General features: G+C 39.1%; 5 protein-coding genes across 14 annotated transcripts; 4 read left to right on the top strand and 1 right to left on the bottom strand.

The window, feature by feature from the left end:
• The first annotated feature begins 85,159 nt into the window (after positions 1 to 85,159).
• RANBP3L (RAN binding protein 3 like) lies at positions 85,160 to 116,803 on the top strand. Of its 2 annotated transcripts, XM_041466120.1 has the most exons (16): positions 85,160 to 85,487; positions 93,977 to 94,035; positions 94,300 to 94,336; positions 94,913 to 94,990; positions 95,994 to 96,068; positions 98,785 to 98,859; positions 99,509 to 99,633; positions 100,182 to 100,285; positions 104,428 to 104,548; positions 105,941 to 106,040; positions 107,128 to 107,258; positions 108,285 to 108,405; positions 108,962 to 109,104; positions 110,481 to 110,673; positions 114,668 to 114,732; positions 115,088 to 116,803. In XM_041466120.1, the coding sequence occupies exons 1-15, from the start codon at positions 85,241 to 85,243 to the stop codon at positions 114,712 to 114,714; spliced, it is 1,656 nt and encodes a 551-aa protein (XP_041322054.1). In that variant the 5' UTR covers positions 85,160 to 85,240; the 3' UTR covers positions 114,715 to 114,732; positions 115,088 to 116,803. The 2 variants fall into 2 exon arrangements, with proteins under 2 accessions (XP_041322054.1, XP_041322056.1); XM_041466122.1 differs by lacking the exon at positions 114,668 to 114,732.
• Positions 116,804 to 122,201: 5,398 nt separating this feature from the next.
• On the top strand, positions 122,202 to 152,288 carry NADK2 (NAD kinase 2, mitochondrial). Its single transcript, XM_041466123.1, has 12 exons — positions 122,202 to 122,453; positions 134,984 to 135,072; positions 135,489 to 135,577; positions 137,135 to 137,216; positions 138,518 to 138,601; positions 141,564 to 141,700; positions 142,490 to 142,568; positions 144,760 to 144,903; positions 146,998 to 147,053; positions 147,136 to 147,189; positions 147,662 to 147,785; positions 149,558 to 152,288. The coding sequence occupies exons 1-12, from the start codon at positions 122,202 to 122,204 to the stop codon at positions 149,694 to 149,696; spliced, it is 1,329 nt and encodes a 442-aa protein (XP_041322057.1). The 3' UTR covers positions 149,697 to 152,288.
• A 596-nt stretch (positions 152,289 to 152,884) lies between these two features.
• On the bottom strand, positions 152,885 to 164,907 carry SKP2 (S-phase kinase associated protein 2). Of its 2 annotated transcripts, XM_041466114.1 has the most exons (10): positions 164,776 to 164,907; positions 163,763 to 164,019; positions 162,171 to 162,282; positions 161,742 to 161,885; positions 161,130 to 161,264; positions 159,831 to 159,929; positions 158,239 to 158,366; positions 156,592 to 156,643; positions 155,799 to 155,906; positions 152,885 to 154,869 (listed from the first exon to the last, which is right to left on the bottom strand). In XM_041466114.1, exons 1-10 carry the CDS (start codon positions 164,781 to 164,783, stop codon positions 154,656 to 154,658), a joined length of 1,257 nt encoding a protein of 418 aa, XP_041322048.1. In that variant the 5' UTR covers positions 164,784 to 164,907; the 3' UTR covers positions 152,885 to 154,655. The 2 variants fall into 2 exon arrangements, with proteins under 2 accessions (XP_041322048.1, XP_041322047.1); XM_041466113.1 differs by lacking the exon at positions 164,776 to 164,907 and having other exon boundaries at positions 163,763 to 164,114.
• A 16-nt stretch (positions 164,908 to 164,923) lies between these two features.
• On the top strand, positions 164,924 to 214,524 carry LMBRD2 (LMBR1 domain containing 2). 4 transcript variants are annotated; one of them, XM_041466109.1, is made up of 22 exons: positions 164,924 to 165,096; positions 171,603 to 171,829; positions 172,283 to 172,362; positions 174,448 to 174,543; positions 175,422 to 175,589; positions 176,445 to 176,655; positions 178,164 to 178,238; positions 178,554 to 178,667; positions 179,234 to 179,417; positions 179,744 to 179,925; positions 180,692 to 180,825; positions 181,035 to 181,140; positions 181,839 to 181,936; positions 183,733 to 183,836; positions 186,030 to 186,076; positions 187,836 to 187,938; positions 189,106 to 189,235; positions 191,709 to 192,881; positions 198,359 to 198,504; positions 198,639 to 200,576; positions 203,775 to 203,958; positions 214,362 to 214,524. In XM_041466109.1, the coding sequence occupies exons 2-18, from the start codon at positions 171,656 to 171,658 to the stop codon at positions 191,767 to 191,769; spliced, it is 2,067 nt and encodes a 688-aa protein (XP_041322043.1). In that variant the 5' UTR covers positions 164,924 to 165,096; positions 171,603 to 171,655; the 3' UTR covers positions 191,770 to 192,881; positions 198,359 to 198,504; positions 198,639 to 200,576; positions 203,775 to 203,958; positions 214,362 to 214,524. The 4 variants fall into 4 exon arrangements, with proteins under 4 accessions (XP_041322043.1, XP_041322044.1, XP_041322045.1 ...); XM_041466110.1 differs by lacking the exon at positions 198,639 to 200,576; XM_041466111.1 differs by lacking the exons at positions 198,639 to 200,576; positions 203,775 to 203,958.
• CAPSL (calcyphosine like) lies at positions 191,892 to 224,214 on the top strand. 5 transcript variants are annotated; one of them, XM_041466115.1, is made up of 6 exons: positions 191,892 to 191,909; positions 203,775 to 203,958; positions 219,372 to 219,505; positions 220,339 to 220,516; positions 221,161 to 221,370; positions 224,034 to 224,214. In XM_041466115.1, exons 1-6 carry the CDS (start codon positions 191,902 to 191,904, stop codon positions 224,133 to 224,135), a joined length of 816 nt encoding a protein of 271 aa, XP_041322049.1. In that variant the 5' UTR covers positions 191,892 to 191,901; the 3' UTR covers positions 224,136 to 224,214. The 5 variants fall into 5 exon arrangements, with proteins under 5 accessions (XP_041322049.1, XP_041322053.1, XP_041322051.1 ...); XM_041466117.1 differs by lacking the exon at positions 191,892 to 191,909 and adding an exon at positions 218,265 to 218,583 and having other exon boundaries at positions 203,889 to 203,958; XM_041466116.1 differs by lacking the exons at positions 191,892 to 191,909; positions 203,775 to 203,958 and adding exons at positions 215,811 to 217,481; positions 218,265 to 218,583.
• Positions 224,215 to 224,920: the final 706 nt, after the last annotated feature.

Here is a 224,920-nt window from a genome sequence, read left to right as displayed (position 1 = left end):
GAGGCAGCTTGAAAGTGTCATTTGTCCTGATGTGGATCCATGGAGGAGTTTGTACCTCCATGGTGGTGGATAAGCACTTGCATAGCTGCATGCAGAAAACTGGCTAGTTAGAAATCTCTCCCTCCTCCAACTAAACAAGGATAGAGGGTATGGACAGTGGAACAGATTTCCCTTCTAAACTGCAAGGATGTCAACTCTTTCCTTCCAAACAGAGGTGCCTCTTCCGCCTACAGACTGCATGCAGAAAGGAAATTATTTTAATTAATTTGTTAAACCAAAGGGAATGTCACAGCGAAGAGCCAGATGCCTTCCAAAACAAAAACATTTAGGCCAAAATAAGGGGAAATAAGAGACAATGCGTTTGAAAACGCTGCTTTATACACGCCTTTCACATGGCTCCAAAAATGTCTGTATTTCCTCCAGTTATGTCTACCACCTAGTGTTAACTTCAGAATGGTGATGTATTGGGTGCTTTGCTCAGCCGTGAATGGTTCCCATTCAGCACAAGTCTCAGCTCACTCCATATGCAGGCAAAACTCCCAGTGAAGACAATGCGAGCCCAGGTCCCCTGACTCACATTTTGCTCAGGCAAAACCCCCATTGTCCAGTGATTGCTTTGCTCAATGAGCAGTGATTCAGAAGTGCTGAATAGGAACCCAGTCAGCTGTGCTTTGATATTATTTTCCTGATGATTCATTAATTCTGTAAAATCATTATAAATGTGCCTGTAGAGTTACCCAATAATTTTTGTTTAGACTAAATGTTAAAAACACATCACCTATGAGAAGAGGGGATTTTGGGTGAAGTATCATTATAACAGTATTTTTTATGAGATCTGAATACTTATAAAGTATTTGTTACTCCTGACTTCCTCTAGGCCAACGAATATGAGAGCATTTAATTCTTTGATCAGGTTCCTGATAAATTATTAAAGAGTGAGTTCCAGTGATTCAATAACACAAAACAGGAGAATAAAATGAGAGATGAGTGAAATGAGATGATCACATTCAGTTGCTTTTGTCATGCGGTATTCAGACAGTTTAAAACAAGTTTTGAGGACTTTTTAAAATCATAAGCTACTAAAGTCTACAGTTGTTCAGTAACAAATGAGACTCAGAACTCCTGTTTGCACAAAAAACCATAAACAGCTGAAATCCTGTTTGACTGTAGGAATAACATTTTGCTTTGATGGATCTATGTGAATACCATGAAAATCAAATGTGCTTTGTCTCAAGTTAAAATTTTTAATTTTCTATTTCCCCTGTTTTATCAGGGATGTGAGAGTAGCTTCATTCCTTTCTTTCCCAATACCTAAGGGCTTTCTTAATGTGGGGCAAAGTAAGTGTAAAATGCTTCTAATTTCCCTTCCAACTAATTTCACTGTGTGAATTGTACAATGTACTACAGAATTATGCTTTATATAGATACGTGGCATAACCCTTAATATATTTAATCCTTATTACCAGAAACTCCAGGAACCCTATCTAACACAGACCCTATCTAACCCTATCTAACTCCATCTTCCACAGACAAGTTCCTGCTCTGTAAGGTGTGAGACCAGTGATCCAGAAAAGTTCTGCCTATCACAGAACTTTTCTTTGTTCACATTAAAAACATTTAGCAGATATTTAGTAAAAGTCCCTCAAAGCCTCAAAACTTACAACATAGTGCAGGAGTCATGAAACACTTTGTTTGTGTGTTTCAGATGGATGTATTGAGAATGTATTAAACAAAAATATCTAGATAATCCTGGAAATCCATATTGTCCAGTAATCGAGGATGGATATCATCTAAGTACCTCATTTCCACCACCAATAATTTTGCTTTCATTTGGATTCTTGTGTAAGAACACTTTGGACATAGTAGATTGTAGAATATTTCAACACTCTTCATCCTGCTTCATTAGCTCTCTACTGATGACTCTTTTAACAGCATTTTGAGATGCTTTTTTTACACCAGATGTAATCTTTCCCTACTGGATTCTTGTAGTTGATGCAGGTTAATGATCACAGGCCTTCTTCCCATCCCAAATATTGATTTCCTCAAATTTCTTCAAGAAAACACAAACAAAGATCACAAATTTCCATAAAAGTTTGAAAAGTAAAAATAAACTCAGTTTTTTTCTGCTGTGTCAGAGTGTTTTCTGAACTTTTTCCTCTGAAGCCACATTGGTACATATAAAAGGACTTATCCCACCTCTTTTCATAAATTATCTGTGTGTTATAGCCCTTAAATTACTCTCTTTTGCTACTGCAATTATGTAGATTACGGTAAAAAACTGTCTGAAGAGGAGCACAAGAAATCTTCTAGGTCCCTCTTGAATTTTAAATTTTTAAAAAATTTGCTATTAAACTGCCTTTCATAGGGAGGTTTCAGCTCTGGATTCCTAAGCATTGTTAGAGGAATTTACAGCCCTATTCATTTTCTGAGAGCTACATGTAAGGCTCCTGAAGAAGGAACATATTCAGTTCCTGCTGAAGGGCATCAGGTCATGATAATACCCCCTCCCAGGCTCCCCACTTCAGAACTATTCTGTTCATTCTGGTACTTTTAACACAGTACGATATAATGGGGTATTCATACATCACTTCTAGATGAGGTCTTAGCCGCCAGAATAAATAGCAATCTTCACGCAACAAGATAATTTCTGCCTCTCTTTTTTCTTTTGCTTTTCTCTCTCTCTCTCTCTCTTTAAATATCAAAATAAACATAATCTTTCAGTTATTTTCAAGTATTTAATTATGAATTCCACCAGCTGCCAAATTAATTCTGAGTTAGAAGGTTCTGAGCTAATATTTAATTGTCATAAAAAGATAAGAGATGTTGTCCATTCTTCTAAGTAGAGATTAATCAACGTATTTCTACACTCTAAAGTTAAGATCACTAGTAGATAAAAGTTTATGATTTTACTTGGTATTAGTATAAATCAGCATCTGTGATCTGTTGAAAACTAGATGTTTTGAGAAGCTATCACTGTGGAGGTTCCTGTGAAAATTCTGCCAAGCAGATTATTTCAGTCTTGTTCACAAGACATTCTTTAATCTGACAAAAAGTATTAATGTATCCACCGATTACTTTGGGCATTTCTTAAGAAAAGATCTTTCAAACATACTTTTACCCTCACGAATATTGTGTAGGTGGCCATTTGCTTGCATTACTTGCAGAAAAAGTCCACAGAAGAGAGAGCTTTCCTGACATCTGTATCTGCCTTTTACGAGCCTGCAAAATTTGCAATTTTATTTCAAGAGCTATATGTGGCTTTTGAATGAATTTTTGACCAACTAGTGAGAGTGAGACTACTGGGATATAACCTGGGCTGCAAGGTCATCTACAAATTGTTAGGAACATTCTTATTTCAAAACTCTTTGTTGCTTTGTAACTTGGACCAAATCACAAAAGGATCCAACAAGCATCAGAGACAGGTGACAATAAAAGACAGGAAGGTGCAGCTGCTGGTAGAAATGTGGTCAGGGCTGAGAGAAGATGACCCCTTAGAAGATCTGTGGTCTCTGCCTGTCTCAACCAGCACCTCAACTTAACTGTCACAGGATACAGAAATACTTCCAGAGAAGCAAAGGATGGCTCTGCCTGTTTATTTGCCCCTTCCTCCTGCTATCAACAGATCAAAAAGATCCTGAATGAAACATCAGTGAGATCTGGATGCTGCCACAGAGTGAGCACAATGCTGTGATTCTAAACTTTGTCTTCAATATTCAAAGAACCTTATATGTGCTAATCTTAAAACTATTCTTCTCATGCTAACATCTTTGAAGCCTTTCACTCTCTGGACAGGAATGTTAGTTCTACCACAGGGCAGAGAAAGCAGACACAGTTTTACTTGGAATTAATGAGAGCTGTCAGACCTGTGGAGGTTATGTCCTGCCAGCATTGCAATACTAATAATATCCTTCTATTCCTGAATTGGTTCCAGGACAAACAATCAAAAAAGAGCCTTGCCCCTACTAACACTACTTTTTCCTTTTCTAACAATATATGTAAGATCATTCTCTGACTTTTTTTCTGTACTCAAGTGTGTGGAAGTCAGTACTTGCTCTCATTTCTGAATCACAGGAGTGCTGTGTAAACCACAAAACGGGTCAGTGATTATACAAACAAAAAAAGTTCGGAACTGATGGATTTGCCACAGAAAAATCTTAAAAGGGATTATGAAAGAATAAATGCACTAGTACCACATTTTGTTCTATTTCTCTGGTTTTACTGACACTGGTTTATTTACTTAAATTGACTCGATCATGACATTTGAAAAATGTTTTTTACAGTATTTTGAGGCTCTCAGTATAGCATTCTGTAGAATATTTGAACAAGAGTCTTGCAGACAGGAAAACATTAACTTCTCCCTGTAGGCACTCCTGCATTTTAACACTGTAAATTCTAAGAATAGCAAAACAAAATTGTTACTAGGAAAGTTTAATATTGCAATACTTTTGCCATAGATACTCCAATAACATTTTTGGAGAGACTGTTCAGAATAGCTACAACACCACTTTTAAACTAGACATTCTCCAGAGTTCAGAAAATCTTCCAAACCTCTCACTTTCAGCATGTTAATCCATCACTGATTATATTACACACATGTGAAACTTGAGGGAGAAATCTCTCAGCTGCATTTTTGCAACTTCATTAATGTCATTCTGCCTTTCCTTTTTATGCTTGCCTCCCCCTTCTGTTCACAAATGCGGTAATGAGTGAAATCTTCTTGGTATGACTCTACAATGACTTTGCATAGTTAAAGTGGTTTTGTTTTCCTATTCTTCATTGTTTTCTTGATAAATCTGCACTTTGATCTTGAAGCTGCCTTACCCCTGGCACAGCTCTCATTCCGGTGGTGCCTGTGGATTCTTTGTGAATGAAGAGTAAAAAGTTGAGTTTCTAAGCCCATGAAAATGTGAGAGTTGCAATTCAGATGAAGCAAAGAAATTTGTTGTTTTGTTTTTGGAAAAATGTGTATCCTCTGAGCAAACTCAGAGAAAAAAAAACATTACATTTCATACAATTTGCAGTAAGAGCTCTTTATTTCTTCCCATGTCTATTGTGAAGAGATTTAGCATAAAACTTAGGTACAAGCTAGCTGAAAGAGTGAAACTGGATTGAAACAGCTATCCTGGTATCTCTCATCACTATGATATCTTCTATCAAAATTTAAAAAGAGTACATTCAAAATTTCTCTAGAAAATATCTATTTTCTTCAGATCAGTTTCAAATTGAAGTTCTAATTACATTACAACAGTGAAAACAGACAATTCAAATTATTAGAATTTCATTTGCCTCAGGTTTTATATGAAATACTATTCCTACAGAATGCAGCCTGCTCAGTGGCAGGGAGCTGGTGACTGAGGGGTCAGGGAGAGCTGTTGTCCTTGAACATTGCATTATGAGGGTACGCTTTAGATACACTTTAGATACACTTTAGATAACTGGCATACACCATAATGTATGAAAATAAAAATTGAAAAGGCAGTAAGAAAAAAAATTAGACATTTTTAAACTAGATTTCTCCTTCTGGAATCTTTTATCAAGTTGAGAAAAAAATATTCACATCAGCTGTTGTGGGTTTAGAAATGCTTTATTTTTGAGGAAAAAGGCAATTAAGGCAATGGAACCCCACAAAGATCTTTTTATTCAGAGCATTTGCCCTAGAATAATAAATACAGCACTTACCTATGGCATGATACGGTTGTACTGCTTCTTATTTTTCATTCCATATTCGTGTTTACAAAGGTTGATATGTTGGCACAGCAGGAATCTTATGTTTGCCTTCTAGCCATATACACTCCTGGGTCATACAGGCAACCACACTGGGAGCTCCCTGGTAGCCTGCCAAAAACCTCAATCCTGCGATCAAAAGCAATATTTTCTTCATGGACAAGAGGTAATTCAGTCTCTGTGTGTGCTTGGTTTGGTCCTAGTGTGATGAGCAGTTTAGAAAACACTCTGTATTTGCATGGTGATTTCATAACTCCATATGGGAAGTGGAACCAGAACGCTCACAGGGATTTGTGCTCCAGGTACTTATCACCATGACCATGGCATCTGCAGATTCTGCACATTCAAAAATCCACATTTGACTGTGTATATCGGGAGGTTTGGTTTCTGACTATGAGGCCAGCTTTTACCGGGCTGTAAACAACCAGGGCATCCTGTGTGTGCTAAATTGGGCCCAGATTTGGCAATGGCTTCCTTGTGCTGAGAAGTGATATACTGGGAGACTGAGGACAAGGAGGTCTTTTAGAAGAGTAGAAGGAATATACTTCATTTTTATATGAATTTAACATCTGATGACAAATGTTGAAAAGCCTCAGCAGACTAAGCCCAGCCTGATGATATCTTCTTGGGATGGCCTGATAATGAAGGGAGATAAAGCACCTCAGAGAATCCAGATAGCACCCAGGTCCCCAGGGCGGGTTGGGCCTTTTGTGTCATTTAACTACAGAAAAGAGACAGACTATGCCCTGAAGGGCTTTGTGTCTGAAGACATGGAATAGAGTAGGTTGTACCAAACAAATCAATTTGCTGGGGAATTGTCTCTGCTGTAACATTTGTATGGCATGCACTCTCTCTTCTCCTGAGTCTGGACTGGGGAGGAAGTACCTTTAAAAGGAATACAGGGATGGGAAACAGCAACAAAATCTTTATAGCTGGAAATTTGCCACGAGGCTGAGGCATTACAGGGGGATTTGGTGGAAGATAAAAATATGTCTGGTTATTTATTGCAATTTTAAGAGGCAGGTTTTTTAAACCACAACTATCATGGTAGAGGAAGTTTTAATTGTGTTTAGGAATTTGGTGATAAAAGGAAAAAAGAAGAGATTCAAGGTTCTTAAAGCAACAGGTATTATTTGTGGTGTCATTACTTTATCAACTTCACTTACTGTAAATTAGTCGAGACCTCTGCTTTGAATTGTTAGGATTTATTATTTGAACCAGACGTATGTGCAAGTTTCTCACTGAATCCTGTGAATTTGACTCAATTTGCCCGAAATGTTTTAAAAGATGCTTGCAGAAAGCTCTGCTGGCAAGAGAGAAAGTGTGGCAAACACTGCGAGGGGTGCACCAGGGAGTAGCCAAGGATGAATAGGAGTTGTAGCAGTGTGAGCTGGCACAGCTGCAGCCAGAAAGGACACACAGCCCCTGTGTGCCCTAAAATACATGCAAGTACAAGCAGGTATCTCTAGTGGAGCATGCCAGCTCAGCAGGGAACATGTGGAAAAAGCAACAGCAGAGGAGCAGAACAATCTCACTGCCTGCCCAGTGGCACAGATGACACAGTTTGGCTCCAATGTAAACTGTGTGTTTTCCAGACAGGCCTCAATGTCTTCATATAGTCACACTGAGTAAAAAGCTGGGGAGACCTGGCTGGCATTTGTACTGTGTAGGAATTTAATATCATATGGCTGTACTGCTGGGGTTCAGAATTTATCTGTTTTCTGTATTTTGCTGTGTTAAACAAATAGAGCAGAGAACACTTCCCTACTGTTTGGAGAGACATATTTCAAGTGCAGCTTACTAATATTTCTATAAGAGACTGAGGATGGGAGATGGAGTGTTAATTTTTTAAAATTTTAATGTTTTTGTTGTAGCATGGAAAAAAAAGTACTTTTCAGTACTTTTTCAGTACTCGTGATATTGTCTTTCTTTTTTAGTAGTAAAGATAATTTAATTTCCTTTTGGTTGGTTTCTGCTATGCAAACACAGTAACTTTTACATAACTCTTCATGATGGTGACTCTAGCAACTGAATGCAATGTGTTCTTATCTTTGTTAAGCTGTAATAGTTGACTGTCATCATTAATTTTTTTTCCAACTCCTGTGACTTTGGGACAGCTGCTGAGCATGTTTTGGTTCCATTGATAGGTTTGAACACCATCTCCACCTGCTTTAGCCTCCAGGGCTCACTGTAAAATGCTTATAAAAGGCAATTAAGCAGACTGGGCATGTGAAAGCTTCAATAATAAACTCTGCTGACCTTTCTGGATGGTGCATCTTTGATCATTTTATCTTGATTTTCTCAACAGCTCTTTTTCTCAGAGTTGTTTTTTCTTGGCTCTTCTCTTGGCGGAACAGCTGCTTCTCTCCGGCCACTGGGTATGGCCTTATTTTATTTATTCTTGCCTTTAACTTTTGTAGGGCAGCCAGATACATGGGGATGGGTGTTATATAACAAATACAATAAATAAATAAAGCCCAATTTGCAACGTTTTTGCTGTCCATGGTGAAAGCTGTGGTCATGGAGAAAGGAGTTCATTACACAAAAATGCCCTGTTTGATCCTGTTGGGGCAAATGGCTAAAAAATGGGAGGATAGTTTGAATATAAAGCTTGAAAGCTGAAAAGCAAAATTAGCAGAAACTCAACTGGTTTAGGAACAGCTACTAGACTTGTTGAGTGATTTTGTTAAAAAATTAATTTTAAGCATAGAATATTTCTTTAGACTAAACAAGTCACTGAATTTAGATTTAAATTCTTAATCCTTCCAAATTTAAAATGGTTGAAACTCAGGTTGCTGCTGGCACTGGCCACTGAGAAGCAATGCCAGAGTCTCAGTGTACTGTGGAAAGTTGATTATGCAGAGCCAAAAGACTGATCAAGGATTCACGCACTGCAAGCAGTCACTGAGTTTATTTGAAACACTAGGATAGATTTTATAGTGTTTAGAACTTTAAAAGGGCTTGAAAGAGGGGGTCAGCAGGGTCTGTTTTTGCAGTAGGCTCTGGGGCTTGAGAAGAGGCCTTTGCTAGTGTTGCCAGACTTTCCAGATGCTTTTAAAGACTAAAGACTATTTTTTCCCAGCTTTCACCTCTACAATAATTCTCTTGCCCTTTCCCCTACCATTTCCCATTTTGCCCTTTCATTAGTCCCTCTTTCTTTCTTCCCATGTCATTACTTCTCCCTGCTCCTTCTCATTACATCTCTTCTCTTGAACCAGTCATTCCTATTACACTGTTTAGTCTTTGGGATCAAATACTGTTTTGGATTATTTTTCCCTTAGGGAGTAAGAGCCATCTTCAGTGGAGAATGTCTCCTAAGGTGGATGGTAAAATATAAGAGATTCATAATTGTTTTGTTTAAAATCAGAGTAAGAGAAGCCTGATGATAAAATTTGAGTGTACTGTCCAAACAGAAGCTTTGCTGTTGCTGGCCTTGTAACTCAGTGTCATAGATAGCTTTGTCTCTGTTTAGGAGCAGCATATTATCACAAGATATGTTAGTGTGCCCTTGCAGGAGGCCAACCACATTAACAAGATGACTTTTAGAGTGTAACCAGTAGGTCAAAGAAACCCACTATTCTCCTTTATTTGGCACTAGCTATACCTCAACTGGACTACAATGTCAAGCCTTGCGCTCCCAAGAGCAAGAAAGACATCAACATGCTGGAGAAGTCCAGCAGAGAGCTGTGAAGCTGATCATGGGGATGGAACACATGTGACATATGAGGAGAGAACTGGGGTGATTCTGCCTTCAAAAGAGGCAAAAAAGAGGCAGATCTTACTGCTATCTTGAAATACTTCACCTCTGGGGGAATGAGAAGACAGATGCATTCTCTTCCCATGTGTGCCCAATGGAAGGACGGAAGGCAATGGACACAAGCTGGAACAAAGGACTTTAAGAGATTTTTTAAATGAGATGGTGATAGACTTTGAAAGAGGGACCAGAGAAGTTGTGGAGTCCCTGTCAGTGGAGATATTCAAAATTTCACTGGACAAAGTCTTGTGCAGCAAGGCTTTAAATCATGCTGATTTGTCATTGTGTTGACATGTGCTTGACTTGTATTGAGAGCATTACCTCAAAAGTCGTAACAGGATGTAATTCGGGCAGCAGCATGCTACAGATAAAAACCACAAGCTATCTAACAGTAAGGGAGATCAAAACTAGCTTCAGCTACCAAACTTACTTATAGTTTGATGAAGTGAATGTAATGTTCTTTAAAGATGGCCTGAGATGTGCATCATCGCAGAGTAGACTTAAGTCTACTTCCAATCCCTGTCTTGAAATCCACCAGGGCAGACTTGGGCATTAGGCTGTAGACCACAGGGTATGTATTTGTGCTGGAAGTGAATTTCTCACACAGGCACACAGTAGCTTTTCTTTTGAAAAGTGTAAAATGTGACATATAAAGAATACCGAGGCAAAGATGTTGCTGATATAGGGAGAAAAAATACTCAGATCTTCCAGGGCAGTGGTGCACTACTTCTTGCACACCAGATATCAATATTACCACAATTCAATCACTATTAAAAGCATTTCTTCACCCTGTTAGTAAACTTGAAGCAACACAAGTATTTGATGAAGGAAAACAATGAGTCCATTTGGATCTGAAGTCACAAAAGAACAAGCTTGGAGCAGTACATGCAATTCATAAACATCAGAATTGGGCTTGCATAATGAAAAATTTTTAAAGAGACAGATCTTTAGTATATACAAAATTGATGCTCTGAACACAACCAGTTTCAACAGGATTTAATTCAAAGACCTTTGCCACTTTATTTCCTTATGGTTCCTGTAGAGAATTTAGCTTTAGGAGACAGAATTAGAGAGTGTTCTGTTCTGTTTTTGTAACTGTGTAAACTTATATTTTATAAAGGAACAACTTAAGAAAAGTCTGATCTCTTGAATAAAAATGGCTAGGAAACTAGTCATGCCAGCTACAGGAATAATTTGGTATTAAGATATCCTAATTCAGTGGTCTAGAAGGAATTCAAATTACTGGGAAAATTTGGAGAAGATAAGAATCATTTACACCCACTTCTGTGCTGCATAAACCCTCAGGACAAATTCTTTTCTTCACTCAGAATTTCCATCTCTGAATAAATATTAGCTTCACTTTCTCTATTGCAGAGCACACCATTTTTTTCCCCCCTTTCCCTTTTCTCCCCTTATTTCTTTCTTTCTTTTCTTCTAAGGACTTAGGCACAGGGACGTCTTGCTGTGGGTTCCAAGTGGCCTCAGGTGAGAGCTGCATAGCTGAAAGTGCATCTGGAATGCAGAGCATGTCAAGTTTGGACAGGTAAATCATTTTGGTTTAAAACATTTGAAACTGCAGATGTTGTTTAAAACAAATGCAAACATTCAAGTTCTGCAAAAATTACACTTTGAGCTCCTAAATTCTTATTTTGATTTTCCCAAAGATGGGGACTAAAAACAAAAGAGATACTAATACGTTTTTTCTAGGCTTCCCAAACATTGGAAAGGGTATGATTCTTGTTCTGCAACCACACTTAGAGACTTGAGAGATGCAAAAAAGAAAACAGGACTTATTTAATTAATTTCAATTAATAAATTGAAATTTATTTCTATTGTGCTTTATCTTCTTCTGAAGGGATAAAATAAGAAATTGTAGAATCTGTGATTTTAATATCTGCATAACATGATTAAAGCATTAGCAATGACTATACACTGTCATTTTATTTACACACAAATTGTTTCAGCTGAAGGTTGCGTGTGAAAATGCAGGAAATGCCATTACTAGAACTCAATTACTAGAAATCACATCCTCAGTGACATTTAGAGAATCTTGGACAAATATTTCTTTTCAGGCTTTTCCTTTGGTCTGAAGTTTTCCTTTGGCAACATGAAAAACAGGTTCTTTTATTTTGCATTTGTTAGCACTTGGATGCCTATAAAGACTCCTAACAATAAGTAGGCAATGGACTGAATGCCTTAAAACCTGGAGAAACTTTTTAGGGCTAACTAATGTTGCATATTAAGTTCCAAAACTGAGGAAAAGTAAAGAAAGAGATGCTATTTAGTACTCACTACTCAGAGATTTGTGTATCCAGAATAAAGTAAAAGTCCAAAGAAGGAGAAGATAAGGTCATAGCTATACTCCAAAGAGTGGACAGAGTAAAAAAAAAATCTATTTGAATGTATCTGCTCTTGTGTTGGGATAGATTGTATTTCTAGACAAAACAAGCATTAAGACATTACAGACAGCAATACGTACAGAGTGAAATAATTTTATAGAAAGAGGGTTTATATTTACAGAATTAACTGCATATATGTTTTTTTAAAAATCTCATTTCTGTTTCCCACATGATTTTGTAATTATCTCATTTACCCTATGATGAAAACCAGGATGCTTTCTATAGACATCTTTAATGACTTTACAAAAACCAAAGTACTCCAAACAGATTTCACAATTGTCTTTCTTGCATGATGCAACACCAAAATAGCCCCCTCCCCAAAAATAGAGCACAACCAGCATTTTCCAATGACAAGGAAAGTGTTTAAATCACTAGATTATTGTGCTAAAGATAAAACTACCAGTCTTTACTTGCATCATTTTACACTTTTAGGAGAAAACAATGATCTGTGTGTCAGTGTAGAAATTCTCAACTGTGGTTTTTGTTGATAACAGCTGGTGTGATTTAAGCTATACATCACAGTTCTGACATTCCAGCAGCAAGGCCAACCTCTCTCCTCTTTTCTCCCTGTATTGTCCTGCCCTTGTCTCACTTCTCTGACTCCCCTGCCCTCCTCAGTGGTTTGCACATTATGTGAGTGGATGCAGAGACAGTGGGAAGATCTGATGATCTTTTGCAGTTTTTCTCCCCCTATAATGTTGGTTTAAGTCAGTTCAGCTTCCTGATAGGGGTGTCTGCAGTGCCAAGGAAGAACCATTGCTAATGCAAGTGAAGGAGCAAACATGCACAGGCCAAGAGGAGAGCTGTTCTGCCTGTTAGCAGCACTCAGCTTTAGCTGCCCTTAGCTGTACCATTATATATCCTTAATCTGCAGTGCCTTGATTCCTGTAAGCCTTTGCTCAGCTTGCTGTCCAAAGTCTTTTTTTGCCAGAATGAATTCTAGCCAAGCTAAACAGTTGGCCAGTTTGAGGGACTGATCTGGCTGGGAATTAACTTGTGGCATCAATAACAAAACTGCAAATTTTCAGCTCAGTCACCTCCATGACTAGGAAGTGTCTCCCCAGGTAAATGTGTCAGCACCACAGGTGTCCTAGGGCTCTGAGTTCCGAAGTTTCATAACTGCAACTTTCAGGTAGGCAAGGCACAGAATTCTGGGATTTCTTTTTCCTTAGCATTTCCTGCCCCTTGGATGTATTACCTTATTCTTGGACTGGCTGCTACTTAAAATTGTCTAATTCCCTCTCAGTATTCCCTCTCTAATTCTCTGTATAGAGAATTTTGTCAGCACCTTGGATTCTTACTTTTAGGCACTGAAGCATTAAGCATTGCAATACCAACCTAATTTTTTGGATCTCACCTGATGAATGAGATTAGCAAACAGCTCAGGAAAGATTGTAGAAAGTATTTCAATGCTTTAATAGCTGATTTTATTACAGTGAAGGGGTGGAGAAAAGGAATGAAATATTTATACATGATTGCTTTTGTCTGTAAAGTAGTCCAGACAACTTGTCAGTTGTCAACCTGACATCACTTAAAGATGTTTTTCAGAGAATAGTTTTTGAAATAAAATTATGTTTTTGAACAATGCTAGCTCATACCAGAATGTGGCATCTTCTCATATCTTCATATATGATGTATAAAAAAGAAAATTGTCTGATTTCCTTACTGAATATATTGCTTTCTCAACTAGGTTTTCATTGGTTTGTTTGGTTGTTAAGAGTGTATTACAAATCTATATGGAATGAATGGCTTCCTTGTGTGTTAGCCGTGAATTCTGAGTTTAGGCTCCTGTTTACAAAGTTACTAACATAAAAATTACCCGTGATACTTCTGGGCTGCTTATTCTGCAGGTCACGTACGGACTTCTTGAAAATGAAAAAAAAAAGTTATGAGAAGAAAAAAAGTTGCTATTTTTTGGTTTTTGTTTTGGCAGATCTTGGTTGTTAGTTTGGCAGATTAAAAACCCCACTCTATTTGTATCCAAGAGAGACCATACATTGCTATCTCTCTAGGGGAGGGTTTCAGACTTTATATTCTTTCCCTTCTGTCACACTGATGTCCAAGTGCCTCTACTCTACTCACCTAAAGATCTGCCTTTCATGTCTTACAGCCTATCTTTTAAGCATCACAAAAGACTTGCCCATGCTGGCAGCTGAAGTATCCCATTACTTCATGCACAGCCTTAAGATGTTCACAAAGATACCGTGTGCTCTCAGAAGGGTCACGCCTTCCAGTTTTCCTGTGGTGCTCTGCCCTCAAACTCAGGCTCAATCTGTACCCTTCCTTCTGATTTAGGATTTCTGTTAACATAACCTAATATGGACACTTTTGGGGATGGTTCATCATTTCTACATAATTTATAAAAACCATAAAGACAGAAATGCCTAGGCTGAGAAGTCTTCAGTCCAAGAAATAGACACAACCTACTAAGAGCTATCATTTTTTAAATGAGTAGATAGAACATGGTTTTCCATCCTGTGACCTGGAATTTAATTTGAAACTTAAAGCCTAAATTGAAACTTAGAATATTTATAAATATGACCATGCTGGTAACTGTTTATTATATGAACAAAACCAAGATATTCAGGTTATTTTGAGCCTTCTGAGACTGAACACAGTAGTGATGAAATATTTCTGTAATGGATTTGGGTTGCATGTCTTTTAATTTAGGATTTAAGATAACTTGATGTCTCTCATAGAACATTTCTGAACTATAAGGCAATGACTGTTTTTTTGATATTTGCTATGGCTAGGAACAAGCATAAGGTGGTGTCATGCCTATGCTGTCAACTGCAATTCATGACACTATATGTACTAAGTGTATGTTTCTCTAAGTGAGGCTTCTGTTTTTCAGTCTTCCCCCTGCAAAATGTTTGCTCAGCTCATTTGACTGTCTGTACAGAAGCTTTTTGAAACTAAATACACTAAGAATTATCTGGTACTTTTAACTTGAATAATCTGTGTAACTTGTAAAAACAGCGATGGTAACAGATTTTAAATTAAGGTCTATTTAAATGAAGGGTTTTTTTTTGTCAGCAGTATAGTGAGAAGTAAAAAGAGCTCTGCAGAAGTGAGAAACTTAACCTCATGGGGTAAATTAGGATAGTCTGATTAATTTTGTTAGCTTTTTTCTCCTTAACCAGGCCTGAGCCTTAACTCACTGAGTGAGAAAGGGGAATGGAATCTGGTCCTGCAACAAGTGAGCTGGAGTAAAAATGGTTTATCTTCCTGCAATTTAATGTAAGATGTGTTTCCTTTTATTCTTTTTCTCTTTTATTTTCTTTTAACGTTTATTTTCTAGTGTCAGTTTACTAAGTGTTGCCATAACAGTCAGCGTTGCCATAGTAATTGTAAACAAGTGAATTATATGACCAAAAGTTGGAAGAGGTAGAGCACATAAACAGCAGCCCTGTAGGCAGTTCCTGTCACTACCAGAGTGAAGGGAGCATTTAAAAAAACCAAAAACCATGAGTACTCACCATCCATAAGTGGCACATAAAAATAAATAGAGGTTTCCATTGACCAGGATTCAGTTATAGGTGGAGGGTCTCACTTTACTGCAGTCAAAACTGCAGTCAAAACTACAATCATTTCACAAACCAGCCCCCTCCCACCACTTTCTGCTGTTGCCTTTCTCTGGAATTACATTCAAGCCTGTTTGTAATCCACCAGTACTCAGAGGAAAATAGTTATAAGAACCTGCTTCATGATTTTGTTCTTAATTTCTGCTGTGCGACAGGGTAACATAAATTTTTATGCTTCCATGAATGATTTTTCCTTTTTTTTCCCCTTTCCCTGAGAATTCTGAAGATCACATTCAGGAGCTGCAATTTTTATCTGCATAAAAAGCAGCTAATATGGTCTAGCATTTTCTTGGTAATTTAGCTGGACTTCATACCCAGGGTTTTATAACATCAAAGATGTAACAAGGTATAATAACACTCAGTATGAAACAAAAAGTGTTCAGCTGAAATAAAAAAAAAAAAAAAAAAAAAAAAAAAAAAAAAAAAGAAAGAAAGAAAAAAAAAAGAAACAGAAAAGAAAATCAGACACAATGCATCCTCCCTCAGCTTTCTGTCTTGCTGGGGCTGGAAGGGGGCTGTGGAACTGCTTGGATGGCCTCTGTGGAATGGAAGAGATGTGTGAACCAGGCACCTTAACTCCTCTTTGTGGATTCTTGTGCTTGCTTTACCAGCAAAAATGCAAAGTATGTCTGCATGGAAGTGTGTTTTAAAAGAAACCACAAATCATTGTAGTATGCCAGGAACAAGAGCTATGACTCTCAGAAGTAAATACCATTGATAAAAGGAAAAGTGATCCTATCTTTTCCACTGATCTGAATATTATTTCAGACATATATGCTATATATGGAAATACTCCAGTGTCAGTTTTTACTCCTGCTATTGAAATTAAAATGCTAAATATGAAATTATTAAAGAAATCACACATAAAATTGATGCTGCATGGAAATTTGAAGAATACTGCAATGAAGTTACAGTCAAAAAAGTCAGGTAATAAATGGGAGGCATGCTCTGACTTGCCAGTACTAATACTTTTATGAAGAGAAAATTGGAGAATTTGAACACAGGCAGAACTTTCTACAGCTAGTTCTATTGGAGAGACTTTTGCAACCTTAATGAATTTAATTTTGAAATTAAGATCTCACAAAAAGCCCAAATATTTAAAAGGGAAACTACAAGGAGAAAATAATAAAATTTAGTAGGCTGAAACAGATATAGTTCTATAAAAATTATTTCAAAATGAGTTAATGAAAGGATAACACTTTCCTGATTTTTCCACCTTTATTAGTTAGTCTGAAAAAGACCAGTTTCCCCTTTCTATAGACTTCACTTGCCCATTACTTCATCCATTTATATCCAAGGTATCAAGGCCTTCGACAGTAATATAAAATTCTGTAAAACTTCTCCATCAGGGAAGTGCTGACACGTGTGACTTAACACCTTTAATATAATCATTGACTACTTAGATGACCAACAGGCAGTAGGTGTAAATTATTGATTTTGTGCTGCTGGAGGACACAAATTCTGCTAACACTTGTCACTGTGTTCATTTACTAAAATGTCAGTGCAGCAAACTTTACTGGAAGACATTCCCACCCTTCTGTTGGTATTTGTTGTACTTCAGAGCATAAAAGGAAGATGCATACCTTTCTCATTTTCCTCTTTAATTCTGCCTGCCTTTTATGGTTTTCAGTTGTGTTTAGAAGCTGCAGGCAATCCAGCTCCACTGGCTGAATTCCTGCAGTAATTTTATATAATAGGTGTTGGTCTGCCATAGGGCAGCTTTGGACAGCATGTTGCTGTTCTCTGTTTAGGTTTGTTCCCAAGATTTACTAGCACAATACTCTAGTAAAATAGATGGCAGGGAAATGCTGTATTTCTAACCAGGCTTGCATGAAACAAATAGAACCAAATATGCAGCAGATAATACATGAAAGTTAGTTTTAATATTTGTCATGAACTACTGTTTGCTTGGACAGAAACATGAAATATATTTTTCCTTTGTTCATCAGAAAAAATTGAAAAAACCCCAGTAATAAGGAGATTCATCTCGGTCTAATTTTTCACCAGTATATATGTTCCAGAACATTCACAAAGCTTCCTAAAATCATTTTTGTAGAAGAGATATCCACCCAGAAATGAGAATCAGTATTTTATCTACCAACCAGTCATAGAAATTATTCTATTGAAGAAATACTAGAAAGATGTAGGACAACAGTGAAATCTGTAACTTTATAAACAATCTAGCAGTCAATATCAGAAACTATAAAGAAGTCTGTAACTGTCTTCTCAATCACAGGTAATTCTTTCAGGAAATGCTTAAGCTTCATTGTGTTTTTTGCTGTTGGTTCTTCACCTGTGTAGTCAGAAATACTGCCTTCTCAAATGGAAAAAATCTTGATTTTTCAGAAAGAACAGAGCATGAATCATGTTAATCAAAAGTATTTCATGAAATATATCTAAATTAATGTAATCTGAATCTGTAATTGAATCTGAATCTCAGATAAAGTTTAATATTATATATAGTTTCCCACTTGATTTAGAGAAAATAGTTCATTCAGACAAAAGTATGTTCAGTAAATTCATAGAATGGCGAAAAAAAGGGCAAGGGTAGTTGTTTTGACATCTTTAAAGAGATGGAATGGATGAAACCTTATGAATGAATTTAAATGTTTTGATTTATATTTTGGTTTCAAATGTGACCCTGAGGGAGCATACGTGCACAGTAGCCAACTACTTCAAACCTGCAAAAAACCCACAGCTGAGTCTTCATGGCATTTATAGCTCCCAGTCCCAGTAAAGGGTATGGGTTTTTCTGGTTTATTCACTGATTTTGTAGACCACACTTTCTCGCAGCACTATCCATGGATTAGTGTCAGCCTCGAGGAAAGAATTAGGCAAAAGAATGGACCATGAATTACCTACAACCCAAGTTATGCTTCATTTCTTTTCTCCAAATAGGTAAAATCAAGATACCAAAGAAAAATACCAACTCCCCCTAAGAAAATCTGCTATTCACGATGTTCACAACCTGAAGAACAATGATATATTAGAATTTAATAAATATTCATAAATTAGCATTAATAAAAAGAGATACTACAGCACTGTTTTACAGTCTGCTGTAGAGGTTAATATTACTCACTTTATTACCATAACAAAGCATTATTTTATTCTGTAGGTCAGACATGAAAACAGAGATTACTTCTAATAAAAGATTACTTTTATTAGATTACTTCGAATAAAAGGTAGGCTAAACTAAATAAAGAGTTTTGATATTTGAACAAAGGAAAAGGCAATGTTTTAAGTTCATGCTGGCCAGATGCCAGCCCCCCATCCAAACTGTTCACTGACTCCTCTCCACAGCTGCACAGAGGAGACAAAAGGTAAGGAAATGTCCATGGGTTGAGATAAGGACCAGGACAGATCACTCACCAAATACCATCACAGGCAAAACAGGCTCAACTTAGAGATACAAAGTGAATTTACTACTTACAAAATCAGAGAAGGCAAAGAAACCCTTAGAAACACCTTTGCCACCCTATTCCCTCCCTCCCAGCTCTACCTCCTACCCCAGCAGCGCAAGGAGACGGAATGGGGGCTGTGGTCGCATCATCACCCAGGGCTTCTCTCGCTGCTGAGGGAGAGGAGTCATTCCCCCGTGCACCGTGGGATCCCTCCCACAGGAGACAGTTCTCCATGAACTTCTCCAGCATGGCTCCATCTCATGGACAGCAGCTCCCTGCCAGTTACTAAAGTGTGAGTCCATCCCATGGGCAGCAGCACCCCTCAAACACTGCAGCAGTGGGTCACTCTTCTGTGGGGTGCAGTCCTTCAGGGACAGGCTGCTCCAGCCTGGGAGCAGGGCCCTCTTCCCACAGGTCTCCTCCAGCTACAGGCTCCTCTCGGGCACATCCACCTGCTCGGTGTGGGCTCCTCCAGGGCTGCAGGAGATCTCTGCTCCCCCCTGGGCCTCCAGGGGCTGCAGGGGCACAGCTGCCTCACCAAGGGCTGCACCCCAGGCTGCCGGGGAATCTCTGCTCTGGCTCCTGGAGCAGCTCCTGCCCCTCCTCCTTCACTGACCCTGTGTCTTCAGAGCTATTCTTCTTACATGCTCTTAATCCACGCTTCTCTGCTCAGTATTACAACTGTACCACAATTTTGGTTTAATTTCTTCTTAAATATGTTGCCAGAGAGACATTACCACCATTTCAAATTGGCCCAGCCTTGGCCAGCAGCACCTCCGTCTTTGGAGCCACCAGGGACTGGCTCTGCTGGACATGGAAGAAGCTTCTGGCAGCTTCTCACAGAAGCCACCCCTACAGGTCCCTCCCGCTACCAAAACCAGGCCACGCAAAACCAATACACATAAAAAGAATTTTCCTGGAATGCTTTAGGTACAGTTAAACCCATGTCTATTGGAAGGCAACATTATCTATGGAAATCTGGAAACTTGTATTAGGCCCTCATTTTCAGTTCTAAAGGCCAAGAGTGATGTCAGAGGACATGTGTAGAGTGAAAAAGTATATACTGGTTGCATGCATTATCCAGATTATCATGAACATTTTCCTAAGGTTTCAAATTTTCAGGCACGCCTTTTCAGACTGTCTAAGACTGATCATCACACATTCTAGATGTATCCTATTAGAGTCTGAGAGGAAAGTGCTGTAACATGGGTTTCTCAAATGCTGTACAGTTGCACAGCTTCTTGGACAGACTATGAAGAGAAATACAAATTTTACATTTATCTGCATCTCTATAAGGGTGTCTAAATTAGCAGAAGTTCTGTTTATAAGCTGGTTTCCCAAAACATAGATTTAACTCAATATTGCTAACTTAAGTTATAACAAAAAATACCTGGTTCCCATGCAGAGATCTCCTTCTGCAGATCTGAAAATATTTCACAGCATAGCTCATTATCTTTTCTTTATTTTACAGATAGAGAAACCATAGTGAGAAGAAAAACCAGGACTTTGGATTGATTGTTTCTTAATATTTCTGTATGTTCTTTACCATAGATGGCTTCAGTTATTTTATGTCACAAGTATTGCTTTTGCTGTGTAGAGCAAGTTTCAAGTTATCTAATAACATATAAAAATAGTATTTATACAGAGGGAAGAATTAAGGAAAAAAGGTATTTGTCTTCTAATACTGACTTCAGTTAACAGAGAATCAGAGGGTGTGTATGCTTATAGTGATGGGTTTTCTTAAGGTGATTTTTTTTTGAAAAATGAACCATTCACAGCTATTTGGGAATGTTTCAACAACACAGTCTTTCTGTGCCTTGCTATTTAACAAAACAGAAGTGAAACTTCTTCTTCACCTTTGCTCACAATTCTTTGAACAGCTCTTAGTTCTCCTTCAAGTGACAGATAAATGTGTATAATTTTAGAATAAAAGGACAGAAATCTCTTTCACATGACTTAGATGCTTGAACTATTAGTAAGTGCAAACACACCATCTGAGTTACCTCAAAGGTTTTCAGACTGAAACTAAGGAGCACTGAACAGGAAATTTGACAACACCATCAAAATATAAATACTTATACATAAATCTGCCAGAGTAATAATCCAACCTTTTTTTTTTTTTTTCTCAAATCTGTCAAACAGGCTGACAGTGGGCAAAATTCCTGACATTTGATGTTCAGGCATGATACATAAAAATGACCTTTAAAATTAAGCACTCACAATCTTTCAGTCTTTGGGATCACTGTATTTCAATCAGGTTGAATAATCTATCCATGTTCCAGGCTTTTTCCCTCATTTTTACTTACACACAAAATACATTAACCATAATGGAAAGAATCATAGGTCATTATTTATGACTCAATTCAACTCCAGGTATGTGCTCAAAGTAGAACTCTTCCAAGCCTCTGTCACATGCCAGTATCACATTTCTAACAACAAATTATCAAGAATATTGAAAATTTAAAAGTCCAGTAAAGTTTTATTACTCTTTTTACATTGGTCAGAATTTATAAATAATGATGGTTTAATTGTTTATGCTTTGAAAGCAGAGTAGCAGAAAGTAGGATTAATAACTTTTTTCAAGCCTAACACTGGTTTTCCAGTAACACAGTTTAAAGGGTCATCTTGCAGCTGCTCATACCTTTCCAATCAGAGAAAATGCTGTAGCTGTTCATAGACTAACCACATCCTATGGTGGTCTGCAATCTAAACAGGTCCCTCCAATTATTCTGGTAGGTTCAGCAGTTGTATGTCATAGCCTGGAAAAAGTGTTTGCTGCTGCCACATTAGCATTTCAGCTCATAGAAGTTTCTCTGAGCTAATCTTGCACACGATCTCAGTGATGCTACTTGAATGCAATATGACGTCAAGCCCTTGCCCTCATCTGAATAGTGATAATATTTACAGCACTATTCTTAAACTAGGGCTATTACCTCTGTGTCTTTGCCTAAGTTAAAAGAGAAAAAAGAATGAAAAGACCATCCAGCGTAGTTTCCATTTTTGCACCTTCCACCATGTTGCTGCATGTCATGACATGACTGTGCCCTCTTCAAAGGCCATGGGGCTGAGGGTCAAATCTGCACTTCTGCAGTGGCAGCAATCGTTCAAGAAAACAACAAAGATTTCACTGATCTTCCACTGAAATTTTAAATCTACTGCTTATCTTATATTAAAACCCATTAAATGTTTGCAGATTTCAAGCCAGGCTTAATGTTTTCAAGAATTTCATTAAAATGTCCATCTAAAATATTTTGTAATTAATTTTTTTAGTTAAAAAGTGGTGCTTGCAACCAGGATTTATTTTTATGATCTGAATTTGATAAAAAAAATTTGGTTTCAGTTTGGGGGTTTTGTGCGTTTTTTTTGGGGTTTTTTTTTTTGTTTTTTTGGGTTTTTTTTTTTTTTTTTTGTGTTTTTTTTTTTTTTTTTTTTTTTTTTTTTTTTTTTTTTTTTTTTTTAATTTTTTTTCTGAGCATTATAATTTATCTTTGTTTTGATTTCTTTCATTCATTCATTCCAAGCACTTTAAACTACTTCACTGCTGTTGGAAGCATCACAGGGTATTCCACAGCCAACAACATGAGGACTGTACTCCATGGGATGGAAACACAATTGTTTAATGTTCTGAGAGCAGAAGAGCTTAAGCTTACTTGGCAATTTTGAATACAGAGCAGATCAAATAACTTCTCACACATAACCTCAAGTTTACTCTATAGCTGCCATAGTTATCACTATATTTTTCTGACCTCGCAGTCCCATAACTTTAGAAATTTTACTTTTATCATGTGCAACTGCACATCTGGTAAACATTGAAACAGAGGTATTTAATCAACTCTGCCTAGACAGTATTTTGAAGTGGAAAAATAAAGCCAGGTTCTGGAAGAGTAGGCATGCAGTCCTGTGGTCTGTAGAGTGGATCTTGTTTCTGAGTTATGTGACAATTCCTGTGTAGATCAAGATGACTCTCAATTTTTACTGAAAAAAATATTTTGCTATTGGGCCATGGAATGGAAGTGACAGCTACAGTGTCTGCTACCAGCTTTGCAAGGGAGGCTTAGTGTGACCTAAATCCTTTCAACCTAAGGGTCTCTTCATCTAAAAATCTGGTCTAAGCAGAGAGATCTTTTCTAGATCTGTAAAATGCTCTGAGATCCAGGAACAGAAGAATTGTTATTTCACAGTGCATTTCAGCAAGATAAATCCCAAAATAATTAGCAGGCCATGTAGTTTAAATTAGTTTTCTCTAGTTTAATTACTTAGGAAATTACTTTGAAGATAAGGGCTAAGCTGTACCAGAGGAACATCCATATCTGCAGTCAGGCAAGGTGAACTCCATATTCCCTGCCAGCCCTTACCTCTGTTCCACAGACATCGTAACAAGATGTACTTCAAAATACAAACTGAAGCCATGTGGTGACTTTTGGTAAATGAGACAGATCTTCCAAAATTAAATTCGTCAGAATATCAAGTCATTTTTTTGCAAGAAATGCTAAAAGGGGAGATTCTCAAATGCTGAGGGCAATGACTGAGATACACCTGTGATTAGATTCTGGCAACTTTTGAGGATGCTTTCTTAGACCATCATCCCATTTATAATACATAATATAAAGGTTTCAAAAAAAGAAAAAACAAAACAGCTTAAGCCATTAACATAACTAAAATACCAAAAGGCAGTTTTTTGTGAGAAAGTCTTAATTCTCTGAGCATAAATCTAATTCTTTGATAAAATAAATGGTTTTAAAAAATAACCGTACTTCATGAAAGTGCGTGTTTAGAGTCCCAAGTACTGTTTGATTTTGTACAAGCAATTTAAAGTACAATTAGCAGTAAAATAGCCAGTTGTTAAGGCCACCAATAAATTAAAGCCAGAATACAATGGTGACTTGTGCTTAGTATGCAGATCATACAAACCCCAACTGCAGAGGCCAGCATTAGGATTCTGGACACCTGGTCTGCTCTGGCAGTGAATAAAGAGCAGGGCTGAATGTTGGGCTTCAGTCGTACACTTCTAGTGGTTAATCCTCTTTGTAACGGTCGATTTACATGTTAGAAGATCTAAAAGAGAGGAAGTACAGTGTCTGGCTTTGAGTCTTGGTTCAAGAGATTTCTGTTCATCTTCTTATGGCAGGAATTGCAATTTATTACCCACTACTTCGTAGCTTGCTTTGAAAAATTTCTGTATGTTATACAGTGATTTACAAATCCACAACCATGAATACAGTTTAGATTGTTTGTATGCTGTGATTTTTACAGCTGAAAATAAGGCTGTTCATAATATATATTAGAAACTGAATATTGTCTACTATGTAGTGTAACAGCACTATTGACTATGACTGAAATATGGAAAAAAAATGTTCAGGAGAGTCTCAAGCAACTACATTAATAATGCATAATATATTCATGCCCGAATGAAGTAATTCTGTTTTTCAATTTTTAAAAAATATTACTAAGCCAGTTATAAACCTGCTTGAAGTTCAGCAGTCAGTCACCTCATGTCACACAATAGGCAAAAATTTATTAAGGTAACCCAAAAACATGAAGGTGCCATCCATAGGGCATCTTAGAGGGTCCACACTCTAAATTAAGCCTGTGGGCAGAAGTACAAATCTCAGTGCCCCCATGATCACCAAACTGCCCCCCTGGGACCTCTGTGCTCACCTGACTGGCCTTTACAGCAGAGGGTTGGAAATAGAAAATCCTTAAAGTCCCTTTCAACAGAAACCATTCTATGATCTCTGAGTCTGTGACTTTTCTTCGGAATCAAACAGTGCCCTGATGAAGAACAGGGAAGTCACATGAGAAACCATCATGCTGGCCAGCCCAGCTTCTCCCCTGGGCTTTGCCATGGCTCCTGCATAAGGCACACTCGTTAAAATTCAAAAACATGTGCATGGCTGAACGTGCTGTGGTTTCTGAGCTCATTTAGTCTCCATAAAGTCACTTCAGTCTCGAATGCCACTTTGGTCTCAGACTGACTCAGATTTGTGTTTCTTTTTTGATGGTCACTCATTTTCTCCTCAGGTGTTTTGTGTTCCTCTGGGTCTGTCTTTCTTATAACAAGTTCCTTTGGCCAGCACTTTAATTACTGACATCAGCTTGAGTCTATACTTCTGTCAGGTATTTCCTGTGCCTCTTACCTTTTCCAGTACAGCCAAGTACACAGATGAGATTTTGTTTGTAGCTCATTAGTGGCAAAATACGGCATGTTATGCTAGATGCTGATTAACTGCTAGTGAATTGCATTTTTGATCTAAGAAGTCTTCAGACTGCACTCAAGCTGATAGGTATGTTAGCTGCTGCCCACTCAGTCAAAATCTGGAAACAAGTGCACTTATTGTTCTTTGACTGATGGCTGAAACAGTGACACATCATCCAAAGACAAAACCTGGAGAATGATTTGGATTCATCTGTAAACAAGGCCACTCTCGTTTCCCCCAATTAGGAAAGAAATGTTTGCCAGAAATTTTTGAAGCAGAAATGCTGCTAACATATGATACTGACTCCAGCTTCCCTCGCTCTTTCTTAGTGATCTCAAGCTTTGCAATGTGAGCAGATGAAGGATGATGACAGACTACATTTTCAGTATCTGAAGACTAATCTGTTCATAGATCACTGTCTGAGATTTTGGGTTCTTGTTGTGCCTTGTAGAATATCTGTAAAAGGGAAGATGGGAAGATAGGTGTGTGTATGTATTAAAAATATCTAAAGAGCAGAGGGATGGTAGAAACATTCACATACTGTGACACAAGGAGAGAGGGTGACTTACTTTCTGTGTGCTGTCTGGAAAGATAACTTAGGGCTTGTGAGCAAGGAATTCCTTGAAGTAGTCTGATCTTAATGCAGTCAATGAAAAGGGAGTGCTTATCAATTGTGTTTAAAAAACCACTTAAAAAGCAAACAAACAAGCAATGTTCCATCTTTTTTTTTTTTTTTTAATTGGAATTCAAGAAAATATGGGCTGTGTTTATATTCTAGTGACCACAATGGATAATAGTAATTTTTCTCTGTTAATGAAGTGTAGTACCCATGAACAGTTCTGTAATTTTCAGAGGAAAAGGGTTGGACTAGATATAAACACTTGTTTTCTGATCAAATTCTTGACCAATGGTTTTACAACAATATGGCTTTTGGTTTTATCACAAAACATTTTAGTTCAGCCATATAGTGCTGGCTACTTTTCAGAATGAATGCCTATCACTATTGATCTTTGCTAGCTTTCTTCATTCATAATTTTTTTTGAGAGAGATATGCAGAACTCTGGCGATCAATATAATAAAAGTTTTATGGTAATTTGGTATCTTTGGGAAATTTCTTGTTTTCTTTTGCTGTTTTGGACTGCATCTGCTACTTTTATCACAGGTGAACAGAATTCATAAAACTGCAAAGGAAGTTACTATTTTGCATTTCCCCAAATATAGTTAATTTACATAATATCAAAAATCACAATCAATCATTTAATCAAACTGAAAAAGATGTGAACAAATCGATAGAGGTGAGAAAAATTAGAAAATGAAGGGTCAAGTGAAAAATTAATCTCAGTGGAAATTTGTCCAAGTCAATAAATAATTTCAGAGGTTTTGAGAACAAAATAGAGATTTTTGTAAGTGCATTTCATATTTTGTTATTATTTTGAAATCACCTTTCTACATTTAATGGAAAGAAAGCAAAACACATGAAAGCAAGGGGTAACATCTTGGTTTATGCAAAATATTATCTAGCTCTTTATTAGGTGAACTGAAGGATGAGTTGTTCATTCAGTCCCATAGATTGAGTACTTGCCATGCTGATGTGCAGCTCTGCCACAGTGGCAAGAAAAAACCCATCAGAAATCAAAACAATTTGGCAAATATTTTCAAAGTTTGTTAATATTGGCCTTACCTTATTTTGCTTTCAATTATGTCATGCAAATCTTTAGAGAGCTATCAGTGGGATTCTCTTTTCATTTATGCCTATCCAAAAATATTGTCATTGGTGTTGAGTTTCCATTAACTCAATCTTTAAGGATAAAGAAACTTATATTAATAAGATATTCAAAAGTGAGGCAACACTTCTATTAAAAAATAATTGAAAATTAAAAATTGGAAGAAGACCTGATTTTAAGGAAGTCTGAACATATGCTATATATTTAGCTCTAATGTATGTTACAATGTAAACTATAAACTGCTTTAAGCTAGATTAATTTAGCAGAAAATGAGACTTGAGTAAATACACTATAGCACCTTACAGTTTCCAAAGCAATTAATCAAATATTTCTACCATCTGACTGCATTGCTTACCTTGTGAAATAACATCATAAACTAACTTCTGTCCTGATCTACAGTTCTTATCCTGGCATTTTAAGGCTTTGATAATTTCATAGTCTCAAAAACTTCCTGTTTGTCCACACACTTACATCATATTGTCCCATTAAAAGTGCTGATAATTTGACTTCTACTGTGAATTTGACAATTTTAAAAAACATCATGGCTATTGTTGGGGTTTTTTTAGTAGTTTTTGTTTGTTCTTTCATTGTTTTTGTTGTTGCTTTTTTTTCTAATTTGTCTGAATATACTGCCTAAACTAATATAGAAATTATTTTCTCCTATCAGATAATTCCACAAGGCCCACTTCCTTGAACTTGCAAGAAATAAGCTGTAACTTGTATAAACTAGGAGGAGAACACACAGATCTGTAGCTGTAATGTATACAACAGTAATTATAGGTTGGGCTGGTAGCGATCTTTTAATGAAAGCTAACTGACATTTTTATTAAGAATCTATCATTGGTTGATTATAACTTTTTCAGGCTTTTACTCACATTTCAAACTGAGTTTGTGGCTTAACTGAGCATTTGGAGGCATGTTTTTGTATGTAATTGTTCCATTCAGGTAGAAGAAAACTTTTTCAAATTACAAAGATATCCATCAACCTTTTCTTTGAATAGCCCTGCCATCTCTTTACTATGGTATTTGCAGCTTGGCAGAGTGCTTATAGCTATTCCCATGGAGTTCCACCCACACACAGCCAAGTTACACTTTGAATTACTTCACTTGGAATATGCTGCAATACTTCAGAAGAGTTCAGCACCTTAATCTCGAGTCTGATGGAGATGGCCTCTCATGCTGGCCAGCCTGTACACGTCACTCTGAAAACACAGCTGCACGCTGTGCAGTGGCCAAGGCACAAAACCTCTCTCAGCACAGTCAGTCCCAGCTGCTCGTGGGCCAGCTCTGCTCCAGGCAGGCAGCTGCTGGGAGCAGCAGGTCTGTCCTGCACCCAGCTGTGCAGGAGGAACCTGGCAGGAATGCAGGGGAGACAAGCACTGATCCAGGGAAAGTACTGGGGACTGGGGTGTTGACTTGTGGAGGCGGATGGGCAGGTGGAATGGAGCACTGAATTGGTAGTGGGGCTTGGGATATATACACACATAGCACAACATAGCACAGGCAGGGAACTGACAGGAAATGGAGCTGGAAAATTCTTAGCAAGACAGATAAAGGGAAGATTTAGGCTGCAGTTCCTTATGAAAGTTAGGAAACCAAGATGTGCTGTGTCCTTTAATCCCCATACCCTTCCTGCTTGCCCCCCTTCCCCTTCTTGCATTCAGTACATTGTCCTATTTCTTGCTGTGACACTGATAAGTGACACTTAGCTGCCTCAATGCACCATACCCAGCAGAAATTATCCACCCTTTTCCACTCAGTTTGTCTTAAGCAACATTAGAAGACTAAAGTGACCATTCAAGGGCTCCAACAGGTGCCAATTCTAACACAAGGTGCATTGGAGGTGGATGCAGCCCACAGAACAGAAGGGAGAAAGATAAAGTGCCATCATTGAGAAAGTCTCCCTTTTTGAGGCACTGTGTTTAGCTTGATTTGTGGAACCAAGTTCTGAGAGGGAATCGATGGATGTATAAAATGGCAGGTAATAGTGGGGCCATGGGCTGAAAGTCAAGGAAGAGAAATCTGACAAGATTCACTATGGAAGCAAGATGGATTTTAATGGAACAAAAGAGTAGTGATAAGGTCTGAAAATGGGTTTCACTTATACCAAGGAATGTTGCTGGTAATGGTGAAATGAATGGTAAGCCAGGAGGGTGAATCTATTTCCTTTAGTTTTTATCTCTGTATGCTTAGAAACTACAAGTCTAAACATGGAAAAAATGGAAAGGGAAGAACAAAAGATAACCCCATTTATTCTGTAGTAGACTGGGTAGGTAAGGGGAATGGGACTGAAATTAAGTTAACATAGGTCTTTAGAACTGTAGCCCCCATGAAAGGTGAATGCAATATGGATTGATGTTTGGAAGACCTGTGAGTGTCAATACATGGCACATGCTGCACAGCACTGTTAGCACCCTTTAGCATAACAAAGTATGGAGAAAGGAGGAGAAGATATGAAAAACAGCACATGAAGAACACAAAAAAGAACACTTCTATCCCAGTTCTCTGCATTCCAGTGCTCCTCTGTGAGCTAGTGTCTCTGTATCTGGCCAAATAGCAATTTATCCTGGTGCCTCTCAGGACCTTAATAAGGACAGTGACTGTCACTGGTGGCTTACTCCTTTAACACAGTTGCTATGCTGTTAGTTTTAAATTCTTCTTCTCTTGGTTTAAAAAAAAACATAAAAAACCAAATTTTAAAAGACATAATTTAAAAAAAGGAAGAATGGAGAAAATAAAAAGGGCAAACCTCAAGATGAAACCTGGGGCCTTTGTTTTGGTTAGTTGGTTGCTGTTTCTCATTTACTTTTCAGGGAAAGCCTAGAAAATAATGCAAACTTCAGAGAAATTGCCAAGAATATGTAAGCTTGTACTCAACAACTCTATTGTACCTGTAAGGTGGTATGTCCCCTTCATTCCATATGAGTGTCATAAAACTTAAGTTAACAATAATGAACAACTCAGATATTGTACTAATAAATGTTAGAGAAAAGCAAGGAAAGCAAAAATTGTTGTTGTCAGACAGGAGTTTAATAGTATGTAGTAAATTTCCATAACTAATTCTAAGGGAGCAACACTGCCCTTATAATTTAAATGAGCATAAAAATAGTTTTTATATGTAAACAATGCAATATCATACTGTCCGTGGCACATGTTTATTGCAAATAAGATTGTTACCATTGATACTGTAAAGAGGTATGAAAAATGCTAAGGTTGTCATATGATGGTGTTGAGGACTCATTGGCTTAGCATTATTCCTACACACAAAGCATTGTTTTGTAGTTTAGGCATTAACTGAGATCCTGGTGGATCATGTCTTGGCTAAGTTACAGACATTGTATGGGACTATAGTTAACTGACATAGACTCACTGGCCTTAGATCTTATCTGATTTCTCATCTCATTATTTTTCTTTTTTACATAATAATTTTAGACCATAAACTCAAGGCAAGAACTCGTATGATGCCTGTATGCACTGCCATAGGATGGGGAGGCACCTTTATGTGGTCATAAAGATTTGAATGGTCTTGAGACTAGAGTAACAGAATAATAGTATGAAGTGTAAGGTAATGTATGTCTAGATAATTGAAAACATTCCTAGGAGCTTAGCACTTTGAAAAGCTGTTTCCAGCAGATTAAAAATAATTTAATGTGCTACTCTAATAGATGTGGTGAGTCCAGAATTACATGCATCGTTGCAGTAGAATTGTACAAAATGCAGACAGGCTTTTTTGCTTTATGTCAACTTATTTGTTGTATATGCAATGCAAAATATATTGGGTTTTAGCCATAGCTCTTTGCACACTTATAAGTTATATGTTGCTGGCTGTGATGCCAAAATGTTATTGGCACATTTGTTGATGTTTCCATTCATTTCTCTTTAAGTTTATACTGCATTTGCATGCACAGGACTATGTTTGTGTGTGTTTCTGTAGAAGGTATATAGCAATATATATGTGTGAGATGCTGATTCACTTCCATAGTGGATTAGATTTTACTTTACACAAGCAGATCCTGTTCTGCTATTTCAGGTTTATACTTATGTTTTCTCAGTGTTCCTTTTCTTTTTGCTTGGCAACTTTCACATTTTAGTTTCTTGTAAAATACAGTATCCCAGTTGGTTCACTTCCTCTGTAGGAAGTACTAAAGTTTGGTGAGGGGCATTTTGCTACCCTCTTTACAGATGGATGGGGAATTTGAATATCAAAATATCAATTTTATAAGCACAAGGACTGCTTTCTACTCTAGCTTTAGACTCAAATAACACATTGCCGTTGTTCATGAGAAACACTAATAAAGATATGCTTTAGAAAGTAAAGGAATAATTACATTGCAGAGGAAAATGCAGAAATAATGAGATACTAGTCAGTCATTGCCCATTTTTAACAAATGTACACATTTGCGCAATTGATGCACAAATCAAATTGGCAGAACTGTCTAGGTAAAGGGGTTATTTTGATTATATTAGTTCAGCTTCATATTAATCTTACACAGAAAGAAGGTAAAGTCACTGGTATGTCTGTTACACATTTAGCCAAACCTCCCTCAGTAATTAACTTCAAACTCTGCTATTTAATCTTCATGTTTTATATCCCTGTTTTTCACTTTGCAATGCTGTTAAAGACAAGTACTTTCATTACCATAGCAGCCACAGAAAGGTGATACTGTAGACATGACACATCTTTCAAAGTACACAGAGCCATGGGAACTGAGCTATGGAGTCTGTGGGGGCAGCAAATGTTTGCAGTAGAAGCAATTCAAATACATCATTCAAACAAATGGTGGAAGTCTCACACTAAGTTATGCAAGACAAAGACTGAGGGTCTCTGCTGCTGTAGGATCCTTCAGATATTTCCTCTTATTGCTTGTGACCTGGAAATTTTAGGGATGCTAGTCAGGAGATGGAACACTATGACCCCCTTGCAATGGAAAATATTTTTCTGAACCTACTGAGCCTTGTGACTATATTCTTTTTTTACAACACTTACCTTTCTAAAACTTCCCATAATCTTCTGTTTCCAACCACTATGCTCTTTATTAAACACCTCTGATTTGGACATTGTGTAGTACATTATCATCTTAACTTTATTCCAATGACTATGCAGATGAAGAGAGCAAGTATTTCAAAAGTTCCTGCAGAAAAATGTCACAATGTAACCCATGTGTTTGGGCTTACATTTGTGTTTGTGTTCAGGCCTTTTTCCTTAGGATTATCTTAAAATTCCTCCTCTTTAATTATAGCTGTTTTACTGTTTTATGCTCAGTTTGTAAACACCCAGAAGTTAAGGGGGGGTAGTGAGTAGGTGTCCAGGCATCGAACGCCAATAGTCACATGGCTGTGAGGCCAGCTAAGGTTTGTTGGTAATTCCAAGCAAGGATTGTTGGTAAGAACATGCTGTGAGAAAGAACAGGATGTGGCTGCAGAAGGGAACACACACAGCAAGGACAACACTTTTGGGAACAATTGTCCTTGTTCTGGCTCCTGGGAATAAGCACAACACAGCACAGCTCAGCAGGAATGAGGCCAAGAAATGGGCATGGATTGTAGGGGGATCAAGACCACCCAAGACCCCCAAAGCCTCCAATTCATTTCCAGAAAGGTCTGAAAGAATGAACAGCACCTGAGGACTGATTTGCATAGGAGGAGAGAAATTTATCTCCAAAGGTGGGAAAACTTACCTGTAAAAAGATACCCACACCAATCCGGGTGCACATGGACACAGGACACCCCATTAGGTGGGTTGATACTGGAACCAGGGCTGTGAACTCTTTTTCTTCCTTTTTCTTTGTCTTACTGACTAACTAATCCCTCTCTTTCTCTCTTTTCTTTTGCCAGTCTACACCACACCAAAAGTCTCTGTCAAACTCTTTCCTGTAGCAGTGGCCATAAATGAAAGCCAGGGAAATGGAAAGAGCAGGCAAAGGTTACCTGTGCTGTCACTCAGTTCTTTTCATCTCTGACTTAATGTGTTCTATTGATAAATGAAGTGGGTTTTTTCCTCAGAAATGTGTTTAGTGTGTAAAGTAAGACCTGTGGTCTAAAGGGATGTTATGTGTGGAAAACATGGAAAAAATTCTGAATAATACAAGATGAACTTCAATGTACTTATTCAATCAGTAAATGCACACTAGAGCTACCTTTACAAGCAACTAAAGTTACCTTACCAGAGTGAATAGCTGGTCTCACTGAACCAATTGATTTCACAGGAACTGTGATTCATCCTTAAAAAAAGCTATTTCCTTCCTTTATAGATGAATTGCATAAACTGTCCCCTTTCATTGCCAGCCTTATCATCTGCTGTTTTGCAAGATCTTTTGAACCATGTAGCATAGAAATGTAACACTGCAGCATCCCAGTTACCTGTAAAAAAATCTTACATCTATTATTTAATCCTTCTAACCTCCTGAAGGTGGATTAGGGAGTGTCCATCCTCCAGGGACTGCCACTGAGAAGGGGAACAGGAGCCCTGCAGGGTCACTGTGAGGACAGAAACATGACCAGCACACTGGAACTAGTGCTGCTACTGTGATCCTCCTGAATTAAACTTCAAATGAGCCCTGCTATTCTCTTTAATTACTGTTGACTAGAAATAGCTACTGCTTGTTCTCATGTCTGAAGGAGAACATGATCTTTTTTATCAGGACCTGCTTGATAGCAGACATATGATTTTACCCCTTCTTAGCAATCACTAAATGTATACTTAAAAAAAATCAGTTGAGCATACAGTAACTGCTTTCACATTTAAACCAAATGCAAATTAGAGACCACCCAAATTAGAGACAACGAAAATAAAGGGAAAAGCATAAGCCCTCAGTTATTTGCAAGATGCAGCATTGCTACAGTACTTCCGAGTGACTCACCATGAAAGAGAGAGCACTACCCTGAGAAAGGAAGCACTTTGAAATGAAGAAGAAAAGACAGTACAATCCCTCACAAAAAAAATGTGAACACTGCATTGTGCAGATTAGTGCATGATAAAAGTCTCACTGGTCTAAATTAAAAAAAAAAGCATTATACCCTATCCAAGAGACTTTCATTGTCACCACTAAAATCAAGTTTTCTGGATGTTACCTACAGTTTATGTTATGAATGCTTCACAATTTCTTTTTTAAATTGCAAATTATACCTTTGTATATTTTCATAGTATTGTAACTGCTAGAGTGGCACAAAGTTCCTATATTTTTTTGCCAGTCTTGACCAGTTGTGTATATACATCTGTGCCTGCAGTTGTGTGTATGTTACATATTTGTTATTAATAATTTACCTCCAATTTCTATTAAAACTGTATGAAATCTTATTTTTCAATGGTTAGACTTTTTCACCACTCTAATTGTCTTGGGCTGGAATTTTTTTGTAGGAGTATCAGCTTGGTTGCTGCTAAAATGACATTAGAAGCAGCTATCTTTTCCTCATATTGCATTACAAAAACTCAAAAACTTTTTGGGTCAGGAACATGCCTGTTGGAGCAGGATACTCAGTGTGAAAAATACTGTGAACTTGTGAAAGCCAAGGTTGCAGAGGGGATTTCCTAATTTTTCAGTGCTTGAATTTTGCAACATCAGTGAAATTTTTATAGCTGTTTCCTAAATACAAAACTACTTAAACAATTGGTTTGTTGTTTAGTTGTTGTCTCAAAGTACTTAAAGCCTCTTGTCCTCAGTAATACAGAATACGTTCTCAAGCAATAAACAGGGCTCTATCCTGGTCTTGTACCTGTGGAATTGCACTCATGTACCTGCCCTTATATGTGCTTTTGCACTTTCATTATGTGTGAGGGTAAATTTTTACTATCTGTTGGTGACAGCAGAAAGAGTAGCAGTTCATAAAGCATTTGAAATCTCACATTCTTCCATAGCACCAGGTTGGATGTCTGTTAATCAACTTTCAAAATGTGGTAGCAGTGGAGATCAGAGAACCTTGGTTTCTTATCAGGACAAGAAATGAGTAACAGTTTAAAAAATAATGAAAATTTCATCAGATAGTTTGCAAATCCATCTCAGTTTTTAGGACTGGCATTTTAAGGAGGAAAGAATTTAGTCTGAGTGGGCAGTTTAAATTCTGTACTAATTTCCTTGCTGACTTTATGAAATATGAACCAGTTCTGACAACAGTATTTCAAAGCAGTAATTAATCTGCTTTTTTCACTAATTCTTTCCACAGTGATTTCCACTCTGAGATACAACAGGCCTTTCAACCTTAACACGTGTTCTGCTTTGCACAGGTGATCTACTTGACTAGCTGTTTTGTTGAGGTTATTTTAATACTGTGAATTTTCCCCACTTTTCACTTCTGTTTTAGTTGCTCAGACTTAATTGCGAAATAAGGTCTTGGACAGTCATCAGGAAAGCTGCACTCTTATTTTTTCAGGGATATTTCAGGAGAGCTTTCTATGTGAGAGAGGTTATTTAAGCTAGCTAGCTGAAATTTTTGGTCATTATTGCATAGGCGAGAGGAATATAAAGGAAAGGAAGCTAGAAAGAAGAACTTTTTTTTTTTTTTTAGGTGATGTGCTTCCTTAAAAGGAAACTGAAGAAGCATTAATTAAAGATAATTTGGGAACACTGTTTGTATATGTATACTTCATTTTCTTGTGCTGAAGAATGTGACAGTTCTGAGCTGGAGTTGATTACGAAGGTATGAGTGGTATATAGTATGATATATTCATTACAGTAATGAAAGTTTGAACACAATTTGCCTTCTACAATGCTTTTCTAAAATAACTGATTGGAACCACAGGAATGTGCCTAAGATTTGGGAATTTTAGTGAATAGGCACATAGAAAAATCATTCTATCAGCAGATGGCAGTCACATGCAGGTACAGAAAAAAAACAATCTCCTTCTTTTTATGTTCTTGACTATTATGTTTATTTTCAGGATTGGTTTTTTTTGCTAATAGTGTATCTATATGTTTTCAAGATGTCTGAAAATCCTGTGGTTCCATTAGACTTTCCATTAGAGTGGATCTAAGTCTTCCTTGAAGGGCAGTGCCTCACGCTGGCTGCCTTATCCTGCACACCCTGTGGTTTTATCAGTGCTGATCCGACTAGACAGATTACGTCACTTGTTCTGCGGTATACATTCTGTTTATATAACCTAGTCTGAGTCTTTGCTTCTTTTGTAAGAGCAAGCCTGTCTTGGCTCACATTCAGCATGTGATTTACCCCTAGTTCCTCCTTAGCCAGCTCTTTTGTCTATGTGGTAGATTACCCCTGCTTTCTATAGTACTTTTATGCATGCCTGCTGGGCTTCATCCAGATCATGGCATCACCCAGTACTGCCCTCCTTTTTGACAGCTAAATATAAATAAGGCCACTATGGGTATGGATTTCCAACAAATTATACACCCTTTCTATGTTAAGAGAGTCAAAAAAAGCTTCTGTAAGCTGTTGATGAGGATGCTTTTTGGGACAGTTGTCAAAAGCCTCTATAGTGTCTGAAAACATTGAATTACCTGCTGCATCCTCAGCTGCAAGTCCTGTTACTTTACAGAAAAAACTTGACATGATTTCACTGAATCATTGAATGTCTTGAGTTGGAGGGGAACCATAAGGGTCATTGTTAGTGGGATTTTCTCAGTCATTGAACATTTCCTCCTTCTATCTCTTCAAATAAAGTTACACATTGTATTTTCCCTCTGTAGAGGATTCTTATCCCTGTTGTTTTTTCACAAGTACTCAGAGGACTGCTTATGCCCTGAGGTTGTATCAGGCATTATGCTAAGAAAATTTTGATGGTGGGTCAAACCAGTTTGAGTTGTTTTCACATATATTTTAAAATTGCCTAACTTGTTCTTCCTTTATAAATTCAAACTATATACAAGCACTTAATGAAGTGTGTTAGCTTCATGTTCTCAGATGATCTCTTTAGTGGTTTCCGAAGCCCTGTAGCTTTGCCTCTCTCCTATTATTCTTGTTGTATTATTCTTGGTGTATTATTCTCACTTTGCTTATTGTTACTAATGTAATTATTACTCATATATTTTTTCTTGTTCCTCTTTTTCGTCCTTGCTAATTACAGCTCTTTGTGCCTTGGCCTGAGTTTTGTGTCTTCTGAAAAATACTTGTCCCCAGCAGTCTAACCTAATTTCCACTTTCTCTGTGCTCTCTTCCTGTGTTTGGGGCTAATAACAAGCTCATGACTTCGCCAGGCCGGTCTCTTTCTACGCTTTCCATCCTTCCTCTGCATTGGGCCAGTTTGTACTTGTGCCTCAATACCATTTCTTTGAGGAATTGCCAGGTCTCTTTAAATCCTTTCCCCCATGAACTTGTCTGCCATAAATTCTTAACTAATGTCTGAATTTACTGGAATCTACCTTCCTGAAGTTTATTGTTTTTATTTTGCTTTCCTCTCCTTGGTTTCACCACTCTTCACTGCTGTTCTCATAACAGATTTCTCTGTGGTGAGTAGTCCTGATACTCCAGGGAAGCAGTGGAAGGTTTCTGGAGCTTTAGAAGTACCCAAAAATTACATTCAGAATCCAAGGTTTATCCAAGAACCCTCCCCATGCTCTTACAGCTCTGCGCAGTCCCTTCAGTTTTATCTGCTGAGACTGAGTGGGAAAGTTTTAAATACATCTTTGTAGTGTCTTTTATTTCTGTTTACAAGGTTACAGCCAGCACAGTGTGACAAGCCAGCTCTCCGTGGATGACTGCAAACAATAGTTTGAAAACTACTCATTTAGAGTGTAGGAGTTGCTCTATTGGAGCAGGTCCTTGGTCCATGCAAAACAACATAGGAAAAAAAACCCTTAATGATTTAGAATGCAAAGCATGCATGTGAAGATTACTCAGGGTAAAGTTCAAGAAAGAATTACAGAGAGACCATAATTGCAGAGAGTATTCAAAGATTGACTCAGTCCTTAAAATTCAAGCACTTCATTTTCCAGTCTAATCCAAGTTTTATAACCAAAAGAAAATTGACATTCCCACTGAGCACTTAATGTTATTAGAATAGGCAGGGTTTTTTTTCTCAGCTTTCAAACTTTTCTTTGAGTTAGCTTTGTTTCATTTTCTCCTCAAGCATGTGAATTCTCTGAAAATCCTTTCCTCCTCAAAGAAGTCTCCTGCATCAAGCCATCTGTTTTTTAAAAGTTAATCAAATTTTTCTGAGCTCAAATTATAATTTCAGAAAAATTTTTGATTGTGTCTATCCTGGTTTACCAGTCCTTCCTCTCTTTTAACTCCATATTCACCTTTCTTTCCTCTGAAGAAAACACCACATACATTAGGTGACATAATTAAGCTATTTCTTCAATATGCAGTGCTTTTAAATACTAAGTATTTTGTACAAGAGGATGCACATACAACAGTGATTTTTTAAAAGAAACCTTTGAATATACATGACATATGTCACCAGGGTCGCATAAGTCTTAGTCTTTTTCATAGAGATTCATTTCCTAAATCCTCTAATATCTTTGCAATGACAAACTCTTCTCAAAAACTCTCTTATTAGTTTGCATGCAGAAAAAAAGCCTGATCAAGTTTCTTTTCAGTGTACTGTAAATTTCCACTGCAGCAGAATCAAGCATTTGACATGCATGTTGGGGAAGTTGGTGTGATTTCTTTAAGGCATGAATTTAGCACCTTAGCAGCAACTCTACAACTTGTTCTATAACAATAATAAGTAGTGAATGATTAATCAAGAGAGCTATGCTAATGTATGCAGAATGCCTAAAGATGAAAAGGAAATTTAATAGTACTGGGCAAAAATAATATTACTAGCTATTAGAAGTCAGCCAAAAATATATAAAACACCATGCAAACATACAAAGTGGATGTTTGACAAACTGGGATTGTCCAATGTAGGATAGTCTGTAAATGTCACGCTACCACTGCATGGATATATAGCACTATCAAACATCCCATAACTAATGGTGAAATAATTCTGAAAAAAAAAACCTTTACAGGTTAAAAAAAAGAAAGTGTTTTAACCTAATTTTTCTAATGAGGGTACATTAGGATGGAAAAGTCCTTACTTTGTAAAATGCTGCATTCTGTTTAAGGGGAAGGTTGTGATTTTTGGTTTGGTGAGCAGCCTGTGCATACTCTTGTGAAAATCAAGATCTGTGGTTCAGACCTTTCTTTAGAAAAGACCCCGGTTTGCCTCATATGAGGCAGCAAGCCACAGCTCTGTGTGGGCTGAGTAACTCCACATCCAGTGTAGACATGCCTGTACTCTTCTTGTGTGAAACAGTTCTGCAGAAACTTTCCTGCAGTGTCTTACACCAACATTCAAGACAGAGGTTTTGGCTCTGCTGGCTGAGGTGTGCTCAGCAGAGGTTCCTCTTGGAAACTTGGATTAAAAACTGTATTTCTGCCAGCTCAAGTTTTTAAAGAGGAGCAAATGCTTCAATCCAATTGTTGATAAATCAAGCAGCTGTGAGGGCAGCGACCACGCAGGCCACACTTCAGGGGAAACTAGGAAAGAAATACCTACGGTCAAGTTATTAAAGGATTTTCAGGTACTAGGGGGAAGGATAGGAGGAGAGGCAGAGTTACATCCCTGTCAGAGATACTGGACTGGACTGGCTCCTTAGAATAGGAAGTGGTTAATTGAGTGCTGGGCTAAGTGAAGCCTGATTTCCTGTATGCACTGGTTGGGTAAAACTGATTAACCAAAATATGCTGAGGTGATGATTTCAGCTCAGCCCTTATCAGAGCTCTGAAAAATGAGAGAAAAATACCAGGAATGTCTGTTCTGTGGGTCAAGGCTCAACTGAAATTCATAATGTGTGAGGTTCTAGAGAGCCAAAGCAGAAGAGAACCCTTGGGTTACAAAGACTTGTAAAAAGAAATCTCAGAGCCTTGTTTCTTCATGAAATTGAGCAAAAAGGTTTGGAGCAGCTGTTGACTGGGTCCTTCTATAGGGAGCTTAATCTCATTCTTCTGAGGAGGGCAAAACACCATGCAGTTTCAACTGTACAAGATATCATGTTTCTGAGCTCCACAGGGAAGAGGTGAAAGAGAGGGGAAAAGAACCTTCTAAAAAGGAAGGAGTAAGGTCCATATAGATGCAATTCAGGCTTTAAGTCATTTAAGCTCACCAAAAGAGATAGTTACAGGAAACAAGCAAAAGTGAGGACAGCTCTGGTAGCAGCAATTTTCTTTCCTCAGCAGCATATTCCTTGTGTCCTTCAACCTCGGATTAAGCCAGGTTTGAAAATAAGTCCTTTAATTGCTCATACGTGTATAACAAGCAGGGATCAATGCCTACTCATCTGGTGACCAAGCAGTGGGAGTAAAAAGCAGAACAGTGCTGGTTGTTATTTTCTGCTTTCCTGCCACAGATTATGAGAGGACATTTGAGTTGTTTGAGGACATTTTCCTTTTCTTGGTTTTTTTTTTTTTTTTTTTTTTTTTTTTTTTTTTTGGTAAAGGACCAAACAGATGTGACATCTGCTTTTCCTTGGTCTAGGGTTTAGTGTTTCTCTCTGTCTGTCACCTTCAGCAGCATGTCAAAGTAGCCTCCAGTGCTAACACTTCCAAAAAGTCATAGAATGTACTTAAATGGGAGGCAACATAATTGGACATGTGAATCTGAGAAGAGAGCTAGAGGTTTCTGAAGACAATACTTGGCAGGGTAATGGATTGGGCAGTTTTTAAGTGAAGAAATCTACCTACAGCTGGTTAAAGTATCTTCAAGAAAACAGAAACTCAGTCTGGTTTTTTTTGGAAGTCAGTCTGGAGATGTCTGACTCAGATTCTCCGTTCCTGATTCTAATGGAGATAATCCATCAGGCCCTAAACTTTGGCTAACTTTATAACTCAGTAGTGTGAGTACATAATGGTATGAATTTGGCAGGCTCTGTCAAGAAAGCAGATAGTGTAATGAACATCCAAATTTGCATACTGAAATTAATCAGCCATTTCCCTTTGATTGCAACTCTGATCTGTTTTGGTTTTTGTTTTGGTTTGGTTTTTGTGTTTTGGGGTGTTTTGTTTTGTTGCTGTTTTTAACCATTAAGTTAATTCAGGTTTACGGAAGAATTGTCACACCATGGAGCTAAAAACACAGGCAGAAACAACCCTACCAAGATTCTCCAGTCAGGTATCTGCTTGATTCAATACAGTTACCAACCAACCTACAAACTCATCTAAATGAGTTCTCCAGTAGGGAACCTGGGCAAGACACAGGCCTGCAACGAGGGCTACAGGTTTATTAGCAAGTACCAGGTCATACAACCAGGAAAAACAGGTGACTTCAGCATTTTAGAAATCAGAATAGTTTGTGTTTCTGGGGAGGTGCTGTGCTCTGGGTTAGCACTGAATCTATGGAGACATAGACATAACAACTGGGAAGAGCAACTCCTGGTCTCCTGTGCCTCCAGTCCCTGTTAGAAATCAGTGAATGAGACCACCTGTGTAGTCTGAGCTGAGCTTCAGACCTGAACAGACAAGTTTTCAAGCACTTACAAACAGCTGATAAGGATAGAAGTAAAGGATAGAATCCTCACCTCTCCAAATCAGCTTTTTAAATAGAGCATATGAAATACAAAATATTATATACCAAAGGCTCTAAAAGAATTTCTGTGTTCCTGTTGCATGAAAAATACAGCATAAATCAAAATATTGGTTCTTTAAAAATAAATTAGGGGGGTTTATGGATTCTTTTGACATCCAGATACTTCAAATTTTAATTCCAAAGAAACCTTTTGAGCTTATTTTTGCAAACATATTTTTATCTTCACTTTCTGGCTTTAAAAAACATTAATTTGAAGTCGTAAAAATCAATCATTAATATGCAGAGAGATAATAAAAAGCTGAAAAACTATGAAAACTGCAGCTTCTTGCCAGGAATATGTTAGTACAAAATTAATAATCCATACTTAAAACAACTTACATGTTTTTGTCTTGTAACAAAAAAAAAATTATAAATTATTTCTCGTTGTTTTTGGGCATGGAATAATACCACCAGCAAAACTTACGTTACTGTCAGTGCATGTAAAATGAGATGAGAGCTCGTTTTAGAAAACTTGGAAAAGTAATTTCTGTGGAAGAAAGATATCAGTTTGTTATCTTGATAATTCAGTAAGTCTTTTTTCACTGGGGTCAGGAACGATTGTTTATTTTATGTTCTGTCATGTGAAAAACTTGCCTGAAATTGAAGGACTGCGTCGTGGTTTTCATTTAGTGGCACACAAGCACCACCTTCTGGGGAAAGCCAGCATTTCCCAATGGTTTATAGGACTAGAGCAGATCCCATTTGTTTATTACTGAAAGGATGTGTTTGAACTTTTATTACTCGATGATATTGTCGGTTTTTGCACTATAGCAAGATAAAAAGTTTAAATACATTTATTGATATTGTTAACAATAATCTTCATAATTACTATGTTTACCCAATAATTATTTTCACTGTTGTTACTGTTGTGACTTAAATTACCTCATAGAATAATAACAGCAGTACTTTAATGCCAATAAATCTGATTCATGGAACAGAAGTTCACAGAATGATTTTTTTAGGTCAATAATCTAATAGTAGAAAACAAGTAACATGAGATATCATTAGCGAAGCCCAAGGGGATGTTAAGATACCATTGGTCTGTATGATAAGCAAACCACAAACTCAATTAACATCCTCTTATTGGCAGTCTACTGAAGAGGCATTTAAAGTGCTGTTTATAAGCAATCAGGATATTTCAGAAGAAGGTAGTTGATGGAAGCCAGAGTTTGGTATCTCAGTAAAAATGAAATAGTACATGGGGCTGTGGGCCCAAAAGTCTTTGAAATGGGGAAAGAGGACAGTGGCTTGTATTTTCTAGAGAATAAGAATGTAGTGTCAGTGAAAAACTGCCTGGAAGATTGTACAAGGAACAAAATAACAAGTTGAAAAATGTTTTCCTGTCCATACATGTGAGCACAAAAATATACCATCTGTTAAAGGCAGAAAAGCCCTAATAGAAATGCAAAAATAAAGCTTGTAGAGTTTTCCTGTGCAATTGAAAAGTGATCTTGGCATCTCAGGAAAAAAAATATATCAGTGGCAGTCAGGCACAGCCTCTGTGAAACCTTGAACAAAGTGTGACTTCAGGGCAATGCCCAGGTGACACAATAATTCTGGTGCTCTGAACTTGCCACCAACCAGGGGTTAGAGGGGAAGGAATGAATGGGCTTTTCAATCCCTTTTGTTGTTCCATCCCAGGAAAGGGGAAAAATGATTCTTTGTTATATTGCACCCTCTGTAGCTCTGTGTGCAGATGGAAATTTCTTATAGCAGAAAGCTGCACTGATCCTGAGTTTTCTAGATGATAAGAGAAGTGTTTTAATGCTCTTTCTGTCCTGTCAAGTACCCAGCAGAGCAAAAAGGAAATGGGCCATATTAGACATGAGGACTATCCGTGTAATAAAGACAGGCCCATGTGTTTCTCGGATGCGCTTCCTGAGAAATATCTGGCTCACTCACAGCAAGATAAAATAATAAACAATATTAATCACTAAAAGTCATAAAAGTGCTGTGCTTTGCACAGCGTGTCTTTGAACTATGAGCAAGGAGAGAAACACTGGCAAGACAAAACAGACTTCAGGAACTTCAGAAAAGAGCTGCACAACAGGGAGTAGTTTTTAAAGGCACCAGCCATGAAAGAATTGGGCAACTTGTCAGACTGCTTCAAGATTATATTGTTAGACAGCATTTTTATTACAAAGCCTTTAGTTTGTTTTTTTAAAAACTTGCTCACAAAAAGCAGATGTTTTAAATTATTTGGTGTTGTTTATTCTGTTACTATTTTGCAGGTGGTAATAATTCTTCAGCCTTTGAAAACCAGCATATCGGAAAGAGTAGAAAACCCTCCTTTTCCAAGTATCCCACTGGCAAAACATTGGAGAAAACCTCTAGATCAATTCAGAGTGTGATTGAATCAGTCACTGGAATTCTCTGTAAGTTGTCATGTTATGCTTTATTAACATACAAGATAGGAGGGTCCCAGTTTAGAGGAATTTATGGAGTGAAATAGTAGAATTGTTGAAGAGTGGCTGTTGGAAGGCACCTCCAGAGAATGCCCAGTCCAACCTGCCTGCTCAGAGCAAGGTCAGCAATGGCAGGCAGCCCAGGACTAGGTCTTTCCATGTTTTGCCAGGAATGGAGACCCTATAGCTTCTCCTGGGCAGCCTGGTTTTGTGCTCAATCACTTATGCATTTAGAAAAATATTCTGCTGTTTAGACAGTGTGTCCTGTATTTTGGTTTCTTCCCGTTGCCTCTCGTCACTGGGCACCACTGAGCAGAGCCTGCTCCATCTTCTTCTGCCCGCCCCATGCCCCTGGTATTTATACACATTGATAACAACCCCCGAGCTTTCTCCACTCCAGGCTGGACAATCCCAGCTCTCTCAGCTCCTCCTTGTATTCAGGCAGTCCAATTCAATTGTCTTCATGGCCTCTCAGTGGACTCACTCCAGTATTGATGCCAATACTGAGCCCTGAAGTCAAGTGACTGGTTTCCAGATGTATATGTGCCACTTAAGACATTATTTTGAGGCTGAAGTCCAGCCAGCTTTCCATCCACCTGTCTGTCCACTTACCTGGTCTGTATTTCATAAGTTTGTCTATAAGGATGTCTCAAGACACTGTGTCAAAAGCAGTACTGAAATTGATATAAGCACCATCCACTACTTTCTTGCCTTTACCAAGCCATCCAGCTGTTTGTGAACAGGGAAACGTGCAAAGTATTCAAACATATGAGGGACGGTTGTAGTCACATCCTACATTGATTTGACTAAAAGACTTACTGTTTGATTGCCATTCTTTTCTAGAAAAGTGTAAAACAGATAATTTGAGGGTGTGTCATCATATCAGAAATTGAGAATATCAGTGCTACTGAAACAAACCTTGAATAATCACCATGGTGATTATTCAAGACACAATCAGATCCTAAGGGATCCTAAGGGATTTAAGCACCTTTTATAATTGTTTTTGGTAAATCAGATAGGTGGTTCCATACTTTTAAAAACTGAGTCTGAGGTGTAAGCTTTAAAGGCATTTTTGTAATAACTGATTTAAATTTTCTAGAAGACGTAAAAGTCTAATCCAAAGTAACTGTATTTGTTATCTTTGAACATATCCACTAGACATTAGTCTTTCTCATCACCACAAATAGTGTAGTGCTTCTAATATGCCCTAGCTTCAGCTATTCTGCTGCTTCTGGCCTCTTGATAAACAGGTCAGCATGAACTAGAATCTTTAACTGAACATCTATTAAGAGTTGCATTTAAAAAATTAATTTAAAATTTTGTTTCTGAGAAGCACTTATTTTTTTCTGATTGTTAACTGCATCTTTTCTTGCAAGTATTTACCATGATCTTAGTTGTATTTGTTAGAGTAGGAGATAGTTTTAAAAAATCTCAGTTCAGAAGAAGATACTGTAAAGGATTTAATGCCTCACAATCAAGGTGAAAAGAGCAATGTGTCTGAGTTTCCAGACACTAGCAAGTCAAAACAAATTCTTTGTTCTTGTCTCAATTCCCAGAACACTGAAATGTCATTTTTAGCTAAATGTAACTGATATCAGCAATGTGGCTTTTCAAAATAACTTAAACATCTTTTCTTCTGACATCAGAAATATGTGAAATCTAATGTTGTCTTCTGACCTGTCACCAGTTCAGAAAAGTTTTTATGATTCACTAGTAGCATTCACCATTAAAACGTATTTCTTACTTTGTGCTACATCTCTGCCGTAATTTTCTTAATCTAATTAATACTTAAGTGACAAGAAGAGAGGTTGAAATCTCAGTAGAAGCTGAAGGCTTAACATGTTACTTTAGAAAAAGTTTACTAAACTCTAGGTGAGCTGCAGGTACACAGTTTTCTTAAGAAATCTGACAGCAGCACTGCTGTGTCTGAGCAGAAACGAGTTCAGATGGCAAAAGCAGTGCCATGTGGCACCATAGGGTGCAGCACTTCCAAGGGGAACCACTTGCATGGAACATAGAGTAGCAGCACTTGGGAGCTTACTTTTGCCTCCTGCTGTATTTCTTCACTGCCACAATTTAGTCCTTGCCATATGGCTAACTAAGATTGCTACCAATTCTGTTAGAGAAATATGCTCCCCTATTTTATCCCATTAAAAGAAATCAGGCCAAGCAGATTGACGTCCTTTCCAATTTAGATATTCTGGCTAATTTCCTTGGAAATTTGCTTGCAGTTGAGAGATAATTTGGTCTGGCTTTATCCATATGTCTGACTGTGTGTCTTGGGTGTGATTGTTGCATATTTTCAATTTCTCACAGGCCAAATGATAGGCATCCTGTGTCTTAAATTCTCTTCTTCACACATGGATGGGAATCATCTGGAAAGACAAATCACATCAGGGAGACATGATACCACATAAGAAACATGTCTGCATCACTTGTGACTGTTTTGATTTCAACCCCAGAAGTATGATCCTTTGTTCATGGCAGCTTATGATTCCATATTGTGTTGCAATTTTGTATACTTTTTGTTTTAAACTCCACTTCAATTGCAGTAATTTTTCTATTTTTTAGCCTTCCTTTAAATTGTGATTTAAAAACCAGATTTCCTTAGTGCTGTCCCTGATTTAACAATACAAAGAATAGATAAGGGTCAGACTTTTTATCCTCAGTGAGTAGTTTATTTATAATTTTAACATTGTTTTCAGTAGCCATCAGTGGCTTCAATACATCCACCTCAATGAAACTGAAAGTCATTTGGATTGACCTTAGTGAAAGTTGTTTAAATTCATACCATGGACCTTTTGTTAGATACCTGATAAAAGGTATCTATCAAAAGCATCTGTCTTCTTTTGCTGCTCTTGCCTTAAAGTCTATGCATAATACTTTGAAAAGTCTTTCAATCCACTCTAGGCTTGCCTTGATCCAAGCAGCCAGATCTTTTAGCACTAGACTGTATTTCAGCTTAGCTTGGCTTGTAATTCTGGTGTGTCGATCAAAATTTCGTAAGTTGTTGCTACTGATACAGATCTGGTTTAAAACATTTTTCACCATTCCACGAGATTTTATTCCAAATGAAATTTATGGCTCCTTTTAATGTATTAGGCACCTTTGTGCAACACAGGGAATCATTGTTGCCTACAAGTATATTCCACAGAGGAATGATATCACCCCCTTAAACACTTACTTGGAGTGTTAACAACTCAGTATTGGCATCCTAAATTATCGCTTTAGCTATCATAGCCCACACTATACTCTATGACCAAACTGGATTTTTGTCAAGAGGATATTAGGTAGCTGTAGACTTGACTTCTCTGCATTTTTTGCAGAATAATGGATTCTCTCTAGTTTGCAACAGTAGTGATGGTTGGGCCTGTGCTCCCCACCTCATTTCAGCCCAGGTGGAAGGATTGTGCTAGAAGATGAAAGCTCTGTGGCAAAGTAGGCTTTAAACTTTATTTCAGTCATAAATTGGAGAATCCTCTCCAATTCAGTACTCTAAGTCTATGAGCTGTTGTAAAGCACAGTTATACCTGCAGTTACTTTTCCCATTAAAAAGATGTCTGGAAGATCTGGTATTCTTGGCCTGACTTCTGGCAATTGGAAGAATTAATCTGACAAGTCTTACAGCTTATTTCATCTGTGTGTAAGGATGCAGGGTGAATTTTGATTTTGTAAATCTCTATTGGGAATATTTTTGCCTAATTAATGTTTTGAAAGGCAGATATAGAATTAGTTACAGTACATTTGGGCCAGATTCTAATGTTCCTGTGAAGCACAGTTTCACAGAGCTCTGTGTGGCTTCAGAAGTATGACCACTACATTCCATAAGGACGAAAACTTCACAAAACAGCAAAACAAATCAAGGTAGGAAGTGGCTGAAACAATAATGAAGCATACAATTTTTCTTTGTATCTTCACCTAAAAATGCTGGATCAGCATAAAAAGCAATGAATAATTCACACAGTGCATATAAAGTATACAGAAATAATTACCAAAAGTCCATCTAGCCCAGAATCCTGTCCTTACCAATGACCAAAAGAAGCTGCTCAAGGGAAGAGTTTGCAAGCAATACAGGAACATATGGGTGTTTTCCTTGATCTGCCCCTTCTAGCCTGAGGCAATATGTGACTTGTGAATGGAATGTATAAATGTGGGGGTTTTGTTTAGAAGCTTTTACTTGCAGGTATTTTGTTCCATTATTTTTCCTAATTGATTTTTAGTTTACATTTACAGTGTTTATATTCAGAGAACCCTGTGACAGTTTCATAATTTAATTATTTGCTGTGTGGAATACCATCCTGTCTAAACCACCCCAGGCACAGCTCTGAGTCATTCCCGGGCATTTTGTCACTGGGTAACAAGGAGAGGATCTCAGCATGTCCCTGTGCCCTCCTCATGAAGCTGCGGAGAGCAGTGAGGTCACACCTCAGCCTCCCTCTGTCCAAAGCGGACAAGCCCAAAGACTTCAGCTGCTCCTCACAGGAGGTTCCAGCTCTGTTTCCCCCCTCAGGATGCACGGAAGGACCTTTCCATCCCTCTCCAGCGGCAGGGCCCAGGCGGCCCCAGGTGAGGCGGCCCCGAGGCTGAGCCCAGCGGGACCATCCCCTCCCTGGGCCGGCTGTGCCGGGCTCGGGGCTCTGGGCTGGGCTTTGTGTCGGGGCTGCCCGGCCGCTGCTGACCCACCCTGAGCCGGCACCAGCCAGCCCCACCTCCCTCCGCAGGCTGAGCAGTCACCAGATGTAGCCCCATTCACTGCAGCGCTTCGAGCCCTGTTGTCCATTCACTTTTGTTACAAATGTCTTGGTTTCATAGATTTTACATATTAGTGTCAGGTTATTGTTAAATGTGGTGTTGTGTGTTTAATGTCAGAAACATATTTGTCATGCTACAACATCCCTAAGTATTGTCTCATCTCAGAGTTTTCCTTCTAGTATGGTTTTACTGCAGGTTCTTGTGGGAGACTCAATTTTTTTGGGGGGTTGTTTGTTAGGTTTTTTTAAGAAAGCTAACACTCTGCTTGAGCATCCTTTGCCTGAGTATTTCCTGAGTGAGCAGCTGCAGAGCTTCATCACTGCTCATGGGATTAACTGCATTTTGTCACTTTTCTCTTGAATCCCTTAAAATACTGGCTACCACAACATTTTATGAAGTAACAAGAAATGCCTCTGTTTCATTTAAAAACTATTTTACCTAAAGTTCATCTGGTCTTCTGACGGGTGATTTCATTGATGCCCTCTAGTGTTCAAAGTGAGATAAATATTTAATAAAAATGTTCTTAAAATAGCATTTTCTCAATACAGACGGCCCTGCCAGAGAGGGTGTCTTACTGGACCTGTCAGTCACCAGCCCATGTGAGTTAATTAATCAGTGACATGATTGGAGGCAGTGTGTGCTACAGTGATCATGCACTGGTGAAGTTCACAGTCCTGAAGGACATGAGTCAGAAGACTGAAATGAGGACACTAAATCTTAAGAAAGCAAACTTCAAGCTATTCAAGGACTTTGCCAGTGGTGCCCCCTGGAAAATTGCCTTTAGAGACAAGGGGGGTGGAACAGACTTGGCAGATCTTTGAGGGTATGTTCCATGGACTACCACAGCTCTTGTTCCCCATGAGTAAGAAATCAGGAAAGGGCTGACAGGCTATTTAAATTAAAGGGCAAGAAGGAAATGCACAGGCAGTGGAAACAGGGGTGGGTATCTTGGGAGGAGTATGGGGACACTACCCAGTTGTGTAGGAATGGGCTCAGAATGGACTAGAATTGACTGTACCTGAACTTCTCACTTTGAACAAAGAATCAAAGGAAACGTTAATGAAAATGTACCCGCCTGATGAAAACAACTGGCAGATTGGTAAAAGTGGATAAGGAGAAGGCTGAGGTATTCAACAACATTTTTCCTAAGTCTTCACTGGCAACCTCTCTTCCCAGATATCTTGGCTGGATGGAGCTCCATCCAGGAACTGGGAGAGCAAAGTCCTTTCCACTGTAAAAGATCAGGTTCAAGGCTCCTAAAGAACCTGAACATATGTGAGTCTACAGGACCTGACATGTATCCCAGAGTCCTGATTGTATCAGCTGATACACTCAAGGTGCTCTCCACCATTTTTGAAAAGTCACGGCAGTCAGGTAAAGTCCCAGGTGACTGGGAATGAGGCAACATTGCACCCATTCTTAGAAAGGGAAGAAAGGAGGGTCCCTGGAAATTACCTATCAGCCTCGCCTCTGTGCCTGAGAAGATCATGGAATAGACTCTCCTGGAGACAGTGCTGAGGCACTTGGAGGACAAGGAGATGATTTAGGACAACCAGCACAGCTACATCAAGGGTAAGTCCTGACTGACCAGTCCAGCAACCTTCTATGATGGAGTGACTACATCAGCAGACAAAGAAAGAACTATAGATGTCATTTATCTGGACTTGCACAAAGCCTTTAGCATGATCCACTGTGGGAGGTGGCCATGGGGATGACAGAGATAGAATGCCATGGGAAGACACCATTGTGTAGATCAGGGTGAGAGACTTCCCATAAGCCTTTGTTTGCCCATGCAAATATATGTCTGTCAATCTGTTGCTGTTCCTCCCCTGGTTCCAGAAACTTCTACCCCTCCTGTTCCCCCACTGGCCCTCCCCAAGAAACCATCCCCCTCCCCTCCCTCACTGGTTGTCACTGGGTCACCCCATCCCAGCTCCTCCCTTCTTTCCCAATCCCATTGGCTCGTTTGTTCCCTAACCCCGCCTACCTTCCCCACCTTATATGTCCTGCCCCCTGCCCTGTTCTTGGCTTCTTGCTTTGGACCCCTTTGGCCGAGGTTGTGGTCCTGTGTGCTCTCCTCACCCTTACCCCACCTGGATCCTCAGATCTTCCTTCAATAAACCCTGCTGGATCTACCAAGTGAGGAATCCTCGTTTTTTTGGTCAGGCTCTATTATTAAATCCGGGCTCGAGTGCTGGGTGGGCTGGGGGAGCTGGTTGTCTGGATCGAGACAGGGTTGCTCTCAGGGAGGTGGTCACCCCGACAGCACCTGCCCAGGGGTTCCTGCAATCCCCCACAACATCCTTTTCTCTAAATTGGAGAGAGATGGGCTTGATGGGGGGACTCTTCAGTGGACAAGGAATTAGTTGGATGGTCATATCCCGAGGTGGTGAATGGCTCAGAGTCTTGAAGGATATGTGTGCCAAATGGTGGCCTTCAGGGGTCTGTATTAGGACCATTTAATATTTACCTTAATGACATAGATGAAGTATTGAGTGCATCCTCAGCAAGTCTGCAGGTGACATCAAGCTGAGGTGGTTTGACACACCTGAAGGACAGGATGCCATCCAGATACCTGGACAAGCTGGAGAAGTGGCCCAGGGGGACATCATGAGGTTTAACAAGGTGAAATATTGGTGCTGCACCTGACTCAGAGCAGCCCCTGGTCGCAGCCCAGGCTGGGCATGAACAGCCCCAGAGCAGCCCTGCCCAGAAGGGCTTGGGGGTGCTGTGGGTGAGAGGCTGCACATGCCCCGGCCATGGCACTGCCAGCCCAGAGAGCCAAACGTGTCCTGGGCTGCATCCAGAGCCCCGTGGGCAGCAGGGCAGGGAGGGGATTCTGCCCCTCTGCTCTGCTCTGCTGAGACCCACCTGGAGCACTGCATCCAGAGCTGGGCTCCCAGCACGGGAGGGACAGGGACCTGCTGGAGTCAGCCCAGAGGGGAGAGACAAGATTATCAGAGCACCTTTGCTATGAGGAAAGGCTAAAAGAGTTGGGGTTGACCAGCTTTAACAAGAGAAGGCTACAGGCGCACCCTGTTGTGGCCTTTCAGTTTTTTAAAGGGGCCTACAAGAAAGATGGGGGCAGATTTCTTAGCAGTGCTTGTTGCAATAAGACAGAGAAAGGCTTTAAACTAAAAGAGGGTAGATTGAGAGTAGATGTAAGGAAGAACTTTTTTTGCAGTGAGGGTGGTGAACCACTGGAATAGGTTTCCTGAAAATGTGGTGGATGCCCCATCCCTGGAGACATTCAAGGCCAAGTTGGACAGGTCTCTGATCTAATTGGAGAGGTCTGTGCTCATTCCGTCATATATTAGCTAGGTAGGACCTACAGAAAATCCCTTCCCATTGTCCACCAAGTCATTAACTGGGCATAAACACACCCAGCCTCTTCAAGATTTTCAGATCAAACCCAAGGAAATCTATATTTCTGATCACCTGTCATTTGCTATAGACAAAATATTTTAATTATTTTTTGGGGGGTTGGTTGTTTGGATTTTTTTAAGGTGTATGTTTAAATATTTGTCCCAAGTGATGAGGTGATCAGAGGGTTCCTCATGAGATTTAAATTTTCATCTGGTCACAAGATCACAGAATCATAGAATGATTTAGGCTGGAAGTGATGTTTGAAGATCATTTAGATCCAACCACCCTGACATGGGCAGGGACATATTTCCCCAGATCAGATTGCTCAAATCTCCATCCAGTCTGGCCTTGAACACCTCCAGGGTATCCACTAAGGTCCCTTACAACACAATCCATTCTGTGAGTCTGTGATTTTGTTTTCTGTTTACTCTCAGTCAAATAATGATTTTGATTCACCTCTGATATATTTCTTTTTTGAAGATGAAAAATCCTTCTTTGGTCAGGTTCTTTTCATGTGAAAACCATATCTCTTTGTCATTCATTTCTTAATACCTTTTCAGTTTCCAGCATATTCAATTTGGCACTGAAAAAAGAACTGTGATCAGAAGTAAGGATTCATCAGCAAGATGGATTTATAAGGAAGCTTAACCATCTATTTTTCTTTTTTCCTTTCATCATAATTCACAGGGCTGTGTTACATTTCAATTCCCACTTACAAATAACTATTCACCCTGACTGATGTTTTATTACTTACGCCAACACTTAACTAAGCCCATATTTGTATGTGTACAGAGTGACTTTTTTATTCTGCTAACCCTTTCCTGTCTTGTGTTTGTCCTTTCAATGCACAAAGACTGAGTGTTTTTGCAGTTCCTTTGCAGCCAACTTTAATCTTGACCATTAAAAATAACAGTGCTGCACACTCTGCTGCTTCACTATACAAGGCCATTTCCAAACCTTTGATAAATAAATTTAACACCTTGGGTTCCAATACTGAGCTTCTTTTGATTTTCTAGGTAACTTCTCCAAGTATTCCTAACTTCCCTCTTGTACCTTCTAACCAACTACTAGTTTTGAAGCACAGGAACTATTCTTTTACAGACAGAACGGGTTTTGTCATTACACTTTCCCCCATACCCATAATTATGTTTTTACTTTACAGAATTTTAAAAAAACCCCACAGTGTTACATTCAAAAATAAAAATGGTGACTGAGTGAATGGGTGACAAAGATGGGAGAATACTACAGAGAGTGCAATGTGTCAGTATGAGAAAACAGTGCAGGAGGCTGATAGGACTCTGCAGTTCTTCCTCAGGAAAATATCCCACAGATTTTAGTGGATTTTGGTCCTCCTGAGCATTTTGGAGTCACGATGCCCACTGGCTCAGGAGGACCAAAACCAAGAACTGGTCAGAAAACTGGAAGGAAAAATATCGTGACACAGCATTCCAAAGTTTATGAAGAGACCACACTCCCAGCCCCCCTCAGCATGGGTAAGGCTCATACCTCTGCCAATAAAGCATGCAGTGGAAATTTCCATTGCAAGTTACAGCACATTTCCACCCTTTAACCCTACTCACACTGAAGTTTTGCAATTTTTTATGGTAGTTGAAATGTATAACCTTTACTTCACTAAAGATAATCAATCTGCCTTTTTTCTAACCTAACCTAATCTAATCTTTCTTGTTCAATTTTTAAAAAATGCATTTATACAGTTCTAGTGAGAAATATGAGTATGTAATAATTTGAATGATGAGCAGACACATTACCAAAATCATAGATATTTGTTTTAAATTGAAATAATTTCATATAGGTCACCCTATTTGTAGATGAAATTGGTAGTTACAGGTTTCTCAAATTTTTATTTTAATAGTACATAGTTGTTAATATCTAACAAATTCTTTGTTTTATTCACAGCAAATTGTTTTTATCCTGGGCATGCTGATTAGCAGGATGCTTTGTGATCAGAAGACATCTCCTTTGCTGCTGGATGGGCTGAGGTTTTTAACCTGTACAACACAGTATTGCCATACAAAATGTGTGCCTATAAGCCTAAATTTGCATTTGTGAGCCACTCAATAAGGTCATGTTCTTACCCTAACAGGATTAGTATTTAAAGCAGATAGAATTAAAAGAATGTAGGAGATGGGCAGAGAAGTGGCAAGGAGAAATAACCAGTAAAAGGGTAGGAAGCTTTTCCAGGAAAAGGTTTTCTAAGGCAAAATTTTGAGAAATAAGAGAACAAAAGATCTAGGAATGAGAATGGTAAGAGAAACAACGTCTTGGAGCTAAGCATGAAGAAAAAAATTATATATGGCTTGGGCATATGAGACAAGGGAAAAGGAAAGACTGCTTGTTTTCAAAATACAATGGAGACTGATAAAATTTCCCAAGATTTCTTCAGCTTTGTTTGTGTTTTTTCCCCATTCTTCTATGACAGCTCCTGGACAAGATACACACACCTCCACACCATCCTGAAAGGCTTTCATATCATGGTTTTGACTGTTACTTCTGACTGTGATTCTTTTGCTGCTTTCCTCCACTGTGCTGCACAAACACAAAACAGTAAGGGAGGAAGGAGAAAGAGACAAGGATGATCATCCAGGGCCTTAATGTTCCCAAACATGAGCCCATTTTCCTGGCAGTCTTAGCTATCATGATTAATTTTGTTCAGATCTGGGGTTTGAAAACTTGAGAAGATTTGCAAGCTGTCCGCTCCTCTGACATCACCAGTTTTTCTTCACTTTATCTGAACACTCGTGATAGTATTATGTCTGTGCCCAGAGTTATGAATCCAGTGCTTTTTAGCTGAAAAGATCTGCTTTTTCTTGAAGTGTGATCTCAGTTCTAGTTGACCTTTGTAAGCCTTCTTCACTTCAGCTTTTTCATCTCTGTGCAAACGGGGAGATTTATATTTCTCCTGCCTTGTCTCATGTATTTAAGCTGGTTATTGCTGCTTCTACTTGTTTAACACCCCTTTTTCTTAACATTCTCAGTTGTATATCTTGATATCTAGCCTCATTACCTACTGGAACATCATTTGCTTGAAGATCCCTTAAAGATGCTGACATGGAAAGCCATGTTCCTGTCCCTCTGTTTTGACCATGGTCTTCCCATATGGGCAAGCTTTGCACCTGCCATCTCATCAGATTAATGTTTCTTGCCCACAATTTCTTACAATTCTTCTTTCCTGGCTTTTTTCCTAACATGAAGGGATTTTCCTATTTTCCCATGTCAGGAACAACTTTAAGGCACAAGGAATTGACTGAGTATTTAAATCTCAGATCTTGCTCCCATTCTGTACTAGTGACCCATCTGTATTGTTGCTTACCAGTCCTCCAAATCGTGTCATCTACAGGCTTTAGCAATGATAATTTTACCTTTCTTCCAGGTAACTGGCTGAGACAACTCTGAGTACAGAGTCAGTTGTCATACACAAGGGTGAGAAAGGGTACTCTGATCTTGGCATCACAGTCAAAGAAAGTCACTTGTGTTGTCAGGCTTTATTTTCATTATGTTTATATCGACAAACACTTTTAGTACCATCTAAAAGTTCTGTATTAATTAATTCATATCATTATAGATTTTATGGGAATCAGTTTCAAGTGGATAAATTAGCAATTATCTGGACTGCCTGCCTTTTAAATGTATGTGAAGCATTAGTTTTCTTTCCAGCATTCTGGAACTTTTCCACTGTTCCAACAGTTACTGAAAATCAAAAGTTATGTTTCAGATAATGCTGAACTCTCCAGCTTGCTAAAACTTTAAATGCAAATTATATTGACCTGATGACTTCTCACCTGCTTCATTTGTATGATATCCTTTCTTAGTTTTTGTATGGAAATTATGCAATTATGTGTCTGTAATAAATTAATAATATGTGTTTTTTCTTCTGCAGATACAGTCCACAAATAATAACAAATGCTGCCTTTTAATAACATTTTACTATATTTGTGTAGCTGTGGCCTATATATAATATTAGGAATCAATTCATTGTTCCTAATATATGAAAAATCTCATTATTTTCCCTATCCCTACAGACCACAGATTTCTCTGTTGGAATATTGATTTCATCATCTATCAAAAGTTTCCAGATTTTAGTTTATTTTTCTTGCTGACAGTTTCCTGCTCCTTCCATTTGAGTATATTTTTGTATATAAGTACAGATGTACAGATCATTTCTGCTGCCACATTTATCAGAAAATAGGGGTTTTTTCCAAATTTTTCGTGCAATCCTTAAAATGTTTTCTATTACCATTCACATTTTTCTCCCAGGCAGCTGATTCACTGATTTTTGGCAATATAAAATTAGATTTTCAAAAAGCCAATAGACACACGTATTTGTAGCTCCAGTTTTCTTCTGTTTGACTTCTGCTCAAATTAGAGTTCCTCACCTCTTAAGTGGTGCAGTTGTCTTTGAAGTTACAAATATTTAATTGATAATTACTGTTGTTGCTATTCCATTAGTGGTACTTAGAAATTAAAAAGTTGGAAGAATAAGGATAGATACCTTTTCTTCACACTATGAGTGGGTATAGTGCGTTATCTGAATTTAGATTTTGTGCCATTATTTGCTTGTTTCTCAGACTGAGTGACTTGTGATAACACAGCTTTCTGGCCTACATATGATGACCTGGTTCTTACAGTGTCATCTGGTACCATACAGTGTCATAGGTACCCAGCCCCACACAGTATATTGATTTTTTTATCTTTTAGGACATTGATTTGTGAGTGTTCAAGAGCTCTATTTCTAACCTCCCAGTGACTTGTGAAAAAGCAATGTCATTTTTGATGCAGACTGAGACTCTCACATGTTGCCCACTCAGTTCTTCCCAAGTAGTTGAGACTGAGTGTGAAGTGGAAAGTTACAGGTATGCCTGAGAGTAAACCTTCCAAATTACTGGCTGAGGTCAGGCAAACTGTGAGCAGTATCTTAACAGTTCTTTCAAATGACAGCAAACAAAGCTTCAGACCTTGTAAAATATTTAAAGCTGTGTGAAACTCAGCAGTTTTTGCTGACAGAGGTTCTGACTTTGGTCTGGCTGCAGTTTGAATAAGGTTTGCATACACTGAGAATTCAAACAAAAATGTAAGAGGAAGCTACTAATAGTATCATGATTTTGATAAAAACCTAAAAGCAAATGATTCTGATTATTTTTACTAAAAATATGATTATGGTATAAAAGTTATTCATACTTAGGTCTGGGTTTATTGGAAAGCTTAGAGTTGCATTTTCCCTGTGACAGATATAAGGCCAAAATTCAAGTTGTATGGAAAATAGATGAATCCTATTGAATTATATTAATATAGAAAAATTCACAGCTCTGAAAATATTGTTATTTCCTCTGAAAATTGGGATTCCCTGATCACTCTTGCAGTACCATTGTGGAGATTCTTTCATCTCATATCAGCTTTTAGCTTGATCTGTAGGAAACAAAATCATAGCATTAAATCATTGTAGAATTACATTAATTTGACTTTGAAAAGGATAAAGAAAGGAATACCAGCTTCTTCTAACTCACTATAACAGCTTTAAACTGGTGAAAAGGTAAAACTGCAGTCTGTCTTCTGATTTCAGTCCAGAGTTTCATTCATTGTAGCGAGTGTGGAACATTGTTAGATCACTAAATCCAGCAATCTCATAAACAAAATTAATTCAAGCTTTTTGTTAGTTCTTAGAGCAGTTCTGGGCTCTTTGTCATGTGCTTTCTTACATTCTCAAACACAAATTTACATCTGATAGAAATTAAATAAAGTGGAAATGTGGAGGCACGTACTGTGCTTCCACATTTCTACACATTTAGAATGTGTAGAAAGAACCTGCCACACAGCTTCTTTCTGAGCATACTAGAACACATTTCATTGAGCCAGGCTGCTTAGGGCTCAGCAAGCCAAACCCTTAAAAGATCTGTGTGGTTCAGAATGCTAGAATATAGTCATTGTCACCTTCATAATGACAGGTGTAGAAGCAATCTAGGATACTTACTCTGCCAGCTCCAGCTGGTGTTACAGACGAAATTTGTTTCAGTGAGAGCATAGCCATAGAATCATAGAACAGCCTGGTATTGGAAGGTACTTTAAAGATTATCCTGTTCCAACCCCCTGCCGTGGGCAGGGACACCTTCCAGTACACCAGGTTGCTCAAAGCCCCATCCAACCTGGCCTTGAACACTCCCAGGGATGAGGCATGTCCAACTTCCCGGAGCATCCTGTTCAGCGCCTCACCACCCTCACACCCAAGAACTTCTTCCTAATATCAGAGAACTTCTTCCTAATGTCAAGCTTGTCCTATTTCAGTTTAGGGCCATCGCCCCTTGTCCTATCACTGTCTGCCCCTGTAAAAAGTCCCTCTCCATCTTTCCTATAGGCTCCCTCTGAGTACTGAAAAGCTGCTCTAAGATCTCCTCAGAGCCTCCTCTTCTCCAGCTGAAGCACACCAACTCTCTCAGCCTGGCCTTACAGCAGAGGTGCTCCAGCCTCCTGATCTTTGTGGCCCCCTCTGGACTCACTCCAAGGGGTCCATTTTCTCCATATGTTGGGAGACCTCAGATCTGGACACAGAGGTGGGGTCTCGCCAGAGTGAAGAAGAGGAGGATTATATGTATCTTTAAACTAAAAAATAAACGGTGGCATCTTTCAGCACGACTTACCAATGCTCAGATGTTCTATAACCTATTCCTCTCTGTGCAGCTGGAATAGTTAATCACCAGACACACAATCAAATGCTTTCATGTCTGAGTGTTGTCTTATCTCCTGTACACTAGCAGAAGGCAAATTTTCAAGAAATTTCAGCAGCAGTTATGGAGTGGTTGTGGCATCTTTTCTTTCAGGTTGAAGGTCTCTGGATGAAGTGGGATAGCTACCAGTCTCCCTAGGGTTTTGTAATAAATTATTGCTAAGGCTGACTAGGAAAGCTCCAACATGTCAATATCAGAGCAAAATGTCTCTTTCTGTATAGCAGATAAATTCTCCATTATTAAAAAAGATTTCACATAAAGTAGGAAAATGTCCCTAATTTCAAGAGTAAAATATTGTTCCATTTATAAATCACACCATCCTCAGTTTCCTGAAGGAAAACTGAATGGGAAATCCAGGATGTTTTTCTTTCAAGACTGTAATATTTCTTAATGTTCAGTAAGACACACTTGGCATCATGTTTGTCCCTTTTGGAACCTATCAATATTATAACAAAGCACTTTCTGTCATTAAATAGTTAAAAATACCATCAGTTCCTGACTTCACTAATGATTTTTCTACCCAGTTTATATTCTATAACTATTCTGGACTTTGTCTGTAAATTGTAAAAGATATATGTGAACAGCAGAAGAATACCTGATTAATAGAACATTGTAAAGAAAAAGAACTTTGTTTAAAAAGAGGCATTTGCAGTTTTCTAGCAGCTTGTAGGCTGTAGATTCTAAAGGACACTCTTATTGTCAGATGAAAAAGAGAAAACAGATGGATTAAAGTATTATAATTAGATAGGTTCTTAAGAATCTTGTATTAATTAATTGCATGAGTGTAATTTTTGTAAGGCTTGAAATAAGATAAAAAAGAAAAATTTTGTATATGTTCTCAAACTTTTTAAGTGGGGATTTTTTTGTTTTGGTTTTTTTTTTTTTTTTTTTTTTTTTTTTTTTTTTTAATTGTAAATAATGATGTTACAGAAGCCTGGAATATAAGGGGATATTGTGTTTATCTCAAACACTGTTACTTGGATAGCTGTGGAGCCAGCCAAGGATTGTTGGTAAGAACATATCTGTAAGAAAGAACAGGATGCAGCTGCAGAAGGGGCCATAAACACCAAAGGCAGCATTTTTTAGGACAAATGTCCTGGTCCTGTCTCCTGGAGATATGCAGCACAACCCAGCACAGCAGGAAGTGGACTGGACTGCAGTGGGTATCAAGTGGATATGGACTGCAGTGGGTATCAAGTGGATATGGACTGTAGTGGGAATCAAGTGGATATGGACTGCAGTGGGTATCAAGTGGATATGGACTGTAGTGGGAATCAAGTGGATATGGACTGCAGTGGGAATCAAGACCACCCAAGACCCCCAAAACCTCCAACCCATTTCCAGAAAGAAATTTCCTACCCATTTCCTGAAAGAATGAGCAGCACATGAGAACTGATTTTCATAGAAAGAGAGAAATTTATCTCCAAGGTGGGAAAAAGGTACCCCCACCAATCCAGGTCACAGGACACCTCATCAGCTGGATCAGCTCTGGAGCCAGGATTGGCAATCTCTCTCCTTCTCCCATCGTTTCTTTTCTTCTCTCTCTTGCTCTTTAACCCATTTGTCTTTCTTCCCCTCTTTAATCCATCTCTCTCTCTCTCTCTCTCTTCCCTTCCACCCTACCCTTTTGTTCAAAACCCACCCTTGTGTGCTTGGACAGGGAGGTCAGGGACTGATTTGTACCAATCCTCATGCCCAGTGTGGAATTTACTAATAAAACTTTGCAAGCTTTTTCAGAACCTCTGACTTCTCTTCCTTTCCACCACCAGCACTGATGCTCCTCTTCCCCTTAAGGGTGAGACGCCACAGATGGATGCCACTGTATTTAAATGGATATATTAAAATTGTATGGAATTCACAGCACCATATTGGTATGTTTACATTGAGAGACTGAAAGTCTTAGACAAAAAACTGCAAAAGTGGCCGAAACATAAATATAATTTATAAATAGATATGATGACATTCAATAAAGTAAAACTTCCTTTTTGCACAGGCATTTTAAAAGGCCCTTCTCAACATGTCTATTAAAACCAGATACAAGCAAAATTTGTCTTGTGAATATTGGCCACATGTTACCTGCTTTTCTCCTTTGTGAGCTTTAAAGGAAAAAGGCACCAAAGAATTGGTTCTTACAAAAAGCTGTTTTGAGGCTTCTCTGTTCATCGCTCCGGAAGGATCTCCTTTCCCATCTCAATAAATGTGCAACTTATCTTAGCCAGGTTCTCCTTGCTTCTGGGATAATTTCCCCATGGGCGTGTGCTTAGTTGTACCTTCTCACTCCTTCCATTCACAGTTCAGGAATTCTAGGACCCACAGTTGCATCTTGAAATCTCTTGCTGCCCCTACCATAGCTCTCTTGTCTGTCCCTTAGTGACTGAGGGTCTCCTGTACATTTTTTTTCACTCCTTTCCACCTTTTCGTCTACTAAAGCTATTCTTCCCCCCATTTAGAGTGTTAAGTCCCTTTGCTTCACTTTTCCTAGTGTTGGTGTATGGTTTGATTTCCATCCCACTTTAGCTTGAATAAACTGCATTTTAGACTCCAAGCTGATCTTCTGCTTATTTGTGTATGCAGATAAGTACAGCTGTTATCTCTTCAAGCAGCTAAGTTGTGTATTCCTCACACGGGTCTGGGACAGAAGAAGCTGACTTTAATCTAGGCAGAGAACAAACTGATTAAATGTTCTTTCAGTCAGAGTGGGTCTTTTAGTCAAACCTTCAATAACAACTGGCTGTAGAGCTGTGGTTTTAAATTGTGTAGACAAAATTACTCCGCAGCTATTGCTGGAGCCATTAGGGTGAAGAACAAACTATACAAAAAGAGAACCTAATGTGCATATTTCTGACAGCAGGCAGAGCTGAAGACGAAAGTTATGACACCGTATTGGAAGTGGAGAAACCTATTTTCAGTTCAACCTTTCAATTGCAAGGTTGAAGATAATAACCTTATAAAGGAAACAATTCACAACAATCAAAGTCTGGGCAGTTAGGCTTTTCATGTGGGCTAAAACTTATTACTACAAAAGTGCTTTTGATAATAGATTTTCCTTTATGATCTGATTTATACATTTTGGCCTTGAACAATTAGGCATAACCTTACTTTAAACAGAGTCAAGAATACCAGGATGCTAAAAATGTGCATGAAACAGCAAACATTTAAAATGCATCTCTCAAAACTGTTGTAGACTCTGCAGTAAATGTATTTGAAGCCTTGTAGAAGCATTACATGTGTACAATTGGCTACATTATGCACATAAGGGACAGGAACCAGGAGTTGTATTGTCCCAGAAACCTCATCCAGTCTGGAAGAAAGCCCCTATGGCTGGAATCCACTAGGGCCTGAGATTCTCAGGCAGGTTTTGACCCATTACTTGTGATCTTAAGGAATGGTACAGCCAAACAGGACTGAACCACAGGCACCATGCTGCTGCACAGCAAACACTGTCTTCAAGAGTGAGTACTTCACACCGGCAGCCAGAATATTCATGGGAATTTTTTAAAAATGTCATTTAAAATTGATCTAATAAAAGACCAGGAAGGAAATATCCAAGCTAATAAATAATACAACTTCTGAATTTTAAATGTCAAATACAACAGGTGGTAGAAGATCAAAATAATCAAGTTGACCACATTGTAGCATTAGATTTTTAGCAAGTTGAATTTTAATTTTTTTAAAATAAAATTTTCTATGTTAATGAGATTATGTAAATTTTCTCAATTTTAAATTCCTCCCTGTTTAAGGGTATACAATACTGTGTTCTTGCTTCTTTGTGTCTTTTACTTTCATATTCCCCCCTGAAAGAACTTGGGTGAATTGAAGCAAAGGAAATAAAACACTTAAAAAAGTGTTGAAGTAAAATCACAATTCTCAAAAATCAAAGGGAAAGAATGCACTTAACATTTACATAAAGAAGATACAGAATGTAAGTATGCATGTGTATTATGACTTTTGAACTTTTGATATATGTGATTTTCACTGGCAATTATAATAAATGAGAAGCTCAGTTTTTAGATGGTTAAATGAATGTGACCTCAATCATTTGTGGAAGAATTCTCCTAGCAATATACAGAATGTGTGAGGTATGAAAACTAAAACAATAAATCTGGCTCAAAAAAGCTTGCAAACTATTACTGTCTATCTTAGTCACTGTGGCAGAATATAAGAAGTACTCCAAATAAACTTTGATTGAAAATTCTCAACTAATACCGGGGGCTTGACAGAAAGAAATTAGATTTCTATCCAGTCACTCAGGAGGAGTGATTTCATGGTTTGTCATTTTATGCTTCTTAATTAGTTAGAATTACTAACCTTCTCTCCATAAATCATTTTCTTTTAAAGTGCTGTTAACAACAACCCTGTTACAAATTAGTCACAAGTGTCAGCAGAAAATTGACTCCTCAACCCTTTTAAGGATGAACTTTGGAAATTAAATTGATGAGGAATACTGAAATCATAAGGTCAGTTACTGTAATAAATACTATATTTTGGCTTTACACATCAGCTATACTGGAGCTGTAATTCAGCAAAGAACTTGAGCATGCTTAGGTCCTGTTGAAATAAATGGCATTTAAGTCTGAGCTTATGCTATGTATATAGATATATATGCATTGAAAAGCATTGTTACATAGGGGTGATTTGTGAAACTATAAATAAATTAGCATTCTTTTCTTACATTTTCCAAGTCTTCATTTAAATTACACTTTTTTCTGACTTGAATTTTACAAATTATTTTTAGGATGGGCAGTCTGCTGGCAATTATAATCTGATATATTTTCTTGCACTGAATAATATCTTACCAGTGTTATTTATTTTATGTATTTAAGATGAAAAAATAAAAGTCAGGCTAGACTAGAAATACTTTTGGACAATTTAAAATTGCTGTGTATTTATCCAAATTAATTGTATAACTGACTTTCAAAAACCACCCTGTATAGCCTATTCAAAATGGTATGTAGTATAAATCTGTTGCATGCAGAGTAAGAATGGACATTGTCCATTAGGAAAAAAAAAAGATTTCTTGTAAAAGTGTAAATATATGACAAATCATCTTCAGTAATTTAATAATGCAGACTGCTGCATTCATTTTGTGATGTGCATTTTGTGATGTGCATTTCATGTAAACTTATATATTTGACTGTGAGAGGGGGAATAAGTCTCAAGTATTTACACCTATAGGATGTCCTGTGTTTAGTATTATATGTGTAAGAAAGGTTTCTGATGCTCTAGACTTGAATTTAAAAAAAAAGAATACAGTCTCAGTAAATGAGAAAAATCTTTTAATTCCCCAATGAGATTATAGCTCTAATTAGTAGTAGTAGAATTGACATTTGTAACACATCAAATTACATTTTTGCATTAGCTTCTATAAATAAAATATTTTCATCAAATTTACATTTGCCTGCATGGCAGATGTGCTGATTATTCTACACTTGTCTGGAAAACACTTAAAAACTTGATATGGAGCCAAAATATGCATGGAGACAAGTAAATTGCCAATTGTAACATTTTTTTGCCAGCAGCTTCCTTAGTCAAGCAAATCAAGTACCATTCTATCAGCACTAAAATCAGACAGCTTGAGACTCTGCTACCATTTTAAAACTTTCCCTTAGCAAAGACACTGTAGTGGAAAATCCCCAGCTCAGAGGTGGGGATAGAGAAAATTTAATCATTTACTTGTCACTATGTGTGCCTGTAACCAGGACCAGCTTTCCAGGTATTCCAACCCCCAATTACAGGGCTCAAGTGTGGAAAAGGATCAGAAATACATTAAATAGATTAGAAATGAGACTGTTTTTCTAATTAAAAACACATAGCTACAGCACAACTACACTGCAACCCCCAACAAACAAGGTTTGTTAAGTTTTGTGCTAGCAGGGGAATGATGATGTTATTGCATGTTCACCTTTCATTCCCCTCTCTGGTGGACCATTTGGGCCCTCTGAAGTAGCTGAGACAGAAAGAAAAGATTTTTGGACAAACATCACAGGATAAGGTCAGGGCGTGGCTGATCTCTGAGGTGCATTACTGTGACAATGTAGCCTAAATCCTTGGATGACCAATATGCCACATAGCTCCCTGTCCCCTGTTCCCAAGTGTGTACTTGCCCATTGCTGATGGTCTGTTAGCGTCTCTGTTCTACTAAAACAATGGTAACAGCAAACAAAAGGAAATCCTGGAGAGAAATCTTTTCACATTATGGTCCCCACAGCTTCCAGAACTGAATCCCAACATGCTTTCTCTTGAGTGACATTTTGCCTCACTCAGTTTATTCTTATAGCAGAGTTCATTTGACTCATAATGTGAATGTTTTTCCTGCATTAAATCTATTCACTCAGAAGGCCCAGCTCTTCTTTCAGCTCAGGCTGGCTGTTTGCTCTGGAGTGAACTGGTCCATGGCTGAAACCAGCACAACCCACCAGCAGCTAACACAGCTTTTCTGAGAGGAGTTGCTCCTCCGATTGAGCACTGCTAGGCCTTCATCAGTAAAGGCCCCAGACATCCTCCATGGCTCTCCAGGCAGAATTGCGGTGGGTGATTTTTTAGCTATGGTGACAAAATTCGGGGGGTAGTTTCTAGGAGGATAACTCCTACACAGTGTGGTAGTACCAGCACAGACAGAGCAACTCAAGGGTCCTGACAACAGGCACACCAAACTCAGATCTGGCAGCTCAGGTGATTGGAATTACAAGGCTACTGCTTTGCCGGACCACCAGAAGTCACCTTCTCAGTAGCAGAAATTTTATTTGTTGCTGAATGAAACTGTTTTATTTGTTTCTTAACTGCCCCAGTCCATGGGCCACTGCATTAAAACCAACTATCACTGACTCAGTTCTGCACTAGTATGAGATCTCTAGGCTGTAATTGCCATGTTCAAATGCCAGCTGGGGGCTTCCTGCACAAGAACTAACCAGGTGTTAAGCATAGCTGGCAAATCCCTCTGCTGCTGTCTGCAGCACACCTGAAGTAGAGCCATCATTGATTTTAATTTGCTGTAGAGCAGTGTACTGATGTCAAGCCAGGCTGTTCCTGAAACAGCTGAACAGCTCAGACAGCCCTGTATGAGGAATGGGCCAAAGTGAAGATAGAGATAAACTTTGTCACCTGTCTTTTTTCATTGATGTGGGACCCAAGGTAGATGAGTTAAAATGAGAATATGATCTCAGTCTTTTAATCGCCCTCAAAAAGACAGACTTAGTGATTGTGTCTGTGATTGACCTTTCCAAGATAAGGCCCCTTTTAGCTGCACAAATCTGTGGACCTGATTGCAATGCTGGAGATGATGCAAGAGCTAAAGAACTACTGGATTTCCCCTGGTGGCATTTCAAGTTTTGCATACACATGAGTACAGTTAGGATAAAGCCATTGGAAAATCCAAGTCATTAAGTTGGCACTGAGCTTTCCAGCTGAACCTGTCCCCATTCCATGTTACCCAGGTACATTATGGAGAAAAAAAGAAGAAAAGAGAACTATCAGTATGCCTGACTTGTTGCTGATAAGGTTTACAAAAACTATTTATAAGTGCTTTATCATATAATATTTTCTTCCCAGCCTTCCAGTCACCACAGCCTTATGGATGCTTAGGACCATTTAATTAGTTAATGACATAGTGTAATCAGGTGGACACAAGAGAAGCTTCACACCTTTCGCTTTCTTCTGCTACATGTTATGCAGTAGGTCCTATAATCTCTCAGATAAGCTTGCAATTTTCTAACAAGCAAAAGTTTCCCATATTTCTCAGGCACAAAGTGGTCCTATATTAAAAAAAAAAAAAAAGGAAAAAAAAAAGAAAAAAAAAAAAAAGCAAGCCATACAGAAGTCATACAGAAAAAAAAGAGAAGCTTTAGAAATGTTTTCTCAGTTTAACAGTACACAGTAGAATGGCATGCATTTGAACTATGTATGTCCCCTGGAAGCCCTGTTATTCACTAATAAAGATGTTGGTATGGAAAGCATGTTTAAGGCAAGTTGAACAATAAAAGAACCATTGCACATGAGAAGCATGAATACATAATAAAATTGTTACAGAAGTAGTCATAGATTTAAAAAATTTCTTTTAACTTTTAGTCTGAACTGGGCACATTTCTATGCCTCTTGTGTAGTTGAAACAAATGTTTAAATTTTGGTGCAGAAATTGGCAGGTGCCAGAATAATTTTTATGGCCATTATACAGCATAGTTGGCTATATTATTCTAATAATACTGTAAGCATTTTGATTCCAGGAAGCTAAAAAATATTTTCTACCCTTTCTTAAAATGGCAGTTTGACTGTGAAATTATGTAAAGGAGATACATCAGCAAAGATGGTACTTTAAGTCATATATTGCTATTTCACAAACATATGTTGTGATTTATTTTGCATTTGCATCATACATTCCCTCTCAGTTTATTTCTCCTTTGCAGTAAATTCCATGGAAACATTGTTTGTAGCTGTAAATAGCATTATAAAACTGTTTTCACTCAGTGCTGCCTCTTAGTCTGGAGACAGATGAAGACTTCAGTGAAAGATGTGCTGAAGCATATATAATTTTTTTGAAGAAACCAAATGACAAGAAGTCCACAGAGAGCACAACATCTAACAGTTTCAAGATGCTAAAATTTCCCATGGGACTGCAAAACCCACACAATCTGCCAAACCATGATGTCTCCAGCATGGCATGCAGGTGACACAACCATAATTAAATTACAAAGGCATGAAACAGGTCAGGTCAGATAAAATAGGTGGAGTTACTGAAACTTTAATAATTGATTTAGGAGTAATATTACGTGGATCAAATTCCTGATTTGCAACTGCAGATTCATTAAGTTGCTGCAGTAACATGTGCCAGCTACTAGATTAATATATATAGATATATATGTATATATGCTGAATTCACCAACAAGCTTGAATAAGGTAATACTTATATATATATATATATACCTTCTGACCTCCATAGTCAGGAAAACAGGCAATCCACTCATCCACTAAAGTAAATTGCATATTGCTTCTTTGATCTCCTTAGCAATCCTCAGTCAGGTTTTCCTGCACACTTCTAAGTGGAGACTGCCTGTAAGACAATCACATGATCTATTACAAACCAATATTTATTTGTGAAGTTTTTGTTAACAGATTAGGTTTGTTTATGTTTTTGAACAACTGTCAATGGAATTTTTACTTTGAATGAGTCAGCACTGAATGCAATTTATTATTTCCTTTCCTTAATGCCTTCTTATTTTTAATCACAGAAATCTAGATTTTTCAGTATCTGAGGCAGCACAAATAATCCATTTTTCCAAGTAATGTATATTTTGTCACAAGATAGGTGTATCAAGAGTGTCTTATTTCTTTGTTTCTTTGAGAACATGATTTATTAAAGGAAAACCTGGTGTTACAAATACCCAGGACTTTGGGCACTGGAAGGACACAAATGCATTAAACCAGTAGAAGCTAAAAAGCGATCTGAAGCTGCCAAGTCCCAACGATTTGCAGTAGAACAGTTGTAAAAGAACATTACCAAAATATATGCTTTTTGACTTAAATACATGGGGAGATCATGTACTTAAAGTTATGCAATAATCTTATTGTGAAACAGTGGATCATCCTGAATTCAAACAAGATTTGCAAGAAGCAGAAGAAAGTAAATCTGGCATCAGTTTCTCTCTGTCACTCAATTATTTATTTTTGAAAAGTGAGCAGTATCCCAGAATAAAACAGGAAAACATTGGACAGCCTGGCCTTCTTTATGACTGGCATTCTCTGGAGATACAAAGACACTGGAACCACTGATAGGATTAAGATATACATATTTATTATTTGCAATTATTAAGCACTCCAGAAGGGAAATCTGTTTAATCAAAAAAGTGCAATATTCTTGATGAATTTATGATCGAGAATGATCATTTATATTCAGCCTTTTAGGTAAAGCTGAGCAATACTAACAAGTAACATTGACTCCCCTTAGAAAGGAAGCATGAGAGAGAAAGAGAATATATCCAAAGGTGATTGGGTATGTCTGTGATAGGTGCTACTGAAGAACCTAAATGGATAGGTAACATTTATAAGCTGAGTGTGTCAGCTGGCACAGGCAAGACTCAGGAACAACCACAAAACCACAGGTGAAATGTGAAGAGTAAATTTAATTTTGTTACCTCACCAGCGAGGGTATCCCTGATGCAGCACTCAGGCAGAGGCACACAAGAGGGGACAGAGGCACCACTTGAGGGCTTGGTCCATGCACAGGATCAACTAAACTGCTATTTTCACCTGTACTTCAGGGATTCAAGCGGGTGTAGTTTGCTACTCTGCTTGGGTCTTTCCCACAGCAGAGGAGAAAGAAAGAAAGAAAAAGGGAGAAAAGGGAGAAAGGGATCACCACTCCTTGTTCCAGGATCAGGCGAGCCACTAGGATGTCCAGGATGCTGGGGCACACCCTGGTAGCTTCATGGGGGTACCTTTACCTGGAAAAGTTTCCCTGTTTCTCTCTCTCTATGCAAATCAGTCCTCAGGTGCTGTTCATTCTTTCAGACCTTTCTGGAAATGAATTAGAGGCTTTGGGGGTCTTGGGTGGTCTTGATCCCCCTACAGTCCATGCCCATTTCTTGGCCTCATTCCTGCTGAGCTGTGCTGTGTTGTGCTTATTCCCAGGAGCCAGAACAAGGACAATTGTTCCCAAAAGTGTTGTCCTTGCTGTGTGTGTTCCCTTCTGCAGCCACATCCTGTTCTTTTTCACAGCATGTTCTTACCAGCAATTCTTTGTTCTTACCAACAATCCTCGTCTGTTACCACATAACTTTGCTTGTCTCCACAGCCATCTGACTATGGGTGTTTGAGAGACACACAATATCCCCTTCTGGGATTCTACAGCAATAATGCACCATTCTGGGTACAGTAGGTTTGAAGTAGCACTTGTTAACTAACATGTAGCATGTTAACTAACTTCAGGCAAGCAAAACAGCATGAATGACTCAAAGTATGATTCTGGAGTTCTTTATTGTAATTTAAAAGTCAAATACTGGCAAGAAGTCAACCAGCAAGGGTTAAAACTGTTTTACTGTATTGCAAAATAATCGGGATGTCTTTGGCTATGTTGAAACTAATGTATTAGATCACTTCCAAGGACTGTCCCAGAGCCATAAAGCTCTGCCATTTACTTAAGTGTCATCCACACAACACAGTGGCCTTGAATGCCCTTGAGTGATAAATTTCATCCAAGAGTAATTTCATTATCTCATCAAGGCCCTTAAATAAACATCTTGATCCAACTTCATATGTACATTCGAAAGGTGATCTACTTTATCATATATAAAGGATGCAGTTTCATTCCATTCACCTACCAGACTGATCAGCAAGAAGCAGAAGGACTGGATTCTCTGAGAAATCAGATCTCTACATTCTGCCCCATCTCAATACTCTCTGTCATGAGAGAAGACCTAAGGTAGGGCAGAAGCTCAGGAGAAAAAATCTCTGTTATGTAAGACCACACTCTTTATTGATGAGACCCAAAAAGCCTTACCGTTACAAAGGATCTTTGTTTTCCTTCTAACAGTGCCTAAACTGAGAGTAGAACAAACACCCAAAACATGTAAAACAGGGACCAAAGATGAATGTTCCCAATGCTCTTGCTTGAAGCTGGGCTCCAGAGAAGATTCAAGCTGTCTGAAAGCAGTCCAGTTTGGGGAAAACAGTAACCAGTCTCTAGAAGAAAAATTACCAAGTTAAAACCAAATCCGACTAGCTGAGGGATTTCACTAGGATTTCTCCCTTGCTCAGAACTCGTGGTCCATGGGACCATCAAATTCAGTCTACAAAGAAGTTTTTGATCATTCATTTCAGTCTTTCCTAAGTCTTAATATTTCAATCTACTTGGTTAGGAGAGACACAGCACCCAAGTTCCTCACAGGACCACCAACATCTCCCAGCACATGCCGTTCTCAGTCATTTTGTGCTGTGCTTTGGGAAGAGGCAGGACAGTAAGGCACAGGCAAGAGTGCCTCAGAGAAGACAGAGTAAGTTAGAGTCCATGAATGTGCGGGCTGAAGTGACTGTTTATGAACAGAAGAAAAGAGATGGGTAAGAAAGCCTTGTCTTGGAGCTTTGCTCCATCTTGTAAGCACCTGTGGAGGGAGGCATCTGCCGTGAGTCCACAGACTGTGAAAACAGATTGCAAGGTGAAGTGTTCCCTCTGGAAGCCCCCAAAGAGGAGCAGTGACCTGGCTTGCAGTACGAACAGGAGCATCAAAGGGCACTCACAGAGCATCTCCTGCCCACATTTATTATCCCTCCTCTAGTTCCATGGTCACAATGGACATGGCTATTCCCAGGCCAGCCTGGAGGACAGGGGATACTTTCACCTAAAGGTGTTTGAATAAACATGTAAGAGGTCTTACACTCCTGCTCACAGCCTGCTTCTTATCTCATCCCTTTATGACTTTTATTCCCTTTATATTTTCTTCTTTTACTTCTTATCTTTTCTATCTGCTCTTCCTAATAATATTCCTTCATTCTATCTAATGTAGGTATAAATACAGTTGGTCTATCAAATACAAATAATTCATTATAAATGCAAAATTATAAATTTTAAGAATATAGATCATGCTTTACTGTGAATGTGTGTAGCTTTTCATATTTCATGCTTCTTTATGTATATAGATGCATATTTCATGTTTATATATTTATATAAATAATCAGAAAATCATTTGAATCTGGGTCAATCCTTGGAAGTGATCTAATACAAATCTAATAGAGATATAAAACACATTTAGCTCACGATCTTTGAGACTTTAAAAAAGTATTCTAAATATGTATTTCTACATATTTATCCTCATACTTCTATTTTTGTTTGTTCGTTTGTTTTTTTCTGGTTTGGTTTATGTTTTGTTTTGGTTTGGAGTTTTGGGGGGTTGATTTTGTTGTTTGGTTTTTTTTTTTTTAACTGGGTCCACAGTCTGTTGTCTTGGAAAAAAAAATCTGTTGCAAATCTATGAAGTTTCTGCCAGTTTTTATTTATCTTTTGTCTTCTCTGAATTAAACTCCCAAAACAAATTTGCTGGACTTTTGGCAGAAGGTCATGTCCTTTGATCAGCTAATGAATTTTGATTTCGGACCAAAGCTTCAGGAAATAATTTTCTAGATTTTATTTACATTAAATAATGTAATTAATGAGATTTTATTTACATTAAAATGAACAGAAGAAACACACACTATTAATTGCTTAAAAGACTTGAGAGGAAAGATGTCTTGTATATCCTTCACTGGCACAAGCATAATCTCATTTCCAAATCCTAAAAGTGAAATGCAAGCCAAGTTATTCTGAATCAAGTAAGATTGTCTGCATTTAACACCAGGGAACTCCTGAGAAGAATAAAACTTACTAAGCTTAGGAGTTTAATGACCAATAAATACCTTTTCATCTTGGGTCTCCTTCAGCTTTTGTGTATCAGCTCACTGTAACTTCCAAGGCTGGGCACTAGACAGTTCATTATTTCTGCAAAGAGCAGTTTCAGTCAGCCTTTCAGAATGTAAGGCTGATTTCAAAGGAGCCTAACCAAGTTAAACACTCATCACCTAATGGACATCAAAGGGGTTTAAATCCCTTAAAGATTCCTACAGGGAGAGGAGAAACAGTAGGTCTTCTTGATACAATAGAAATAAGAAAAGTCTTTTTCCAGGCAGATTTACAAACACAAAATATTTATTAGCCACCAGTGGTAAGGTTTTGTTGCTAAAACTGCAAGAGTACTGAATTCTGATTATTTTAATATTTTACTGAGGAACTAAGAAATCCTTTGTAGACAAAAGGGAGCTCTCCTGGATACCATTAAAAACATCCATATAACTACAGTTTGAAATTTTTAATTCAATAAACAAATAAAACAAAATGCACAATACTACACAAAATTAAACAAGGACAGAAGCCTTCTGGAAGGCTGTGATACACTCCCATCACACCATAAATCAAGATTACCTTTCCAGACTCACTCTTCCCCTTCTGATCTAAATAGGCTTGCAAATTTCTTTAAAACTGAAACCAGAAAAAACTAAAAGAGGAAGGATCCTGAATGCACTTTAAAAACCTGAGTATTTGAAAAGTCCTTTTAGTTTTTGGCAGTGAGATTTGACAATACTGACAATTTGAATTCCCTGCCTCACATGACTCAGAACAGGCTATGCTACTTAATTGTCTGTCTGGGAAGTTGCCATTTCTTTTTATATTTTCTTGTATACTTGACTGTTCAGTTATTTGTGTTAGGACAAAAATGGTATAATTTCTATTTAGAGGCAATTAATTTTCAATGGAAAGAAGGCAGTGGTTGATGAGATTACAGCATGAAAGAAGGAGGCAATTTTGAATGAAAGTGTGTTTGAAATTAAATGCTTCTCTAGCTATGGAAAAGTTTTTTTACATTAACAGTGATAAGAAAGAAATATAGCCATAGATATAGGTTCCATAGATACCCCACAGCAAACTCTAAGCCAGCACATTGTGTAATAAAAACACTTCAGCTATATCATAGATCTTTGCTGTTGCTGCCATCTCACTGAAATGTGCTGGCAACATACTCCAACATCCCACATAGAGACTCTCACAAAAGTTTCACAAAGCCAAGATGTTGAGTTTTGCACTAACTGTCAGAAGGTAATGAAGATTCCTGACAGTAGTTACTTTTTTTTTCCTATTCCAGAAATCCTAAACACAAATTCTAAAACACAAATGTTAAAAAGATAGTCAATAATGCTGCATAAAGAATAGCAAAAAAGACACTTCTGGAACACAAGTGCCTTACAGCTAACTGGGATGTAAATGTAATTAGTGTTCGTAATATCTAAAGAAAGTGGCTGGAAGTGGCCTGTAAGTACTATAAGCCTCTGTACTTTCCATGATAGAGCTGGCTCTGCCTCAATACCTGTGACTTGGCACGAATTGTCTTTGGTCAGCACTCCCTTGGACTGCCTTCAGGGCCAGCTTTTGACTAACACCATGACAGAATGGAAGATACCAAGTCATTGTTTTTCTTAGAATTATTACACTTCCAACTTCAGTCTGGTGCAGGTGAATATTTTCATGGGCTCACCCTTTTACACCTGACTGCTGCAGATGTGTGGCATCGGATCTGAACAGTCTTCCACACTGACAGCTTTTGTGGCTTTTCCTTAATGCATCTGTGAACAGAAATTTAGAGCAGGTGCAACAGTATAGATCAAGCTCTTTATATAACTTGAGTTTGCAATCTTGTGTCCAGACGTGACATTGATAGTCAAGATAACTTTCTCTGAAGCAGTAAGTCTTTTGACTTCTGAGTACAGGTCTACTGAGTACAGGTCTACTTCTGCCTCAGAGGAGAGGTGAAAAAGGTCAGAGAAGGAGACAAGCAAAAACAAGTTCATATTCTAGTCCCAGTGTGGAATCAGAGTTGTTGCTTCAAAAGAGGAAGAAGACACACACCTAAAGAGAAACAGTAAAAGGGTATGATTCATTTGAACTAGGGAGGCAACGACCTGCCTGTGTCCTCATTAGGGTTCTCTATGTACTCTTTTCAAAGGGCTAGACTGCCAGATAAACCTTTGGAAATCATAAAGTCCCATTTATTTCTGTGGAAGCCTTGGCAGCTGACAGAGTACTAACTCAGAGCTTTTAGTTATGGGGCACTGCTCTACGGTGTAGCAAAGTAGAAGTGGTCACTAGTAGCAGGATTTCTATCCCTGCCCTTGACCTGGATCCTTTGCCTTGTAAGCCTCTAGTTTTCATTAACTTTTTATGTCTTGAATTGCTCATTCTCTTCTTCCTCCAAATCTTTTATTTGTTTCAACACCTTCTTCCTTTTCCCATAGCCTCATGTGCAAATCAATTTGAGGAGGAATGTTTGTGCAGATGATTTCCTCAGATGTTTGCTTCCTCCATCTCTTCCCAATCTACCTTGTTATTTTATTCTTTTACCTAACTATTATCAGAATATGCCCAAGTTACTTTAGCAAAAGTAACCTGACAGATGAAGTCACAAAGTAGATACTAACAAAATCACAGAATCAGAAAACTTATGTTTCAATAGGAAGCAGAAACAGTTTCCTTGCAGAAAGACATTGTGTGACTAATATATTACATTTCTTATCACAGAGGGAAGTGACACAGCTTTCCAAATCAAAAGAAGTCCAACGATTCCCAAAGTTTCACACAAAACTAAATGCAGATCTTAAAAAAAGCCAGATCCTGCTTTAAGACTGTTAGTTTTAGACACATATGAGAAAAATGGCTTGTCATTCTATCCATGAACGTAGCGTGAGTGAACTTCAGAGGAATGTGCAATTCCATAATACCTCAGTTGGGTATTTCTTCTCACCTCTAGCAAAAGCATTGGTGGCTTATGCCTTGGGTCATAAGAATTCATCCCTTACTCATTTATGACTCTCTATATCATTGTTATTCCTATATGTAGTACTTTTACACATTTACTGCTGTCTTGCTCAAAGTTTGTGTTGTAGCAGTGTTCCAGGTTCTCTTTGTCCATTGTGTTCATAATGTTTTTGCTCAGTTTTAGGGGTTCTATTGGGCAGTTTCAGGATAAGCAGCTGTTATCTGATCTGGGGCTTGGTGCAGGAACACTCAGCTATTAGTTATTCTCAGGACGTGTTGAATAGTAAATTGGTTTATTGAAAGGTTTAATAGAGTTGTGCAATAGTATATAACACTGGCTAGCTCTCATTTCTCGCTAGTTTTACACATGTAAAGTATCTCAAACTTCATTTTCAATGAAGTTAAGTACAGTTACAGAGAAACATAGGTAAGTAGTTATATTTTAAGTGTACGGAAACATTTTATTTTATAGGAAAGACACAAAGGGAGATATCTGTCATCATATTTCCTTAGGAAAAACCCACAATAATATATTTTTCAATGCTGCATTTTAACTTTTATTACTTAACCTCAGTAGCTGTGGGTTTTATAATTTTCTTTTCCCTGGCAATTTATGTCCAGTCATACCAAGGAACTCTGTGAACACTATTAAAGAATGAAAGCTTTTCTGGGTTATAGTGAAATCTGACATTATCCACTATTCTTGTTATGATAATCTCCACGTAATTAAAGAGGAAACTGACAAAGCATCTGTGATTAGGAGAGACAAAAGTACTTGAGTTTACCTCCTGATTTTCTCTGTCTAGTTTTCTCTTAAAAGAACATAAGTACTTCTCTTTCTCCTTGATTTTCTTTTCACTTGCTGATCTCTTACACAAAAGATCAATCTGTCAATCCCCACATTTGCCATAATCCCAGTGACTCAAATCAGGCTTTTGGCTCTAACGTTGAGCAATAGCTTTTGATTGCAGCTAACTTTGAGTATTAGCCTGCTTGGTGCTCTGATTTTACTGGAATAAATGAGAACAAAAATACAGCATGCATAGGTTTGTTCCTGTTTGTATTTGTCTAATGATGAAAAACTCAACTGATAGTATGATAATAGTTTCCACAGTAGCAATATTAATTATAGTCATTTTAATATACTGTATCACAGCTATCACATAAAAACCTATTCATGCAGAAATGCTTCCTTTAGTTCTTGTTTACTGTAAAACACCATGAGCTGGCAGCTGTGAGTAGTTAGTTACTTGATCAGCAATGTACATGCACACACAAAGGTAAAGTAATATAAAGATACTGACCCTGAAAACAAAACCAAAACAAATTATTCACTTATAGGGAGATTATATCAGCACAGTAGCTTTCATGAGGCTTGAAGAAATTTCTCTGCCCAGAAAGTCAGTTTATTAAGATGAAGTTCAGGGCAGCAAAATGCAGCCTCGCCACGTCTGTGTCAGCAAGGTCCAACAGCCCCTTTAGGACGAGGGAACTGACCTCTTTTCTCTCCTTTGTGCCAAACACTGAGAAATCACTCACAGACAGGTGGAGGAGCCCTGCAGTACTCCTGGCATGACAGGGTCTGCCAAGGATGGAACCCTTCTTGCACCTGATGCCTGCCAGCGTGGTATGGCAGTGGCTGAAATTCCATTTTCTTCCACTGGGACCTGCCCTTTTGCTCACCCTACAAACCACAGTACCAAACTCTTGAAACTGAGCCTAAACAGGAGGCAAATCAGGGAGATTTCAGTGTTTATCAGATGTGTGAAATATGACACTTGCATTCCACAGGGCTTGTTCAGGCTTTTTTTACAATTTCACTTAATGTAGGCTTTAACAACCCAAGGTTTGCTTTGAGTATCAGCTTCAAATGAACTCCAAAGGATTCAGAATCCAAAACTATTAAAATATGAATTCTACATAAGGAAATCTAGTCCACAGGATAAGCCTAGGTAATTTAATGACAAAGGAAGTAATAAAAAAACCAGTGACTGCATTGTGTGTGTGTGTTTTGTACAAAAAGGACTAGACAATTAATCTCTATTTAAGCAAGGTGAAAGAGTGACATGAATAATGCTTCATGTTTCATATTGCAAATCTGTCTGGTTGCCTGCTTAAAGGAATTAGAGCTTAGTAAGTTTAATAGGATTTATTAAGGGTTTGAACAGTCTCTTGTTGAAATCAAAAGTATTTCCCAGACTTCCACAAAGTTCATGTTAAGGTTCTGGCCTTCAGATACCTCAGGTTCTAGTAAAAAATTCTGTGAAACATGTTGACCATGGCTATCTAACTGATTTCATGTACTGTGTCACTGACAGACAATTCTTGTGCTTTAAAAAAATTACTAATTAATCACCTTTGAAATGGGGATATGTTTTGCCAACACTCTTAGAGAAATACTATTTCATTTAGTTGTATTGTATAATTAAGGCTTTGTTTTTTACCCAGGTTTTGTAATATAACATCCGATTTGGCCAGGGGCACTATATATTTTTGGTTTGATCATATCCAAGTCTGAATTAATCGCAGCAGTAGAAAGGGACTTTATGGTTTATTCCTCTCCCAGTTCTTAGGTAAATGAGAATTGAGTTAAAGAATGTGATTTCTTTCCCCACCAGGGGGGAAAAATCTACTTTTAGCAATCTGAATAGTTATAGTGATACAACTTTTTCACTCAGAAAATGATTAAGGAATTTCCTCTGCATGTCTCCAGGAGAAAAAGAAGTGAGAAGGGATTGTTCTGCATGTGCTACAACACTAATGAGTTCTAACAGCTGAAACTGCTTTTGCTATTAATTGATTTACAGATTAATAAAGATTATTGCTAAAAGGGGTCATTCTGAACATTTCATGACCTCCTGCATAGTGCAGCAAAGAATTTCATTTATTCTTGCCCTGCGCTCCAGGAAGTCACTTTGTACTTACAAAGAACTAAAAGAAGACACATAAATATGTAGTACTATGAGACCACAAGGAACTGAATTGATTCTTACAATTCATTCCTCTAACTTGCAAATGGCTGAAAGATAACCAAATGGATAATAAAACCTACTTTTGCCTGAAGTCTGAAGTAATCATCAAAAGTGTCTGTTCTACTGCACAATAATCTGCTGAAGGCTCTCAGTAACTGAGTCACCAAATGGAAATCCTTCCAGGAGCACAAAGGGCTCCAGCCTGGTTTTTTTTTTTTTTCAACAGATATGAACAGTGTAATTGTCTTCCATCTGATGGGTGGGAATCTTTTGGGAAATTGCTCCTCTGACATAACAAAATAGTGAAATAGAAAACAATGTTTCTATCATATTCATCCATTTGATCTTGTCCTGACAGATGACTGAAGCAATAACGATAATTTTCTCTACATTCTCGTCCTTAAAATATATGCACCTCCATGCACAATTGTGTTAGTACCACAGCTTCATCCATTATTAACCAGCATTATTTTTTGTGATGCTAAATTACATTTTCTTGCCATTTAGCATTTACTCAAATGCTGCTGTGCCCTAGGACAGCTACACACAGCTTGATGTCCTCAGAAAACTTGCTGAGGGTGCCCTCAACACCACTGCTCATGCTGCTAACAAAGATGTTAAACAACGCCGGTAGATGAAGGCAAAACACAAACCACTGCTAAAGAAGATGAAAACCTACTGCAAAGAGTGTAATGGTTTCAATTTAAGACACATTCCTCAGCATATGCATCATTAAACATAAGCAGCCTGTTAATCAGTGAATTTTCTGCCACTCAAATGCAGCTCTGCAGTACAATCAAAACTTTACAGATGTTTGAAATATTATACGTATATAAATAACAGCATAAAAATGAGATTTATATGTAAGTCTTGTAGCTCATTGTGCTTCTGTATTTGATTACTTGTCTGATGGCAATGCCATTTCCGATCCCAGGAGGAATGAGAGTTCAATGTCAACAGAGAAAAGAATGGAAACTCAGTGAAAAAGGGGTGTATTAAAAGAGACACCAAAAGAGAATACAGTCCTTGTTAACAGCAAGGCAAAATCTCGTTATTCCTAAGCAAAAGCAGGTTTTCACTATAACTTTCAAGGCATGTGTGCACCACTAGACCTAATGGCATATTCATTTAGCTTTTGTTTTAATCAGTATTATCTTGCTTTCCTAGATGTCTCTTCTTCATTCCCTCTCATTCCTTCAGTTCCAGTTCTGGACTAGCTCTTAGAGAAGTCTTTGAGGTGGCTGTTAACATGACCTGAGGTCAGCTGGTAGAGCAGATACAGAACCTTTTCCAGTCCTCTCCTCTTGAAGAGCAAACAAGACAGTGCATGCTCTGATCCTGTCGGGCTGAGCACAGCAGGAGTTTTATGTCCTAGTCGTCCTTCAATTTTCTTTCACTAATTACTGGAGGCAGGTTAATTAAAACCAAGCCTTTTGTACATAGCATTAAGTGATACCAATGATGTCCTGGCATATCTATTACAGAACCACTGGAAAGTTGTCAGGATGTTGCATGGAGTTAATTTACTCAGTCACTTACAGCAGAACATGCAATATTGTCATAGCAACAATGCAGCACAGTACCAGATGTTACATTTTGCAATGCCATGCTGCTGATAACACCCTGTGAAATACATCAGATGGATGAGAAAAGTAAACAAAGAATACAAGAAAATATTCTTTATACCTTATATTTGAACACAAAGATACGACTACAAATGACTACCATTAAAAAAAAAGCCTAAGAAGAAGGCCTGTCTGTTGTTTTATAATAAGTGGCAGTAAGCATTTTAACACATACAAAAAGCAGGTATGATTCTACAAATACTTAAATCTTGTGGGTTTTAAAGTATTTCTTTTTAATGCACAAGCTATCGTAAAGTATTCCACAGAGTTCAGAAGAACAGTTGCCTCAGTGTGGACTATATGAGAAATTATTCATCTCTCTCATTTGGAAGTTGTCTGAAGGGAATCTGCAGTCACAAAAGGGACAGTCAGTGTCTTCCAGAGGCAGCTCAGATCACTGTAGGAAATCACTGTAGGAAAACAGCTGCACCTTGCAGGTGAGTTCTGCCTTAAAAAAGCTGGTTTTGAACTAGAAGACAAGCTGCCATTAAGCAATAGATCCTGCAGAGTCAGGGTAGAGGTTTTTTCTCTGCTGGTCTCTTTCTCACACCGCAATCCACCACTGTGCCACCACACAACTCTGGAAGTTTACTCAGGAACTCTGTCCTGGCACTTACAGATACACAGACAGTCACACTCTGACCGCCTCTTCTTGATGCCATCACACTTCCAGAATCTTCCAGAAATCAGACTGATCATGGCCAGAACTCCTGGTGGAGGTTCTGGGGCATTGATGGGGAGAACCAGGGTCATAAAACTCCAATTTCGGATATTCTGATGTGGGGCCCCACCCTCAACAGACCAGGGCTCCACATCACAGCCACAGACAACAATCACCCACACATGGCTGGAGCCATGGGTGGTGATATCTTTCTATCTCTTATGTTATCTTATCTCTCTTTCCCCATTTTTCTCTTTCAATTTTCCTCTCTTAGGGTGATCACATCCTCCAGAACAGCTATATATCCTTTTTCATTTTTTTCCAGTTACGGTTTCAATGGAGTTGTTCATTGTTATATAAGTTATTTAGCGCTGTTTTTCTTTAATTCTTTTAAAAAAAGAATCTGTTAACAAGGAACCTGGTTGCCCTGCCTCAGGGGCAGGTTCCAGAAACTGCCCTCTCTGAGGTACAGAGTAGAAGCAGAGCAATGGGGCTCTTAATCTAGATGCATTACTTGAGTGCCTGAAATTAGAAAGGTGTCATTTAATTGGATACAAAAAACAGGAATGTGTTTTCCTGGAGGCCTTATCACCTCTCACAGTATTTGTTAACAATTCTTTTCTTCATTCCTGTCTGAAATCCAGAAATGTAAGAAGTATTTTGCTTAGTTTTTACTGTGTTAAATGACTTCTTGAATACGCACTCATGATTTACTCCAAAATGTTGGATCAAATTAAGTATTATTGTCTTGCTAAATACCATGAGTGATCTAAAATAATGGTCCAAATATTTAAAATTTAATCATAAAATTAGGCTCTGGAGTAAAAGTTGCTCTGTACATGTGTTTGGATTAATGATACTGCCTTTACATATTTTCAGATAAAGTTTTGCTAGTCTTTTGATTTATTACTGGATCATGTTCTGATGAAAAATTTGTATACTCTACAATATAGAGCTCATGTGGAATGAGTCAAAAATTGGCTGGTGTTGCTCAAAAAGTAGCTGTCTTTGGGGAAATCACCAGTGAATATGTGTGGGTTTTCTAGAGATTGGAAGCCTGCCGCTGTTCTACACTTCCATCAACAGTCTACAGATGGCATAATGATTTAGGAGGAGGTTGTCGAGCTGGCTTTGTGACTCAGGCTTATTTAAAGAATAAATGCTTTAATAAGGAAAAATACAATGTTAAAAGTCTAGCAGTGGGAGTGTGTGGTTCTGCTGAGAGCAGAGACGTGCATGGGGAGCAGCCCGGCCTCTGGGAGGACAGCGTGTGCCCTCGTGAGCGGAGCTACAGCAGCCCTGCTCTCCTGCCCTGCCCGATCAGAGGATGTGCTGGGGGCAAACACAGCTTGTGTCTGCTTAGATGTTCGTGCCATCAAAAAAAGAGCCTATGGGGGTAGAGAGTGCGAAGAAAGGCATTTAAAGAACAATATAACCATCAGGCACAGAGGGAAAGTTAAGTTCATCTAATCTGGTATCTTTCTACGAGAAGGTTACCTGTGTAGTGTGTGAAGGGAAGGGAGTGGATGTTTTCTGGGTTTTAGTAAGGCTTTTGATACTTCTGTCCTTCATAGCATCCTTCTGGGAAAGTTGTCCAGTGGTGGGATTAGCAGGTTCACGGTGTGCTGGGTGAAGAACAGGTTGGATGGCAGGGCTCAGACGGGACTGGTGACCATTTAGCAGTGGCGTTCCTCAGAGATGAGGTCTAGGGTCAGTTCTGTTGGGTTTACTTATCAATGCTCTGCATGCAGGAGGGGAATGCACTTGTGCTGGTTTCAGCTGGGGCTAATTTTCTTCACAGTGGTTAGTACAGGGCTATGTTTTGGATTTGTTCTGATCACAGGGCTGATACTACAAAGTTGTTTTTGTTATTGCTTACACAGAGCCAAGGTCTTTTCTGCTTTTGAATGGTGATGCTGGCAGTGAAGCTGAGGGTGCCTGGGAGGTCTGGAGGAGGAGCCAAAGCCACAACAGGTGACCCAAACTGACCAAAGGCATATTCCAGACTGTGTGACATCATCCTCAGGATATAAACTGGGGGGGCAGAAGAAGAAGAGGGAAACATTTGGATTGATGGCATTTGTCTTCTGAAGTCATTTTACATTTGATGGGACCCTGCTCTTCTGGAGATGGCAGAACACCTGCCTGCCCATGGGAAGTGATGCCTTAATTCCTTGTTTTCCTTTGTTTTTGCTTTCTCTATCACACTCTCTTTATCTCAACCCACGAGTTTTGCAGCTTTTACCCTTCCAATTCTCTCCTTGATACTGGGAAATGAGGGACAGAGTGAGTGGCTGCTTGGGGCTCAGCTGCTGGCTGGGGTTAAACCTCAACAGCACTGTCACCATGTTTGATATGAATGATATTCCCTCCTAAAATTTTGATATGTGGAGAATAAGGGCTTGGTTGAGTGATTAACGTATCTGCAAATTAAAATGAATGTATTTTGTTTACTTTTTTCATGTTAAATAAGGAATTCTCAAATGTTATCTTTGGATAAATACGAGTAATGTGAGTGCATCGTGCTGGTATTCCCAGAACCTGTGCTGTCCTTGGAGCTTCTGTTGATAAAAACAGGTCTGCAGAGAAGAGTGCCAGAGACATCAATGACAGCAGGACATATGCAGGCATTTTCAGGATTTTGTCTGAACACTAGTTGCAAATGCTTGGTTTTGTTTATTATAATTGAGTGTTCACAAAAGTTTTAGACTCAAAATTAAATTATAATGACTTTGATCTAGGATTCATAGTTACTTTGCCCATCAAAGAACATTGCACCATTTGGAGCTTGAACTAATAAGGAATACTATATACAATACACATACAATATTATATACAATATACAATTTATATTGTGACCTAGCCAAGAGCAGATCCAGATAACAACTCTGCTTTTTACTTTTCTCTCTCTTAATACAAAATTAATTTCATCACGATGTGATGAAGAAGCTACTTGTTGGTTAATTTCCATATTCATAGTTGAAATGTGAAAAAACAGATTTGTGTGCTTTATGATTTCCAAATTATTTCACCTTTTTTACTTTTAGTTGCCAATTTCAGATGATGTTGTGTACCAGCTTGGCTGTCACAGTGCATTAAAGATTTTATTATTTAAAGGAGTTTGACAAGGAAAATGAATATAGTATTAAGAAAGGATATAAGAATGGTGATGATGAATGGTACCACAGAATCCTTTCATGAGCAGTGGTTAGCAATGGATGCTGAGGCTAAGAACAGGACAGAATAATGTGATGTTTCCACAGAATTCTTTCTCCTTCTCCAGCAGTTATCCTTATGGATATCTATTGATCCCACACAAATCTATAAAGACTGTTATAGGGAGTAAAGGTGTTAATTACAAATATCTATATCTGTTGTCAGTCAGCTGGTTTCACTGGACAAATTAGACACAGCTCTGTGCCATTACCTTTCCTGCAACTGCCTCTGGGCCTCCTCCATCTGGAGCAGGGTGTTTGTGAATTCAAAAGAAATAATGACTGAAAAATTTTGAACAGTGTATCTCAGAAGAAAACTAGAATACATTACAAAAGTATAAACCAACTAAATGTTATTCAGAAGCTAGAATAAGATTGTTGCACATAATAGTAACTAGGCAATATTCAACTTAAACTGAAAACTTGCAAAACCAAAATTACAAACTTCATGAAATACTGTGACTGCTGTGATGATGAAGTGCACACCACAAGTCAAGGACTTATTAAGGTTTATACAGAGGTGGCACATACAATTGGAGGTCACAAAAATACCAAGTTCTAACAGTTAAGGCTCAGGTTTCTGCACCCCAAGTGCAGTTTTGGGACTGCACTATGTTCAGTTTTGGGACTGCACTATGTTTCTGCACTATGTTCAGTTTTGGGACTCACTACAGGACAATGAGGTGCTGGAGCATGTCCAGAGAAGGAGGTTGTAGCCAGGTGGAGCTCAGTCTCTTCTTCCAGACAGCAAGGAACAGGACAAGAGGAAATGGCCTCAAGTTGCTCCAGGAGGGATTTAGATTGTGTATTAGGAAAATTTCCTTCACCAAAAGGGTTGTCAGGTACTGGAACAGGCTGCCAAAGGAAGTGGTAAAGTCATCCCTGAAGGCATTTAAAAAATGTGTAGATGTGGTACTTGGAGACATGGTTTAATGAGGTACTTGGCAATGGTGGGTTAAGGTTGGACTTTGATCTTAAGAGGTCTTTTCCAGTCTAGAAGTTTCTCTGATTCTGCTGCAGCAGGGTTAAATGGCACACTTTAGAAATTATGCCAACACACACTGAGTCTCTAATGAGGGAAAACCACGGAGCATCTGCATGCTCTTGGACTTGCTCTTTTTTCTGTGGAACATCTGATATCGGCTGTGTAAAGACACCAGATTAGACTAGACGTGTGATTCTGGTCCTGCCTATTTGTCTTGAACTCTTATGATTACAGGCAGTTTGACACCAGGCCTGCAATACATAATGGCCTGAAATCGCTGCCACTTGAAGAATTTGGGGCTGTTGCCATTTAAGAGAGCAGCAGGACGCACGGGCGAGGCTTCAGAACTTTCGGCACAGCGCGTCTGGAAGGAGGGACCGCAACACCTATTCGTGCTGACGCTGCACTTGGGTCACATCAGCCTGGGAACAATCGCGGTGTTCGCCCACCCTGCTTGATATTTCATCTTCTTTCTGAAAACAAAAAAAAAAACCAAAAAAAAAAAAAAAACAAACCCCAAAACCCCACAGCAGGCACAGTACTCACGAGAGCTCACCCGCGACCGAGCCCCCGCTCCGGGCGCCGCAGCCCCGGGCAGCGCTCCTGGCGCAGCTTCCCCGCCCGCCCTCTCTCCCTCCTCACGTTCCCGTGCCCGGCTTTCCGAGTCCCCTCCCATGGCCCGCCCCGCGGGCGAGGAGCCGGCCCCGGGCCCCGTCCCCGAGCTGTCCCCGCCGGCGGCCGGCGCCGCTCCATCCTTGTGTGGCTCCGGGAAGCGCCGCCCGCCCGGACCGCGCCCCCCGAGCCCCCGCTGGCCCGTTCGGGTGGCAGGTTTGCAGAGCCAGCTCCGGCGTATATAATATATGTGATTACGTATCTAGAGAGAGATGTATATAAAAGGGTGCTCATGCTGACCTCATGATGAGAAACGAGCCAATTCCTGCTTGCAAAGGGAATGTTTTATGTGCAGGAACGCGATGCTCCTGTGCTGGCTGTGACAGACCCCGGCGGGGTGCGAAGGTGCCCGACCTCCCCAAAAGAAGAGACTGGCCCGGTGGTCCCCGGGCTCTGCAGCAAGCTGCTCGCCTGCAAGAACAGACCATGCCCAGGCCCTGCCGAGGCTCCCGCGGCAGCGCGTTAGATCCCAAGGAGGAATGCTTTACAGGTAGGTTTTGTTAGCTATTGTCTTTTGCATGTCTCTTGTGTTCCCCCGGTTTTTTGTGTTTTTTTGTTTTGGTTTTTTTTTTTTTTTTTTTTTTTTTTTTTTTTTTTTTTTTTTGGTTTGATTTTTTTGTTTTGGTTTGGTTTGGTTTTTTTGGTTTTTGGTTTTTGGTTTTTTGGTTTTTTTTTTTTTTTTTTTTTTTGGGGGGGGGGGGAATGTGATAAACACAAAGAATGTGCCGGTTTGTAACAGTGCTGTTGCTGTGTGTAATGCAAAACAAGAGCTTGGCTGGCTGTGCTTTTTTATTGCATTGTTTTTACTGGTAATCTCTTGGAAATCTCCAATTCATATTTTACTCGAGGAAAGGACGCTACCAGATGTGTGTATGTGGACTCTCTCGGTTTCTGGCAGTGTTAACTCCCCCGACATTGGAGCTTTCTGCAGCTTTCCTAAATGCTGGCCCTGACAATGGGTGGGAGTAGCATTTGCATTCCTGGCCGTACCTGGAAGGAACACTCGTTTTCCTGGACATTCATGCCCTGACGTGCCCTGCACCTTGAGAGCAAAACTGTCCTGCTCTAGCTCCTCAGACTGATGCCTGTCTGCAGAGGTGGACAGCAAAATCCCTTATTTAGGTAGTGAGGAGGGCCGTGAATTAAGAGTGATTTATCAGTATCATTTATCAGTATCACATTAAAAACTGATGAGGATGCATAAGAAAAAAAAAGTGCTAATATTAAGGACTTTTTGCAGGTAATGCCACCAACCATTTTTTACTACAGGGGTTGATGAATGAACCTAAATTACCAAGAGGACTTTCGAGGGCTAAGCCTGATGTTATGACTGATACATTTTATAGAGGTTGGGCTAATTTATCAGCTGACCAGCCTTTCAGTTTGTGCTTAATACTGAGCACACAGTCCAATCTACTCACTGAAGTTTATGGATATGTGAGTGTTGTTGGATCATGACCTTATTTGTTGGATCTTGACAGTTCACTTTCTGCACAAACCCCCTGAGGCTTACTTCTGTGTTGTCTCGTAAGTATTTATGAAATTTAAATTTGGTACAACACCCTGAAAAGGGTAACACTTTTTATGCCTACAAATTTTATTGCCCTTGCATTGGGTATTTTACTGGCTTTTACAATAGATTAAAAATCCTGAGCAGTGGGATGTTTCAGTGTTTCTAAAAAAACACTTTTTGTTTACAGTTTTTGGCACAGTCCTGCTGGTCTACTGACACAGTTACTTCTGGTCTTGTAGCACTGCTAAAATTGCACTCCAGTGATGAGACTCTCAAAAATACTTTCTTCACTCTAATGTTTGAAATAAAGCCAACTGGGTTACATTTCTCTCAGAAATTATGTTACATGTTGCTGAGATAGGGTAATTTTTATTGCTATTTTGATGCCTGTTTATGTTATACCCATATAAAGATGAGAAGTGTGCTCTACAGACGTGAGTGGGTGTGACATATACTGCATCTATAAACACTTCCACAGGCTGTCAGCTGAGTTTCTATGGCTGAAGAGAAGTATTTTCAATTTTAAATCTCATCTCTCACATGGCATGCAATAAACCAAAGTGGGAGCTAGGAGCATTAGGTGGATTTTTTTGGATAGAAGAACCCTTTCCCTATCTGTGCTTAGAATCTGTAGCATTGAGAAGAATGACTTAAGAGAGGATGAACATGTCTTAAAATGTTAAGAGTCTGATTGTGCAGGACTGTGCCCTCATGAAGAACCCTTGCTCTCATAACTGGTGCCACTGATGACAGGGAAATTATTTATGTGGGTTACGAACTATTTGTATAACAAAGAGCGTGCAATATTGGAGTCCCAAAAATGCAGTAAAGCTGTCCTAGGAAAAATTCCTTCAGAAGTTTCATTTTGCAAATTGTCAATTAGGTGAGCTTTATTCTTTCTGAGTGCAATGAAACAGAAACTCTCATCTTTGATGATGTACTCTCTGCTGATCCAAACAGGGAGGTGTGAAGTTATTTTTTGGCTCCCCAAACTGTATTTACAGATGCTGTGTGAACCCAAGATAAGCAATGTGCATTTCATATTTAGTGCAGGGTGTTTGAACAGAGCACAGTGCTGTGTCCAGCAGTCTCTTCATGGGCCACTGAAGTACAGTTGCTCCTGCAGCAAGTGCAGCCAGTGGCCAAATATCAGTGATGTATGGCTTATGTAGTGAGGCCACTGAGGGACCCAGGGTGTTGGCTCGAGCATTGTGGCACTTTCTCTTGGCTGGGAACTGACTCTGTTTAATGTGAACTTCCATGAGTATTTTTAACCATAAACTGTGGTTCTGTTGCAGGTTTGGCAAATCCTGTTCTTGATTTCTCCTTGACAGAAGCCAAAAGGTTTTTTGTTAACTTCCACTAATTTTAGATGAAAATGGTCCATCACTGGAAATACTGACAGATGTCTTTTGTATCAAAAGCCAGAAACAATATTTAGACATGAGCCCAAGCTTAGAGAGCAAAATATTTAATTTATCTTCTTTCTTGTTCTCACTATATGTATTTTCCTTCTGCCTGTTGCAATTTTGCTGTCTAAAGTATTGATAGTTTTCTATGTTTTTGCAGCATTTTGAATAAAAATTGGTCATATTATTACATAGTTGCTCCTTGAAGACACTAATGTACAGACCATCATCTGGCATAGTGAAAATAATTTCTTTTATTAATTTCTTCTATTAATTTTATTTATCAATGTAAATTTCTCAATCCGCATCTCCCACTTAAATGCTAGTCCATTGTTGCTTCTTTTCTTTCATGTATATTGCCAGAAAATTTTGTCTCAGAGTTTTTTCAAGTAATAGCTGTATACAGCACATATTCATTAGTGACAGAGTCAAAGTTTTTCAGTGTGGTTTTTTTTCCTTATTATTTTAGTGATATAAAACTACTTCTGGGGATGTAGCAATTGAAGTGACATTAAATCTACTTTTCTTCTCAGCATCTTCCCAAATTACATGTTCTCAATGAGGTAGTATAGATGTAAAACAATCAAAATGACAGTCTTATGTGCAAGAATTTGTTATTATTGATTAACTTCGTTCAGTTAGAGATCTGTGGGAACCAGCAATCTAAGCTGTAACATTAAAATACAGCAGTGTCTCTGATTCTGTTTTTGCAAATTATAGCAATAATGTGCGAAGCTTCCAAAATTTGCTATGGCCGACCAGAGCACAGAAACTTGGTAATTCAATGTCATAGCCTTATCATTTGATAGGGTAAAATTATAAGGTAAATATAAGTATTTATGTAGCCATTGTGTGTTGTGCTTACTAGGATGTAAAAGAAAAGATGGATGCAGTTAAAGGTTTTGTAAGTCAATGAAATTATTTTGACATTATGCAATTTTCAAGTATCATGTTCTATTTGAGAATTTTTTTTTCTGATTAAGAAGGCGGTTTCTGTTTGTTTTGGGTTTGTGCCATTTTTTTCCTTTTTGTTTGTTTTATTTATTTAATGTTGTGGTATTTTGACACTGGCTCGATGCTAGGTGTCTACCAAAACCACTCTTTCACTTCCCTCCTCAGCTGGACTGGGGAGAGAAAATTATGGAAGGCTCATGGGTTGAGATAAGGACAGGGAGAGAACACTCAGAAATTACCATCACAGGCAAAAGAGGGGAAATCAATTTAGTTTAATACCAGTCTAATTAGAATTAGAATTAGAATTAGAATTAGAATTAGAATTAGAATTAGAATATGGTAGTGAGAACTAAACCCAATTCTTAAAAAAAAAAAAAGTCTCCCCACCCTTCACAGCCTTAACTTCACTCCCTCCTTGCTCTACCTTCTCTCCCCAGGCAGAGCAGGTGCATGGGGAATGGGGGTTATGGTCACTTCTGTCACATGTTGTCTCTGCCACTTCTTCCTTGTCACAGGAAGGACTCCTCATGCTCTTCCCCTGCTGCAGGGTCATTCCCACAGGAGACAGTCCTCCGTGAACTTCTATGACTTGAGTCCCTTCCACCGGCTGTTGTTTTCCATGAATTCATCCAGTGTGTGTCCCCAAGGGGGTCACAGATTCTGCCAGGAGCCTGCTCCAGTGTGGGCTGCTCCGCTCTCTCCACAGGTCACAGATCCTGCCAGGAGCCTGCTCCAGTGTGGGCTGCTCCGCTCTCTCCACAGGTCACAGGTCCTGCCAGGGGCTGCTCCAGTGAGGGCTGCTCTGCTCTCCACAGGCCACAGGTCCTGCCAGGAGCCTGCTCCAGCACAGGTTTCCCACAGGCTCACAGCCTCCTTCAGGCACATCCACCTGCTCGGTGTGGGCTCCTCCAGGGCTGCAGGAGATCTCTGCTCCCCCCTGGGCCTCCAGGGGCTGCAGGGGCACAGCTGCCTCACCATTCACATTCCCTCTCTCCTCCTTCATTGACCTTGGTGTGTGCGGAGCTGTTCCTGTCTCACATTCTCTCTCCTCTCACAGCTGCAATTGTCCTTGTGCAGTACTTTTTTGCCCTTCTTAAATTCATTATCCCAGAGGTGCTGCCACTGCTGGACTCAGCCTTGCCAAGCAACTGGTCCATCTTTACTTTAAAAATGTGTAAGTTTTTGCTATGCATATGAATTAAAGCATTTTCAGTTTTCTGGCTAGTTTGTTAATGATGAGGATGCAACAGATTTAATTTTTTAAAATTGAAAACATAAAAATTAACTGTTTCAACATCAGAAATAAAAAACTTCTATTGAGATCACAAGTCCTATCTTGCCTTCTGAAAGATTTGAGAGCATTTTTTTGCATCTCTTTGAGAGGAATAGAGAAACAGTACTGTCACCACTTGTTGCATTATTTCAGGCGTAGGACTGCCTGAAAATTAGAAACAGATAGGTGCTTATATTCTCTCCATTGTGTCCTTAGCCCTCAAAGGTTATGGATCATTTATCTGTGTTTAGGGTAGGATGGAACAATTTTCTAAAATTTTCAAAACCATTAGGGTCCCACTTATTTTTTAATGTATGTACTTTGTGAAGTGTCAATAGCTTTAGAAAAGGCAATAGCAATGAATGTCACAGCAAAGAGAGAGGGTCTCTTACATCTCATGGACAATGCTGGCTTTTAGGATACAAGCAAATCTGGTAAAAGCAATTTTACATTATTTCTTATATGTTATTCTGGCTAGTGCTCCTAAAGCATCAGCCAGCATTTACTTTTTCCCACAATGCTCTTCCAAATGGAATGCAGTCTCCATCCTGTAAGCTGGGCACCTTCCATGTCAAGCAGCTCAGGTATGAGCACATTTGATAGTGCTTCTGTGCAGGACAGGAGGCTGGAGCCAGGACACCATCCAGGTGAGATCTCACGCAAAGAAATGTTTCTAATACATCTTCCAGGCAAGGGTCTGTTTTGCTCTTTGAATATAGCAAACAGATTTCTGATTCAACAGCTTCAGGGGAACAGTAGCAAGGGAGAGAGAGCCCAATCTGTGGTGATCATTCATGTGCAGACAGACAGGTTCTGTGTCTGGACTCTTGGCTGAGGCTGGTGGATTATTCCAGTCCTTGCAGCCAGAGGCAGCTCATTTGGCATTAATTTCTGGTAACTTTTCCAACAGCCTCTTTTATCCACAAGTGCCAGGCTGCTGAGGACTGGAGTGGCCCGGTCTGAGCCAGGCACTATCCAGCCGTGTCTGTCTGTGTCCTGGTGGTGATGGTGAGGGGGAATGGCTCCAGCCCACCCCTTCCTGTTCCTCTGTCTGCATTTGCCTGTGCCTGGCCTTGGCTGCTGTGCCTGTTCCTGGGACTGAGTCTGGCACGGCGTGGCTGGGTGCATTTCTCTTTCAGCCACCCTTCCAGAGGCAGACTTAGTGCAGGGAATGAAGGGGAGAAATGCAGAGGGACTGACCAGTGTTAAAATTACCACATCACACGACTGTGGTAACTCCTTGATGGCCTTGTGTTACATCCACAAGAAGTTCCGGGTGTCTTTTTCTGTGGAGATCAACTGCAGATATGTTGTGCCTAAATGTCTGAGAAGCTGAAAATGTAAATGGAAATTTATGCTTAGGATACATATATATTTAACACAAATATATTTTTAAAACCCTGTTATGAACAGCCTGATTGAGGAGTGAAGATCTTACTGATGAGCTTTGTGGAGAATGCTTCAGAAATTACAAAAAAGTTTTCTTGATTGGAGTAGAAGCATTATAAAACTCTAAAAACTATAAATAACTGTGGCAGCCTTAGCAACCTCTGACTTAATCTGCAGGCAGCTCTTTGGCTCAAGAGCAGTAGGTGGGATATATTCTTTATATTTACTGCAGTATTAAAATATGGATATTATCTTTTAAGGGTACCATTATGCTGTAGCTTCACATCTTTCTGTTGGTAATTTAGCAGTTACGTGGGGTTTTTTTCCTTCAGGAACTTTTGGGTTTTAAAATATTATTGGAATCTTCTCACTGTTTCAAATGTAGTGGGCTTTCTTAATTCCTTCAAATCCCCTACAGCCTTTTAGACCTAGGAAAAGTTAACTCTGTGAGAAAAAGTCAATTCCTTCTTCACAGCAGTTCACTCTTTGCTAATTCCATTCTTTGGAGTAGAAAATGTACCTTTAAAAATAGTGCAAACTTCTGAGCTTGAGGATTACTGAGAAGAATGTGAAGGCTTCTAGAGTTACTCTTTATTTTTTGTATTTTTCCTTCATTCAATAAGAATGTCAGATTTGTTTGTTTGTTTGTTTTTAAGGGGACAGAAAAAAGCCTATTCTCTTAAAAAATCATATTTAAGTGAAATACTATTGTTCATGTGTGCCACTCCCCTCTAGTGAATAGAAGTGGAATTGCTTCATGTTGTGTCATGCCATTGACCCCCTAGCTGCAACCAGATTATGGAATTTTTCTTTAACTTTCAATGACAGAGAGTTATCTTTCTTTCAGTGTAACAATGTGAACTTTTTTCTGCTTTTTCTATTAAGGAAGAAATAGGCTTTCAGTGCAAAGCATGCTAAAGTTATTAAATCTGTCCTTTGCACACACACGATGCCCAAGTAAAAATAAAATTAACAACAGCAAAACTGTAGTAGTTATTCTTCTGTCTGCATATGCCTTGGTTTGAGTGAAAGTTTCATGCTCCATGCCCCTTTGCATACATGAAGCATTTATTTTACAACAATGTTTACATTTTCCTTGATAGTTGAATACATTTTTGATGTAGTAATCTTAACTCCTCCATGATAGGTTGATGTTTGCCTTATTAAACCTTTGAATAATTGATACCAAAGCTTGAGTTGTTTGGTCACAGATAGGTGTGCAGTTCTAGATAAAAATATCTATCCACATATTTTCACTTGGATGTTTTTGTTGAAGAGGTAACAGAGGAAAAGAGTTTTACAAAAATGTTGTGTATGTGATAAATATTCTGTCAAATGTCAGCAAACAAGGCACCAAGTGTGAGATTTCTCTGGCCAGAGGCCAGTCAAATAGCTCAGCAGTCACCCTAGTCTGAACTCTGTGCTTATCAGCCTTGGAGAGAAATACATGCATTTAGCTTTCCATTTGTCATCTAAAGTACACAGCTAAAATATGCTCATAGCCAGAAGCTGATTGTTTCTATTTACTGCATATGACAGATGTATCAAGCTAGAATGAGATTAATCCTGTATGGGGTGGTCTTTAAAAAAAGATCTGTTTGTGTCTGCTTTTTTTCCCATTAATTGTGCCCTTAATTCATACAATAAATGTGTCATTAATCAATGGTGCTGGTGAAAATAGCTTTTTCTTTTACACTGACAACCAAATTTAGTCCATTAGAGTTCTACTGGCTGTGAAGGTCACAAGCCTAACAAAGTAAACAACCTGAAGAAGTTGTATGAGATGTAGAACTAGTGAACCCTAAATCAACATAAACTCTGATGTGAGGCAAATGTATGCAGAAAAATATTTCATAGAAAAAAAGAGCATAGATCCAAGATATTTTTGGTTATGCCTAAGAGATGCAGAGGTGTGCTGAGACTAAAATTTTCTCTATAGAGCTCCATATGTTTATTTACCATACACACATATTAAAACTGACCCTAGACATCCGCCTACCTGAAGCTTAAAGAGCAGAATGTATGAATGTAGCTGAAAGGCCAAATGTAACACATTCTCTTGTTTTCCTTCCTTTAGGGGTGTTTTACATTTTACATCCTTGCTTTTTTCTTCTACGCAAAGATGCAGTTCATCCTTGTTCTTAAAGGATGGCAGACGTTTCTTGTAAAGGTTAAAGCACTTTTTTTTTAAAAAAAAAAAAAAAAGAGAAATATTAAAAATATGAGGCCAAATTCCATGGCATCTAGTTAGGCAAAACTCACACTCAGATTTTTTTTTTTTTTTCCTAATGTGCTGTACTGTACATCACTGCATCTTTTTAGTTTCTTCCTTTGTAACCAAAGGATAAACTCCTGTTGGCTATTGCACAGCATTTTCAAAGCTCTGATTTATAAATACTGTTATGGAATTGTTACTCAAAACTATCTCTTCTCTTTTCCAGATAAATCAGTGCTTGCCCAGCCAACATTTATTTTTGAAAAGAAGGACCGTTCTTTGAAGGTAAAAAGCCTGTTTCCCCCCCTTTTTCATATTGATAACAATTGGTGAGAAATAGGGATTCTGTAGACAATTATCCTAGCAGTAGTATAAGATTTTAGCCCTGGTTAACACTTGTAATAAATGGTCTGAAAATAGAACAAGGAAGAATAGAAAACAGAAACAAGACTTAATGCATATATGCTGGACTGTTACTCTTTGTGTCTCTGTCTAGAAAATGACAGTTCTATTTTCCTTGACCTTTTCGTCCTTATTTTTTTTTTCCAGCGGCCTGCAGAAGACCCAGTTTGCAAAGCTGAAAATGGTAATCACCACCTCGCTGAAATAGCATAATATAACTGAGTTATTCATAGGTCTGCCTATTTCCTGTCATAACAGTGTTTGGACTCCTTCTATGAGCAGGGGCAAATCCCAGTTGTCAGACTAAGATTTTGTGGGTTGTAGAGCCACCTACTCTGTCCTAATATATATGTCCCTGTCTTCCCTCAAGAGTTCTTCTGTCTTACCTCTCATATTTACCAGAAAGACAAGCTCCAGAAACCCTGAAAATTGACCAAGTGTATTCATCAGCTGTATGAACTCCTAACTGCCTTTTTCTATTTTCTTGGGTAATGTTATAATGTAGCTCCTCACTCTTAATGTTTTCTGAGCCCATGAGCTATGAACTAAGTACTTGCTTTGGGTTCCTTGAACTTAGGAGAAATAAAGACTCCCCAGGGCTTTGTCACAGGTGTTGACTTAGATTCCAAAGCCCTCTTGCTCTTAGGTACTGCCTTAAAGCTAAATCCTTCCTAGAATTTATTTTGTTCAGATGTTAATTCAGAATCCTAACATGGTGCTGATGCCTCCTGCCAATTGCACTGTACTTTCTTTTCTCTAGATTTCATTAGCTGTTCCAGCAAACGTGCAAGATCATCATCTTTGACTTTCCAGAAGTCTGACTCTCAGTCTGATACTGGTATGACATTTACCTCCAGTCATGTTTTGATTGGGGTTCTGTATTCTCATCTGGCAATGAAAATAATGAATTCCTCCATCTATGAAATGTTTCTGCATTGTAGGCATGCTGCAAGTAATGAAAACTTAAACATTTATACTTGCTGGTAGTTTCCAATGAACATGTTTTTAATTAAAAATACATTATTTTTTCCATACTTACATAATATTACATAAAGTAGTGAAAAATCTATAAATTTTGTATAATTTTCTTTAATTGCTCACACAGTCAAGGGACAATGAGGTCAGGAAAGGAATTATATCCCTGCCTTCTGGAAGAGATCAGAGTTCCCTGGGCAATCCTTTAAAATATAAAGCAGTTTCCAGAAGGGCCCCTCCTGCTGTCCATGAGCTGACTGGAAAGGCTGACTAAGGACTGTGTATTTTTTCCATGGAAATGAACATGAATCACTAAGGCTACTGTGCAGAAGGACTGATCTGTTTTTTACAACCTTTATTTAACATATGGATGGTACCAAAAAAGTACTTCTGAATTCAGGCATTAATACATGTACGGTGTATTTTTGTTTTAAATCACATCTGAATGTACCTAAGAGGACTTAAGCTATGTTTGGTTTACACTGAAAGTTAAACTGGGATAGATATGTGAGAAATTTTAGGGCATGCCTATACCAAAAAATAAAGCAGAGTGCAGAAGGAAGCTGGAGTGTTTTCCTTCTTGATTGCCCACACTGTTTAAGGGATAGGTCACTGTCTGGCAGTGTTTTCAACCTTTCCACCTGGCAGAGCAGGTTAGCTGTGTGCCTGAGCCAGGCTGGGCTGCTTGGCCTCAGAGACATCCTGGGGTCAGCAGCATAACCTAACAGTCTGCTTCAGAAAGATGGTGGGTAGCAGACAATAATTTATTCTATTGTCAATGAAAGCATGACATCAGCCTGGCTAACCCGAAAACTCATCTTTTTTATTCTCCAAACAAGTGATGATTTAATCTCTTATCCTTTTAGATACAGCTCTCACACAGCAAAGAGGGAGATCATCTTCATTTAACATCCTTCCTACTTTCCCTCCCTCCCAGACAGGTAAATAAAAATAATATTTACGTAGAAAAGCAACTATTAGCCAAAATAAAGATGTATGCAGAAATGCTTTTCCTGCAAGACAAAGCTGAAGTGTGTTGGACTAGTCTGGTATTTGGATGGGAGAAAGGGTTGTTTGATAAGGGGGACTGGCATTTCAATAGAAGATAAGGGAAAAAAGTTGGGGAATCCTCTGGGGCAGGGGTGGAATCTTTGAATAATTTAAAAGCATGCATTTACAGAGTGTGATACAAAATATACTTAAAAAACCAAAATGAAATTATGGTAATTATATGAATAGTTTGCTTGCAATATAATGGTGATGGTTCCTACAGGAATATAAATTTCTGTCCTAGGAGCCTGACTTCCACCTAACCAGGGATCCAGGGAATATCCTCCCTCTCTTAGCACTAACAGGAAAGATGGAGTGTTCTCAAATCCTAGCCTACATCTGTTACCAGAGACAGGTTCTTGACAGACACTGCCGTAGAGGATTTCTAAACAATGTTAAGAGTGCCCAGCATTTTAATAGCAGCAAAACACACTCTTGCAATGAAAAGTGGTGATTTTATGTAGTGTATCAGTTGTGCCATTCTACAGGACATGGTATGTGTGTGGCATCGCACCTTAAGGGGAAGGCAGCACCCAAGATTTACAAATCTTGGGTGGTCACAGTCGAAAGGAATGACAGAAGTCAGAGGTTCTGCAAAAGCTTAAAAAGTTTTACTGGTAAATTACACACTTGGCATGAAAACTGATCTCTTATTATAACCACATGGTGGGTTTTGGATGAAGGGTTAAGGTGAAAGGGAAGAGAGAGAATTAAAGAGGATTAAAGAAGAGAAAAGATGAAGCAAGAAAGAGAAAAATAGAGATCACTAGTCCTGGCTCCAGCATCAGCATTGGTCTGGCTGTTGTCCAGGATCCTGAGGCACACACCTGGGCTTCACGAGTGCTTTTATATAGAAGGGTTTCCCCACCCTGGAGATGAGTTTCTCTCTTTTTAGGTAAATCAGTTCTCAAATCAGTTCTCAGTTCGTTCTTTCTGGAAATGGGTGAGAGGCCTTGGGAGTCTTGGGTGGTTTTGATGCCCCTACAGTCCATGCCCACATCTTGGCCTCATTCCTGCTGTGTTGTGCTGTGTTGTGCTTATTATGGTTGTCCTGGAAGAGTGCTGCCCTACCTCTCTAGGTACTTTGAGAATGATGATATCAGTAATGCCTGGATTAGGCAGTATAAGGGCACACCTCACCGAAAGCTTATAACGGCCCTACAACTGAGAGCCAATGTCTACCTGACAAGAGAGTTCCTGGCTAGGGGTAGGCATGAGGATTTTGTTTGATCATGTCAACATTGTGGTGCTGGATTTGAACCTGTAGCTCACAATTTTGGGAACTGTCCAATCACTCAAGATGCCAGGCCAGGATCAAAAGACATAATGCCATCTGTGAGATCCTTAGCTGTGAAGCTAAGAAGGAGGATTGGACGGTTTTTCAAGAGCCACACCTGAGAGGTGAGGTTGACGAACTGTTTAAACCGGATTTAATTTTTGTGAAGGCATCAGTGGTTGACGTAACGGTCAGATATGAGCACAGTAGTTCCTCATTGATGGAAGGTGCTGCCGAGAAGGCCAAGAAATATCAGCGCCTTCATCTGCAAATACAACATCTAACTAATGCAGTGGACATTGAATATATAGGCTTCCCCATGGGGGCTCGTGGAAAGTGGTATTGCAAGAACTCTGAGCTGCTTTCGGCCCTCGGTCTCTCTAAAACAAGGCTAGAGAAGACTGCCCGGGCCCTGGCATCCAAAGTCCTTGTCACCTCCATAGATATAGTACATATATTTACTAGCAAAGCTAGATCGATTGTACCTGTGTAGTATTATTGTAGAAATAAACTAGGCCACTTCCCTTGGCCAGTTTAGCTGGACAGTGGAATCGGTTTTGGGTGGGAGGGGTTCATCCATCATAACTGTGTCCTTCTATCCCATATTTTGGGCTTTAAATTCTAATCTGGACTTCCAGGTGGACAGGCCACCTTACTTAACCTGGAAAAGAGATGTATATTATTTATATATGTTTATTAAATACCCTCTGCAACCACATCCTGCACTTTCTCACAGTGACTTACTACCAGAAGTCCTTGGTTGACTCCACAGCTATTGGGTATCAGTGGCATACAAATTATCCCCCTTACCCCCTAGGCTTCTACAGCATGGTTGCCATCACCTTCTCACTGGTGTTTGATATTTTTATTAAAACAGTGAAAGCATCAATAGTGCACTGTCATCATTCTAGTAAGTTATAAAGGCCTTTTTAGAAGAACAGGGCAGAGTACATTTATTTATTTGTTTATTCCTATGTATTTGGGCCTCACTTAATCAGCTTAAAAATGTCTAAAACTTGACCAGGTAACAGTCAATGTTTCTACAAAACAGGAACACCTAGTATTAAAAGATTAAGAAATATTTTGCATTAAAAACATTCATTGGTATCCAAAAGACAGTGACATAGCTAGAAAACCTGGTGCTTTTTTGTGCCAAAGTCTGCCCACCTGTAAAAACTGAGACAGTAACAGTTATCTTGGAGACCTTTTTCAGATGCATATGTTGGAATATTGCTCAGGTACTACCAAAAGAGGAAGGGGATACAGAAATACTAATTAATGGTTAAAATTTGGGTTTACTCGTTATTTAATTTTAAATTTATTTTTTGTAGTAAAGAAGAATAACATATTCATGACCTCAGCTCTTCTCCAAAGAAATCCTGACATCATCAAAAGTACAAGAGAAGGTAACTGTCATTGTAATATTTATTCACTGTAGCTCCACAAAAACATCGTTTAGAGATACAGAAGACAGAAAAAGAACAGCTCTTTTCCATACTGAATGACGGGCTAGGTATTTTTATGCAGTTCATAACTTATTTGTTTGACAGTGTAAATGTCCTATGAACTCTGGTCTGACCATCTGCTCTGACTACTTATTTCCTGAGTGGACTGAATGTAACTTTCCATAGTGAAAATTCACATTTCTAACTGAATACCTCTGCTGCTGGAGAAGGCAATGAAGAAACCTTTTGGCATCTGAGGATGCAGAATTAAATCTGAAATGCCAGAAGACATTTCTAAAACAAAGCAATAAATATAAGTATAAAGATATACTTAAATCTATAAATACAAATGTATTTTGTAAGTAAAAACAGAATGTTTATGTATACTGCAGATTACTTTTTTATCCTGAGAGGATAACACATTGGTTTCACTTCAGAGTTGTGTATTTTAGAAACCATTACAATTTTTCAGAATATGAAGCAAGTAAACAATAGTAAATATTATTTTTAAATGTTTTGAAAGTCTCAGTTAAGAGGCAAGACATATAGGTATGAATTAGATGTGAAGAAAAAGTATATGTTTAAATATTTTGTCTTTGTATTTTGCAAGGATCCTTGTCACCAAGTCAATTGTGGAATGTTATTAGACCTGCCACTTTACAGCCCCCACAAGCCCTGACCTGTCCTGAAATTCCTGTAGTATCTCTAATGACTAAGAAAGAAGCATGTGTTCAGGTAAAAAGAAAAATAATTTTACTGGAGCTCAAACTAAGGAAAAAAACCAACCAAACAAAAACACCCAAAACAATCAAAAACAAACACCAAATAAACCAGTGCTGTTTTAAAGCAATTAATTAATTAATTATGCAGCTAATTAATCATGCATTAAAAATGGCATGATTTTCAAGAAAGTTCCCATGTAAGTTTCAGTGGAATTGCTGTATTACTGACATGATGTGAAATGTTAAACTCATGCTGACTGTGTTTGAAAAATTATCTCTTCTCTGCAGGCTGTCTTACCTTTCTGATATCAGGGTTCTGTGGAAAAATCAGCTTTGGGTGTTTTGGATTTTGTTTATTTAGAAAGTGAGATTTTAGCATTTTAATAGAGGGCACTGGTTTAACACACAGCTGGAGGAAGCTCTGCCAACTGCAACATCTATTATCCATATCTGTATCTGTCTGTGTAACTTTATACCTTAGTGACTCTGGATTCTAACAGATATGTTAATAGCAGAAAATATAATAGCTCTAATTAATCCATTTGATTTTATTATTCCTAGCTATCTGAAGACAGCTCTTATTCATCCACTGAGAATTCAGTAAATTCCAAAACAGCAGTGGGGTCATCTAGTACCATGAGTCTTTCCAGCTCTCAAAAAACACAGTAAGATTTTGTTTATTTTATTTCTGCATCATCTTGTCACTTGGCTAATGGCATGCCCTTTCATCATCTATGTCTAACATGGTACTAAGCCCATCCTGTCTGCACTCACACAGGGCTCAGTGCTGTTTGTGTGCCAAGATTTGTGTCTGCTGACATGAACTTCATATGCCATAAAAAATGGACTCCCAACTACAATTAATCTCTGTGGGACAGGTGGTTTCGCTCTAGAAACCAAGCTGGAAACTATTCTGGTTTGCCATCTCTCTTCTGACTGCATGTCTGCTGCATCTCATAAAAAAGGTGCATAGAAACTCAGGAAATTTCATTCTTTTGTGGAAAGACAATGTATTTCAGCATATTGGACACAAGAAGCATAAAGAAAAAAATACAGGACTGATTTGGAAGACCAGGTGAATGCTGCAATTGATGCTCTATTTTCATTCACAAAGCAGAATTTCTGGCACGAGAAGCTATCTGTGGTGACTGTGACAGGCTAGCATTTTTGTGCAGCACAGACTTCAGAACTTCTGTGAGGAACCTGATGTCCTTGGAGTAGGATGTTTCCCCATCCTCTTGACACTGTATGTGATGGAAAGAGCCCCTTTCTTGGAGATTGATCAGATTCTGACTAAAGCTTGTGTCATACGTGACAGAAATACAATGCTGGGAAAACACTGGCTTCTGGTCATGTGTTCAACTTTGCACAAGGTTTTGCTTGGGAAACAGAAAGGGTTTCAGGCCAGCACTGAGAAGAAGTTACACTGGTGCAAAAGCAGGCTTTTACCTCTCTGGGACTGGCTCATGAGAACTCTAGGTCTTTGGCTGTCTTGTGGTATTAATACTGCTTGCTGGTGTTGATGAGGGTTTTTTACCTGGAAGTTGTGAGCATCAGGAATACACCTGGTATCCCTTTTGATGAGAGAATGACTTTTCAAAATTGCTAGGGCCACAGATAATAAATTTCTAATGTTGCCTAATTCCCCCTTCTAGCCAAGAAGGGCACAGAATATGTACATTGCAAAGGAGTCTGTGCCAGTCTTCTACAGGGCTAGATGGACCATAGATAGAGGTTGTGATGCACAGTGCCAGGGTTCTGAGGAGGCAAAGGAGTTTAGAGGCACAATCAACTTAGATTCTTAATCCTTATCAACAAAAAAAAAACATCATTAGAGGGCAGATTCTTGCTGTGATTTTGGAAGAACCAACCTTTTCTATTACATTTGATGCTGTTGTGATGCCCTCTGAGGACAACAGGTAGCCACAGAGCACACTGGGTTTTTAGGAGAATCTGAATGATGATAATGCATGCATTAGAAAAACTAAATCATCTGCTGTTGGTACTTTAAATTTATTTACCTGCTGTCAGCTACACAATATCTAGGAAAAGATTGGTGAGTGACTTTCTCCTGTGAAGTAGAGAAATGCAACACAGTAATTCAGTGCCAACAAGTTAATTTGAAAGTATTTATGGTATTTCTTTCCCTTGTCTCTTTTTTTCCCACAAACACCCTGCCTGGGGTGTTTGTGCCTCATGAATTCTGTATACCACTATACTAGTTCTGTCATAATCATGGTAAATGTTGGTTCCTTTGACAGCTGAAAACTAACTTAAACACTGCCAGGTGCCTTCTGCTCTTCTGAGATTGCAGAAGGATGTAAGTGCCATTCTTCTGATCCATATTAAGTGACTGATGCTGTATAATACTTAGGTAAAATCTTTCTGGTATAGCTGTTTTCTCATCAATAATAAACAAATTATTAAACTCTGCATACATACTGAACTGAACATTGCAGACAGACCTCCTCATTGCAAAGAAAACAACTTTTTAGGGTTGCTCTTAACTTCCAATCAAGGCATAGTTGTTGACATTTGTTTATAAAATAAAATGCAGAGATTGCTTTGCCTGCAGACATCTCTCTCACTTTTGCTCCTCTTCCACATTTTCATCTCTCCATTATATGACTCTGTGGAGAGATGAGTGAAAATACCTTGTTAATCCTCCGCAGTTGCTGCAGCTGTCCATGTTTCATGAAAGCACTAATTTTCATTTCCTGGGCTGACTATAATAATGAACTGAAAAGGAAAAAAATTCCAGTTTGTTGATTCTGATTAAAAGCTTGGAAAGCTTGTGTCATAAGTGACAGAAATACAACAGTGGGAAAACACAGGCTTGCAGTCACATCAGCTCAACTTTGCACAAGGATTTGCTTAGAAAACTGAAAGGGCTTGAGGCCAGCACTGGAACTGGCAGCTACTCAGACCTTTTTGGACACTCTGAGAAGGCCAGTCCCTGAATTTATTCCCCTCTCATAATCCCATTTGAGTACTTTATCCATATTTCTCCTCCCATTGTTCCTTGTTAATGATCATTCCCTGATATCAGTGACTGTGTTTTGTATCTCCATGACAATGCCATCCCTGGGGCAAGAACACTTTGCACCCCTGACAATGCATCCCTGGCAAGAACACTTTGTTCTTGCCATACAGCAACATAAGGCTATTGAGGTTTTAATAACATTTTAAGGCTGGCACTTCCAGTTAACTTTCTTTTAAAAGAGAACTAATTGCACTGATTAATTTTTCTTACATTTCTGAATATAATCAAAACATTTTCCCACATTTTTTTCATAGAAATAAGCCTCTAATTCTTGGGTTTTTAGCTCTTTTGGGGTGCTGTCCTTAAGCTGCTATTGGAGCAGCCTAGAAGTAGCAGCTGAAATGTCAGTATGGAAATTGGTCACATTCCAGTAAATTTTAGTGAGGGGTGTGTTTAAGGATAAAAAACTCATTAACACACTTCGGATTTCCTGTTCATAGCCCAAAATATGCATAGAAGCTTTAAAGGCTGAAAAGACAAGTATTTTCTGATTTCTCTGTTTTGATCCTAGCAAATGTGTTGTCTTAGCAACACATCAAACATGAGAATGCCAAGGAGTATTTTTCTCATTAAAAAAGATTGAGAGAGGTAATACTCGGTAAGCCCTTCATCCTTGAAGAGATTTTAAGCATACTGTAGTTGTGAACAGAGAAACTATTTTAGAGGAAATCATTGAGGTTCTGCAACAAACCCAGCAATTAACAGGAATATCCCATACATGACATATGTTATGTTAAGCCCTCCCAAGGGTGATAAATACTGTGAAACAGATGTAAGTGGTGCTGAAGAATGCAGTTTGTGACACAGTATCAGGCTGCCTTCCTGCCAAGTCATCCTTCTGGAACAGAAAGTGAAAAGAGCTTGCATGGTTTTGCCTATGCCAGCAAGACATGCAGGATTAAGCTCTACAGATAGCATAAACAACTTATAACCCCTTCGTAAAAAAACCAAAATCAAACAAACCAAAATCAAAACCAAACCAGCAGCAGGAACAACTTCCACACAAAGGAGTTTACAAGGACTTTCCTCACTTTTACAAAAAATGAACACTGTTTAAAGTTGCTATGTAATTAGCAGGTCAAATTACAATTCTACTTGTATAGAATATTCTGAATGTAATCTCTGAAACATAGCTGGCCAGTACCAAAGGATTGCAAGTATTGAGGTCTCTTCTCATTTTATCTCTGGAACAGGTAATTGAAAAACGGAAACACTTTTCTCTCCTGTTCTACTTACACCTCATCTTAAGCTGTCTGCTATCCTATCTATACATTTTTTCAGTATCTGTGTGTGTATTTGAATACATTGCCTTCCTGCACTTCCAAGATGCAAGGAGGATGATGAAGGAATGCCTGTAAGGCACCAGGGTGTACATTATTCTGCAGAGTACTGGAGCTTCATCAACTTGAAAGGATAGCTGTTAATTGTTGGTAGTCCTTTGGAGGAGCAAAAGAAAACAGGGAAACTAAAGTAACTCATTAAAATTTTTGGAGTAAGACACTTCTCGGAGGAGAAGTGACGTGCTGTTTTGCTGCTTGTTCTTTGGTCTTAAGGAATGGCCTCAATAATCTTAATGAAATGCAGTGTGATACTCTGTTCCTTTTGTGAAATGTTCCATAGAGGATATTCTCATATTCTCTTAAAGAATTTATCTGATTACTTATGTGATTACTTTTTTGTTTTTCTTTAATGTTAGGTGTGGTGAATCTTTAAAGTGTTTTAAATAGTTTTAAATCACATTCTTATGTTATTTTTTTCCCACAGAAGTCAGTTGCTCAAAGAAAGAAGTGTACAAAACAGCAGCAATTCTGATTTTGTGTTTGGAGAAAACATGGTTGAAAGAGTTTTGGTTGGATCTGCACATGCTGGCAGACTTTTTATCAAGGTCAGTGTACTTAAGAGTACAATTACTTTTTCAGATATTGGTTCTTTTTAGGTTCTCCTTCTTTTAAAGATGTGAGTAAATATGGTTCCAATGTCTCTTGAGGAGAAAGTATCTAAGGACGTGCTGCTGGAGGGGTAGGCATTCCTATCTTCACCACCCTAGACACGTTCTTTAATTACTAATGCTTACCAATGTGCCCTTCTGGTTTTTTTACTTGAAAAACAGTTTTTTATCTATTCCATGTAAAGTGGAACACCCACAATGTAAGATAAAAGAATGTGCTTACTGATGTAATAACTTCCATCGTAACTGTAAGAGGTCGGATACCTGAAGGGAAGCCTACAAAAAGCTGAAGAGAGACTGCTTACAGGAGCAGGGAGTGACAGGACAAGGGGAAATGGCTTCAGACTGAAGCACGTAGGTTTAGGTTTGCTATTAGGAAGAAACGCTTCTCTTTGAGGGTGGTGAGACCACTGTTAAACATTTGCCTGGAAATGCTGTGGATGCCCCATCCCTGGAGGTCATCGAGGATGACCATCCAAGGCCGAGCTGGATGGGGCGCTGTGCAACCTGATCTAATTAAAGGTGTCCCTTCCCATGGCAGAGAAGCTGGAACCAGATGATCTTTAAGGTCCCTTTCAACCCAAACCATCCTGTGATTCTGTGATAAAGTATGAGGGAAAGATTGGACACCTTAGAGAGTGTCCATGTTAAAGCATATTGTGCATGCTTGTGAGGCAGCTTATGTCCTGAAGGACTCTAGGACAAAAAAGTGGTTCCCAAGATGAGGACTGCACCATTGAAAATGGAATTGAAATTCAGTTTTCAGTTGAAGTAGGATGAAAAGTGTATGCTTATCTGCCAGGTAAAAAGCTTGGCAACCATACGTTTGGGGTATGCCTTATGGCCAAGATTTATTTATAAGGTATGAGTTGAGGCACTGAGCATTGTCAGAAGCCACAAGCATTTATTTACACATGCCTAAGAAAATTTATCTGCAAAATAAGGTGATAGAAATTTTTTACTGAAATTTAAGTCCTCTGAAGTTCAGTTTGTGGTGTCTGAGAGTTTTAAACTACTCTTCTGGGAACTATGGGCTTGAAATGGAAATAAACCAGTACCTTAACACCTAAATTCTTCTGTGGATTTAAATACTAGTCCACACAAAGAGGTCATTCTTCTCAGAGGAAGAATGATGTACTGATTCTATGATAGTAATATTACTTCCTCTAGACACTGAAATTGTATCATGTGGGCTAGTTTTACTCTGAAGCTATTAAAATTGCTAATCTTCAGCCTAGCATGCATTAAATTGTTCAGTGTTCTATTTGATATAAAGTAACATAGCCATTTTTTAAAATAGGAATTCTTATTTCCCCTGTATTTTTTTAGAGTCCTGAAAGGCATCCCAAGCTGTGTAAAGAAGCTGATTTACACAAAGGAGAAATAATATCCATGTCCACAGGATCTTCTCATGTCAGGCCACAAACAAGTAAGAATACTCAGCAAACAAGGACAGTTAGCTTTATTATTATATCTCACTGTCTTTTAGAGGATGTCAAATGAGTGGTGGTCAATAATATTCATCAATTCCCAATATATCCAGTCATGAGTATGCTTAGAGTATGTGCCAAAATCTATATTCAGAAAGCAGGTAGGGTTTGTTTTATGACATGTGAACTGGACTAACTTCAGAAAGCATGATTTGAATTACTCAAAAAACATTACAGAATATTATTATTATTTATTGTTTGAAAAAAAATGCAGCGACCTTTATGAATGCCTTGTGGACCACATTGTTGAATTGAAATTTTAGGCTGTCTGTTGCTTGCATTTTTCAAATTCTCATATCAATTAATTTGTTATTTTGGATCATAATTGTGGGACTGAAAGTTCTGTACAGACAGATTTCAGGGTTTGTTTGTGACTCGTGTGAGATTTTCTGCTGAGCAACCCATGTAAATCTCAGCTGTGAGGAAGTCCCCAACAGGCTCCTGTTTTGAGCCCTCTTGACAAATTCTGCACTCCTCTTTACTAACAGATGTATTAGATCCTATGATTTGTGTGAGCATTCTTATAAGTAAAACATTCTAAATATAAAGCCCTCAGAACATGTGTATAGATTATGCAAAGGTACAGAGCTTTGTAATAATGTTGTTCCTTTCAAATCTTGTCCTTCTGTGTTCCTGTTAATTATTCATTGTATATGTATTATTATTCTGAATATTGGGATATGTATACTCGGCATAACAATATATCAGATGAGTTTAATTTGGAAAATCAGCTTCTAAATATTTAGACCTTGTTTCTGATTGTTCCTGTTTGTCCCTTGGGACAAACCTCTGCAACTATAAACAGCCCTGTTCAATTCTGTATGAGCCTTTTTAGTGAGGTATTTTATATTCCTTTTCCTCTTATGTTTGTTCCTTTGGCCAAAAACTTATTAGTAACACTAAACAATGTCAGATACCACAGGTATTACTGAGGTCACATCCTGTGTGACCTGTACTAGTTTTGTTATCCTAAAAATATTCCCAAAATATTCCCTGTACAGAAATTTTTTTTTTTTTTTCCTACAGAAAGACCTTTGTTGAGGAATGCAACACTAATTGAATCAGCAGCTGCTTGTGTTTCCAAGCCAGTGAACAAAATCCTGTTAGATAAAGTTGAAGTTATAACTGGAGAAGAAGCAGAACAAAATGTATTGCAGGTGTGTAGTTCATAAAACCTTGATGGTGAGTAGTTTAGTTGTTGAAAAGAACATCTAGATCTATTACAGATGCAGCAATCTGAAAATAACTTCAATTTATATTTTAAATGTTTGCTTTTTTAAGCTATGCCTCATCTAACCCATTTTTATGTAAGTTGGTGTGTTCTTTTTCATAGTATATTTGTTCATTTTGTTGTCTCTTTCAGTAAGTGCCTATTTCAGTGGTATTTTATAAGCATCTACGTAGTATACTAGCTGTCACCACAACCTTAGAACTGGAAGTGATTTGAGTAAAGGTGGGGCTTATGAAAAAATTTTTTTGGGAAAAAAACCAATGTGTTGTAAAAGTAATCTGTTTTATAGTTCAGCTAAAATAGCAATTATCTTTTCAACCTGTCAGGGCATATATTGTTATTCTTTGTCTTCAAAATACTATTTTCTCAGAAAATAGCAATTATGATTTAAAAAATCTTAACATTATTTTATTTTTGATTAATTCTTAATTCTTAATTCTTAAACACAAAAGTTTTACTGTCTTTGGAGCAGTACTCTTCTAGTACCAGTACTGGTATCCTGCTGCATAACATTTGTAATGAGTGAGGAAATAATGTTGGACAACTTTTGCAACAAATTTAGCTATGCTGGTGGATATCACAGACTGCTGCTATGCTTAAAAATAGCAGCAGCAAAACTGAAGGGCCTCAGTAACTTTCTCAACAGACAAAGAGTTAATGAAGATGAAATAATTGAAAAAGTAAACTGGGACTCATGCTGAATGTTTTCTATGATGAGAAAAGAGGTCACAGATCTAAGAGCCCTTTCAATTTAGGTAATAAAGGTGATATAGCTGTATATCTATGTATAGGTATATCTATGTACCTTTCTGCACATGCCATGTAATACATGGATGTATTAAAAGCCCAGTCAAAAGTTTTACAACCATTAAGTTGTAAAAGTAAAGTTGTTATTTTAGAGCCAATAAAACTAGCATTAGCTGGCAGTTTTCATAATGTATTTCTCTTTCAGATTAACTGCAAGCTCTTTGTATTTAATAAGCTTTCTTTAAGCTGGACTGAAAGAGGCAGAGGATCCCTGAGGCTTAATGACACTTCTAGCAATAAACATGGAATGTTGCAGTCAAGGCTAAGTACGAGTTAAATAATGAAATACCCCATACAGGAAACACCAAATAACTTGTGTTATTGTTGGCCACAGTTTATTTCAGAACATTTAAATCTGAGAAGATCTTTAAGTCAAGTTGCTGAGAATCTTTTTACCTGATAAAGTTCTGTGTGTTACAGACTGAGGAAGTGGGCTCACATATATTGTTAGGTTCTGTGTACTTCTCTGATGTACTGTGTACATCAGAGAAGTACATAGTCACCAGTCACCAGTCTAACAGTTTGCTCTTTGTTGGTTCTGCTTTTTCAGCAGCACTGTTTCAAGACTCTTCTGGAATGTTGTTTTTACTGTGCTGTCACTTTTTTGTACTGTATTGCACAGTTTCAGCTGATTATTTCCTTTGCATGTCAGACATATTGAAAGAAACTAATCTATTTGGATATTAAAAAAAAAATAAAAATCTCACTATATCAGGGTTTTATACCAAATTAAAAAGAATAATTGATGAAAATATTAGTTGTATACAAGTGCTGGAGAAAACAAATGCATCATATCTTATCATTTTAACCTTCTTATTTTAGTTATGCGAAATCAAGGTAGCTTGAGACTGATACTCAACACCCAACTCTGGGAACAAATGGTTATAAAAAGAGCAAACAGAAAAAGCCTGTGCTTCACTGCAACAGATCAAGAGGACCATTCTGTTCAAGTATTTCTAGCTCAGGTGAGTAGGAGACAACAGCTCCACCCAAAACCCCACATCATCTAGAATTCTGAAGGGCTGCTGAAGGTTGGTTTTAGCAAATGGCCTTCATGCTCCGTCAGACTGTGCTCAGCTGAGATGTTATAAGACTTTTATTATAGAATGTATTAGAATGCTACTTCAAAAAAACAGGTGTGATGGTATAATCTGGCCTTAAGACAGACGTTTCCAGACTCTGGTTCACATACCACCAATGGGATGGATATCATTCCAGCAATACGCAGAAATGGCTCTTTTTTAATGGAAGCAATACACTGACAATATCTTCACAGGTAATTAAAATTTTTACCAGTTACTCTGGTAAAAGGCAGCAGCTTTCTGCCATGGTTCTCAGCACACCACTTGCAATAAATCCATCCAGTGTAGGACCTCCGTTTCTCAGTTGCAAAGAACACAGAGTTTCAGTATCACCTTCTGTAAGACCCAAGGGTCTCTTGGGATCCCTGATTTTCTCCAGCAAGGGCTAAATTGGAGATGGGAATGTGCTGGACTTATTTGCAAATAAATAGCACATATGTCCCAAGTTGGAAAGTGAGAGCATCCACATGAGTTTAAGGATGTTTACATTTTCCCCAGTAGATCTTTCTAGGAAGGATTCAGCTTTCTGGGAAAGACAAATAAATCATCATTTCCAGGAAGTGTCACATATCATACACAAGCAAACACCACGCACTGTATACGCAAGTACTGTAAATCTGTCAGTCCCTAACAGGGATTGGCTTAACTATGGCTGTGCTGGACTGCTGGTCTGCGTGTGAGAATTATAAATGTCCTGATTTCCAGGTGTAGTGCACAGTTTGCATACAGTGTGTAATTTACATTCCATAAATTTGTCTTGGCACTACTGGGCAGTAAAAATAGACATGTATGAGGAAATCACAATATATGAAAGCTGAATGGGTGTGGCAAGGGTTGCAGGAAGCTGCTTCTACAGACACTGAAGAGGCTGGTATCCATCTCTACAGTATCCACCTGGTGACTGTATATTTTAACATGTCAGGGCTTTCCTACTTCTAGAATCAAGCTCAGGAATCATCCAAAATATCAAATACTCCATAAAAACTGAGCTGTTCTTCAGGGAAAGTAATTTTTAAGCTTATGTTTCTTGTAACTGTAGAGAAAATAATCAACAGCTGCATATGAAGCTCAGACCACATAAAAGAACTACATTTATTTGTATTTAATATTTGGATGTTAATTATTAAGTGTGGATCTTAAGCTGATTGTTTTGATTGAAAAGGACAAAATACAACTCACTCAATATTTTTTAAATGAATTTTTAAAAATAAATATTTTTTCTCAGTTGTTTTGGACTGTATACATTTTATGTTCTGCAGGCAAGCTCAAAAGACACTGAGCACCTGTATGCAGCAATACATCATCGCCTTGTGGCCTTGCGAAGCTTTGCTGAGCAAGAGCCAGATGCTCATCAAGGAGACACAGAGTCAGAAACAGCTTTTCAGCCATTAAACTGTGATAGTGATGATGAAGATGATGAAGAACTAACTCAAGTGAGCAGTACTGGATCTGGTAAGCAGAGGTTTTGCTGGAAATGTGTAATCCTTTCACAGTATTTGCTGAAAGCAATGAAAATTGGACTTGTTTTTTAAGCTGTCTATAACATTTATCTGATACAGATACGCCTTTTCAGGTAGAAATTGGGTAATTCCTTTTAGTATTTTGACTTATTACTGTTAAAATGTAAGATTTTGCCAGCTCAAGTATCTACATATATTTATAGCCATGGAATACTCTTGACAAAAGCTTGAGGTTTAAGAAATGTTATATTATCAAGCATTATCTAAATGCTTTTTCAGTATATTTCAGTAGAAATTACTAGAGATGTTGAGATACTGATTTATTTTGAGTAAGTGAAGAATGAGTCCACTCACATCAGTGACTTGCTTGTTACTAAAAGCCTGGAGCACAATGTGTTCATGAAGATACTTATTATGTCATGGTTAACTTTATTTAAAACATGTTCCTTGATCAGCTGTAACAACTGGCTCAACTAGGAGATCTGCAGGACAACATCTACACACCACTTTTGCCAGCTTTCGTCACCATATCAAAAATGTAGGTTTCTAAGAGAGAAAAATGCCACTAAAATAAGATGTTAATGTCTTAATCCTTCTTTTAATGCAACTCACAACAGGGCTGCAGTCATATTTGCAGACAGCAAGGCAGAAAGGGCTGTTAGACTTAAAAGCTCCTCTGTCTTAGCAAAAGACAAGTCAAATTCACTGCTTGTGTCAAACTACTACAGGGGATACAGGACCTTCCAATTAGGTGTGATTTTTCAACAGATGGATTACATCAGGCAACTTTGAGTTGTTGCTCACAGGATTAGTTTCCCTCTGCAGCTATGTAACATACTGTCCTTATATTATAAACATTCCTTTCAACAACTATTCATCAAGAATCAAGAAATGAACAGTAACAGCTATAACTACTGTTTCCCTAAGGAAAAAAAAAAAAAAAATTCCCCTTTATCATAGAATCATGGAATATTCTGAATTGGAAGGGACCCTTAAGAATCAAGTCCAACAACTCCTGGCGCTGCACAGCACGCCCCAAGAGTCACACCCTGTGCCTGAGGGCATTATCCAAGTGCCTCTTGAGCTCTGCCAGGCTGGTGCTGTGACCACTGCCCTGGGGAGCTGTTCCAGTCCCCAGCCACCCTCTGGGGAAGACCCTTTTCCTAATAACCAGCCTAAACCTCCCCTGACACAACTTCATGCTGTTCCCTTGGGCACTGTCATTGGTCACCACAGAGATCAGATCAGTGTCTGTCCATGAGGTGTTCCTCATGAGGAAGACCCCAGTGAGGTGTCCCCTCAGTCTCTTCTCCAGGGGCAACAAGCCAAGTGACCTCAGCTGCACCTCATACCCTTCACCGTCTTGCTTATCCTCTTGATAGACTGCAATACCTCTATATCCTTCTTATATTGATTGACCCAAAACTGCACACAGTTTCTGGTAACTTGGAAATTTTGGATGGAGCTTGACTCCTTCCCAGAACTCCTAATAAGAATTCTTTGTTCTTTCAGGGAAGAAAAAAAAAAAGAAAAAAAAAAGAAAAAAAAAATAGGGGAAAGGGAGTTTCAAAGTAATGTAGGAACACAGATATACAAGTTAAATATTTATTTTGATTTACAGAAACTTCTGATACAAATACTCAGATGGCAGCCAGCAAACAGATTCTGAAATGTGTGAGGTGCTGTTTTTTTTGTCCTTTAAGTTTAAGCAGCTGTACCTCATTTATTCCCGTTTGTAACAGTTTTAACAATCCCTTTCAAGCACTTCTTTAATGGCTTCTAGCTCTTCTGCTTATCTTAATCTCTTCTCAGAGCTGCAAGGTTTTAATTTGCACACATTTCAGTTACTGGTATCCGAGTCACTCTCCACTTCAGACATTCAACCTCACTCATGACTCTCCCTGGAGCTCCCTTTTACAAAAATGGAAAAATAATAGGCCTTATGGGTTTTGAACAGGAAGAGGTCAGTTTTAAATATCAGCATAGAAATGTCCATTTAGATATAAGAGAAAAAATCCTGATTTTTTTTAAGAGCATTAATTTTAACACTTTAATTTTCATTCTTTCATTTTCATTGAAGGGTGTATGTGAACAAGTCATCTTCTTTTTATTGATGTTACTCAGTTTTGGAGATCACCTCTCCTTAAGAATATGTAAATGTTAAGAAGCCTAAATTTTCAGGGACTGTTTCTTTACAAGAGATACAAGAATTTATAAAATATGCCTCCATTGTATGTCATTCCATTCTATTTGTTTTTTCTCATCCCCCCACCCGCCATGGTTTTCTTTTCTTAATATAGCAATTTCCTTCCTGTTAAAATGAACTCACACAGTTCCTAGATGATGTATTTCATGACACTGTAAAAGACATAAAAAATTTGATCTTTATTATCTTTATAGTATTTTTATAATTGTCTTTAGTGCTTGAGAAGAAAGCAAATATGATATACTTAGTAAGTGAATTATGGACGTTGAAGTGATTCTGTATATTTGCAAGACTTTGTTGTAGGCATTCCTTACAGAAAATCTACAGTATGTTAATGCTATATACAGACAATGTATAAGGTAGTAGAGATTTTTGTATGATTTTATGAGATCAGTATTGACATTTATTGCAGTATTTTTAAAAATCCTAGTTGAATTGCTTTACTTTCAGATAGAGATATTAATTTCATAAAGTCCATAAGGAGAAATTTGCTGTGCCTGATATTTTTATCAGATCATATTTCACCAGTTACAGCCTGAATATTTTTACCAACAAAATACTCTGTAAATCTATGTGGAGAGAAAAAGAACAATCTTTAAATAGATTTTGAGAGTGGATGGGACCAAAAAGTCTTTGGAAAGTATTTATCTTTTCCCTCTGCCTATAAAGTGAGTTGAGGAAGGGAATTCAGACTAAACAGTAAACTTCTTGGCTGAACAAAGTCAAACAAGTAAAGTGCATGAGAGGTACAAAGATGGCACTGTCACTAAGCAAAGAGAAGTTTTATGTATTACTCCTTACACTCCACCTCACTGATCAGAAATCTTCTCCTAACTTCATCCTGACTGAGGAATCATCTCTTTTGATTGAGGTGTCCTCTCTGTAATTTTATCTTAGATGATATTAAAATGAATTCAAAGATTCTGGAATCTAGGACTTGGTAAGTCCCAAGAAGTGATTCCATACCCAACCATAGACCTTACAAGAAAAATCACAGTGTGCAAAGACATAAGAGTGTATCCCATATGGATCCACAAAGAATTGTGTGGATTTTCGAGACTACTGGTATTCAGAGCCAGTAGTCTCCAAACACCAGGAGTGTGTTTGGAGAGCCAGACAGCATCATAACAAAGAAATGCAAAAGCACAAGCATTTGCAGAACTGAAGAATGTTTTATTTTACGGACATTTGCTGGTCCACTAAACATGTACTTCCCATCTCAGTTTCATTAGGACTCTCTTTTATGCTGGAGTTTACCAAGATTTAAAAGGTTACAAGAGCGTTCTTTCTATTTTGAAGTAATGTACTTTTAAAGTTCTTAAAGAAACTACTCTTCAGCCACACCACAGTAACTCCTGAAAAACTGCTTTGTCTGGCATTTCTTGTCAATTTACTTTAAATTCTTATCAATTGTTAAGGATTCCAAACTATAAAGCTAACATACACATACCTGATAGTGATTAAAACTGAGGAAGAAGGAGAAGTTAAGAATTAACTTCTTTGTTGGAGTTTCTGTATTCTTTTCAGCATGCACCACTAATATCTAAAGCAGAGAAAACAGACACTCTGTGATCGGTTTTAAATTCTCTCATATCAGAAAAGGGGGAAAATCAGTTTTAATATTCTGACACACACAAGCTTTCATTTCACTTGTAAAAGATTTTAAACTCTTGGTAAGTATTTAGGGGTGGCCAGATGGTAGTCGCAATTTTTAAGCAGATACTGTGTTAGTGGTATTGTGTATCTGACATTATTAGTCAGTTCTGCCTACTTTCTGCAGATGAGTCAAAGTCACAGAGATTACGCACCAAAACCACTTTCTCATAACCAATGAGCTGTTTGAAGGTATGTTGGATTTCTCACAGTTTTCTGAGCATCTTTAATGAAGTCTTAAAGCAGTGTACCCTCCATAGAGTGAGAAAATTTGCATCCCGGGTATATTGCCCTACCTAGACATCAGATTCCTTACTGTGTTTTGTGCTTGCCTTTATTGACTTGGAGGGTCATAGGCTTCATTCATGATTCACATGCTCAAATATTTGTGAATAATCCTCTGTTATCTAGTTACCTATTTACCTAAACCAGGAACTGATCATATCCAAACTTTAACCTACTGCTTTAGTGTTATGAAATGCTGGATTGTTTCAAAACATGAATATGCTCAAATAAGCAAGATTTTTTTCAATAAATTCTTTTTCAGATCATTCTAGATGGAACCGCAGGCAGTCTGTTGTCTGCTCATGATATCTGCAGAAGTTACAACAGCTCAGCTGGGAACTCATCTTCCCAAAACGTCTAAGCTGACTTATCAACCCCTGGAGGGAGGAAATCAGATGCATATTACTTTATTACTTTTAAGTAGAGATTAATTTTAGAGACAGCTTAAGTTTAATTCATTGAGAAAGAACTTCAGATGCACTATTGAGGATTCCAGCAGCCTGCTTTGCACTGAGCTGTGAATAACACCATGGCTTCCAATACTCAAGAACTGTTACAAAGTCTTTCAATGTTAGAATTAAATATATTTAGATGCATTATTAGAGTGAGGAATTTTATAGAGAATAAGTGCTTGTTCATCATATTGATGGATAATACCACATAAGCATCAACTAATAATATATGTAAACAGATATTTGTTACTTTTAATCTATTATTTAAAAGATACAGTTGGAAAGCTTTAAATTTTGCTTCACTGAAAACATTTATTTAAAACTGTGCTGTAACATTCAGCATCCTATTTGTAAGCAAATACATGCAAGCAAAACCTGGGGTGGCAGTTTAGCATGACCAAGGCCTATAGAAACTAGCCCCTATAGAAACCCCCTCCCTGTATTTATTTTTAAAATATCTGGAGTGGTATACTTGCTGCAGAATTTTGTTTAAGGAAAAAGAACGATGATCTGCATCTTTCAGCTGTATGCGCCAAAAGAATTCACCATGAGGAAGTAAAAGTTCATTCTAAGGGCTACATCAGCTTTAAAATTTAAAGTATAGCTGCTTGCTCATGAACACCTTTCTAGCTGAACAAAACAAACACCTGCACTTGTGTATATTAATTGTCCATTTGATATACACACATAAATGCATGCACAGTACAACAGGATATCTACATTCAAAAACCTCTTCAATGTGTGAGATTATCTAAGATTACTTCTGCCTTAGCTGTAGCTATTCCTAACAGCATCATTCATGAGTATGTTACCCATTCTCATGTGCACAATAATCCCAACTGTGGCCAAAACACAGTTGCTCTGTAAAAGTCATTTCACAAACTAATGCCTTCTACCTAAACATTTTTGTGAGAAAAAAAACTCCAATTCAACCTGTGAATCGAGACTTGCAGGGTCATTCATAAGCCCATGCACAGTAAGACATACCACTTACGCTCCATGTTTTCATTCTGTCAAAAACAGAATTTGCCTGCAGTCTCTCCACTGCCACTTCCCTGAAGTCCTGCATATTGTTTGTCATCCTCAAAGCTGAAACAATGTTCTGAAATATATCAAGTCCTTTTAATTAAGGTAATTGTAATGATTTCTCAAGCTAAAAAGCTGCAACACACCTGATCACTCAAGTTACAATTTAGTTTTCCCACCTGAACATGGTATGAAGTTGGAACAATATTTAATTTCTTCCGGAATTCTCAGTGCACTGCCAAGTTTAGTATCCAGATGAAGCTGAAATAGTTGTCTGGATTACACTGAATGTAATGACTCACCAAAATTAGCACTTGCCTGACATTGATTTAGCATCTGGGTGACAGTAAATTTAAGTACAACTTGATTTCTGCCTTCAGGAAAAAGGGAGTGCTTCCCAACAGAGCACCTGTGTCAAACAGTGAAGCATGGGGATTCTCTTTGATTCCTCTATAATAATAAATAAATAAATGCCAGTAATAAAAATATTGTTTCCATAATGAGGTGTACATTGTGTCCTTTGTTATCAGCCTCACTCCTGGCCACAACAATATTTACATCACTGACCTTCATATTTCATTGCTGCAACTCATCCTCAGGGACAAAGCTCCATGTTATAAAAACTCAGCCAGTTGTAAAACGCAGCAGCCGTATGTATTTAGCAACAGGTCATAGTGATATGTTTGCCCTGGAGTTCAGCTGGCTATGCACTGAATGCAGAGTTTGATTTCAAAGTCTGTCCTGATAATCAAAGCTTTCTGTGAAACAGGATTTAAGCACCTTAGTGACATGATACCCCTCTGAATTCTACTACAGCTGTAAAATCCTTGGTAAATGAGGGAGGTGTCCAGAGCAGGGATAACAGAACTTTTTCAGACACAGGATTTAAACGTTGTTATTTGCGCCCACAGCATACAAGGTTTATAAATAAAAGCTATTTTGATTTGCCTCTTCCCAAGGTCCTTACATGTATACACAAGTATACATATAAACACACACACTCATGTGCACACACACTCAAACATGAAGCTTCATCTCCCAAAAGCTGAGGAGGAAAATAGGTGCTTATTTTAAAGCCATTTGGTAATAGAGGAAAAACTTTTTGCTCTTAAGAACCTAATTATGTGTTCTCTTTAGTCTCACTGCACTAAAGTTCACTGTTCCTCAAGCCTGAAGGTACACCGTTATGTAATGGATTACTGGTTTTAAAAATGTAGTTTGTCATTTTATGACAGCTGGAGAGCAATTTCCATGCCTCAACAATAAACAATTCTCTTACCACTTAAATTTCTTTGTAACTAGGAGTCTTACTTTGTGTCCCAGTTAGAGCTTCCATGAGTTAAGAGTTCCATGCTGCAGAATCTCAAGCCTGCTTTCCTAAGGAAACAATATGTTAAGTGGTTGTGCACACCATCCACCTATCTGTCAGACACACACTGAGTCCACTGTTCAGTTTCAAAGAATTTCACAGGACCTAGAATACTCTAAGACTATTTAAATTATTCAGGAAAATTGGCAGTTGCTGTGAGACCGAAATCAGAGAAAAGCATCCTTTGAGGAAAAAGTTTCAGCTATTTTCTGTGATGCTGGTGGGCCTGAGTGGTGTTTTTCTACTTCTGTACAAGCTGCAGCACTTTCTGAGATGGAGGAGAAACAGAGTATGGAAGGATAGGTCCCTGTGGCCTGAAGAGAGGTGTAGAGACATGATCCAATATGAAACACATATGAGCCCATATGAAACTAGACATGATTTTTTTTTCAGATAAATTTCTATCTATTTATAAGAAACCCCAGTGACAAATTTATATACATAAGGGATGTAGAGCTGGAATATCTTATATATTCATACAGTAATTTTCCCAAGGAGGGAAAACTAACAGTTCCTAATAATATATTCTACTAAGATTAGGAACTTCTAGCAGAATATTTTTGGATGGGACAGACTGAATGTCCTACTTTACATTTTGGAGGTGTTTGTATCCCTTCATAAATCTTGTTCCTCAGGTTTTTATGTCCTGCTCTTTAGTGACCTCTGAAACAGTTTTGGCAGACTGTGTGAAGTTAAGAGTTAGGTAATATCTCTATTGAATAAACAAATACAGGAAAAAATTCTGGCACATTTGCTTTCACTGCTGGTGACAACCAGTATGACATGGACAGGGAGGGAAAGAGCATCCTCATTTCCCTTAGGCCTTACCATGGGGACATGCTGGCAGAAAAACTTAGAAAAAGCGTGCATGGCCCATTCTACAGCAGTTCTCTATCTAAAAAGCGGACTTCAAATCTGAACAGTTTGCATTTCACAAACACTAAAGTTATTAGTATAAAATGAGGTATCTGCAGTTGTTTGAGCATATTCAAATTGCTTCTGAAATGTTGAAGTCAATTGTATTAGACTACTTGAGGGATGGTGTAGTTTGCTTTGCATAAGCAAAGAGTGGGAAGAAAAGTAGAAAAGTAAATCTCTGATAATTAAAATATGTTCTAATGGAAGTGTGGACAAGAAAGCTTGCTCCTCTCACTGGTTTTGTGTAAAAAAATCAGTAATTTGCATTGATAAGAATAGCTGCACTTACTATGCTTTTGATTAAGCTTCCTCCTTAATTTTGTAATTTGGAATTTCTGAAATAAATTACATGACTAAATTACATAACTGAACTATGCAATCAGTGATGAGGGTACATACATTGCAAGCAAAGTGCAAGCACATGGATAGGATCTGTGATCAGAAATTCTATCAGACTACACTTGCTAATACATTAATCTATGTGACTCTGATGTGTTGCATGAGTGACGCTCTCTAAGCTTTAGTCTGGAGTTTTCCTCTGGATTATAAGAATTAACAGCTGTGGTCAGCTGGTCTCAAAATCCGAGGACTTGGATTTGTGAAATGTTACAGTGGTGGTGTGTTTACCTCATCCCCTGTGAAAGCACCTAACACACTGATGGCATCACCATATTAAACACAAACAAGCCACAATAATTTTCTGTTACCAGTGGCACATAGAGTAAGTCTAGACAATGCAAATAATTGGATAAGTTAATTATATACTTGTTATTAATTAAAATATCACAAGAAGCCATTATTCAAAGACTTCAAGAAGGAGTAGAAATGAATAGTTGTCCCAGATTGTAACTGCACTACAAGAAACATACACATTCTTCTGGGTGGAAATAGGCTACATATGGAGATTATCTTATATAAAACAGCTGGCACAGTTGTGCATTGCCAGTTTTGCAGCTAGTGAAATTAGGGAATAATTTATTGTTTATGTAGCAATTTTTCCAGTTACTTTGTTGCACTGAATATTTTGTGTATGACACAGGTATTGTTTTAAATTCACAATATATCTTGAAGCATGTAGAGCTAAGGATGCCTGGTTTTCTATGGATCTGTGTTTTGAAATTTACCTCATGTAAATAGTAACTCCTTGGTGCCCTAAAATGGGCATTTCTCTGAAGCATTTTTCTAACTTCAGGCAATTTTGAAGCTCTGTTTCCATGAAGAATTTTTAAGTACTCTATGCCCAAACCAAAGCTGGTTTTGGTTCAAGAAGTTATTACAGTGGAAGTTCGCTCCTAGACCACATTTGTGTCCTACAAGGATACCAGGTTTAAATGCCTGTATTTATTTGTTTAATTTTGCATGAATTAATCTGTCCCTTAATCTACTGGGTATATTGTTTAAGACATTGAAAATGGGGCATGAAGACATGTCATTTTTCACAAACTGAATATATCTCAAAATAGGTAAAGGGTCATTTGACAGATATGTGTGTCTTCTAGCTGTGTATCAGCAAAACCAAGAACTGTAGTGAGGGAGGGGTTAGTAGTGTATGTAGTGTCTAACACTACATACTACTGAACATTTTGTAAGTAGGTCCATTTATAAAGTAAGATGCAAACTGTAAGTAATATTCAACAAACTGTATTTCTTATGTTATAGAAAGTTTAAATCCTTTTCACAAAGACAATGGGGTATCAGACAATCTGTGTACTCTGACAAAGAGCTAGCCTGTCAGAGACTTCCTTCTGGGAACTAGGTATTAATTACTTCATAGCCTGTGCTTCAGCATTGTTTCCAGAAATTTAATCATCTACTGATTTGAATTTACATTTTTAAATACATATTTTATATTTTATGCAATAAGCTTGCTGTGTTAATTAATTCCAAAGACCATAACATGTTAATTGCATTACTTCAAAATAAAATACTATTCCATATTCAAACTTAATGGTTGAAACTGATTTTATTTTCAAAAATCAAAACAATTCAATATAAATAGACAATACACAAAGCACAAAATCTTAGAGGAGCAGCTAAATGGTCACTTAAGTTATAAAATAGATACCATTCAAAACAGAGTCATAAATTTTCGAAATCTCTTATATCTTTTAGGTCTCCAGGATGTTGTATTACCTACTGCTTTGTACAACCTAAAAGTTAATGGTTATACAGAATGAGGCATTTTCTGGTTAGCAAGGGAATTAGTTATGTTTAATTGGTTTCCTGGTAATCTGTTTTGTGATATTTTCCTTCAAGGCCAAGCTAATCAGTAGACAAAAAATCCTCCTACGCACCAGCAAAGACTGGAGAAAGCCTTTGTTTTGTGGGAAGAACAGAATGGCTGCAGCTATGCTTATTTCCTAAGACTCCTGGCAAAGCACTGTAGAGTGCTCCTGCATTGACAGGCAGGAGTTGCTGTTTCAATCCCTTCCCCCAGGGAAGATGAGGAACAAGGTGAGTAACCAGAAATGCGTGTCTAAGTGAAGCCTTCAGTGCAGAAGGACCGTCTGTGGCAGTCGATGCCTGCGCATGCAGTTATTGATAATCATGCAAACCCCCACAGAATTTCTGGACAGCTTGCTTACAATATTAAAAAGTAACTCAGGATCAATAATTTTATTTATTTATTTATTTATTTTTACCTAGACTCGCCAAACGCTGTCTTGCAATGCTGCAGCCAGGTCCTTTCTGCCCTTCCTGACACTGGCAAATGTCACAAAAAGACCACAACAGGCATGGATAACAAAAAGAGCTTTTAAGCTACACCAGCTCTCCGCCCCAGATGCAGTATTTAGTCCTTCTAAAACACAGCACGTGCTGTGTTTCCCCACCTTTCTGTGTTATTTTCTGAAAGTATTTTCCCCTCCCCCGCCAGTTTCCCAGGGAAGCAGGCCAGCCCCAGCCAGGCAATCCCCCTGGCTTCCTTCCACGGCCTGCTGGGTGCCGACCCGCACTCCCGGCCCCAGCGGGGCGTCACGTCACAGGCAAGGAGAGCGGGCTCGCTGTCCCGCGGGGCGTGGGGGACACCGTTTAGGAACACTGTTTAGGAACACTGTTTAGTCTCAGAACACTCCTTGGTCTCAGAATTCCCCAAAGCTATCTGAAGTTTCGCTAATGCACAATTATCAGTTCGTATTTGCCTTTCTGCGGTGCTGTAAAAGCTATCACAAAGACCGAGGACAGGAGCAGCAACACGTGAGATTTCCACACACGAGATCTAAGACCAAGTAATTTCTCCCTCTTTATCTCTTTAACACTATCGCTGCCTCCCAGGACTTTAAGAGTACTAGTGGGGCACTGGTGGCATTGTCGCTGTGCCCTGGGACAGGGCGGAGCACTGGGGAGCAGCGGGAAGCACTGAGGACACTGTCACTGTCCCCTCACGGCGGGGGTCGGTCCCGAACCCCTCACGGCGCCCGGGGCACGGGGCGCGACGACATCCGCCCGCCGCGCGCCGCCTACGTGCCGCGAGCCCCGTCCCGCGCGCCACCAGGAATCGGGGCGGGGCCAAGCAGGGGCGGGCGGGGAGCCGGGGAGAGAAGTTGGGGGGGCGGGCTCTCCTCTACGCATGCGCAGGCGGTTCTCACCGGGGCGCTGTGCCCCGGTTGGCCATGGAGGACGCACGCGCCGGGTATAGCGCCCAGGCCCCGCCCCCAAGAGGGGCGGGTATCCGGCGGCGCAGCTCGCTATTGGCGGGGCCGGCGGCTGCGCGCGGGGAGGGCGGGGCGGCGGGCGCGTCGGGGGCGGCGGGGGGCGGGTTCCGGCCGTCGCGGGTGGTGGTGGTGGTGAAGACAACGCGGTACGAGTTCGAGCAGCAGCGGTACCGCTACGCCGGGCTCTCTGAGGAGGACCTGAAGCAGCTGGTGAGCGGCGGGAGGGGCCGGCGGTCCCGGACACTGGGGGCGTTGCCGCGGGGCTGCAGCAGGGGTGGGGGGGTGCCCAGAGTGATGCCCGGCTGCTGCGAGGGATGGCCGGGGTGATGCCCGACTTCGGAGAGGTTTCCGGGGTGGTACCGCACGCCGGGGTGCCGGGTCCGAGTGTCTCTGGTGCTTCGCCGGGCCTTGGTGGGGTGGAGCCGGCGGCCGTGGAGGTGAGCGGGGTCGCGGCCGCTGTTCCCGCGCTCTGCCCCTGCTGCCGGCGGCTCTGCCTCTGCTCCCGCCGCTGCCCTCCCAGCGCCCCCGATCCCGATGGAGCCGCCGAGGGGCACGGCCTGGAGAGGGGCGCGAGTCGCGCCGCTGCACATTCAGCGCTTGCAGGGTGCCGAGGGACTTGTGTAGTAAGCGTGTTTGGGTTTTACCCTCGGAGGGATTCCAGCAGCCCCCAGCAAACTGCAGTGTTTTTCTTACTGTATGTAGTATAAATATTAGAGAAGTGCATGCTGAGGAAAGCACAATGTTGCAAAAAATCCCCTTTGTTATAGCGTGGACTGATTCGCATTTACTCCGTTTTCTTGCCTCACATCCTCACTCCATCCTTACAGATTTTCCTCCGTTCAGACAGCCAGATCTCTCTCAGATCTACCTTTCTTGTTAGTTTTTAGAGAAGCCTTTTTCGTTAATCTGTAAGATACCTTTAATGTAAAGGTCCATTACTGAAGGTATACTCAGGACTGTCTCTGAGAGTTGGTATGTCCACCCAATATCGTGTTGTCTTCATCTCCATCATGTTCAGTGACCTGAGCCAGATCTCCCTTTACCCGGTCATTGTCTTCCAGTGTTCATCTGCCATCAGTGGGCTGGAAGATGGTACCTGCAGGAATTACTTTGGCTGCCAGCAATCTGTGAAGTCCATGCCATGAGCTCATATAAATATGCTTTGATTTTGAATAAGTCCATTGCATTAATTTGTCTACAGATTCATTTGTGTCTGTCAAGTCTTTGGTCTCTTACAACTGGAAATATTTTAGATCTCTGTTACTTTGCAACGTTTGGACTAAACTGGTCTATGTGCTTAACTTATGCAGCAAGGACAAATGGCTGCATAGCCTTTCTCTGTAAAGAATCAGGATAAAATGTACAGTATCTACAGCAATGTCTATGTGCTTCAGTTGGTCTTCTACCTCCTATAGAATTCCTGTCCAGACATTTTTTACATGTTTTGTGTAGCTGTGTAGTCACAGTTCAACAAGTTGAATGTCAGTCTGTGTTGATTCTCATGTAGCTTCCTCTTGCTGAGATGTCCTGGTACTTCCTTTCGTACAGTAGTTAAGGGAAAAAAAGGTCTCTCACAGCTCAACAATAAGAATTCTTCTTTTCATTTAGCTTTTTGTGAGAAATTATTTCTTGTTGAATGTAGAGGTTGTCCTCAATGTGCAGCTAAGCCCAGGAAAAGCAGACTGGGTTTGGTTACTTTTCCCTAACTGCTTCTGTACAGGCAGGACTGGAACACTGAATCTGTGGGCAGCATTGCACATCCCTTAATGTGCTCATGACTGAATGTAGTGGTAGCTGCAGTTTCCTTTTTAATGAGAATGCATATTTTGCATGATGGGTAACCTGTATCACTCTCAATATGCATTTTAAAAGAAATAACTGTGACCTCCGTGGGTGATTGTAATAGTTGCAGAAACAACTTAGAGTTTCTCCTTTTGGAGAAACTTACAGGTACATAATAATTCTTGGTATTTGTGACAGTTCTAGAATTTCTTTTCTAGGACTGGTGCTTTTTTAATATCTACCTTTCCCCTTAAAATGCTGCCTTGTGATGAATTGCAGCAATAAAACTTGGTGTCGCCAGGTAGACAAAGCCCAGCTTGCCTAACCATGTGTGTAGCAATACTGAGTTAAGCTGTTGCTGTATGGGCGGGAATACAAAGATTTGTGCAAGAACACATTGAAAAGGTATTGCAGAATTTTATTTTTGAAACAGAAAATAAGAGAGCAAAGGAATTATCCTTGCTGCCCATTTCTTAAATTGTTTAGCTAACCTGTAAAAATTTCAGTATTTGCATTCTGCTGTGACTCTAGTCTCAGATCTTTTTTCCTCAGACTGAGTTAATGGCAGCCTCACTGAATATATTATGTGAAGGTTCAGAAGACTCTTATCCTCACTGTTGGGGAGATCACTTTGTAGCAGAGTGATTGCTGTGAAGTGTCCTTCCCCCACAGTGCCATTGTGGGCAGCTTGGGAACACGATGTATTTTGCTCCCTGGTGTTAGCTGCACTCCATGCTCCCTGTGTCTCCCCTTCTCCTCGGGAGACTTCGGAAGCTGCTCCAAGGCAGCTGATCACAGAAATGAGCCCAGGCACACTGTCTTTGGGTTTGCAGCTCGGTTGTGTTGAAGGGCCACACTGAAGGCAGGGTGGGAGATGAGTTTGTGTGAGAGCCTCAGGCTAGGATACAGGCAAAGAGTGAAAGCAAAAGAGCATAGGAGAGGTTTGGCTCCTTTAAAGCTCGGAGCTGCTGGCTGACCCAGAGTGTTGGTCATGGGGATTCCATTATAGGGGCTCAGGCTTGGGTAATCCTGGAGGAGGTTTCTGGTGTAAGGGAGCCAGTACCAAAGGAAGAGCATGGTGCTGTCATCCTCTGTCATGTACCTTCAGATGTCCGGACACTGGCTATCTGAAATACAGAAGTTCAGTTTCAAGGCAGTGTTGGAGGTTTAGATTGAGCAACCATACCTGGGCTTGTTGCCTGCCTGTTGTGAGCAAAAGAGATGTTTGCAAGTTTCTAGAAGATAGCTGATGTCTGTACTTGGAATCAGATACCAGTATAGCACAATTAATGAAAATTGTGGGCTTAATCAGTTCTGCCTGATCACCAGGACAGGAGAGCAGTCCTGAACGTAGCTGTTTCAATCAGTGTGTTTATGTATTTAGGCTGAATATGCAGTAAGTAACTTAATTTAGAAATGGTGGTGCCTTTGGGCGCACATCCTAATGAGATGAGATTTGTTCCATGTTTAAGGAGGCTGAAAATGAATCATTGGCATACACGAATATGTACTAAAATATGATATGATTAGTATATATCATTATCTATGATTTATACAGTATAAATCACAGTATCCTCCAGGAAGCAGAATACCAGCAATGGAGGTGACTGGCTGACATTTCTAATAAGTCTTTATGGCTGGGCACCTGTAGCTTAAACCCTTCTGTGGCCTTACTTTTGGACACTGAGTTGTATTATACAAACACTATGAAATGTTTCAAAGTCAAAAGCTGCAGGGTCACAATTCCAGAATGCTTTCTCTCTGCACAGAGATAAGAGAGGTAAAGAAGCAGTCCAGACAGCAGAAGAGCAAAACTAATGGTGGAAAGATGGAGCAAGGGCTACTTTTACAGATCTACTAAACCCTCTCTTTGCTTTTAAGAAATTTAAGGGGCTGTTGGATTTCTAAAACTTGCAGTTACCAAGTTATACTAATCTTTCTCCCAAGTCCTTACAAACAGTTTACTTACCAGAAGTGACCTGGCTTACTGGGATTAGCATCTAAATATGACTAGTTACAAAAATGAATGATCCAGTCAACTAATACTGAAGGCTGTTTCATTTTCTGTTTATTTCACTCTCAGTAAATCCATGCAGAGGAACCACTGCTGTTGTCCTTACATAAACTAAGAGAATATAATGCCTCAGTAATAGGTAGAGCATGTTTCCTGACTTGTTTGATTTGATAGTGCAGATGTGATAAGTTGCTGTCTTCTCACAACTGCAAGGTATTTAGGGAAGATGAGCAATTTACCTGTCCAAACACATTTCATATGCTGTTTTAATTATCTCTGAAAGTCTCTTTTCATGTGAAAAGTTATGTTTGTCTTGGTCTTAATTGGAAGGAAGTTGTTCAGTGTGGACTAGAGTTGATATTCTGTTTTGGCTGGCTTATGTGTCTTTATTTGGAGAAGGGAAGGAGAGTAAGCTGGAGGTTTGAAACAAGTTTTGGTTCTTTTGGATGACTGCAACTAATTGCTAGGGATGGTAATCACAGTGATGTGAAGCTCATACAGCTTTATAGAAAACTGGTGTCTGGGTAGGGAAGAGGTAACCTGTTGGCAGGATATTGCCTCCCCTGAATGAGGCCACTGTGAACTTGCTCAGGTGATGTATAGGGCAGCAGCAATATCCTGAGCCGGGCTGGCCAGGAAGGAAGGAAGGAGTGTTGCCCAGCAGGTAGATGAGCTTCAGCTGGGGCTCCTATGTTGTGTGCCAAAACAACCCCTCAGAACTGTGCATGGGGTGTGGGGGGTGTGTGCAGCAGAGCACTATACTCCCATCCTGCTCCTAGTTTAGATGTGTGCAGCATCAGTTGTTGCTAGTCTGTGCAGTAAAGTTTTCGTGTCTCGTAGAAAATTCCATCTTGTGGGAAATGTATTGTTTTACCTTTAACTGGACAGGTGATAGATGTTTGGTTTTAATTACAGAAAAATTATTTGCTATTTTTTATATTAAGTAGTAAAGGATACCCTTTTAGTATTACTTCTAAATTACTTTTCCTAGGTACTAGTATTACAGGCTTGTAACTTTTACTACCACCTGAGGATACGGTTTTGGAAAATATCCAGGTATTTTGTTCTTAGATTTCTGGTTTAGAAGACTGCGCTTCAATACTGATGCCTGTGATCCTCTGAAACACTTATTTATAAAGTGCTACTCACATATTTTCGGAATACTGGGATTTTTGCAAATGCAAAGAAAGCAGCAGAATGGAAAAGCAATATGCACACTTCAAAGTTCAACTGAGTTCTAATTTTAAAATAAAATCTGGTAATTTAGCAGACAACTAAAAAAAACTTGCTTTTCTGAAAACCAGTAAGTATGGGGGCAGTTACCCCTGTGTCTTCTTGTGGATTCACATGTACAGGGTATATTTGAAGGTAGTATCTTTAAATAGAAACTTCCTTAATGAATGAGGTGATACCGTGAAGTTTTTCATTGGTTTGAATTCATTGGTTGAAATCAAACTACCCATCTCTTCTTACATTGTAATGTGAATTTTTTCAGTGGTTGTTCTTTTACAGAGCACATAAAGTGTTTTAAAGCTGTTAGGATTCTACTATTCTCTACCTTAACCTGAAAAGAGGGAGAAGTACTACCTCAGTTTAGTGAATTGAAGCATACAGAATTCAAGACACAGGTTATATTCCACTAGGATTATATAAAGCTAAAGACACAAATAAAATTTTTGAACTAATCCACTGGAAACTGAGATGGGTGTAAATGCTTTTCAAGTTACACAAGCATGGTGTGCATTTGTTTATATTTACCTTTGAAATTTGATATATTTGCGTCAGTATTAAGTCACTGTACTGGCATCTACTTTATTATATTGTTCCCCCTATGTTGTTATTCTAAAAGGGGTCTGGAAAATGATGGAAACAATTAAATGCGATATTTTTTCTGTAAGATTTGTTTTTCCAGTACACCACTCAAATATACTCAGTCACATATAGTAGGGCATTTTAGTGTAATTCTCCTAAATTAATCTTCTGGGACTATATCACCAATCATGCTATGTTTTATACAGCTGAAGAGCTGAGGGCTGCTTCTTGGAAGTGGCTTTAATGGTGGTTTTAAGTACTTCCTTAGTTGTGATTTACAGCATCATGTTGGTGTTGTGCTGAATTAATGAGAATGATTGAATTGCCTGGATTGCACAGGTTTTCTAGAAATCTGTTAGTGAAGAAAGCAGTTTACAGTTATAGCACTGTTTATAGTTAACACAAATTTGCTCTGCCTTAGCCTTTGAATTGCAAACCACTATGTGTATTCTTCAGATGTGGTTAAAATGACAATAATGCTTTAATGTGGTGGATGAACAATTAGAAAACAGTTCATGGCATTTTAACTTTTTTTCATGTATGCATGAAACTCTTGCCCTAAAGCAGCATTTCTGTAAAAATTCAGAAACATAATGTTGCACTTAAGTCAGCTATTACAGAAGTAACGGTTTACAAAAAGCTGCAATATCTATACTTCATAGTCATCATTCTGCAGAAGATTAGTCTACAGCAGCAATTGAAGGCTTGCTGTGATGGTGTAATGAAAGTGGGGGTCTAAATTACTGAAGAAGAAAGTGAGGAAATATAAGGAAAAAATACTCCTAGCTAAAGTAGTCCTCTGGACTTCTGCAGTATGAGGGGTGATGCAGGGGAAACTGGTAGAAACATAGCAAGTAGCCAGGAGCAATATTGGGAAAAATACTGAGCAATTGACAGCAAGTTAGTAAATCAGTCAGTAGTCCTGGTCAGGTAACTCCAGCCTTGCCTTTCTTGTGTGGTAAGTACTGTCTTACTGCATTGATTAACTTAGCGCATTTTTTTAAAAGTAAGTAGTTAGAGCCTGTATAATATGTAATAATCCAGACTGGGAAGGGAGGAGGAATTGGATTTAATGCTATGACTTGCAGCTCAACCGTAGTTTGTATTGGAAAACTTGATTCATGTTCAAGGGCTTATGGGAAACTTAAACCTGAGCCTTGGTACTTCTGATCCACAGTAGGAGCTTGTTTCAGGAGCCTGATTGGTTTCTCTGATGCTTTAGTTAAAGTAAATACTCATTATTAAAGCCTTCCTGTGAACAGTGCCTTTATGGGTTGAATTTTTTAGCTAATAAATTATCAGAAGCCAGTGCATTTGAAGTTCACTGAGACTGGTTGTAAGGTTCACTTTAGAGGGCGTTTCAGAGCACTTGTGCAAGTCTGAATGAGCTGGACTGCAGGCCCTTAAAGGAGCTGGATGTCCCAAAATGGGTTAATTCCAGGCTGGAGTAGGGGAAAGAGCTTCCTCTAGTTGAGCAGTGTCCGAAACAACTTGAGATGAACTGACTGTATCCCCCATGCTCATGTCCCTGTTCTGCTGAGGAGGGGAGAGCTGGGACAAATGGAGGGAAGGTGTTTTTAAGATCTGTTTTACTTCTCATTATCCTGCCCTGATTTTGATTCATAATTAATTCAGTTAATTTCCAAAAGCTGAGTCTGTTTAGTCTGTGATGGTAGCTGGTGATTAATCTTTCCCTGTCTTAATCTCAATTTGTGAGCCTTTCCTTTATTTTCTCTTTTCCATCTCATTGTAAAGGGCTGTGATAAGAGCAGCTTTGGTGGGCACCTGGCATCCAGGCAGTCAGGGTCAACCTGCCCCATTAAGTCAGTGATTTATCAAACGTTATTATTCAATAAGTCTGGAATTTTTCAAGAAATACTTAAATTTTACTAGGTTTTTTTTTTTTTTTTTTTTTTAAATATGGTTGCCTTATTGTCTTGAGTCATCATCTATAGCCAAACCATGAGATCTGACCATGCATTTACTATTTCTAGTGCAAGAACAATTAGATCACATTTCCTCTTTTAAGAAGTCAGGCAACTTCTGTGAAAAGAGGAATATTAAAGATCTCTCTGAGCCTGTCTTCACAGGAGAGGTTCTCCAGCCCTCTGATCATCTTTGTTTTTCTCCTCTGTACTCCAGCAGGTCCCTGTCCCTCCTGTGCTGGGAGCCCAGCTCTGGATGCAGTGCTCCAGGTGGGTCTCAGCAGAGCAGAGGGGCAGAATCCCCTCCCTGCCCTGCTGCCCACGGGGCTCTGGATGCAGCCTGAGGTGTTGTTCTGGGCTGTGAGCTCACATTGCTGAGCCATGTCCAGCTGTTAATTCACCGGCACCTAGTCCTTCTCCATGGCTGGTCTCAATCCCTTCAGCCCACAGCCAGTATTGGTATTGCCCCAACCCGCGTGCAGCCCCTTGCCTTGTTGAATTTTATGAGGTTTATACAGACCCAGCCCTCAAGCCTGTCACGGTCCCATGGTTGACACCTCCACCCTCCGTATCAACTGCACCATGTCTGGTGTTGTCAGCAAATGTGCTGTCACGGGTGTGAATACAACAATTGAAGCTCACAAATGGTGCTTGTTTTCTGCTATAAATTGAGGGTAGGTGCGGTGTCCTGTGCTTACTGTGAAAGTTAGTGTCATGTCCAAACCTGGGTGTCTATTGTGCACAACCATGAAATTCAGCTCCCCCATCAGTTCCAGCTGATGGCTGGTAAAAACAGTAACAATTTGGTGTTGTGGTTCAAGCTTGCTGTGCCTTGCCTTAGGAGACCCTTTTCTGTGGAACACTTGAAATCTGTCTCCAAGGTACAGATTCCTGTTCGGCAAGTTCTGCTAAGGTTAGCTTCTCAGTTTCTTTATCTGTTTTGGTGTTGGCATTTTATTATCTAAGATTTGGAAGCTGAACCATGTACTTGTATGTGGATTATTTTAACATTTTGAAATAGAGAACCGTAGTATTTCTTTAGAGCTCCTAAGAAATCCAGAAGTTTAGTGTATGCCTGACCTGTGAAGAAAACTGCATTTGTTTTTAGTGTGACACTAGAACATATGGTAATTACTTGCCTGTAGGTTGACAGTCTTTGATAATTAAGGAAGTTTTGAATGAAAGTCAAGTTTAGTCAGGAATGCTGAGAGATGGCTTGAAACATGTCCTATATTCAAAGCTGTTCTAGTTCTAACCTTAATGTATTGAGAAAAATATTTTTTCTATAAGTCTGTCAAAATCTTGTTTCTTTTAAGCAGAGCAAAACTGAATACTAACTTTGTCTATACTTGGGACACATGGTTAAATCTCAAGAGACAATTTCTGAAAATACAGGACTTAAAGAGCCATACTCTGCTTAGAAACAGATTGTTATGTTAGTGCTCATTGTATTTTTGTCTTGAGTTTAAAATTCAGATTTTTTCTATTCAGCTGTTGATCTCTAAATCCGTTTCTATTGTTTGGTGCTTCTTTCTGTAGAAATTAGGTAGATTGTAAAGCAGGGATCTGTTCTTGTTTTCCAGCTGGGGTACATGTGTGGGCAAGTTCATTGTGGAAATTTGAGAGAATAATTGTTTCTAGATCTATGCTTTTTGTTGTTATGGGTTTTATTTTATTTTTTTTTCCCTTTTTTTTTCTTCTTTCTAGTCAGACATTTAGTTTTAACTCCTCAGTGACCAACAGTTGTAAAACAAGTGATTGGTATTAACTCCACCCTGGTGCACTTTAAGACTGCATGAAGGTTAGTGCTGTAAATTAAGCATGTAATGCTAGTAATGAGAATATATATGCATTCATATAAGGCCAAAGTACATCTGAAAAGTTCCATTTAATCTTACTGGACAAGTCTGGGGGAGGCCCACAAAGATGATCTTGGGACTGGAGCATCTCTCCTGTGAGGACAAGACAGTTTGAGCTGTTCAGCCTCAGGAAGAGAAGGCTCTAAGGAGAGCTTATAGCATCTCCTAGTACCTGAAGGGACTCCACAGGAAAGCTGAAGAAGGACTTTTTGTCAGAGAGTGTATTGATAGGGAATGGCTTTAAGCTGAAATAGGGAAGATGCAGCTTAGCTGTTAGGAAGAAGTTCTTTACTGTGAAGGTGGTGAGGCTCAGGCACAGGTTGCCCAGAGAACTTGTGAATGCACCATCCATCAAAGTGTCCAAGTTCAGATCGGATGATGCTCTAAGGAGCCTGGTCTAGTGAAAGGTGTCCCTGTCTAGAGCAGGATAGCCGGAGCTAGATGATCTTTATGGTTCCTTCCAACCCAAATCACTTTTTGCTTCTTCTAGGATGAGGTGCAGGAGGTGCTCAGTTGACAAATTCACTCCAGACGATATCCATGTTACTGTATTGAGAGAACATACTCGTTTATTCTAATGCTTAATGAGCAATGCCAGTAGGACTCAGCTATGGCTTTTTCCATTTTCTAAATCAAGAATCATAATCCACATAGGTAGACAACAGTGGGTATTCTGATGTCACTTGGCTTTGTGTTGCCTTCTGTATTTGTGTCTAGAGGAGATCTACACATTCAATGCCTGTTCTACAGTGCTGCTGAAATGGTTCATCCAGTTGTCAGAATACTGATAGTTTATTTGCTGAGCAACCTCTTCTGTTTTCTGAAGCTGTTGATGAAATAATTCAACTCAGCTATGGCAAATATAAGTTACAGAACAGACTCTGTTCCATAGCAATGGCACTACCCATACCTCTCCTTCCTGGTGATGCCAGGGAAAAGCTAGCTATTGGCTTACCACTGATGTTGATGGCTCAAAAACCTGCAAATGATCACACAGAGGATATTACATTGTTATTGTTCAGAGATAAAAGCTCTCTTCCATCAAGTTGAAAGATAGCATGCTGACAAATCAGCCAAATAAATGAGGTACATAAAATTGCAAGATGGAGTTTATGGTTTCTATTTTGTGCAGAACTAACAGCAGCCTGAAAAAAGTGTGCTGTCACAGCAGTCTGCTTGTCAGGTGTTTGTTTCATTTGCAGATACTTGTAGAGGAACCCTGATTTTAGTAATGGTGTTTTTTGGAAATCGTTTGATTGTAGATTTCTTGTTCTTGTCATAAGGCAAGATGAATTTGTGCTTTGAATGTGCAATTGAAAATTATTCTAGCAAATTAGACCTATGCTGCTCAGCAGCAGATGTCTATGGGAGGCAAATACCTCCTTTTTTCCTTTCTACCTTTTCCTTTCACCTCCACGTGGATGATGGGAGGCTGTCAGCAGACCTGGCCATGGGCTGTTCTGTAACAAGCATAGCCCTGTGTAATCTTTCACTCCCCGGAGCCCACGGGGCATCGTTCAAGTTCACAGCGTAACACCGTGGACTCTGCAAGACCAAGAGGTGTCCGGGGTGCACAGGCATTGTAGCTCAGGAGTAGAAACAAAGGGTTTAAGCATGTGAGGCAATTAATGAGACATAGCACATTGTATCCCAGTAAACCAATGCAAGCAAGCTTTGAAAGAACCTGTAATATTTATCTGGATGTTTTCTGATTGTCCACATACCTGTGTCTGTGTGTGATCATGCATAGCTGGCAGGCAGCTGCTCCCACTGCTGTTGATACATCCAGGCAGCCTGTGAGTCTCTGCTGGAAGTGGTTTCCTGATCCCAGTTCTAAGACCACCTGAAGATTTTGTTCCTGCAAGTTAATTGTAAATACACTGAATGGAACAGCAGTGCAGTTCCAGAGCAGCCAATTACATTCTTGTCTGTAACTACTTTGGTGCTAAGTCTGTCTTGCATGCTTAGCTCATGGTTGGATTTCTTGATGAATTGGTGTCAGATGAATAAAGATTTCATTTCCTGGGTATTGGACTGTGGTTGACTTCAACTGTCATATCCTGACAGCCCTCTCCCCTTCTCTCTGGAGTTGAGAAGTCTATGAAAATGGGATTAGACAAGGCTGTCTGGCACCACTTTCTCTTGGAATGGTGTAAAACTTTGAATAAAGGCACTTGAATAAATTGCTGGAAGTAGCTGTTTAGAGCTTCTGGCACAGATGAATTCCTGTGGACAAACTCTAGGAGAAGTTCTGTTTCTCTGCTGATAAATTGGTTTTAACTGTTCAGGGAAAAGAAAGCAGTGACAGTATAACTGCAGATTAATTCCGGCTAGAAGGAGCATCAGGAGCCTGCTGCACAAAGCAGGATCACTTTCACTATGAATGTATTTATAGACTTCTTTTGCTTAACATCCTTTGCACCCTCTTTCTTTCACTTTCTTTATCTCCATGTGCAGACATATTTGGCAGTATCAGCCCCAGATGAGGCCCCCCCCTTGCTAAATAAGATAAGGAACATATGGTGACTGAATTGCTTGCACAAAAACTTGTTGCAAAAGTAATCTGCAGCAAGTCAGTAATCTCACCTGCCTGCTTATGACTGTGTCTGTATAAACTGCAAAATGTTTCTGTGGTCTGAAGAGTGTGTTGAGATTAATTAAGTATTCAAATTTTCCAGTTTCCAGGAAGGATGAGACTAGAATGCACCTACACAGTTTGTCTTGTTATGGTTATCGGCTTGTTTGACAAACGTGGTGTAAAATCCAGGGAACAGTATCAAAGGTATTAGGTAGATTGTCCTTAAGCTTTTTTTGATGCAGATTAAATGTCACCTTTGTGAGCACTTGGCAGTCTTCCATTTTAGCTCAAATACAATTTGAAGGGTAATGCTGGGGGTGTTTCAGGCTCTGTTTCCTTAATTGTCGTTCCTGTTGGTTGTTTTTGTTGTCTGTCTTCTCTACAGCACAATTTTGAGCTAACTGGGTGTTTCAGCACATGGCAGAAGTATAGTTAGTGTAACTGTGGATTCACATAGACTTTAAATCAGTTGGCAGATTCAGGAGGTGCAAAGTGCCTGAAGTTGCATGGAAGTCAATGTAGTATGCTTGTTTGCATATTTGTGTAGTCTGTAATTCCTGACTGCTGTGGCCATTTGATTTGCTTAATGAACTTAATGAACTAGTCAATATAACCTGACTGCTGTGTATATAGAAATGTAATTAATGGAAGGCTTATAAGAATGTATCTCTGCTGAGAGAAAATAACATGCTTTTTTTATAGCTTCTATTTGCGTTGCTCAAGAGCACTTACTGTACTTAACTTCCACAAATACTATTTGTGTCTTACAGCTTGCCTTGAAGGGATCTAACTATGCTGGTCTGCTGGAACGGCATCGCATTCATACAAAAAACGTGGAGCATGTTGTGGACAGCTTACGGTAAGAATGTGTGGATGTTGAAGATTTCAGACACAGTGCAAATATCTGTGGATTGTATGAAACAAAAGGAAGAGCCTTGTGTTACAAATGCTAATAAAATAGGAAAATACTAAATAATAAAATAAATAAAATAATTTATACTAAATAATAAAATAAAATAATAAAATACTGAAAAGAGAGGGGTGCAGATGAACAGTCATTCCTGAAAGAGCTGTCATGTGAACTGCCTCAGATCAGTTGACTAGCATGTTCTATTATATCATGAAAATCAACAAGAAAGTGGTATAAGATTTGTGTGTCAAGTGTTTTTAAGCCAAATATGACTGCAATTACTCCTTGGCTGCATGACAGCTTTTTGGAAGGCTGTGACAAGGAACAATACAAAACGGAATTCAGACTTTTTCTGAACTTTACAGGAACGAAAGGATAGAAGTTCGTCTTGTTAAGCGTCGAGAGTATAATGAAGAGACAGTTCGGTGGGCAGATGCTGTTATATCAGCAGGAGGTATGACTTTATGGAAGGGAAGTATTTGTTTCAGTATGTTTTTGTAGATATGTTTCACAAAAATACTTGACAGTGTTTGAAGCAACTGGAAATAATGCACATTCTGAAAACAAATTGCTATCTAATTGTCAGAAAATCTGACAAAAAGCAGTGGTTATGACCATCTTGTCGCTTCTAGTATCTAAAATTGTAGTCCATGGAAGTGAATCCCAGTGCATGGCCACTTGAAAAGTTTTTCATGTGTGAAACAATACAAACTGTGGAATTTACTATAGTTATCAACTAAAAGGGATAAAATTCTTGATGTCATGTAGTTTTATGTAACTCTAAAACCTACTTGTTGTTTTTTTTTGGGATGTGAGGTGTAGACTAACAAACTACCTCGTGGTCCCCTTGCTCAAACTGTCTTTCTTGCTTTCACACTTAATCCAGTGACTGGCGTATCAAGTTGGATGGTACAGGTAAAAAGTCTGCAGCTTCTGAGCATCTTGTGCCACTGATCAGTGTTTTCCAGATGAACCAACAGAGCAATTAACCTGATTGTTTATCTTTAATATTGGATTGCAGCAATTCATTCAGTGTTATTTTTTGGGATATGCTGCAAATACAGCATTGTGTTGCTGGGCTCTGACACACTGTTCACTCATCTGTGGCAAACAGGCTTGACCACAGTTTTCTCTCTTCCCACTAGTCCAGTTTGCCCTTAGGTACTGATTACCATGAATAATGGGTAGAAAGGTTTATTCCTGGAGCATCCTATCACACTCTTGTAGATTTCAAAGAACTTCACCAAAGTGCCAGTTTGTCTTTGGCAAAATTTTTCATGGTTGAGGCAAGCAGCTGGGAAGTAATACATCATCTGAGGTTTTCAGAGCTTTGTGTCTGTGTGCTGTTCAGAGCTTATATCTTCTTGCAAAGGCTGAATGAGGTTATAGTGTTCTTTGTGTTTAACAGACAGGAAAAAATCCAATACCAATATCTGGAGAAACCAGCACATTTAAAGATTTCTACTTTAAAGAAAGATTTTTTAAAGATTTCTACTTCTGAGATTTCTACTTACCCAGGATATCTTTTCCAAGTGGCCTATTTGGGGCCAAATAAAACCTTTAAATTGTCTTAGGAAGACAACTGGAGTGAAGCTGAAGTCATTGTTTTTGTGTGACTCACAGTAACATTCGGTTTTGTTTCCTGTCCCCTGTGGCTTTGTTTAGCAATACTTTCTAAATTTACTTTTGCTAAAAAATTTCTCTTATCTGCTGGTAAATGTACAGAAAGTCCCATAAATCTCTTTTAAAGCTTGCTTCTGCCATGTTCAATTGCCTGGGCATGTATAGCTGTCAGATAAGTTGTACTTTTTCCAGTCATGTTTGCTATCTCAAATTCAGTTGTCACTACTCTTATTTGATAAGGTGTCAGTAGTTTTGTCCCATTGTATTTTTGTCCAGCTTGCCTGATTTGTTGTTGATATAAATGCACATAACGCTAATGCTGGAGTACATTCCATTTTGGGTACTAGAATGTGAAGTGAAACTAACTTTTGATCTGTTTTCTTTGTAGGTGATGGTACAATGTTGTTGGCAGCCAGTAAGGTTTTTGATAAATTTAAACCAGTCATCGGAATAAATACTGATCCTGAAAGGTAAAAACATATTTGGGAAAGCAATGTTTTATTTAATATTAGGCACACTGTGCATATGTTTTTGTGGTACATGAGGCATATCTGTAGCATTTAGCAGCATAAATGTCTGTTTTAGTGGGTTGTAGATACCAAGGGAATCTCTTATTTTTTTAGAGAAGTTTGCACAGGGAGTTGTCCTGTCTCGTCTTAGAGGACATTAAGTAATATTGGACAAGCATGCCTGTGTTACGGTGCCACAGATGTTCTCACATACCAGTGTAACAGCACTTGCAGCTAGTTAACTTCCAGTAGTTTGAGGTTAGAGATGGCAATACAGAACTTAGGAAGAAGGACTTGGTAAAAGCAGCTAAGTGTGATGCCTGAACACACAGAACCTTAATTTTTTTGTGAAGAAGGTGGATCCAGTAGAGTCTCAGATGAAGTTTACTGTTGTTTCTTAATGTAAACCATAATATAGCTCAGAACACTCCTGAACCAATTGTTGGCACTTAGCTGTCCTATTATAAACTCTGCACAAGCTGCACCCACCTGCTCACATCAATCTTACAGCTCAGTAGATGCAGTGTGTTAGTATTGCTTGGTTGGTATAACCTTCAAATGGATTGCAAGTGAAACTCAGAATTTACCAAGGCTCTGCTGGCTGAGAAGTCCAGATTGAGATTTCTGCTTGTGATATTTCTGCTTTTTTTTTTTGTTATTGACAGTTAATTTGTTCCTAGTACATAAAGTGGTGGTCAAAAGGTTTAATTCCTTTAATACCTTCTCTTCCAAAACTTCTCAAATGCTCTGAGTAGCTATTGTGCATTATCAAGCCTGACTAGTGGGGTTTAAATGACAAGTGCCTTCAAATAGTCACATATTACTCATGAAAGGGAGCAGGGTTTAGTCTTCTAGTTTTGACATGAGATTCTTTACATCTTAGGCTTATTGCTTAGCTGTTCATGTTGCTAACTTGTGTGTAAGTGGAGAAAGATTTTTTTTTTTCCTCACCTGCCACGTTTAATAAGCTTAAATTGCTTGCCTAGAATGGTGACAGGAACTATACTCCTGCAGGATTATTAGCTGAACAGACAGTTTTTACGGGAATGTGGGAGAAACAGCCTGTCTCAGACACACAGACTCCAGGAGCTGAGAGCAGTGTATTGTTGCTGATGTGGTACTATGCAAGAACAGTAGAGTCCTAAAGGTCTCAGAAGTGTAGCTTTGCTAGATGCAACACATAGGGAGACTTGTTTTGTTTTCCAAAGGTACCAAATCTGAACAATAATACTATAATTTTCATTGTCATTTTTGGCTACCAGATCAGAAGGTCACCTGTGCTTGCCTGTGAGATACACGCATTCATTTCCTGAAGCACTACAGAAGCTTTATCGTGGTGAGTTCAGGTAGGATTCACTGATCTTTGGTTTTCAAAAACATAGAGGGGTTAAGAAGCACCTAATCATGTGCAATTCCTAAGAAGTAGCTGAAGCTTAGTAAAATCTTAATGGCTCAAATTGTGAATTCTGTGTAGATATTTATAATGTTGAAAAATGAGTTTTTTGGTCAAGAGTGAGACTGGCATACAAATGATAAAACTGACTGCCAGTTCCAGAAAAAAAGTCTTCTGGGATGACCTGCAATAATTGATTTTCACTTCTGACTTAGCAAATTCGTAAATGAGGAACTGCATTCTTGTGAGGGGTATATTGGTTTATGTATTTTAGGAATGTCCTGGTTCAGAGCAAATTTTGGAGGAAATTTTTGAAGTGAAAGCTTCCCCTCAAGCTGCCCCTCCCCCAGCTGGTTTGAAAATAAAAATCTCTTTCAAGAAAAGTGGAAAAAAACTGTTCATTTAACAAGCAAAGTACTCACAAACATTCACAAACATGAAAAAATGAACAGTATTAAACAATGGAGCCTGCCGCTGTTCTGAAGAGATGGCAGATTCAGACACAGCCCGTGTCATGGGCTGTAGCTCGGCTCACTCAGTCTCCTGTCCGACCCTGTGGCGCTGGAATGCCGCGTTCCAGCCCTGATGGGCCACAGGTGTGAGCTCCCTGTGCCATTCTGGGCTTTCAGTCCTGAGCAGAGCTGATCAGAAAAAGAAACGCCACAGTCCGGGGAACTTCACTGCCTAAGCCAGCTAAAAACTGACTAAAAGCAAAGGAGAGCTCTGTCCCACTGTCTGTCCGTGCTGCAGACAATGCAGTCCATGAGCAGGAATGCAGCAGAGTGAGTGCAGTGTCTGATAACAAACTCTGCACTTCTTCTCTCCTCCCCTCTGCTCTCGGAACTGTCTTAGAGGTGCGGAACTTAATATCCAGCAGAACTGAACAGAAAATTTGGGATACAAGCATCATAAGGACTCAAAAACATGTAGTACAGTGAATGCCATAAGAACAGAAGCTAATGAAACACATACAGTTAGGAAATGGTCAGTGTGTTGCATCTGGGGTTTTGGTGATTGAGATAGAGTGGCTTAAATTTTGCTGACAAATTAGTGTAAGGCAAACATTTCTTCATGCTGAATATAGCTTGATGCTTCCAGTACTTGATATTTTTAAAATAGAATAATCTCACTTGATTTAAAAAAAAACAAGCTGAATTTTAAAGGACAGACTAGAGAAGAGTTTTTAATAATTACTTATGAAGAGACACTGTTCTGTAGTATAACTTTACAGAATATTTTTGTGATGACAAGCTATCAAACAGAAATCAGTCACTTGTGAAAGTATATAGCAATTGATTTTTGTTATACTTCTAGCATATTAAGTTTGTAACTTGAAGTGTAACTGCCATACAATAGTTCTGAAATTGAATTAATACAATTGCCAGAATAAATAACTGAAGGAGTTTCAATATGTATTTCTAAAGGAGCAGGTGCTTTCTACTCACATATTCTAAGATTTAGAAAACAGAAGCTTTTTAGTCCCCGTCATTCTAATTTGCTTAAGTAAAACTCATAGTGCTTTTTCAGATAACCTCCCTTGACATTTGGCAATTTTGATGTTTTGTTGGAAACAAAGCTATACTTTTGTTGCTGACACTCCTGTTACTGCTCATTATGGAGCTGAAACCTCGCCAGAGCCAAGCAGAAAGGATTTCTCTAATTATGTTTCTGAAATAATAGGAGACAATAAATTAATAAATAGGAGATAATAAAATAATTTATTCTTAAGCAAGCATATGGGCAGGTATTTCATTTGAGAGTTCTTAGATTTGTTTGGCCCGAAGCAAACTTTGGAATAGGTGGGTATCTGAATCCTTGCCTGGAAGGGCTTCTGGTATCTTGGAGTTGTAGTGGATGGTGAATTGCTAGAAAGGACAAACTATATCACACTGTCCACGCTTTTTATCTTGGTGGTCAGTGCTGTAGCAGGTGCTCAGAATAGGGATGGTACAGTCCCATTTTCTACTTTTGTGGGGGATGTGACATGTTCTAGCCAGGACCATTCTAGTATAGTGATACTCACTGCATGCTTTCTGCGTGACTACCTAAAGTCATACTTGGAATTTAAGGGCAGATAGGATGTGTAAAAGAGGCTCTGTAAAGATGACTAGAGGAAAAACTAGCAATGTAGTCATATAAAGTGTAAGCTTCTTGTAATTTTATGAAAAACTGGTTAATGTCACCTGGATATCAACAGTAAGAACAGGGAAGAGATTTGCTCATAACACTCTCTTGTGATTTGCTTTCTTAGTCAAAACTATTGCTATTTTGTTTTATGAAATATCTTAGGTTGTAAGAGGAAAAGGAATTTATATCTCTAAGGAAAAATAAAAAAATTGGAATGTTGTAACATGGGTTTTATATCCTTCTCTTGCTTCAAATGAATTCCTCTTAAGCACCCTAAATTCCTGGGCCAGGAGGGATTGTTAAAAGAGAAGATACGTGGGGCCTTTATATATAAAGGGGTGCATAGAGCTGCTTTTCTGAACATGTCAAATACAAACAAAAGGTGTCAAAATACAGTATGTATTTTTGTGTAAATTCTTGAGAGGTCTTTATTCTTAAAAGCATTGTATCAGTCATTCATTCACATATTAGAATCACATGCCTCAAGAAGAGAGCTTGTTACTTACAATTTTTGTAGGCTACTTTTGGCCTACTAAAGTACTACTTTTGTCCTCTTATTTTACACATGCAAAAAGATTAGGTAGCAAATTGGTAAATATAAAGAATTTACAATTACATATTATTAACTTTTTAAATTTAAAAGTTGTAGTAGAAGCTATAAAACTTGAAATATGACTTTGAATATATTTAGTTTCTACTCTTAGGATGTTCTGCTTTGAGAGTGGAGACTCTCAGATCCTATCTAATTTTCTAATGAATATTTCATACTGACTTCTTTCTCCTCTCAGGTGGCAGTGGCGGCAAAGAATCCGACTGTATCTTGAAGGAACTGGGATTAACACAACCCCAGTGGATTTACATGAACAGCAGCTAAGCCAAGAGCAACACAGCAGGGCTCACATAAATGAAAGATTCCAGGATCAAAGTAGGTTAAAATCTGACAAGAATATAATCACTTTGCTATGATAACTTGCAATAGAAGATACGGATTTGTAAAAGTTTTGGTATTTGAAATACCTGCTGTCAAAATACCTGATCTTTTTTAAAATGCTGTCTCTTGGAGTTACTGTAACTACTTGAGCATATGTGTTTGTGTTTGTGTATACATGCCAACTTTTAAGTCAGGTTAATTGATAGTTGTAAAAGCTGGTCTTGGACTACCAGCAAGCAAATAAGATATTAGACGTGAGAATCTGTCTGTAGATAATTCTTAAACACCTTCAGCTCTTTTCTTTATGGTGGGTTGAAAGATGCATGGTTCTGTGCCTAACCAGTGTCCAGTACTGCATTTGCTCACTAAGAAGTCCTTGTCAACATGAACAACTTGTTAATCCCCTTTAATTACCTTTTGGTATGAAGTCTAATTCTCTGAACTTCATCAGAAATGTCTGTTAAGTCACTGCCATGAATTTGACTTGGCTGCAAGTGTGACTGACAGAAGACTTCATTCTGCTTAGTTGCCTGTGCCTTTTCAGGGAAAAGTGTCTGAACTTAAGCGTCATTGCTGACCTTGGTTTAAATATTTATTGTCTCCAGTAAAGGACAGTGACTGGCCACAGAGTAAATCAGTGAAAAAATGAGTCTTTGAAAAAAATGGAGCATTAGGTCTAGAACACAAACCCAGGCAGAATCTGTCTTCCAGTGAATTGTGAATGTTTTTGAAAACTTGTGTTTTAAATCCATGATTCAAAACTCTTATATTTGATATCTGCAGGATCTGATATTTCTGGCCCACATCTTTTACCAGTGAGAGCACTCAATGAAGTCTTCATTGGGGAATCTCTTTCATCCAGGTATGTTTAATTGTTTATTGTTACAGCAAGGCACAATTGACTTAATTTCTTTTTATGACATTGCAACGGATAATCAGTGATGAGATTTTACTGTCAAATTTCACTTCTATTTCATAAATATTTAACACTGATTGTATTATTGCTGATTACAAAGTGTATTTTCAAAGATGTAAGTGCAGTAATGTTGATTTCTGGTTTTCTTTCTCCTCTCTGGTTATTCTTTCATTTTTCCTTCTACTGATGACTTAAATATCAGTCCTTGAACTGCCTGGTCTCCTGCCTATCTTCTTAAATATCTTTTCATAAGCTTTTAGCATGACCAAGCAGAAATAGCTTTTATCATGACTCCTTTTTCTGGCTTTTTTGTCATTAGCCTGCCTGCCTTTTTTTTTTTTTTTTTTTTTTTTTTTTTTTTTTTTTTTTTTTGTCATTTGTCATGAGCCTACTTTTGGTAGAAACCTTGTTATTGACAGCATATAGTTATTTCCTTTTTTTAAGAACTATGTTTGTGTCATATCATGGTACTGCCTTATCCAGGATACATTTGACTGTCCTTTCTGTCCTGAAGATCAATGCATTTTTGGCAGCCAGACAGTAAGAAGGACACTGGGAATATGACTGGGGCTGTGGTGAAAGACATGATCCTTAGTGAGGATTTGGTCAAACTTTTACTTGTATTTTATATGTTTTCACTTTATTGTTTATCTTTTAAAAAATCCCAAACAAAAACAACAACAGAAAAGCCACTTTAGTGTTTAACAGCTTGTGTTTGTACAGTGCCTGGGACACTGATTGCTGGTACAAACAATATAAATGTTCTGTGAGTGCTTTATTTTTTATCTTGACTTCAGCCTCAGACTGGCAGAAGGAATTAATCTCAAAGAGATAGAAATCCTGCTTTCTACTAAATAGAATCTAATTTTATCAAGATACTAAAAAGTTTCTTTAATATGCAGTGATAGAGGAACACAAAGCTGTTTTCCAATACTATGAGTGTCACAAGTACGTTGTTCTCTTGGTTCCTGTGTATTTGAGAACCACTGAGGAACACAAGAAACAAATCTCTAGAAATAAATATGTTACTGGACCTTACAGTTGAAGGCTTATATGTCATAAAGACGAATCTTCTGTTAGTTTCAAATATACAGGTCTGCTATTTATTTAGAAAAAATAACTTGAGGAGCTTCTTGTCAGGTCTTATTCTGCATGTCAGTGAAGAAAACAAGTAAATTGAAGAAAAAACCCCCCAGAAACCTGTCATACCCAGCTTGCAAAAATTACATTAAACTGAATCAAGCAGTGCACCTGTGTTCTTAATTTACTTTCAGTTCTCTAATCTCCCCATCTTTTCAAGAGTGATTACAAAACATGCCCTTAGTTACTGAGAGTGTAAACTGCTTGGCACCAAACAGCCAAGAGCTGTGTTTCTAGACTGAAATAATAGCTCAGTAAGTTCTGTTTACTAAGAATGGTGAAACTCAATCGTGCATAAAACAACAAATGTGGTATTTCTGAAAAGATATCTATTAATCTGAAGCCTGTATCACAATTTGAATTAGGTGCTATGAATATCAGTAAGTTCATAAATACACTCTTGGATATTCTGAAGCTTGTAGAGAGAAACTTTGGCCTCTAGGCTTAACACTAGGAATCCCCTGACAGATGAACAGTAACATGCAGAAGATGATTGTACATCACGACCTAGTACTTTTGAGTTTTAGGAATAATTTGCCCTGGAGAGAAATGTAAGCCTGCTGTGTATGTAAACCTATTAATGAAGAATCACTCGATTTTCAATTACTGAAGTGATCAAGAATTCAGGTTCAATCATGCTATTACTTATTTATGTTGAAATGTTTAGTGTTCCTTGTCATAGCATAAACACAGGTTGTGTGCAACAGGTATGCAAGGAAGGTAATTATTTACAATTTTATATGTAAGTCCAGCAAGCCCTGCAGATAAACCAGAGAGGTGGTTTTATACATAAATTAACATGAGAAGTGACTGCAGAAAAAGTGCCTAAAAGTTCATGCTAGAAGTCATTTTGGTCCGTTATAAAAACTGATATAACATAGTGAATCAAGTTGCTGTCAAATGGTAACACTGTACTGTGAAATTGTGATCCAGATTTGAAAGTAGCCCCTCTAAATTGTAATGTGCCTGATAAGGCTGTGTGTTCTGTCTTATTCAGGGAGAACTTTAAGTCCTGCAAACCCAGTTTTAAATTCTCGCTTCATAGGGCCTCCTATTATGAAATATCAGTTGATGATGGTCCTTGGGAGAAACAGAAGAGTTCAGGGCTTAATGTGTGTACTGGAACAGGATCAAAAGCATGGTGAGTACATGTTGCTGCTTTGACAGAAAATACCATTCCAGATAAGCTAGATGAACCTGTTTGGCCTATGCATTTTCTCCTTACTGAGACTCTGTTGGGCTATGGGTAAGTCAGTCTAATATTGTCACTGTCAGTATGGCTCAGAGCTGTTCCAGATGTGTTAGATGAGCAGGGCACTCATTTCTTGTGGGTATGGAGGGAAGCCTTAAAAGGGTGAGGAGCTGTGGCACTGAGACAGAAGTTTGCCTTAGGTGTAATTTCAGTGAAAAATGTGGCATGTCACACGTGAATATGAGTGGTTGAGGGTGGTGAGGGAAAGAGATTCTGCTGTGACTTGCAGAGAGCATACTGAGGTGATCTATGAACTGCTCCTGTTGTCTAAAATTAAAATGTTTAGATGATGTAGCCCAGTAAACTTATAAAAATCCAAGCTCTAAGAAGAATGGGAAAACATGTATTTGGAAGCAGTGTTAAATGTTCTCTGGGCACATCTACTGTCCATTCTCCTTTCAAGCCTCTTGTTTCTTTCATATTTAATTGACAGGGGACAATCTCTTTGCCAAAATATTCCTCTTAAAAAAGGATGGCCACAGAACTGTGCTAGTTTAATCAGGGGGGAAAATATTTAAACTTCAGTTTAAACGTGCTGCAGTACTGCATATAAGTCTAATCAATTTAGTTTTGAGATGTGAGAGATGTGTTTGTGCTCATAATTTAGAGTTGTACAATAGGCACTGGATTTATGGGGTAGGCTAAGATGAACTAAACCAGAAGCTTTAAATGAAATTCAAAAATAAGTATTCATGCTGTAACCATGGTTACTAGGTTTTACTCTTTGTAATTCAGAATTTTGTATTCAGGCAGCATAGCTTAGTTCTGGAGTCTGCCAAGGATGAAATTGGCAGACTGCTAGGGAAAAATTCCTAGTGTTCAGTACCTTGGGAAAGTACAGTCTTAATTCAATGTGTTCTTACGCATTTCTTTTGCTTATACACTCTGTGCTGAGCAAACCCACAACCAGGGACCAAGCTCCAGGATTGCTTCTCTCTATTGCTGTAATCAGTATGTGTTGCTGGGCTTCTCTAAAGTGAGGCCAGACCTCACTGGAGTGATCTCCCTTAGCCTGTTGTCCAGGGGCTTTCCTGGAATTTCAGACTTCCTGGGACTGAGAGACATTTAAATGTCCAGGTGTTTCCTGTAGCTGCCAAAACTTGTGTCAAAGGATATCTTGATAGCATCTGCTCAGGCTTGCAGGTAGGCAGTAAGTGTAAAAAAGAGAGAGCCTTGGGCACACCCTCCGCAGCTCTGGGGTCAGATAGGGGTGTAGTGGATCTGTATTGCAGTTTGGGGTGTTTTACTGCCATGACAGAAGTGCTGGACTGAGGATTTTAAGCTGAATTGAGACCTGGGCATGTGAGATCTTCGTGGTACTGCTGCACGATGGCTGTGGTTAGCACCTCCTCACTTTTGAGTCTCAGGAGGAGACTGGGCAGAGGAGGGAGACTTTTTTTGGAGTTTTGCCTTAGTTCAGACTGAGGCTATGTTGACTTGTTCATCCAGATGTGTCAAATCAGAAGTGTCTGATCTGACTGTTTATTTTCTATATACACCAGTTCTTGTGAGATTCGAGACTGCACCTTAGGGTATAAATAAAGAGGTAAAATATTTGTAAAGACGTGTTGGAGTTCATAGATGAGAGCTAAGAGAATCAATCAATTAGCAAGGGTTGGACAGACAGGGTAAGAACACCGTCTCTAGAGCTTCATTTTTTTAATGCAGACTTAATGCAGCAGTTATTGGGGTATTAATGCAGGGGGATTATTGACAAGGAGACTACATCCCATGGTCTTCTTTCCTCAAGAATTCCCTTAATGGATTTTTAAGCTTTACAAGGCCACAGGTAGATGCCAAAGCAAGAGTTTATTTAAGACTCTTTTTTTAAAATTAACTGTGTTCAGCTCACCCTTAATAGCATTCTTTTTCCTCCCCAAATGTTGAATTTAGGTTTTCATCAGTGTGAAAGGTGTTTTGGTTTTGCTTGGCTTTTTCCTAAGTTGTACTGCTTATAGCAAACAAGACTTCTTCTCTGTCTAGGTCCTATAATATTAACAAGGTTGCACATCAAGCTATTGAAGAGATCCTTAAGATCGGTGAGTGAGCAATGTGGCATTACTAGCCAAGTTCTATATTGATACATCTGGCTAACTGGGGCTCTTTCTCTCTGCTCAACAGCGAAAAAGCATGGAAGTTTGAATATGCCATTGAACACGGAACTGGTACAGAAAGGTTAGTGAAGAAGGCAAGATTTTTTTTAAAGTATCTTTTGTTATTTTTGTTAATTTTGTTTGTATTCTGTACTATTCACCTTTCAGTGTTTTAGCACTCTACTTTTAGCAGTAGTAGTCTTTCTTACAGACATCAATTAGACACAGTTGGCAAACAATGTCTTACTTGAAATGAAAGCACTTATTTAGACTTCTGTCTAAATTATCCTCTTCAGGAGAATTTTGGTTCTCCTAAAATTTGAAATAGTTAATATTCAATCACTAGAAGAGAGCTACTGAGTGATCATCATCCAGTAGAACTGAAATGAATTTTCCCTAAAAATAATTTTTTTTGCATGTAAAGATTATTAAACATCTTTCAAGACTTGATGTTCCCTCTTGGTAGAGAATCCACTCTTCCCTGGAGGAATATGTTTTTCTGAGAGTAAATAATTTTCTCTGGAAAAACTAATGGATGACTCCTCTGCTTACAGTAACAAATGATTACAATGAGTCTCTGCTCTACAGTCCAGAGGAACCAAAGATGTTTTTCAGTGTTCGAGAGCCTATTGTAAACAGAGTTTTCTCAAGTAGCCGTCAGCGTGGCTTCTCTTCAAAGTAAGTGTTGGCTGCAATAGCAAAGAGTTACTTCGTTCTGTGTATCTGTCAAAGTATGAGCAATCCAGGACTTTCCCTTGAAGTGTTTCAACATCCAGTTTGTGCTTTGAATGACTTGAGTATTGTTCTTGTAACAGCAGGATGAAAATGTTTCTTAGTTGTGTTATGGCTTTTAATGTTTGATCCCTGCGTAATCTTACAGAATAAAAGAATCTCACTGTGCCCAGTTTTGGACATGTGCCATTTCCCTCAGTATGAGACACAGACAGTGACAGACTGAAGTGAATTCAGGAAAGGGCCACTGGGAAGATAAGGCAGCTGGAACAAGTGGTTTATAAAGGAAAGTGCTTTCCTTTAGCCTGGAGGAGACAAGACTAAGTGGGAATCCAGTTGTTGTCTTCAGCTACCAAAGGATGTTTACAGAGGAGGTTTGAGTTAAACTCTTTTCAGAGCAGAGTATAATGCAGTAGCCATGATTTTATAGGATGCAAGATTCTGATATTTAAAAAAAAAAAAAGATAAATTCACAGTGAGAATAGTCAGGCAGTTGACCAGGTTGTCTCTGTAGATTGTCTTATCAGTGTTCTTGGAGATACTCAAAACTTGGCTGGGCAAGGCATTAAGCAACCTAACTCATCTTTAAAGTCATGCCTGCTTTGACCAGGAGGTGGGACTAAATGCATTTCCAAACTGAATTATTTGCTAATTCATCATTTTAACTTAGGGCACTTGTGCCAGTGGAGCTTTAGATTGAATATTAGGAAAATCATCATAATGGAAAGGGCTTTAAAGAAGTGGAACAGGCTGCCTGTGGTAGTGGTGGAATTATCATCCCCAAAGGTATTTAAAAGACATAGAGGCATGGCACTTAGGAAGATAGTGGTGGGCTTGGTAGTGCTTGTTTAATGGTTGAGCTCAATGATCTTACTTGCCTTTCCCAATCTAAATGATTTTATGATATGTGGAGCGTGCCACAATTAATTATAAACGCATACAGCCAATTAGTTATTTGATCAGAATAACTGAACATATGAACAATAACATATAAACTATTGAAAGCAATACAGTATTGCAATTGTAATTAACTGTCAATTCAACCTTTTATATCAAAACAAATGTCTAAAGGACATTTGTCTAAAGGACAAAGGAGCTCTGAGCCAAATTCTTTATTCTGTCTTGTTCTGCTCTAAAAGAGATGCCTTAAATTTTGTAAGATTAGATTTAAACTTAACTTAAATATGGCAGACTCTGATAATAATGTCTTGACAATAATATGCTGCAGTTCTTGAAGTTGCCTGGCAAGCACCCTGACCTTCAGCTTTGTGTTTGTAATTACTTTTCTTCTCCCTGAATGATGTAACAAAAAATGACATTGATGTCCAAATTATTTGAACCTCAAGCATTGCTACTTGAAATATATTTCACATGAAGACCACATATTAGAATCTTAAGTAAATGGGATCATCAGTAGCTTTCTTTGAAAATTATAGCTAAGCTTCAGCTTTCAACACCCAGTGTTATATTAGAGGCTGCTCTCAGACTCTGCGAGTATTGACCGAGGCCTTCTGTCCTCTCTGGACTCTTTGCCAAGTCCATACAAAGCACTGATAACTTGGGGGGTTCTGGTGCTTAGTACTATGCTGAGTGGAGGTTAAGCATTTACTGACCCAAGCAAAAGAATGTCCCAGAACCAGTTTTATTGTTGAGTGTTTGTGTGAAATACTTTAATTTTTCAGCTGTTTTGCGATAACTTACTTGCTGGGCTTTTGCAGAGTCTGTGTCCGTTCCCGTTGTTGGGATGCTTGTATGGTTGTAGATGGAGGAACATCTTTTGAGTTCAATGATGGGGCAATAGCTTCGATATTGATTGACACAGAGGATTCACTGTGCACTGTTCTGCTGGAAGAATGAAGGACCCTGATGTCTTTTGCTGAAACATTTATGGATCCATAGAGGGAAACCATGGGGATATCACAATGCTGCATTATATTGGAAGTTGGCCTTTTCGGATGCAAGAGCATTTGGAGGAAGCTTGAAATGCTTTTCATTCCTTTGGGTTGGGGAATCATTAGCCTGATATTTAAGCTTTTTTTGCATCTAGTGTAAATGTCTGAAGTGTTACCTCTAACTTCAGTGAGAATTGACATTTTAACTTGTAAGGCAAACATGAAAGCTTTGTAAACACAGGTAAATGGGTTCAAGTATTAAGTCAGTAGTATTAAATATTCAGATGTACAGTTTTTTAGTAACAGTCTGGGACTGATAAAACTAAATACTTCATACATACACTTTTGTAGAAAAGTTGACTGTCAAACTAGCAATTTGATGCAAGGATATATAGATTTTGGTAAACCATGTTGTTGATGTAAAAGAAATGAAAATACAAATCTTTTGTATGCTTTTCAAAAATTGTACAACTTTGTAGTTTCATACAACTTGTGACAATTTTTTTTTTTTGTTCTTCCAGTATTTTTTCTACTTTGTAGACTTACATCAAGAGTATAAGTCTGGTTTAGTACACCTTGAATGAGGTAGCTTTTAGTTTTTCTGTTTGGCTAGATAGGGACTTGAAATCCAAAGGTTTTCTTGAACCCTTTATGAAGAATATACAAATTATAGAAATCATGTTGTAGTAGGATATATTCCTTCACTGAATGGATTAACTGGCAAGCAGATGATCAGAACACTAGTGTATGTAAGTGGCTATCATTAAGACATATATTTGGCCTTATTAAGTTGAATGTTTGGAATTTTAGGTTTTGAATTTCTTATATTTCAAGAAGAATGAGATATGCTGGGTATTAGGAGTTAGAGTGCAAGCTCATACCTACGTCTTCCAGTTTTCCCAGAATGTTTTTACCTTCTCCAGAAAATTTACATTTCCAATCCCATGTTGAATTCTATTGATATATAAATGACAACAAATCACATGTCTCTGCTCATGTTAGGTAATCAAGTTGATAATAGAAAGAAAAAAAAAGCTCTGATTAAAGAATAGCAAGTGACCTTTGAAATCTTTTAGAAAAACTGTGAACTGATTGCCTTTTGAAATCTGTGCTTACAATTGCATAGGTGAGGCAGAATTTGGGAAAACATATATTCCTACAGCAGGAACTCTTCTGCTACATGACTTGAAAATAGTATGTTTTGTCTACTACAGATTGATTTCCAAGAGTGAGTTTTCTTAAAATGACTTTTGAATGAGGAGACTTCTGTAACAGATGTTCTCAGGTCTAATGGAAATGTTCTCCAATGTGGCCAATCAATCAGTGTATTTATCGCCACTTGCAAAATGTAAACTGCTCTTTACTGGTGGAGGAAACGGACAAAGCGTTTTTTCCCTCTAGACTTAGAGTGAATAGAACTTAAAACAGAATTTAGAGGATACTGATTTGACCAGGCCATTCAGTTCTAGGAAAATGTGAAATTGATGGAGATTTCTGAATAAGCTATCACTGTGTACATTTCACTTTTTAAGTGTGCTGCAGAGTTATTTACACTGTCTGGTTGTCTTGACTGTAACCTAGAGGGGAAAAGCAAAGTAGTCAAATAAGCTTTCAAAAGTTGGTAATTTCAGGAACTATCAGAATAAAGCTCTTGCAGTCCAAAATAATGTGCGAAGCTAGTCTAAAGGTAAAGACACAAAAGACTAATCTTTCTAAAAGTTGTGTGCACACAGACTAGGATGTTCTAGTTATTCTCAATCCATCTGTAACCAGTTAGGGATTGTCTATTATGTGCCTCTGTCATGTACACTAGTCAATATGCTGTCAAAAAATCCTCAAGTCCACCAATGCCATTAACAGTAATTTTTTCCTTCCTAGGACTCTCACCATTCTTAGATTAGATTTAGGTATTGAACATGTGCACAGCAAATCTACGGCAGAAATCCCAACAACTGCTTATTTAGACATTTGTGTGCTGTGAAGTTTTAATGGAGACTGGTTAGTCAGGTCAGTAAGCATACCTCTTAAACATGCCTGTCATTCCTTATTATGAACATCAAGACTAAAAGGTCATGTCTTCAGGCCCTACAGCCCCAAAGTATGATCTAGATTAGGACTTAGTAAATTTTCAGTCAAATTCATAATTTAGCAAGATGGAAGCCTGACCTACTCATGAGTGGCCTCTACTGGTTTTGTCTGTATTTAATTGCAGTTCTGTTGTAGCATTTACTGGTGAATGCTTAAAATGGACTAGGATGATGATTCAGAAATCTATTAATAATAGTAAGCACCTACCTTTTTTTTATTAAACAACTGTAGGACCCTTTTTAACGTTCCTTTATGACGAAGGATTGCAGTACAGACAACTTACTTGGTATACACTATTCCAGGACAGGACTGTGTCTTGGTTTAACACTGATTTAATCTGTGTGGCCTGACCACAGTGATTTTTGCACCTCTTCTACCTGTTGAGTCAAGTCCATGGTATTTTCATTTAATGCTAGTCTACACTGTGTTCTGCTAAACTAGACCTGTTATTCTTTGCTTTTTTTTTTTTTTTTTTATTTATTTCACAGTTTCTATTTCTTCACTCACTTAAACTCGTTATATAATAAAAAAATTAAAAGGTTAATTGATAAATGAAGCTGTCCTGTGCCTGATTTCAACGTTCAAAAGGTTTCATGTGCTCAGTTTCTTCTTACTGTTTCAGGTTGTTTTAACGGTTTGTGAGCCTTCATGCATTTATGTGTAGTACAGAGACTAATCAATGTGCCAGGTTTTGTTCTGGAGTGCTTAGGGCTACGTATTATTTCCCTTAGGAAAGGGTCAGTTGAGCACCTTAGCCAAAGGGCTTTCATATCTACTAAAGCTGTCATCATAACAATGAAATAGGCAGCAGTGATGCTTTTCCCCTTCCAACACTGAACCTGGTATGTAAAATTATTCCCTTCTAGTTAAAGGTCCACTACTGTTCCTATTCTGCACAGGCTTTAAAGCATAGTCTAATAAATGCTGAAAATAGTTTTGATAACACCCTGTCCTTTAAACCACCACTGCTTGGAGAGATTTCTTTTTGACCATGACACAAAGTTGGTGGCAAACCAGGGAAAGCACTCTCCCATCCATCAGTCATTCCGTACAATAAAGCAATTTCTTAGATCTTTATTAAATGCAAGAGAAGTTTCATGGAGTTACATTGTGCATAAGGAGAAGAATTTACAGTAACGCTGTGCTGCAAAGATTTTCTTTTTCTTCTTGAAATAATTTAAGGTATAATTCTAAGGCAGCAAACTGAGGTGGTAGAATATTCTGTATCCTCCAACTTCCTGTGACTCCTCCAACTCCCACAAGGCGTGTTGCCCATTTACTGCTTCGTGAGGGATACAAGCCCATTATTAACACCTGTTACTTACACTCTTAAATTCAATAAAAACCAAACCAGCTTAGTTTAAACAGATAATGCTTTATTTACTAAACTCTAGAAAGTCAAGTTAAATATCAGACTCATACAATCTTTCCACAGTAAGTAATCTGTTCTGCACTACCAGGTATTCATTCCTGAATGCTTTTCCTCAAGACTGCAGTGGGAAAAGCTGTATCTATGCAAAGGCCTAGAGTAATAGGTTGGCTACTTATAAAAACATCCATGAATAAATTCAGCTGCTTGCTTACTGCATTCATGGGAAAAACAGCAGCATGGTTATGTCCTACAGAGGGTCCATGTTTTGCCCTAGGAATTATCAGCTAAAACATCTGCTGGAACACATTCTAGGCGTGAGGAAGGACCCTGATAACAGATGCCAATGAAAGGCTTATTTAAAGTCATTACCTATCCATATCCTTTATTTGTTTTTATTTTTTTTTTTAATTTTTGGACATTTACTCAGCTTCTCCTATGACTTTAAAAAAAATCAACACTAGACAATAGTGGTTAGTGATAAAAATACAAGAAGTGAAGTGCTACTACAAACAAACTAATATAAAAAAGAAATGTATGTCTCTTGATAGCACCAAAGCATCTCTCCCTTTTAGCATTCTTACACAGTAGTCCCAGGTTCTGGTTTTTGGTCATATTTAGAACTCCTTGAGCCCTCTTTCTGCAAAACTTCTAACAATGTATCAGTTCAATGTATCAGTTGCACTTGAAAGATCTTAGAATGTTTTATCTACAATCAGGCTCACAGAAGCTACATTAAGTTTCTTTAAAGTGTAATCAGAAAACCCAGGACCACAACATGAAATAATGGATAACCAGCATCTATTTTCACAGATGCTAATTCTGAACAGGCTTCTCAGACGGTATTTGGCTAAAAAATGAAGGCTACTAAAGACAAAAGTTTCCTTTGTGGCCTCCGAAATAAAAACTTCGCTATAGCTCCTTTATGCTACTTAACTTGTAAGGTATTGAGCTCTTAGCTGCTTCTGTGTAGATATCCCCAATTTACTGTTTTCAAGCTTGATTCATTCATCCTGCAGTACCTTCTCTTCAGTTACGCAGTTGAACAGATTTAATAGAAGTATTCATTTTGAATTCCGCAAATTCTTTAATAAACCCTACAAAGATATCTGGCACCTCTGCAAGCTGTTCCAGAAGCTGCAGACAGTTGCTAGAGGCTGACATTACTTATCAATGTAAGTAATTGATTTCTACTTATCAAATCACTTGGCGGTGATTTGTTTCATTTTTTTTTCAAAGATCCCCTGTAAAAAAAAAAGACTGAAAGAAATATTCTGTAATTGCTCACAGATCATCAAATTTCTAAAGGCTTTAAGTACAAAAAACTGATATAAAATATTATGAAACATTAGGGTGTAAAACAAGTTAGACAGTAACAGTACTATGATAAAAGGTGCTCCAGCACTTTTTTTCCCTAAGGAGCTTCAATGCACAGTGTGTCCATGGCATCAAATGCATTGTACATGATCACAAGAAACTAGGATTTCTCAGTGTCAGTCTGCATTTGATGCCCCAAATCTCATGGCTCTTTTTATTGCCAACAGTTGGCCTCGCAATGCTGGTAAAGTGTGAACCATTAATCTTCATGTCGGGTAGTGCTTCCTCAAGGAGCTGCAGGGAGCTATCAGTCACTATTCCAAATACCTGAAGAGTCTTCAGTGTTCGAATTTCACCAAGCTCTCTAGAAAGAGAGAGATAGGAAATTATGAATCTGAAAACCGTTTTGTCATTTTTCAGCCTGTACCCAAGCTACATAGCTTAATTTTTACTGATTTTTTAGAAGAGGGTAAACTACTTAAGCACATATGTAATTGAAACTAGTACTCAGCACTGGTACTTCAGCAAACTGGCTGAATAAATTACTTTTTTGCTAGTCTCTCTCACAGACTGAAAACAAACTGATTCTTCCCCTTTCCTATCCTTAGACGTAAAAATCTAGAACAAGTGAAGAAAATTGCACAGATGAAGTTCCAGGATGAGGATACAAGCCCCTGAGTACCATCAATCAGTCCCCAGTTTGTAGCAATATTTCAGAGAGTAGCCAGACCCAGCTTCTTGACTGCTTTACATTTTCCTAGTCATCATCTGAACTGTGTATCTTACAAGCAAGTACTGGACAAAATCAAAAGGCTGAGGCACGTGCTACCACAGCAAAGCTTCTTCAGATCTTCATTTCAATAGGCCTGTTCCTCTCAACCTTTTTTCTTGTTGTTGGCGATTTCCTTTGTGTTGACATCTTTCCTGAAAGTATTGGCATTGAAAGCTTCTATACTAATAAAAGGCAGAAGGACCTCATGAACAAGTCACTCTAACCAGGTTTGAATCACAATCAGTAACTGATAAAGGTGCACATGAAAGCAGATATACACAGCTTACTAGTCCAGCCAGTACTGTCAACTCTGCCAGCTGTTCCAAACCTTCCTCCACACTCAGAAGTCTGCTACTGACATCAATACTGATGAGTTATTTTATCTTAGTTTTATTCCTGATTCCTCATACCATTAAGTTTTATTGAACAGTATTTGCAATTCTAAACCTAAAATAAAGCAAATTTAAATTAATTCACCCTCTGCATGAAGAGTAAAGCAAAGCTAATTAGAGGTTACTTACACTAAGGCAGCAGGTGATATCTGGTAACATCGGCTAAGGCACAGGTGTTGTAGGAACCCAAGTTGTTTAAAATACTGGAAGCACTCAGGCTTTAACATCATGCTGTCACTGTACAGAGAACACATTAAATAAAACTTTAAGTATACAGCAGTACAGGGAATACATTAAATAAAGCTTTAAGTATACAGCAGTAGTAAATTTGCTATTTTGAAAATTCAGCCAGAGGAATTCATTAATATCTACTTTTTCTACCACCAAAGTATGTTTTTGCTGAATATGGAAGCAACCCATGTCTCATGTATATGCTGTGCATGCAAAGGGGCAAGTGAAGCAGAAGTTTCCCTTCACACAGATACTCTGCAGCAGAACTTATGCCATGAATAAGCAAGTTCTCCAGAGATTTCAAAATACTATGACTAGGTCAAAACCAAAATATACCTTACTTTACAGTTATATGGCCAAGTAACAAATTAGTATTAGAGATGACTTAAACCCTCTCTAGGATGCTAGGCTACTGAACTGTAGGCATCTAAATACGTCCATCCACCATTCTACCTATGAATTACCATCTCTTGTTAGTTAAGAAATCCTGTAGGTATCTGACACTTATGCTGGGGTAACAAGACATCTTCAATTACTTACCTCCAGATTGGGTCACGCCAGATAGCAAATCTTCTGTAGGTTTAGCCTGAATAGTATTTTCTGGATGTGCAGTGGTACCCACACAACCTTGCCTCAGTGCTAATCCCCTGAACCACAAAGATTTAAGGACTGGCTGCACAGGTCCTCTTACCTGAGGTCTAAATGGACAAGCAAAGGACATCTCTCCACCAGCGTTTTCACATCTAAAAAGAGGTCACAGAGTCAGTCCCTCTTTCAGTAACAAGATGGATGTGCTTTACACACACAGCCTACTGATGTCCACACATATTCATTTATATGTTTTCTACTTGAACCTCACCACTGAAGCACAATTTTTAAACTAAAAGGTACATGCCTAAGAGTTAAAGCATACAGTCTGCCTATGAAGTTATCTTATATGGACTTCTTTTAACCCTCAGCAAAACAGATACATTTAGTTCAGCAAATTATCCCTAGAAGTCAGTTGCATCAACCCCATCAACTTAAGAAGACAATAATTCAAATGATATTTTTGTGAAATCTACTGGAGACGTAGTAATGGTGAGCTGCCTGAAATACTGACATGTAGTGGAAAAGTAATGAAAATTTTCCACGCATCAAATATCCTTTTTTCAGAGCACCAAATCCTTTAGGCATCTCCATTTTTACCCACAAAAAGTTCTTATGACAAAAACTTACGTTTTTTTCTGATTTAAACAGTAAATTTTTTACTTTCTTTTCACTGTCTGCAAGTAGCACTGAATCTGCTGTAGTTCAGATATTACCTAAAAGCCATTGCAAGGTGCTCAACAACATTTGGAGTTTTGGTATTTCAGAATTCATGTGCAGAAACTAAACAAAACAATACCATAATTATGATGATTAATGCACTATTCAAGTCTTATACCTGATAAATTGCACTCAAACACAGTAAAGTCACTCAGAGAAAGTGTCTGACAAACAAAAGAGGTCAGCACATGGTCTCTAATGGTTCAATTAGAGGGCCCAAGATTCAAATTCCTGATGTGGAGAAGATTATGTAGCATATTTGTTTACAGGTTTGGGGCTGAGATAAGAAGATTTGCCTATTTCCCCACAAAGGGAACGCCTGAGGAGGTCACGCCTGAGGTGTGATATTTAAACAGAAATGAGAGTTCACCTCCTGCACGTCATCCAATGCCCTACTGTCATATTCACTCATTGCAAAAATTAATTTCTCTTTATTACAGAAGAACTTTCAACCTTTAGCTATGCTCTTGTTCATTCTGATGTACCCTCCCCCAAATCTTGACTTACCTGCGTTTTCTATAACCCTCCAACTTAATAACTTTTCTTCCTAGACCTAGTAGAAAGTAAATGGTTAAATGCTGATTGCTAAGATTGCCTTCCAAATTAACTAACATCTGGATGTCAGTCTGAAACCCAAGCACATAGTATGACTGTTCTCTTTTAGAAGATGGTTTCAGCAGACACAACAGCAGAAGCCTTCAGAAAGCCTTCCAGATACTGTTCCTGGAGGTAATTGATAGCACACAGTCCTGCTTCCAGGACTTACTTCACAAGTGAAGAAGATTTCAGCTGAAGAAGAAAATTCCTAAAATGTTCCTAAATTCATAAGAAAAATCATCTCACCCTTCATGCCTGAGCTAGAACTATGAGTAAGAGTCTCTGACAGCAAGAACTTCAAACTATACAAAGCACAAAAGTTACTGTTAGTACCCGACTCTTCTATACAAAGAGTGAATGCCAAGCAGAGGAAAATGTAAAGCCTACTGCTTCATCCCATAGTGGGATAAAGGTTTGTCACACTGCTGTTTACCTGCTATTTGTAGATTCTCTCTGTAGCCACTTAAATTTAACTGGGTGATCTTTGAAGTAACGTGATTGACTGCTGCTTTGACGTGAGAGGCTGTGAATTCACACCAGGACAAGTTCAGCTCCTCCAGCCTACACACAGACAGAGTTGTTAACAAGAATGGCTGAAATGCAGTTCAAGTTGTGGTATTTTCCAATACAGTTGATACTTTTAAAGCAAATACTTGTAACATGCTAACTGCCAACTTACTGTATTCACGCCTAGAAATTCTAGTATGACAGTAATTAAGCACTAGTGAACAGAGCAGGTTACCCAGCCAAATCTGTCTCTGGAGATTTTCAAGATCCAACCAGAGAACATCCTTATCCACGTGGACAGTGCTAATTTTAGACCCTGGTCTGGGAAAGGGGTTAAAGTGACTTCCCAAAGCCACTTTCAGCTGGAAGGATTCAGTAATGGGTTAGGAAGTAAAGGCTCTCTCCAGGAACTGCCACAAGGAGACACTGTCTTTTCATCGGGTTTGTGACCTGAATCTGTTACAAATGAACAGATGGTCACATTGAGAGGAAAAACTACCATCCATTATTAGCATTGGTCAGATGACCAATTAATCCTAATTAGCATAAAATAATTCATAGTTTTATATAAACACTGGTCATGCTGTGAGCTCAACTCTCTTTACGTGCTTGATTACCTATAGCCTGTCACCATGGGGTTGGGACAAAGTATTGTTCTGTGTGCAGGTGTTGTAGCTGTAACCAAGGGACAAAGACACAGTGAATGCACAACTAGAGCATTTAGCTGGCACTCTCTACATAAAATGAAAAAACAGTTAAATTGCCACTAGCATTCCTAGGATCAGATTTGCCATCTGGTATTCACTGTGCACTGCACAGACTGCCATCCCCTACAGAGCTCATGATCTGAGTAATCAGACCAAGCAACAGAAAGATTAAGGCTCTGGCTGCCCACTAACGCGCAGTTTGATTAAAAAGCATGCTTTTGCAGAAGGAATGATTATGGACATTGTCCTGCAAATCACAGGAAGTCAGCAGAAAGATGGGGATATAAATCCCAAATTCACTGGGGCCCAGTTCAGTGACATTCTGCCAGCAGATGGTTTAATCACTGGAGCTGTCAATCTGAACACAGCCCTTCATAAACTAGAAGGTTACTGAAGGATTATTCTACCATGGAAAGGCAAAGTGTTCTCTGCTATTCATGCTGTACTCTGATTGCAAAGGGAGCTCTGGAACTGCACTTAGCAGTTTCAAAACACACACTTCATCTTTGTGAGAATCACACACTATTTTCATACATTTACGTGATATCAAAGGAACATAAATGGGATTTACCCACCTAAGAAGATGATTCAGAAAACCCATGAAAAACTACTGAAGTACATGTTTGTTATTAAAGAAGAAAATAGCTTGATGGAAAGAAATTACCTGACTATTCAGCTAATAATCAACTGTTAGGCATTTAGGACCAAAAACAGGCACATTAAAAAAAAATAGATACAAGAATAACTGGGATGCCCAAGGAAAATAATAAATAATTTGTTTCAGGAATAGCAAAGTCTGGTTTTGTCTTACATAGAACAGCTGCTCAACATTAGCTCCAAGGCTTCTGCGGAAAACGCTGAGCACCCACAGAGATTTAGTCGTATCAAACTGGGATTTCTAGCAATGCTCCTGTAGAGAGAAGAAAAAAAGAAAAATCTGATAAAATGTAAATGTTGGAACATTGCTTGCTTTGCTAGGATGTGACTATTTTTAAGACCTAGTTTCCTGGACAGGGAATTGTTCATTAAACATGAAGTACTGCATCTTTAATCAGCTGACTAACCTGAGTCACTAAGGGTCTAAACTCTACTTGCTGCATCAAGGCACAACAATAAAAGGGATACCTGTCTATGTACTTGACACTGCTGACAAATCTGCATATTTATAAACAACTAAGTTTACAAGGAAATGGTTTCTTTTCACCTTCTCCTGTTGTATGCCAATAGACATACATCACAGCTTATCAGAGATGACTACAGCTCTACAAAAGACAAAGCAACCATCCCATTTCTGATGTCAGCCCTCTGCAAGATGGAAGTTATTCCAGGACAAAATCCATGTCCAAATAGCATCCCCTGAATGCATTTGTTTGCAAGACTAGAACACACATGCAGTTAGCAAAACGTGGAACACTCACTATGCACATTTGTTCAGAAGGCAATAGAATTCCATCATTACTGCCTGATTAGTACCCAATTTTCTGATAGTTTTAGCTGTTACTACTGCTAGTATAAAAAGCCAAACTATACTGGTTTATTTGTGTTCTGGCTCCCCCTCTGTGGAGTGAGGAAGGCCTCAAAAGCCAGGGTCCTGCCATCCGACCTATGGTCCGTGGCACCTCCACAATCCCCTGGTGTGACAGAACAGGAGGCTGACTACACCCATAGTGTCTCTGCAGCAGAACCAAAAAACACTTCATCTGCTTGACAGAATCTGTAATCTTCCAGGACTTCATAAGTTCAATAAAAAAGTGAACAACAGTGCAGAAGCACAATGGGTACCTGGTGGGAGAGCTACTGAGAGACCTTAGAAAAGAACCTGCACACCAAACACGAAGTTCTCTGGGGAGCAAAAAAAATGGAAAAATAAAAGTAGCTCTGCTGTACAGCTTAGCTGTGGGAATATGGATACATAAACCACAGAGAGGTGAGTAGTTTCTCCAGCCTCCTGCTACTATGGGGAATTGGGAGGGAAAAAAAAACCTAAATGGCCACCTTAAACTGGCCATTTCAATGAACCCACAATGAACAACTTTCCACTGCATTCTTCCATTAGCCTGCCCAACATGATGGCACCAAACAGAAGAATATTCCCAAACATGTCACTCACTTGATGATGTTGTCAGAAAGCACTAGACCCTCCAAGCTGAGGTTTTGCAGCTTTTCACACAGACAAAGAATACTGTGGAGATCTGCAGCAGACACTGTGCAGTTTGACAAATCCAGGTGCTGAATTTTAAGAAGACTAACAAAAAAAAAAAAGGTTACTAAAAGTGCATTAAAACCTGCTTCATAAATTCCCCACATCACAAATATAGCCCATATACTAAAAGCAAGCACACCTTGCAGAAAATATTTCTACTAATTCTTCATAACACCTGAAAGTCTATCCTGCTGGAGTTAAATTATTTTTTTGAGTGTACCATGTAAAAATGCTGGGGATGATGATAATTTAGGCTTCTATAAGATACAAACTGCAAGGGCCTTATGGTGCTTGATATTTAAAAAAAAAAAAATCACATCAACTTGGTTTTAAATAACTGACAGGTGAGTGCAGATCCTCCTGTTTCAACACATGCCTAACCACCGATCAGCTCTTCCACACTCCAGACACAGCACAAACACTGCTGCTGGTTGCTATTACCTTAAACCAAAACACCAAAAATACAGACTGAATATTTGTGACAATTTCAGGATCTAGAACATGCATAAAAAGCCTTACTTGCTTGTTTTAAACAACGGATCCCCAATGCAAGATCTCGGGCAGCGGAACACAGTAACACCTGCAGGCAACAACTGTCCAAGCACTCCTGGCAGCAGATTCCCACCAGTCAAATCAAGAGTCTGCCAGAGAGATTCATCAAATCTGTGGCATAGAATTTTACTTGTTAGTGAGTTCAAATGGGTAACAGGTCAAAGCTGTGAGTACAACCACAGAAAGCTTTTGGTGTCAAAAACAGACAGAGAAAGGAAAGCTATTTAAGAGACTATAATAATGTTAAAAAACAAGTGAGGCATCTTTTGGTTATACATATCCACATATGGTCTAAATTGAATTATATATGTATAATTAAGATGAGAACCAGACCATTTAATGGTCTACGGAAACAAAGATTTTCCTTAGTACTAAATGAAGAGAAATAATACTTACGAAAGTCGATGCCATCTCTTGCAAATCATAGAAACTTTCAGTAAATCCTTTAGGGGCAAATAGGCAAAGATTGCCAGAAGCAATTCATCTGGAAGTGCATCCAAATAAATACCTTTAGGGAAAGAGCAAAGCACATTCTAGTTAAAGCAACTTCATTTTTACCTGCTGGTCAGATGTCTTATTTGGTTTTGTTGTTAAAAGCCCCTCTACAGTTTCTCTGTAGGCTATACATCAGCCTACATCAGACATCAGCCCCACTGTTCACCTCCCTTGCAGCTCATCATTGTAGGATGGCATTTTTACCATCTTTGCCTAGGCACGACTGGTAAATGTAAATGTTCCTGTAATATTCACTTTGTATACATAGTAAAGCCACGGACACTACTCACATACTCACTTGGGGAACAAGAGCATCTTAGTTACTGCCTTTGTAATCTAATGCTTATATAATTCTCTGGGTTTTTTTCCCCCTCTGCTGAAATGCCCACTCTTCCTATGCATACAAGGGTCCCAGAAGGGAGCTCAAGGTAAGCTATGCTTCTGTGTGATACACAGGAAAAATCAGGGACTACAAACTGCTTCCTAAAACATATACACTATCACCACTCCAAGAATTATGTGAAACAATGTGGTACAAATCACAGCTTCTCTCAAGCTCCAGAAGGTGTCATGATTCACATGGGAGATTTCTGGATGGTGGAGCTCAGTAACAGCTGTCTTTGACCCAGCACTGCATCTTATATAAAACCAGCAATGTCTGAAGGCATTTCCACCTTCTGTATGACAGCATAATATTAGGACAGAGCTGCTTATTTATTTTGCATCCCATACTCATCCAGACTAAAACAACACTTTGACACCTGGGAAAGGAACTAGTATTCTATAACACCCCTTTCAAGAGTCCAAGAGCCCTGCTCTTTCCCTTTCCAGCCCCGCAGGCTTCCACCCCTTGATGTGCTTATCCAGTAGTTCTCAGGCACAGTCCTTCACGTGCTGGGACATTGCTGGCATACCTCAGCCTGCAGTCTTTACTTACCCTTCTCCTCCTGCCTCCAAACAGGTAACTTTTGGATTGACTTTGGTTTTAGACTGATTGATTTTTGCTTGTTTTTTCTCTGTGTGCTTTAACCACCTGGTAACTAAAGTGAATGTTGCCAACAAACTTTGTCACACTTTTGCTTTTACATTAAACCTACTTTTGCTGCTGATTCTTTGAGCGACCTTAAAACACTGACTCACAATACAGCCCAGCTGGGCCAAAGTGCCACCTATGTCCCACACATAGCAAGAGCAAACAGGCACAGGGACATGCAGCACAACCCCCCAACACACACACACAGGTGCTCACGGGGTTAGGCAGCAGAGAATCATGCTTTTCATGGGCCACAATTCTAGAGACAGACACACCACCCCAACTTAAAGGCACACATAAAATAGGATTTATCACCTCAAGCCTGAAAGCCACTAGATCTAAAAGTGACATTCTGCTGGGTAAGAGCAAAAGAACTAAACAATAAAGCAGGGCAGACTTGTGATGCCCACTCTCCATCTCTACCAAAGGGCAAGCAGAACCTGGCCCAGGGTGACAGTACCTGACTCTGCCTCTCGGAGCAGCCATGGCCGGCGCACGATAACAAAGTCCTTTTCGTTGTCCTTCACCTTCTGCCTTTTTGGAGGAAGACAGGACGACGACACCAGCAGGTCCTGTGGTGTGTTTTCATTGCCCAGCTTGTCTTTCTTAAGGGCTGACACTCCCATACCCGAGAGAAGCTCCGAGGTCTTGCCGGGGTCCCATTCCAAGCTGGTGGAAACATTAGTGCTAGAGGATGGGATCTCCTGGAGGTGCTTCCTGCAGACACAGCAAAACCCAGAGGCTCTGAGGGTACTGCCAGACTGACACCAAACACAGGATGGGGATCCTTGAAGCATTTCAGTCACTCGCACTCCACATCAATACGAAGGGCGACTAAGTGCGGGATCTGGACGGGCGCTGGAAGCGCAAGCAGCGGCCACGGCGCAGGCGTGTGCTCGGTCTGGCAGACTTTGGGGAAGAGCCCGCCAGGGATGGAGCGCGCCCCGCTCCCGGATGGGGCGGGCGAGGGATCGGGGAAGGGAGCCAATGGAGGCGGCGGGATACGGCAGCCTCCCAACACCACCAACCCGGGACACAGCCGCGACAGCAGCGGGCAGAGCCCTCGCACGGCGGGGCGGCAGCGCGGGCAGCGGGACGGGATGCCCGGGCGGGTGGGGGAAGCTCTGCCCGCGGCTGCCGCCCGCTGCGGCCGGGACAGAGCCGGCAGCCCCCAGGGAGGACCCCCCGCTCCCCCGGGACCACCTGCGTGGCCGCTCACACGTCTGATCCTGGCACCGCTCCCACGCCCTGGAGCTCCCTCCCGCTCCCCCGGGTCCCACACCCGCTCCTGAGGCTCCCCCGCGCAGCCCCTCAGCTACTCCCGCGCAGCCAGGCCGCCCGAGAGCATCCGCGAGGGCTCACATGCAGCCCCGGCGCCAGGCGGCTCCCGCGCAGCCCAGCGGCGGTGCTCGTATCCCCGTGTCCCGGCGCATCCCCCTGTCCCGGTGTTCCCGTGCCCCCACGCTCCCGTACCTGTACATGGCGCTGGGAGGCCCACGCGCGCCGCCGCGCGACCCGCGCCTTTCAGCACCGCGCCATCCCGGCGCCGGCCGGAAGCCGCAGCGTGGGGGAGCGCAGAGGCTGCCGGGAGCTGTAGTTCGTAGTCCTGTGCCCGCCCGGAGGCGGGTCCGTGCCGGGCCGGCGGCGGCGGGCGGCGAATGGCGGCGGCTCCGACGCGGAAGAAGCCGGGAGCGGCTGCCGCTCCTTGCGCCACGCTCTGAGCCCGGTGCCGGCCGGGATGGCGGACGGCGGAGCCCCGCGGGGGACGCGACGCTGAGCGGCGGCTCGGCCGTGGTGAGACGGCGGCGGGCGGGACGCGGGGCCGGGCGGAGCGGGGCCGCAGTGCCGAGTCACGGCCGGGCCGTTCTCTTGAGCGGAGACGGGAGCTGGGTGGGAAGCGGCAGCTCCAGCGCGTCCCCTGTGACAAGGACGCGGAGGGAAGGATGGTCACCGGGCAGTGCTGGGCGAGGGCGGTCGGCACCTTCGTTTCCAGGCTCTCATCCCGAGCGTTGCCCGCCCGTCAGGGACCCCGAGCACGTAGCGCGGGGCGGTGCTGGTTCCGTGTGCCCGGAGCTCGGTGCTGTGCCGCACAGGCCTGGCGCCGGGAGCGCTGGCACATTCCACCGTGGAAGGTTTTCTCCGGGGACACCTGAAACTGGCCGTGTGTGGCTGGTCCTGACCCTCACCGTGCTTGTTCAAGCCCCGCCGTCTTTTCACACCGTGTTTCACAGCCCGCGGGACTTTCAGCAATGCAGCTCTTCCTGCGTGGTTTTTTTTTTTTTTTTTTTTTTTTTTTTTTTTTTTTTCCCCCAAATTCTTGTTTTGAAATTGATGGGGATGGAGAGCTAATTGTGAACATACCTACAGCCCCGCTCTTAGTCAACCACTTGCTTGCAAATGCTGTTCTTTGTTTACTGCATGACGATGGAGAGACGTGCCTGTGAAATTGAGGGTGGGGATGGAGCCCGTAGCAAAGAGCACGCAGCTTTCAGTCACATACAGAGAATGATGTGACTCAGTTTAACATCCATATAATCTTTAAAAAAGCATCTTTTAAACGTTTCCGGTTTTAACTTAAGTCACGGAACAGTATTTATTTAAGATTATTTAAGCAGATAATCAGATGAAAAAGAGGTGGAGTTTTGGTTTAAAAAAAAAAAAAAAGCTGAGTTTATTTCAGCTTTTCTGCAGCCCTTTTTTTCTTTGTGGATCATGTCACTCTTCTTTATTAATGTATGGGAAATGAAAAGATGGTTTTGTGGAAAATCCAAGTGTTTTTTTACATTCTGGAAATTAACAAATAGTCTGTTTGCCTGAATGCAGTGTTGGGGCAGTAGTCATGTGACGGCCTTACTGACACCTGCTTTGTGTGAGTGCATTAGTCTGGTAGCCCAGATAGTGATTTCTGTTCTTTTTTTAGATTCTGCATGCAACTGTACAGTAGTTATATGTGATTCTATTTCAGTTCCTCCGATAAATGAGTTATTTTCTTCTATGTGTTAATTTCAGCATACTTCCCTAAACTGTTTGAAAGCTTCAGCCTCTGTGGTACTTAATATATTAAAAATTGGACTTGGTGATCTTGGGGATCTTTTGCAACCTTAAAGATTCTGTGATCCCTTAGTAGAGGACAAGGCAGCACCATGTAAAGCAAATGAGCTTGCTGTGGTTTTGTACTGTGTTCCTTGGTCAAGCATTTGTCTTGCATTTAGTGCTACTGTGTGGAACCTAGTCTCCTGCAAAATCAGTGTACTGCTATTTTGGGTGGTATCAGCATAGCATTTTTTTTTCAATTAAAAGATAGAAAACTTGTTTCCCTAAACATTGAACTATTATCAATTAAATATAGATTGATCTATATCAATTAAATGTTTAGTCAATTTAGAATTTTTCTTCATTAAAATAGTTGAACTGACAGGTACTAATAAAGTATCAGTTAGTACATAGACTGACTAGTGTGTCTTAGAAGAACAAAGCTGTGCAAATTGCTTTCTTCACTAATCTCAGAGGTTTTTTCTCTCAGTGCAATCAGATGATTTCTCTGGTTGTTTTTCTTGGGCTGTTTGTGGCTATTTTCTTTCTTTAGATAGCTTTCTCACTGTACAGATATAAAGCAGCTCTTTGTTTTCTGTTTATAAATACTTACTATTTCCCCCAAGCTGTAAGGGCCAGTGTGTAATAATAAAGTAAACAGAAAAACCCAAACCGACCAAAGGGAAAAAACCAAACAAAACCCACGAAAACCAAACAAAACCCCTCCCCTAAACCTGAAACCAACCTAAAAGAAATCCCCACAACACGCTATGCAGACTTGAATACTAAAATAGCTGAAGGGACTACTTGTGTTGTTTCTTTGCCTCTTGTTGTTCTCTGTTTATAAGTTCTGAAATGTAAGTTAGCCCATTTTGTTGTTTTAAGATGGAAGCATCAAGGATTCTTAGTGTGAGGCAGTTCTATCAGTACGGAAGGCTGTAGTTTACTACTACATGTCTGGAGAGCAAAGTCTTTCTTTATGATTCTTAGCAGCATAATTCTGCTGAGCAGGGCAGGCTTCAGAATCCAAACACTGTGGTTTTTTGCCAAGTAGAACCTCAATAAGAACCAGCAGATTATTCTCTGACGGAAAGGCAGAAGGTCATCATTAAGCTGGCCATTGATATATTGCTGGAGATGGCAGCTTTTGTACTTGCAGGTGAGCTGGGAATTCAGCTTGAGGTGGCAGATGCTGTTGCCCAGATTTTTTTTTTTAATATGTTAAGGCTCTCAGTTCTGTTGCTGTCTGTATCTGATAATCCCTTTCATAGCTTGGCAGCTTTTTTGGTGACAGGTTTTCTTCAGATGTAGTTATGATCTTTAAAAATACAAAGTAAGGCTGCTTGGTTTTTCAGGTGTTTCAGCGGAAATATCCAAAATGTCTAGAAATGCAGCTTTTCCAAATTTGTTTGATCTTTACCTGAGAATGCTTGAAGAATAATAAAAAAAAATTTCTTTAGCATTCTAGAAATGTCTGAGGTACTGGACAAGAAAACCAGAAGCATGGTGGCTGTCTTTATTAGTAATATTTGAAGGACAGGCAGAGCTACAGATTGGCAGATTCCTCTTCTTGAATTCCTGAAAAAAAATTCTGGTGCTAAAGCTATTTGTAAGTACATAGATTATGTACTTACAAATAGGTGTGTAAAAGACAGCATCAGTTTGTCAAGGACAAATAGTTGAAGTAATCTAATCTATTTAAGTAATGACTGATGGACCTACTGTATACAAGAGGATCAGTTTATAATCTTATGTATTGCTTAGTAGGACTTTGATTGTTCCTTAGGGTGTCTTTTCTTGGGAAAGAAAGCAGGTAAGAGCCACTGTTGTGGCTAAGGAGGCCATTCCCTTGTCAAATACTTTTAATGGTTTTTAGACTTTCCCTAATGAAATAGTATGGTGATTAAAACCATAGAAGGCACCAAACCTGAGAGATTTCAGGTCTTTCTGAAAGTGGTAGTGTAAATCAAAATACCTTAAAGATCTGGAAACTTGCAAGGAGGAGTGGGTACACCTGAGCAGAGCTTTTTTCCTGTGTTAGCAGGAGCAATCAACCACAGAAATACAGGATAGAGAAGTAGTGTTGTGTTGTCTGGAGGGAAAGAATTTGGAGGCCTTAAGAAAGCTGAATTTGTGAAGGAAACATTCTATTCCTATTTATACTTTGTAGTAAGGCATGTGAAGCAGTGTTTGGTGTCTGTTCAGGCCTCCTCAGGCATTTGGTGGGAGACTGGGGGAATCCTTCGCAGATATGCTTTACTCTTTCTAGCCCGTCTTTATGAATGTAGTGCTGGAGTGTCTTTGTTAAATTTGGTGCTGTATTAAAGCTCTGAGAAAGTATGGGGTTTTTAATTCTCTGCTCTTTCATTTAGTAACTTGAGATTTCTGTACTAGGCAGGGTAGTTAGTTCATTTGTAATGTAGATAATGTGAGTGCAGTTACTCTTAGGTTGGCAGGGTAATTTAATACTGTTGATAGTAGGGAGTCTGTCATATAAGGGGAATTAAGCCTGAACTGAGCCCTTTATGATGCATGCAGTGTTAGTAGCTGGGTAAAATGAAAAACTTAGCTGATTTTGTCTGTGCCTGAAAAGAAGAAGGAAAATCCTAAGCTAACACAAGAGCATGTCCTTATGTTTTATTGGTTAAGTTGCACTTCTCATGCCAGTGTTTCATCTTTTAATCTTATTTGTATTAATATGTAGTTGCCTGGTTGTTCAGAAACTGAGTATGCCCATAAATACTTCTCCATTCATGGTGAGGGCTCTTGTTACTTTGTCATTGCTTTAATAGGAGCATCTTCTAAGCCATTGAAGGTTGTACAGTACAAGGGAACTCTCCTGAAGTGGTTATTTCAGGACATTTTTTTAGCGATTCTGGAATTTCAGTCAGCCGATACTAGGTAGCTGTATGCCAATAGTGAGATGGCTGTCTAAATAAAGTGATGAAGCAGGATGATAGGTAAGAAGCTTACCCTTTCTTTGAGCTAACAACCAGGTTCAGTGGCAAATGCTGCTTTCCTCAGGAAGGCATGGCTTTATAGCCTGCAGTAATGTATTTTAAGGTCTGATTCTAGTAGCACAGGTCCTAGAGATATGTCTCATAGCACAGAGAGATGTCTGCACTGTTGGGTTGGATTTAGTTCACCGCAGAACTCCTTTCAAGCATTGCATTTCTCACTTTGTGGATTTTCTTCTATTTAATCTTTCTATGTGGAGAGCTGGTTTTAAATGGTTTCTATCTAAAAATTTTAAACTGTTATTTTGAAAATGTGTATACATTAATTCAAAACGACTCTGTTATTAGTCTCAGTCTTTTGAAAAACAGGCCTTTCTTTTTGTGTTTTGAGATTAAAATAGGAACCAGAGAAGAACATAAAGATGTAGTTTACTGGTAACTGCAAAGTCACTTCTGTCTTTGAATGCGAGTTAAGTTGCAGTAGGAATAGATTCCCTCTTTATTTTAGCATATTCAGTGCATTTTTATAATACTTCTGGAAGTACCCTCATGATCGTAGCTGAGTGCAGCATCTTGCACAAAAACTTTTTGCCTTCTGTTTTGGTAGAAGCTTCTTAGGTGTGACTGTAATAAAACTTTGTGACTAATGAACTGTATGCTGTATAATTTGTTTGTTTATGTAGCAAAAGGTGTGGCTGTAATGGACACAAAAAGCTGCATGCCAGATAGCAGTGCCTTAATGAAGCTGATACGTAATTGTTTTGTTATTTTTGCTTCTGTGGAATTGGCTGCTATACTGTGAATTGAAAAGGCTTTTCTGAGGAAACAGTTATCATACAATATAACAGTCAAGGACTTGCTTTGAATAAGTGATTGAGAAATAGGTGAGATATCCTGAGTTTTTAATGTACAAATGATTTAGCTAAAGTAGAGTACAGACAGATAGTAAGGGGGTGATTAGTCTTAATGGAAGTGTTGATAGTTTGATAAACATGTTTGATAAAAGGCAGAAGAGAAAAAGTGTGTGAATCTTTGACTAGAAATAAGAAGGTAACTCGTTGGGGAGAAAAAAGAGTCACAGAATAATTGTTCCTGTGTGTCTTTGTGTCCTCAAGGCAGTAATGGCGTCACAAACTTTAGAGTTTTTTTAGTGTAAATAAGAGAGTTTTCCCTGCATAGTCCCCTGAAGCGTAATAGATCTGCTTAAGCAGTTTACTGAGAAATCAGTAAAAGAAATGGTTCACTTTACCAACTTCTAAAGAGATTTAAAAGTAAGTAGAGAGGAATTTCAGTAATAGCATTTCTATTAAATCTCCAGGAAAGTGAAAGTACTGGAAGTCTTAACAGCAATGCCATAGCAAAAACTATTTCACTTAAATCAGTGAAATGTTAATCTTGATGGAGAAACAAGTCACACTGGCCACCGTTATAAACTTTTTTTTTTAATAATGCATAAAATGCCTGTGATAAAATGATGCTTATTAAAAAGGTCTGAAGCAGTTTAAATAAAAATGTAACAAGTCAGTGAAATTTTCTGTAATTGGTTTGTGCAGCTCACTGTCCCTTTGCGTCATAGCTTGTCTGTATGAAGCTGTATGAACTTTCTTACAGTAGTCCTGACTGTAACAGAGTAATTAAACACAGAAGGACAAGCAAAGCAAAAATACATCATGGCAAACTGTACCCAATGAATTGAGATCCTTATTTGTCTGAATAGCGCCCGAGGAGTAGGAAGGTGAATTGAAATTCTTGAAATTTCAGACCTCAAAGAGGTGCATTACAAGTAGACTAACACATTCTTTGCTGTGTTTTTATGCTCTGTTAACTCTTATGTATGGATTTTAAATATGTATTTGAGGTACACTCCATTAAAATGTTGTTCATTAGCTATCCAGAAACATTTAATGTAAACATTTAACCCTTTTAAAAAATTAGTTGATTGCTTCTGAAGGGAGAGAAAAAGAGCAGAATAGATTTTCATCTTGAAATTTGTCCTGGACATAAAGTTGGGCTAGTAGTCTATTTAAGGACAGAGATTTGCCTCCTGGATCTATTGTATATCAGGATGATGAACAGGAGTTCTCCTGATACGTTGCTGGAAACAACAGCATTGAAATGGCATGTTTTGATTTCTTCAGAGGACTTCAGGACATCTTGCTGAAAATCTTTAGTTTTGTTTGATAAGAATCCTTATCAGGTCACGTGAAATATGTAAAGTTTGTTAATATGTTTTGAAGTGTCCACTGAACAACTCTTTGTGTAAATATCTTTCGGAGATTTTAATGTAATTAATGTCTTTTTGCCATGCAGTTCTGATCTGCTTTCCCAAGTGAGTGTGGTGTGGCCGAGGCCAGCATTTAACAATGAGTGGTGCAGCGTTGGGCCTTGAGATAGTGTTTGTATTTTTCCTGGCCTTATTCCTACTTCACCGGTATGGAGACTTCAAGAAACAGCATAGGCTGGTGATCATAGCAACATTATTGGCTTGGTATCTCTGCTTCCTGATTGTATTCATACTGCCTCTGGATGTCAGTACGGTAAGAAACGTGCAGGACTTCCTGCTTAATTGCATCAAATGTTTATGGTATTTCTCTAAATTAATGATTGCAGGAGACCACCTCTTAGAAATACCAAAGAAATCTTCTATGTAATATCTTAATAAATTAAACATGACAATGCCTTGTGTTCATAATTAATTTTACTTTTTGTTGGTCTCATCAGATAACAAATTTATTTCAAAATAAATGAATGAAATTTTAAAATTTCATCATTTGTTTGTAACAATTTTTTTATCTGTTTAGGCAGCATAAGGACACTTTCAGCATTTTACTTACTTGACTGCTGATTGCATGTTGATTTGAATGTTTATTGGTATAATTAATTCCAAATGTAAACCTGGAGTACAGTAAATGTCTTTAAAATAGGACTTACTACTTTTAAATAAGTATTATACCTCTTTGGTCACTGATATAAAATAAATTGTCTTTTAGACTATTTATAATCGATGCAAGCTTGCGGTTAACTCCAGTCCTGCAGAAAGCAATGGCTCTTACGTTACTCTTGCTCCAAGGTATGAACTACATGTTTTTTTCTATAGACTGTATTTTATGATTTTCTTTTTTTAATTGATAGCATATTGTGTTTTTAACACTGATGAATAAGTTTTTAAATACACAGGACAGTGAGGGAAAAGGTGATGAAAAGTGGATCTTTACCTGCTGGGAGTAATTACATAGTAATTATGTAGTAGTTCTAGGTGCTTACCCAGCTATCCTTTTTTATATCACTAGATTTCCTTTTTTTTGTTAAAGCAACAAGACTAAGCTTTTTGAGCAATCTTGGTTATGAGGAGAGGCTTTGATGAATGCTTATCCTTTACAATCATAAAGACTTTAAACCTCACAATCTAATTTTATACCTTTCATTTATACGATATGAATTAAATCAGCTGCTTGTCTTATATGTCAGGGGCGTATCTAATTGCTTCTTATAATTACATATATATGGTAATTGCAGTTATCTGAAATGCACGGTATTCCACCAAAGTAATGGCAGGTGTGTCGTGGCAGGAAGAAAGTAATCCCTAACCATGGAGAAGTAGACTAAGGTGGGCTTATTCCATGGCTGCTCCTCCGTTATCCTACACTGGCTGTTGCCCGTGTTTCTGATGTGTGCAGTGTAGTTATCTGTAAGATGATCTGAGCCTTTAAGATATCAGCTGACATGTCTGTGCAAAGTCTTGCCAGTCTTGCTGCCCCAAAGAGGGGCCTGGAAGAATGGTGAAATGACAGTCACACAATATTGCACCCTATACTTAAGACCACCCAGTGGATGTTAATTAAACCTATTTAATTATATACACAATTTGAAAACTATTCAGTAACCTTTCAATTTATCTATAGCTTCAGACAAACTTATTTCTTTAGAATCACAGAATGGTTTGGGTTGGGAGGGACCTTAAATATTATCCAGTTCCAGTCTTCTTCCAGGGGCAGGGACATCTTCCACTAGGCCAGGTTGCTCCATCCAGCCTGGCCTTGAACACTGTCAGGGCTGGGGCATCCACAGCTTCTCTGGGCAGCCTGTGCCAGTGCCTCACCACCATCGCAGTAAAGAATTTCTTCTAAGTCTCTAATTTAAACTTGCCCTCTGTCAGTTGAAAACCGTTGCTCCATGTCCTGTCACTTTGCCCATATAAAAAGTCCATTTCCTTTCTTTTTGTAAACCTCCTTTAGGTACTAGAAGGTGCTGTAAGTTCTCCTGGCACCTTCTCTTCTCCAGGCTGAACAGCCCCTGCTCTCTCAGCCTGTCATAGTTTAGTCATACTACCTGTCATTCTATCTTAAGTTGATAGTTTTGAAAATATTTAGGCCATGCACATAAAAACTTACGACTCAGGCCTAACTAGTTTGACCCTGGAAAATACCAATTATTTCTCGTTAGGTAATCTCATCTAAGTTGACTTTATTGCCCCTTGACTCACCCTTGCTTCATTGCCCATACAGGTGTGTGGGAAAAAAACAAACTACCTTAGTTTAGATGGACACCTTTTCCTTTGTTCTTTTTTTTTTTTTCTTTTCTTTTTCTTAAAAGGGCTCATAGAACTTTTCTGTCTTCTGTAGTGAACACTACCTGTCAGAAGAGTATTGGCTTATTGAATCAAAATTTATATAAGACTGATTCAATCCAGCTGGGTAGTAGAAGAAGCAACTAATATGTTCTTTGTGTGACTAAGTGCTCTAGATGATGATATGCCTAGATATTTTTTAAGAACCTGCACTAACTAAAATTTAATGCTTCTCTGTTTAAACAAGTATTCTTTCTATGCATGAAATAATTACTACTGAAAACCAAGAACTGTAACCTGAAAATGCTTTATTGAATAGTCCTATTCAGTCTTGCAATTTCTGGGTTTTTTTGTCTAATGAAGATGTCCTGTCCAAATACATTATTTGTGGTTAGGAAAATGATAAATATTTCTAATGATTATTCAGTTTATTTATTTGGGAGATGGTTGATTGTTGACTATGTACTTGAATAGTATTGTACTACTTCTATGTTCTTTTCAAAAAGCTTTCTAGATAGGAATTTATAGAAGTTGCTTTTTATACTCAGGGCTCTACAACTAACAATAGTCTTCTTTACATTGTAACAGCAAGCAAAAATGTTTCAAACCATGGAGTTATATTCCTGATGGAATTATGCCAATTTTCTGGCGTGTTGTATATTGGACATCTCAGTTTTTAACATGGTAAGTAAGGCAAAAGAATATTGCGAAGAGTATGATGCAGTTTTTAAATGGACCATCTTAACAGTAATAACATTCTTTAAAAATGTATATCAGTATGGCAAAGAGCTTTTAAATTGTATATTATTTTCTATTAGTGAAATTTTTGATAATAATTACTATACTAATTTAGTAATATTCTTTTTTTTTTTTTCTTGCTTCTGTGGAAGCAACTTTCAGGTGGCAGCCATTTATCCTTGGTTCACTTTTGTAGTTGAAGCTAAGCAATTTATACGTGTAGGTGCTTACAGATAGATTGACTGAAAAAAATGTGTTTTAGGCAACCAGATACCAAAATAATTCCATGAATAATTTGGGTGATTTTTAAGTGATATAGTAAATTAGTCAGTTTTATCAGATATATTGTATAAAGCTTTAGCTCTGGCTACAGAAGAAAGATTTGTCTATGGGGTTTTGGGTTGTCTGTGCTTTGTGCTGTTTCTGATCAACCTGTTATCAAATAATTATTTTTGTAGTTTCAGGGATATCAGGGTTGCTAGTTCATTCTTATTTATCACAGATTTTTTCATAGCAAAGCTAACTGTATTGTTTTTATCTGCAGCTTGTGTAAGGTTTGCCATCAGACAGGTACATCTAGAATAAAAACATCTAAGTAGCTAATTTCTTAGAAGCTTGGGAATCTTAAACTTTAACACCCCTGCCTCAGTAACCTGACACTGCTAAAGTTCTTTTTTGGGGAGGTTGGTGGTTTGGGTGTTTGGGAGATTTTTTTGGTGGGGGTTGGTGGGTTTTTTTTTTTTTTTTTTTTTTTTTTTTTTTTTTTTTTTTTTTTTTTTTTTTGATTGGCTGATGTGGTTTTGTTTTGTTTCCTTTTCCCCTAGGATTCTGCTACCTTTCATGCAGTCATATGCTAGATCAGGAGGGTTCTCCATCACTGGAAAGATAAAAACTGCTTTGATTGAGAATGCCATCTATTATGGCACTTACTTGCTGATTTTTGGAGCATTTCTAATATATGTGGCTGTAAACCCAAACTTCAATTTACAATGGTAAGAATAATGTTGTAAACATTTCCATTAGTTCTTACAGAATTGTCATGGATTATTTCTTCTGTGGACGAAATGTGTCTTTCTGAAAAAAACTAGTTTTAGTTACAGTATTTTGCTAGTCGGTTAGAAAATTATGTTATCTTTTTATATGAAAGGGGCTTTTTTGAATATTTATAGAAACTTGGGGTTGGTTTTTCTGATTTTGGTATGTACAGCAGAGGAATCCTCTTGTATTTACAATGCTACTTTTTTTCTCCATACAAACACATTTGCAAAGTTAGTACAGAAACTTGCAGTGTTTTCAGAACAATATATTTCAAAAAATCTGTATTTCCTGTGTAGTGCATCTAAATACTGCAGACTTTAAAGATGAAAAGGAAAGTTAAAATAATTGGCATCTATAAATTTCTTATAGTCTTCCATACCAGATGGAATAGAAATCTGAATACAAATTTCTGAACACAATATTCTGAATACAAATCTTGGGTTCTGAGTTTGTATCTTACAGTGACTGCCATTATGCTATTTTGACCTCACTGTCAGTAGGTTTGGTAAGTTCATGTTGTTTCCTAAGGGAACATATTCCTTTAGGGGAACAGTTTCTTTGAGAACAACAAATAAATTCTTATCTGCCACCCACAGTGGGTAGAACAGGAGATACAGGAAAATTGTGGCAAGTTTAAATATAGCCAAGCAGCAGTCTGGCTCCAGGCAAAAATCTAGGTGATACCAGAGTCTGTTCCTGTAAACCTGAAAGCTGTATTGGTACATATTGATACCTCAAGGCTGGTTTCTTGCAGCCAGGATAGGAGAGTGTTGTTTGTTTGAGTTTTTTATACTGTTTTATTTCCTTAGGAACCAGCTTCAGACTATTGGAATAGCTGCTGCAAACACATGGGGTCTGTTCCTTCTTGTTTTGCTTTTGGGTTATGGTTTGGTGGAAATCCCTCGTTCTCACTGGAATGGGGCCAAGAGGGGTTATCTTCTCATGAAGACTTACTTCAAAGCTGCCAAACTGATGACTGAAAAAGCAGATGCAGAGGAGAATTTAGAGGATATTATGGAGGTAAGTAACTAGTTTTACCTGTGGAAAAAAGTGAAGGCTGCTGTTAGTTGTGTCTAAATTCGTTGGTGTTGGACACTTGTAATGTGAGCTTACTGTGAAATATCTGTAAACTAAGAAAATTATCATAGTGTGCCACTTTATAACACTCAATCCTGTGCAGAAGTCAAAACAGAAGTAGTCCTTGCCGTGACGAACTTAAAAGTCATAGCAACTTGATAACCATTATTTGATGAGTCTATTCTTTTACTGACACTTTTGGAGTAGTACTGGTCACTAGCAAATAACATTTCGGAGTGAACTTGAACAGGCAGTGTATAAATGTTTCACTAGTGTTAAAATTGTATACTTTTATGTTCTGCTCACAGTGTATTTTTAGAACCTTGAGAAGAATTTCCAAATTGTGGGGCCACAATTACATGCCCCTTGAGAAGACAATATACAGATAATTGTTTCTTTCAAAGTTTCTTTTGAGACTCTGTTGTTAAATATCAGTGAGCAGTAGGCTCTAATGCAGTTCACGAACAGAATGGAAATCTAGCCCTTTGAATAGCTATTCCTGGTTCTTTTGCTGGGATACCATGGCTTGGAATAATATGTGTGAACTGTTGTAGGATAGGGTGGAAATTTTTGTTATGTGTGCTGACACATAACACAAATAGACTCTTAATCACATAACAGTAATAGAATCTTCATTAATCCGTAACAGCATTTTGAAGAAACTACTAAAATAGTTAAAAACCTCTAAGGGAGACATAACTACAAAACTTCCTGGAAAATGAGCAATGACGACCCTGTTTTACCAGGATAGCACTTAAAACAGATAGAATATTTCCACTGGAGGGGACCAACAACAGTCATCTGATGCAGCTGTCTGAGCACTTTAGAGCTGACCAAAAGTTGAAGCAAATTGCTGAGAGCATTGTTCAGATGCCTGGAGAGGGAGATGCTGATCTCTTTTCTCTGGTAGCCAGTGACAGGATGCATGGGGGTGCTTCAGAGCTGTGTCCAGAGAGGTCCAGACTGGACATCAGGAAGCAGTTCCTTACCACAAGGGGCGTGGATAGTCTCACACTGGAATTGGCTTCCTAAAGTGGTGGTCAGTGTCCTGAATCAGTCAGTGGGACTTACTCTTTATGTCTGTTTTATCTGTAAGTAAAAGAAGAAAGTCTTTTCCATTTCAGCCTTCATGCATAGAAGCCAATCCTCCATGCATTTATATAGTTGCATATTTGTACACTGCTGTTCTTTTTAAAAAAAACCACAGAAGTGTTCTTTACAAATACTTCACTTTTCTTTACAAATACTATCTTTTCTCATACCTTTTGTGAGATATTTAGTAAAACTATGGCTTTTAGGAATCTGTATTTTTTTTTAAGCTTTGATGGCTGTCTGTTGGGAGGGCTGCAACTCTAATTGACCAGTAAAAATTTATAGTTAATGAAAAAATTTTTAATTGACATTTTTAATATGGCATAATTAAACTACTCTGTTATTTTTTCTCTCAACAGGAAGTCCGTAAAGTAAGTGAGAGTATCAAATATAACCACCCTTTGAGGAAATGTGTTGATACAATACTGAAAAAGGTAACCAGCTGTTTATCTTCAACCATAATTATTCAGTTGGGAGGAGGTGCTTCTTGCATATACAGAATACTTGTACATTACTTTCTTTTGCTCTTAGTATAAAATCTCTGGTTGACATCTTCTGAGTTTCTGTTGAGACTGTGAAATATTTCCTTGTGACGTATGGAATTATCAGATGTATTTTGATGTAGCATTGTAGAAAGAGAGAAAAGCTTAGAGTGAGCTTTTCAGTTGCATGAAATGGCCCAAACTTTTACAAATAAAAGCTGCTTGCTACTCTTTTGTCTCCCACTTAATTTTCCCTTTTCCTTCCAGTGCCCTACTGAGTACCAGGAAAGAATGGGCAGGAACATGGATGATTATGAAGATTTTGATGAAAGACAGAACAGTTATCCCAGTGAAAAAAGTTTGGCCAAACTTCACAAGCAGGTATATTAACAGATGGGAGAGTGCCTCACTTATGCTATTGTAGTGAGAGTAAATGCTGGTCAAAGATTTTGAATGCACTTCATCTGGACTGTTGAGTACAGTGGGTTTATGCTACTTAACAGAAACTTTTTTTGGTGAGGGAAAGCACAGACATTTAATATCCCAAGTGATCAAAGTTCTGGATGTGTAAAAGTGTTCTTGTGTTGTATCTTTACAGTTTTATAGCTGTCTGTGAATAAGCCTTGTGGTTGACTGACAGTGCATTCTGAAAAAGAAATTACAGTAAAAGCTTGATATTTACTGAGATGCAAAAAAAAAGTGGTAGGTTGGGAAAAGTAGGATTTAACTGCTAAGGATGGTTTGTGATGAATGGGCTGCAAAACTCATTAATCCTGTATGTAGTACTTCCATGATTTATGTATTTTAGAGAATTACCTACCTGCTTTTTTGAAGGTACAGTCTTTGCAGTTCTGCAATGCACACATTTTCAAGGGATTTTGCAAGGATTTTCCACCATTTTTTGAAACAATTACCTTGAAACCCTAATTTCTTGCAATTTATTGTAGGTAATCTATTCAGTGCAGAGACATCGTCGTACACAGGTCCAGTGGCAAATTCTTCTAGAGCAAGCATTTTACCTGGAAGATGTGGCAAAAAATGAAAGCAGTGCAACTCGACAGTTTGTTCATACCTTTCATTCCCAGGAACCAGAAAATAAAATTATTCAGTATTTCTACACGCCAACGGTTGGTAAGTGCTGTCATGCAGGTTTTAGGTATGTTAAGGCATAACTGATACCATTCTGTAACAAGAACCAATTGTTTTATGTAAAAAGTTCAGCTGCAGCAGAGTGAAGCAAGTCCGCAATATTGATGTATTTATGTAATGGAAGAGCTGTCAGATAATAATTTATGCTCTTGGCCATAAGCCTCAATTTTATTTACAAATTCAGTAGCAGTTATGTGTCGCAATAAAGCAACAGCAAACTTGGAAGCCTTTTGTGAAAGAGTTCTGTTTCTGGTTGTATAATTTTCATTAACCTGTTCTGGATACATATGTGTGTTTATTTTTTCCAGAGTGGTACTGGGAGTGCCTTCTCCGACCATGGTTTTACAGAGTGCTTGCAGTTGTGCTGGCCACGTTCTCTGTAATAGTTGTGTGGTCAGAGTGCACATTCTTCAGCACAAAACCAGTTCTGTCACTATTTGCGGTTTTCATACAGCTGGCAGAGAAGACATATAATTATATATACATAGAGGTAAGTTGGAGATAATCACTTGAAAAAAATATTTTCAGATCAATGGTTGTGATAACAGCAGTAGATAAAATAGAATTAAAAATAAATCTCTAAATAATCTGTCAACTTTCAGAAGGTCTCTAAGTATGTGGTACCAAACTTAGTTTGTGTGGAGGAAGTCTGCTTTTGCCGCTTGTTAAAACTCTCAAATGCCAGGTGAAGGCATGACCCAGCTGGCCCGAATATCATGTAGAGTAATTTCTGAAACACTGGGTTGGAAGATAGGTGTTAATTAGACTTTCTGTCTAAAAATCCATTTGTGTGACCTCAGTTTCCTAAACAGGAATTTGCGAATGACCAGGAATCCAGTCAAAGGTGTGGCTAGCATATGTGTGCACAAATTTATCAGTAAAGATATTGAGCTGAAAAATTCCAGTATACTTAGCAAAGGCTGATTTGAAAACACTTGGGTTTATGCCTTTTTTTGTGGGAGTAAATGCCACCTCAGTCATGGTAATTCTTGAGGCAATTACAGCAATTTTATTTACATTAACAAGAAGTAGTAGAATGTTTCTGGGGTCAGCTGTGTTAGCTTATGTGTAGAATGTTCTAATTAGAATTTCCGGTGTAAATAGAGTTTCCCAAAACTCTTCGCAGAGTTGGTGAAAAATGAAAAATAAAGGCTGGAGATGGTCTCTGCATGTGACAGGCTATCTGCTGAACACATTAAAACCTTTAGAAGAATGCTGCATTTAAGCAACTTAACAACACTTTTTTTTCCCCCTAGATGGCCTGTTTTCTTACCATCTTTTTCTTAAGTATCTGTGTTTACTCTACTGTCTTCAGGATCCGTGTATTTAACTATTATTACTTAGCTTCACATCATCAGACAGATGCATACAGTCTCCTTTTCAGTGGCATGTGAGTATTTGGTATATGTTTTACAGGTGTTCCATTCAAATACTGAATTGAAAATGTCCATGAAACTTTAATTTACATTCTTTAATTTGTAATTTATGGATATAATTCCTAATGAGCTTTACATCGTTGTTCTATGATAGATCCAGTTACAATTTTGTAGGTTATGTAAGAAACTCTTTTAAATGCTGTTGCCTCTTGCATTTGTGCAGGTTATTTTGCCGTCTTACTCCACCATTGTGCTTGAACTTTCTGGGCTTGACCCATATGGATGCAACAATCTCTCACAAAAAGACTCAGCCAACTGCTTATACATCTGTAAGTAAGAAAATACGGGTTTGAGCTTTCAATATGGTTTGGAGAATAGACAGAGTATTTTTAAATACATCTTATAGTAAAATTCAGATATTCAAATCTTTTCAGTTTTTCCAACAGGGTAAAAAAATACTTCATTATAGGCAAGAAGTTTGCTAATGATTTCTAGAAGTCATCCATAGCTTTTTTTTTCCCCTCTTTATCTTAAGAAAATAAAGTCTTGTACATTAGAGTTCAGGGTGTTCTTAATTTCCTAATATCAATCCCTATTGTTTTAGCTTTTAGTGGCTTTAGCATGTAGGGCATTCCTATAGATAGGGAACAGTCCTAACTTCCTATTGAAAACCAGTGAGTTTGGTTTTATTGAAGACCTGGTTTCTGTGGCAAGTTATATCTCATGTCTTTTTTGTTAGTAACTAGATTCTTTGTGTTGTCTAGAGACTCTTTTCACAGCAGATGAAAAAAATCCACCAGATTTGCCCTTGTTCTAGAGTGAGTGAGACTACAATGTCTAGCATTTTAGAAACCTCAGAGTGCTGGAGGTGACCTTTTCATCTGCTTATTCTCAGGCAGATCTGTGATAATATTGCTTTTGTTTCAGTTACTACAAAGGATTGTGTATTTGTGAGAAGGCACAATCTTCATGGGTTTATGTAGGGTATAGCTAATTAGAGCTTGTTCTTGTGGGTTTTTTTCCCTAGATAATGGGATCCATGAGAGTGCTGTCCTTCATTGCAGATGGATTCTATATATACTACCCAATGCTTGTTGTTATTCTCTGTATTGCTACATACTTCAGGTAAGTGATTTGCAAGATAGATCCTGCATGCTTCTTTACATTATAAAACTAGTTTCATCTAATTCAGGAAGAGATTCAGTACTCCTTTTTCAGCAGAGTTGTGTCATTCTAACAAAAATGCAAAACCTAAATCCACACATTGCTATTTATATAGGTGAAATGTGTGCATTTTAAAAATACAGATGGATTAATTCATAACTGAGTTAATTTAAACTTCATTCCTAGATTTTAAGTCATGATCTGTTCAAACTTTGGAGCCTGGGGACATTTAGATTGTGCTTTTGAGATTAAAATTATCATGAGCAAGCTGTTTTCAGCAAAGTTTTCTAATAAATTAAGGACCACTAGCAGCAGTTTTAGATATTGAGCTTCCTAACAGACTCATATCAAGTTTCTGATGTGTTACCAGACTTCTGGTAACACATACTGGATTAAGTAATTTGATCTTTTTTCCCTAAATCACAGTTTGTTGGAGGCTGGAAGGGTAATAGTGAAAAACATTGGTACATTCTTGCTTTACACTTTCAAAATGTCTGCTTTTGATTGCTGTAAGGGATGAGATACTTTTAGTCTGATCTTGCTGAAATACACATTTATGTTAATGTCTTCAATTCTGCATTACCATTCAGTCAGAAGCAATCTCTGTGTTTTCAGTCAAGTACAATGTAGTGAAATACCTTGGATATCCATTAATATTGTATGTGTATCTACAGATAGTAAGTAACAAGTATCTAGGTGTGCCTTTTCCCTGCTTACCTTAAAGTTAAGTGACAAAAGTGGTTGTGGAGCTAGAAAACAAACAAAACAAAACAAACAAACAACAAACAGGAAAGCAAATGGTAAGAAAAGAGAAGTTTGACCTCTTGTCCATCATGATCATCCTGGGCCTTGAATGCCAAAGTGAAAAGGAAGAATAGAAATTAAAGGAGAGAGGGTTGCTTTAATGACCTCTGCTAGTAAAGATCGATGCAAAAACAAAGGTTGAATTAAAATCTGTTGAGGAAAGCTGAGTCTCCTGTGCTTAATCCAGCAGTCTTAAAGTTAAGGTAGTATAAGGAAAAAATATATCAATACTCCAGTTTGGAGGAAGGAAAACAGTACTAAAACAGCAGTTGTGTTTTCTGTTGTGAAGTTGAAAAGATGAAAGTGATTCATGCTATGTAGTTCCAGGACTGGCTTTAAAAAGGTGGAGCAAGCTTGCTATCTGACTGCAGCCAATGGCTATCCAGAAGGGCAGCCAGCATCCCTACTGCTTAGAAGTATGCAGTACACATTCTCCTGAGTGAAACCCTGAGGTGAAAGTGGATTTCCTGTGTTATTACTGTTTCAAAAACAGAGAAATTAGAATAAGGAGAATTTCTATAGTAATTGTCTTCTGGCAAAGAAGAGTTGATGACATATTATAGGTACAAATTCTGTTGTATCTGAGAACATTTAAAGCAAGCGTCTAATGTTAGACGCATTTAAAGCAAGTGTCATTTGCACTACTCTCAGACTATATTCATTTTAATGTCTGTTTGAATAGGGTTATTCTATCACTTCCAATTGTATTTAGGAGTGTGTTACTGTTCTGGGTCACCTAGGTCATCCTGCTGTTCTGGGTCACCAGTTATTGTTCTGAGTTCTGAATTTTCTGTTTTCTCAGCTGGTGTAATAATCTATCTTTTCTTCTTTGTTTTTCCTTCTTACTTGGATTGTTCATACAGTTCTGAATAGTTTGTTTTACATTTTGTTCTGTAATGTATCTAAACTACTAATTGTAAATTAAAAAAGGAAATTGCTTCTTCTTTTACCAGTTTAGGAACTCGTTGTTTGAATCTTTTGGGATTCCAGCAGTTCATGGGTGATAGTGAAATGACCTCTGATTTGATTGATGAAGGAAAAGAGCTAATCAGAAGAGGTAAATTAGGTCTTCTGTCATAATCTCCCTGTAAAATCATACTACCATAGATTCATCAAGGCTGGAAAAGACCTCTAAGACCGAGTCCAACCCTTAATCCAACACTGACAAGTTCACCACTGAACTATGTCCACAAATGCTACACCTGCACATCTTTTAAATATCTCCAAGGATGGTGACTCAAGACTTCCCTGAGCAGCATATTCCAATGTCTGACAACCCTTTCAGTGAAGAATTTTTTCCCAATATCCAAACTTCGTAGCACAACTTCAGGCCATTCCCTCTTATCCTGTTGTTTGTTACTTGGGAGACAAACCCCTACCCACTACACCCTCTTATTAAGGAGTTGTTAAGTGATAAGCTCTCCCCTGAGCCTGCTCTTTTCCAGGCTAAACGACTCCACCTTGTTCCTCATCAGATTCATGCTCCAGACCCTTCCCCAGCTCCACTGCCCTTCTCTGGACTCACTCCAGCACCTCAATATTTTTGCTGAATTGAGGGGCCCAGAACTGGACACAGGATTTGAAATTTGGCCTCTCCACTATCCAGCACAGAGGGACAGTCACTGCCCTGGCCCTGCTGGCCACACCATTGCTGATCCAAGCCAGATGCCATTGGCTTTCTTGGCCACCTGGGCACAGCCTGGCTTATGCTCAGCCACTGTCAGTCAGCACTACCCGGTCCTTTTCCAACAGGCTGCTTTCCAACTGCTCTGCCCCAAGCCTTTAGCACTGCATGGGGTTGTTGTGACCCAATTGAAAATTTAAAGGAAAGTGGTTTGGTGAGCATTTTGACCAGCTCCCTCTGTTCTTTTGGGCTGATACCATCTGGCCCCACAGACCTGTGTCTGTCCACGCAGTGTAGCAGGTCACTGATCATATCCTCTTGGATTTTGGGGACTTTATTCTGTTTCCCGTCCCTGCCTTCCAGCTCAGGGAACCTGGTACTCAGACAGTAACTGGTCTCAGTCTTAAAGACTGGGCAAAGAATACATTAAGTACTTCAATCTTTTCCTCATTATATAGCATGTTTTTGGATTATATTTGTCTCAAATGTTGCAGGAAAAAAAAAAAAAAAAAGTATGCTGTCTGTCAGTATTTTGAAAGCTGTACTGAGGAACGCCACAGCACAAACTGCAATAAACTTAGAGCAATGCGGTCACTATGTAAAGTCCGCTGATGGACTTCATTGACATTTTAAATGAGGTACCAGTTTTACTCATCCAGTGTCTGAATTTTAGATATTTCTAAATATTTTACAGTGTGTTACTGAACAAATAATACCTTAGCAGGTCCTTGTGTAGTCTGTCATAAAGGATGGTTAGCATTTACATTGTCTTTATCATCAACAAACTAATCTTTTTTTGTGTGTTGATTGAGCTACACAAATTCAGTCATTTCCTTCAGTCTTTTTTGCTGTGTCAACAGCTGTGTTTAATTAGAGAACGCATGATTTTTATGTAGAACTGGAATCACCTGCTGGTATGGAAAGCTTTTTATTTTGCATTAATTTTTATTGAAAGTATTTCTTAAAAGTTGCAAAAAGCCATTGTAATTTTTGAGTAAATGTTTAGAAATTGAAATTTCTGGATACAGTGTTATATTATGGAATACCTTTATTCCCACAGGTGGTGAAAAACAAAACCTGGGTTTACTCATAGTAGTATGGTTTTTTTTGGAGAAAGACCAAAATTTCATTCCCTTAAATAAGAGGTGATGATGACATTGATATGTGATGTTATACTTCCAGCTTTATAACAGATAGGACACAAAGTAATTGGGTCACAGGGTAATTGGGAACCCAAAGTAGTTGGGCCTCACAGAACTTCATGAAGTTTTTGATTCAAGAATGCTGAAGATTTTTCTTCATTTCTTTTTCTTAATATCATACTTTCCCAATTATTTCTAAGGGTTTGTTTGATTTTTTTTCTTCTTTTTTTTTTTTTTTGCTTTGACAGCTGGAATCCAAATGTTATGCTGTGATCCAAGATACCATCATGACAAAATAATTTTGATGGGAAATTTCATAATAATAGACAAGCAGCTTTTTGTTTTGTTTTTGTTTAATTGTAGAAGTCATGTATTTCCATAAGAATCGTCATTAGTTAACTTCGGATTTTCATTGTTTATTTTTTTTAAATGCTAATGATTTTCCATATATGGTGCTCAGACAAAGTTCTTTTTTCATTTTTAGAGAAAAGAAAACGACAGAGGCAGGAGGAAGGTGAAAACAGAAGAAGGGTATGAGATTTGTTTGGCTAATTATAACATTATACTGCAATATTTGATAGGATTTATCATGGATATTTAATTCAGAATTACCTATTTCACAAAAAAAGAGTCCCAAATAATTTATGGAATCAGTTTAATCTTGCTGAATAGTCTTGATTAGGAGTTATTTATGGAAGGTTAGAGGACAATTTTAATGACACTACTTGGACACTACTCTTACTCAGTGATGCTGTGGTGTATGCCAGTAGGTACAACAAGCATTAAAAACGACCCTGATTACTAGGATACAGAATAATCTAAAATGGCATATTACCAGTCTCTTATACTGATACTGCTCTGCTTGAAATAACTGCAGTTGCAGAGTTGTCATACTGAAATGTGGACCCCTCCCAAATTTATTGTTTTGTGTGCTGGTTGGAAAGTCATAGGCACAGGTTCTATTTTATTTTTTGCCAGAGGAGGGAATTACATTTAAGACAGAATTAACAGTTTCCACTGAATAACAAACAAAATGTTTTATTAAAGTCATGTTTTCTGCGCATATTGTATTGAATGATTTGTGAAGCTGTAGTGTTTCACTAGTTTATAACAAAAGCTAGGCTAGAAAGTCACAATAAAAGGTAGATGAGAGAAAGGATGGATGCAAGACAGTACTGGGACTAAAACCTCTTGGTTTTCCAAGGTCATGTATAATTGAATCCTAGATGACAGCCAGTACTGCATAGACCTTTCTTTTGATCCTGTCCTGGTTTAGGGCAAATTTGGGAGAAAATCTCCAAAAGGGGCCCCCCCAGAAAGCAAACCTACACGGCCCCTCCCCACAACTGGTTTGGGAAAAATTGCATCAGAGAGAAGTATAAAAAACCTGTTTATTTAACAGGTCAAGCACTCCCCAGCACACAAAATGAACAACACCAGCTGACAAAACTCACCCACTGCTCTGAAGAGACGAGAAATTCAGAAGGTCTCTCCTGGGGGGTCGCTCTGTTGTCAGTCCCCCCGGCGCTGGGAAAGGCCGCTGCCCAGAGCAGGCCCCGCTGGCCGCAGCTGCGAGCTCCCGGTGCTCCGGGACCCGCTCCGGAGCAGCTTTGAATGGTTCCAGGAAAAGGGAAAGAAAAGCAGTGCAGGGGACTTCTCTGCCTCAGCCAGCTAAACTAACTAAAAAGCAAAGGAGAGCCTGTTCTGCTCAACAACAGAGCAACACAGTCGCGCTGAATGTGCAGTCGCTGATCACAAACTCTGTGCTTCTTCTCCCTGCGTTCACTCTCAGAGCCAGTCTCGAAAGCACAGAATATAATATCCAGCATAAACAGAACACACAGTTGGGAATACAGGCATCATAACGTCACCCTAGGACAGATCCTTTCCCTCCGCCTTGTAGTTTTAAAACTTTGAACTTGTTGGGAAGCAAAATAGCAAGTGTATGATACATTTAATATACAGTGAAATGACCTGACACTAAGCTACAAATTTATCTGTGCTATGTGCATCTTGTTATTTTTCCTTTTTGCCACTAGATGGAAGTAGTGATCAAAGAAAGCAGCCGTTCCCACCAACTTAGAGCAGCTGGCTGAACTTCGAGAGCAGATTTGAGATACAATTTCTTTTATAAGTCTTTTTCTTAAGAACAATTATGATAACTGGTTTAGTGAAGGAACACATTTTGAGTTTAAAATGAAACAAAAATTCTTCCTGTATTTAGATACTGAACTGTTACTGTGTTCCATTTTCCTCCCAACTTACATTTTTCTTGGTGGTGTTTTTCCAGGAATGGAAGGAACGGTATGGAAATAGAGATGATTCCACCAGAAGCAGAGCTGTCCACACAGACCAGAAAGAATCCAGCTTCTCAGAGACCAATGCCAATAGATGTAAGCTTTTTGGGTTGGAGGGAAGTTCGTTTTGTTTTGTTTCAGTACATTTTCTTCACAGCACTGGATGTGAAAGTAGTTTCAAATATTCTTTTTGTCTTAGATGCTGTGCTGATAATGTTTACTTCTGTGGCTCAGCGTTGCCTTGCCATTTAAGGCACTCAAAAGAGTACTGTATTTCATTCCATCTCCAACTAGTTGGGATCAGAGATTCTTACTATTCTTCAGACCAATTACTTGGTCTTATGTGATATATAATGATTGCCATTAGAGTAGCAGTTGTCAACAAAAAAACTTCATTATACATCTTGAAGTTGGGTGTTGTAAATCTTAAAATTTACCTCTTCTGCTTGCAAGTGAGCTGTCTCAGACTGGAATAATGGAGCAATCAGATGACCAACAAATGTAACATCACATAAGTGTATATACCTTCATTTAATAATGTCTATTAGCAAAATACTTTTTTTTTTTGAATGCTTTAGACTTCAGAAAAGTTTGTCAGAATGTGAATGTTTTTTTCTGTATTTTTTGTGCTCTTGTAAGCTAACAGCAAATAAAATGAAACTGAAGAAAAAGGAGGAAAAAGGGGAGGAGGAAAGCTTTGAATATGCTTTTAAGAAAACACTGGTAGATTTCTCTCTCCTCTGTACAAAGTTGCAAATTTTTAGTGGTAGACTAACTGCAGTTGCATTCTAATTCATCATGTGATTATGTAGCATTCCAGCTCTAAAACAAGACATAGGTACTGACATAGTGAAGGTCACAGAGTAAACTGCAAAACAACTCATGAGATTGTTTGTTTTTGTTTTTTAAAAAATCAAAAAAACGGTCTGAACAGCTTAGTTAAAGCATGAAGCTGGGAGGATGAATGGATGATTTTAAAGTAATGCTTGCCAGTGGTTTCTTATTTTCCTTGATTCTTTGCAAGGTAGATCTCAACCTCTTGGAGGGGCAAAAGTTGTAGTTGTATTTCTTTGGAGATACAAAATTGAAATACTACAAGTTTGAGCAAGTTTAGTCTATTATTAAATTTACTCTAAATCATTGCACTTTTGCTGTGGATGAGATTGCTTTTTTATTCATAATGGTTTTTAAAATTTGATGTCTCCATACCCTCCAGGCTGTTCACAAAGCAAATAAGTCTCTTTCACTCCTTTCACTTTCCAGCACTATCAAAGTATACCCGTTCAAATGGTAGGACTGAAAGAGATAGAATAGAACTCCTTCAGGATGCAGAACCTTTGGATTTTAATGCAGACTCTGTTAATGATGACCCCCTTGAATCGGACTCGGGAAGGTGAGGAATAGTCTCTGTAATTTCCAGTTAAAAGTTTCTACTGTTTTCTGACCTATGACAGCTGTATCAAATGTTTCATAATAAGAATTTTGTAAATGAAGTTTATAATTTCATCTAACTTTTTTCCTTTCTTCCTTTTCGCCTATAATAAGGAAATAATTTTAAAACCTATTAAAACCTGAATGTGTTCCAGGCTTTTTAGAAATGTCAGAGTAAGATTTGAGCTGGATATAATGTTATATATGGAACAATTTGAAAACCACTGCATATAAAACTAGCGAATGACATGCATCTTAAGGAAACATCCCAGTGTGACCATTCATGGCACAGTCTGCGGGGGTCACACTCGTGCCACCCCAGACTTTCACTGCTGGGACTGAAGCCCCTTCACCACAGGCAGCTCCAAGGACCCAGGGGGACCCAGTCCCCCTTTCCCTCCCTACTCACCCCACTCTCACAGTCAGAAAATTTTCCCTTTCCAGCTTGACCGCATGTTTCCCATAGCAAAGTCACAGATATCTGGTTCCTCTAATCACGGTGACGTGACAGTATAACAGCTCAAATTGGTGCCTTTGGGGAGGAACCCCAAACAAAAGAATCCCTGAGCTTTTACACCTCACAGCCCATGTGCACTGTAACCAGACTCTTCCAGCTGAGCCTGTGGCTCCTGCACAGTCTCTGAGTATCCAGTCCAGCGGCAGGGACAAAATTGCCTGTGCCCTTTCTTTGTTGTTCATGGCACCTTGCCTGGGGCTCCCATATCCTGACATCCAGGGCACAACCTGCAGCTGCACACCGAGCTACCAGGTCTAGGTGTATGCCTCAACAGACAGATGTACGTGTAAGGTTTTCCCGGATTTCCTACAAAGCTCAGCTGGAGAAAGCTCTCTTGATTTTCCAGTATAAAATTCATTATGAAAAGGCTGTAGGAAAGAAAAATGAATGTTACAGGATCTGCTGCAGGAATACAGCTGGGTATCAGATCTTGGAACTACTGAAGTAAATTAAAATCTGAACTTCCTGAACAGAGTACATAGTTGATATAGCACTCTGTAGCTCTGTCTGTAGCAGAGAATTTTGTGATTCTGTGGTTGTGACTGCAACATCAAATTTCCTCAGTCACAGAGCACCTTATGTAACTGCTAAGCTCTGCTTATATTTAAGAAACAAGTAATACATTGTATGGGTGCTTTTTTTTTGGAGGGGTGGTTATAGTGTAGAAATGAAAAATAGTTCAAAATTCACATATAAAAACTTCTAATTTGTTGTTTTTCAGCTAAAACTATTTTACCCCCATCAAAAAGAGTCACAGAAAGTCATTGTTTCAGTGGACTTCTATCTATAATGTCAATAAGCAAATGCCGGCTCAGAAACATGTAAAGAATGCTGTGAAATGGCACTGCCAGCTTTTACAGGTTGATTCAGACAACTGGTTTAGTCTCATATCACCACATTTGAACACTTGCAGGTTTTTAAACACAAAAGTTTATAAAGAGGAACTACCCTAGAATTCCTGTCAGCAGTTGGCTTCCATGCAGTGTCAAAGGGATTGTCTACTAAAAACAGGAGTATGCATATGTAATTATTCTGGAGCAAATACTTTTCAAGTACAAGGAAGTCTCTGGGAATCTCTACTTGCTTTGCAAAGTGGAACATTCTAAACTTCTTTAAAAAAAAAATCAGGAGCTTCAAAGCTTAGTTGAGATTCGCCCAGTAACCTTCATTTCATTTCATGGAAGTAATAAGTCAAGAGTAATTGCGTATGGAATTTCAGTTAATTTAGAAGTAGCTTATGTAACATTGGTTTTCAAAACTAGAGCTCCTGCAGTAAATCGAAGATTTTTGGACGATAAGGACAGTTAGGACACCAGGTTCTGGCGTTGTGTTCATTCAGATTTTACTAAATACTAAAGTGAGGAGCTTCATTGTGCCTGTGTTGGACTTTATTTGTGTCTTTAAAGTGTTTCTAAAATATCTTTGATCAACAATTTGTGAAGTTTCTCTTTTACCAGTAAGCATGCAGGTATTTGTTTGACGCAGGCATTATCTTTGACACTGTATTTCTTCTAAGAATACCCCATGAGATGTACTGTTAAGCACCCACAGCTACTTTATGGGTGCCATTGTTTGTTTAGGTTTATTGTGTTTCGGGTTTTTGTTTATTTGTTTAGTTGGTGTGGTTGCAGGTTTCAAAAAAGGTCCTGTTCAACCAAAACATCCAACTTCTTTCCTTTGTTTCGGGAAATATAGTTCTTTAAGACTTTCAGTATTCATATAACTCTTTCTCTTGGTCACATGAGGTTTAATTTAATGACTGTCTTTCAAATTTTCATGGAAACTAATTCAGTAGAACATCAAATTCATCATTCACCGGAGTTAAGGAGTAAGATTGCAAAGAGAGTTAGATGAGTTAATGGGTCTTTATTTTTCTATTTCCTGTGACACTTTTTCACTTCTGAAATTGATTCTGCAGGTACCAGCCTGGTGGAAGATACCTGTCAATGTCTCGAAGCAAAATATTTGATGATGTCTAAGCTCATCAAAGCTAAAGAAAATTCAGTGGAAATCTAGCTCCTACTCATTGCTTGGAATATAATGTATTTACGATATATCACTAAACCATCAAAGACTCTTAAAAAAAATATGAAGGAACAACTCTTTTGGAAATGCACGTGTATGATAACTTCACCACTTGTGAATATGCTTCTGCTGTTGTAGATACTGTTGTGCATCAGTGTGGGCTTTTGTGTCATGACCAAAAGGAGAAAACGATTTAAAGTTAATAGATGGTAAACTCATAAATATACCTAGGGCTCAACTTGAACTGTAACAGTCTAAGTTTGGGGAAGAGATTTTTTGGAATTTTTAATTTTGTATTTTAACCAATGCTGTGAGAGCATACTGATGCATCCAAAGTGCAGTTATATCATCTGTGCTTTTGCTGAGAAAGGTTGGACTGTAAAATCATAGTCACAGAGTGGTTTGGGTTGGAAGGAACCTTAAAGATCATCTAATTTCAAGTCCCTCTGCCATGGGTAGGGACACCTTCCGGTGTTGCTCAGCCCTCCATCCAGCCTGGCCTTGAACACACCCACAAATGGGGCATCCACAAGTTCTGTGTGGCAAGCTGTGCCAGTACTCACCACCCTTACAATAAAGAATTTCTTAACATATCTAATCTAAATCTGTCCTCTTCCAATTTTCACCCATTTCCCTAAGACCCTAAATGAGAGATGTGGAACTCCAGGCAGCTCTTCCAAATGCAGTTTATTACATCCAAGATGTTACAGCAGTCCAGGGTCGTGGGCGACAGAGCCTGTGCCTATGGCTGTCAGCTGCAGGCAGGCCTGGAGACCCTTAGCTTAGGTTGCAAATGTATTATATACTTTTCTTTGCTAAGCATCTTAATAGAGTAGAACCAATCTATACCTTAACTTTTATCTATAGCCTATCCTACTATAATTACCATATTCATGTCACTATTCTCCAGTCACTAAAAGTTTTATTACATTACAGTTTAAGTTAGAAGTTCTTTTTCAGTTTTCTTGCAGTGGAAAATTCTGAGGCCTTTTTTCTACTTGCAACATCTGCTGACTTGTTTGCCTGTGCTGTCTTTCTGCTTGGTAAAAACATCTTCTTGTTTGAGGTAGGTTTATCCTTTGCTCTAAGTCATAAAAACCCCTTCTAATTAACATACCCTTTGCCTCCTTGGTCGCCTAGTAAGATTGGATCAGCCATTCCTTTCTTCTGTATCAAAACTTGCTTCCATCTCTATTCCTTCCTCAGCTTTTACACTCAAAAATCTTTCTGCTAAGCATACATGTTTGTGAGACTTTCTTGTCAAACTTTCATCCTTCCCGACATCCCCCCTTGTCCTATTAATACACCTCCTGATATAGAGTGCCTCTCCAGCTTCCCTTTAGGCATGTTCAGACACTGGAAGGTTCCTGTGAGGTCTCCACTCAACCTTCTCTTCACGAGGCTGAGCAGCCCCAACTTTTTCAGCTTTTCTTCATTGAGGGAGGTGCTCCAGTCCTCTCACCAACCTGGAGGCCCCCTCTGGGCTGACTCCAGCAGGTCCCTGTCCCTGCTGTGCTGGGAGCCCAGCTCTGGATGCAGTGCTCCAGGTGGGTCTGAGCAGAGCAGAGCAGAGGGGCAGAATCCCCTCCCTGCCCTGCTGCCCACGGGGCTCTGGATGCAGCCCAGGACACGTTTGGCTCTCTGGGCTGGCAGTGCCATGGCCGGGGCATGTGCAGCCTCTCACCCACAGCACCCCCAAGCCCTCCTGGGCAGGGCTGCTCTCATTTTGTTCTCTGCCCAACTTGGAAGTTTTGCCTGAGATTGCAATGACCCAGGTGTAAGACCTTGTCCTTACTTTGCACAGACCAACCTCTGAAGTAGAACCTGTCCAGGTCCTTCTGGACGGCTTCCCTTCCCTCCACTACCAATTGCACCACACAGCTTGGTGTCAACAGACAGCTCTTGAGGTTCCTTCCATCCTGGTACTCTGTGGTTCCATGAATCTTTTTTGGTATAAATTTTGGAGTGATGTGTGTTGGTCAAAAAAGGCTGTATTTTTTATTTTCCAACATTATATGCAGATACATGATTTTAGCATGTGTAAATAGTTGAAATTGAATATGGACCTGAGTGTCACTGTCATATGAGCGTATGTGCAATAGCAAGAATACATTATTGAAGATACGTCTGCTTAAGATCTTTACAGATGTAATGATTCAAAATCATGGCACTCTAGTTTTTTTGTAACTGTAAAAGAAACATACTATGAAGATGAAATTAAATACTGAAATATGATAATTTGCACGCACCTCAGGCACGGCTTCAAACTGTAGAGTATTTCTTTAAAAGAAGGGAAATACATAGCATGGCTAGGTAATGGTAAACACTTCTAATATCCTAAATACCCTGGTTGCATTATGTATCAGTTTTTAAGGTGCCTGTATTTTGCAGTAGGTTGTTGCAAAAAGAGTAATACTTTGCCATTCAAAAATGCCAATTATTAACAGTGTGAAAAAGCGTCACATTAATTTCATTAGTGTAGGCATATTTTTAAATCATAATTAGTTGTATGAATTTTCAGATATAATCATAAGGTAAAAGATGTGGTCAAATTCATTATAACTTTGGTAATTTGAATAATTTAAAATGTTGCTTTTTTTCCAGTTTCTCTGAAATCTTTACCACTTGGGAGCTTTCTTATGTGCTTATTGCAAAGTTATGTTGAAAACTAAAAGAGAACATGTTTTTATCATGCATTTTTTATCATGCTTAAAAAACACATCCCTTAAAGCAGCTAGGAATGAGTTATTATGAAAAGTAAGTTTTCATGAATGACATATTCTAGGAATTTTTTAAAATAGTCTGTGTTTTCTCAAGTAATTGTTAATGGGGATCTAACTCTACCTCCTGTGATTTTAGTATATGTGTTGTAACAGTAGTGGTATTTGTAATACATTGATCTGCCTGTTTTGAAACACTGAATTGTTACTATGAAGGAGAAAAAAAATCTTTATTTGTATAGAAATAATTATATTAATAAATTAGCAGACATACAATAATTGTCAGTTTTGTTCTTAGGTGAATACACTGAATGTCAGCCATACCCACAGGCATTCAAGCTCATGCAATTTCCAGACTACTCATATGAGGTCACTTTTTAGTGTTTGTAAAAGCTTGTTCCAAGTCTTAGGTTTGAATCTTACTGGGACTGGAAGTTGAGAAGATTAGTCTCTTTATTCAGATATTTCTTTAGGAATTCTATGGTAGCAGCTATTTAATTTCTTTTTTAACTACTTAGTAGTGCTATCTTGAATTCATCCTTATATGAAAGGTGTTGTATATGTTCTTGGACACCCATCCACATGAATGTTCTTAGACTCTATATTTCTTTTTTAAAAATTTGGATCAGCGATTTATTTATAAAAATCTTTGGCAGAAATAAAATTCAAACTCTTTGTTTAACTCTTGAGATGTCACTTCAAAGGGATCTAATTCAGAGCCAGTAGAAAAACTATTAGAAGGAGAGTCTTGTTTTCTGAAAATCTGTGAAATAACCTTACCTACTTCCTGGTGACTAGACAATGGGATTGAGCCTTCTTGGGGCCTGTTTATTTCCCCCTCTCAGTGAAATGGCTGCAAACAGAATTTTCAGGGGAAACATGGTCAAGATTTTATATATAACAGGTAACTAGTCCCTAGTGCAGATTTCATTGGAATACAGTAATTTGAAGAGTTAACTGTATAAATTAATGGCTGTGGGATTTCAGATTCTAACATAGACATTCTGACCTGAACATTTTTGATGTTGCAGTGGAGTAAGGGAGAACCAATGGCTGCTTTTTGAGCTCTGAAAAGCTCTAAAGAATTCTCTGTATCATGCTTGGCAATGCCTGCTGTCACATAGTCCCTGGATGCTGTTCAGTTAAACAAGGAGTTGATAAGTGAAATCAAGTTTTTTCCATAGGAGTTATCCAGGCTCTAATTACATGCTGTTTATTGGCTAATTTAATGTATGTTTTGAAAATTCATTATGGGTTCATATGACTGAATCTGGAATGCTTTCAATAAAGAAATATGGTGTACAACTGTAGAAGAATAACATTTGCTGTTCACTTGAGCTAGTTTCAAACAAGTTTGGTTACTGCTAGGACAAAAAATGCAGAACTTGGCTGGGGGCTGTGTCCCTAAGGATTTACCCCACTCCAGAGAGCTGTTGATGCCCTGTCCCTGGAAACGTTCAAGCCCAGCCTGGACATGGCTCTGAGCACTCAGTTCTAGTTGAAGATGTGCTGGCTGATTACAGGAGCATTGGACTAGGTGGCCTTTACAGATCCCTTCCAACCCAAACCATTCTGGGATTCCATGGTGCTTCTCAGACAGATTGTGGCAACCCTTGATGGGTTCTTCCCTGCTACAGCTCCAGTCCCAGTAGCCCTGCAGCTAAATGAAGTTAAAACTAGCTTTGATATGTTTAAGCAGTGACTGTAGACTAACAGTGTTCTTGCAACACTTCTGATGTTCCAAATTAGGTGATTTTAAATACACTTCCCTTGCAAACTGTGCTTTTGGAAACTGAGTGTTAATGTATTTTTCTGTCAGTGTATATATAGAGTCATACTTATTTGCTGCTAAAGAATGTCAATTATATATTTCTTTATTGTTTCACTTCTTGAATTACTGAGCAGTTAGTGTATACTTCTTGCCATCATTTCTGCGGTTTTCTCTCTATCAGTGAACACCAAAACACGAAAAATCCCACCCAAGTTAAGTACAAATGTTTGAATGTCTTCCTGTCAAAGATTTAAATGAGTAAAATAATGTGTGCAAGTCACAATGAACTTCAAAAAGCAGTGTGAAAACAGTACCTAATCAGTGTTGGAGTTCTTAAAAAGTATGGGTAGGCAAAAAGCTGTAGTCAAACTTATTACTCCTACTAGATTAGTAGTTCTCTTTTTCTTAATATATATTTTGATATGTATACTGGGAAATATGTGCCCTACTCAGCTAAGGAGGGGTGCATCTCTCAGCTGTGAAATGAGGCAGTGTTTTTATAAGGGAAGGTAAAAGTTGTGTAACTTCTAATCTGTGCTCATAGTGATAGTTTGCTTTGGGCAAAGGACGACATAGCTTCTTATTTAACTACAGTAAAGTGTTAAGAAAAAAAGAAACTTTATGCTTCTATAAACTATACTACTGGAAAAATGATGGTATGTAATCTGACTTTATTTTGCAGTCAAGCACTTGTAAAGTAGTCATTAACAGTATTAACAGGAATGGTGGAAAGCTGCTGCCTTTTCAATATTTATCGTGCTATTTTAAAATACAACATGAACAATGGTTTTTACATAGGAAATATTTAAAAATTATTACTATGATTTTCTATGATTATGGTAATTTGTATTTTATTAAATTTGTCGTGGAATACTGTAAATATTATGTGAAAAATACTCCATTTAGTTTCAGTCTTCATTATTGCTTTAATTACTTGAAATCTGTGGGGCATTCTTAATACCAAATAGAGAACACTTTATGAAGGAAAACTTTCTATGAAGCTTCTTAAAAAATCTGAATGGTTCATTACAGACATATAGGTGCATCTTAATTATTAACAATAACACTACTAAGGGGATATATCGTGTCCTAGCTTTTTAATTTTTCTTTGAAATTAAAAAAATTGTTACTTTTTTTAGAGCAGCTTAGTTGTGAGTCTTGTAAACTTTCTGAAACTTTTACATTCCTTTTCCCTAATGGGCTCTGCAGGAATATGTGCTGCTTCATGGCAGTCACCTAATACTAGCTGTGCCTCTAATTAAGTAGTCTAATCTGAAGCTGAGACACTCCTACACCATTTGATTATGTTAACAGAAATTCAGCATTCCTAGCAAAAAAAAAAAAAAAAGGCACGTTGAACTAGATCCCTTTTAAATACATTAATTGCTGTTGTTGATTTTATTGCATTATATTTGGTACCCTCTATTTGAGTCATATCATAAGCCAAATCAGGTTTATTCTTTGTTTCTCTTAGAATGCATTGGAACAAAGTTCTCAGCATGCTTTTGTGTGCATGTGTGTGTTTTAGTATGCAACTTCAGTTATTTTCTCAGGATAATGTTGTTATATTTGACATTCCTGTGAACTAGTAGTTTCAGAATGATACCTTAGCTATCACTGTAGAAATTAATTATTTTCAATAGAAATACATTGTGTTTCTGTAGAAGTATCTGGAAGATAAGGGAATTAATTTGTAAGTATAGGTTTAGTAATAGACCTCCATTCTCCAGTGTATATCAAGATAGGCTGTAGGAGTGCTGCTTATGGATAGACTATCTTCTTTTGCCTTATGATACGAGTATGTATGCATAAATACCTTGTTTTGAAATTCACAGAGTTAAACATTTTTGTCTGTAGTGTTCTGAATTACTGTTGTATTGGATTATATTTTTGAAATGTGTGTTACAATATATATAGTCAAATACTTAAATTGGCATGAAATAAATAATTTCTGCAATACATTTTCCCTGGTGTATTTTAGATATTCATACTTCTCTGAGGTGTTTTTGAAAGCAGTCTTTTAGAGAAACTTGACCTATTTCTTTTTTCCAGGTGGAAGTTATACTTTTACTAAAAGTATATTCATACTTTAGAAGATAATCCAACCTTGTTTTGGTTATCATTTTGATCTTCTTGAAGGCAGATTAAGAAAGGAAATCGAGAAGAATATTGCATACCTGGTGTTGTCAGGGAAACCTGTGAGTACCCTGTGCTTCTGGGATTGACTTGGCACTGAGTATTTCTGTGGGGCATAAGGTGGGATGAACGGTAGGGTCTGTACATCTCTTCTTGTTTTCTGTGAGAACTCATACTAGAACATAATTCCTTCTAGTTCATCCAGGCCACTGGTGAGAATAAAAGCAGGAGACTGATCCACTGCAGCTGTGAGGAGATGAGCACGGCAAAGGAATTGACTCCATCTCATCTTTCTAATGCTTACATGTTTATTGCTTTTATCTTCCCTGCAGGAAAAAAAAAAAAAAAAAAAAAAAGGTAAAGGAAGAAGAGAATTTTTATTTTTTTAAATGTAAATATTTTACTATCTCTGTAAGCTGAGGGAGGTGATTCTACTCTTCTGCTCTGCTCTGGTGAGACCCACCACTGCTGCATCCAGCTCTGTGGTCCCCAGCACGAGGACCGTGGATCTGTTGGAGTAAGTCCAGAGGAGAGACACAAAGACGGTCAGGGAGCTGGAGCACCTCCTCCGTGACGAAAGGATGTGTTGAGTTTGTTCAGCCTGGAGAGAAGGAGGCTCCAGGGAGATCTCACTGCAGCCTTTCAATACTTCTGTGGGGATTACAACTAAGACAGGGCCCAGAAGGGATAATGGTTTTAAAGTGAAAGAGGGTGGATTGAAGAAAAATATAAGGAAATATTTTACAATGACAGTGGTGAGACAGTGGCACAAGTTGCCCTGAGAGGTGGTAGATGTCCCATCCCTTGTAACTTTCAAGATCAGGCTGGAGGGTGCCCTGAGCACCCTGATCCAGCTGAAGGTGTTCACGTTCATTGCAGTGAGGTTGGAACTAGATGACCTTTACATTCTTCCAACCCAAACTATTCTGTGATTCTGTGTATATATATATTTTTTTAGAAGTGGTTTGAATAGGGAAGTGAATAATTTTCCAGATAGTTAACCAGCCACACTCTTTCTCCAGACTTAGTGTGACAAGTTACTACTCTTAAATCTACCAATCTACCGTCTATGCAATTCAGTTGACGGGAATTGTCCTTATTCTATACTAACTTCCAGTTATTTGTTGTCAGATGTTTATTTGCTCAGAGAACAACATAAATTCTGGTGTTTAGTCGTTAGCAGTTGCTAATGAAACTACACTGAGTGTTCAGTGGGTTTTATACCTTCTGAAATACCATCTGCCTGACTGTGAAATTACCAGGCTTCTGAATTAACTCTACCCTTCCCTCTGCAGCTCCACCTGCAGAGTGCCGTGGTGCTTGTTCATCCTGGTGTCTGCTCTGCATGCTGTGATAAAGATCTTTACCCTTTCGCTCCATAAACGTCCTGTCTTTTGCATCTTGTTCTACATTGGTTCATTACTTGCCATTGCCTTCGGGATTTTTTTTTGAGAGCTTTATCAAAAAGCCAAAGTTGGTCAGGGCCCAGCTGAGAGAGGAGACAATTTCCTTTCACGGGCAGCATGACCTGGATTGCAAAGAGAGATTCAGCTCATGAACAGAGGTCAGGTAATGGAGTGATTTATGAATGTGGGCTGCACACAAACACAAGAAAAGCTCTGAGGTTCCTCCCACAGAAATGTCTAGTTAAAAGTGTGTGTTTCAAGTTGCTCAGCAAGATGTGCTGTAACTGAGCCAGCGCCTAGACATGTCTGTGGAAACCTGCTAAGCCTTTGAAATCCAAGTGAATGCTTATAGTTAAATCATCCATAGTCAAAAAAATAATTTCCAGAGTTTAGGAAAGGTCATCTATTCTAAGTAAACTTCATAAAGACCGGATGCTGGTGGGAATTTTCTGTTCATCTTTTCCCCCAGAGGCTGCTCCTCTCATAAGCATTTGTACTCATGCTTTTTATTTTGGAAGATTTTGCTGGTTTCAAATCTGTCCTGAACGAATGTGCTTGAGATTGCCTAAAAAATCACCCACAAGGGTATGAGCAAAAGTCAGAACTACAAAGCACAATAAGATTGTAAGATTCAATCTACTTACAGAGGTAAGATTCAATCTACTTACAGAGGACAACTGAGGCACAACAAGGGAAAGCAAGCAACAACAAAACCAAACAAAATCCAGGTAATCAAAACAGAAATTAATTGAAAACTACCTAGGGGGGTATATGTGCATATGTGTGGGTAAAAACAGTGTAAACAAAGATGAAAAGGAATGTGGCCTGAAGTTTAACAACACTAACTTAACAGTGCTTTAGCTTAACTTATATCTTAATTTATAGTTTAACAATCTAACAGAGAAATCACTTACCAGCATTTAGCCTAAATTATAATTGTAACTTAAGCTAATTTCCATATTTTCTATAGCATATGTGCAGAGGGTATGCAGGCAAACATAGTCAGTGCAAGATAAGGTAGCTGTGGAAAAATCTCCCTCAGAGCTCAATGAAAATACTCACTTTGGATGCTTTTGAATCTCCTGACAGGAGAATGGTTGGGCCTTGAGGAGTGAGGGTATCGGCCCAGGACACATGGTGGTTCAGTGATCATCCAAGTATAGCAACCCTGGAGTTTTGCTGGCTCTGAGGGGCGTCCCCATTAGAGGGACATTGCTGGTCGCAGGCTCGCTGCGGTCCAGGAGAGCTCAAAGGGCCCCATCTTGGACTGCTGTTTGGGTTGCAAAAGAGAAGGCTTTAATCATAACAATATTTCATCTTGGCCACGGTTTGGGTCGGCACTTTCTTTGAAAGTGTGAGAATAGGAATGTTATGCCATTCAGGCCAGAGAAATATTTTCCAAGGCTGGTTATGAGAAAAACAAGCTTGTTAGGAGTTCCTGGGAACAGTGTTCTGATAAGCTCAGAAAGAGCTGAGCCCAGGTAGTGTTTTCAAGGAAAGGCCTAACAAGCATTTCTCAGATCACACTGCAGTCTGGAAAGGAATGGCCGTGGGTGCACCACCACAAAAATCTATGGGAATCATGAAGATAATGTGAAAGTGGTATGACTCCCAGCACATTTCAGTGAGCAAGCAACAGCTTTCAAGCCCAGGTTTCACGAATAGCTACCAAGTCTGTTGCATGAGGCCCGTGGCAGCCAGTGTGGTATAGCACCACTCCCTTCAGAGACAGCTTGTGTGTGGAAAGGAATGAGGCTAAGCCAACCTAGGGCAGAGAGAGACAGGACAAAGGAAGCGTGTTGAGAGGCAAAGTGAAGCACAGGGGAGTGTTCGAGCAGTGGTGGGAGGGAAGGTGTGAGTTCTGCTGGCTCTTGGGGTGAGTTTATCACCTTTTGCTGCTCTCAGCCTCACCATGTATTTTCTGGCCCCTAAGGCCTAAAAATACGTAGCTTTGACTGCAGAGGAGTGACAAAAGCCTGTGTTGGGCTTAGTACTATGCCACCACCTTGTGGCTTTTGCCTTTCATTTCTGATATTAAACCCAAGCACAGTTCATGGCTTGAAGTTAGGGATATCCTGACACAGGGAAATTTAGGAAGTTATTTGGGAGAGAGTGTGAGCAATCATGCAATTCAGAGCACCAAAATAAAATACTTGTGGGTTTGCCTCTCAGACAATTCAGTGATAGGTTGGGAAGACATACACACTGGGAGTCAGGCATTCTGAGCTAATGCTTAGAAGGGCTTCACAGATCACCAGAAACTTGTTTTCTCTGAGCAGTATACATTGCAGAGACTCTAGTTAAAGAATACTGATGGAGTGTAAAGCAGTAGCCAAGCAAGTATAGAACAGCAGGACTGGGATCTGCAGGCTCAGGGCATCAGGGTCTGTTCCCGATACCCACAGAGGTGGAAGCCTTCTGCTAGAGGGGATGACAGCATGAGTTATGGTGAATGTACCCCTTTTGTTGGTTCTGAACAATTTGGAATTAATTTAGAGCTAGAAATAAATAAAAAACCTTAAAAACACTTCCAGAAAATGGGATCAACTTGTTTCCTGTTGAAAGGCTGCTGAAATATAATCAGCTATTCCATCACAATTTACTGGGAACAATAACACTAATGAGCTCTAGGAATTGCCAGGAGCCATAATTACTAATGAGCTATAAGAATTAATAAGCTTGATTCTGCTCTCATTGAAATGAAGGCCTTTGTCAGCTGCAGTAGCAAACCATGTCTTAGGTGGTTATTTCTCTGGGAACTGTTAATGGGCTTGACTGATCTCATTAGTATATTTGAACAAAGAACAGATATTAAACTAGTTGTTAGATTAGTTATAGATTCTATCCATTGAAGCCCATAGGTTGTTGATCCTTCAAAGAGATCCAAGCTGTAATGTTCAGTGTTGCAATTTGAACTTATCTACCACGGGGCAAGATGACACTTCATTTACTTTAGAGTAGATATGCTGATAAATATTAAACCAGTATCCCTCCAGAAAAGTATGCTCAGGAAGAAGACTGAGAATAGCTGGCCCAGTGTCACAATGAAGAGATCTGAGCTTTTGTTTTTTGCTCGGAAATCTTTTAGCACTTGCAGAGAACAATAAAATATCACAGTCTGCAAAATTATTCTTGTGTTCCAACAGTATAGTATTAGATTCAAAAGTTGTTTCCTAGGATGTGTACACTCGAGATACTTTTGATTTCTCTGTTACTTTAAAATCAAGAACTACAGCACTCTCTGCTATCTTCTACCTTGGCTTCTGCACCAAAATCAGGAAGAATAATGTAGCAGCTCTTACCTATGCAGAATCAAGTTTCTGTTGGATTTGATTTTTCTTTCTTTGGCAACATTTTCAAATTTGCTGTGTTCCTGACCTTCTGGTGACAGAAAATTATCCTAGAAAGATGCAAAAAACTTTTCTTCACATGGCTTGAGAAGTCCCCAGCTAAGTAGGGATGAACTACAGAGACACAAGACACAGGAGTGTCCATCCCAACTTGTGGCTTGCATGCAGTAGGGCACTCTGCACACATCTTAGTTTTCTACAGTAGAGCAGGAAGGATTTAAAAACATCACCCATGTTATGCCAAAATTCTCCTTCAAGGAACTGAGGTCTTTGTGCATAATAGTGGTATGCCAGTTGATTCATAAAACTCAGGTAAGTGCTGAACTTCTGTCTGTAATGGAAGAAAGGCAAGACTCTTTACTTGAGTTCTATTGCTTTTATACATCTTAATTGCTACTTCCTTGTCAAATCTATAAACTGTGAATTCTTTAAATTTTAATAGTTTAGAAGTTAACAAAGTTAGCTAACTCCTCAATTAATCCTTTTGAAAAGAATAGCAAATACCCTTGAAGAATAGAAAATATCCTTTATTCCTGTTACCACTTCAATGCATGTTTTTAATTAAATTTCTTTCAGAGCATGTCTGCTTAGAGCAGGAGCACATACCTTGTACAGCAGCCTCTTTGTCAGCTGCATGTGTGATTGTCCCACCCAAATGCTGCCACTTCCCATCCCACACCAGCACACACTCTTCTGGACTGCTTGCTGCTTTCCTTGCAACAGGAAATTGTGGGCTGCTTTCCAACAGATCCCAGTTAAGGTAAGTATTGCTGTGTTTGACATAAACTTAGTTTTCACGTGAGGCAAAGTTCTGCCTTCCAGAAAACCATGGACAGCCTTCAAAAACTCTACACAACAGATTGTGCCGATGATGAAGAGCTATTTAAATATCTGTCTATGTGTACAGCTAGCTAGCTGTCCATACCAGGTGCTCAATGAGAAACTTGTTGAATATTCTACAAGACTCACTAAACCCCTTAGCTCAGTGTAGTGATCCTTTCATCTTCCTCATCAATTGAAAACCCCTTTTCAGAGCAGTCTCTACAAGAATGGGGCAAGTCTAGAGCAGAATTGTTCAAGAGGACCTCCTTCCCCTCCCTTGCAACAGTGAAGGGCTGAACTCTTGGCATGGGCAGAAGGAGTTCAGTGGGTTTGGATTTGAGCTGTGACATTTCACAATTCCCATGTCAGGAGCCCTTAACGCATTATCCCTTTCCAGGAAACTTTTCTAGGAAATTCCCTAGGCTAGACATTCAATTAATTAAGTGATTTGGAAACTTTGCAAAAGAAGCCTCGTACCCTCCAAGGGTTGCTCCAGTGTGTTCGCTGGCTTCTGAGTTAAACATTATGGCAGAGGACCTTTTCCATTCAACCTACATTAGATTTCTCATGCTGACGACCAGGGACATGTCAAACAAAAATCCAAAACCTTGACAGAAAATGTTACACTACCCAAGGAAGAGATGTATTGCTTTTTGTTCTTCCTTTTCTTTCCACATGCCTCAATTTGGGTAGCAGGAGTAAACTGAAATATTGATTATAGATAAAAAACTACACTGACCTGAATTTCATACCTAGAAATGTTTTGTATTTTATTCAAAGTACAAGATCCACCAGGGATATACCTGGACTTGAAACTGCGGGACTTAACTCCCTGAATGTGTTTATCTAAAATCTATTTTATCTGGCTGCATTAGCTTTGACTAGGAATAACATGGTAAAGAATTGGACATGCATGGGGAAGGAAGAGATAACTTCCACTTAATGACTTGTGCAGCCTTACTTCATTATTTGAAGCCTGTTACTTAAAAAGCCACTGTCTGGGACTGTGAGGAATGGAGATGGGCTTTGCAGATAACCCAAGCTGCTTAAGGAACTGTACACAGTAATGACAAAGACAATGTACCTGTCCTCCACAAACCGGACAGTGCTGCTGGCAAACCCTTTTTTATATACAGAGTGCAGTCCTCGCCATCAGAGTAGTTAGTACCTTGCTAGGGACTCAACTACTCCCATTTTAACTTCCATGCAAGTTCCAATATTTTCAAGTGGGAGACATTTTCATATACTGCCTTTGATTCAGCCTTCATTTCTTTTTCTGTGAATTCTTCAGAGGCTAAAATTAATCTTTTCTTCACAAACAAGGAACACATGCTTTCCCACCACTTTGGGGTAAAAGGGGGCAAAAAGTTCACAGTTTGTTGTGATTTGAATCACATTTGTGACGATGTCTGTAGGAGAAGAGGTCAGGCACCAACCTCTCAGAAAGACCCACTGCCTGGGGGCAAGCCACTCAGTCATCCTCCCACTTTCCCCATGTCCCTAACTAAGAAAAAAACAGAGTTTTGTGTCATGTAATGACAAATCCTCCAAGATATGTCTGGAGCTCCAAATTTTCCAAAGGTCCAGAGACCTCTGTTTTTCTTTAGATGAGGTCTGGTTCCTTATAGGCAATGAGGGACTGGTGTGACAGTGCAGTTAGGAGTATTTACTTGACATTTGTATGAAAGCACTGCTGAAAGCAGCCAAAGCCACCTTCTTTCTTGATGCTGAATGTCTTTTTGGTGATGGCAGGACAGATCTGTGCAAGGTCAGTGCACGCAGGGAGCCATGTCAGCAGAAAAGCTGGACTCCCACACTGGAGTTTCTGCTCAGAGGAGCCTCTTACACTCCAGGAAGCTGCTGGTCAGCAGCACAGCACTGCAGCTTCTGTCCCTGGCAGAGACAACTGGTGGTGGACTGAACGTGCCACCCTTAAAGCTTACATAATATTTATAGTACAATTAGAATGAACATTTGTCTTGTAATATTCTATTCTAAGAAATGTTTTGTTACTTTTTATGAGCTGTTTTTTTGGTTTTTGGTGGGTGTTTTAGTTTGTTTTTTTTTTTCTTCTTGGCATCATCAGAAGAGCCATCTTTGGTGGCATCCGGGTGGTATGACTGTTTGTACAGAATCTTGTGAGTTTTCATCCATCAGAAGATAGTGACTTGCCCCTGCAGATAACAAACATACCAGATTATGCAATTTCTGGGTAGATAATGTTAGCAAATTCTTGATAGCATTGTCTGGCCTCAAATGCAGGAATAGAGTATCAGAAACATGGCAGTAGTTGTAGTCTGGTTTCTTGTTCACATATCTGAACTAAATTTTTCACTAGCATGAATCCATTTGAGACAATATAACTGATTTGTTTTCAAAAAGGATAAGCCTTCAGACAGAGAAAGTAATTTGCAAGCAGTAAATGCTGACTTGTGGCAGTATCCTACAATAATTTTTGTCCTGGTAGCTGCAAGTGGTTTGTGCTGTGGCAGGATCCCCATCAACATCAGTGTCTCTAATGGCGATGCACAAGACAAAGAGCAAGAACATTCACATGTGTGAAGGGCTGGGGACTGGGTGACTGACTTTAGGGAGCAATACAGATATCAGGCACTTCATTTCTGTTGTCTTAGGCCTAAACATACAGGTCAGATGCTACACTTCTAAAATCACCAGGAACATTGCTAGGGAGTAAAGTTATGACGAGTAGTGGAAAAGATCTTGAACCACAGCAGGGTCTGTAACATGCTGTAATTGGGCAAATGGAGTTTGAAACATTTGGGGATTCCTGCTACCATTTCTGCAGCATGGAGTGTGCCTACTTCTCTGCATTTCCCTCTTTGATGCCTTCTGCAGCTGTCCCTGTAGAATGTGCCACTGTTGAATCCTCCTTACTCTCTTCCCACACAAACCACACAGGTTTCTACTGCACTGCACAAGATGGGGCCGTGAATGATGGCCTGGGAACAATGCTCTCCTGCTCCTGGTGACTCCCACCCAACCTGCTGCTAGGCAAGAGCACCTGGTTTATAAAAGAAGCCTTGGGTACATTTGGGGAATTTAACATATATTTTGTTGTTCCCAGCAACAAAATTTGCTAAATTAGAGGTCAGATAGAAGCTTTCAGGCTGGTGTGCAAGAAAGAGTAAATCACAGATAGGGCACGCTCCCTCACAGGTTGGACAGGAGGGTCTGTGGTGGATGATCCAAATAACCAAAGTTAAAATCTTCTGGGCATCACCAAGACATATTATCATCGCTGTTTAAAGTCATTCTTGATTATCAGCTAAACAGGGTCAAGTAAGGGACCTACAACAAAGACATCATTACCCTGCAGCTATAGAGAGAGATACCACCTGCCTAACTTCCTAGCTAAGAAGAAAACCACCATCCCATGTCAAAGGAAACGGTAACAGGGAGGGGCAAAGCAATCTCACTGCTGAGACAGACCTCAGCTCTGTGGGTGTGAAAATAATGACACAAAACATAACAGTCTAACTTCCCATTAAAGCAGTTTGCAGCTGGCAAAATGTGTCACATATCTCAGAAAGAGCAGGAGAAATGCTAGAGTACCTTTTGGCCCCCTGCTAGGAGCTGAGTTTGAAGTGGCTCTCCTACTCCTCTCTCCTCCACTGTGTTATGTTCAAGGTCTTGTTTATGGGCAAAAAGAAAGAACACCTTACATACAAGTAAAGCCAAGATTTTATTGTTTATTGAGATCTGCAAAGTATGTTATCTCTAATCCAAATCCAGTAGAGAAAAATAAAGAATAACAAGGCAGTTATTCTGCCTTGGAATTGGTCCCTTCCAACTCCCTTCAGAGTTGGAAGGGTCCTATCAGGATCGTCTAGTCCAGCTCCTGGCCCTGTACAGGACATCCCAAGAGTCACACTGTGGGCCTGAGAGAATTGTCCAAACACTTCTTGACCTCTTTCAGGCTGGTACAGTGAGCACTGCCCTGGGGACCCCATTCCACTGCCCAACAACCCTCTGGGTGAAAATATTTTTTCCTGATATCCAGCCTAAACCTCCCCTGACACAACTTCAGGCCATTCCCTCAGTTCCTGTCACTGGTCACCACAGAGCAGAGTTCAGTGTCTATCCCTCCTCTTCCCCTCATGAGGGAGTTGTAACTGCAGTGAGGTGTCCCCTCAGTCTCTTCCAGGTTGAACAGCTCAAAATACCTCAGCCACTCCTCGTGTGGACCTCTTCACCATCCTCGTTGCCCTCCTTTGGACGCTCTAATAATTTAATGTCTTTCTTACACTGTGGCACCCAAAACTGCCCCCAGCACTCGAGGTGAGGCCACCTCAGTGCAGAGCAGAGCGGGACAATCCCCTCCCTTGCCCGGCTGTTGGTGCTGTCCCTGATGTCCCCAGGACAGGGTTGGCCTTCCTGGCTGCCAGGGCACTGCTGGCTCATGTTCAACTCACCACTGACCAGGAGCCCCAGGTCCCTTTCTGTAGTAATTACATATCTTCTGAACAGAGAGAGACATAGTTCTCCCAGGAAAATCCTGGGAAGCTGTGTAAAAACTATAAGAAACTTAGACGAAAGAATTCAAACAATTATTATCTCTCTTTCTGTAACCATTGTTTATAGGTATGGTTCTCCAAAGTGTACTATTCATAGTTCAACAATAGCATAGGTGTTTCACTTTGAGACCAATCAAGTATCACCTTAGCAAGTCACATTTTATAAAAAGACCTGCTACTTTTATTAAACACTTTTACCTACTGATCCACCTGAAGACTGGAGTCTTCTTTCCGTCCCTGATTCAACAACATCATCTTTCCATGGCAGTGCTTTCCCAGCCTCTCCTTCCCCAGTCTGTGTTTTCATCCAGGGTTGTCCTGGCCCAGGTGCAGAGTCCAGCCCTTCCCCTTGTTGAGCTTCATGCAGCTGGTGATTGCCCAGTCCTCTCATTTGTCCAGGGCCTCTCTGCCCTCAAGGGAGCCAACAGCTCCTCCCAGTTTTGTATCACCTCTGAACTTGCTTAGCATCTGTTCCAGTCCTGTTTCCAAATCATTTAGAGAAATTACTGTGACAGAATGTGAGAAAAATCTATGGGCAGATCAAGAAAAGTTCAGACAGAGCAAGCCTGCAGGCCCTTGCCCTGAAGCTCTGCAGAAGCATGGTTCTTGTTTCTGGCAATGGCAGTGCCAGTGCAGGTCTACCCTGCAGCACTTCTTGCCTGCCCTCTCAGCAAATTGGGCAAGCTGTCATGTGGAGAAGACCTTTAAATTTTTAAGTAGTAGAAGTAGTACATCCAGTGCCAGTCCATATGTCTCTAGTTGAATGTTCACTGATGAAAGCGATTATCCAGATTTTGGAAGTTTTCGAGATCAATAGCTGTGAATGAAACAGACTTTAGTGCACAAATACACATTTCAGGACCTTTCCTACCACTAATACTGTGCTGCCTAACTGGAATCAAAAGTTTATGTCAAAGGCATGAGAAAATCTTCCTTGTCAGATAATTCCCTTGGCACTGTGATTTTTTCATTTCTGTGATTTGTAATACACAGGGGGTAGTAAGCAGATGGAACTAGTTTACATTCTCCCATTCACGTGAATTCTTTTTAAAAAAGTACTTTTATAGTGAGACCTGTTTTGCTGGAGCCTTTAAAGTCATTGTAGCAGAAAGAGACAGAACAGTATAGAAAGACTCTCTAATTGGATTCCCAAAACTGCAGTGTGGGAATTTGGCCGTTTCTCCTGCTCAGCACTGACAAAGCCACAGTTCACGAGTTCTAACTGGAGTCTCCTGGCTCAGTGGTCTCCTTCATCTATGAAGAGCATGCCCAGACTGGCTACTGGAGGCTGATACTGGAAAAAACAATGCACAACCAAAACTATACAGGGCCAGGGATAGTGGAGAAGGGGCCTGTCTTCATCTTTATCCCCTGTGGGCTCATGTCAGTATCCCGTGCTGTGATGGCAGTTCCCCCGTGCCTCTGCTGGGCATTGTGAATGTCTGTGGGAGACATTTGCTCCCTTGGAAGCTTTGGGGGAGGTTGACCCCAAACTCCCTTGGGCTTGCCTGGAATGTGCCAAAGATACCTACACATGTTCAGGTAGGGAATGCATGCACTTATTTTAAGAGAGACAATTACCCAAATATCTAAATTTTAGAGACTTATGAAACTGGAAGGGGTGCTAAGCAATTTTAATTCCACCAAGGCTGAAAGTTAGCATGCTCAGAAAGCCTAATGATGTAGACTGGAATTACAAATCTTTAAATCTGACTTCTCTACCAGGGCAAATGGGAAGAAATGAGGAGTTTGCCAGTGTGTGCCTAGGTGGCCAAGAAAGTCAATGGCATCCTGGCCAGGATCATCAATAGTGTGGCCAGCAGGATCAGGGTAGTGACTGTTCCTCTGTGCTGGGCACCATACCTTTAACCCTGGCTTCAGTTCAGGACACTCACTTCAAAAAGGACATTGAGGTGCTGGAGAGAGTTCAGGGAAAGGAAACAGAACTGGAGAAGGGTCTGGACCACAAATCTGATAAGGAGCAGTGGAGGGATCTGGGTGTGTTTAGCTTGCAGAAAAGGAGGGTCAAGGGAGACCATATAACTCTCTACAATTCCCTTAAAGGAGGATGTAGCCAGGTAGGAGTCAGTCTCTTCTGCTGTGTCTCAGGCCAAAGGATGAGAAGAAATAGTGTTAAGTTATGCCAGGGAAGGTTCATATTAGATATTAGGAAAATTATTTTTTTCTGGAAGAGTGGTCGGGCATTGGAATAGATTGCCCAAGGAGGTGGTGGAGTCATCTTCTCTGGAAGCATTCAGGAGGCATCTGGATGTGGCATTTGGAAATATGTTTAGAGATGATTATTGTGTTGCTGGGTTGACAGCTGGACTTAATGATCTTGAAGGCCTCCTCCAACCGTGACGATTCTGTGATCCTGTCACTCTGAGGACCATGCTTAGACTTTTGTCTCCTGTTCTTGTTCATGTGCATCTGTGCTATGCAGGCATTTAACCTGGTTGCTAGCAGTGCTGTTTCCAGTGCTGGAAAATGTTAGGGCCACCCCATACTTCTCCTCCTTCTCAGGCTTTTGTCATGTGTCCCGACAAATCTGCATTAAAGCCCCCATTGCAAAGTTGGCAAGCCTGTTGACAGAGACACTCCTGTGGGACTTTTACAACCACATCACCTCTTTCCTTCCAGCTCTTATTTATGAGTGAGGATGCATTCATCTGTTTTGAGACCTGACTGTCTGTTCTATGTGCTGACTCATCCCTGAGTCTCTTATTCACAGACACAGGAAAGAGACCTTCGCTGAGGCAACAGCAGCTCCTGTGCCAAGGTGGCAGCCTGGCACAGGACCTGGTGTGCAAAGGAGCCTGGCAATAGCTCATGCTCTGGGTGACAGAAGTCAGTTCTGAAATGCAGAGGCCATGAAGAGAAGGGGCTCTGGGACATGACAAAGCTCTCTAGAGTGAATGTGTATCACCAGCCATGCTGATGAGTATCCCCAGCATGCTGAGTGCTGAATTGTGCTGCCATGTCAAGCGCGCCCTGGCTCCTGGTTGGGAAAGGCATTCAGCTCACCCTCACATACCACCAGCATATTTCTGGAGTCAGGAACCAAAACAGTTCCTGATAATTTGGAGAGGAAGCTCCAGTGAATAACAAGAAAAGAATACATCCCGTTTGTGGTTGTTTAAGAAATGATACCACACAGGCCGAAGTCATAGCTGCAGTCAGTTTGGCTCCATGGGCTGGCAAGCACAGAGTTCCCTGCCCTGGCAGCCAATACAGCTCCCCCCTCGTCGCCTCTTCCAGATACTCCTGCAGCAGTGCTTGGCCTGGCTCTGCCCTCTCCTGTATGACTACTGACATTACTTCCCACCATCTTTTCCTCTCCTGCCTAATTAATGGTGCTTGCATCATCCCAGATAACTGTAAAAATCCACAATTCAGAGGACTGGCAAGGTTGTAAAAAAATGATCAAGACTCCCACTCTTGGCATATGCCTGTGCCAAGAGCAGACTTCACAACTGCTCTTCCTTCCCCAGGACATTCCAGCGCTTGGTGACTGTCTTTAGGGAGGCCTCTCTAAGGAACAGCTTGCTGAAACCTTCTCCTCTCTGGTTTTGGCTCCCTTCTCTTTGCCCCCTTCAGTGAGGACAGATTGTTCTGGTTGTTGTTGAAGCAAGCTGCAGACTGTTCTTGTTCTATTCTTTGCTACTTCCCCCACTTTGCAATGATTAAGGACAGCTTTTCAGCATCAAAAGGTATTTGATCCTAATAAATGCTGGGGCAATTTAACTGTTTTCTTCTGTGGACAAAAGAGAGAGGGTTGAGCACAGAAGTTTCTCATGCATGTCAGACCTCCATCACATTGTTTCACTGTGGTTAACAGAAAATTGCCAATATTTTTGAGAAATGCAGTAGAATAAAAAAAACCCCTAACACCCACAACATTGTTTTTTCTGTTTGGCCTGAAATGTTCAAGAACTTACATTGCCATTATTTCAAGGCACAGGATAAAAATAATCAATTTCTAGTAAACATTAGTTGCTTAACTTCTTAAAAACTGAAATATCTAGTGTTTTCATTTTCCATCCTCCAACTGAAAACAGATTTGTGGTAGATTTTCAAGAAAAGAAAAGTTTTAAAGATAACTGCCTCTTTTTCTGGAGTAGTCGTGGTCTCAAATAACCTTCAAAAAAACTAGTCAAGTTTTTTTAGTCAAGCAGCTGACATAGCATGAAAAAAACCAAAATCTGTTTGTGCTTCCCAAGAGCAAGGGAAAAAGGCAAGTGAAGGTACAGGTTAGGAATGCTGTAGCTGTGTAGGCAGGCAGAGCCATCCATCACACAGGCGCTGCTGGCAGTGTGCACCCTTCGGGCTGGGAACGCTCCTCAGCGCAGAGGGGCGAGGTCAGGGTCGCTGCTGTGGGGTCAGACCTGCATGGGGACGGGCTGGGGCTCTTACACAGCAGCTCTGGGGCCGGCACCCAGCAGGCAGGTTGGTGGTGACCACTCTCTTAGGAATTAGCTCAGTAGCATGAGCACAGTCTGCATGTGCCAGCTGGTATCTGCTCGGAAGAGAAGACAATTAATTTCAGCTGGATAACTACAAACCACACAGGGAGACAGCACTTTTGGATATAAAAGCATTTTATTCAGAGTCAGAGTTCAGTTGTGTTTGGAACTAGATGATCTGTAAGGTCCCTTCCAAAACAAACCATTCTGTGATTCTGTAATTTAATTGGATTACATCTTGGTTTAAAATCAGAATACTTTTCCCTTGCCAATGTACTTACCATGAGGATTTCTTTTTTAGTTTATGTGAAACTTTCTTAATTTTAATGGCAGGAAAAAAACACAGAGGCTTATCCTGTGAAATGAATCTTCTTTGCTACATAGTGTTCTGGGACGTCATGGTTGCTATTTTTTTTTAATCTGTATTCCACACAAACAACCCTGCTGATTTCTCTACCAAGGACAAGCAGATATGCTCATATCTGTTCTTCACATTGCTGAAGAACTTCTCCACAGCAATAGTCAGAGGTGGCAGATTAAGAAATAGTGCTAAAACTTGTAAACTAAACTGCAAAACACAAGGGCCACTTTTTTTTTGAGACACTTCTTATAAAGTTTATAAGGCATTACACCTTTCCTCCTGCCTAAATTCAACACAAAATCTGAATTTTTAGAAACTTCAATTGACTTAAATTCAGTCTGTCATGAGTTTATAGGTCATGTTAGGCCTCATAGTATATTTTTCTTAGTTAATTCAGTCCAGTGCTGAACTACAAACTGAGCAGGCAGCCCAGGCTGTTCACAAAAAAACCAACAATCAACTAGGTATGTATGTATTCAGTGCTAGTTAGAAAATGATGAGGAAAAAATGTCAGAGTTCTCATGAAATCTCTATATCCTTTATGAAAAATTCTGAATTCACTGAACTCTGCTTACAGCTCTGTGCACAGTAACAGAGCAGGTGCAACCAAATAAATTTCATCATACCCTGATATAATCTGAGACACCTGAAAGCCTGTTAATACTCATTAACCATCTCAGAAATGTCACAGTCCAGTTTCCAGAGGAGTGTAGAGTAAACGTCCATGTGTGTCTGTGTGTCCCTGGGCCGACTGGCAGAGGGAAGAAAAGGCAGCAGAACGCAGTTGAGTGTCCAGATATTGAATTAACTTTCTTTTTTTTGCTTTTAAGAGCCCATCCCTATTGTTTCAATCTGCTGCAAACCTCTGAAATGCAAAATCTGCACTTGAAGAATTTCTTTATTTGGGTGGGAGGCTGAATTCCAAGGACCAACTTGGAAAACCATTTTTCTGGCCCTCAGTGTCTCTGTTTTGTCTTTGCAGAGTGTGTGAACAGGCGGCAGCCCACATAATGTTCATAGCCCTTTCTCTCTTCTGCATTCCCAGAAGGTCTCTGGAGATCAATTCATAAAACAAAGACAGTGGATGGAAGGATGTTACATTTTCACAAAGGAAGTATTTCTGAATAAGTAAATTATTAAATAAGCCTTGTTCCCTGCTTGTGCGTTAATGTGCAATCGGTTGCCATATGAGAGACATAAAAGAATATTCTAAGTCTTGCACAAGCTTCAGTTTAGTACCAGGAAGTACCTGTTGATGAGAGATAAGCAGCCTGCCAGGATGCAAGTGGTATTAGTCTAGCAATTGCCTAAAATAATTTTCTGCTTTTGCCAGGAAACAATGCACTTTTTTGTTCTTGCTCAGTGTTTCATCCATGGCCAGAGCAGAACTCTCCCTTCATTTCCCACGTGCTCTCACACTGACTTCTACATGCTGCATTTGCCATCAGCCTTGATCTTACATGTTCACCTTGCTGCTGCTCCACAGGACCAGGGAACACACAGAGGCTATTTCCTACCCCTAAGAAATCTATCAACATCTTGATTCCCTACCAAAGTGGTACATTATCTTACTGACAATGTTTGTGACCTTCTGCAGACCACATTGCTAATAGCTGTGTCTAGGCTGAGAGCAATTTTTCCTTATCATATGGGTGTTTAACCTTTTCAGCTTTCTTCTCGCTACAAATGAACACAAGCTCAGCATCTCCCCAGAGGTTCTAACCACCAGCGGGTCTTCAAAGTGGCAATTAATCATCAGGAAAAGAATATACGCTGCTGAGGGTTTTTTTCTTTGTGAACCACAACTGACAGTCTTTTACTTACATACTTCTACTATGTTTTCAGTAAACAATTGAACCAGGGAGTTTTTTCAACCCTATCAACTATGAAAGCAGGGAACATGTTCTAGAAACAAAAGTGTGCAATGCAGCCCATTTCCACAGCCACTTTCCCTCGGTCTTAGCACTCAGCAAGGGGCAGCACAAGGTGTCTCCCACTCTCCCCTGCTCTCCAGCCCAGGTGGGCAAAGATAAGAAGAAAAGGCATTATTTTTAAAATAAATAAAATGAAAAGGCTCTCAAAACACCAAAGCAATTGTCCAGGGAAGCAGCGTAATTGCAGACTGGGCCAGCCTACAGTGTCACCTTGGAGACCAGCTGGCAAACTCCAGGCCTCCCAAAAAAGGGGGGCCAAGGTAGCCGTGTGTAAACAAGTAAAACGAGATAGATAAGGAAGCTTTGCCGTGAGGCTGTGGCCCAATATCACCTGAACTTGTTGCTTGAGCCTGGAGGCACAACACTATCCAAGCCTCTGAAACGCCTTCCAGTCCTGAGTGGAAACCCCTCAGGTTCAGAAAAGCATTGCAGGTAAAGGATTTTTTTCCTGTTTGCTATTTCACAGTAAGTTTCTCTGATCAGCCAAGAGTAGTTTAATTAATTTCAATTAAATCTAACTTTTAAATCTAATTTTTAAAATCTATTTTTAAATCTGATTATTTATTTAGATATATAAATATATGTATATATATATATATATTTATACATATGTATGTATATATGCAAAAGAGCAATTGCAGTAATGTCCAGCTGTCAGAAGGGTGAAGCTGGATCATGCTGGTCACGATGGAGAGAAACATGGGAGGCAGCTGCAGAGGGGTCAGTGAGGCTGGGAAGCCAAACTTTTAAGGAGGTGTTTAGACAGTGGTCAAATACTCCTGCAGTTTTTGTGCTTTTAATGATTCAATGAAGTTATTAGAAGTGAACTAAATGTGTGCAATTGGTTTAGGCCACTTAATCTATTCTGAGATCCTGAGATCTTCTGCTCTGGGGTGGGTGGTGTGCTGCTCGTGTCTTTGGCCAAGACAGGGGCTTTCAGGAGCCTGGGCAATCCAGATGGAACTCTGCCTGACATACTGCAGTGGCTTTTAGGATTTTCATAGGAGGCTCTTGGGTGGGCTCAGCTGAAGGATAATATCTAAACAAATGTTGCAGAGCTTAGTCTGAATCTGACTCTTTCCAGGTTTAATCTTCAGGCACAGAGGAATGTAAAGGGATCTGGTTGCTGAACAGCCTAAGATTCTTCTGGAAAAATCCAATCCAAAATTTAAAGTTTTGTATTTGTTAGGAATAAATGCAATCATTCCTGTTTGGCCTGCACAACACAACATCACCTAGAAACAAACAATGCTGACAGTGTGGGGTAATTGTTCATAGACTAGGCTGTTAAACAAAACAAAACTCTCTAGCATTCAAAATTAAAATAAACACTGCTAGTTAATTTCAGTGAGGGAGACGTCTGATGGTCTTGGATGAGATACACAAATTAAAACCATTTGGAATTACTTTTATGAGTTGTTCTTGTTTTATTAATGGTATTAAGTTTTAACACATTTGTACACTATGCAGAGAATGGTTATATTCAACAAACCCTGACTGCATCTTTAATTACTTCACATTATCCAGAAAGGAGCAAGAGCAAAATGAAAGGGGAGGAAAGAGCATGTGAATTACTGTGATTCCTCCCTCCTTGCACTGATTTGGAATCTCTTTTCTTACAATATGGCCTAGGAAGGGTTTACCTTGAACTTAAGCCTGCAGCCAACAGAAATAGGAAAGTGATATAAGTGACACTATGGGCCAGGCTTGCATGTAGCAGGTTTTGTATTTAACTGGTTTTCTGTATTTTCTGGATGTATAAAAAGGGTTCTCAAATGCTTACTGCCATGTGGCACAGGAAGCCAGGTCCTGTTTAAGAGGTTTTAATGTGATGTTAAAACTCAATTACTTTGCAAACAGACTTTAATTGCTGAGTTTTGTATAGAAACTTGTTGGTGATTTAGTTAGTGAACATTATAGAGAATGCAGATTTGCAAAGAGCAGCAGAAATATTTGTTATTCATGGTTTTAACCATGATATCTGGGGGGAAAAGAAGTGGGAATATCTTTACCTATGATATTAGTGAGATTATTGGAGTGCTCTGACCCGTTTCAGAAAGAACACTGGGAAAAAATCGAAAAGCTCAAGAGCAATAGCAGAATTATCTGACATCTGGAAATTCATTTTTTACCAGGAGTCCTGAGCTATGCCTAATTACTAAGCCAAAGTGAGTAAAAGGGTACTTCAAGTACTTACACCTGGACATTTTTAAATAGGTAGCTCTTTAATCTTGTAAGAATAAATCAGCATCTAATATGGTGGAAATTCAGACTAGAAACAGCATATATTAAAAGAAAAATTATTCAGTGCTGGAACAACTTAGCCTAGAGATGGTGAGTTCTGAGGCAGAAATGCTTACAGATGTAGAAGCGAACTTTATTCTTACTGCAGAAATTACAGAGGATATAACATTGTGTAGAGAGAATCACACTGCACAATGATACACTTGCATCATGTACTCTGTATATAGATGTATATTTGCTATATATTATATATAAGCAATGGTACATTATTACATAATGTAAATATAATTTGCACTGTGTTTCTGTAACCTCATTGTATTTTAAAGTATTTCCAGCTAAACATTTCCCCTTTAAGGACAGGTCATTGTTTTCAAAAAACATTTTTGGCTGCTGATCTCACACAGCTGTGAGATCTGCCTGGTCACTGGTTAATGAGTTCCCAGAAGAACTTTGCTTGCTCTGTCTGAAGCAAAGGCCAAAATACTCTGTATTTTACTTCTCTAGACTTCTGCATTAAGCTAGTACTGAAACCATTTGGGGAGTACAAAACCATTTTATTTTTCTGGTTTTTTTCAAGCCCAGCTGGAGTAATCTAAAGTGGTTATAAAATTCAGCATATTTGGCATTACCAGCAGCCATAGCCAATGCTCTGTAAACAGGAGTGGATGAACAGTTAAGATGAAACAGTTTAATTCCATGTTTCTTAGATGTTTTGTCTGATCATTTAAATTCACACTTCTTCACGTGGAATGACAATGGGATTGGAAGTGTCACAGGGCTGCTCAGCTTCATCTCCTCATCCCAGCACGGCCTCAGCACAGCACCAGCCACCCTCTGAACCTAGAGCTCTGCTGTAACTTCTGTGACTCTTGTGTGCCCCTATCCCATGATGCTTGAAAGGCTGGAAAATATTTTGGGAGTCTTCATGGTCTGCTGCAGACCCATCAGCCAGGCTATGGAACAGCAGTCTTGGCACTGAGCATGTGCCCAGGATTCATTGTGGCCCTAAAATACCAGCATGGGCATGTAAGTCCCACTTTTCTTAGCACTAGCCACAAATAATCCCTGTGGGAGAAGCAGTAGGTCTCTGCCAGCCTGGGCATGCTTCTCTTGGTGGTGCTGTTGCAGCACTGCAGAGTCACAAGCTGGTTTTCCCTATTTTTATTTCACTGTTTTTCTCTGAGGGAAGGTGGAAGGCCTTTGTTGTCAGCATGTCAAATCCTGGGGTGCTAAATACTGTGGAAGTTTAAGGTATTAATTTGTTCTGCAGTTGTGTTTAAAAAGCAGTAGGTGTCATGTGTAGGTGACTGCTGCTGCTCAGATATGCAGCGGGAGAAATCTCTGCTCTGCAGAATCGGGACCTCAGTGGAACAAAGGCAAAGGTCCTCAGCCAGGATAATTTTTTTTCTTCCTGTGGTCAAATGATAGCTGCAAATCTGGCCAGGTGGAAGATGCTTGGCAAGGATGCTATGGACACAGAGGGAGTCACACACTCCTGAGTGCACTCATCAGTTGTCACAGTGTTCTCACACTGTAGGCAGAAATTTCTTACACACAGTTTCCTGTCTGCATCTGGATTAATCACAGGGTGGTTGCCTGAGCCCTCCTTTCATGGTCAGTGGCCTATATTGGCAATTTCCCTTTCTGATAGGAGGATATAAGGAAAAGGAAATAGAGGGTCAAAATGGGTCCTCATGAAAGAGTTGCTACCAGCAGTTTGCAAGTTAGGAATTTGGGATGCTTTGTATACTAAGGCAGGTTCAGCACTGTGTCTGAATGTGAATCCACGCCACATAAGTGTTTTGGTCTTCCAGATGGGCACAGCAAGGCATGACCGAGAGATGGCAATCATTGCAAAAAAAAGCCTGCCCAAAATCACTAACCCTTTAGAAAGACTTCGCATGCAGTGTTTAGCAAGGGGATCTGCAGGCATCAAAGGACTTGGCAGGTGAGTATGCAAGATGTCAAATCTGTTATTCAGCCTAATAGTTTTAGCTGCAAGAGGCTCACACCCTAAACAGGGACCAAAACTTGAGTTTTCAAGTTTTCCTTGAGTATTCTCATTTCAGTGTAAATGCCACAACCCACAGAGCCTGCCACTGGGGCTTATGTGTTTTGGGACACAGGACTGACCTGATCACTTTTGAAGGATTGAAGACTGTGAATCCCTCATGAGAAAGCCCTTCTGTGAGACCCAGAACAACTCCTGCCAGAGAAAAGAAGGGAACATTAACCATATATCTCTCCTTGGTGTTTTCTAAAATTAACTTAAGTATTTCAGCACTGGAGATTTTAAGCTTCCTTCTGGGTATGATGCCCTTGTTGTAACAGTCTATTAGGTGTCTAGTTTATGGGAGGCACCTAAAACCTTTTTGCAAGCATCCCATCCCTAAGAAATGGGTGTTGTATCACACCCTGAGATCCCTCCCAGGCCCCATACACCACAAATGGATCCAGATGGTGACCAACTGGAACTTCATCTAGATGTGCCACTTGCAGGGGCAGAGAACTATAATGAATAGGAATGCTATGGCAGCCTTTCCCATATTTAACTTCAGATATGTAATATTCATACACCCTATCTAAACAAGACATCTCTACTGCCAATAAGGGGGTTTGTTGGTTGGGGTTTTTTATTTATTTTTGTCTCCCCTCAGAATACAGAACAAGGAAGAAATGTTATTTCAGTAAGGTGACTCTCTACTCCAGTACTGCACTAAACCACTGCAGCATTCTCCATGTTTTCCTACACATTTTCCTCAAATTTCTTTTTTTCCACAGAGCATTTAGGATTATTGACAGTAACAATAGCAGAACCCTTGATTTCAATGAATTTCTGAGAGGACTACATCAATACGCTGTGATGATCACTAAGGAAGAAGCACAAGAGGTTTTCCAGCTATTTGATAAAGATGGCAGTGGAACAATTGATTTTGATGAATTTCTTGTTACACTAAGAGTAAGTCTGGGAATTTGTGTTATTATTGCATTAAATGGATTAAGATATAGTGGAACAGAACAGAACAAAGTAGAATAGAATATTTGCAAATAAACAGTTGTGATTTTTTTTTTTCAATTAATTGAGGCCTTGATTTAGATACCGAAATTCCTGTGCTGCAGTCTGGGTTCCTGTGCAGTTCAACCCTTCAATCTCACTCCTTTGTCAGCCATTTTGTGATGCATCTCTTTATAACATTAACTTATTCAGGGGATACTTTCTCCAATCCACCACAGTGATTGATTTTGTCTGACGTATCTTTTCTCTGCTGATGCCTAAACAATTAAGATAGAAAATACTAGTACTTTGGGTAATTAGTAATTTTTTGTTGGAAATATTTAAAATGGGAAGATCATAAAAGTGTTCTAGGTAGCATTTTCTTTCTTATTGTCCGTTTGCTATTGTATGGGTAGACACTGAATGGTCTTAATCATATTGCTCTTTTGGGGATATGTTGCCCTTTCTAGCTCCTGGACAGTGTAAACTATCACCAGTATATTGTCCCGTCTACCTTGCAAGTTTTGCTATTAGCAACAAGTACTTGAATTTGGAACTGGGCAAGTAGTTGGCAAAAACAAAATTATTCTGTTCATATTTCCTTACAGCCTCCCATGTCCAATGCAAGAAAAGAGATTGTCATGCAGGCATTTCAGAAGTTAGACAAGACTGGAAATGGTGTCATAACAATTGAAGACTTACGCAGGACATATAATGCAAAACATCATCCCAAATACCTAAATGGAGACTGGACAGAAGATCAAGTTTTTAGAGCCTTTCTGGATAATTTTGATTCACCCTATGACAAAGATGGGAAAGTAAGTGAAGCACCTGATTGCAACCTATGAAATCACCATCTGACTCAGAACTTGACTTACGTTATTAAGTGGGGGAATAATTGCAGTACCAAACATCCATTTGCATCACATTTATATGGAAAGTCAAAGTAGATGCATAACCTGTGCACAGCATCTGATACAGCTGGCTTGCACATTCTGAAGCAAAGGGACTCTGCAGGAGGTACAAGGGTGGTTGTGAGATTGCATTAAGGCTTGTAGCCTTAATAATCGATTTTCATAGATTACACTAAGTACATCTTCAGACTATCCCCCAAAATTGCTGATTTTAATGATCCACATAAATTGGGGAATTTTTCACTTTTTAGGAGAACAAATACTATGATCCAGTTCAAAAGCAGGCTCCCTGCTTTGTTGAATACTTTACAGTTAGTTCTTCTCCAGTGTAATTACTGAGACACTTGACTTGGAAATCAGTCCATAATAGAGACAGATTTATCTACAGAGAGTTGGAGGGAAAATGGGGCTGGGGCTACTGCCACGGGCGTGTACCCTGAAGAGCCATGAGCTAGGACAGAGCCATGAGCTGGGAGCCCTTCCTGCACCCTGGCTCAGGTGCAAAGCCTGGGCACTTTCATGATGGACTTCTTATACATCCGCTCTGCAACCATCTCTGAGCCAAGCATGCTCTTTCCCCCTTTTATATGTCTGCAGACTTCTCTGGTCTGAATTTACATCTGCTGACCAGCTCAGAGCAATCCTGTATCTCTGTGGTTAACTTGGTGATATTCTCAATCTGAGCAGTTAATAATAATAAACTAGGTGTAAGTTTCTATCAGTGCTTTGTGGAATGCCTTTAACACTTCCCACTCTCCAGGCTGCACCTGCTTTTCAGGCCTGTATTGCACTGGTGACTCCTACCTGTCTAACGCTCCACCCAAATCCTTCATTTTCTTTGTTCCTACCACTCAGGCTCTCTGTTGTAGAGGTGGTGGCGTTTATCTACTTTAGGCATGACTTTGCACTTAGCAGAGCTGAATTTCATCCCCTCTGCTGCAGTGTCATCCTCAGAGATACCAGTTCAGAGCCAGCTATCCCCTTCCACCTCCAGTGGTGACACCTAGCAAATTTCAAGCAAAATGTTCCTGCTTTTTGTGCTGAGGTCATGCATGAATGAACACATTAAATGAGTTCCCAAACTGATTCTTGATGAGTTCAGTGCCTGGTTACTCTGAGCATCCACCTCTTGGTCAGTAATCCTGATGTTAGCTCACCTGATTACTGTTTCTTCTGAGAACAGACTGTGGCTTTCCTGAATCAGAAGACACTAATGATACTGAATACCTAAAATGTTTTTAGCAGAAATACCTCAAGGTTGAGCATTTGCTAGAGAGGCCCTCTTCGTCGTGGTCTTGCTGGGTGCCTCTACAATAGGCAGTTTTAGTGAGGTTTGTAATCATCTTGTGATGGTAGGACAGTCTGAAGTGGTCCCTTCTCCCTGTTGTTATGTTTTATTAAGTTCTCAAACACACAATGCAATCAGAGCAGATATCATGGAATCACAGAATATACTGAGTTAGAAGAAACCCATCAGGACCATCAGATCCAAATCCCGGCCCTGCACAGCATACCCAGAAATCACACCATGGGCCTGAGAGCATCGTCCAAATGCTTCTTGATCTCTGTCAGGCTGGTGCTATGACCACTGCCCTGGGGACCCCATTCCCAGTGCCCAACAGCCCTCTGGGAAAGAGCCTTTTCCTGAAATCCGGCTTAGACTTCCCCTGACACAACTTTAGGCCACTCCCTTGGATGCTGTCACTGGTCACCAAGGAGCAGAGATCAGTGCCTGCCTGCCCCTCCTCTTCCTCTCATGAGAGAGCTGTAGCTGCAGTGAGGTCTCCCCTCATCTCCTCCAGGCTGAGCAGACCAAGAGACCTCAGCCACTCCTCACACATCTTCCCCTCCAGACCCTTCAGCATCTTCCTGGCCCTCCTTTGGACACCCTCTAATAGCTAAATGTCTTTTTAATATTGTTTTGTATTTTTCAAATTTTTCTTTGTTTATTTAAAGAATGACCTACACAATTCAAGAGTTAAGGCATCACAAGAGACCTGCACAGTTTTTCTCTTGGTTAATTTGATTATTTATTTTTTATGGTCATTTTTAAACCTCAAAATATCCATGAAAGCTATTCAAAACTCTTAGTTATTTGAAATAATATTTGCTTCATTAAGGGAGACTTGTTTAGAGCAATGATATTTTCCCTCTAGGGGTGGATATAAAGTTCCAAGCTGTCTCTGAATTGCACCAGAAACCTCACCCACTTTATTAATAATTATGCAAAGAACCACATTATAGCATCCCTGGAAAAAAGTACATAAAAAATTTGTCATCTTAGGCAGCAATTCTTTTGACTTCAGTTCCTGATAAGGTTAGTTAAATTTCACATGTTTCATCTCCATCCAAGTGTTGTGGAGGACAAGAGCTCTTGTTTCTAGCAAAGTGAAATTAAGGAAATTATAAGTGTCTTAATTCCTTCTGTTGGATTCCTTTTTGTTAGCCACAACATGAAATGGCAGATGTTCAGTTTCATTAAAGGATCTTCTCAATGTGTTGTTTTGACTTACAGCATTAAATAAAAGCAAAGGTTCATTTTCCTATTCTTAATTTCTCTGTCTCAGGTCACAACAGAAGAATTCATGAACTACTATGCCGGAGTCAGCGCTTCAGTAGACACAGACGTCTACTTTACCATCATGATGAAGAATGTTTGGAAACTCTAATTGTGTACTTAAAGAAGCAAAACTTTTCTTTCACCTTTTATAGGGTCCTCTAATAAAGTGTGTGCACAGCAACACCCTCTTGTTCTTGTTAGTGGAAACAACAGTTTCCACTAATTATGACAATTACTTTCAATCTGCAGAATTAATTCCCAGATACTTCAGTAGGCTCAGCCTCAGGGAATCAGAGCATAAACAGAGAGCAGATCTGACATTTGGCCACCCCACACATCTGTCGTTTTTCTCTTTCCATCCCTTTTCTGAGATGAGCTGTTCTTTTCTTTTCTGACATCTGCAATAGGTCGCTGTGGCTCCTGAACATCCCCTTTGCAATGTTAGATACAACTCTGTTTTGCAGAAGATGCAAGAGATGGAAACCAAAATATTCTGAAGTCTGGTGGTCTTGGACAGGCTGTTTTAAATGGAAGGCAGTCTGTCCCAGGAAGGTCATGTAGACCTGTCGCTTGTAGCACTGCAGTATCTCTTGGCTTCGTGGGTCTCACTAGTGATAGAGAAATGCTGATCTTGCTGCTGGGAACATGTGAGTTCCCAGTACCGGGAGGCTGGAGGGGCAATCAAAGACGGGGAGACATGGACCAGGATAAATGAAAAATGCTTTTTAAAGCCCTATTTTTTATCCTGGCTCACAACTAAACATACAGACAACTTTCCTGTTGTCGTGGGGTGACAGCCTTTATCCCAATATCGTGTGTTGTGTCTGGCAGCTGCGCCTTTTCCTCCCCCAGCCGTCTTGCCGTGGCAGGGAGGGGTGTGAGTGTGACCGGGCA

This window comes from Pyrgilauda ruficollis, unplaced genomic scaffold, assembly GCF_017590135.1.
Source record: "Pyrgilauda ruficollis isolate IOZ18807 unplaced genomic scaffold, ASM1759013v1 scaffold199, whole genome shotgun sequence".
Classification (NCBI taxonomy): Eukaryota; Metazoa; Chordata; class Aves; order Passeriformes; family Passeridae; genus Pyrgilauda; species Pyrgilauda ruficollis.
The sequence above is the reverse complement of the archived record's forward strand: the minus strand, read 5'-3'. Positions and strand labels throughout refer to the sequence as shown.

Coding starts and splice junctions, on each gene's coding strand:
- RANBP3L (XM_041466120.1), top strand. CDS start 85,241: ATGATGAGAAACGAGCCAATTCCTGCTTGCAAAGGGAATGTTTTATGT. Junction 98,860..99,508: donor CATCAAAAGTACAAGAGAAG/GTAACTGTCATT, acceptor GTATTTTGCAAG/GATCCTTGTCACCAAGTCAA. Junction 104,549..105,940: donor CTGGCAGACTTTTTATCAAG/GTCAGTGTACTT, acceptor GTATTTTTTTAG/AGTCCTGAAAGGCATCCCAA.
- NADK2 (XM_041466123.1), top strand. CDS start 122,202: ATGGAGGACGCACGCGCCGGGTATAGCGCCCAGGCCCCGCCCCCAAGA. Junction 142,569..144,759: donor GGGGAATCTCTTTCATCCAG/GTATGTTTAATT, acceptor TGTCTTATTCAG/GGAGAACTTTAAGTCCTGCA. Junction 147,190..147,661: donor CACGGAACTGGTACAGAAAG/GTTAGTGAAGAA, acceptor CTCTGCTTACAG/TAACAAATGATTACAATGAG.
- SKP2 (XM_041466113.1), bottom strand. CDS start 164,099: ATGCTTCAAGGATCCCCATCCTGTGTTTGGTGTCAGTCTGGCAGTACC. Junction 161,265..161,741: donor CCGTTGTTTAAAACAAGCAA/GTAAGGCTTTTT, acceptor TTTTTTTGTTAG/TCTTCTTAAAATTCAGCACC. Junction 154,870..155,798: donor ATATCACCTGCTGCCTTAGT/GTAAGTAACCTC, acceptor CTCTCTTTCTAG/AGAGCTTGGTGAAATTCGAA.
- LMBRD2 (XM_041466111.1), top strand. CDS start 171,656: ATGAGTGGTGCAGCGTTGGGCCTTGAGATAGTGTTTGTATTTTTCCTG. Junction 175,590..176,444: donor CCAAACTTCAATTTACAATG/GTAAGAATAATG, acceptor TTATTTCCTTAG/GAACCAGCTTCAGACTATTG. Junction 183,837..186,029: donor AAAAGAGCTAATCAGAAGAG/GTAAATTAGGTC, acceptor TTTCATTTTTAG/AGAAAAGAAAACGACAGAGG.
- CAPSL (XM_041466115.1), top strand. Junction 220,517..221,160: donor AATTTCTTGTTACACTAAGA/GTAAGTCTGGGA, acceptor ATTTCCTTACAG/CCTCCCATGTCCAATGCAAG. Junction 221,371..224,033: donor CCTATGACAAAGATGGGAAA/GTAAGTGAAGCA, acceptor TCTCTGTCTCAG/GTCACAACAGAAGAATTCAT.